The 280,566-nt window shown below is 39.3% G+C and overlaps 35 protein-coding genes, 2 long non-coding RNA genes and 1 other non-coding gene across 57 annotated transcripts; 20 read left to right on the top strand and 18 right to left on the bottom strand.

Moving 5' to 3' along the window:
• Nucleotides 1-44,694: 44,694 nt before the first annotated feature.
• Nucleotides 44,695-46,727, bottom strand: LOC111597718. The gene is made up of 2 exons (XR_002751345.2): nt 46,580-46,727; nt 44,695-45,307 (listed from the first exon to the last, which is right to left on the bottom strand). It is a non-coding gene; the product is annotated as an uncharacterized LOC111597718 (long non-coding RNA).
• A 13,064-nt stretch (nt 46,728-59,791) lies between these two features.
• Nucleotides 59,792-60,132, bottom strand: LOC111597719. Its single transcript, XM_023312558.2, has 2 exons — nt 60,034-60,132; nt 59,792-59,964 (listed from the first exon to the last, which is right to left on the bottom strand). Exons 1-2 carry the CDS (start codon nt 60,098-60,100, stop codon nt 59,807-59,809), a joined length of 225 nt encoding a protein of 74 aa, XP_023168326.1. The 5' UTR covers nt 60,101-60,132; the 3' UTR covers nt 59,792-59,806.
• A 1,325-nt stretch (nt 60,133-61,457) lies between these two features.
• On the bottom strand, nt 61,458-62,662 carry LOC111597677 (immune-induced peptide 23). Of its 3 annotated transcripts, none has more exons than XM_023312506.2 (2): nt 62,554-62,662; nt 61,458-61,770 (listed from the first exon to the last, which is right to left on the bottom strand). In XM_023312506.2, the coding sequence occupies exons 1-2, from the start codon at nt 62,612-62,614 to the stop codon at nt 61,508-61,510; spliced, it is 324 nt and encodes a 107-aa protein (XP_023168274.2). In that variant the 5' UTR covers nt 62,615-62,662; the 3' UTR covers nt 61,458-61,507. The 3 variants fall into 3 exon arrangements, with proteins under 3 accessions (XP_023168274.2, XP_023168273.1, XP_023168271.2); XM_023312505.2 differs by lacking the exon at nt 62,554-62,662 and adding an exon at nt 61,846-61,942; XM_023312503.2 differs by lacking the exon at nt 61,458-61,770 and adding an exon at nt 62,078-62,495 and having other exon boundaries at nt 62,554-62,658.
• A 1,382-nt stretch (nt 62,663-64,044) lies between these two features.
• Nucleotides 64,045-64,467, top strand: LOC111597696 (immune-induced peptide 2). The gene is made up of 2 exons (XM_023312532.2): nt 64,045-64,168; nt 64,240-64,467. The coding sequence occupies exons 1-2, from the start codon at nt 64,111-64,113 to the stop codon at nt 64,317-64,319; spliced, it is 138 nt and encodes a 45-aa protein (XP_023168300.1). The 5' UTR covers nt 64,045-64,110; the 3' UTR covers nt 64,320-64,467.
• Nucleotides 64,468-67,938: 3,471 nt separating this feature from the next.
• On the top strand, nt 67,939-68,307 carry LOC111602336. The gene is made up of 2 exons (XM_023319341.2): nt 67,939-68,038; nt 68,110-68,307. Exons 1-2 carry the CDS (start codon nt 67,981-67,983, stop codon nt 68,286-68,288), a joined length of 237 nt encoding a protein of 78 aa, XP_023175109.2. The 5' UTR covers nt 67,939-67,980; the 3' UTR covers nt 68,289-68,307.
• A 1,239-nt stretch (nt 68,308-69,546) lies between these two features.
• Nucleotides 69,547-69,906, bottom strand: LOC111602275 (immune-induced peptide 3). The gene is made up of 2 exons (XM_023319271.2): nt 69,737-69,906; nt 69,547-69,662 (listed from the first exon to the last, which is right to left on the bottom strand). Exons 1-2 carry the CDS (start codon nt 69,786-69,788, stop codon nt 69,592-69,594), a joined length of 123 nt encoding a protein of 40 aa, XP_023175039.1. The 5' UTR covers nt 69,789-69,906; the 3' UTR covers nt 69,547-69,591.
• Nucleotides 69,907-76,216: 6,310 nt separating this feature from the next.
• Nucleotides 76,217-77,786, top strand: LOC111602272 (chitinase-like protein Idgf5). Its single transcript, XM_023319268.2, has 3 exons — nt 76,217-76,414; nt 76,527-77,087; nt 77,140-77,786. Exons 1-3 carry the CDS (start codon nt 76,294-76,296, stop codon nt 77,784-77,786), a joined length of 1,329 nt encoding a protein of 442 aa, XP_023175036.2. The 5' UTR covers nt 76,217-76,293.
• Nucleotides 77,787-79,845: 2,059 nt separating this feature from the next.
• Nucleotides 79,846-80,718, bottom strand: LOC111602273 (glutathione S-transferase 1). The gene has a single exon (XM_023319269.2). It carries the CDS (start codon nt 80,619-80,621, stop codon nt 79,896-79,898), a length of 726 nt encoding a protein of 241 aa, XP_023175037.1. The 5' UTR covers nt 80,622-80,718; the 3' UTR covers nt 79,846-79,895.
• A 1,478-nt stretch (nt 80,719-82,196) lies between these two features.
• LOC111602266 (glutathione S-transferase 1-like) lies at nt 82,197-83,313 on the top strand. Its single transcript, XM_023319261.2, has one exon. The coding sequence runs from the start codon at nt 82,215-82,217 to the stop codon at nt 82,881-82,883; it is 669 nt and encodes a 222-aa protein (XP_023175029.2). The 5' UTR covers nt 82,197-82,214; the 3' UTR covers nt 82,884-83,313.
• A 273-nt stretch (nt 83,314-83,586) lies between these two features.
• On the top strand, nt 83,587-84,308 carry LOC111602248 (glutathione S-transferase 1-like). Its single transcript, XM_023319240.2, has one exon. It carries the CDS (start codon nt 83,628-83,630, stop codon nt 84,291-84,293), a length of 666 nt encoding a protein of 221 aa, XP_023175008.1. The 5' UTR covers nt 83,587-83,627; the 3' UTR covers nt 84,294-84,308.
• Nucleotides 84,309-84,761: 453 nt separating this feature from the next.
• On the top strand, nt 84,762-85,542 carry LOC111602254 (glutathione S-transferase 1-like). 2 transcript variants are annotated; one of them, XM_023319247.2, is made up of 2 exons: nt 84,762-85,150; nt 85,217-85,542. In XM_023319247.2, the coding sequence occupies exons 1-2, from the start codon at nt 84,773-84,775 to the stop codon at nt 85,442-85,444; spliced, it is 606 nt and encodes a 201-aa protein (XP_023175015.2). In that variant the 5' UTR covers nt 84,762-84,772; the 3' UTR covers nt 85,445-85,542. The 2 variants fall into 2 exon arrangements, with proteins under 2 accessions (XP_023175015.2, XP_023175014.2); XM_023319246.2 differs by having other exon boundaries at nt 84,762-85,541.
• A 1,100-nt stretch (nt 85,543-86,642) lies between these two features.
• LOC111602225 (glutathione S-transferase 1) lies at nt 86,643-87,434 on the top strand. The gene has a single exon (XM_023319205.2). The coding sequence runs from the start codon at nt 86,719-86,721 to the stop codon at nt 87,382-87,384; it is 666 nt and encodes a 221-aa protein (XP_023174973.1). The 5' UTR covers nt 86,643-86,718; the 3' UTR covers nt 87,385-87,434.
• Nucleotides 87,435-87,641: 207 nt separating this feature from the next.
• LOC111602252 (protein immune deficiency) lies at nt 87,642-88,915 on the bottom strand. Its single transcript, XM_023319243.2, has 2 exons — nt 88,073-88,915; nt 87,642-88,012 (listed from the first exon to the last, which is right to left on the bottom strand). Exons 1-2 carry the CDS (start codon nt 88,751-88,753, stop codon nt 87,851-87,853), a joined length of 843 nt encoding a protein of 280 aa, XP_023175011.1. The 5' UTR covers nt 88,754-88,915; the 3' UTR covers nt 87,642-87,850.
• Nucleotides 88,916-89,030: 115 nt separating this feature from the next.
• LOC111602220 (vigilin) lies at nt 89,031-97,944 on the top strand. Of its 2 annotated transcripts, none has more exons than XM_023319199.2 (7): nt 89,031-89,104; nt 90,473-90,551; nt 93,389-93,470; nt 93,544-93,779; nt 93,854-95,707; nt 95,766-97,127; nt 97,197-97,944. In XM_023319199.2, the coding sequence occupies exons 3-7, from the start codon at nt 93,440-93,442 to the stop codon at nt 97,599-97,601; spliced, it is 3,888 nt and encodes a 1,295-aa protein (XP_023174967.2). In that variant the 5' UTR covers nt 89,031-89,104; nt 90,473-90,551; nt 93,389-93,439; the 3' UTR covers nt 97,602-97,944. The 2 variants fall into 2 exon arrangements, with proteins under 2 accessions (XP_023174967.2, XP_023174966.2); XM_023319198.2 differs by having other exon boundaries at nt 93,541-93,779.
• A 1,451-nt stretch (nt 97,945-99,395) lies between these two features.
• Nucleotides 99,396-105,262, top strand: LOC111602199 (tumor protein D52). Of its 10 annotated transcripts, none has more exons than XM_023319166.2 (6): nt 99,396-99,636; nt 101,936-102,060; nt 102,362-102,522; nt 102,677-102,736; nt 102,917-103,121; nt 104,348-104,508. In XM_023319166.2, exons 1-6 carry the CDS (start codon nt 99,627-99,629, stop codon nt 104,453-104,455), a joined length of 669 nt encoding a protein of 222 aa, XP_023174934.1. In that variant the 5' UTR covers nt 99,396-99,626; the 3' UTR covers nt 104,456-104,508. The 10 variants fall into 10 exon arrangements, with proteins under 10 accessions (XP_023174934.1, XP_023174936.1, XP_023174935.1 ...); XM_023319167.1 differs by having other exon boundaries at nt 99,627-99,636; nt 102,917-103,079; nt 104,348-104,455; XM_023319163.2 differs by lacking the exons at nt 99,396-99,636; nt 104,348-104,508 and adding exons at nt 100,613-101,283; nt 105,012-105,262.
• A 143-nt stretch (nt 105,263-105,405) lies between these two features.
• On the top strand, nt 105,406-109,577 carry LOC111602379 (GPI ethanolamine phosphate transferase 3). Its single transcript, XM_023319395.2, has 6 exons — nt 105,406-105,742; nt 105,812-106,464; nt 106,532-106,718; nt 106,805-108,413; nt 108,474-108,946; nt 109,006-109,577. Exons 1-6 carry the CDS (start codon nt 105,596-105,598, stop codon nt 109,198-109,200), a joined length of 3,264 nt encoding a protein of 1,087 aa, XP_023175163.2. The 5' UTR covers nt 105,406-105,595; the 3' UTR covers nt 109,201-109,577.
• Nucleotides 109,578-110,266: 689 nt separating this feature from the next.
• On the bottom strand, nt 110,267-121,173 carry LOC111602380 (TRPL translocation defect protein 14). 2 transcript variants are annotated; one of them, XM_023319396.2, is made up of 11 exons: nt 120,891-121,173; nt 120,367-120,792; nt 119,133-119,200; nt 118,841-118,878; nt 118,271-118,308; nt 116,364-116,495; nt 112,191-112,319; nt 111,992-112,128; nt 111,058-111,271; nt 110,657-110,990; nt 110,267-110,590 (listed from the first exon to the last, which is right to left on the bottom strand). In XM_023319396.2, the coding sequence occupies exons 2-11, from the start codon at nt 120,635-120,637 to the stop codon at nt 110,320-110,322; spliced, it is 1,632 nt and encodes a 543-aa protein (XP_023175164.1). In that variant the 5' UTR covers nt 120,638-120,792; nt 120,891-121,173; the 3' UTR covers nt 110,267-110,319. The 2 variants fall into 2 exon arrangements, with proteins under 2 accessions (XP_023175164.1, XP_023175167.1); XM_023319399.2 differs by lacking the exon at nt 116,364-116,495.
• A 686-nt stretch (nt 121,174-121,859) lies between these two features.
• Nucleotides 121,860-127,262, top strand: LOC111602313 (kelch domain-containing protein 10 homolog). Its single transcript, XM_023319316.2, has 3 exons — nt 121,860-123,288; nt 125,427-125,978; nt 126,054-127,262. The coding sequence occupies exons 1-3, from the start codon at nt 122,443-122,445 to the stop codon at nt 126,483-126,485; spliced, it is 1,830 nt and encodes a 609-aa protein (XP_023175084.2). The 5' UTR covers nt 121,860-122,442; the 3' UTR covers nt 126,486-127,262.
• A 952-nt stretch (nt 127,263-128,214) lies between these two features.
• LOC111602369 (ragulator complex protein LAMTOR2 homolog) lies at nt 128,215-128,828 on the top strand. The gene is made up of 3 exons (XM_023319383.2): nt 128,215-128,377; nt 128,435-128,621; nt 128,691-128,828. Exons 1-3 carry the CDS (start codon nt 128,310-128,312, stop codon nt 128,811-128,813), a joined length of 378 nt encoding a protein of 125 aa, XP_023175151.1. The 5' UTR covers nt 128,215-128,309; the 3' UTR covers nt 128,814-128,828.
• A 238-nt stretch (nt 128,829-129,066) lies between these two features.
• Nucleotides 129,067-132,884, bottom strand: LOC111602364 (pre-mRNA-processing factor 19). Its single transcript, XM_023319377.2, has 3 exons — nt 132,734-132,884; nt 131,320-132,673; nt 129,067-129,211 (listed from the first exon to the last, which is right to left on the bottom strand). The coding sequence occupies exons 1-3, from the start codon at nt 132,750-132,752 to the stop codon at nt 129,067-129,069; spliced, it is 1,518 nt and encodes a 505-aa protein (XP_023175145.1). The 5' UTR covers nt 132,753-132,884.
• On the top strand, nt 129,232-131,313 carry LOC111602366. The gene is made up of 7 exons (XM_023319378.2): nt 129,232-129,367; nt 129,421-129,497; nt 129,559-129,668; nt 129,887-130,514; nt 130,572-130,705; nt 130,764-131,007; nt 131,070-131,313. The coding sequence occupies exons 1-7, from the start codon at nt 129,325-129,327 to the stop codon at nt 131,265-131,267; spliced, it is 1,434 nt and encodes a 477-aa protein (XP_023175146.2). The 5' UTR covers nt 129,232-129,324; the 3' UTR covers nt 131,268-131,313.
• Nucleotides 132,885-132,956: 72 nt separating the features above from the next.
• On the top strand, nt 132,957-147,232 carry LOC111602367 (mitochondrial ribonuclease P protein 1 homolog). Of its 2 annotated transcripts, none has more exons than XM_023319380.2 (3): nt 132,957-134,388; nt 146,325-146,345; nt 147,059-147,232. In XM_023319380.2, exons 1-2 carry the CDS (start codon nt 133,031-133,033, stop codon nt 146,341-146,343), a joined length of 1,377 nt encoding a protein of 458 aa, XP_023175148.2. In that variant the 5' UTR covers nt 132,957-133,030; the 3' UTR covers nt 146,344-146,345; nt 147,059-147,232. The 2 variants fall into 2 exon arrangements, with proteins under 2 accessions (XP_023175148.2, XP_023175147.2); XM_023319379.2 differs by having other exon boundaries at nt 146,325-146,349.
• On the bottom strand, nt 134,414-136,487 carry LOC111602363 (dynein assembly factor 3, axonemal homolog). The gene has a single exon (XM_023319376.2). It carries the CDS (start codon nt 136,378-136,380, stop codon nt 134,470-134,472), a length of 1,911 nt encoding a protein of 636 aa, XP_023175144.2. The 5' UTR covers nt 136,381-136,487; the 3' UTR covers nt 134,414-134,469.
• Nucleotides 143,989-173,446, bottom strand: LOC111602362 (NACHT domain- and WD repeat-containing protein 1). 3 transcript variants are annotated; one of them, XM_023319375.2, is made up of 17 exons: nt 173,000-173,446; nt 171,813-172,135; nt 168,815-168,975; nt 168,598-168,742; nt 168,303-168,468; nt 163,194-164,103; nt 162,649-163,109; nt 159,467-159,914; nt 159,264-159,390; nt 159,080-159,191; nt 156,652-156,834; nt 152,062-152,157; nt 150,908-151,991; nt 150,598-150,840; nt 150,222-150,538; nt 149,914-149,992; nt 143,989-144,656 (listed from the first exon to the last, which is right to left on the bottom strand). In XM_023319375.2, exons 1-17 carry the CDS (start codon nt 173,192-173,194, stop codon nt 144,616-144,618), a joined length of 5,091 nt encoding a protein of 1,696 aa, XP_023175143.2. In that variant the 5' UTR covers nt 173,195-173,446; the 3' UTR covers nt 143,989-144,615. The 3 variants fall into 3 exon arrangements, with proteins under 3 accessions (XP_023175143.2, XP_023175142.2, XP_023175141.2); XM_023319374.2 differs by lacking the exon at nt 143,989-144,656 and adding an exon at nt 145,690-145,801; XM_023319373.2 differs by lacking the exon at nt 143,989-144,656 and having other exon boundaries at nt 148,939-149,992.
• A 61-nt stretch (nt 173,447-173,507) lies between these two features.
• On the bottom strand, nt 173,508-196,476 carry LOC115483384. Of its 3 annotated transcripts, none has more exons than XR_003944332.1 (3): nt 196,330-196,476; nt 194,980-195,156; nt 173,508-173,669 (listed from the first exon to the last, which is right to left on the bottom strand). It is a non-coding gene; the product is annotated as an uncharacterized LOC115483384 (long non-coding RNA). The 3 variants fall into 3 exon arrangements; XR_003944330.1 differs by having other exon boundaries at nt 194,980-195,320; nt 196,340-196,476; XR_003944331.1 differs by having other exon boundaries at nt 196,340-196,476.
• A 9,912-nt stretch (nt 196,477-206,388) lies between these two features.
• Nucleotides 206,389-207,675, top strand: LOC111602368 (glutathione S-transferase 1). Its single transcript, XM_023319382.2, has 3 exons — nt 206,389-206,454; nt 206,561-206,659; nt 207,057-207,675. The coding sequence occupies exons 1-3, from the start codon at nt 206,444-206,446 to the stop codon at nt 207,628-207,630; spliced, it is 684 nt and encodes a 227-aa protein (XP_023175150.2). The 5' UTR covers nt 206,389-206,443; the 3' UTR covers nt 207,631-207,675.
• A 17,435-nt stretch (nt 207,676-225,110) lies between these two features.
• LOC111602284 (small RNA 2'-O-methyltransferase) lies at nt 225,111-232,158 on the top strand. The gene is made up of 4 exons (XM_023319285.2): nt 225,111-225,430; nt 225,496-225,559; nt 231,160-231,329; nt 231,385-232,158. Exons 1-4 carry the CDS (start codon nt 225,264-225,266, stop codon nt 232,148-232,150), a joined length of 1,167 nt encoding a protein of 388 aa, XP_023175053.2. The 5' UTR covers nt 225,111-225,263; the 3' UTR covers nt 232,151-232,158.
• LOC111602187 lies at nt 225,906-230,995 on the bottom strand. Its single transcript, XM_023319147.2, has 6 exons — nt 230,824-230,995; nt 229,271-229,953; nt 229,046-229,201; nt 226,998-228,986; nt 226,924-226,967; nt 225,906-226,855 (listed from the first exon to the last, which is right to left on the bottom strand). Exons 2-6 carry the CDS (start codon nt 229,728-229,730, stop codon nt 226,316-226,318), a joined length of 3,189 nt encoding a protein of 1,062 aa, XP_023174915.2. The 5' UTR covers nt 229,731-229,953; nt 230,824-230,995; the 3' UTR covers nt 225,906-226,315.
• Nucleotides 232,159-233,194: 1,036 nt separating the features above from the next.
• Nucleotides 233,195-234,743, top strand: LOC111602389 (dynein light chain 4, axonemal). The gene is made up of 3 exons (XM_023319409.2): nt 233,195-233,464; nt 233,532-233,615; nt 234,386-234,743. Exons 1-3 carry the CDS (start codon nt 233,399-233,401, stop codon nt 234,548-234,550), a joined length of 315 nt encoding a protein of 104 aa, XP_023175177.2. The 5' UTR covers nt 233,195-233,398; the 3' UTR covers nt 234,551-234,743.
• A 51-nt stretch (nt 234,744-234,794) lies between these two features.
• Nucleotides 234,795-243,601, bottom strand: LOC111602388 (pre-mRNA-processing-splicing factor 8). The gene is made up of 14 exons (XM_023319407.2): nt 243,487-243,601; nt 242,638-243,265; nt 242,362-242,577; nt 242,086-242,298; nt 241,895-242,020; nt 241,177-241,596; nt 240,887-241,104; nt 239,778-240,829; nt 239,525-239,717; nt 238,728-239,301; nt 238,515-238,665; nt 238,268-238,444; nt 237,913-238,204; nt 234,795-237,857 (listed from the first exon to the last, which is right to left on the bottom strand). Exons 2-14 carry the CDS (start codon nt 243,252-243,254, stop codon nt 234,913-234,915), a joined length of 7,194 nt encoding a protein of 2,397 aa, XP_023175175.1. The 5' UTR covers nt 243,255-243,265; nt 243,487-243,601; the 3' UTR covers nt 234,795-234,912.
• On the bottom strand, nt 241,671-241,854 carry LOC115483392. The gene has a single exon (XR_003944336.1).
• A 493-nt stretch (nt 243,602-244,094) lies between the features above and the next one.
• LOC111602390 lies at nt 244,095-244,822 on the top strand. The gene is made up of 3 exons (XM_023319410.2): nt 244,095-244,232; nt 244,303-244,368; nt 244,542-244,822. Exons 1-3 carry the CDS (start codon nt 244,224-244,226, stop codon nt 244,749-244,751), a joined length of 285 nt encoding a protein of 94 aa, XP_023175178.2. The 5' UTR covers nt 244,095-244,223; the 3' UTR covers nt 244,752-244,822.
• A 1,726-nt stretch (nt 244,823-246,548) lies between these two features.
• On the bottom strand, nt 246,549-248,036 carry LOC111602318 (histidine-rich glycoprotein-like). The gene is made up of 2 exons (XM_023319320.2): nt 247,944-248,036; nt 246,549-247,026 (listed from the first exon to the last, which is right to left on the bottom strand). Exons 1-2 carry the CDS (start codon nt 247,953-247,955, stop codon nt 246,643-246,645), a joined length of 396 nt encoding a protein of 131 aa, XP_023175088.2. The 5' UTR covers nt 247,956-248,036; the 3' UTR covers nt 246,549-246,642.
• Nucleotides 248,037-249,391: 1,355 nt separating this feature from the next.
• LOC111602202 (ornithine decarboxylase antizyme) lies at nt 249,392-252,780 on the bottom strand. The gene is given in 4 exon segments (XM_023319172.2): nt 249,392-250,009; nt 250,072-250,123; nt 250,125-250,290; nt 252,417-252,780. Coding segments are annotated over 4 exon segments (816 nt in total). The 5' UTR covers nt 252,485-252,780; the 3' UTR covers nt 249,392-249,479.
• On the top strand, nt 250,583-251,874 carry LOC111602203 (small nuclear ribonucleoprotein Sm D3). The gene is made up of 2 exons (XM_023319173.2): nt 250,583-251,190; nt 251,264-251,874. Exons 1-2 carry the CDS (start codon nt 250,872-250,874, stop codon nt 251,398-251,400), a joined length of 456 nt encoding a protein of 151 aa, XP_023174941.1. The 5' UTR covers nt 250,583-250,871; the 3' UTR covers nt 251,401-251,874.
• Nucleotides 252,781-256,371: 3,591 nt separating the features above from the next.
• Nucleotides 256,372-258,837, top strand: LOC111602320 (T-complex protein 1 subunit epsilon). The gene is made up of 3 exons (XM_023319321.2): nt 256,372-256,623; nt 257,050-258,031; nt 258,088-258,837. The coding sequence occupies exons 1-3, from the start codon at nt 256,516-256,518 to the stop codon at nt 258,621-258,623; spliced, it is 1,626 nt and encodes a 541-aa protein (XP_023175089.2). The 5' UTR covers nt 256,372-256,515; the 3' UTR covers nt 258,624-258,837.
• LOC111602321 (endonuclease G, mitochondrial) lies at nt 258,752-259,880 on the bottom strand. Its single transcript, XM_023319322.2, has one exon. The coding sequence runs from the start codon at nt 259,796-259,798 to the stop codon at nt 258,866-258,868; it is 933 nt and encodes a 310-aa protein (XP_023175090.2). The 5' UTR covers nt 259,799-259,880; the 3' UTR covers nt 258,752-258,865.
• Nucleotides 259,881-260,518: 638 nt separating this feature from the next.
• On the bottom strand, nt 260,519-272,636 carry LOC111602334. The gene is made up of 11 exons (XM_023319339.2): nt 272,472-272,636; nt 270,818-270,953; nt 269,634-270,736; nt 269,308-269,370; nt 262,860-264,053; nt 262,457-262,801; nt 261,937-262,254; nt 261,732-261,879; nt 261,472-261,677; nt 260,979-261,162; nt 260,519-260,916 (listed from the first exon to the last, which is right to left on the bottom strand). Exons 1-11 carry the CDS (start codon nt 272,587-272,589, stop codon nt 260,610-260,612), a joined length of 4,122 nt encoding a protein of 1,373 aa, XP_023175107.2. The 5' UTR covers nt 272,590-272,636; the 3' UTR covers nt 260,519-260,609.
• Nucleotides 272,637-280,566: the final 7,930 nt, after the last annotated feature.

Raw genomic sequence — 280,566 nt, 5'->3', positions numbered from 1 at the left:
CAGACCTTAATATCTTATATATTTGTAGCCAAAAGTCTTAGACGTCAGAAGCCTTCCTTCCGGCAGATAAAAACTAAGGAAATTATAAATATAATATATAGATAAAGCAGGCAATTAGTTATCTTATAACTAATTCACAAGTTGATAAGGGAATTGAATTAGATAACAAAAAATGGACGTTATCTCTACAAAAAATAGAACATAATGCCATATAGTCTTTCAGATACAGAGGGTTTAGGCAAACGCTTAACTTGCAATCAAATGTTAGAATATATTTAAACTTGTTTGCCTAAAATATTATATATTTTAAATATAATATAAAAAATGGTTAAATAACTAATCAAATAAGTTCAAAAGTGTAAGAAACTATTAAAGAAGAAGACTAATTATAAGGAATTATGCAACTAGACAGGAATCGTATAGCAGAGAATAACCATAAAAGCCTGATTATCTATTTATTATAATTATGGAAACTGCATAACTTAGTGGTTCTTAGACTCAACTCTTTAATCTATAAAATTATTTTCCAAAAAATGTAGTTTACCTCAAGTATTTACAGTTATATGGTAATAAATGATTAAAGAAACCTGTCCAATTTTCTTATATTCTGCAAATAATGCAAGTTAAAGTTCAAATTAGCTGACATGGCCGAAGTCCACTTCAATCATCTTGTGGTATACTAAACTAATTAACCTGTGCGTGAAATATTTTCCAAATTCCCTTTGAGGTTTCTATATAATTTATGTATAGCAGCAACAGCAACAATAACCACAGGAGCCACAAGCTAAATGACATTGCATGTCAAGCTCAAATTAACGGAAAGTATTTCTGTACTCGCACAGAGAAAGGGAGGCAAACACACGCACGCACACACATAATTAGAGCTCTTTTATAATGCAGAATGTCATGTAAGCCGGCCTCAAAATAAGACAACAGCAACAAGGTGGCAAGCCGAAAGAGTTGAGTCTTGTTGGGCTATAAAAGCAGATGCTAAAGTTAAGTAATTTAACAGCAGCTAAAAGTGAATGTAACAGGCAGTCTAACATAGTAACATTAACAAATCTCTATAACTAACTATAGATTCTGAGAGAAAACGTAAGTAGATCACAGAAAAAGCATTAACTTATTTCAAGCTAAGTTCTAGCCTTGTAAGCAAATCTCTGTTAAAGGTTAACAGCATACAGATAACAGCTGAAGTTCATATAACATGAAAACAACAGCAGCTGTTAAGCTTTAGCTGCACTGTTAAGTAAGCGTGGAGTCTAAACAAACAAGCTGCAATATCCATTTGATTTAAGAAAATAATTTTTCTACACATCTAAAATTCCAACTATTTCCTTTATTATATTATAACAAACCACATTTCTAGTATTTGAGGTTTACAGCAATAGTTTATCATTAAATTTAGCTTATATGGGTTTTGAGAAATAAGTTCTTCTCTTGTTTTTTTTCGGCTTAGGCTGTCAAAAACTTTTACGCATTGCTGCACTGCATTTCGTTAATTAAAAGCACAAAACTATGCTGAATAATTAAATGAGCTGAGACACAGGGAACATAGAGAGCGAGAGAGAGATAGAGAAAGACAGAGTACAGATATAGAAGCAGACATGTGTCAAAGGGATTTGGGGATTATTTCAGGTGCTTGTGTGGGTGGATGACGAGAGTCAAAGTTTTATGCAAAGACTTTTGCCTAATGCCTCGAGGTGCTCAAGTATGAGTGGCTATATGTATGCGTGTGTTTGCGTGTGTGAGTGGGTGTATGTGCTGTCTGCGTATCTACTGAAACACGCCTGAGAGCACACAGCAATAGCAACAACAAGAACAAAAGCAAAACATCAATAGGCAAGGCGCTGCATGTAGCTATGCATAAGCAAATACTTTGTGACTGCGAAACTGTTGCGGGCGGCTGAAGTGTGTGGCAAGTGGCAAAGATATATGTGAAAAGCTACAGCTAGCACTGCAGATACACTCTAATGAAGGTTTACTGCCGCTGTCGGCCTGTCTGTCGGTCCGCAGCAGCAGCAGCAACATTTGCCTTTTACTTGAGCCCTGCGTCTTCCAATCAGTTGACGCCCACAGTAAAACTTTTTGGTTGGAACTTCAGCCACGTTTAAATATATGCAAATCAGCAGCAACAGCAACAACAGTTGTTGCCGTCGCCAAGTTGTGAAAATCAAATTAAGCAGCAGCAGCCAAAAAGATGTTGCTGCTGCAGTCGCATGTCATGTGGCGCGTGGGTGTAGCCAAACATTTGGCAGTTGCCGTTGCCGTTGCTGTTGCTGCTGCAGCAGCGACAAATGCAGACAGTCAACAATGTTGCTGCCAACATTTTGTATAACTTCACGAGCCCCCAACCAGCCAGCCAGCCAGCAGCAACTTCAACTACATTTTTGAAGTAGCAAAAACTTAGTGGCGGCTGCTGCTGCTGCTGCTGTTGCCAGCAGCAACAACAACAATCCACACAGCAAGCAATGAAAAGAAACAGTGTAAAACACTGAAAAAGCAGAGGGAATGAAACTTGGCAACTTTAGCTGGCAATTTTCTTCAACTATTTCATTTTGGAGTAGTTCCCCATGATTTTTGGGCAAAAGGAAACGAAAGGCTTAGGGAGCTGCAAGCATTTGGCGCCACAGCAGCAACAGCAGCAAGAGAAGCGAGCTTGAAATTGAATTGAAGTGTGCTTCAGTTTTGTGTTGTCAGGCAGAAGGAAGTAGTTAAGTGAACTCAAGGGAAAACTTTTACTGGGGCGCATGGCAATTCGTTGCCGGCGTTCAAAACTTTGTGCAGCTTCTGTATTTTTATGCCCTGCTGGCTAAAGTTAACAAACAGTGGGTATAATAAGCGTAAACAGCTGAAAAGCAAATGTAAATTAAACAGCTTTGACTTCAATTCACAGATAAATGTTAATTTTAAATAGTTTTACAACACTGTTTTAAGTGATATGCAACACTATTGCACCTAAACGTGCTCGAAGTGTTCTTTATAGTTAGGTAACATATGCTTATTGTTTATATGTTTTATGCCCAGCACAGTTTTTGTGCATTTTGCAACACTTAAACTTCTTTTCTCTTAAACAAGTTGCCTGCTACCATGTTTTTGCAAGCTGCTTATTTCTTAACACGAGTTTGTGCATTTTCTAACACTCTTAAGTAAGAAGTTTTTAAACAAGAATTTCCGATGAAAAACTTTTGATAATTCTGCTTTGCAAGTGTTGCCACACTTTGTGCTGCATAACAGTTGGCAGCACTAAAAGCTTTTTAATCAACTTGCATAAGTAGTTCGACTCTTCAGTATACGTTGCGTATGCGTAATTAAAAGATAAAGGTAGAAAGTTTAAAGACAAGTTTTAACGGGCTAAAATTGCTTCGAGAGCTAGCTCTTACAGGCGCAGCTTACATATATCTCGATGTTTAACAGCTGCTTAACAGTTTACAGAAATGTTAAGAGAGTTTACAGTCATCTAAACTATATCGAATAGCGCTTCATCTCTTTTTTAACATAGAATATTCCTGTTCTAAAGATGTAATGTTGTTTACAGTATATTAACATTGTACTTAACAGACGTTAAGCTGGAAATGTTCGCATAACATCATATTATATATGACGCTCATGTTAGCAAGTTGAGCTCTATTTAATACCTGTCAAACTATGATAGTTTCTCTCTCTCTTTAACATAAAACGCCTATGTTAGAATTAATTTCTGTTAGATAATCTATACTAAAACCCATAGGAGTTTCTTCGTGTCTCACTATTCACACAACTCACTATTCAAGGTCTTTCAATAGAGCAGCTCATTGCTTATTAACAGCTGTTAGAAAAGGCTAAAAGTAACGGCTCTTAGCTAACCTAAGCTGCTTTAAGCTGAAACTTTTAGACTTGGCTAAAACTTATAAATAAAACTTTGATATCTTAAGCAACTCGTTTGAGTTTGTGAAAACAAAAGACTCGAATGTCAACGAAAGGTCAGCTTAGCCAAGCATACATATCGTTATCTTTTATCTATGACTTTCACTGTGCGTGCGTGCGTGTGTGTGTGTGTGTGTTTCCTCCTCCTCCTCCGCACTCATGCAGCTTCAATCAACAAGCATAAAAGCCAAGCAAAATTTGTTGGCAGTGATAAATGTTTGGCTTGCGAGGTGACAGTCAAAAGTTTTGCTGCGTCGCATGTGGCTGCCACAGTTGATGACTGCCAGGCAACCACTCAAACAACCACCAGAAACAAGCAACCAACCAACCAACCAACCACCCAGTTAGTTGTTAGCAAAGTTCTTCTTTTTCCAGACCAGCTGGCTTTCTTGTTTCATTTGTTTGTTCGTCTCTGAAATGAAAGCAAAGCAAACAATTTTCGGCAGTAGAGTAAAGCAGAAAAAAAAACAAAACGTGCCACGCCCACGAGCAGAGCGTAGGGGGTTCGGGGGCCAGTGGGCGGCTGCAGAGTGTCAGCATGTCAAATGCGGTATGCAAATGTGGTACAGTAGAAAATGCGCGGAATTTAACAGAAGGCGCGAGCAGAGCAGCGCGAGAAGCGACAGAGGGGAAAAGGCTAGAGACACAAAACAAATTTTCATGTGATTTTAATTTATCTCGCTTAGAAGACGAACTGCCTCTGTGTGTGTTTGCGTGTGTTTGTGTTTTGGCAGCTAATTAAACACAAGCCACACAAAACAAAAGACCCCAAATATATATATATATATTTGAACACACGCACAGTGGACCTCTATAAATAAAATTTGTACAGCGCGGCTCGACGAGCCAAACACATTTAAAATTGAAATTGAAATAAATTAAAAAGTCAACGGACAGAGCAAAGCAACGACAGCGAGGGACCCCAAACAGCGAGTGGGGAGCGAGGTGGGTGGGTGAGTGAGAGAGAAATAGAGACAGAGAGAGAGAGTGAGGAGGCAAGAAGCTGCCCGCCTTATAAGCCAAGTGGTCAAAGTAACGTCAATTTGTAGCAGCTAACAAATTTCTTTGTAGCAATAAAATTAAATTTTATGAGACAAGCCCAAACAAAGCGCTAAAAGCAAATATAACAAAATAAATTTGAAAAATACTTTTAAAATTAACAGCAGGCAATAATTGAAAATAAAAAACAAAACAGAAATAAATAATCAAAAAAAAAAAAAACGTTTCAAGTCGCAAATTGTGTTATTGATGGCCTCGAGCGCAATAATTCATAATGTATATATGTAAATACAGAGCATGATTGTATATATATATATATATATATATATATATATATATATATATATATATATATATATATAGATTTATATCTGTGCACTTTGCATATTCACAAGATTTCGCTTCCAAGAAATCAAAAATCAAAATTCAAAGGCCTTTATTTAGGATTTTCAAAATGACATTAAGCATACGACGTGTTGCACATGTCAGCGCTGTCATTTAACAGCGCACATATAAACTGAAATATATAAATATACCCTAGAAATATGAAGAGCAGTGCAACAGTTGCCCAGTTAGAAAGCAGCTTAATATGCAATAATAATAAAACGATTCTCACTTTATGCTCGGTATGATCCTATCACTTTAAGGTCTTTTTCCAGCTAGAGAATTGCAGAACTCTTTCAGTTTATAGTCATTTCCCTTATGCTAAAACTCTAGAGTATTTATACATTGTCTAATTGTTCTACTTGTACAGCTTGCTCTATTAGTCTGCTCTATTTAGTCTGTCTATTCGTCTAGAGTATCTTTATAGTCTATCAGCTCTTCTTTTCGCATTGACTAATTGCCGTATTTATCAAAACTCTTTCAGCCTATACTCATTTCACGCTTCCTTTCACTCTGAAGCATCTCTAGAGTCTATCAGCTCATCTCTTCCCATTGCCCAATTGTTCTATTTATAGAATTTAATTATCTCTATACTTTTCCTTTCACAACAAAGTATCTATAAAGTTTATCAGCTTTTACCCCACACTCATTTAACTCTTCCTAGCATATCTATATAGTCTATCAGCTCTGCTTATGGCATTGCCCAATTGCCGTATTTATAGAACTCTTTAAGCATTTAGTCATTTTCGAGCTGTCGACGTAATACGATTTGACACATGTGCCGCAGACGCCTCTGGGGTGTCATTAATTATAGCCGCAGTTCTATCTAGCGGCAGAGGGAAATCCATAGAAAGTGCTCTTTGTGGGGGCTAACTCAACTGAGCACATAAATCGAACAGTTTTCAAATATTTTGTGGATTCTTTTTCGTTTGGTATGTAAAACAAATTAACTTGTTTGTTTATTAAAATTTAAGTGGAAATCTTGTAAGAGGGCAGAGCGAGTTGTGGGGTGGTGGTGTGACTGTATGTTAGCTGTTGGTAGTATTTAAAATTGCTTGCGGCTCACTTTTGCCTTTTTGACGTGCACAAAATGTTTCATTGAAATTACGCGCTTTTTGGATTTATTTGTTTTCTTTATGGCGGGTTTCTTTTTCCTTTTCTTTTTCTGTTCTTTTTTTTTTCATGCGACTCGCTGCCCGCATTTTTCACACGTAATTCTGACAGCTTTATGTGCGAGTGTGTGTGCGTGCGTTTGTTGGTTTTTGCCTTCCATTTGCTGATTTTGGCGTGTATTTCATTTTTGTATGCCAAATGTGCGAAATGTCATAAATTTTATGGCCAGCGCGCATGCAAAACACAAAAACGAAAACCAAAAGGAATATATATATATATATAAATAAATATGTATATATAAAATAAAAAATAAAAGTCAACCAGCTTGCGGGAGTGTGGATGGGGGGAGTTACATATTTCTCTGCTTCTTTTTCGGAATGGGCCAGCGGCAAAAGTAATGAAATTCGTATTCAGTTTATTTTCATTTTATTGCAAGCTTTTTTACGATGAGGAAGACACGAGCTCTAAAGCCAAAGCCAAAAAACACCAGGCAAATGGTGTCAAAACTGCTTTGCGTGCAATATTTGCCAAAGCCAAGCAGACGAGGAAGAAGAACAAAAGAAAAATATGTATAGACAGACGAGTTCATGTTAGAGGTAATATAATAATGTCAACTATAAACACTCTAACTTGTAGTACTTAAAACTATATATATAAATATATATATAAATAAAAGAAAAACTTTTTCGCCATAAAAATGTAAAGTTTTAGTATTTGAGAAAACTTAGATTTATTTGACAGCAAATATTAGCAACAACTATAAAGCTTAATACTTGCTTTAAGCTTATTTTTGGAGAACATGATGCACATATGGCCTATAAAATTATGAAGTGCTATGCGGCTAGCATGTCGCACTGGATATATTTGACAGCACTTCTAAGTAAACACACATCAAAGGGGCTTAGACGCTATATTTAAAGTGAACTTGCAGCACATGTGCCTAACAATTTAGAAGTATTCGCTTAAGTTGAGCATAAGAAACGATTTCTAGATAACAGATTTAAAGATTAAAGAAGTTAAAAGAAACTTTGATATAAAGATTTTATGTTCTTTATTCAAACTAATCATGAAGGAGTAGCAAACATCAGGTTAACGAAGATCCTAGATAACTTAGCAATAATTTAAAGAGAAGAGAAAAAGGAATAAATTTCCATTAAAATACATAATTTACTGAACACAAAATGAGTATGGAGGCCTGGCAAAAGTAAAGTTAGAGAAGAAGCCAAATATACTAAAACAAAAGTTTGTTGAAGGAAGAAGAAAAATTACTGAAAAATATTTATTTTATTTTTTTTTTTTTTTTCTATTTTTATATTTCTATTTAACATGGAGAAAAGCTGATAGTTAGCTTAAGTAAAACCCAATTTATATTTTATTTATATATATTTAAAGTAAATATAGAGGACAAACAACTGCCAAATTAAAGAGCTCGAAGCACAGCTGCTGGACACAAAATACTCATAAAATACACGTATATATAAAACATGTAAAAAGCATTTGAGATAGCTATTCTATTAAAAATTGACCATGGAGAACGGGCAAGGACAGTGTATGCGTCATATTTGAACTGGGAAAAGATAAACACAAATATTTCTCTAATGCAAGCTAAAATATAGTAGAATAAAATTGAAAATGCCTTGCAACTAGTTGTAGGAAAATGACCCTGGAGAAAGAGCGTTGAAGTTAAGCTACTTCAAGAACATGAAGGTGATAAGCGAAAGTGCTAAGCAAATAAGTATAAGGGTAGGGAAGTGGCTTTTAAGAAATGTATAAATGTGTACTTTAACTTAGTTAGTTGGCAGTGCCCGAAGCAACTACATCTCTATGCCAAACTGACCATGGAGAGCCATTAGCAAACGAGTTGTTACTATGGGCTTGCTCAAGCCAATGACATAGTTGGCATAGGCCACATTATGCATAGGGTATCAAGTGCTCTTCAGTCAACTCGATTGTTGATTTCAAATTATATTGCTTACTTTGATTTATGTGAGGTGAGGTTTCTTTCAATTTCTATGCGTGTGCGTGTGTGTTTACCTTTGATTGTACTTCAAGTCGAACAGGTAAACAAATATTTGTCAAGCCATTACGAATAATGACTCGAATATGTTTTTGTTGCTCTTGTTTTTTTTTTTTTTTTTTTTTTTTTTTGACCAATTGAGTCATAATAATTACGAGCACATCCATATTTATTATTTATTATTGTGCATATTTTAAGCACTGTTCAGTTTGTTTTCCAAAATTTATTATATAAACTTTAAAGCACTTCACTTGCTGTTGCTGCTGCTTTTAATTTAAATATTTATGCAAATTTATTTATTGAATTATTTATCAAAATTCATTTACATGTGGAAATTATGTTTGCCAAAAAAGAGAAAATATTTGAAAATTTCATTTATTTTTGTTATCAACACAGCGAAAAATAAAATAAAATTTTATGAGAATTTTTAGAATTTGAATTTGAATTCGAATTTGAGTCGCCCACAGGCAAACAGGAACTCAATTGTTTTTGTTATTGTTGTTGTTGTCGGTTTATTTCTATAGAAAATTTGCGGTTCTGTGTGTGTGTGTGCGTGTGGTTTATACAAAAACTTTTACACATTTTTGGCTGAAACATTTTCAACTTCCTTACGCATTATTTGTTGGACGAGTGCAAGGGGTCCGCTGGGGCAGCTGTGCTTCTATATCGTTTGTCGGCACTTTCGGAAATGTTTTTAGCAATGCCAAGCACAAAATGGGTATAACAAAAAAATAGCTGTGTGCCGCATATAAATGTTTGCTTGTTTGTTGTTGGGCAAAAAAAAAGCAAAAAAAAAAAAAAAACAAAATATACTGAACATGTTTTTCATCCTATGACAGGATTTAAAGAACGGCAACCGGAATACTGATTGAATGAGCAAAGAAAAACAGTGCTGCGTCAAAAAGTACGGTATTACAGGGTATCTTCTAGTCACAGTGTGCTTGGGCTGATCTGTCGACACCAAAATGCAGCTAAACATTTTGTACAGGGTATCTACTAGTCACACTTCTCACACTATTACATAATTTATGCACATTAACTGCAGCAACAGCAGAATTTTTCGCTGCACTAATAAAATTCCATTTTAATTGCAAAACTTTTTTAATTAGATACATTTTCCTTTTCTATGCAAAGCAAGCGCCATCTAGTGTTGAGCAGCGCGCAACTCACTCATCTATTAAGCCCGCCAATGGCAAATTGTGTGTGCATACCTGCAATGAGAGAGAGGGAGAGAGAGAGAGAGAGGGTTAGTTACAATGCAAAAATATAATTAAAATAAATAATAAACGAAGCGCTTGTTGAACGCGCAAACATTGAAATTCAATTTACTGCACATTTTGGCTTAAATAAACGCAAATCAAATACACACACATATATACACAGGGCAATTGTTGCTGCCACACGGAGGCAATTAATGTGACGCATAAATAATTTATTGCCATTCGCAATGACAATTCAATGGAAGCGCGCACAATATGAAATTGGCTAGGCAGTAAAAAGGAGTTGAGAGAGGGAGAGGGAGAGGGCGTAAGACTGGTAGGAGAGAAATAAGCAAACTGGCAACACACAATTGCAGCTGCAACAGCAACAACAATAACTTAATCTGTATATGTATTAAGCTGAGCTGCTTATTGATTTTGTTGAGCTGTGGTTTACGTTTGCTTTTTATTAAAATTCAGCTTAATTAACAGTTAATTGCAGTTAACTAAAAAGTTTATGCATTTAAACAATAGTCAGACAGGAAGCATTAAATTTAATTATTATGACAAATTTAAAAAACTATTTATATAAAATGATTTGAGTTGCGCTGAGCTGAAAGCAGGCATAGTTTATGAATATATAGATTTAATGTTTCATCTGATTCATATGGAATGCAAAACCATAAATAGTTACAGAGGGAACGCTATACGATGTCATTAAGTTCTTGAAAATATTTATAGCTGCAGTCACAGTTCTCTCTGCATGTCATGCTGTCATGTTGTTATGCAATGAAGTGCTGCAGCTATCAAAATTTATGCATCCAGAGCCAATTGAGTTGAGGAAATGGAAATTAGAAAATTGCATTGCATTTGCAAGTTGGCATGGCACACATGACACACAACAGTCGCCAAGTGTGGCAGCAGTTCATGTGAGAGGGCAGCAGCAACGTTGACGCTTTTACTATGGGTCAAGACGTTCAAGTTGGCCAACAGCAGCAACAGCAACTTTCTAAATGCAAGACACACAAACGCTTGAGCGCAGTCATTTAACTGTTTGGCTGCGGCCCATTCATCATCGTGCAACAAACAAACTGCAAAGTCATCTGAGTGACGATTCGTGCAGGCAAATTGCCACGCCTGCAACTGCCGAGCTGGCTGCAAATGGCACTGGATATTGGCGCTGGCTATCTGCACACGTACAAATAACTTAATTCCCGCACTGATTAATCGGCTACGTCGTGTCGTTGGCTGCCTCGAGGGCAGCGCTCAAGTAGCTTCAATTAGGGCCCCGGGCCGCAGCAGCGACAATGTCATTATGGGGAAGCTCTCGAGATTGACTTTTAATGACCGGAAATAAAATAATCAAAAAACCAGCCACAGCTACAGCAGCCAAAAGCAACGGCAGTTGAGCAACAGCCAAAATGAGAAGAACTCGAAACTACACAAAAAACAAAAAAAAAATTACAATGAGAAAAGTTGGCACTTTTTTTGTTTTCTCTTCGTATTTCTCTTCTCTTGCTCGCCCGCTCGGACAGCCAGCCAGCCAGCCAGCCGAAATGAAAAATGTTTCAACTGCCGCCCATTTCCAGTTGTCCCCAGATGGCAGACCCTCCTCGCCGCCCATGCCCATGCCTCAGCCAACTGGCAGCAAAAGGTCCCAAGTCACTGACTGAGCCCTGCACAGAGCTCCGCACACTTTGTGCAGCAAAGAGTTCTGAGCAGCTGTTCCGACTAACAAGTACCCTTTAAAAGTAAAGTGGATTATGAAAAAAAAAAAAAACATTTAATTAAATGAGACAAAAATTAATGGCAAAATATTTTATGGAAATAAGCAGCCAAGGCAAAATAAAATAATTATTAAATTAAAAAAAAAAAAACGAAAAGATATTTAAGATTTTATACAAAGCTTTTAGCTATCTTTACTCTGGAGTCAGATCAGCTTATTCCATCATACCCCACTCTAAAAACAGCTGCAAATACTACGTATTTGAACACAAAATAAAAAAAATATAGCTACACAGAGATTTCATCGTTATACGTTTTGTTTTATTTATTTTTTATTTTTATTTTTTTTTACGTTTTTTGTTTTTGCTGTGGTTCTTTGCCCAGCGTTCGCTTGGCTTGGTCTCACTGTAGCCGCAGGGCAGCCGCACGGCTCGGCTCGACTCAGCTCGACTCGGTTGGGTCTTTGTGTTTATAAAAATTGAATTGATGAGTCGCTTGAAATGAGTTCAAAAGGTTAATAAACGTGGCCCCAAAACGCAAAAGCGCGAGGCACAATTGAGTTGCCTGCTTTGAATACTTGTAGAAGAGTTTATCAATGTCTCTGCTGAGTATCTCTTTTTTATTGCAAATAAAGCAATTTGTGTAATTGCCACGCCCAGCTAGCCAAAAAATGTTTAACACATTCGTGTTTTAGGCCGGCATTTGGCAGATGGCCAATACCAGCTACGAGCTAATACCCAACAACAAAAGCAGCAAATAACATTTGAAATGCCGTTGCAAATTATGCGGCAACAAATGCAAATTGAGGCTGACAATAATTGTGGGCGTTGTTCAATTGTTGTTGCGGCGGCGGCTGCTGCTGCTGCTGCTAAATTGAGCAACGCCAAGTGCCAAAAGTGTTGCCAGCACTTGAACAATTTAATTATAGACCTCGAGACCAGGCAAACACTTCAAATGTTGCACACAGCCAGCAACGAGCAGCACAAAAAAAAAAACCAAAAGTTGTTACACCAGTTGGCAAACTGTTTGTCGACTATATACTATATATATATATATATATATATTTTTTTTTTTGGCAATCGCACGTTTCAGTTTGGGGGGCGGCGGCGGCTCTTTGTCTACATTTGACAACCTGTGCGTTTCTACACTGGGGCGTATACTTAATATAGAGACATTGTCACTCGGCCTCGAGACAGTCTGTTCTTAATTTATGCACAATATTTAAACATTTATATATAGCGTTCGCTATGCGGAGGTGCGCCAAAAGAGCTGTCATTAAATAGTCTAAATAGCATTGGCCAACAACAATATCTCTATACAATATTGATTAAATGCCGCTTGATTTGCTGCAATTTAAATAATTAATTGAGGCGGGCGCCACTTAAGTCGCCCGCTTCAAGAAGCCAACAGCAATTTATGTGCAGCAGCGACAACAACAACAACTACAGCAACAACAACTCTGTCCGTGTAGAAAAATCAATTTGCATATGCAAATTTTTTTCAGCTGTCGCTTGCTTGAAACCTTACAGCTCTTGTTGCTGCTGCTGCTGTTGTTGCTGTTGCTCTTGACTACCGCACGGAGTGTTAATAAATTGTCACAAGATCACAAAAACAATGTTTTGTCCAAAAACAATCTTGTTTGGCGTTTTTTTCCTACTTTTTTGCTGCTGCCATAAACAAGGAAGCAGAGCGAACTGCCTTACAACGAATTTTAAATACTCTGCCATAGAGAGTCAAGAATCTGTTGCTCTAGAGAGCAGCTAGTATGCTCTAAGTATAGCTTCTCATAAGAGAGTTTCGAATAATTAGCTGTTTAAGAAAGTTAATATTATATATATTGAAATTCCAAAATAATTCAGTTTAATCTAGAAATTACTAAGTAGAAAAATGCAGTTTATTCAAGAACTTAAAATATTTATATAAATTTTTTTGGGTGCTAAATGGTAAGATAAAAAATTTCCGTTTAACAGTTAAATTTATATAGCTATAAATTTTTTATAACATATATATGTATATGTAAAAATTTCACTTGTTCCGACTCCCTTTTCAAAAGCTGCAAGCTTCGAATTCTCAACTAGTTACAGCCTGGCAAGTGTAGCAAGAGATCTATTTATAATAGCAGCGAAGAGATTTTCATTGATGAGACTATATAGAGAGGCTGTATATATATAACAGATACAGTTCCACAACATATGCCATATGAAGACAATCCGCTATTCAAGAGTATACAAAACAGTCACACTATATTTAAGTCAATTAATTTCCAGAGTTAACTTCGAAATAGTTGTTCAATTCGATTTCCATGCCTCTCTCTATGAAATTCCACAAGCTGATTTATGCACGCTTGTATATATAAATTATGCATGCATACTCGCTTATACATATCTGTTCGTGTTCCTGTTCAATTCCATATGCATACGAGTGTTTTATTTTTTTCAGGAAAATCAAATTGAATTTGTTTGTAGCTAGCGAATTGACTTAATGCATTATCATAAATTAGTCAAGCGAATTTTTATTTTGCTTTTTTGTCATTGACCAATGAACTTTTTGCGAGTAATAAAAATTTGTAGATGGGCATACGTAAACCAGTAGCTAACATTCTAAAGCTTATCTTAATGTATATATTTTTTTTAGGTTTTTTATGACATTTTAATTTACATTTTCATGGGGCTTAATATATACACAAGAAATTAGTAGCTTTTAGTAGCGTATAACAGTTGTGCACACACATTTGAATATGCTAACAGCTGTTAATGATAGTTGAGCCATTAAGTTGGGTTTTCAGTTAAGGTCTCAACATTTGTTGCTAGCTGAGAAGATTCTAAGTTAAGACAGTAGATACATGTTGTGGGATGATATAGTGCTGCAAATTTTATGCTATGTTAAGTAACATAAATTGGAATTTCATTAACATTTTTAAACAGCTTTTTCGCTATAGAACAGTGCTCGTTAAATGTATCAGCTTGATATACTATAGATATGCCATAGCATAATATCGAACTAATAAATACGACAAATATTTTGTGTGAATTTTGACAGCTTTATCAATATTATTTTTAGTATTGTTTATTTACAAAAGTTATTATTAACTTGAGCAGCATTTTGAAAGCAATGCAAAAAAAAAACATATTTCACATGGTTTCATTTTACAAGCCTTTTTTGTTTGATTATATTTACATATAATAACGCCTCGTGTGTATAGATAGAGTTACTGAAATTCTGAAATTTCCTCGCTTCTCGCATTCGTCATCAAATTCCGCACGGCTTATTCTGTTACAAAATGCGCTCTCAAGCGCACTGAACTCGATTCCCCCACCGAAAAAAAACCACAAACAAAAAACTCGTCAGCAAGCGAACACAAGCCAGGGGTGGCAGTGCACGACTAGCAGATACCCTGAAGTGTGAGACAATAATCTACAACAACTGAAGTTTGTTAACTACTTTAATCGAATTCAGCTAAATGAAAAAGTTGTTCATAATATGTTTTAGGACTTACAAGGAACATTTTTGGTCTATGTTACTAGATAGAGAAGCTTAAGCATATGCATAGACCAGTCAGACGACCAGGTCTACGTCGGCTCATCTGCTTATTAAGTAAGTTGACTCATCTACTTATCAAGTACTCCCACAACTTCCCCTGCTCTCTGCACAGCCAATATACCCTGTTTAAGCGACTTTCAATGGAACAAATAACAACAACAAAGAGCAAAGTATCTTTTTTTTGCTGTTTTAATGTATCGCACGTCTGACTCTGTTATAATTTGTATTTCATTTTTTTCTCGGACTCTTCTTTGCCGCTTGGTCGTTCGGCCCCCACTTTTATTTCGTCTGTCACTCGTGTAGCGCACTTTGTCTTTGCGGGCGGTCTTCGATACAGCTAAAATGCGATCTGTTTTTCTTCCCTTTTTTTTGCTATGTTGCGACCCACACACACCACACACACACACGCGCGCGCACTCACACGTCACTTGCATTTGTATGTTTTGTAAATGTATCTGTGTAGCTGTATCTCGACATGTATCTGTGTTGCTGTGCGCTTGTTAACTTGTTCGCATGTCATTCGTTTCATTTTGACGTGCTTTCATGTCACTAAATTTGATTTTGTGTCGCAGACAACACGGCACAACCAGCTACAACAACACTGACAACAAAATTATGGCCATTAAATTGGCTAAGCTACTCATAGCATTTCGCCCGTGTCTCCATATCTCCATCTGTCTCTGTCTCTGGCTCTGTCTGTGTTTATCTCTTTGGCTGTATCTCTATTTTGTTCAGAGCCCCCCATTGTGGCTGCTCACTCATTTATTATTGATATTAGCCACGCATTTATTATCAATGACAAATATATAACCCGGCGCAACATTATGTGGCATTAGTTATGCACAGTTAAAAGATATATGCACACACAGATACAGACACATGCCCACATTCGATATACCCTTTGGGCTTGTGCGCTATTATAAAACTGTGAAAAAAATGTAAAACTTTTAGTGCGATTTTAACAACTAAAAATATATTTATATAAACACATAAATGTATATACATATATATATATAAATATGAACACACATAAAATACATACGAAATCAGCTCAAGTACTTTTTTATGTTTGCATGGCAGTTGTGAAAACTTTCTTAAATTTGTCTGTGTGTGTATCTAGGGTACAGCAACATGATATCATCTTTGACTAAGGCGTGTAGTAAACTTCGCGTGAATTCGACAACGACATAATTCGGAATAAAGTTCGCAGAGATATGTCGTCGTTATAAGTATATCGTATAACGTATAAATAAGGCAAGTAGGGCTAGATATAATATTGCTCGGAGTCTAGTTTGTAGAAATTCGGACTAAAATCAGCAGATAGATGTACACAAAATATTTCGGAGTAAAATCTATTAGTATATGCTGTACATAATTCGAAGTAAAGTCCGTTAAGATATGTTCACGACATAGTTCGGATAATAGGCAAAATATTTCGGAGTAAAATCTATTAGTATATGCTGTACATAATTCGAAGTAAAGTCCGTTAAGATATGTTCACGACATAGTTCGGATAATAGGTAAAATATTTCGGAGTAAAATCTATTAGTATATGCTGTACATAATTCGAAGTAAAGTCCGTTAAGATATGTTCACGACATAGTTCGGATAATAGATAAAATATTTCGGATTAAAATCCGCGCATATTCGGAGTCAAATCTGCAGAGATATATGACAACATGCGCAGTAAAATTATAGAAAAAACAGCAATTCGAATTTTATTTTGTAGAGATGTGTTCATAAGACATTTCGGAGTAAAGTCTGTCTAGATATATCAACAATATTCGGAGTTATATCACATATGCTGATAGCACAAATCGGGTTTAAATTCGCGTAATATTGCAACTCGAAGGCATCTCATTGACAGAATTCGGAATCACTTTCGTGTAGTTAGATCATTTCCGAATTATATAAACACTTTTAAGCTTTCCAAATTAATGTCTTTTTTATGATATATCCTAATGCCACATATGGATCTCCTGTTTCCATCCTTGTCAAGTAAGCAGTTTCTCCCCTTTTATAAAACTATTTTCTTAGCGCATTTTCACTTCGCTCAAATTTCACATTGCGCTCGCCTCTCACATTGCCGCACACTCACAGACTCACACACAATTTCTTTTCAGTGTATAATTTATTTGTCATTTTGTTGAGTCGTTGGTTTTGTCTGTGAATTTTATATGGTCGATTACTTTAGCGCTGGTCCGCCTTTGGGCGTCTTCTCGGCTTCGTTTCAATTGTTGAGTTCGAGTTTATTGTTTATTAGCGGCCTTTTTTCTCTTTTTTTTTTTTTTGTTTGTGGCTTGCCTTTATGAGGCTTTAGTCATACGTTGCCACAACTTGTGGCTGTTGTTGTAGTTGCCGTTGTTATTTCACAGTTGAGCGCATTAAATGCTTAATAATACGCATGTCAAAAGCGTTTCTCGACTCGACGACAAATCCCCGACCCGCAATATCAATGGCAACAAAATTGGCGCCATGTCGCACGCTTCGCTGATTGCCTCACTGCGCCCCCACACACAACTCTCAGGATAGTAATTGATAGATTTGGGTTAACTGCCGCAGAGAGAGCGAGAGGGACTGGGCTTCTCCATGCGTAACTACTGGAAACTTCAACAGCTGTGACAAAAGTCGTTTCGTTCTGTTGTCATTAACAAATTGATGAAGCAATTGAATATATCGATTCATTGAACATGCCATTCGAGTGTTTCAATTATTAGACCAAGCAGTATTCACACGCACAACACACACACACACACACACACCCACACACACGCTCATTAGCAGCACACTTTGCCCATTCGATTTGACAAATAACATTCACTTGGCGACTAAAGCAAACACAAATTGTTTATGTAAATCGATGCGTGTTTAATTCTCACGCCTTTTACTTAGAATATTCAGTTTATGTATATATGTAGTATGCTGACTCTCAAACTGTATTGACTTTACAACTGTTGATTAGAAAATTATAGATTTTCAGCTTGAGTTTTTAAGTAGTTTTTGACTCTAAAACTGTGAATGCTTTGTCATTGATAGTATTGCTTATTGAAAGGGCTTTCAAACTGTATTATTGATTGGCTCTCAAACTGTGTCATTGGAAAATCTATTTTTGACCTTGGATTGTGACTTTAAAACTTTAAGGTTAAGTAAAGTCATAAACAATTTTATTGGCCTCATTTATGAGTCACTCTTCTAGAGCTAAAGCTGTGACACTTTTCCATAGGCCAAGTTTTAGTTAGGGCAATTGTGGCGTTACTTCTATAAGCTGTAAATTTAGTTTATTTTTGGAACCTTTCCTTAGGCACAAGCTAGTATTTATAGGAGTTTATATGCCTTTCCACCAGTGCAGAGTTTTAGTATATGAAAGACTTTTCAAGCTACCTTCAAGGCTTGCCTCTTCACAGTCTTATATACCCTTTTGGACTTACAGAAAGTCCGACAACATTGCACAGATTTAATCATGGCTCGCACATAATTCTAATGAATGCGTAATCGTCTACTAAATCGCTGCACTAATTGTTGCTCAATAAAATACACCTAATTACCGGATGTTGTGCTTGTTCTTGCTGTTGTTGTTGTTTAATATATATTTTCGGTTGCTGAAATTAAGCTCAAAAGTGAAGCGTGTCAGTTGTCAACTAATTGCTTTCAGGCGCCGCTAAATAATTTATACAAAACAAAGCAAATAAAGTATCGGAACTGGTTGTTGTTGTTGTTGTTGTTTGTTGTTTGCTGCTGTTGCATTAGTGTCATAATTTATTTCCATGTTGCACTTTTGCAGTTTTGCGCTCGCGCTGTTTATGGCACTGCAACATGCAACATGCAGCGCGTACGGCAACCAAATTATAGCCAAATGGCAAATGCAGTTCGCTCTGTCCGTCCGTCTGGCTGGCTGGCTGCCTGGCTGTCCGCCTGTCCGTCTCGCGGTCACTCTGACCAAAAACGTAACCCAAACCGCAAACGACGTCGGCCAAACGTAACCACAGTATGCGACTGCCTCCTCGTCCACCTCTCCACTCACTCTGTTAAATGCAACCGAAGCAACGAAGCGTGCAAATCATGTTAGTAGCAAAGCAACCCCTCTGCCACTGCGCCCCCTACCCAACTCAACCGCCAACCCTGCTTCAACTGAACTCGCCCTCTCCGCCTCTGCCTCTCTCTCTATATTTCGCACGGCAGCTGTGCCCGGCACAAGCAGCACTCGCTTTGCAATGCAAACTACCGCAGGGGTCCACAATCTCCCCTCCTCTCTCTGCGCTTCTCACATTTTGCCAGTCACAGGCCATAAAAGGTCGCCCTCTGTGCTGCTGCCAATTGACTGAGTGAATGGACAAAAAGTAAAAAAGAGGGAAAACTGTCGGCCAGGGCGCCGAGGGTATTGGATAACAGCTACTGCCCTGCCCTGCCCTGGCCTGGCCTTGCCTTGCCTGTCCTGCCTGCTGGACATGACGCACAATGTCCGCAACAGCAGCGCATTTGCCAAATTGCCTATGCCGAATGCGGGTATTTCGTGATGATTGGGCTCTCGGCATAAGCTGGTTAACTGCCACTCGCCTATCTGATTAAAAACAGACAGGCATATGTAGAAACAGACCGGACCGAGAGAGAGACAGAGGGAGAGAGAGAGTGAGGGTGGGCGCGTAAAACCCACCCACAGATAACACTGATATCGCTGTCTAGCGAAATGAATTTTTATTGAATGCAAAAAAATGCGTGAAATCATAATGTTTTAGTCAAGCAAACCCCATTCGAGCGATAAGAAATACGTGTCGAGACGCTCTGAATGCCTCGTGCCTAAATCGAATATGAATAAAGGTTTTTTTTTTATATTAATATTATATATTCATCACTTGAACACATAACAAATTATCAATAAATGTAATATAATTCCTGGACAGATAGTGATTTATGTTTGAATTTATAGCGGGGCGCAGGCTTAATAACTTTATATGAAACACTAAGAGCTTTTGTATAAAGGTTTTATGGCTTAATTTCTTAGATATTATAGTTTATATAAGACACATTGGAGGACTGTTTTCTTAAACAATTTACTTTGTACATTTTTTTTTTCAAGTTACATCCAGCACTACTATTTCTATGAACAACCAACTTTCATCTCAATTTTACTGGCCGAAAGTAACGGGATTTTTTCATAATTCTCTTTATTGCATTCTATTCTGGGCTTAAAAAGTAAACTCTACGCAGCACTACTATTTCTATGAACAAATCCCTTTCAATATTTGATTTTTCTATTATTATATATTTAATATTTGCAGTTTTTATATATATTAAAATAAATTATTCGCAAAGAAAAATATTAAAAATAAAACTAGTCTACAGATACAAATTATATAAATATATGTATGCATAATATTTAATATATTTATATTTTATACTCGCATCCGCTAGGCAAGAAAACTCTATAATTTAAAGCATTAAAACTTTGAGCCAACCTAAAACATTAACAACAATTGCTTACAAGCTACTATTAACAATAATAATATCAATTTCATTAATAGTAATCAAAAGGCAACTAGATTGTGTGACTTTTGAGCTAAAATGCAATTCATGCATATCATTTGGCCAGGCCTACAGAGCAGTGGAGACGAAATCAAGGCGTGGCAGCGGCCATTAACTATGCCAGACTCTGTGTGCGTGTGTGTGTGTGCGTTGGGGCCCGCTGCGTGTTCTAAATGCTTCATTTGCCAGGCTCATGAATTATGAAACAGACAAGCGGCATTCAACACTCGAGTCGAGGCTTACGCGAGGAGGCGAGGCGGCGAGAGGCTCGCATTTTGGACAGCTGTTAAAAATTATCGATAAATGTTTAATAGCTCAACACGCACATTGCGAGATAGAGGGCCGAGCCGAGCCGAATCGAAGCCGTGCCGAAGCGCGCATAAATAAATAAACATAAATAAATAAATAGTTATGGCTGCAGCGGCGGAGTGTGTGGGCTGAAATGTAAACCAAACAAAAAAAAAAAAAACAAAACAAAAACTCAAGACCCCAAAGACGACGACGACGACGACGACGACGTAGTCGTATTTAATATGAGCAAACATGCGACGAGCGTGTAAATATTTACTAATGAACAATATTTACTTTGTTATTAAAGTAGTCGACGCGCCCGTCGACTGGAACTGAGAATATATATTATATGTATGTATGTATGTGTGTGTGTGTGTATGTATGCATATCGGCAGGGGCAGCTGCGAGGGGGAGATGTCTCTACACTTTGCGTGCTTGTGCCTTGGCCTGCCCTGGTCTGGCGTGTTAATGGCTGTGAGAGAGCTTCAAGTTACCAGTTTTTTTTTTCTTTTGCAGCTCGAGGCAGTCGTGATTGCAGCAAAATGTATATATACATATATTTTTGTACGTGTGTGTGTGTAATAAGAGGGAAGCCAAAGTGTAGCCTATATGAGCGACCGCAAAGGCGACCACAGCGAGCTGCAGATAGAGGCTCACAAGTCTCGACAGCTCAAACGTTTGCCCTGTCATAAACAACTTGATTGCAAGGCTTAAAGTGAGTGAAGGAGTAGAAGATGCAGTGAGACAAGTGGCGGGTGGAGGCAGTAGGGGATTGAGGCAAAACTAATGAGCAGGGGACAGAGGTAAAGACTGAGGCAAAGCCATGAGCTGGCGGAGGGGGGACATGGGTGAAAGATATCAGCAAAGGCAGGGGCTAGAGGCAAAAGCAGTGAGTAAGGGAGAGAGGCAAAGAGCAAAGCACAGGCAGCAGAGAGGGGGTCAGTGGCAGGAGACGTTGAACAGAGGGCATGAGCAAAGGCAGGGAGCATGAAAAGGGGGAAAAGCAGAAGACGGCGAACAGGGCACAGGGGACAGAAGCAAGGGAACGACAGCAAAGGCAGGGACCACAGGCAAGCTAAAGACAGGGGCAGTGATCAGCGAAGCAGGGCAGCGTGTTTGGCAGGCGATAATTGCCCTGCAGCTCAATACACACACACACACACACACACACAGAGTGACAAAGTGGCATTACTTTTCAATTTTACAAGTGCGTCTCTTTATATTTCCTTATTTGGCTACAACATAATCAAAGCGCGGCAATCGTTTAAATTTATTTTAATTATCAACGACTGCATGTCACCCTACAAAAATACGAACGAGCATAAAAGAGGGCGTACGTTGAGTCCCCTTTTTATTTTATTTTTTTTTTGTTGGTATTTTTGGTAAGCAGGGCGCAGGCCAGCATGAATCATGGCCACAGCTCAAAAGTGTTGAGGCAACAACAACCAGAGCAGAGCAACTCTGAGCTGAGCTGGGTTGCATTCATTCAAGACCTGTTTCATTATAATTATGACCCTCATCAAAATTATTTGACTCAAGCGGTTTGTCGGCGCAGCGTAAAACGTGCCCAAATGCATATGCCCTTTGCGTACCCTCGTTGGCAACGCTTGGCGACCCTTTTTTCGCTCCATCATAATTTCATTTGAAGGATAATTTGAAAATGTGCTCTGGACCCCTGCGAGCAGCAAGAAAAAAATAAATAAAAACACGAAGCGAGGGTTTTTCGCCGGCAAAAAGTGCCAAAATAACGATTAACGTTGAGCCCGAAGAAAATGTATCTTAGGGGTTGCTTGGCAGCGCGCTGCTAAGGGTTGTTTCGCCCTAGCTGCATAAGTAATGAATGTAAAATGCGTATATGGAATGCGAATTGTTTTTGGGCTTTGACTCTGTCCCTTGGGTAAGTAGCGAGCCGCACGCTTCTGATTGAGCGGGGCGCGGCAGCTGTTTGCTTCAAGTTTTTTTTTTATTTGGGTTTTGCGGTTGCCATATCGCAACAACAGATTTGTAGCATTTCCACAGCACTGCATTGGCAACAATAACAAGAGGATTGTAAACTAATGCCACTGCCAGTGCGCGTGGCATGCGTCCTCATATACAAATAAACGACGCCAATGGGCATATTGTGGTGTGGTCACTGACCAGGGCATTAAGTAGTTCCGACAACTCAGCCCAACCACTTTCAATTAATGCCCAGCCATTTCGCCCAACTCCCCCTTAACTACATCGCCCGCCGTAAATTACAAACATTGCAGCAGTCGCTGCACCTCCTACTGCTGCTGCTCCTTTCTTGGCAGGTAGCTGCCAATTGCACCGACAACCGGGCTAAGGCAATCAGCCGCAAAACGAGGCAGCAGCAGCAGCCAGCAGTGCCCAAGCACTCGCTCTGTCTGTCTGCCTGATGGAGTAGTTCAAGTGAACCGATTGCTAACACTTATTGATACCCTGTAAATAACACAGCACGGTGCAGGGTATTCTGAACTAAAAGCCAAACATGCAAAAGACTCTTTTAGTTTATATTTTGCTTAGGATATCTGAGCACTTGGTGCATTGTTCTTAAACGTTTTACTGGCTGCTGGACTCATAAACTAGCTTTTCTTATATGATATCTTACAAATGTTTTCAGCTCGCTTTATAGTGAAGTTTCATTTCACTTTTAGCTTCAAGTGTCGCACATTCATAAACGTTTTACTGGCTGCTTGACTCATAAACTCGTTTTTCTTATATCTCTCACATTCATAAACGTTTTACTGGCTGCTTGACTCTTCTTCTGCTTTATCTTCTGCATTTTTGTATGATATTTTCCAATTCGTTTTCAGCTTGATTAACATTTAAGTTCCATTTGACTTTAAGTTATTTTCAGTTTCACATTCATAAACGTTTTACTGGCTGCTTGACTCTATCCACGCACTTTTTCCCAACATATTTGGCTCAATTAACATCTAAGTTACATTTAGCTCACATTTTAACAGTCTCTGCTCTACCTGGCATTCATAAACGTTTTACTGTTTGCTGTAATCCAAACAAATTCTTATATCTTCCTTTCTCAACGTGCATAATTTGCTTAACGCCCAAAGCCGCATGTGACATCAAATTTTATGCTGTGTGCGCCTGGGTACATTAAACTTTTACCTCTGTGTTGCATTCATAAATGTTTTACTGGTTGGCTTTGGTTTTTCATGGAGCCAAACCGAAAGAAATAAAATTTTGTTTAAATGCTTTAAGTTTGCTTTAAGAATTTACTTTGTAAACGTTTTACTGGCACAGAACTTACTTTCTAATATAGCTCAGTTATTATGAGCTTAACTTACTTAGATCTGACTAGCTTAAAAGCATTTTAATAATATTTGTATATTTTTGGAGACATTTGGTAACGTTTTACTGGCTGCATTAGTAGCCTAAGGTTTAGTTTATTAAAATTTGCTGTAGGTGTACAATATTTCTAGTACATAAACATTAAAAACTACTACAGATATATAATTTCTATATGCATTATAATAACTTTACCTAAATCTTTCAAATGTGATTAATGATGCTCTATTTCAATTTGTAGCTACTCCAAAATACATATAAAAGTATTTAGCTTTATTTTCTATAACATGATATCTACAATAACAACGCCCATTTATCGGGGCATACCCCTTAGCGGCATGTGCAACACGTATAGGGCACAAAATGCTGCACATGCCACAGGCCAGCAAAAAGACGCTAGCTAGGCTCACTGGCAGCCTCAACTGACTGCTCCCTGCTGTTGCCTGCTGCTGCTGCTGTTTGCATCGCTTCACGTTCCCCACACAATAAAACTCGACATGTGAACAACAATATTATCAACGTCATGGGTCCCGGAAGGACAGACAGACAGACGGACAGAGAGACGGAGGCAGTGGCAGTGGCAGAGGCAGTCTCTGCTTGCTTCTGCCCTTATAGCAAAAAGGGCCACAGCGACGAGGAGGTTCCCTTATGCCAGAGTATATATACATATACATACGTTATTGTTTCTACACACACATGAATGTGTGTGCGTGCGCGCGTGTGTGTGTGTGTGTGTGTAACCCCTGGGGATTTCGAGCGTGTAATGTATGCTTTTCATGTTTTTTGTTAGCCATTGTGTTTTGCCTAAGTTTTTTCATCTTTTCTTATTTTGTTGGCAACGCCATCTAGCGGCTCAGTAACTCACTAACTCGCTGGCTGACGACATGTCCTGCAAACAGTTTTAAATTCAAATTCAGACAGCGAAAAATGTACACAAAAAAATGAAACAAAATAAAAAAGGAGGCAGCACAGTCAAGTTTTGTTAATTTATTTCAACTCTTTTTGTTCCTGCTTTTTTTCCATATTTTTCTGCCCACTGCAAAAGGCAGAGCTCGTTGATTGCGCTGCCTACAGCACACACACACATACACACACACACGCTGGGCCGACATGGCAATCGAGCTCTGGCTTGTTGTTGTGCCTCCTCCCCCTTGGCTCCCGCTCTACGCCAGCTGCCACGCCTGCAGCCTCCTCTACCTCGTTTTCTGCGGTGCTTTTGTAATTGCAACGAGCGTGTGTTTGGCTGTGTGTGTAGACACGAGAGGCTGCCACTTTTTTGCGGCCCTTTTTTAAGTCACTTTTGCAGTGGTTTGTTATAATACCATGTAGGGATTATATATACATATATATATATATAAATATATTCCTTGCATATTTCTCTATGGGCCTATAAGCCTATTAAATTCTTTAGCATTTTGATAGTTTGTTTGTTTAAATTGTATTTTATTTTTATAAATAAAGTCTTTATTTATAATACTGTTCTAATTGAAATTTTTAGTTGCTCGCTTTTTATGCAAAAGCTCTGCTAGAGCCAACTAAAGCGCATCTAAAGCTCAGTCAAGCATGGGGAATCGCTTTAATGTGGAATCCTTGAAGCACATGAAATGCCTTAAATTGAAAGCTTTGTTTTAAGTTTAACTTAAAAAATAAAAACGGATTAAATTGTTTGTTTTATAAGAGCATAAAATAACAGCAAAGACAAGTTTTTAGTTTCAGCCTAAATCTATTTGTATGACACATAAAGAGCATTAAAGCTTATTAACTTGAAGGTTTTCTATAGAAAAGCCCACAAGCTTATATAAAATGTTAATGTATAAATCCAAATTATGATTGATTAATCCATATTATAAAAGGTAAGTGCTAATTCTAAAAGTTTAATCAAAGTTACTAAAGTTTAAGCGAAATTATGCAAGATTTAGTTAAATAAAAACACATTTTTAGCAAGGCATGAAAGAATTCTTTAAGATTAATCCAAGTGAAGTAAGTTGAAAATTAATCAAATAATCATTTGCCTTTGAAACAGCTATACATTAGCTGTAAGTATCTTTCAGCCGACTGTCATTAGCTATTAGCTCACAGAAAGAGAGAGAGAGAATGGGCCCTTCAGCATTATATGTTGGACTTAATTAGTTGAGTGTGCGACGTTGGCTAAGCACCTCGGTCGCTTTTAATGGCAAATAGCAACATGCACAAAAGCCACTTCAAGTAATCAACTTGCGTTGAGGTGAAAATGTTGATTAATGTCTCTGGGATTAATTACAGTTAATTGTTATAAATATTGGCGACAAGGTAAAGCGACAAAGGATGTTTGCTGGAATTTGTAACAAACTAATCCCAGGTTGAATGTGCGCAGCTGCGTGGAGTGAAGGGAAGAGAAGGACAGGGGCAGGAGCAGGCCAAGGCGTATAGTGTAACAAATATGCTTAATAAATAAATACAGAGAGAAAAGGCAAAAGCAGAGTACGAAATGAGAGGTATGAGACGGATGTGGCACGTATAATTACGTAGCCGACACCTTTGCCACTTTGGGGGTTGCAAGCAGCGCAAAGGGGTGGCAAAGGGGCAGACGTTGCTACAAAATTATTTGCTGAACAAACAGGAAACCCTAAATGGGATGAGCCCTGAGCGGAGAGGTAGCAAAGGAAAGAAAACACAAAAACTAAATGCGGAAATGCCAAGGGTTCGAGTCAAGCCGTATTGCCAGTCCCGCAAGGCAGCTAGCAAGAGGGTAGCGATTTCGCACCCCTCGACGTCGGCTGATAACCCAAAAAATAAAACCCAAGGGACAGACGACGCTGTTGCAGCTCAGCATATTAAATGCTAATTTTCATTTGATTGAGTGAGTTGGCAGGCTGCAAAGGACAAAGGACAATGGACGTGGTACGTGGGACGCCAGGGCCCGGCATAACTGTGATTCATTGTCCGGCGCAACGAAGCGTGGAAACAAGCAAAACAATGAATGCGAGGAAAACTAAGTTAAGTGGCATGAAAACTAATTGATTTGCGGATTAATTTTTGGACAATGTGTGAAAAGCAAAAAAGCAAAAAAAAAAACTATATAATAAAAAAAATCTCGCACAGCTGTCGACGAAGTCAAAAGTCGCCGTTGCAGAGCAGCCAAAAGTGGAAACTAAAGCAATTGTACGCTCAATTCAGCCTCAAGTGGCATTAAACTGCCAGAATCCGGGGCTGCAGAGATACTTGAGTCACATATGCATATTTTTGTATATATACATATGTATCGAATAAGACTCGCAGCATGAATAAATGAAATGGCAAACAGTTAGCGGGGCAGGGCAAAAGCAGTGCAAATATGTATATATATATATATCCTTGTAGCAAATGAAAATTCAGACACACACAAGCTAAAGCAAACGATTGCCTAGCATGAGAAATGTGATTCGTACGTGGGCACAGTGGGGCAAAACCTACTCTAAATTTGTACAAAATCCAGGGAGTTTCTGTTAAAGTTGTTTACTGTTAAACATTATGCTGTAAATGGCAACAGTTAATGTTAAGCTCTTTAACATAATCTTCAAATGTTAATAACAGCAACACCCATTCACCATAATTAGTTGCTCTTAAGAGCAAAGCATATGCAATCAAAATATCCCAATCGCATCTCTCTTAAATTTCCCACTCGAACTTATTTTTAAGTTTACTTAAGCTTCAGGTTTACTCGCAAGCACTTTTTAATTGCTGTTTGCTTATCTGATGAAGTTTTCCGTGTACCACTGTTATGTATGTTCTTCAGAACCAGTGTGCTATTGGGTGTGTGCTTCGATATTTTATATGCTGTTTGGCATGCAAATTGTGTGCTGCCTCTGCAACTGCCACTACCTCTACGTCTGTCTCTACCGCTCTGGCCCCTGCCACTATACTGGGCTTTGGGCTCCGCGCGTTTCCAGTTCAATGCACAAATACACAAGCTGGCAAAAGGCAGCCCAAAGAAACATTCAGAAACGATGATGAAGAAGAAGAAGACGACGACGAGACCAAGCGGCAGCAGGAGAAGCAATTCAATGAACGACTGGGGAGGAGAGACAACAGCAAAAAGGGGTGACGACGACGTCTTGAGTTACAAGCGGAGCGAAAGAGAGAGAGGTAACTTTTGCTGATGCATATCTAAAAGCATATTAAGAGGCTACAACAACAACCACAACTACGTATGGCTGGTAAGTGTGTAAAATGATCAGCAATGCAAGTTGCAAAATGCAGCCAAGGAGAGAGAGAGTGTGTGTGTATGTGTGGAAAAGACAGCAGAGACAGAATGGCAGGCAGTCAGACAGTTGTGTGGTTTGGACAAAGCGCCGGCAACAGCTTAAGCAAAGAGATACACATATTCTCATACAAACTAAAACATGTATACATACATACATATATATATATATATACATATATATATATATATATATATATATATATGTATTTATAAATATATGTGTATATAAATGTATGTGTGCTGGACAGACAAAAGCTGGTGTGGAGTAGGGCAACGTGCCAGGCAAGACAACAACGGCATTAAGCATGCACAGCCAGAACAGAAAAGAACGAGAAGGAGAAGGAGTAGTGAAAGGAGCGCTAACAACAGGGGACTACACACACACACACGTGCACAAGGAGAACAGGGCGCGTCCATGTCGCACATAAAACTGATTGCGGTGAACTATGCGAATGTTTTAAGTGTGCGCCCAAGCACTCACACATACATTCACATACAAAGAAACAACCATACAGAGAGTGTGTGCGTACGTATTGTCAGAAACTTTTGTGTCTTTGCTGTAGCAGCAAAAAGTACCAAAGACCGAACAGGATGTTGTGCCATGTAATGCTGAATCAAAGCAGCACGCAATTTAATTGCAATTTTTGAAGAGAAAATTTTCTAATGAGAAATGATTTTGCCTATGAGTGGGAATTTCAAATAGATACAAATTCATAAATCTTAAATCTCACAATTTACACTTAAATTGATCAGTTGTAAGCAGCGGCACCCACACACGCAGCTGCGCTAAGAAGATGTTGCTCGAGGCCACAAGCAACAACAACAGAGCACAATAATAAAACAATTCCATTCCATACACACGCAAAAGCCATTCCCCATTTCGGATTGTGCCATGCGCCGTGCCAGAAATGAAATCTATTGTCTGCCAAAAAGTTAACGCACTTTATTGCTATTGTGTTTGTGCTTGATGAAGAGCGTGAGAGAGGAAGAGAGACGAGGGAAGATATAGGGAAGAGCTGGGACAGGGCCACTAAACAGCTATTGCTTTAATGTGCGCGTGTGTGTATGCGTAGAGCAGCTTCAAGTAGCTCCAAAGCTCATTTGTCAAGTGAGCTTCGCAACTTTGCGGCAAATGCGAAACAGAGCAGCAAGAAAGAAGCACGAACAATAAAGCAAGAGTTAACAGGGAATGACTAAGATATACCCTGTATTTAAATAGATTTAAATAAATCGAACTTGTTAAACTCAAGTGTTCCGATATGTTTTTTCATATATTCAACTTTTACATAGCTGTCATTGTAGCCAATATACCCTTTATAACTCATTAAAGCCATGGACACGGGGTATTAAGCCGAAGACCCGGCCAGGCCATGCCAAGCCAAGCAGCACAAAAATGTTGGCAATACAATATTTTGCCATTATGTCGAACAATAACAAGTCGACATAAGTAGATGCCGTCGCAGCAGCAGCAGCAGAAGGAAAATAAGAAGAAGAATAAGCAGAAGTAGAAAGCAAACGAAGACGTAAGGCAAAGAGAAGGAGACAAACTGAAGTAGCATGCGATGTCGGGGCAGCAGGCCAGCAGACCCAAGACCCAACCAATAACAGCAACAACAACAACAAGAACAAAGCCACAGCAAGAGCAGGCAAAGAGCCAAGCGAATGCGAATAGCTGCCAATTTCAGGCTTAAGTGTTCTTTTGACCCAAACCCCCCAACACAACGCCCCGCGCACGTACGAAGATAATGATGGGCACAGACATTGGCACATAAGGGAGCGCGCAAGCAGAGGAGCAGCAGAGCAAAGAGTAACGACGCATATGAAATTTAATACCACTTCACCTTTTTTTCTTCTGCGTTCTTTATTTTTTTGTTGTGCAGAGTAACTGCGTTGGCATCCGGCGCTCAGCTTGCCCTACACGCACACACACATATACGGTCGTCCCTCTCTTCAGCTTACAGATTGAGCGCTTTATTAAGCGCATTTAAAAATTATAAAGACGCATAATAAAATGCGCGTTTATGTGCATGTGTATGTGAGTGTAAAAGAGAAGAGTTATGCAATGTAAAAGCTGTGAAAAGTTAACGGCTGAAAAATGCGGCCATTTCCCAACAAGAGCACAAAAAAAAGGAAACACGCAAAATGCGCTTGAAATTGAGCCAGGAATTAATGAAAAAGAAAAAACGGCAACAGCAACAACAGAAAAATATTTGTATGTATTTCGCATGAGCAAGCACAAACAATTTTCAAAACGACATGATTTTTCAGTGAGCAGCATATGAAGGCGAGTGAAGAGAGACGCAGCAGCAAGGGAGATGAATTGAAAAAGAAACTCGAACTCAACAGCGCGCAGCGCAAGCAAGAAGAAGCAGACAAAGAACAAGAACGAAGTAAAGAATTTTTTTTGTTTTGTATTGCTCTTCCATGGCAAGAGAACGTGGCATGAATAGCAGCAACTGCAACAGCAGAAAAAAAAACTAAAATAAAAGCAAAAGAGAAAAATTAATATTAAACAAAAAAGTGTATTGCATGCCAGCAAAAGAGGGGAAGAGAACGCCAGACAACGGCAAACTTTTGTACGAACAGCAGCCAAGCAAAAGGAGCGCACAGTGCTTTAAGAGAGTGCATTTGTTATTGTTGTTTGAGATACAGCAGCAACAGCAGCAGCGATTAGGGCGCCCTTGGTTGCGGCGCTCAACGACGAAACAACTGTCGACCTGTCGACTTGTATCTGTTGTACTTCACTCCATGTCCCACCACCCGCTCTCGTTGTAAGAGCACCAGTGAAGTTGCTTAACTCCAGTGGCTGGTTATTCGGTCTCTGGTAAGCTGCGGCTTAGCAAAAAAAATAAAGCGCAACAAAAACAAATTGCAAGTGAGCAAATTTTCAAAATGTCCTAAAAAGGCATTAAAACAGATATCAGAGACAGCGGCAAAACTTGAAACTTGACGAAGCTTATTACCTATACATATACACATACATATATACATACACATGCATACATACATATTAAAGAGAAATATACCCGTAATATAATTTATGCCACACTTCAAACGCCTGCCTGAAAGTTTGCTCCGCCTCTTTTCTTACCTCTCCTCTTCTCTTACTGCCTAGATAAGCTGTTTGTTTTAATTAAGCCGATGAGTAAAGCTGTAAAGCAAATCGAAGCGGAAACATTTTCAGCACCATTAAAAATGCATTATAAATACTATGAATGAGGGACTGACAGAGGGAGGGGTATACATTTTGTTTTCATTTATTTTTTTGGGTAAACGACGTGTAAATGTGCATAAAATGTGTGCCGTATATATATATATATATATATATGGGTGTGTGTATGTGTGATTAATTGCATGACAGCACATGCATACGCAAAACAAGGGGGTTGCCGCTGTACACAGCTAAATTTTAACAAATTGCAACAACTTCAGATTCGCTGCGGACAACAAACTTAAAATGAAATTAATATGAAATTGGCAAGGCAAGGCCACAAAGCAGATGGTGACATACAACGAAATAATAAAGAGAAAATAACCCTACGAGTGAGTTAAGGAAGTTGCGCTATTTGATTCACATGTAAATTTAACTCCTGCATAGGTCATATTTGAAAGGAAATGTATTTTAATAGGATTTATATACTTTGTTTACTCTTTTGGTGCATATATGCCTGAAATGCAGTTAACAAAAATTCGCGAGAGAATCTGCATGCACGCTATGATCGCTAATTTTAAATGTTGCATGCTGCCGTCTGCTAAGTGGCCACCGTCCATAAACTAGACTGCATAATGATGTTGCGGCCGTCGACAACTGCAACACCAACAGCAACAACAACAACTGCTGGCTGGCACATGCACATAATTCACTCAGTGCAATGCGAAGCCTCCGTTGCAAGGCATTTGAAAAATTGCAATTGAAACTAATTCGGTTAAGTGCAAAATGGAAGAGGAAGACAAAAAAGATGAAGAGAGTGAGCGGTGAAGTGGACACACTCTTAGAGCCAACTGGTTCATAATTCATGAGAGGAGTTCCCGCTGTGAAACAAGTTGCTGCAGCAAATTTCCTCAGCAGACGAGAAGAGAGAGGTTAGTGCTGTGGAGTGAAGTGTTGTGCGTGCGTGCGTGTGAGTGTGTGTGTGCAAAATTAACACCGTGACTTGCAATCAGCTCAGTTGTCATTATTTTTATTAATTTAAATCTCCATTTACAGGCAACTCAACCAGTTAAGCATTTGCGTGAGCTGTGCCACCGCACCCCCTTCCCACGTCCCTGTCGCTTCCATAATTCCCGTTTCGGACTGCAAGTTTTTCCGCTTGGCTAAATTTATTAGCGCGACATTTTTATTGATTTTTTTTTCTTTGCTATTTTTTTGTTTTTGTTCAGCCGCGACAAATTTGTTATAGCAAATAATTGCAGTAAAAATTTGCCGACTGTTTTACAGTAATTTACTAACAATTTTTTATGTGCTTTTGCCATTTAAACTGCTTAAACAGTTTATTTATCTTTTTTTATTTAAGTGCTTACCTAATGAAGCTCAAATGTGAGGGCATTAAAAAAACGAAATAAACAAACTCTATATAATTACAAATGCAATCAATCTGCTTAACTATTTGCATAGTTATTAAGTTGAGAAAAAAATATATGAAGATCAAAGGAATTTCAGATCTTTAGCTCTTTTATAACTGTCAAACACAATGGTCACACGCTCTCTTTGCTGCCAGTCTATTACATATGCGCAAGTAACTAAACGCTCAATGTTAATTTGCATGTTTGAACTTTAGGCATTTGCCTTTTGCAGTTGCGTAAGCTCTTTTGAACTTTGAATAGCTAAAACAAATTAGCATTCGCTCATTGATCTACACAAGCAGAGTATATTTCCCACTGCTAATCTGTCAATCAACACTCTTTTAAAATCTTGCACCTCTTCAGCCTCTGCGTGTGTGTGTATTCAGCATTTAATTGTTTGTGCTGGGTAAATCTTGTCTGTACCCATAAAAATAAAAAAGAGTAAGCGCAAAATATAATCACAAAATATTTACACAACTCATTTGTGTGGCTGGTATTATTATTTTTTTTTATTTTTGTATTCCTTAGCCGCAATGCGCTGTGTAAATACAATAAATACTTGACTTTAAAACAAGAAAATAAAAATAAGTAAAAACAAAGCACCACTGCAATTGGCAAACAAAAACTGCAAGCAATAACAAAGCAGAAAAAACGAGCAACAGCAAAAACAACAAAGGAGCACGAGGTGTCTGTTTTCACAGCCTTTTTGGCATTGTATGTGTGTGTTTAAGTATGCGTGTGCTTTGCCTTCTCTGTGCCGTTTATGCATTTCTGCCTTTGCTTCGCCTTCTGCTTCCTCTTCTTCTTCATCTACTTGTTTGCCCAGCCAAGCGATGCGGGCGTCGCTTTGTTGCCTTTAGGTTCTCACTCTCTTTAAAGCTTAGCTAATTTGCTTGGCGCGCCAATTGAGACCGGCGGACGGCTGCACAAAGCGCAACAAGCAACAACACAAAGACGAAAAAAGCCGTTTCGCAATTTTCAATTGTGCACGTCAAAGTGTTAAAACGGCACGCGATTTATTGCACATGCCGCTGTGTTTGTAGAAAATATATGTATGTGTGCGTGTGTGTGTGCTTCTGAGTGGTTTTTCAGTAGCCGACGCCACTGCTGCTGCGTCTTAGATGCGCTTAATTAGACAGTGACGCGAACGTCAGCGGCGACGTCGGCGTCGTCAACGTCGGCAAACGCCAACGCCAACGCTTTAGCTTTATTGATTTACGGCCAGCAATCAAGTGTGAAATTGACTTTTACCAACATCCCCGCCAACCCTCATCCCCTTCAAACAACAGCAGCGAGGCGTGTAAATATTTGTTGCGCTTAAAATATGCAACGGTTAATGTGTATCTCTCTGTTTCTCTCTCCCTCTCGTTCTGTGTGTGTTGTGTGCAGCAGGCACGCCTGCATTTCATTTACGCCTCATGCGAATTTTCTTTTAACAACTTTGTCATGATTTATAAGCGGCTCATTAATCTCGCTTGTAGTTTAATTTAAACGCGTTTTTAGCACTCCTAGTGAGTGTGTGACAGAGATGGAAATAAAATCAAACTGCTGCCATAAATGATCGCAATATGCGTTGTCAATAGACACGGGTATGGAATTTCAAGCCAGTTTAAGAGAGTAGCTCAAAAAGTTTAGCTAAGTGCGAGCAAAAATTGTAAATTTTATATTTAGAGACTTTCTCTAACACTAATTAACTTCACTCAACTCATCAACTCATTTTTCTTAAGCTGCACAGCTTATCAGTTTATGCCATTATTACATACTCTTTTTATGGCATAAGCCGAAAATATCAAATTACAGCTCACTCGAGTAATGCACACATGCTCTTAATCATTTGTGAGCTTACTGTTTAGCCCTCGCCTAAGACTTGTCGTAGCCACAAGAGAGACACTTGGGAGAGTCGTGCCAGTTATGCGGCTTCCCACCCCTCTCTTCCCGCACAGCTGACCGGATCAAAGAGAGCAAAACTTTAAATGCAACTAATTTGTGCGATTGCCTGTGTGCTTGTGTGTGTAGCCCCCACACTTGAAATTGTTGTTGCTCGTTTTCAAATTGGGTCTCATAAATTACGGCAATTATGTTAATGCACCCAGTCGCAGTTGCTCTGTGAGAAACCACAGATTCGAGTTGAATGTCCATATTAAGCAATTTGTAAAAAAAATAAGAAAAAATAATAAATAAATAAAGAGAAAAATACCCTGAGGTCTTTTTGCAAGCATTGAATTGTATATTATCTTTTCGTGTACACGTATACAATTATCACACAAATGTCCAGAGTAATAATAATAATAATAGTTATAATAATGATAATGATAATCACATAAGCTAATGATTATTATGATAATCAGGCAAGTAATTGCAAACAATTGGCAATTTAAGTAAATTGCACAATGCCTCAAATGCATTCAAATTAAATAATTTGCAATGCCCAAGACCTCATCTGCCTCTCTCTTGCTGCTCAAAAAAAATTAATAAATGAAAACCAAAACGAACACAGCTAATCATAAATCGCAGCAGCAGCGAATTCATTAAACATAAAACGTGGCTACATAAAAAATTCATAAGAAAATACATAAATTAAGGCAGAAATATAAAATAATATGCCATAATCTTTTTATAGCCATAAAGCTTAAGCCGAATTGATATGTGAGAGGGATAGCGCGAGAGGGTGAAGAGTGACGAGGGTCAGTAGTTGTTTGGCTAAGAGGGTAGATTAACTTATACAAGTTGCGCTTAACAGAAATATATTGCGTGTGCGTAAGAGATAAATATTAACTGTTAGTTTAAGATAAAGAGTATTTGCTGATATTCTTTGCTTAATGCTTTAATGAACTTTTTAAGAGCATGAGTTGCTGAAGTCGAGCATTACCTAACTATATAACTGTTTTATAGGGCATGTCAGAGTCGAAACACATTCGGGTCTGCTCAATCCGTCTCCCTCTCTCTCTCTCTCTGCCTGCCTGTGTCTTATTTTGCCCGCCGCTGTTTTATTTACATTCTGCCGCGTCTCAAGCAGCGCTGTCGGCGGCCGCATAAAATCAACAAAACTGGCGAGTTTTATTTGCGTGGCGGGGTAGCTAAGCCGCCAAATAAAGTACCATAAAAGATATCAAAATAAATATGCGAGAACTGCTGCTGCAGCAGCCCCAGTGGCAGCGCCGCAGTTAGCGCCGCAGTCAGCGCCGCATTCAGCGCTTGGCCATAAAAGCTTTGCTCGGTAGCAGCGCAGCGCAGCAGGCGCTCTCATTGCTGTTACTGTTGTTGCTGCAGTAAACAGCAAGAAATAAAAGGTGCTTAGCTTGGTATTTAAGCGAAGCCGCAGTCAAAGAAGACAAAGTAAAAAAATCGCCGTCAGTCAAAGACGCAAAGAGAGCGGACACACAAACAGTTAAGCAGCGCTTGATGATGAAAAGTGCGTGGGAAGAGAGGGTGTTAGCAGATACTTTTTGCTGCTTGATTTGAAAAGCACGCTTCGCTTGATGAACTATGCTGAGCACCCCCGCACTTGCCCCTTACACCATGGCCATAACTTTAATGCCACGCCCAGACGCAACAAAAGAATAAACAGAAGATGACAAGGGAAAACCGACAGCGCCGTTGATGATACAACAACAACGACAGCAAGACAAACGACATACAACAAAATAAATATGCAATAACAAAAGAGCGAAAGACTCACAAGAAAAAAAAAAAACAAAAATAAATAAAAGGCCGCTGGCAAAATAAACAAACAGCGTGAATTTTATGAGATACACGAAAAGCCCAGCCATATAAAGAGAGAGAGAGACTCAGATACATCTGTATCTATTGGATACATTTTTATGACTCTTGCTCATTTTGTTTACATACAAAAAAAAAACGAAAAAAACCATAGAATAAAATAGATATATGTATACATTATTGTAAAATCAATCTTGCTGGCATATTGCCCAAATCGTGTGGCCAAAAGATTAATATTTTTTATTTAGCCCCGGCGCCAGGTGAGCAGCGTTATGCATAGAATCAACTATGTAAATCCAACAAATTATTCTCTATAAAGAGATTGTTGTTAATAAAGCCAATTTAATAGCGCCTTTGATTTGTTTACATTTATATGTGGTGGCTGGCGAAGGTTTTGCTCGAAGAATTTTGTTTATTTGTATAATTCTATGTGCAATATACAATACAAGATGAAATATCATAGTTTAACAATACATAATTAGAAAATAGTATGCTTAGTTAGTCTTTATTGCATATGTAAACAATTCCAATATAAAAAAACTTGAAGGTTTACTTTACGTATACTTAATATTGCTAGGCGTATACTCAATATGGCTTTCTTTATGCTAATTAGCTTCATCCGAACTTTATTTTGAATAAATTAAAAATTCCTCACTTCATTAACATGGCTATGCTAAAAGCTGCGCTTAAACTAACATTCTGAACTTCTGCTGTTTACATATTTATGTTAAACTTCATGTAATTTCATCTTTTTTGTATGGATTACAGCGTGCACAAGCTTTGCCTAGACTAACATTAACATGTTGACTGCTTAACATAACATGTTAAGTGTTTAACATTACTTCATGCATTCACGCAAATTTTTGTTACCTTTAACATATCTATTCGCATACATTAACATATTATGTTAGCTCTTATATTAATGTTAGCCAAATGTAAATGTTTGTATACATAAACATATTTATGTTAGCAACTGCAATTGCCCGAGTCTTCAGCATAGACTTAACTTTCTAGAGCATCTAAGCTTCGCTGTAGCTTTACCTTTCATATTTCCCATTTTTTTTTTGTTTTTTTTTTTTTGCTTTTGATTACGCTGCTAAATTAAATTTAGCGCATGGCGTTTGCGTGCTGCTATTTCTGGCCTCAAATGACGGCGCGTGTAGCGATCGCAATTTAGATACAGATATGTATAGAGATACAAAGAAAAAGATATAACACATACACACACACACATATGTTAACAACGCACATTTTGGCATTTATCCAGAAATGCGATTAGAGGCGTATAAAGATCTCATGTGAATGATCGCCATTTGAAAGCATCCGTCAATTAGCAATGAAATATAATGTTAGAGAGAATTTCAAAAAAAAAAAAAAAAAAGAGAAACGAAAAGAAAAGGCTGAAAAGATCTTTAAATTGTTCACACAATGTTACGCATTCATATTCAAATTTTTTCGCGAGCGAATAAAGCGCCAATGGCAACAGATAACATCACAAAACTATTAAGATATTCCATATACATATATATAGATTTATAGAAATATATTAGATCATGTTTTCGCTTTATCAGTGCTTCAAATGAGTCGCGCTGAAAAGCAGTATTTTTATATTTAGGAAGGCTTTGTTGCTGTAGCTGATGGCTTTGTTTTTTTCTGTTCATTTTATTTATTAATTTTTTATGTTTACGCTAATATATTATAAAAATAATATAAGATTTTATAAAGTCATAGACCTTTCCATGGAATTCCAAATTTTCATTTAAAATAAAACAAAGCAAGTAGCAGCTATGGTAGAGCCCCTTATATTGAGTTTAGATAAGCTCACAGCAGTGCAGCATAGTTGCTAGTCGGGCAGTCCCGGCCAGACCAGCCAAACTTATTTGAAGCATTAATACAGTTAAACTGTTAAAATATTGTGCTTTTTATGTAGCTGTCGGTCTGTCTGAGTGGCTTGTCAAAATATGCGCTGATTAAATTATTTAAATAAAATCGAAACACACAACACGCATAAAAAAGGGTCTGTAAATTGTGTGGCAACTCCCGGCCACATTTTGTGCCCTCTGTCATGTTTGCTCTGACAAATTGCATGATTTAATTATGTGCATAGAGCCGTACAGAATTTATTGCAATCTATTTATTTGTAATTATGAAATATTTGCATTTCGCATGCCAAACTGAATAATTACGCTTTTCCACATAGTTTTCCCCAGTTTCCCTTCTTTTATTTGTTTTTTTTTTTTTTGTTGTCATTGTCTTTTTATTGATTGCATGTTATCAGCGATTGTTTGCATTTCATTTGGAATTTGTTGCTGTCAGAGATATGTGAAAATAAATATTAATTACATTTATCGCTTTTTTATATATTCAGATTTCAGATTGGTTTTTTTTCATATTTATTTATTTATTGTTGTTGCTTGTTTATTGTGATATTTGCAATATTTACGCATTATAATTAATTGTTTTTATTTATGCCAATTTTATGCCGCCATCAATGAATTAGTGGCTATCAAATGTTCATTCCCTTCCCCCATTACCACAGCCATTCAAAGTTAAATTGAGTTATCTACGCTTCGAGTTGTCGCATTAAATTCAACTTGTTTGAAATGTTATTTTGTTCATGTTGTGCTTTTAACGAATACGTTTTTTATACAGCTTTCATTTGAGTTTTTGTTTCTGGAAATATGCAAATGCTGCGCTTGATGGATGGGACTATAGCTTTGTGTAGTAAATAAGCGAAAATATATATCTGTATCTGTATGTGTTTGTATCTATTGCTTGGATGTATTTGGATTAGTATATGTATCTAAAAATGTATCTGTACGTATCTGTATCTATAGCTTTCAATGTATTTGTATCTACTTTTAATAATGTATCTCTGTGTCTGCATCTATAGCTAAAGCTGAAAATGTATTTGTATCTTTGCATATAGCTGTAGAGCTAACTGTTTATATATATATATATCTATAATATCTGTATCTGTATCAATAGATCTAACTGCATCTGCAAGTCCATTTGTATCTGTATCTATATGTATCTGTATTGATATCTGTCTCAATATCTAAAACTTAAAATGTATCTGTATCTCTCTCTATATATATCCGTATCTATAGCTACAAATGTATCTGTATCTGTGCAGCATTAATTAATTATCAAAGCAGTCAATTTACATCTCTGAGTTGTGCGCCTGGCATTGGCTGTGCGGCGTCTGTATCTCAAAAGATACTCGCCACAAATTTCAACTCAATTTTCGCATTGACTTTTAAATATGCGAAAAAAAAAGCGAGTCGTAGCGTTGTGTGACATAAACCAGCTAGCAGATACCCAGTACTTTAGAGTTGTCTACTTCTTCTTCTTGATTTATATAGCAATCTATAGGAATCATTTTCAATTGGCAATATTTGCAGTTTTTGGCCTGTTTTTTGTTCCATATACCCATTTTCTTTACTAATTTGCTATAGTTACAGGGTATTAAACAACAAGCAAAAAAACCTCATCACAATCAATTTGCCTGCCGCTGCGCCTCGTCGCTTCTCTTGTTGCTGAACATAGAGTTTTTGCAGCTTTATTGTAGTTGTCTCTTTTGTTGCTTCAGTTGTTGTTGTTGTTGCTGTTGCTGTTGTTGCTTGGCCCACATTATCTAGTGAACGTTGAACGCTTTCGTGCCTCTGTTGTTGTTGCTGTTGCTATTTTTTTCTTGGCTATTTTTTTTTTTGTCTACATGTGTTTAGCGTGTTCAGAAATTTGCTTTTTTAATGACGCTCTTGTTGATTGCGGCTTGTTTGTTTTTACTAAAAAACTCGCCATATCATGTTCCCTAGCCCCTGCCGCCCTCTGGCTCCCTAGCTCTCGCTACGTCCCTCCCTCGCTGACTCGCTCTTCTTAAACGATCAGTTCGGCCTTTAACATTCGTTTATTATTATGAAATGTGGTACAAATCTTTGCGTACAAATTCGCAAATAAAAATACGAATTTTTCTGTTTTATTTTATTACTGTCTGAAATTTTTTTGATTCGTTTTAAGTGGAAACGAAAAAAAGGAACAACAATTTTTTATGAGCTCTTGTCATCGCGTTGAAAAGCATTTGAAATTGTTATTGATTAAACGCAATTAGAATGAATGCTTTTAAATTTATTTATATGCTGAGGTCAAAGTAAAGAAAAAGAAGAAGAAGAAAAAAACAAATAAAATTCCAATTAACTGAAAACCAAGTTTTGGGTAGAGTATATTCACTTCACTATATTATATGATATAATTCATATGAATTCTATAAGTATCTTCTCAGACAATTCTATGTAGAGCATTTTAATAACACTTAAAATTCGATTTCTTTTAACGTATTTCATTTATTCTTGGATTTGATTTCATTTCAACTGCTTCCATTTCCCATGAGGCATAATAAATTTCATTTAATGGCTTTTTCCATTTATTATGATTTCATTTATTATTTAACATGGCTATTATTGTATCTATTATTTAATTAACATTTATTTAACATTCAATAGTATTCTTTTATTGTACATTTTTTCCCAGTCTTGCACAATTGAAAGCTAAAAACCTGACTGTTAATTTGCATGGGCGTATTGAAACGAGTCGAAAATAAAATAGTAGAAAAAAAAAACGTTTGTCACTGTCAGACAGTTATGAGAATTGAACAAATCAATTTGCTTTAATCGTGTCGACGAGGCGGGGCCCTGACAAATCACCCAACTTAAGCGACTGAGCCGTATCTGTGTAGCTGTATGTATCTCAGACTGATTTATATTATGTCGCGTATACAGGGAGCAGAAAACGAGTGGCGCTTGATATAATTTTTAAGTCAGCTCAATTTCCATTTCTGAGCATAATCCATTTAATCATTTCAAATTGTTGAGTAATAGATACAACTGTGCGGCAAGCTGTTAGAGAATGTTTCGAATAAAGTAGCTTAACAGTGTGGCAATAACATTTGGCAGCTTAAGTGTTAGTTTAACATATATCTAACATATCATAGCCGAATCTGTACATAACAAAAAATGCTATGTTTGACTATTATCCACATCTCTTATGTACAGACTGTTATTGATGCTAAGTCCAAAAAAGTATGCTCAAAGGCCTGATTAACATTTTGCTGTTAACTTTACAATCTTTATCAATTAATCAATTAACATTTAATCTGCTAGACTAGACTTAAGCCCAAATGTTTAAATGTTAATGTTAAGTAGACCTTAACAGCATATAATTAACATTTCTGAAGAGCTGTTATGAACATCCTTTATAAATATGTTACCTATAATTATATAACAACTTGAATATCCGTGTTAATGCTAACAATAGTTCTAACAGCATTAAATTAACATTTTCTGCTGATTCTCATGTTAATTGAGCTCAGAAAACAAATGCCAATTCTCATCAAAGCAATGATTAGGCAGGCAAACCAAGTCTTTAGCTAAGTATAATTATATTTACGTATAAACACGTATGCGAGCTAACGTGTGTGTGTGTGTATGTGTGCATGGAATGTTTTGTCAGGCAATTGACACATTTGTAGCGTTCAAATTGTTATCGTCTCGAGGCGCAGAACGGTGGCAAATGCCAAACAACCAACAACAAAAATAACAACAACAACAGCAGCAACAGCAACAGCAACAGCAACATCAACAAAGCCAATTACACTTTGCAGAAAAAGGCAAAAGCTCCCAATGCGCCAACTAAAAGTCAGTTAACATATGTGTGTGTGTGTGTGTGTGTGTCTGTAGTTGTGCATGTATCTTGTACAAGACTTGACTGCTGCTGCTGCTGTTGTTGTTGCTATTATAGCTGGGAGCAACTTTTACCAGCAGTTGCCAGCGACTCCGACAGTGTGACAAATTATTATGTGTGCATGTGTGCGTGCCTCTGTGTGTGTGTGTGTGTGTGTAATACATGCATATGGAGCATAGGCAGGCAGCTTTGGCCTGTCGCTGGCGGCGCTGCTGGTGCTAATGACCGTAACTAAGTTGGCGTCACGATTGTGCGCGCCACCAACCAACCCTCCCTGCCTCGCCTGCCTGCCCACCCTGCCCTCTCTATTCTCCCACTTCAACCCCAACCGCCACTTGTGTTGCTTTTGTTTTCTGTGTGACTTTGGATTTAGCTGGCTTTTGCGGTTGCTCAGCTGGCTGGCCGGCTGGCTTCTTGCTTCGGCCTACTGGCTGTTGCCCATTTGTGTGAAGCATTTTTAATGTTATGACCGAGAGAGCGCGTCTAATAGATGCTTAATTGTGCGGCGGCTGCTACTGCTGCTCCTGTATCTATCTATCTATTGCTTGTATCTCTAGCTGTATCTGTATCGCCATCTACAGTTGATGACTAGCTGATGTTGTTGTTGTTGTCGTTGTTTGCGCTGCTGCTGTTTTGTTTCATTATGTTTGTTTACAGAGCGTTTAACGCAGTTCGTTTGCTTAATTGTCTGACAGCGCAAAAATAAAACATTACTGCGGCATCTCTGTCAAAAACATTTCAGTATTGCTGCGTGAAAACTGTTTCCGGCCAATACACAGCTAATCAATTAGAAGATCTGAGAGAACCAATTGCCATAAAAGCAATTTCAATCGAAGGAAATTCAATTAAAGCCATATTTCATTCATTTAAATGATATAATAGAGATACATACAGAAAATATATTCAATTACTTTTCTATCAACTTTAAACTTAAACTCTTAACCCTTAAATGCGCGCTACTAAAAAGTCATTTAAAATCAATCCTTAAAAAGTTAATAAAACTTTCAATTATTCTTTATCTTTATTCGCGTAGAAAACGTAAGCGAATTGCACAGCCATAAGTCATTAAGAGAATAAATGTCTTTATCATAAACACAGACACCACTTGCTGTGCTCACACACACACACAAACGCTCACTGTTGAAATTTCATAATTTCAACTAAATGCAAAACACGCCCAGGCAAGAACTTATCAAAGCAAAAACAAAAACACGCAACACAGCAGAAGCCAATTCTGTATGCGAGTGCAAACGAGCTAGAACCAGCCCAAGCAATTGCCCAAGTGAGCGCGAGAAAGAGAGAGCGAGATACGCGGCGCCCAAAAGGGAGCCGAGTGAGTTACGTGCGCTTGGACCTCCCCCTCCCACTCTATCCATCTGCTTCTCGCTCACACTGCACACGGTTTGTTTATCGTTCGTCTTTCGGCCGGTTCGTCGTTTGGGCGCTTCGTCATTTAGTCACTTCGTACTCCCCAACATGGCCGACATGACTGCGCTGCGCGCCGCAGGCTTCATTAGGCAGCGTGATTCCTTTTTCATTTGTATTTATGCATGTATTTGCTCTGTTCGTCCCTTTTGTTTGTCGACGACGCCCCTTTTATGGGAATTTCTCTCATTGCGCTTGTTTGAGCGAGTGTGAGTGCTTATGTCTGTGTGTGCGTGCGTGCACTTTAAATTCGTAATAATAAAAACTCAATGAGCCGTCATTTGCTTGTCACCGCCGCGTCGGAACGGCCGCACACATACATACTTAAAAAAAAAGCAGCGGGGGAAATATATAATTCCCTTAGTGTTTAAGAAGCAAACTTCCCACGTTTAATGAGCTCGAAAAAAATACGAAACGCAACAATTTAAATCGTCAGCCATAAATCTGAAAATGGCAATTTTTTTGACATGTTTTTAGCATGTTTATACATATTTATGGGCAAATTGCTGCGCAGCCGCCTGACGATTTCTAATCGCTTGAGCGGGGAACGGTGTGCAGGGGTCAGATCAAACAAAAAACCCATTTAATTACAAATCGGCTTAAATTGAAACACCTTAATTGGCATTAACTTGAGGCAACGAAAAAAAAAAAAACATGCGCCCCGCAGCAGCAGCAACAGCAGCCACAGCAGCAAGCGGCAATTAATCAAACTGGAAATCAATTTACTCTCTTGCCCGCTCTCGCTCTGCCGCACGCAGCCAACTATCTCGCTTCCACGCACAACAGCGAAACGTGAGGCGGCGGGGGGCCGTCTTTTGGGATTTATAGCATGCCACATTAAACAAATATACACATGTACACACACACACACTGACATTCACTCATATATTCATACATACTCGTACATGCATACATATGAGAAGTGTTTGGTTAGGTTTGCTTACTTGCCTTTTTATAAATCCAAAATAATCGCAATTTCTGCTGTTGATATGCTCGTTCCTGCTTCATAGACGACAGCATGCAGTCGCTGTTGTTGTTGCTGCTCTTGTTGTTTTTAGTTGGTGTTGTTGTTGATGGCGGCGGCGGTGAGCGACGTTATGGGAGAGACACAGAGTAGTGAGTAGTGGATGGGTGAGAATGTGAGAGAGAATGGTGGGGAGCAAGGTGCGAACGAGGATTTTCGTTGCCTGCTGGCTTGCTCGCGCAGCGACCCTTGCACTCGCGTGCGACAGAGAGCGAGCGTAAGAGCGACTGAGTAAGAGAGTGCGGCCCGCAAAGTGAGCAGCGGTTTTTAGGTAGTAATAATCCACAAAAGAAACGCCGACGACGACGGCAAAGACGACGTTGCTGGTGCTGCTGCTGCTGCACACAGGAAATGTAAATCCACAAATTTTCGTTGTTGTAGGCAGAGCTTTCCTTTTTCACGTCGGTGTTGTTTTTGTTATAGCCAATCTCAAGAATTATTTGCCGTTTATATAAGAGCAAGAGCGAGAAGGGTACAGATTGCGCACACTCTTTTTGCTGTTATTACTTTTTTTATTTGACAAATATGCTGCTGGCAAATTTTCTTGGTTTTTTTCACTGCATGAACTTTTTTATGAGGTTAGTTGTTTTCTTTTTTTTTTATTTCTTCTTCTACAAATACAAAAACGGCACTTTTTGTTAGAGCGAGAGCATGCGAACGGCGAAGCTGTATGTGCGAGTGTATGAATGTTTGGACCGCACACACACACACACACACACATACACACGATTGAAGTAAAAAATACACGGGGGAGTTAGTTGTACAACGAAATGACCGACCGTCCGACCGACCGAACGACATACAGATAGACCGACCGACCGACCGACTTGACGCACGCGCGCAGACGTCACAATTAGTGAGAGCGACTTAGCGACCAGCGACGAACGTTTGTCGGCGTTCTTTTACCGCAATGTTTGTGCGAAACATAAAAAAACTCGCACATTCTCACACAACCATACAAAATGTACGCATACATGTATGCGTCGCATTTACAAACACACAAACATTTGCCTTAACGCCAACAACATCGCTGCGATGCTTCTGCTGCCCAACATTGTTGCTATAACCGAGAAAAAAAATAAAAACTGTCGTTCACTGCAGTCGTACAAGCAAGAGCGACAGAGAGATAGTAAAGCAGAGAGCGAGAGCGAGAGTAATGCACACATACACATGCACAGCTCATATGAGAGAAGACGACGACGTCGACGTCGGCAAGCGCGCTGTATAGAAATTTTATTCCGGTATTATACGGCTGCTGTGGTTGTTGTTTTTGTTGTTGGTGGCAACATATTGCCACTGCCTTTTTGGCCGTTTTACTACTATTGCGGCGAGTGCTTACTACTTTTTTGTTTGCATCAGTATGCGTGTATAGTAGTATATGTATATATGTGTGTAGTTGTAGCTTTGCTTGTGTGTCAGCGACTGCTGATGATGATTACGCTGCTCTTTTCACACATATACAAATATATATATACACACACGCACGCACGCATAACAGTCAAGCCCAAGTGGGTAATTTGTTTTATGAGTAGCGGCGGCAAAAAGCACTTGTGTATTGTTGTTGTTGTTATTGCTGTTTCTTGTGAATGACAGACAGCCAACGAGTAATAATTTTTAATGCGTTTTTGGCATTTCTACACTGCTGCTGGTTAATTGCTTAAAACACTCATGCACACAAATACACACACACACACGCATACACCGAGAAACATAGAAGACGCGCCGCGACGAGCACGCAGAAGAGGAGGCATAGACACAAGACAATTTTTTTTAACACTTTGCTATTGTGTTGCTTGAATAAATTAATGCATAAACACACACACACACATGAGCACTTTATTATTTGCATAAATTTTTGTGAGGCATGAAATATGATTTGATACCTTTGCCTATTTGCTCATGGAAATCTTATGGTTTAGCACACAATTTATGCTAAAAATGTTGGATTGTTTTTTCTTATTTTTTTTGTTATTTCTCATAGAACTTTTCGCCTAGTTTGCGTCGACAGTGTTTCATCCGTACTGTCCGCCACGAAGGAGCAACGCGTACAAAAAGCGCATAAATTGAGCGGCTCTCGCTGGCAACACAGCGGCGCGCAGACCAGGGTTGCCAGCTGAGCTATTCAAGTAAACAAGCCAATAAATTGACAACCCAGAAAATAAATTTTAAAATGTGTACAATTTAATTATTTTTTTAGCTCTTGTAAATATAATCATATTGTTTTAAGCAAAATAAATAACTAAGCAATCAAGCTTATTTGATTTTATCACTTGTGAGTCGACAACTCTGCGGCATTTGCACACGCATGCCGCACACTAAAGCATTCCCATGCACATACACGTCGTACTCTCTGAGAGGAATTTCTTTAATGGCGGCGTTATTGCTGTGCGCTCGCTCTCTGAGCGCTCTCGTTCTCGCTCGCGCTCAACGCCAGTGCCGCTGAGTGCTGCTGACGCCATGTTGCGCAGTGCCGCTCTATGTTTATCTCTTTTCATTTTGTTTACTGTGACGTCGTGTGGTCTCACTTGCCAGCTTTACTGCTGCTCCTTTTGTCGAGTTGCTTATTGCCAATATTAAGTTGGCCCAATCAGACCAGCACCATGCCAATAAGAGTAATATATAATAATCCAAAATATCCATAAAATATACTTGCTTATGTTATTTTATAGTTTTGACCGTATATATAATTTATTATTTAACAAAATAAATATAAATTGTTTTATTTTTGATGAAGGAAATTAGATTTGAAGTTGACCAAGTAGGGTATTTGGTAGTTCATACTATAGCAATCACTCATTTCTGCCTTTGCAAATTGTATTTGGTAGGTGAAAAGAGCGCGCGGCAGAGCTGGCGACGTCCTCGTTGTCAATGTGCGTGCGGATTGATTACTGATTGGCATGTCGTTTGGCTGTTGCCGTTTCAACGACGACGATGACGCCGGCAGCGCAGTTGGCGGCTACTTTTTTGCTGTTTCGGATACCTCTGCTGTTTCTTGTTATGGTTGTTGTTGTTGCTCGAGCATATAATGACATAATGAGATTTATTAGGCGCAAAATAAAGCCATAATGTTCCGTTTGACCTTTGTGTAACTTTGACTGCCTTAATATTGTTTTCCTTTTGCAGGACACGTGCTCGAGCTTATTACATATCGGATGACACATTCTTAAGCTTTGCTGAATTTGACACGAATCAGTCATCAATGTTGTTGTTGTTGATTTTGTTTCTCATTTTAAATTCGCCTTTGCTGCCATTGAGGCAAAAAGGCAAATAAACGTTGTCTGTCGTTTCCTTCGTCCTTTTTCTCCTTTTCTTTTTTTGTCTCTTATGTCCCATTTGTGTGCCGAAAAAACTTGTTTGTGCTTCAACCTAATATACTGAGCAGCCATCCGCCTCTTCTTTCCCTTCTGCTCCGCTCACTGCTGTTTGTTTTCTATTGGCATTCGTGCACGCTCTTTCAATTTTATTGCTGTGATTCTGATTCTAGTTGGATTTGACTACGCACACACACACAGACACACGCTCGCACATGCACTTGTGTATTTTTTGTATGCTTCTGGGAATTGATATCCTTGTGCGCTTTTTGCTAAAGTTCAAATATTTTTCATTTTATTGCTTGCCGTCTCATTCATTTGCGTTCCCCCTCTTACGCTATCTATCTCTCTCTCTCTCTTTCTCCCTTTCTGACACACACGGCAATATTTCAAATCCCGGCCTGCACATAGGCAAAATGTTTGCTGTCACTTTGAACCCCTTCCTCTGTCCGCCCACTTAACGGCTCAGTGCGCCGCCCAGCAAAGGGACCTCAATTTGGCCTAAAAGGGCTTTGTGCGTCTGTACAGTTTTTGGAAAACTGTATATAATTCATACTATAAAGCGGCTTTGTTGCCACAAAATGTTGCACATCGTTTTCGATTTGGCTCCCTTTGCCGCCCTACCACCCCTCTTCTGATTATGTAATTATGTGAAATTTGTGCGAATGCTAATGAAGCTATTAATATTTTATGCGCCATTTAAACAGAGCGCAGCGTCAGCCACAAGGTCCTTGTAATGGTGTAAAGGAGCACACAGCATGAATAATAAACAAGACACACACACATACACAATCGCAAAAACTGGCAAAAGGCGCAACAACAACAACGCAACGACTGAAGTCCAAGTTGCCATTTGCAAATACAAGAATTGGACAGTCAGACAGAAGGAGAGAGACAGAGATAAAGAGAGAGATACAGTTAGTCTGTCATACATCCTCGGTGGCAGAGCTATGCCAGCGGGCTTAATGTGATTTTCAAGTAGTCACACATACACACACGCATGCATAGCAAAGACTCTATTATACAGTCAAGCCTGCATAGTAAATTTAATTAAGAGCAGAAACTGTACTATGCAAAGAAAGAAAAAAAGAAAAAAGAGTGAGACCGCTTTAGTGTTTGAACTCCTATAAGAAATCAAATAGTATACTGAATTTAAAAATTTAAGTTTATTTGTAATTTATTTCCTTATTTTATTTATTTTATTAAGATCCAATTCTTATATTTAATTTATACTTGACTTCAATTCAATCCACCTGTCACTTAAACGCACTTGTTCACTCCAATGAGTTCCCACTGTGCACATAAACCAAAGTCATGCATACGCACACACACACAGTAGCAAGGGAGCTTTGCATATTTGTGCTTTGGCTTGTCGACTGCGTCTGTGTTTGTGTCGCCGCTGCAAGCGTATAAATATTTATGCCAACATATTCTAGTCGCATGGCTATCCAAACAACACCCGCAGCAATCACCCACACACACACAAATATACCTGCCACACGATGATTTGGCTGTCCAGCTAATGCTAATAGAAATGGAATTGCCAGCTGCCAAAGCTACGTAAGCACACACACTCAAATACACTCAAACACATTCAAACACACACCCACATAAAGTCGAGCAAATGAAAAGCATTTTCAAGTTGTCAGGTTCCATGGGCCAAAACTGAATTTTGTACATTTTGTTGCAAAATATGATTTCATTGTGTTTAAATTGAATTAAATTTTTTTATATTTTTTATTTTGGTATTTTTGGAGTGTTGCTTGCCAGTCGCACGTTCTGGCGTTTTTTTGCTCTGTCTCACTCGCATGCTCGCCGCTTAGCCAAAAAGCAGACTACAGCGAACAACAGTTAAAGTCGCAGCTGTGCTGCCTTTCCTTGTGTGCACGATCTCACTCGCACTCGCACTCGCACATCTTGTCTTTTTTTGTGCCTTCGGTAGCGGAAGCGGATATTTTCAACGCGCCATTGTTATTTTTTGAGTGCGGGAAATTGCTGGGCGCCTCGGTCTCATCTCTTGCCTGGCGCTCAACAAAGCACACGGCGCCCTTTTTGCAGGCGCTTCAAGTTTTGTAAGAGAGTGGGAGTAAGAGCTAACAAGAGGCGAAGGGGAAGAGAATGTACGTGTAACAGAATGTCTGTGTATGTGTGGGCCTCTCATCCGCTTCATGCTTATCATTGTATTCAGCTTCGCTCTTGTCGTCGCAGTCGCTGCTGGCGTTGTGCTGTTGCTGCTGCTACTGCTGCTGCCTTGTCGACAGCTTTGTTTGTGTTGTAAATATAATTTTACGACTCTGCCTGCCCCACTGCTTCGCTTGGCAGTCAGTCTGTCTGACAGTTGGGCGTTCTGTTTGTCTGTCTATTTGTCGTTTCTCTCTGCAAGTCCTTTGCCTCACACACACATTCGTACAGACGCACAGTCAACTTCACAGTGGCGCTGTCGCTTTTTGTCTGCCGCCCTTTTTCTCCCCCACTTAACATTTTATTAAGCGAAAATGCTTGTGCCGTAAAATGCGCGCTTACATGTTCAGCTCAGTTCGCCCTCTCTGTGCTGCTCTCTCCCCTTGCCCATGTTATGCTGACACACCCATGCCCCGTCCCTTTCTGCCCCTCGGGCAGAACAGTTACAGTCATCTGCAGGCCGAACCCTTGAGGGTGGGCAGCGCCAGCTTTTTGGGTGCTGCGTGTGCGAATGGGGAGCAACAGAGACGAGATAGAGACACTGAGAGAGGGAAAGAGAGAAAGAAAGAGGGAGAGTGTAAAGGCAACGGAGTCATCGTCATTTTCATTTCCTGTGGTCGTATTTATGCTTTTATTTGAATTGATTTTATTTCGTTGCGTTTTATCTGCCCAGCTGCTGGATGAGGATATGGCGTGAGCTTGTTATGACTATAAATGTGCCTGTGTGCGTGTGCTTGTGCGTGAGTATGTGTGTGACTGCTGTCTGCCATGTAGTTAATACGTTGATTTCATTTTTATGATCCCTTTTGCCTTGCCACTTTAATGTTATTTTTATTATGATGTTCGCCGCTTTCTGTTTTGTTGCTGTTTGTGAGTTTTTACCGTACGAAAGGACCGTTCATTACATAATGAGTTCACTTATTGCCCAGCTTGTAATTATTCAACAAATTAATTTCATTATTTGTGTAGGGTCGAATTTCGTTCATTATTTTTTTTTTTTAATTTTATCACAAATTCCAATATGGCATTAATTGGATTAATTAAGAGTGTAAAGTGGTTTATGACAGTTATTCGCATTGATATCTAATTATTTGGACTTGCCAGATAGTGAACGAACGGGAGAGATGTAATGTGAGAAAGAGAGAGCAAGCACTTTAAAGCTATTAAATGCTTTAAGGAAGTTAAAAAAATGTATTAAAATATGATAACAAATATTTTTTAAAAAGCTTGATTTTATATACCAATTTTATTTTACAAATCAAATTAATATATATAAAAATATATAGAGTTAAGTTTCTAAATATAATAAAAATTTTTATTGATGTTAAATTCAGCAATGCTTTTTAAGCTGTACAGCCAATTCACAAATTTATAAATTTATTCAAAATTATATTTTTACAATACATGTTAAAGTACATTGTAAGTCCAATATAATTTTAAGCGTCTAGTTCACATAGCTTCCACACTCTAACAGATTAATGTATAACTTTAGCATTTTCAATTTTACAATGCATGCTAAAGTACCTTGTAAAATTTTAGAGTTAACAAATATATAATTTAACAGTTAAATTGTCTAGCTGCCACATGCTACAGACTTTCCATCTGCAGTAGACTTCAACTGGACAATAATTAGTCAACAGTTAGTGCGTTTTTTAAAAGCTTTGCCTTAGCCTGCAGTTAATCTGGCTTGCAACTTAATTTGATGCCCTAGCTACAAGCTCTCGTTGCATTAGAGTTTGATCCTAAGCGATTTCAATTGCTTGCACCACTTGACATTGACATTAATTAGTGAATGCTGAACAAGTAGGTTGCAACTCGATGTTGCTGCTGCTGCTGCCGTTTGTGGTACAGGTTTGACTTAATTGCTGGCTGTGTCTTCTTGGTGCTGCATGTCCACTCGACGCATTTCACGCTGACAACGGTAGCCAGTATGTTGCAAAGACTTAATGGCATTGCCTGTACGCATAAAATCAACAATTACGCAGCAGAAACCGCAGCAGCAAGAGGAACAGGAACAGAACTTGCCACATCATGTTGCAACAGACAGACGGGCAGCGCTAAGTGAGTGCAACCTACGCAGAGACTGGGACGACTGCAGACGAGCCACTTAATATACGATACGATGGCATAGCTGGCAGCTTGTGGCAAGTTGTTTGGCCTGCACTGATTCTGATTGCTGGCAAATAACTTGGCAACTTTAAAGGCCGCAAAAAAACAGCAGCAGCAGCAGCAGCAGTAGCAGCCAAGCAGTCGAGCAGCCCGCCAGCAGCCAACTAGTTAACGTCACTTGAGCTAAAAACTTTTTTGCCAGTTTACTGTTTATGTTGCATGCCATTGTTTTATGTGGCTCGAGTCGCCTCCAGTTGAACATGCAACGAATTTTTATGTGGTGGCAGCTGATAGCAGCTGAGAAAGGTTTAAATATATTTTTTTTTGCACTTTGTAGCTTTTTTGACAGCTTATTAAACCAAAAGCTTTAATGTGCTTTCTTTATTATGTGCAGCCTTTAGATGTAAGTTTGAGCTTTATATAATTAATTTGACTGACAGGCCTAATGCGTTTTTTGTTGACTTTTTTAACTAGCAATAAAAGCGCAAGGCAATTAAATTGTGAGCTTTAGATTGAGTTAAAATAAAGACATTTAAATCAGCTAAGAGCTTTTATGTGCTTTATCGATGGTAATTTTTATGATAAAGTTGAGCGTTACGTATTTAGCTGGCTCCTTTAAGTTAATTATAGTAAACTAGTTGAGCTTTGGATGTGATTGAGCTTTGTATACAGTTCATTAAGCTGCTTAGTTTTAAAGTTGAACTTTGGACTTTCAAATTTAGATATGTTCGCAGCGTTTAAGCTTAGCTCTTATCAATTAATCAAAACTTTACTGTGAAATTCATACAGCTATTAAACTATGCCAAAGCTAACATTCAAAATGTTTCAAAAGCTCTATCAACAAACAGAACTTGTTAAATGCACTTCAGCAAAAGTTTAAATGGGCGCAATGTTCAAAGCGCGATAACAGACTGAGTAAGTGAAGGCAAAAGCTTAACCAGCCACTGACCATAAACTCATTCTCACTCACACACACTACTTTATACCTTGGCCCAACTAATCCAGTGCAAATTATCTGGCTAGAAATGTTTCGGCCAACTTTTGTGGCCATTTCGTTGCCTACTTGAAGGCGCGCGGCCGAGACACAAAAAGTTTTGTGAACGAAAAAAAAAAACTTTTTGCTGCTGCTGCTAAAGTTGATGCGATTATGATTTTCAATTTTCGGCAGTCGGCAGCAAGACAAAAATATGCGAACCGCATCAGGAGCCAAAACCCCAAAAAGGAAAGAAAAAACAAACAACCACAAGGCGAAAAGCAAAACCAAAAGCTATAGAAAATTGCTGAACAGAGCAACTCCGGGGTAGGGCCAGGTGCAGGGGCACTGGTCAGAGAGTCGACGGGCGGTGGCGCTAGCGCAGCTACGGACAGTGGCCCTGCGGCGCTTAACAATAAATTGAGTTTTGCTAGCTTGGTCAGGCAGCAATGGCAGCTGTTTCACAGCAGCAAACAGGAGCTGAAGCTGAAGCTAAACCAAATCCCTCAGCACAAAGTTTTATACATATCAAAATATATTCTATATATATATATATATGTTTGTTTGTATGTGCATCATGTATATGTAATTTGTAAGTGAGTGGCGGCTGCTTCACAGTGGGCATGGTTATTGGCTCAATGATTTGGCTAATATACATTATGAGCACGAAATTGCTATAAACATTTATCTAGTGCCAATTGAAGAGGCATTTTTAACTCACAAGTATTTGAAACAGTTGAAGAAAGGCAGCTTGAATATTAGTTGAAATAATTAAGCTCTGAACTTATTAAAAATGTGTAATAATTTTCAACTAATTTTATAATTTAGCTCAGTCAAAAAATTAGCTTTAAATTAAAATAAATTAAGTATAATTCCTTTACCTTATTTTTATACAATTTTTTTATAAATAAATTGCAATGCATTTTAATTAGTTAATTAATAAATAACTAATAATAATGAATACATTTACATTATTTATTTCCTACAACTACTATGTCTATATATATATATATATATATATATATATATATATATATATATATATTTATATATATAGTAGACTCTCGCTTCGATATTCTTTTTGCTATACAAAAAAAAAAAAAGAAAAAACTATTCATCTTAATTTTTTTCTTTTAATAACTTCAATTTTATTTATACTTCGAGCTACTTTCTTTTTTATCACATATTCTGGCAAAATATTATTTATCTTTTCCTGTTTTTCCTTCCACTGTTCCAAGCACATTCCGTAATATCTACCAAAAAATGTGAAGAGAAATTGTCAGAAAATCTGATTTGAAGCTCTCACGACAACTGAGAAAACATTTTGTTCACATATTTGATTTGATTTATACAAAAGTTGCACGTTTTTTTGCTAGATATATATACATACATTATTTGATATGCCCGCAGGACGTAACGTGCAGCAGTATAAAAAACTCACACACACACACACACGCACACACTGTGATGTAATATGAGCTGCAGCTGCAGAGGATCCGCCCATTTCTGGCGCGTTTACTTTTCATTCCTGTTCAAATTATATTGTTGACCATCAACAACAACAATGCTGTTTGGCCTCTGCCCACACACACAGACGCACACACTCACATGTACAGCCTTGCCCTCTATCTCTCTCTCTCTCTCTCTCTCTCTCTCTGCCTCCCTCTGTCAGCTTTGGCTTTTTGTTTCGCATTTGCCTCGTTGATTTTTGCACAGTTTTGTTTGACTGACAGCAACACCAGCGAGACATATATATATATATATATATATATATATACATATATATATCAGTAAATATATATATCTATACACAGTCAGATCTATAGCGCCCTTCCTCTCGCCCGCTCTCAATTCGTTGCCTTTTTTGCCGACCCTTTTTTTTGCTGCTTGCCCCGCGGCGGCATCAACATTAACGCGCTTCGTTGCTGCTGCTGTTGCTGTTGTTGTTGCTCGCCCCATAATCCTTTCAATTTTTAAATCATTTTTTATTTCTGCCTTTTGGCTGCGAAAGCGAACCCTCAAAAAGTGCAAAAACGAAAAAAAAAACTCTGCCTCGGCCTTTTGTGTAGTCGTGCGACCCTTGCCGCAAATATTTATAAATGAAAACGTGTGCATTTCGTGCTTATTTGATTGATGCGCACTGTCCAGTCGCCTTCCTGTGCCCTCGCCAGCTGGCACGCCCTCTCTTAGGCCTCTAATGACAATGACATGTTTATCCCCGCCACATGTTTATCAAAGCCCAGCATTTACACCTTTAAAGCTTCGCTTCGCATCGCAATTTCATCAATTACAACATTTAATCAACTCGTTAAGCCGCAGCTACGACACCTGCAGACACCAGCAGCAACAACAGCCAGAGCCAGAGCCAGAGGCAGGCAGGCACAGAGGTTGCAGTCGCTGAGGTAATTACGAAAATGAAATCAGTCCCGAGTCAAGTTTCATGCGCACATTCAATACACCAAAGGTGTGTGTGTGTGTGTGTGTGTGTATGGACATGCCATTCAAGCTAGATTACTGATTGTCACATACTCGTGTGCCCATCCCCTTAGCCCACACAGCTTGTCAGCTCCATTACAAGTAAAGAATTACGTTTGCACTCGAATCGAGCTTAATTGAAAATCGACAGCATAAACAATGGCCAACTGCTGTAGGCGAAAAGCTTTAAAGGCGCAAGATAGCTTTAATATATTCTATGAAGCTACATATATGAATATTTGAAAAGCTTACATTAAGCTCAGTTTCGCAATAATTATAAGCCAAAGGCCAATCCATTCCCATTAAGCAGCTTAACAAGTTCAATCAAGCTTCTTAAAGCTTTGTAGTTAATCTATACAGAGAAAAGTTAATAAATTCGTATATTTTTTACTATATAATGCATAATTTCTTTATAAAAAATTTATTAAGTCAATCAGTTGCGTTTATTAAATCTCTTCGACACTAATTATAATAATCAATATAATAAATATTTAAATATAAATACAGTGCTTTAATTAAAAATCCATGCAGCAAATGCAGTCATGCAAAATTATTCAAAAAAATAATCAGAATTAATTGAAATGTGTTATAAATGTACTTTCAATCACATAATTTATGAATAAAAATATTCACAAAAAATCAAATCAAAGTGAAATTTGAACTGACAAAACGCTCCAAAAAGTATGCAAAAAATAATTACAAATTCATAATGCAATTTGCCAGAGGTAAAATATATATTATAAAATAAAATTCAATAAAATTCTCAATTAAAATAAATAAAGGCAGCGAACCATGAAAATGCCTTTAAAATAAATTTTTATAAAATATTTATTTAGTTAGTAAATTTCTTATTTGATTTAATAGCAAATTTGAACAGCTTAAACATTTCCTTTCCTTTCCTTTAATAAACATTTCCTGACAGCTGTCTCTGTCTCTATCTTCCTCCATCTCTCTCTCTCTCAATTATTCATTAATTTATATCATACGCTCTGCAGCGGCATCCTGCCACATCCTGTGAGATGTGCAACAGAAAATGCCACTTAAATGCACAACAACAACAGCAACAAGGACCTCGCTGAAATGGGGTTGAAATTCATTGCAATTGAAAGGGTGAAATTAAAAAATAAAGAAAAAAACGTTAAATAAATTGCGGCTCACTTTCACTACGAACCGTAGATTAAGCGAAAGAACCTCATGGCAAGAGCCAAGGTAAATATATATGAATACTTTTATATATATGTTTATACATATATATCCAACATTTATGTAGCCGCGCAACGTTGCGTATGCGCAATGTCTGTGCGGCAAAAAAATTAAATTAATTATGAACGCTTTTACGCTGAACATTGAATTGAATTGTTCGCTCGAGTGCGCTCTTCAAAAATCCAATAAATCATTTTTGACCCGCCGACCCAGCCACACCTTCGCCTGCATATTTCAAATTAATAAAGTTTCGAATGCCGTGGCTATTGCCATTGCGTATTTGAGCAGTGAAGTACACTGCGAGCTTCAAGCTTTCTTTTTACAGTTGTCTGCAAATGCAAAAAAGAAACTTAAAATCATAGACAACAACAAAGCCTTTGCATAGCATAACAACAACAAAAGTGGATTTTTCATTCTCTGCTTTAATCGTCTGCAGGCTTATCTTTGAAGGGCGCCAGAGCAACTAATATGCACAAGAGATGGAGAGAAAGAGAAGAGAAAGAGAGAGAAGGAGGGAAGGAGAATGCCCTTTGCAACTGTCTGATTGAGCAGAAAAAGCAGACCTCAATTTGTGACTATGCAAAACACAGACAGAAACAAACAACAACAACCGAAAGTACGAGCATTGCTTTGCCTGCTGCTAGTGTGTAAGGAAGAGAGCAGCTTAAGACTACAGGCTTAAGCCAAATGCTTTCGTTTGCCGTTCTCTTTAAGGCGAGCTATTCGGTTTAATTATTTTTTGCTCTTAGGGCTACATGCATATACGTATGTATCTATAGGTACACATGCACATGTACTATGTTAGTTAATATTTAATATAAAAATACTGTATGTACAGTATGTACTTACATATGTATGGATGTTTATTTTTTTTATAAATTAAATTAAATTAAATTTGTACGCATCATTGATTGATTAGCTCACACCTCACTACATTTCACAACATTTCACTTTATTTCTTAATTAAATATGTGTATTAATTAATTACTGCATATAAACGTAGCAAACAGAAACATATAAACACACAAGCAAACATATGCAACAGAGAGGGAAGCTTCGAAACTCAGCCACTCGCGAAGAGAATGGAATAAGTAAACAACAGTTATCATTTGCAAGCAGAGCAGTGAACGCAGAAGCACCAACAATAGCGAGCTAACAGTTAAAGATGAAGTAAATTAAAAACTCAAGAGCGCAGTGACATCTCTATATTCGATTTATTTAATCTGATGGCAAAGCAAAGATCAATATGCAAAAGCAATGATTAACGGTACCGAATGTTAAGTGAAAATCAGACAGAAAGTGAACGCTGTAAAGTGCTTTTCCTCCAATGGGCGTGTCACTGCGATTATAGCCGCTGCTCCCAAACATAATGCCCGATTTCAATTTTTCGAGCTGCACGCCCTAAAGAGAACAAAAACAAATACTGAAACGTTTTCCAAGTCAATTTCCGGCGATGGTAGCAGTAACAGCAGGGAACTAATAATCAATTTAACAGTAGTCGCACATATTATACCCTGTGAGAAATTAATAATGATAAATAAGGAAATATTCATATAAAATATTAAATTAAAAATGGTTGACGTATTTATATATTGAAAATATATTTGAGCGTAAATATACTTTAGTAATTTAGCTCAACTTATCAAACGAACTAGATGGTGACTCTGAAGCGAATCTACCCTTTGTTCGCTTGTGCAAAAAAGGTAAGCTAGAGGGTTCAAAACACTCGACCGTAAAAATCGTTGTCGGCTGCGACTGTGAGGCAAATAAAAATCAAATTTAAAAATAAAAACGAAATAATGTTAAGAAAGTCGCCGCGGCGCCGAAAAGCAGGCAACACACAAAAAGACAAACGACCGGAAGTGCGGGTAGAGGGTTAGTCGAGTGAGTGAACAGGGGGAGGGGCGATGGGGTCGAGTGTTTGCTTAGTCGCCTTGCAGCTGAGGATGGGGGTTTTGCTCTAAATGTCGCAATTTTACGAGTCAATATAAAGGTGCCCGGGGAGTCATTTACAGGCGCACAGCGGTTTGGCTTCGTGCTTTGGCAATAAAAAGCGAGCAACGTGAATGTCGAAACAGGACATGCTCAAAGAAAGAAGAATACGATGACGAAGACGAAGACGACGAAGAAGAAGCAGCAGCAAAAAGAGTGTTCAAGGAAACGGCTGGTTTTATGGCGAAGGCCACATAAAAATTTGTAGACAAGAAACACGTGTAATGTCATTTGGCCAAAAAAAAAAGGGTTGCAACACCAAAGGCAACCGAAGCAGCAGCAACCAACGTCGCTATCGCTGCCTTCGCACCACCAAACTCGCAAATGAAGGCAATTTTTACCACCATTAAATATATTTTCTTGGACTAAAGCTGTGAGTGGCAAAGCAGCTTGAGCTGATTTACGACTTGCTTAGAATAGGTTGGAAAATATTTTGGGTATTTTCTTAAAATTAATTAATTAATATAATGAAACAGGGCAAAGCCTTAAAGAAAATTTAAATTGAAAAACTTTAGATAAAAAAGAAAACAATTTAGAAATTTCGAAATCTTGAATGTAGAGATTAAAGATTGATTTAGTGTAAGAAGAGTTTTCTCAGCTTATAGAAAATGTTGAAAAAATATTTAAGAATTTAAATCTATAACAAAAGAGAATTTTCTACATTAAAAAATTACTTAAAAAATATTAGATAGATATATAGACAGTTAGATTACTAAACTCTATTATGACACTTTATTAACTGTTAAATATAAAATAAATATTAAAACTAAAAATATATACACTTTGCCGTGAAGACAGCAGCATTATAATTCGAATTATAAATACTTGAGTAATCAAGTTAATTACTTAAGCTCAGTTTTATGGGCTTAGAATTTACGTGACCATTGCTTGCTTCTGGTGCTGGTCACCTGGGCGGTGTCTTTGGTGGTGCGAATGTCGCAATTGTGGCAATTGCCATTCCACTTGATATTGCCATTGCGCACATGAACCCGCGTCGTGGAGGAGGTGCGCACACGTATCTGACCTGAATTTATATATATACGATACATGATTATATATATATTGGTATATTCTATGTGTATAAAACTCTTACCAGCAGGCGCCGCTGCAATCAGACCCAGCCAAGCGAACGTTAAGACACACAGAGCGAACCACCTCATCTTGTTTGGTTTGAGCACTGAATAGAATTTCTCATGATCTGAGCATCTTATATATAGGCACTCATCAGCTGTCGTTTCATTATCATTGCAAAAAGATGTATTTAGAATATAATTCCCCGATCGTAGGAGCGAAAGCAAAGGCCAACGGCTTTTGAGGTGGGGGAATGCAGCTAAAACTGGGCTTGGGACTTGCCCAAGAGCCGAGAGTAAATCCCAACTGGAATTACATAAATGATGTTTGTTAGTAATATTATTTGCAAATGTCGAGCGTAAGGCATAGATGACTCTACGATGCCCTGTAAAGTGATTAGAAAGTAAATAAAGTAAAAAAGTGAACTAAATTAAATAAATAATATATGTATAAAATATATATAAATTAATATATATATAGCGTATGTCCTATAAGTCTTAAAGACATTTCACTTACAGTTATTATATATACAGTTATAGATTTTGGCACTAGAAAATTGTTTTAGTTATAATATTTCCATTAATTCTTCTTCTATGACTATATGTATAGTCCTTAAAATATATAAAAATAAGTAATAAATAAATTAATTAATATATAATAATTTTAATTTTATTAAATTAAATACATTTATTAAATTATAATTGTATTAAATTAAATAAAATTAAATAATGTAAACATCTTATTTATTAAAAATTTATTTATTAAAAAAATAATATTTATAAAAAATTTCCTTGATTTAAAAAAGGAAAAATAAAAATATTTAAAAAATATAAATAATTTGAAACTTATTTTAGTATTTTATTTATTTATTTTAGTATTTTATTTAAATATTTAATATTTAAAATTTAAAATTCATTACGAAGCGAGCTTTTGGCTGCTTTGATACCCTGTAAATGCATTACTTTATATGTGCCATCTGTAGAGTAACTCTTTTTCACTTTTTATTAAGCATACATTCAATTTACATATACACGAGGGTAGTTTGAAATATTTTTGGGCTTTAAATAAAATTAGTTAAAAATATAAAAAAATGTTTATTTTTTAAATTAATGTAAAATTTCTTTAAGCTGTAAAAAAGAAAAAAAACTAAGAAGTAGGAATTATGTCATCGAATTATGTCATTAAGAAACAGCTCAGTAGGCAGACTGAAGTAACTGAGCTGTCAAACTCTTTAGTTCTAGCTTCTAAATTATGAACGAAATAGTACATAGGCATTCGCCACGCCCCCAGCGAGCGTATGGGAAAAATCTAAGCACTGTAGTGTGAGACAAAGGCAGCTTTGCTTAGCATTATTCGCCCACTACTTTCATTAGCTATTCGTACTGCTGCTATATATGCCCTATAACAGCCCAGTGAAAACTCATCATAGAAAGCACAACACAGACATACCCTCTATAGATGCAGCTTTATTTCAGTTCATGCAAATACACAGAGATTTAGCCGCGAATGTCGCAGCCATTGCAATCGGAATTGTGCACGTAGGAGCCGCCAGGCACACGTCCACTGTAGCCATCGGGCACCACATAGGGCCTGGCACCAGCTGCATTGCGATTGCCACTGCCACTGCCACTGGCACCCTGTCCATTGATATAGACAGTGCCTTGTCCTGGACGACCCTTGTACACCCGATCGCCCACAACTAAAGTCTCAGCATCTGGCGGCGAGCAATCCTGACAGACGCCATTGATGACCACAGCAGCTGCAGACGGGCGGCGGGCAAAGAGGGAGCAAGTAGAGTAGAGGATAAGCTGAGGCGGCTACTGTTGATGCTTACCCGTTGCCATGGCCAGCAAAGCAGCAAATAGAGCACAAACAAATAAGCGCATTGTAAATCTGAATTGCATCTGTACAGCTGTGAGACGAACCGAACAGCTTTATATACACGTTGGCCGGCTTAGGTTTGCTTATCACGGGTCGGCTACTTGATCTGTGGCTGGAAATACCCTGAGCAAAGCTCAAACTGGTTACATTTGACAAGGTCAACAACTAACCAACTGCACACTGCATTAGCTGGCGCTCGAGAATACGTTTATTGAAATTTAATCAAGCCCCCATTGTGTGCCCCTTAACCATTTATGTTGCAGCCGACGCAGTCATCGTTATGCACATAGGTACCTGGACGTCCACGTGTATTGATTGTGGTCACACGGCCACCTGACCAGCCACCGCCACCTAGACCTGGATCACTGGTAATTATCTGCTGATAGCCCTGCCTCTTGTAGCGACCGCCTCTCGAGATACTCTGCGCTCCGTAGCCGCCCTGGCTCAGCATCCAGCCAGCATCATCATCTTCATCAGAGTGTTTCGTGCTCTTCGGCTTCGGTTTGGGCGTCGTCTGGCGACCACGCGTTCGACTTGGTCGACGAGTTGTCGTACCATCTCTATGGCAATCCACACACTCGCCCTTGATGCTCACCTTGCCAGCTGGAGGAACGATTCTTGTTATGAATCCCATTGCGAATACCTTTGGCAATTGTCTCACCTGTCGCACAGCTGGCGAGCAGCGCCAAAACTAATAGAGTTAACAGCGTAAGGCACCTCATCCTCAGTTTAACTCTGCTCGCTGTAATGGATCTTTTATACTAACGTCGAGTGGGCAAATCGGCTAGAATCGTGCGCGATTCAAAATCGAGATAGAGATTCAGCTGTAGCTATCGATTGATTGCCCTCCCGTCGGAGTAGACTCAATGCTATGCATACTAGAAATACTGTATACAAAGTATATTTCTATATATGCTAGAAATCTTAATTTAAATAAATATTTATATATATAAATATTATGTGGAATTGCCCGGATTATCAATGTCTTGACAGTTGTTAAACAAAGCTGAACTCGTGACACGTTTCAATTTTGACGAGGCGATTGCACTACTATATATATATATATATATATATATATATATATTATATATATATATATATGTACTTATTAAAATTCTATTTTTAATTAATATATGATTCCTTATAAGTGAATTTTGAGTACAATTTTGAGCCAGAAGTAATTGGAATGATAGATAAAGAAAGCTGTAGAGGCCATGATTGTTTGATTGAGCATGTAAAGAGAGAGAGAGTTTTAGAGTGCGAGAGAGAAAGAGGGAGAAAGAGTGAGTGAAAAAGAGATAGTAACTGAAAAGAAGAGAAAAAACGGGAGATAAAGAGCGAGAGATGGGGTGTTAGAAAGAGAGAGCAATCGCCTTTCTATGCGATTCTTATAAATGAAAATGTTTTCCAAACTAAAAATTTAGGAATATTCAGAGAAGTAGCATAATAGAGGCAGAGAAATGGAGAGAAGGAAGGAAAAAAGGCGAGAGAAAGACAGACAGAGAGAAATAAAGAAGAAAACAAATATGAAGAGATAGGCAGAAAGAGAGAGAGAGAGAGGGAAAATAAAAAGAGTAAGAAAGAGCAGGGTTAGAGGTATGAAAGAAGGGAGAAAGAGAAAAAGAGATAGTAAAAGAGAATGAGAGAGAGGTGGGGAAACATCGAGATATCTATATAAATAGAGAGAGATAGAGAGAAAAATAAAGACAAGGACAAAAGCTACAGGTTAATGGCTAAATAGTAACAGATATGATTGATGCATAAAGCGAAAGAAAGAGACAGAAGCTGACAAAGTAAGAGATAGCAATAGTAAGACTTCCCAAAGAACTACAACAAACATCAAATGCTCATCAATTAGACATACTTAAAGCTCACTCCACTAGTCTATTAACTACTTATAATATCTGTGCTCCAAAATAAAGCACCTGACAGTTCCAGGTAACAATAAAGATGCTACTTGGCACAGCATGTCAATTGTCAGCTGGGATTTAGCACTTAACACTTGAATATTCCCAGAGACTGTGATAAGGAATGCAAGTGCGCCGTCTACAGCTGGGAATTTCCATATGCGCGTCCGATCGCTCGCTTTCAGCTTAGCTCTGTGAATTTCCCGAACGCACGCCGCTTAGCTTAGCATCCATATAAGATCGTAGCTGCGTTGTAGGCAGCATCAGTTCAACTCAAGCATTTGTCGAACCAACAATCAACAGCCAACAACATGAAATTCTTCTCAGTTGTCACCGTCTTTGTGCTCGGTCTCTTGGCTCTGGCCAATGGTGAGTAGCGAATGCCTCATCAGAATCGAAATATATACTAACTAAATGTTTCTCTCTGTCTCTTTTGATAGCTGTTCCATTGTCGCCCGATCCAGGCAATGTGGTCATCAATGGCGATTGCAAATATTGCAATGTCCATGGCGGTAAATAGACGTAGCCCCCGGCCTGCATCTGCTGTTCAGCGTCTCCTAGCTTACCTCAATCTGTTCGGCACAATCTATTTATGTACACACTGCGTTTCAAAATTAACTTAGCAATAAAAAAATATATAAAATAAAAAACTAGACAAAAAACAACAATTTTATTAATTACTTTGCAATCCAAAAATTGTCTATAGCAATAAAAAATGTTCACATTTTCTAGCTAAGAAACTGGAGATCATTGATGATTGCAAGTCTAGGAATACATATATGTATGAATGAACTTGAAATAAATATATATATAAATATATATATGTGTGAGAGAAAAAAAAATATATATATAAATCGAATAATCTGTTAATCAGATTTCTATATAGTATCTGAAGAGTTGTTTGTGAAAAGTATAAGACTACTGCTCATGTCTAGGAAACTTGTGAGAAACTTGGCTCAATTCATTCACAGCAAAATTAATATATATATATTATATTTATGCAAAAATATTTATATATATATATAATATATTTTCATTTTATGAGTAAACAACTCAAAAGCATTTTTTAAGTCAATTTTGATTTATAAACTTGAACGATTAAATATTATTATATTTATGACATGTAAACAAACGTCATATAAAAATATGCTAAAATATTTATATTTTTGGCTCAACTGATATATACCCTACCTCTAAAAATACAAATTTTACTGACACACAAATACAGATTTTTCTAATATTAAAATAAACATGACAAAAATATACCCTGTAATAAGAATGTCACTTTAGCTTATTATAACAATTATATTATTCGACTACAACATATAAAATACCCTTTAATAAGATGACAAATACAGCTATAAATAAAAGTAACTGTAAATTGAAAATATATAAAAAATTATTTGACTAGAAAATACCCTGTTTTTGACGAATGCCACTTTAGCTTATTATAATAATTATATTATTCGACTACAACATAATCCGATATAGATTAGAATACAAATAACATCTAGCATGACTAGCAAATACCCTGTATCTAAATACATATAAATTGCTAAGCTTCAGAGTCTAGTGTTTCCTGACTCATTGACTATACATGATCGTATTTAATATGCATTTACAATTATTTACAATTAATACTTAGAATACCCTATAGCAAAACGTGCACCGGTTCTAATCTGATAATGCATAAACAGTTAGCAGAAGGCTTTATTATATATGTGTTATGCCCATTATCGGCATCGTTAGCCATGACTACGTCATCAAGACAGCTTGCTTATAGTTTCTTATATACCCTAGAATATATCAATCAAAGGCTTATACACTTACTAAAAAGCATGCCAATTAATAAGCAGCTGAGGCACATCATATCTTCAGCTGCACTAAACAACTTGATTACTCTCTATAAATAATAAATTCAGTTTTATAGAACTGCATTTGCTTAGCAAATTGTTTTTCCTAGAATTTATGCATGCTTCGGCTAACAGATTCCAGCTTATTTTCTAAACAAAACAACAACAAGTGGTTAAATAACACGTTTTAGCGCTTAGTCGGAAATGTATAAAGAAATTAAGTTAATTAACATATAAAACGGTGGAGGCGCCACGCTTCGAACGTCGCAATTGATATTGAATATTCGATTTCAATTGTAAACACTCATAACTGTGGTAATCAATGGACGGATGATGATCGTTAGAGATACCCTGTAAAAGGAAAGTAACTTAAAGGCAGCCTTCTATATGAATTCAAAATAAGATATTAGGAGAGAGAGGCAGGAAGAGAGAGTCAGGGAGAGAGAGAGAGAGAGAGAGAGAGAGAGAGAGAGGAGAGAGAGAGGCAGGAAGAGAGAGTCAGGGAAAGAGAGAGAGAGAGGTAGGAAGAGAGAGTCAGACAGAGAGAGAGAGAGAGCGAGAGACAGAGAAAGTGAGAGAAAAGAAGATGGAGAATGACAGAGAGAGAGAGTAGAGGAAGAGAGAGACTGATAGAGCAGAGATGATAGAGAGAGTGAGAGAAAGAGATGGAGAAAGACAGAGAGAGAGAGAGAGAGAGTGATAGATAGGAGAAAGCTATCTCTCTCGCTCTCTCTATCTCTCTCTCTCTCTTCTCTCTCTCTCTCTCTCTCCCCTCTCCTCTTCTCTCTCTCTCTCCCCTCTTTTCCCCCTCTCGCTCTCTCCTCTCTTTCTCTCTCTCTCTCTTTTCTCTCTCTTTTCTCTCTCTCTTCTCTCTCTCGCTCCCCTCTTCCCTTTTCTCTTTCTCTCTCCTCTTCTCTCTCTCGGGAGATAGAAGAGAGATCTCCTTCAGCTTGAGAGATAAAACGAGTGAGAGAGAGAGAGAGAGAGAAATAAAGAGTGAGGTTGAACGGGAGAGACATAGAGAGAGAGCAAGAGATTGACAGGTGATGGAGAGAGACAAAGTTAGAAATAGACCGAAAGAATGCCAGATCAGAGTGTTAGGGGAAATGAGGTTATGAGCACGATAGAAAAAAAGAGAGGGAGTGATAGATACATAGCAAAAAATGTTGGAAAATGAGAGAAAGAGATAGAGTGAAAGCTATAGAGCGAGAGAGACAATAAAGAGAAAGACTATGAGAGACATAGAGTAATGATAAAGAACGAGAATAAGAGTAAAAGACTATTTCAAAGAGAGACAGATAAATCGACAGAGATTTGCATAGAAACAGAAAGCTATAATTAGAGAGAATAAGGGAGGTTATGCATGTACAGAGAAAAAGCATAAAGAATATCTAAAGAGATTCAAGGCTTTGGGATAGAGAGAAAGAAAGAAGATAGAAAGCATACAAATTGCTAAAGATAGAACAGAAAAGCTGAGTGCAAGATGAAAAGGCAGAAAGACTAGAATTTCTCTTAGATTACGATTATATATATATATATATATATTTATTATTTTTATATATTTATTATATTCATATATATATACATATATATCAGAAACATCAAGTCGACTATATCTATGACAATGACTGTAAAAATTAGAGTGAGACAGATGAAAAAAATATTAGAAAGTAGAAAGAAAGTAAATGCAAGACTTTTCCATATTACATTTTAAAACAAGCTATAAAGACTTTGCTATGAAAATATACTTAATGGCTCTGGCCTCTCCCTGCCGCTCTTCCCCTCTGTGCCTCACTTGCACGCTCGATGTGCATAGTCCAGTTAGTTTTGCAAAATCTCAACATATCGCGCAACGCAATTGGGAATTTTTCAAACTTGAGCTCGGCTGGCACTGGGCAATTCCAAGCGCCAGGTCCAGCCCCAGCCCCAGCCCCAGTGCCAGTGCCAGTGTCAGTTGATAACACATTGAGCTGAGCAGCTATAAAAGGCTGGCTGGACGAGTGGCTTGGCATCAGTGCAATCGCAAATACTCTTGAGTCTTCACAGCAGTCGAACAAACCACAACAAAATCAATATGAAATTCCTGTCGCTCGCCTTTCTGCTCGGCCTCTTGGCTCTGGCTAGTGGTAAGTAGAAATATTGAAGAGATTAACAAATATATATATATATTAGATGTTGGGAAATACCGAAGCAACACTATCTCTGCGATGAGCTGAGAGCATGCCAAGTCGAGTGCCCCAATCGAGTCAATCTAAAAATTGTGCTCTATATAAAAGTGCATGATATAGACGCCGATGTTTCAGATCGTTTGGAATCGTTGCTGTGAATATGAAATCGATTGCTTTGCAGCTGCTGCTCTTGGGCTGCCTTCTGGCTGCTGTTTGTGGTAAATGAAATTTGCACAGAAATCTAATACTCTATATATATATATTATATATTATATATTTGTTTCCACAGCCACGCCTGGCAAGGTGATTATCAACGGCAAATGTGTCGATTGCAATCGGCCCGAGGATGACGACTCCGTGATCATTCCAGGGGATGTCAAAGTATCCGCAGCTGTCAGCCAGGCCCTGACTTCGGGTGCCATTGGCTTTGGCCTGCTGTATTATTTTATAAGCAAATTTTTTCATTAATAGTTATTTTTAAATGATATATAAAATAAACAAAATTTGCATATGTGATAAAGAGTTATTTTTGGAGCTACATTTTTATAACTAGGGTATCTCTCGCATAGCTATTGGTTCTATGTTTGTCAGTTATATTTCATGAGCTGCTTGGAAAATCTGATTTGCCTGGCACAATAGTGTTATTTTATTATATATAGTATTTGAAATATTTTTATCAGTTTAGAATTTTCCAATTCAGTTGTTTATCTCTTCGCTTTCGCTCTCTCTCAATTTTTGTAGCTACCTTTCTAGCATTGCCTCTCATATGCTGTCTCTCTCTCTCTCGTTCTCTATGTGGCTGCTGACAGCCTGCCTTTCACTCGGCCTTCAGTTTCATTTACTCTCCCTGTCTCTAGGGGCCTCCATCTGTGCCTCTATCACTCTCTTTCACATATCTGTCTCTCAGCACTCTCTTTCTTATGCTTTTTCTCTCTCTCTGCCCCTCTCTATCTCTTTGCCTCTTCCAGTGCCTCTATCCCTCTTTTATATCACTGCCTAACTCTCCTTCTCCCCCTCTCTACCCCCTGTCTCTATCTCTCTCTCGCTCTATCTCATTGTATATTTTTTCATACCCTATAAAATTGAGGCTGCCTTCTACTGAGCATATCGTTTTTCAATAAATCATCTTGTGACACTCAATTGAGTGTCAACAAAATATATATTATATATTCTTGGTACGTTTCTGTCTAATTATCCGAAATATAAATAGCGCAAGCGTCACTTGAGCTCGCCTCAAACACCCCACAGTCCACTTTTAGCTTTTTGCATATATTGAATTGTGCGGGTTTTCCCGAGCAATCTCTTCATTGACCTGTTATCAGCCGTATAATATACATATATTTCTACGAACAGCACAGTTGCCTAATGAGCTATATAAGACGGAAATGTGATTGCAGTTGCTTCAGTTCGGTTTGGTAGGTTGACTTTGAACAAGATGAGAATTCTATCGATTGCATTTTTGCTGGGCCTCTTGGCGCTGGCCAGTGGTATGTAAAGGCTATACGAGCTCGACTAACTGTTGTGTAATCTCTCGCTCTCTCTCACTACCTCTAGCTACCCCCCTAAGGCCCGGTGATGTTATCATCAATGGACATTGCATCAACTGCAATGTGCACGGAGGTTGAGAGACGTTGCAGCAGCTGAAATTAATTTTCATGTCTAAATTGTTACCTAAAGAGAAAATGCTGAAATAGAATAGAATGTTGGCAAAATACAAAAACACAAATATTTTATATTTATTTTTTTTTTTGTTTATTTCTTATATATTTTCTTAATCGCCTCGAATGTTGCAAACTTTGCAATCGCCATTGATGATCACGTTGCCTGGATGCAGCGGATTAGCTGTAGATGGATTTACATTTGAATTGGCTGCATAGTTAGGGTATTTGCTTGGGGCATGCCCGACTAGCACTCACCGCTTGCCAGAGCCAACAGAGACAGCACAAAAGCCAACGACAGCCACTTCATGTTGCTTCTTTCTTCTAGTTGCGAATCGTCAAACGAAACTGTTCGCGTCAGCGGCTCGACGAGTTGCTTTTATAGCGAAACCGATCGTATTTTTGACTCGACTTCTATAATTATATAGTATACGAGTATTGATAAACGTCGATTGGAAATGCGCACTTGTTTAATCTCTGTCTATGCAAAACTGGACTAGCAGCTAGGTTAAGTCGTTGTACTACGCAAAGTCTAAAATCTGATAAGATGCTGCCTTGATCGTACGGTTTTCAAGATCTATATATTGTCTATATAGAGATTTGATTGGTTAATAATAGTTGATTAACAAATAGTTGACTTGAATGCTCTACAAAGTATTTGCTAAGAATTTGTTTATGTAATCAGAGTGAAAGGGACAAAAAGACAGATAGAGAAAAGGAAGAGAGAAAGAGATAGAATAAGAGATATGTAGCAGTATAGAAAGAGAGGGAGTCTAACTTACTAGTTGCATAGTTAGGGTATACAGCAGTCTACTAACAAGTCTGAACTATCTTTAATCTGTTGAAAATTACAGTTCATTCATGCACAAGGCGTTTACATGCAGCTCGCTCAGCTAGTTGTAGATATTACATAGACAACTGACAGATACACATGTATGTACATAAATAAATAAATATTAAATGCGTATATTGAAATAAACAATTGCTCGTGCTGTTAAAGCAACTAAGCATGCATTGATCAAATCAATTTTATTATTTTAAGACAAAGTTGAATGGCAAGCGAGGTATATAAGACTACGAAATATTTTTTAAATCTATAAAATATAATTTTAAATAAATTAAACAAGTGACAGGAGGCTGTCTAAAAAATTTGGTATTTGTATATATATATATATATATATATATATAACAGCACGAGGGCTGCTAATAATTTTGAATATATTAAAAATCTAAGTAGAGTTCGTATCCCAAATATGTTGCTTGTAGAGTCCCTAGCTCCTAAGTTCAATGAGTTATATAGAGAGACTAGAGTGACAGGAGGCTGTCTATCAATTTTGGTATTACCTGAGTGCTATGAAGTATATAAAACAGTATATGACTTTGAATATATTATACCAAATATGTTGCTTGTAGAGTCCATAGTTCCTGAGTTCAATGAGTTATATAGAGAGACTACTCTTGGTATAGAAGAATAAAGGTATACAAAATACTCTAGTTAGTTAGTTTTATAGATATCAAATTTTAATGTACAGGGTATTTTAATTACATTTTTATTACAGCAAAAATCTTAAAGCGCAAATGAAAAGGCCTTTAAAATGAAATGTTTAACCAAGTTTGAACATGGCCAACGAGTTGGGCGGTATGTGTAGCTGGTAAAAAGGTAAATGAACGTGTTTGTGGTTGAATTCAGTTTCGTTGGCTAAAAGTTGCGTACGATGTGTGTGCGTGCGTGTGTGTGCCTGTGTGTGTGGTTGGCAATTAAGCCAATGAAGCATTAAAAACACCAGCCAAGGGCGTAAGCCATGCAAAGTGAACTGGAATCAGTGACTGGGTTTGGGGAAACACAAAAAGGACGTGGATGGGTGTGTGTAGCATTCCCCCTCTCACTCACTCAGTCTCGCTCGTTTCCTCTCCCATGCTCTCTGTGTGTCACAGCTTGGCTTTGGCTGGATTAGCGTGGATGTTGCTGCTGCTGCTGCTGCTGCTGCTGCCACATTTGTCAATGTAAAAAGCATTACGCTTAAATGAACCCATGCACATGCATAAATACGCTAAAGCCAACGCGGCGAACAGACGACACGTGTGCGTTAACAATTTAATTACGCCAAATAAACCACCCACACAACCACCCAGCCACCCAACCACCCAACCACCCAGCCAACAGATGTTGCCCAAAAAGTTAATCACCCAATCGACGGGCAGGTCAGCTGTATTAAAGACTTACAACAGGGAGACTTCACGGGCTGTTGCCAGCTCGAGAGCCATTAGCCACCGCTTTGTTTCACGTGCGAGCGGGAGGCGGCAGGCAAGTGGGCGTGGTGGCAGCTATGCCTAAGAAAGCTAGGGTCTATTTACTTAAGCCGGTGTGAAAATATGCCATGAGTATGCATATACGAAAAGAGATTCAGCGTGTGTGTGTGTGTGTGTGTGTGTGTGTGTAAAGGAGTGTGTTTGTGTGTGCAAATATGTCAGTGGCAAAAGTGGTTACACAGAGCGCTAGATACAGACTGAGTCAGGAATGTACGTCTGCCTATGTCAGCCTATAGGCTGTGTGTGCTAAGACGAAGCTGTAATGCGCTTTCAACTTGGAATATGGGAAGCTAGGGATATGTGGGATATGGAATATGGAATATATGGAATGTGAAATATGGAATATGGAATATGGAAAATGGAATATGGAATATGGAATATGGAATATGGAATATGGAATATGGAATATGGAATATGGAATATGGAATATGGAATATGGAACATGAAACATGGAATATGGAACATGGAACATGGAATATGGAATATGGAATATGAAATATGAAATATGAAATATGAAATATGAAATATGGAATATGGAATATGGAATATGGAATATGGAACATGAAACATGGAATATGGAACATGGAATATGGAATATGGAATATGAAATATGAAATATGAAATATGAAATATGAAATATGAAATATGAAATATGAAATATGAAATATGAAATATGAAATATGAAATATGAAATATGAAATATGAAATATGAAATATGAAATATGAAATATGAAATATGAAATATGAAATATGAAATATGAAATATGAATAATGGAATATGAAATATGAATAATGGAATATGAAATATGGAATATGGAATATGGAATATGGAATATGGAATATGGAATATGGAATGTGGAATATGGAATATGGAATATGGAATATGGAATGTGGAATATGGAATATGGAATATGGAATATGGAATATGGAATATGAAATATGGAATATGGAATATGGAATATGTTGTTAACATACTGTTAAACGTGGCTCAACTGAAATTATTTTATAAATTTTTTAGCGGCTTTCACAAGGTACTAGAAGGTCTGTAATACTTGGTATATAAACATTGTGCCTCATCTATAATTAACATACTGTTATTAACTGAATGTAGCTTAACATTAATTACAATGTTAGTTGCTTGAAACTTTTAACGCAAAGTTTATTCATCAAAGTCTGCAATGCCCCAGTTTAGAACATAGCCACAGCTCTGCCTACGCAAATATATATTTCTATTCCTATCTCTTATATAAGTATATATGTATGCGTGTATATATGTATGTATGTATGTATGTGTGTGTTATATGTGCATAGCAGTTGGCTGTGGGAGCAGAACAAAAGACAGTCAGAGGCATTTCTTGGCAGCTGGGGCACTATTAGTTTATTATTACGACCAGCGTTTTATTGTCAACCTGTGGAGTAGGGCTGTGTGTGTGTGTTTATGATATGTGTGTGGGCAATTGTGGGCGTTTCCATGAACATGTGTGCACTTTGCTGGGGCGTCTGTGCATGGCCATATATATGAAATATTCTGTTGATTTGCCACGCCCTGCCGTTGTTGTTGCTGTTGTGCGAGTGTGTGTGTGTGTGTGTGTGTTTGTGGTTAGTTTTATGGCTTTTAACATGTGTGTGCTTATGTGCGTGTGTGTGGTTTTTATGCGTTGGCATTCTATAAAATTTATGTTTATTTTTTTGACAAACGGAAGCGGAAGTTTTTTGTTGCATCTTTTAGGCGCGGCGCACTGGGCGTATGCGTGTTTAGAGCTTATGCCGTTAGCCATATAACATAAAACATTTAAACAGTCCACAGTTAAAATGAAAACATTATAAGAGACAGCTGCAATGGGGTAAATTTTAAATGCCTTTTACGCCTGGCTTTGTGTTTTTAGCCCTGGGGACAAATCTATTAAAGACGAAAGGGTAAGACAGGCAGCAGCTTAAGCTGCCAGGGTCTGAGCGGCTAGATTTGAGCTGAGGGAGCTTCGCTGCAAAGTAATTACGCAAAGGATTTGTTTAAACACTTCAGTGCTGGCACTCAACTCAGCAACAAGCTGGCCAAAGAGATGAAAACAGGAAAAGCTGGAAAATTTCTGCAAGAAAAAAAGTTTTGCTATTGAATAAGTTTACATGCACAAAAGAGGGAAAAAATAAACATGGAAAATAAAATTATTTTTCTAAAGGCCAAACAGTCAACAATTGCCACGCCCCCAATCGCCCACTGAAGCCAACAAATAGCGCCACGTGAGCGAAATTGCTAATCAACTGGGCAAAAGCATTCGAGGGCACATGTAAAAGCCTCTAAAGGACACTCAGCACGTTTTAAGTGCCAGTTGTTGTTGTGTGTGTGTGTGTGTGTGTGGGAGTGTGCGAAGGGTGAGTGTAGCTCATCATTTGCCATGTTGTATGTCAGACAGCGAATGCTTTAATGTATTTAAGCTGGTCACAAAACATTACTGTCAGCTGGGAATAGCGAGCGGATAGCGAGGGAGTAGCGAGGGGGTAGCGAGGTAGAGGGGTGGCAGGGCATATTGAGGGGGTTGTATGTTGTTTGCTTTGTGTGTAGGTGTGATGGCGTCAAAGTGACATGAGCCAGAGACAAGAGCCAAAGAGTGCCGCTGGCAAAAGCGACAGCAACTAATGACAGCTCTCTATATATATATATATATGTGTGTGTGTGTGTGTGTGTGTGTGTGTGTGTTGAGCATGGCGGCTCAGCAAAGCCCACTTCAGGCTGAACCACACAACCCCATTAGCCATAACCGAGTAAAATCCATTTCAATCTCCTCCTTTTTGAGTTGGGGATTTGTGTTTTTGGTGGTTGTCTTGCATTAGCCATAGATATATATCTATAGATATATGTGCATATGTGTACGGCCCTGGAATGCGTTAAGTCTTGATGTCTTAATCACACTACGTAATTGAAATGCTGTTAAGCAGCTATGCGCTGGCAAAAGCCAAATTGCGACTAAGTGAAAAGTTGATGTGAGCTAATTGAATATTGAGATTGGTTAAGTTTTCTTAGATACTAAATGGAGGAGTATATATTTAAGTGTATATATATATATATATATATATATATATATATATATATATATATATATATATATATATATATATATATATATATATTTATAATTATATATAAATTTATATGTATGTACCCAAGTATATATAAGACTAAGTTACATGATTATAAGCACTAAACCCTTTAATCTTTGCTCTATACACAAATTGTCAAGAACAAAGTCTTCAAAGTTACATAAGATTCTGCGCTCTGAGTGATTGATGGAGTGATTGACAGCTTGTTGAACTGACTAAGTGACTACCTGACTGACTACTGAGCTGAGTGATTTGAGTGCATAGCTGATTCGCTGCTCAAGTAGACAAAGAGCAGAGTGCTTCACTTACTAACTGATTGATTGATTGATTGAGTGATTGTCTAATCAGTGTTTTATTGACTGATTGACTACAAACAGAGCTGCTTGAATGACTAATAAATTGTCTGTTAAATGACTGTTAAATTGACTGATTAACTGATTGACTGCCGCCTGATTGACTCACTAAATAAGTTACTCCCTGACTGTCTGATTTGAATGATTGACTGATTGATGAATAGGTATAGATATAGACATATTTATACTCAGTGTGTTAGTGCTTGACTCGGTCAATCAATCAAGCATTCGCTGATTGATTACCCAGTTGACAAAATTTGAAAATTGCCTAAATGATTGATTGAGTCAAAAAAATTGATTGACTAAAAAATTGATTAGCTGAGTTCGACTGAACAATGCATGATTTATTGACTGGTAAATAAAGCAGTTGTTTGACTGTCTGATTGACTTTCGGATTAGCCGATTGACTGATAGAGTAGCAGACGGGCTAACGGCTTGATTGATCCACTTGGTTGGCTGATAGACTGTTAACATACAAATTTGCTGACTGATTGATTGAATTTGTGTTCCACTGATTGACTTATAGACTAGCTAAAGAACTGATTGACTGACGCACTGATTGCTTGACAGCAACAAACTGATTGACTGTGCAGACTGATTGATGTACCGATAGACTGATGCACAAATGCACTGACTGAGCGACTGACAAATTGACTTAGAGACTCATTCACCTAAGTGATTGACTTATTAAGTGATTGAGTAATCGTTTGATGTTGCACACCAAAGATAAATAGCTAAAATTGTTCAGTGTTTTGGAAAATTGTTCGTGCAAGCGTGAAAAGCTGCTGGAAAGCGATTATACATATATATAATATATATCTCTCTATAGATGTACTGCAGCCAGTACAACCATACACATGCTGATTTATGACAAATCCCAATTATTGAGCATCGTCTATAGTCAAAGTAATGCCATCACCTTATCGCCGAGTTGTTTTTGAATTAGTTTCAAGCTGCGCCCGAGCTTTAGTATTCATGCTATCAGCAAGATTTCAGCATTTCAGTTTCCCAACCTAAGTCAAAGCGAGCACACACAGTGCTCCTCCACTCAGCCAGATGTTGCCCAAAGCTTGGATATTCCTAGTAGCTGTGCTGTGGCTGGGTAGCTGCCCTGTAAGCCAAGCAGATGTGGCCAAGCTCGTTTGCTACTACGACGCGTCGAGTTTCGTGCGTGAAGGTGAGCAAAGCCTAATCTTTATATGCCAAATGGCAGGGCGAAGCAGAGGTTATCTCTTCTGCTTGATACACAAATATAATGTGTACAAATTCATGTTTTTGTTTTCTTGCAGGGCCCGCACAACTTTCACTGAACGAACTGGAGCCCGCCTTGGGCTTTTGCAACTACCTGATTTATGGCTATGCCGGCATCGATGCGGAGAGCTTTAAGATCAAGAGCTTAAGTCCCGAGCTTAGCTATAATCGTCAGCATTATAGTCATATTACCTCGCTGCGTCAGAAGCATCCACATTTGCGTATACTGCTCTCTGTGGGCGGTGGGCGAGATCTGAATGCAGAGGGCGTGCCGGATAATGCTAAGTATCTGAGTTTGCTGGAGCTGCCGGAGAGTCGTAATAGCTTCAAGGCCAGCGTCAGAGAGGAGCTGACTAAATATGGCTTCGATGGCTTGGACCTGGCTTGGCAGTTCCCGCCACTTAAGCCCAAGCAGCAGCAAGGCGCCTTGAAGCGTGCCTGGAGCTCATTCAAGGGCTGGTTCAGCAGCAGCTCGGTCGATCCCAAGGCCGAGGAGCACAAGGCGCAATTTGCCTCGTTTGTCAGGGAACTGCGACTGGAGCTGCAGCGCAATGGCAAGCAGTTGACACTCAGCATGTTGCCACACGTGGATGCAGAGCGTAAGTACCTCATGCAATATCAACTAGAATCTCACTTCAAGCTCTGCTGCAGTCTTCATAGATATACCATCCGTGCTGAGCTTTGTGGACTTCGTCAATTTGGGCACCTACGACTTCCAAACACCAGAACGTGATCCCAAGCAAGCGGATCTGCCTGCTCCACTATATGCCATGTACGATCGCGATGCGAAGCACAATGTTAACCAGCAGGTACAGTATTGGCTCAATAATACGGCCAATGCACAGCAGCTAAACATTGGCATTGCGAGCTATGGACGTACATGGAAAATGACAGGCAAATCGGGCATCACAGGATTTCCGCCAATTGCCGATACGGAAGGACCTGCTCCCGGTGGCCGGCAGACGAATCAGCCCGGTTTGCTTAGTTGGCCAGAGATTTGTGATCTGTTGCAGCATCATCTAGGTCAGGGCAAGGACACGAATGCAGAGCATCTGCGCAAGGTGGGCGATCCCACGAAGCGATTTGGCATCTATGCTTATCGTGCGGCTGATGATAATGGGGAGAATGGCATCTGGGTGGGTTATGAGGATCCCACAACGGCGGCGATTAAGGCTGGTTTTGTTCAAGCTCAAGGCCTGGGAGGTGTGGCCATCCACGATCTGTCCCTTGATGATTTCCGAGGTCAATGTGCGGGCGAAAAGTTTCCCATACTAAGAAGCATCAAATATAAATTGTGAATTTTTCATAAATAAAAGTAAATAAATAAAATATAAAATATAAAATATAAAATATAAAATATAAAATATAAAATATAAAATATAAAATATAAAATATAAAATATAAAATATAAAATATAAAATATAAAATATAAAATATAAAATTTAAATATAAAATATAAAATATAAAATATAAAATATAAAATATAAAATATAAAATATACAATATAAAATATAAAATAAAATATAAAATATAAAATCTATAAAATAAAATATCTCTAAAATCTAAAATCTCCCCTCTCCCCTCTCCCTCTCCCCTCTCCCTCTCCCCTCTCCTCTCCCCTCCCCTCTCCCCTCTCCCCTCTCCCCTCTCCCCTCTCCCTCTCCCCTCTCCCCTCTCCCCTCTCCCCTCTCCCCTCTCCCCTCTCCCCTCTCCCCTCTCCCTCTCCCCTCTCCCCTCTCCCCTCTCCCCTCTCCCCTCTCCCCTCTCCCCTCTCCCCTCTCCCCTCTCCCCTCTCCCTCTCCCCTCTCCCCTCTCCCCTCTCCCCTCTCCCCTCTCCCCTCTCCCCTCTCCCCTCTCCCCTCTCCCCTCTCCCCTCTCCCCTCTCCCCTCTCCCCTCTCCCCTCTCCCCTCTCCCCTCTCCCCTCTCCCCTCTCCCCTCTCCCCTCTCCCCTCTCCCCTCTCCCCTCTCCCCTCTCCCCTCTCCCCTCTCCCCTCTCCCCTCTCCCCTCTCCCCTCTCCCCTCTCCCCTCTCCCCTCTCCCCTCTCCCCTCTCCCCTCTCCCCTCTCCCCTCTCCCCTCTCCCCTCTCCCCTCTCCCCTCTCCCCTCTCCCCTCTCCCCTCTCCCCTCTCCCCTCTCCCCTCTCCCCTCTCCCCTCTCCCTCTCCCTCCTCTCCCTCTCCCCTCTCCCCTCTCCCCTCTCCCCTCTCCCCTCTCCCCTCTCCCCTCTCCCCTCTCCCCTCTCCCCTCTCCCTCTCCCCTCTCCCCTCTCCCCTCTCCCCTCTCCCCTCTCCCCTCTCCCCTCTCCCCTCTCCCCTCTCCCCTCTCCCCTCTCCCCTCTCCCCTCTCCCCTCTCCCCTCTCCCCTCTCCCCTCTCCCCTCTCCCTCTCCCCTCTCCCCTCTCCCCTCTCCCCTCTCCCCTCTCCCCTCTCCCTCTCCCTCTCCTCTCTCCTCTCTCCTCTCTCCCCTCTCCCCTGTCACCTCTCCCCTCCATTTATGCCACATCTTGTTTCCGCCGCTTTTATGGACCGTGCTTCCCCCCCAACATGGAAAACCAATTCAATTCCACTGGAGCGAGAGAGAGAGGGAGAAAGAGATATTTCAAAGAGCGCCTAAAAGCATGCTACAATAAATTGATACAGCCAGCGAAGCAAAAAAGGAAAAAGTCGCAACAAAGTTCGTTCGTACAACGGGAAATGCAAAAAAAAAAAAAACAAAAAACACGTCGCATTAAACGCAAACGAATCTGGCCAAGCAGAAAGCTTGACAAAAACCCTACGTCCAGGTGGACGCCGTGGGCGATAGGCGTGGTCGGCAGCGAGACGAATGTCCAAAGTAAAAGTTGAAATTAAACCAATTAGTTTGCCCACGTCAACCCGGTCCGCCTGCGCCCCCACCCCCTCTTAACTGTCGCTTGCTTGTGCGCCAAGACGAAGGGACGAACGAGTGGGCGTGGCTGGTGGGCAAGGGTAAAGGCAGTGGCAGCGATGCTCAGTCAGGCATTTAGGCAGGTTCCATTTACAAGAGCCGCACACCTGGTCCCGAACTCCTGAGAACTCCCAGCTCCGAACTTCCGACACGCGACACCCGGCGTGTCCCGTGTCCCAAGTCCTAGCTGACGGCGTCATAAATTAATTATGATTTAACAACTTTAGCATGCACGACACGGCAAAAACTTTGCGCTTTTCAAGCGTCTCATTTTTGTGTTTTCTTCTTCTTTAAATAAAAAAGGCATCATTTTTTTTTAAATTTTAATGAGCGCAAAAAGTTGAAAAGTTTTAATAGGAACAGAGCAAGAGGTAAGCGCAGACTGATGAAATTTGATACATATATATATATATATATATGTTCAAATCGTGTTTAGATTAGGCAAAAAAAATATCATAAAAAATCATCATTTTAGTGGTTATTTACTTTAGTGGCTGCCTGCCCGCGCCGCTCTTGATGTCCTCGAAGGCCTTGAGCCACAGCTTGTCGAACTGTTTGGGCAGCTTGGTGCGCACCAGTTCCGCCATTTGGCGAGCGCCCCGCAGATTCGCCTGCTCGTAGTAGGGCAAGCCGGAGATTCGAGCCAGCCATTCGCTCAACTTGGGATACCCGACAGCATCGACGGGCGCATAGCTCAGATGCAGTGTGCTGAGCGTGGCTGCGATGCTGAAGTCCGCTATGGTCACCAGCTGGCCGGCCATATAGTTGCGTCCGTCCAGAAACTGTTCGAGCAGCTCGTAGGCCTTATGCACCTGTTCAATTAGCGGCTTCGGCAGCTCGGCCACCTGCTCCTGGAAGATCAGGTGCTGCAGCTGCTTGAAGAGCACAAACAAAATGCCCGAATCGAAATGCAAACGTTGATCGACCAAGGCACGCTTCAGAGGATCACGTGGATACAGGGCATCGGTGAATGCGTATTTGCCCACCAGATAGCCCATGATGGCATGCGAGTCCCAGATGCAGGCCTCGTTATCCTGCAGCACTGGCACCGTACGCTGCGGATTCTTGCGCACGAAATACGGCTCCAAGTGCTCCCCGGCAAACAGATCCACGGGAAAAAATTCATGATCCAACTCCAGAGCGCGCAACGTGAGCAGCACAGCGCGCACGCCCGGACTCAGTTCCGTGCCAAACAGGACGAGCACCATGATATCAACTACGAATATAGATATAGTATATATATATGATAGATATCTACTATAACTGTGTAACAGCTACTGCGCTAGCTTCAAGCCAAGGCAACTGAGTTTCTACTGCCACAGACAGCTGCCATCAACCAGTGCACGATTTCAGTTTGTACATTTCCAGATTAGATAAGATTAGATAATACGAACAACTAATTATTTGAAAGACGACCAAAAGTAATCTAAAGACGTCATAATGCTGCAAGTTTAAGTGTTTTTTTTTAGATTTCTTTTTAGTGTTTATTAATGCTGCGCCGTTAAGTGCCTGAACTGCTTAGATCTTATCTCTTACCTCAATGTTTACTCATGTGTCAGCGAGCTATAACTAAAATAATCTGATGTATACTTATATACATTATATACATGAAATGATATTATATGTATATATATATATCCTATCATTTCATGTATATAATGTATATAAGTATACATCAGATTATTTTAGTTTTATTTTTAATCAAAACCCTTAAACAAATCACATAAATGATTCACTTTGCGTTTGCGTGTGCCTGAAATGCATAAATTATTTAAATTAATCGAAATAAAATAGCTGTAAAATCAATATGAGTAGCTATAGATACCCTGTAAAATAGCAGCAGCAGCAGGTATGTACGATTATTTTTATTTGTGCGCTAATTTTTGTTATTGATTTTTATATTAAATAAATATGAATTCATTTTTCATTTAAAAATAAAAAACTAAAATTATGAAAGTTATTATAATTTTGTCATAAAATATATTATCTAAAAAAATTGTATAAATTTTTGTTGAAATATTGATAAATACTTTTAAATAATAAATAAATAAGAAAATAAAAAGAAGTTGAAAATTTTAAAAAATTTAAATAATAAATAAAGAAGAAAATAAAATAAGTTAAAAATTTAAAAAAATTTAAATAATAAATAAATTAGAAAAAAAAGTAAACAATTTAAAAAATTTAAATATAAATTATAATTTTTTAATGTACGTATATATTTTAATATTTTTAAAATTTAATTATATATTCATATTTTATATTTTATATATATTTATTCTAATGTTTATTAAACATAATTTTCTTTTTTTCATATTACATTATAGCCATTATACACCAGAAATATAAAATAAATATATATTAAACGGCATAAAAATGAAATTCAAATTCTTAAATATTTTAAGCAATATAAAACTTATCTGACTCATTTGTTAATTATTCTTTATTGAATTATTTTTTCTAATAAGAAAAGAAGCAATTTAATATCCCTAATTGTTAAAAATTACCTTAATTAGTATAGAAACACCTTAATTTAATTTGATATACTATCTGAAATAGTCCCCCACTAATATGAGCTATATGGAAATGGGTGCATAATTAACTATTTACTTGGACATCGTTTGTTTTTTACGAGCTGAGTTTGTTGACCTTCCTCTTCCTATTCCTCTGGCAGCAGGCTTCATTCACCGAACACCAAGGTGACCCTCAGCCCAGGCAACATTTCCCAGGCTTAGCTCCACTATATAAGGTCCTGCCGACTTGCACCTGGCAGTTAGTCACCTTGTATCAATCAACGCTAAAGCATGGTGAAACTTTTAATCTATGGCTTGGAGGCAAGTCCGCCGACGCGTGCCTGTTTGCTGACACTCAAGGCGCTGGAGCTGCCCTTCGAGCTTGTGCACGTTAATTTGCTGAACGGGGAGCATTTGACACCTGAGTTTCTGCAAAAGAATCCACAGCACACGGTGCCGATGCTGGAGGATGACGAAGGCTGCATTTGGGACTCGCATGCCATAATGACCTACCTGGTGGGTAAATATGGCAAAGATGATGCACTGTATCCTTTGGATCATCATCAGCGTGCCATTGTGGATCAACGGCTGCACTTCGATTCGGGTCTCATGTTCACCGGTGCACTGCGTCCCATAACAAGAGGTATCCTAATGCTGGGAGAAACAGTCATCGAACAGTCTCGAATTGATGCCGTTGCTGAAATCTACGATCTAGTGGAATTGTTTTTGGGTGATAACGATTTTGTGGCTGGCAATGAGCTGACCGTAGCTGACTTTAGCTTTGTATCATCGATAAGCGGCTTGTGGATCTACCTGCCGATAGATCCGGCTAAGTATCCCAAAATTTTGGCCTGGCTGGAACGTATTAAGGAGCTGCCCTACTACGAGGAGGCCAATGGCATGGGCGCTACACAACTAGAGACAATTGTTAAGTCGAAAAACTTTACAATTGCAACCTAGGTTGCATTTTATTAAAATAAATTCCTAAGTTAACTAATATATGTTAATTAGCTAACACAAACCATTTATTTGAATAGCAGATTATAAAAACACTCTCTTTATGGTGAAATATTTGTTTACCAAAGTATAATGGAAAATGCAGAGTCACGACGCGTCAGCGCATTGAAGAGAGCGCGATCACAGTTAAAATAGCTTATTTACAAATACTTCAAACACTAAGAGAGCAAGCAATCGACTAGTCAGCATAAGCATATGTTTCCACGTATAGTGAGAGAAGAAGAGAAACTACTAGAACAGCCAATGAACATTTAGCGAACAGTAAATTTCTAAAAATAACTAAGAGAGCATGAGCTAAGCAAAGTTCAATAGCAAACATCTAAGCACCTACTTATGCACTGCTTAAGTTCTGTGTTACTTGCATAAAAATAAAGCAAACAGTAATTCATTTTAATCTGCCTCACTTTTTCTCTATGTAACTAATTAAAAATACATTAACATTTGCTTTCAATCGAGTTAGAAATCAATGCAAACACATATAAGTTCGTTGCAGTACAAACAGTAACTACTGAGACAGTTAAAAATTAAAGAGCGTGGGAAGTTAACAGTCGCTAAGTTCACTATGAACACGTAAGTAAATTCAGTGGAACATGTTCGACTCTCTTGAGCGTCGCTATCATATAAAAGCGTTGCCACGCTCTTCTAGGCCGGTCAGTTATTATTCAGACGCCGAACACAGTACACAATATGGTGAAGCCTATTCTCTATGGTATCGATGCCAGCCCGCCTGTGCGTGCCGTTAAACTGACGCTGGCTGCGCTGCAATTACCCTATGACTACAAAATTGTTAATGTGCTGAATAAGGAGCAGCATTCCGAGGAATATCTGAAGAAGAATCCTCAGCATACGGTACCATTGCTGGAAGATGCAGGTGCAAACATTGCCGACTCTCATGCCATAATGGCGTATCTGGTGAGCAAATACGGCAAGGATGACTCACTGTATCCCAAGGATCTAGTAAAGCGTGCTCTGGTCGATCAGCGCATGTACTTCGAGTCGGGCGTTGTGTTTGCCAATGCCCTGCGCAGCCTTACCAAACTGGTTCTCTTCCTCGGCAAGACGGAGGTGCCGCAAGAGCGCATTGATGCGATTACTGAGGTTTACGATTTTGTTGAGGCTTTCCTTAAGGATCAGACCTACATAGCCGGCAACCAGCTGACGATTGCCGACTTCAGTCTCATCTCTTCCATTAGCTCTCTGGTGGCCTACGTGCCTGTTGAAGCCACTAAATATCCCAAGTTGAGTGCTTGGATCAAGCGATTGGAGCAGTTGCCCTATTATGCGGAAAATAGCACAGGTGCACAACAATTTGGAGCTGCTATTAAAAGTAAGCCTTTCAAAGTAGTTGCCTAAGTGATATAGTGTTATCTTAAACTATTTAATAAATGTTTTCTTTTATTTAATAATCGATAATATATATTCTGTTTCTACTGTTATCAAAAGAGTCAACTGCGCAGTTGATTATAAAAGAGTGCTTCGCTGTGAGTGATATTAAGAGAGAAAGAGAAACATAATTAGATACATTTCAAACGGTAAAACAAAATTGCCAAATTTTTTTGTTAAGCTATTTTTGCTCTTTTTAGGTTTTGCTTTATAAATTAACCTTACTATACTAAGGAAGACAATTATTCTCTTTGCGACTGTTTGTTTTTATTTTTATGGATCTTTAAGAAAAGAGAGTCATCTATTTATTAAATTAGCAGTGTCTATTTCGGTTTTGTGTACTATGCTTTGACATACGTTTTGCCTCTCTTATTATTATTATTTTTGGCGGCATCGAGAGAAATTTCCTCTTATGCTATTAGTAATCGTTCAGCTTGCGAACCGGCAAGATGGTTAATTTGACGCTCTACGGATTGGATCCCAGTCCACCAACCCGTGCAGTCAAAATGACGTTGGCTGCTCTGCAATTAGCATACAAATACGTTAATGTGAATGTGCTGAAGGCAGAGCAACTATCACCTGCTTATCTACAGAAGAATCCACAGCACACGGTGCCTATGCTCGAGGATGGGCCAGCTCGGTTTTGGGACTCGCATGCCATAATGGCTTACCTCGTGCGTAAATATGCTAAGGATGATGCCCTGTATCCTAAGAATTTCTACAAGCGCGCATTGGTGGATCAACGATTGCATTTTGAGTCGGGCGTGGTATTTGCCCACGCGCTGATAAGCATAACGCGGATGGTTCTCTTCCTTGGCCAAACAAAGGTACCTAAAGAGCGCATACAGGCAATTGTAGAGGCTTATGATTTTGTCGAAGCCTTTCTCAATCAGGAGGATCACGAGTACATTGCTGGCGATCAGTTGACCATTGCAGACTTTAGTCTCATCTCTTCCATAAGCTCAATGGTTGCATATGTAGAAATAGATCCCGTTAAATATCCCAAACTTAGAGCTTGGATGCGTCGCATGGAACAGCTGCCAGTTTATGCAGAGAATGCGGAAGGGGCACGTCTCTTTATAGCTTCAGTGAAGAAGGCAAAGTTCACAGTGGCCGAATAAGAGCACAGTAGCAGAAATAATAATTATATGTGGCGGCTTTTTTTCAATGTAAAATATACAGATGGCAAGTATACCCAAAATGGCTCTTTCTATTTGAAAAAAAAACCTAAGGTAAGGCTCTCTTAGTTATGGGAATTTATGAAGCTTGGTGAATTATTCTCTCAGCTTAAATTCCTTAAGTACATATGTAATGTTTTACTATGCTAGCTGTAGTTTCTTGCATCGATCAAGCTTTGTACTTAGCGCTATGTGACATAATCATTTTAAGAGTGTTTATGGCAAATGTTGAGTTTTTGGGACACGATTTTAAGCTCTTAAGTAGGTCTTATACATATTCGCATACAAGCTATCAGCATATTTGATATCTTTAGCTAGTTGTCAATAAATGCCAGTGCTAGCTAGTTTTTCTTTGACTTTCTAGCCAAAAATCTTATACGGGTGTGTATATTGCTTTATATAATAAACTTCACTCATAAATATAAGTGTTACACGAACCCTGACCATTTCTTTTTAAATGCCTTAAGCACGTGTCTCCCTTACCTTGCACATTTTGTGCTATCAGCACCTGAGTCTCTGTTGTTTTCACTGATAAGATTTGTTGTTTTGAGTGCTATAAAAAGGTCTTCCAAGAACGAAACGAAATGTTGTATATATTTTTGATTGTGTATTATATAAGTAACGATAATTATAAATATTTTGATAGGTTATAGATCTATTAGGCTTAAAGTCGAACCGACAGACTTCTGATATAAAAAGCATGTTTGTTTCTGATGAAAATTGGATATTTATTAGCGTTGTGTTCAGCTAGTATCGAGTATTAGATTAACTGTAGCCCCTTCTAGCTAGTACTAGCATTACAAAAGCTTATTCTGGCTATTACTAAGTTAAATATAGCCATTTATATCTAGTAGTCGCTTAAATATAGCTGTTTCTAGCTATTATTAGGTTAGGTATAGTTATTTCTAGCTGAATCTATGCATGTTTATTGGTCAAGCCCCTTTGATTAATGGATTGGCAGTTGGGGCTGCTGCTAAGCTGTGTACGTGTATAATATATGTAGTATAACTATATAATCAGAACAACCAAATGGAATACTCTCAGATAGTAATTAAAGCGACTAGCGATTACAGCTCAAAGCGACAGACAGAGATAGAGAGAGCGAGAGATAGGCGGAGAGCTTCACTTGAACTATAGAAAAAAAATCGAGTGGAGATTGATTCAGTAGAACAAAAGCTTTCCACGTTTACAGACGTCTCCAGCTAGAATACATAGAAATGGGCAAATTGGTGTTATACGGCTTAGAACCCAGTCCTCCTGTGCGTGCCTGCAAGATGACACTGCATGCCCTTGGACTACAATACGAGTACAAGCTAGTCAATCTGTTGGCTGGCGAGCAGCGCACCAAGGAGTTCACTCTAAAGAATCCACAGCACACGGTACCAATGCTGGAGGACGATGGCAAATGCATTTGGGACTCTCATGCCATTATGGCGTACCTGGTACGCAAATATGGCAAGGATGATGCACTGTATCCCAAGGATTTCTACAAGCGTGCTGTGGTGGATCAGCGACTGCACTTCGAATCGGGCGTTGTATTTCAAGGTTGCATAAGAAATATTTCTGTGCCGCTCTTCTTTCACAATGAGACTGAGGTGCCGCGTCGTATGATCGATGGCATCTACGAAATGTACGATTTCGTCGAGGCGTTTCTGGCTAATCAAAACTATTTGTGCGGTTCTACGTTGACCTTGGCTGACTTTAGTTGCATCTCATCGGTGGCCAGTTTATTGGGCCTGGCACCCATCGAATCGAAACGTTATCCAAAACTTAGCGCCTGGATAGCGCGCATGGAACAGCTGCCTGATTATCAGTCAATCAATGGGAATGGCGCACAAATGTTAATTGATATGTTTACCGCTAAGATCACAAAGATCGTTTAGAGAGAGATTTGAAATGAATGTATATAAAATCAGTGACATAATAGAAAAATGTAAATACATTTGAGTTAAAGATTTTGCATATGTGCAAAAATATATAAAAGAATTATATTAATTACAGTTTTCACATTTGTTTAATATATATATATACATATATACATATGTATAAACAATTATATAATCGCACCTCTGGTTTATTGCCATCATTTTTAATAATTGGAACAAATTCATTATCACATTTAAAAAATTAAAGAGTTCTTGGACAAACTTGTTTTTATAAGGCACCTATTCGAAGTTTACGTATATAAAAATATTTTACAATGCCTGTTTTTTGTCTAAAAAATTAGTTTTACAAATATTATTGCACAAAAATTAGAATGCTCTACGCTAATTGCTGAGTTGTTTGTGGGGTTTGAAAGCAACTAAATTAGAGACTTATACTAAGTAGATATGGTGTAGCCCTGGATTTCTAACTGAATGTCTTGCGCTTCTCGAGCGCTTTCCAAACGAGTTTCATGCGCTGCACACATTCCCGATGCTGGGATTCCCACAGCAAGGTGGTGAGTCGTCCCACAGTGGCAACGCCATCGTCAGCGCTGCGCAGCCACTGTAACAGCAGTTGATAAATCACCTGAAAGCCATAGATGCCTATTAATATTTCAAAGCGTGGGGTAAGTGCGGCATGACTAACCTCTTTGATATTGCCATGCATTTGATGATCAATTATCGCCTGCTCGATCTGACCCTCGGAATGGCCCAGATCACGCATCACTTGCTTCCAGCCCTCGCCTAGGTGGGTGGCCACCGCATCTAGCAATCGTTCGTCTGGTTCCTGCTGCGACTGCATCATCGCTACGATGCTAACTGTTTTTCTTGGCACAGAGTGTCGGACTTTGCCATCGGCTGGCAACGCTCCTGCCACATCCTCCGTTGTACTAGTACTGCCTTTGCGTGAACTGCAGCCAGTTAGATTTTGATTGAAATTGTATACGGAGCCAAAATGCAAATTGCTGGCATTCGAGAAGTTCATCACCACCTGTTGTTGTGCACTATGCACGTTCATAGTGTTCATAGTGCTGTTGTTGCCATTTACTAGAGCACTTCCTGGTATTTGCGCCGACTGCACCACATCCATGGAATTGTAATTGGGATCGGAGAGTTCGCGTAGCACCGATTCGGTTAGATCAGCGGATGGTGTTGGCGTATTCGAGGTCAGCGATAATGCGCCGCTAATGTCGTTATCTGCCTCGCTAACTGGCAATGCATCTGTTTCCAAACGTCCCTCCGCATTCATGTTTGTGTTGTTACTGTTACTGTTTGCGTCTCTGTTGCCGCCAAAGATATTGGGTATTAAGCTCTTTAGTTTTGGCATATTGTGCGTCTGTATGTGTGTGTCTGTGCGTGTTTGATTGTGCTATAAATAAATTATATTTCGGAAATGCCAAGAGAACGAGTATTTTCCAAGACACAAAAAAACTATAACTCGCTCTTTTTCTTTTTGTCTTTGTTGTGTGAATGGCAACAAGTTGAACGGGCGTTGCCACATTTGTTATCGATAGTTGCGGCTGCTAAATCACCCACAACAGGCTGATTGGTAGCACGAAATTTCTTTTACCCACAGCGTTGCCACTGCAAAAAACGCCATGTGGCAACACGCCTGCATTTTGCCACGTTCGCTCAGTGCTCATTCATTCACTTTACTTGGAGTTGATATCCGCTTCGTGTGCGTATTGCAGTTCTAAGTAGAAAGTTTTTAACTAAAATTAGTTTAACTGTTTTTAACAAATGCACTGAAATACTAACAACAAACTGTGCGCGCCTAATTGAGCAATTGCAATTCCACAAGTTAAACAAAAATGTGCTTAAATTTACGTTTTGTGTGGGTCGAAGGAAGGCGGCGGCGGCGACTAGAGAGAAAATTTAGGCCGCGGCTGCCGCAACGTGGAAACTTCTTGCTTGCATTTTACAAAATAGAATTGAAGTCAAAACCCCACGATCGAGTGAAATACTCGGGAAATAGTTAAATAGAAAATCAAATTGAATCATGCATATTATAAAAAACAACGTGTTTTTTAATAGTATTATCATAACCGTACGGGCCAGTCTGTCGCTGCGAGTGCCGTCGCCGCTGCCGCCGTCGTCGTCGTCGCCGTACATCGTACATGCACACACAGTTAAAGACTCAAAAGTCAGAGCCATATTTCGTTGTCCGCTGCGGCGGTAGCGACGGCGGCGGAGACTTCACGCATACACCAATAAAACTAAGCACACACATGCACATTGTTATATATGTGCGCGAGTGTGTCTATGTCCGATTGACAGCAGCGGGAGCAGCAGCAACAGCAGACATAGTCGGCGGCATTTATGCTTGTGGTAGTGCGCGCGTGCCTCTGTGTGCTTGTGTGTGTGTGTGTGAGCATAAGCCATACGATTTTTGAACTTTTAGTATTTCGTCTTTCACGTACATTACATCTAACTAAAAAGACCAGACTTTGTTGTAGCTCTGCCACACGCTCAAACAAGTTGAAATCGTAACACACCTTTCACCCATTTCAAGTGGCAGCATTCGCTCTAACAGAATATTTACTACTACTACGCACTAAGCGTTCTTTCTCTTTTACTCTTTAGCTTCCGCCTACACACGCACACATATAAACATACGCACACATATTTTATGCTCCACTTTTTATGCACTCAACTGCAGTAAGAACAACAAAAACAACAATAATAATTGTCCAATAAGTGGCCCGCATGTTTATGCATAAAGGTCGCCGTCAGCTTTTGCCATAGGGCAGCGTTCACTCTCTCTCTCCCTACCTCCATCTCTTCCTATACTCTCTCTATTGAATTTATGCACATTTGTGTTAATAAACACGGGGCAGAGACTTGCCAACGTTGCCATATGCTCCACCAATTGCACTGCAGTGTAGCGCATTTGGGGCGGCAACACGAAAACATGTTTTTCCTTTTGTTTTTAGTTTGAAATTGAAGCAGTGTGCCATCTTTATTGCCTTCTGCTGTTTAACATGTTCTGATTCACAATAGATTAAATAATTAAAATTCTTTTACATGTTTATTGTGTGTTTTGCAGCTGGAGACACGCCAAGTTGATCAAACTGGATTTTGTTAACGGACAAATATAGGCCGGATTTTTTGGATTTTACAGTACAGTAAGTTGAACAACCTGCATAAAAATGTTTACGATCATGAAATCGACAGAATATTTTTGTATACATTTGCATAATTAAGCACTTTACACATAGCCCAGTGCTGACAACTTTCGAGCTAGTTTTAAAGGTAATGCAAGTACAAAAAAAGCTAAACTAAAATCAAAAATGTAGCTAAGTCGAAATTTGACGGGAAAAAGGCAACTCGACAACACTGCTTTGCCAGCTCAAAGAAGTAAATGTCTTCTTTTGAATACCTGCAGTCGACTTTCATGCAAAACTGGCTACGTCAAGGTTTTTTTGTGTACACATACACATATATCTGCTTCAACTCATCTGACAAGAGGAGTACCGCTAAGCCAAACAACAGGCACAATTTGCTTAAGTAACAGCATTTAAATTAATATTGGTCTAAGCACCTTACCAAAAAAAGAAAAAAATTTCTATATGTAAATGTGCATAGAAAATGTTCAAGCTGAACTTTGGTTGTCTTGTCGACGTCAACGGCGCTGCAGCGCATGCATATGCATGGCAAGATTTACATATGTCTGCACATGTATGCATATGTGTGTTTCACTGTATGTGTGTGTTTAATTTTTTGTTACCTGTGTTTCTTTTCGAGCTCGCCTCGAAAGGTGCCAATCCACCAATACAAAGGCAGTGACAACACACGAAAAAATCAAGAAGTGCGCATGCAGTGCAGAGCCACAACACACACACAAATACAATTTTATTTACGCGCACATAAACACACACACACGAGAGACATCTACACATACACTTGCCGATCATTTTATGTAGTTGCCGGCTATCATCCGGTTTTATGGCTCCCTCTCACACAACTCCCCGCCACACAGAGCATTTCATCAAGCTTGACTCTCTCACTCGCTCGTTCGCATTTAGCGTGTTTCTTCTTTTGACACATTTTTATGCGCTCATGCGTGTGGAGCATCAATGATATTTACGTGCAGTTTGTAACGCTTGCGCACGTAACATGTAGATTATCTAGAAAATGTTTGGCATAGCTGTGGAACCAAAAATGAAACTAATTTAAAAATATAAGTATAGATGCACAGATAATTTAAACTCGTTCTTTCATATTAACTTTAGAATTTGCTGTGTGTGAAGTGTTTTTGGTTGCAGAGTATTTTCTTATCGGCTTGGCACAGTTCGCTTTCCTTTTTTCGTTCATTTTGTGTATTTGTGCGTGTGTGTGTGTCTATGTGAAATCAATGGCGGTGATAGTGGCAACGTCTTGTGTTGTTCTTCTGGCTGCTGTTGCTGTTAAAGCAGAAGAAAAATGTAGGCTAAAAAACTTGTTGGGCGCTGATTTAGAAAACCACACACACACACACACACTGACGTACAGACGGCCAACCAGCTTTGAACAAGTGCATGTCTTTAACGGTATTCGGTTGAAATACTTTTGTCAGAAAGAATGCTGCTACTCTCGATCTCTCTCTTAGCCGTTTCTTAACCTTTCACTGGTATAAACCGGACTTTTCTTGTGTACATACTAATAACAGTATTTATATAAGTATTTGTGCACTTGCCGTGCAGTTAAGTATATATATGTGTATGCGAGTGTATTTATATCTCGGCTCTTATCAGCTTGATCGATAACTATCAGCTATTTGCTTCGAAAATTTTTGCCAACGTGGCCGTTGGTGGAGCAACAAAATTGTCCACTTATCACCCGATGCTCAAAAGCGGACCTTCTCATAAATTCAATGCGAATGTCTATGTGTATATATATATATATATATGCCCAATATTTTGGCATAGTCATTACGTGGCCATTTCTCGTTCTGTTTAGTTAAAAAAAAAAAACTAATGTCTAACGCTTAAATAGAATTGGTTTATCAGCTGAGCGAGTCGAGACCCCGGTCCTCTGCCCGACTCTACCTATAAAAGCAGCAGGCGTGTTATCATCGGAGCGTCAACGACATGCGGGTCGAGCTGCCTTATCAAGACCCAAAGTTGATTTTTATGTGCCTAATGCTTGTGTTTCTAGTTTATCTAGGATTTATTTTCGTTCGCTACCAGGCAAGCGACTGAACACAGCAAAAGAAGAACAAAATGTTGTATATATATATATATATATGTATATACATAGGCAGATGTATAATGGCTCAGCTTTCAGAAAGTTCAGTTAAATGTTAAGCGACAGTTGTTCAAACAGCAATTGTTTGTCATTTGAAACTTAAGATATTTCGTCTAAAATAATACCTAGTAAACAAATGTTATTTTTGAGTTATTGGGTCATTAGTCTGATCGTAAATCGATAATAAATATATCTATGTAGATAATCATAATAGACAAGCTTCGATGTTTATACTAAATCTAGGGAAAATGACGCTGAATATAATGTTAATAGAAAAGTCAAGAATTGTTATATTTCCATAGTTATTTCATTCATCACTTCTACCAGAACTTTGAACTTGGCTTATTTATTGGAAAATTAAATACCTATATAAAAGTAAAATAAGTAGGAACAGAAAATACTATAAGAAATAAAACAGCAAATATTTAAAAAAATAAAAGAAAAGATTAAAGTTTTTTATTAGTCACGTCATATGTTGTTATCGTTTACCAAACAATTTCCTTACATTATATACATAATTACTAATTTTTTGTGTTTTCTTTAGGTTTTCGTATAATATTTAATAATACCCTTAAGCTACTTTAAGAAAAGGAATTATATATCAAGAGTTCATAAAATATTCCCAGTATTTTTCATATTACCCTTCTAATATCTCAAATTACCCTCCACTACAATATTCATAGATATTTTACCAATTCCCCATATTTTCATTATTTTCCCCTTATTTTACTTAAAGTGTTACTGTAACGACTTGGAACGAAAAAGGACTCTTCTCTTTTTTTAAGTAATGCAAGCAGCAGTGATGGAGGAATCTAACGGTAATCCATTTACCTAAACACTTTCCCATGCGGCTTTATAAATATATTTAATCTTCCCGTTTATCCAAAGTAGTTATCATTGAGCAACAACCAAACGCACTCAACAATGGCCAGGAGCTGGTGTCGTCCAACGATCAGCCATCGTCGCCCACTCCGGTGGCTACGCCCACCAGCAGCACCGGCGCCGACAATGCCCAGCCCACATTTAGCTATGACGATCTGTTCCCGGCTTTGCCAACGAACTCGTCTTCAGGTGCGCCCCTTGCAGCGCCCGCAATTGCACGTGTGACCAGCTCGCAGAAAACTCAGGTGAGTGAAACAACAGGTGTTAACCGTACTTTAAAGAATGCCACTTACATAAACATAAATAATTTTTGTGTTAGGTTCTGCATGTGCCTATGGAAGAGCGCAAATCGACGGAATCGGAGAAATTTGGTGAAGGCGAATCGAAGCGCATTTGCCAGCAGATTACGAAGGAGACAGGCGCTCAGATTGAGATTGTCAGTGGCAAGAATCAATCGCTTACGTTCCTGATTAAGGGCAAGCACAGCGAGCTGCTCGATGCGCGTCGCAAGATCCTCATGAGCTTCTCGACGCAAGCCAGCCGTCAGGTGAACGTGCCTCGGGAGCATTATCGCGTCATCCTTGGCAAGCGTGGCGAACGTCTACGTGAACTGGAGCGTGCTACATCGACTCGCATCAATATCCCACATCAGGGTGATGAGAGCGATGTGATTACCATTGCTGGCACCAAGGAGGGCATTGAGCGTGCCGAGCAGGAGATACGCCAACTATCTGCGGAGCAATTTAAAAAGTCATCCGATCGGACGACGGTGCCGAAGATTTATCATCCGTTCATTGTTGGCCCATATAATGAGAATCTGAACAAGCTGCAGGAGGAGACAGGCGCCAAGATCAATGTGCCACCGCAGCAGGTGCAAAAGGAGGAGATCATTATTTCGGGTGAAAAGGATGCTGTTGCCGCTGCCAAGGCCAAGGTGGAGGCCATATACAAGGAGATGGAAAAGAAATGCTCCACGGTCAGTGTTGAGGTGGCCAAGCCACAGCATCGCTATGTCATCGGTCCCAAGGGCTCAACCATCGCTGAAATCCTCCAGCTTACGGGCGTTTCCGTTGAGATGCCACCCAATGATTCGATCTTGGAGACGATTACATTGCGTGGTCCTCAAGTGGCGCTCGGTAATGCTCTCACTGTTGTATACCAGAAGGCCAATTCGGTGAAATCGGTGGAGATCAATGCGCCGCATTGGATCCATAAGTATGTGATCGGACGCAAGGGTGCGAATATGAAGCAACTCGAAGAGGATTGCCCCAATGTGAATGTTAACTGCTTGGAGAACAAGATCAAGCTAGAGGGTGATCCCGAGAATGTGGATCGGGCTGTCTCGTATTTGAATGACATCATACGCAACTATGAGGAGAATTTCACTTACGAGGTGATGACTGTGAATCCATCGTACTACAAGCATATTATTGGCAAAGCGGGCGCCAATGTGAATCGCCTCAAGGATGAGCTGAAGGTGAACATCAACATTGAGGAGCACGAAGGCCAGAATAACATACGCATCGAGGGCCCCAAGGCGGGTGTGCGTCAAGCGCAGCTTGAATTACAAGAAAAAATCGACAAACTGGAAAATGAAAAGTCAAAGGATGTCATCATCGATCGTCGGCTGCATCGCTCCATTATCGGTGCCAAGGGCGAGAAGATTCGTGAAGTCAAGGATCGTTATCGTCAGGTGACAATTACGATACCCACACCCCAGGAAAATACGGATATTGTTAAACTGCGCGGTCCCAAGGAAGATGTGGACAAATGCCATAAGGATCTACTGAAGCTGGTCAAGGAAATCCAAGAGTCATCGCACATCATCGAAGTGCCAATATTCAAGCAATTCCATAAGTTTGTCATTGGCAAAGGCGGCGCCAACATCAAAAAGATACGTGACGAGACCCAAACGAAAATCGATCTACCCGCCGAAGGCGATACCAACGAGGTGATTGTCATCACTGGCAAAAAGGAGAACGTTCTGGAGGCCAAGGAGCGCATCCAAAAGATTCAGAACGAGCTCTCCGACATTGTTACTGAAGAGGTGCAAATATCTCCCAAGTACTACAACTCCATCATTGGCACCGGTGGCAAGCTCATCTCCTCCATCATGGAGGAGTGCGGCGGTGTAACCATCAAGTTCCCCAACAGCGATTCGAAGAGCGACAAGGTAGGTGTAGCTATTGAAGTGCATCACAAAATATAGACTAAACCTTTGACTTTTTCAGGTCACTATTCGCGGTCCCAAGGATGATGTGGAGAAGGCCAAGGCCCAGCTGCTGGAGCTGGCAAATGAACGGCAGCAGGCTTCATTCAGCGTTGAGGTGCGCGCCAAGCAGCAGCATCATAAATTCCTGATTGGCAAGAATGGTGCGTCCATACGCAAGATTCGTGATGCGACGGGCGCACGCATCATCTTCCCCTCGAACGAGGATAGTGATAAGGAGGCCATCATTATCATTGGCAAGGAGGAGAGCGTGAATAAGGCCAAAGAGCAGCTGGAGGCGATCATCAAGGAGTGCGATGAGGTTACTGAGGGCGAGGTAATCGTTGATCCCAAACATCATAAACATTTTGTGGCCAAGCGTGGCGCCATTCTGCATCGCATCTCCGAGGAATGTGGCGGCGTTATGATTTCGTTCCCACGTCCCGGCACCAACTCTGATAAGGTGACCATCAAAGGCGCCAAGGAGTGCATCGAGGCGGCTAAGCAACGCATCGAGGAGACCGTTGCCGACCTGGAGGCGCAGACAACCATTGAGGTGGTCATACCACAGCGTCAACATCGCACCATTATGGGTGCACGCGGTTTCAAGGTGCAGCAGGTCACCTCCGAGTTCGATGTTCAGATCAAGTTCCCCGACCGTGATGCCACCGAACCTGTCGAACATCTGACCAATGGCGTCAACGGCAATGGTGAGGTTGCCGGCGAGGGTGAGCCAACTGCGGAGCCAGTGCGTCAGTGCGATGTCATTCGCATCACCGGACGCATCGAGAAATGCAATGGGGCCAAGCAGGCGCTGCTCGATCTTATACCCGTCGAGGAAAAGCTGAATGTTCCTTTCGATCTGCATCGCACCATTATTGGGCCACGCGGCGCCAATGTGCGTCAATTTATGTCCACGCACGACGTCCATGTCGAGCTACCCCCCAGCGATCTTAAGTCGGACATCATCACGGTCTCTGGTACGCCGGCTCGCGTGGCCGAGGCACGCGAAGCGCTCGAAAAGATGATTGAGGATTATGAGGCAGATCGAGCTGATCGCGAACTGCGCTCATATGTGCTCCAGATTGAGGTCGATCCGGAATATCACTCGAAGCTCATCGGTCGCCAGGGTGCAGTCATTAATAAGCTGCGTGCCGATCACGATGTCAACATCTCGCTGCCCAAACGCGATGATCCCAATCAGCGCATAATTTCCATAACCGGCTACCAGGCCAAGGCCGAAGCCGCACGTGATGCCATCCTGGAGATTGTGGGTGAATTGCAGACGTTGCATCGCGAGGTCATCGAAATCGATACGCGCATCCATTCGCACATTATTGGACATCGTGGACGCACCATTCGCAAGGTCATCGATGATTACAAGGTGAGACAGCTGAGTGAATGGAATTGATGGAATCTATAAATTATAAATTTGGTTATGTATTCAATTTAGGTGGACATCAAGTTCCCCTCATCGGATGATGCTCAAGCCAATCCAAATGCTGTGACCATTATTGGCAAGGAGGAGGATGTGGAGAATGCCAAGGAAATGCTCTTGAGCATGGCTGAGGATTATGAGCGCGATTTCTTGGAGAATTTGCCGCCATCACCGCAACCGCAAACGGTGGGCGCTTTTCTCACTGGAGGCGCTGGCGCCAGTTCCGGTTCGGGTGGCAATGGGGGCAATAGCAATGAGAATGGTTTCATCATGAAGGATGCACCGTGGGAGAAGAAACAGCAGGCCAAGAATCTAATTGCGCCCAATACCCAATCGCAGGAGGATTTCCCGGTCTTTGCTGCCGGTGGTGCTCCTGTTGCGGCCACGCCCATCACCTCTGTGTGGGGACCGAAGAACTAAGAGAGAGTAAATAGTCCAATCAGCGCCAGCCGCAGAATGCGACGGGGATTCGGGGTAAACGAAACGAAACGGAACGTAACGGGCGGGCGGGCGTTGAGCAGCAGGCGTGCTCGGGCGGAGTCCTTAGTCGAAAACTAGTGTCAAAAACAAAAAAAAATGGTACAGGTTGTCTCTCTCCCTCTCACTGTCACCCTCTGTCAATCACTCTCTCTCTAACTCTATCTCTCAAACACATACTCTTTCACTCACTCCGAGGAGCTTTTCTACAATGCAATTCAGAAACAACAAAAAAGAAAACAAACGACTAAATGTTAATAAGAAAAAACTATTTTTATATAATTTGATACAGAGGAACTCTGACCTACACACACACACTCACACACACACATACTCAGACACTTGAAATTGCATTTATACAAGTTGAAAACAAAAACAAAAACAAAATACAATTTAATTTAGCGCCAATTTCTGCCCCTCCTCAACTTTTTACTTGTTCCTGCCCCATTTGCTTGGTTTGCCCTCAGCCCCCCACAAAAAATGACTTAAATGCCAATTTCTTTTTATAACCATATTTCATTTCAATGCATAAATATTCTAATTAGTTCAAGCTACTTAAAATTAAGCAGAAAGTTCAACAAATGTTTTGTTAAAAGTGGTTGCAACAAATTTAATTGATTGAAAAAGGAAACAAACACAACAAACAATATGATATTTTATGGAAAAAGCAAAAACAAAAACAAATACAATATAAAGATATATAATTGTAAGAAAAAAATGTTAAATATTTACTATTTCAATTGCTGCTCTATTTTACATTACAAATCTATATTGTTTATACCCCATATTTTTTGCTGTGTATTTCAAGCACACAAGCTGAACCGAACCGAGTTATTAGTTTATTATATATTTTTGAAGAAAACGTGCGTGTTTCAACGTTTGATGAGAAATTGCAATTGAAAAAGATGTACTTTGGAATTATATTATATATATTTTTATTGGTATATATACACAATTCTAACGCACGCCTGCTTTTGCTCCATTCACATTTCAAAATGAATATAAACATTTTAATTTTGTGCAATCATCTTGATTTATATTAAATTGTTTTCGACTTATATTTTCCACTTAACAACTTTCAATATATATATATATATATACATAACTATATATATATATAAATATATATACGCGGCGCTCAGACCCTGTTTTATGATTTAAAGTTGAAACACAAAAAGTATGAAAAATTAAAAACAAAAAATTAAAAAATATTACAATTTTTTACTTACCAACAAAAAACAACAAAAAAACAACAAAAAACAAACAAAATAAAACCAATAAAAAACGTAAACAAATTATTTCGTTTGATTTTCTTTATTTTTTCATTTATTCTTCGTTTATTTCTTTTTCTTTTTCTTTCGACAACAAAAACAAACGAAAAATGAGAAACGGAAAGCAAGAAAAAAACAAAAAAAAAGAAACACCAAGAAAAACAGACCTGATATTGTAAATTTTTTAAAATATACATATTTACAACCAACTGCATTAGTAACTCTAAGAAAACGTAGTAAATACAATATAAAGTATATAAATGTATATATTTTCCTATATTAACGGACGTAAATCAAATGTAAGAGCGAAACGAAGCTGAAGAGCAAAAAAAAAGACATTTTTTCACTTATGCCATTTTTTTTCCAAAGCAGGCAGGCTTTTCAAATACGAAAAACGATGTATTTTTATTTCTTTTGAAATATAAAAAATATATATATATATATAAATTTATAAATCTATTTAAAATTCGCGCTAGATAATTTATTAGGAATCTGGCAACGCCGCACACTCGCCTATCGATAAGTTTGCCTAGCTGACTACCCATCACTAATTTATCAGAAAGCACAGCTACTTTTTCCGTGCTTCTTCTTAAGCAGAAGTTCTTGTTAACAACAAAAAGTAAATTATAAAAATTGTGTTGAACACCAATTGAATTTAAAGCTAAGACATTAAGGAATACACAACAGCAGCCCAGCAATGGAGGATCGTAAGTGTGCGATATATGTAAATAATGTAATTTCTCTGTTGTGGCCTTTGACATTTATTTGCCGCATGCAATTGTAAAAGTGGTCGCGTGTTCGCCGTGATCCCTGGTTCGTTTATTGGAATCTGTTTTTTTCGAAAGAGTCGCTAATTAGATGGCTGTTTTAACCAAAAAAGGTATTTCATTGTGGGTGGGAAGACATTTAGTCCGGCTGCTCAACGGGTAGCCTGTTCAAAATTTAGATGAGTCATGACCGAAAGTCTGATTAGACTGCCTGCTTGCGCCTGTCTCTGCTGCGGTTGCAATGCATTGAACTCGTGGGAGTTATTTCAACAATTGCCACAAATACAAAATATCATTTAAATATTTACATTAGCGATGAAAAATCTGACAACGTGGCAAACAAATTGTGAATCTGCTGCGTTCTTTGTGTACAATTTAGACATTGTTGCAACAACAACAACAACAACAACAACAACAACGGTAACAATAACAAGCCCTGGCAACGCCTCCCAATTCTCCTAGTTTATTTTTAATTGAATATAGAACAACAAAATTTAACTGTGGCAAAAACCATTTTTATTCTGTGGTTTGTTTATGTTGCGACGTCAATTGTGAACGCAAATCATTTTCAATATAATTTGTATCTCTAAATTGACTCACAAAGAGCGAGCTCGAGAGCGAAAGAGAGACACGTACAGTTTGAGCCAATCTTCCACTTGTTGATCATGCAATTCTTTACCATTGCTAATAAGAAAACCCTAGATAAACAGAGTGAGCGTGAGAGAGCGAGACAATCTTGCATTTTCTTGCTCGTGTAAAGTTAAGCTTTTGTGCTCTCTCTCTGGTGTTGCCAACTTGTTGAGTTACACTTACAGTTACAGTTCGGCCAGCAGAGCTCTGCAAGCTTACCAATCGGAACTTGAGCTCAGTTCAAGTTTAGCTGTATCAGCGCGTGGCAGCAAAAGAGCGCGACTCAGTTATGTTTTGGTAGTGGAAAAAAGGGGAAAACGTTTTTCAAACATGAATCTGTAGAAATACTATGGGTAAAAGCAAAAGAACCGAATCGTCTTAACAAAGCCAACAAAAATACAAAACAAATCTGTTCGAAGCGCTCGCTTTGAAATGTACACCGCCACGTTCCAATTAGAAAGTGCTCGCTGCTTCTGCTGAACATGAGATAAAGCACAGGGAGAGAGAGAGAGGGCAACAGCATGGGCAGCGAATCGGAGCCTGTCAGCTTGGAGTTCATCGAGGATTCTTATCTGCCGCGAATCGATGACATCACCACGACCCCCTCGCTTGATGAACTGGAAATAACAGCAGACTGCGATACAGATTGGTACAATGACACGGCTGAGCATTATTTACGCAATCTGACACTCGACGAGATCTTCTATGATGTCGATTCAGATTATGCCAATACGCTCGAACTGCAAGCCGTTGAAACGGAATTCATGGCAGCCAAACTGTCCAATCAGACGCCATCGTCATCGCTCGCGAAACGTTTTCGTCTGAAGTTCTTAACGAAGCGCACAGTGCGCGATGTTAAGGTCACGTTTATAGACTTTTCGAAACCCTATCTGGCCAAAATATCAAATAGCGATAACTACAAACGATTTCTGACTATAGGTCAGGGCATTGCTAAAGGTAAACCCAAAGAGTTGGCTGTGGAATGGTTCCAACAAGACTGAAGTAACTTAGGACTGAAATGTTTCGTAATATTAGCTTAAAAACTTGTTTTACGGTAATTTTTTGAAGCAGTTCAGTTTTATAGTACAGTGAAAGCGTTCTGGAACGCATACTTACGATATTAAGTGTAGCGAGGGCAGCTTGACAAATTTGCAAACTTATTAATTGAGTTATTTCATATTTTATATATATAAATATTTTTTTTGCCAAATTCCAATTGGGAACACGACTAACACACTTTAATTGCTTCGTGACTAATCAGCTTTTCTTAATTCTCTCTATTTCCCTCTTTGCTTACGCTATCCGAAACAAAACAGTTTGTGAGTATTAAATACAAAAAAAATATGAGCAATTTTATGCATATTTTGAAACAAACGTAACGAAATTCGATATTACACAGCGCATGAAAAAGTCTTTGAGGAAGTTGTCTTCCATGGAGGTACTTAAAAGCCAAACCTCATTTAATTTGGATTTTTTGAAATATACAAAATTAAAACTCGCGCCAGCTCTTTTTAGTTATCTCTCTAAGTAGCTATTCTACATATACATATTTATATTTATGTTTATCTAAGAGCACTTTGCCTAAATATTCGTTGTTTCTTTTGCATAGATAATAGCGCCCACTTGTCGGAGCCAGCGTCGCCAGCAGCATCTGTGGCGTCTGCAGAGATTGCAGCTGAATTTGCAGCGCTCTCCGTTGAGGAGAAGGAACAAAGACGCGCCGAATGGAGCCAGGTAAGTGCTTGAAAGCATCTAGTGCTAACGAGGGCAGTCTAAAAAGTTGACGAGCTAATGCAAAAAGTTTATTAATTAAATAAAATTGATTTATACGTAAATTATATTTCAATTTAATCAAAAATATTTTTTAAATTAGTTTTTCTTTCAAAAAACTTATAAATAATATTAATAGTCATTTAATTTTACTATTATTTTTTGTCAATTTTTCTAAATTCAACGACTATTTAGCCTACCCTCGTAGATTTAGTAATTTGTATATATTCCATATCTAATCTATATATGGTTTTTGCATTTTTAGGAGCTGGCTCGTGTTGAGGAGGAGATCAATACGCTGCGCACGGTGCTGGCCTCCAAGACGCGTCATGCTTCAGACTTGAAGCGCAAATTGGGTATTACCGTCTGGAAGGAGCTGACGGACGATGTTAATCAGGGCGTTAAGAATTTAAAAGAGAGTCATGTGTAAGTCTGCACTTAAAGCGAGAGAGACAGCTAACTATATAGAACCTTCGATTAGATTTAGATTTATGTTAATCTGGCTTTTTCTGTTTGTATTTTTGCTTCATATTTTCTTTTGAATTTGTGAACATTTGATTTTGTATTGCATTTCATTTAGTTACCAGTCAGTGGAACAGAGTGTGGGCACCATATCAAAAGCCGTGCATGAAGCACCACTGTAAGTAAAAGGATTGTCTGCTGTTCCACCATTTTTTCTCCTACATTTAACATCCAAATTTCTGCTTTTGTGTGCCTATAACAAACATTGCTCTCACATGTAATACTCTCTCTCTCTCTATATGTGCAATAGATTTTCCATTTATTATAATTATTAATTTTGTGCCATTTTGGTTTTCAGTTTCCAACGCACGGAATCGGTTCTGAAGACAACGGGTGAGAAAACAGCATCGGTACTTGGCAGCATTACGAGCGGCATTACGTCGAAATTTTCACAAATGAAAAATTCTGAATCGATGCGTTCTATTGAAGCTTCAGTTGGCACTGCCTATGAGAACGTTAAAGTAAGCTATGAACAGAACAATTTTTTGTGCCAATCTAATGCGGTAACTACTATTTTTATTATATATATATATACTCAATATATATCTTTATACGAGGTGTCTGGCTAGAAAGTAATGAGACTAAACACTTTATTTTGCATTTCCTTTCATATTTGCTTGTTGCCAGCTGTAAACTACGCCGGAAAACTTCTGTATTCTCGCTCATTTGTGACAGCTTTAAAGGAAGTTAAATGTGATTATGTTATAAATCGCTTTAAAGTTGAGAAACAGCTGGAAGTTACACGTTGGTATCAAAGCGGCTGGGCTCATTGTGGCTTGATGAATTTGGCTAGAAATCTTCTGACAGATTGTATGATTAGTATTCAAAATGAAAACTAAATGGATTCTTAAAAAATTTCTACAGTTCAGACTCTCTCTAAGACTTATTCTTATACAATTTGTAACGACTGCTAAAATTTCTCTCTGAGTGTTACTCGTATAGAATACTTAAAAATATTTAAGCCTCTCTCTAAGTGTTATTCTTATACGATTTGTAATTTTATTACAATTTGATCTTATACAATTAAAGACTGTCTCTAAATCTTTTTCTTATAGAATTCCTAACTCTCCCAGAGTAACATTTTTAATCAATGATAGATTCTCCGTTAGATTTATTTACCCATTTGATGCCATTAGAATTTTCATTTTTGCCACGCTTTTGAGCCAGAGGCCCCACTCTGCGACGATTAGATTGAATTAGATTAAAGATTATTATATATATTGCTATACGTGTTTGATATGAACGGCTGATTCAGGAGTGACTCACGTTCTCAACATATGAAAACCAACATGAAATGTCATAAATTTGCTTGCTTAATTATATGGTGTCAACAGCATGTCATGTGAATTATTCGTTCAACAATTTCTCGAATTATTGTTAAACTATAAAGATAAAGACAGAAGTTCGCTTCGATGTTAGTCTCATTGTTTAATAGCCACGCCTCGTATACTTTCTATGCATAACATACAACATTCTTAACTAACAAGCAAACAGAGAACCAACACGCACACACACACACACACTTACACCCACACACACCCTTTAGCTAACTGTCATTAACAGTCTCTGCAATACACTTGAATACCGCGGAACTTACTTTGCTATATAATTTTAGTTTAAGTTACTTAACTGAATAATCGCATGTTTAATGCAAGTTATTTTTATGTCTCTTGTGTTATGTCTAAACAAAATGTGTTTCGGTTTTCTTCTATTTCCATTTCTATTGTAGACGAAGGTGACATCGCGTTCGGGTTCGGTATCCAGTTTCCCAGATGCTTTAGATGAGAACAATTCATCATCGGGATTGAATTCGCCTACAGACTCTCTAACAAAATAAAAATAAAACAAAACAACCAACACGAGCTACGTAAAATAATCAAAACAAAATAAAAAATATACAAAATTACACCCACACACTATTACACACTTACACACATACATAAATAACATTTAAATACATTTCTACACGTAACACGATGAACGGAATTTAGTTATTTATAAATGAATACTGTGTGTTATTATTATTACTACTACTATTATACTATTTAAATGTATGTATCTTAAATTTAACAAACTTTGTTGCTAGCATACATACATACATATATATGCATGTGAGTGTGTGTTTTGCATTCAATTCAAAAATCGTTTTGGCTTTAAAATAATGCAAAAGGTCCTAAAACTTTTAGAATTCTTTATGCATATATATACATACATGTGTAGCTAAGTGTCTGTTATTAACATATTTAACACACATTCACACACACACAAAGTTAAAAGAAACAAACAAAATTGCATTCCTAACTCTTTTCCGCTCGACTTATCAAAAGAAAATGTGTATAATATATATCTATATATATATATTTTTTTATATTTTCATTTATTTTTTTCTATAGAAATGGCGTAAATAAGAAATATATTCCAAAATTAATTTAAAGTTATTCTAAAACAAATGGAGCTTGCAAGCTTTTTAACATAAATTGACTATTTAAGATGACGATGAAGAAGCAGAAGAAAAGGCAGTGGAATGCTTTCAAAATTTAAAGCACAGACACACACAAACACAAGGCTAATTCGTTGCAACTACACTTGATCTAAGATTTGCTATATGTGTATGGGAACTTTAAATAAAAACGAAAATTTTTGTGCCCCATTATAAATGTTTTATTTTAAGTCGTTTTAAATGTAGCGCCAAGCCGGCCGCGACCATCTGGCAGCTCTGTCCCTGGGCAGGGCTGCTTAAAATTCAACAACAGCTGCTGCTAAGTAAAAAATCAGATGGCAACACTGCACAGCACAGTTTACAGTGACCGACAGAAAGGCCGTGAAAGAAAAAATATAGAAATGACAAATTCTAAATGAAATTAAGTACGCATCGGGATGCAGAAGAACACTTGACATATTTAAGTGGCTCCAGAGTGAAAGTGCAATTAAAATTAATTAATAGTCATAATTAGTGTAAGCGTGCTGGCGTCTCACAATGAATTACACATACTTATTCGTGCTCATTTGGCTGGCCTATTTGATATGCAGCGGGGTGCTGCTCTTTTCGCGAGGATTTCTGCTGGCGCGTGTCTCCAAAACGGAGACAAGCACCTGCCGCCGCCTATCCACAAACCCGAATGATGTAAGTGTATAATTGTTACAGATTGTATGGTGAGTAAATAACACCTCTTGTTTTCTTCTATGTAAATAGGAGTATTTCCTGACACCGGAGGTGGTGCAGGAGATCTTTAAGGATGTCAACGCCTCGACGTCCTCCAATTTATGTCTTCCACAAAAATCGAAAGTTATTATCCTTGTCGTAGATGCATTAAAATATGAATTTGGTGTGTACAAAGAGAATGTCACTGAACCGCCGTTGCCTTATGAAAATAAATTGGATGTGCTGCATCGGCTGTTGCAACAAGCGCCGGAGAGGGCGCGTCTAATGCGGTTTAAAGCAGATCCGCCAACGACTACGTTGCAACGCTTGAAGGGCCTCACCACAGGCAGCTTGCCCACCTTTATAGACATTGGCTCCAACTTTGCCTCGCCAGAGATCAATGAGGATAATGTCATAGATCAGATGGTCAAGAGCAATTTACCCTTAGTTTTTCTTGGCGATAGCACATGGACTGATCTATATCCGCGTCGCTTCAAACGCGCCTACTCGTATCCCAGCTTTGATATATTCGATTTGGATAGCGTCGACAATCAAATAATGCAGCATCTGCCTAAGGAACTGGCCAGCAATGATTGGCAAGTGTTGATAGCCCATTTTCTGGGCGTGGATCATTGTGGGCACAAACATGGACCCATTCACGATGAAATGGCACGCAAATTAACCGAAATGAATGATATTATAAGGTAGATAATTCATTAAAACAAATGCAGATCTTAATATACTTAAATATATATATATATTTCATTGTAGCTCTGTCGTGGCTGGCATGGATAATGATACCACGTTGCTGATAATGGGCGATCATGGCATGACGGCCAGTGGGGATCATGGCGGCGATACTGATGACGAAACGAATGCTTTGCTGTTTGCCTACACAAAGCAGCATAAGTTCTATACCAGCAACAATTCGGGATCTGATAGCGAAATGCTGCAACAGGTAAAAGCAGATAAGACAAGACACACATCTTTATCTCGAAGTACACACGTCATACTGATAAGAAATACTAACTACTTGTCTTACAGATTGATCTGGTGCCCACTTTATCGACCATACTCGGCGTGCCTATACCCTACTCAAATCTGGGCTTAATCAATTTCAATATTGTGCCCGCTATTGCTGTGCCACATTTGAGTAAATTTCAAACATTGCTGCTGCACGCCTGGCAAAACGCCCATCAAATCTATCGTTACTTCTTCAACTATGCCATGGAGAACAAACGCACCTTTAATGTAGAGGAAATGGATAAGCTGGAAACGGAGTTTATACTGCTCACACATCGTGTGCAAACAATCTACAATGAGGCAGCCTTCAAGTCGTTTGTGCGCGATCTAAATATCAATTTACGTGACATTCTCAATGTCTGTCGCGAGATCTGGGTTAAGTTTGAGCCCACACAGATGTCGCAGGGCTTGCTATTCAGCTTCCTGCCCATCTTTTTTGCCTTCCTGCTGGTGAACAACTCGAATGCCAGCGAATATGCACAAATATTTAAGCCCAAAGAAGTGTTCTACACATTTTTGATTAACATTGCTGCTGGTGTCTTTGGCTATCGCTACTATAAGAACTTTTCGTTCAAGACTGAGGAGCATGGCGTCATATTCTTTAGCAGTTTGCTAAGCGCTGTTCTATTGGCCTTCTATACGGTGCGACAGTGGAAAAGCATTGCCAACAATTGGGCAAATGTTAAGCGTTTTGGCCATATGCCTACCCGTCTGCTGCTCTTTGCCAGCGTCGCTGTCTTCTTCTCCAACAGCTTTGTCATACAGGAGGCCAAGATATTATCCTATCTGCTAGTTGCCATCATTTTGCTGCTTGTCTACGAGCTGCTGCAGCTGAGCGCGCGTTTGGATTTTAAGAATAAGTTTAAATGGTCGCAATTCTTGCGCTCCACCGCCTTACGATTAGTTTTGGCCAGCTTGCTGGCCATTTGTTGCATACGTTTTGCCTATACGCTATTTCGCTGTCGCGAGGAACAAGGCAATTGCGCTGATTTTGCAAGTGCCAGCACAGCGGGCTTCTCCGTGAAAAAGCCAGCCATGGGCAAGACTTATATATTGGCTGTCGTTATTATCGTTTTGTACACAACTTTAACTCGTCTATATTTGCGCTCCTGTGGCAATTTAACTGGCAATTCACCAAATGTCCTGCTGGCTCGCTACGGACCAACTGTCGCGTCTATTTGTGCCGGCGGGCATATACTGCTCGCCAATAGCGCCATTAAGAATATACAACGCACGCACATTGATACCATGGCTTTGGTCATCTATGGACTGCTGATATTGCAAATTCTTGTTGTCTCCTGGTCGCCATTGATGATATTTGTGCTGCCGCCCAAAAACCCAAACACGATTACCGTGAATGGACGTGACAGTATTGTGCCGGAAATCTTCCGTAAAATGAAGCGCATGTATGAAGGCGACGATGCTGAGCGTCGCTATGAGATACCCGTTGTCTATGGCCTGGCCACCGTCTACTCATCGATCATCATCTCCTTTGGCGTCTTCCTTGCCATGCTCATGATCGTGCTGCTCGAGCCGCGAGCAAGCATTGGTCTCATTGTCTGCATGGTCGTCGGAGCTATTCTACTGAGTGTGCATGGCATTCTACGCTATCGCACAGCCAGCAGCTTTGGTAAGCTTTAATTAATTAATGAATATTACTTTTTTATTAATGTTTTATTTCTGATTATAGAAAGCTGCGTGCAGCCCACTTTTAGCGCTGTGGTCGGCTGGTTCCTGTTGGCGCACTTTTGCTTCTTTGCCACATCTCATCAGACAACGTTGTCGCAGATTGATTGGCGTGCTGCCTTTGTGGGTCGCTCCAGCGCTCTGGGACAATCTCATCTCATATCTGGCACGCTCGTTATACTCAACACCTTTTGTGGACCCATCTTTTTCTACTGCATGTACTCGCTGCTCAGCACAGAGACCTTTTCGCTGTTTGCTCTGTTTCCCAATCTCATCAAGAGCAGCAGAAACAGCAACGCCAACAATCGCAGCAATGGCAAAGCTAGTGCAGCTGCTACAGCCTTGTCTGATTTAGCCAACGATGCTGTGGGCTTTGATATGACACGAGGCGAGCTGGCATTGTATGAGTATGAGGATGTTTTTCTAGGCGCAGGTTTCAAGCTGGCCACGCAGTTCTTTATGCTGCAGGGCCTCAAGGTGCGTTAGTGGAGGGAGCATTTGTAAAGGAAACATTCATTAACCTATTTACTTTGCAGATCTTTTGTGCCATGCTCGCCTGTACCATACACTGTCGTCATTTAATGGTCTGGAAGATCTTTGCGCCGCGCTTCATCTACGAAGCTCTGGCCACCTTTGTTGGTCTGCCAGCTCTCATTGTGGGCTATATGCTGCTGTTGCGCATCAATCGTGCTGTCGATGGACTCATCAAGTGCATCAATAAGGATAAGTAAAACGAAGAATAGCACCTCAGCATTTGCTCTAGTCCCGCAGTCGCAGCAAAAAGTGTGTATTTCAAATTTTTATATGCCAATCCTTATTTATTTAGCATTTACTAAATTATGTAGACTAGAAAAAACGAGGTATTATAAATGAAAAAAAAAAACAGTATCTTTTTTGGTGGTCTCTTAGCTAATTTATTTTTTCCCAAAGGCTTACTAAAAGAAATTTGATTTTAAAATGTTTTTGTTGTTGTTGTGTTCAAACATATAGCTAAAAATTACGCTTAAATTTAGGGATCAAGCGCTTCATAGACACACACGAAGTACAACTAAAACAACGAATAGAATTTTACATTTACACATACAATATACATTATATATATATATATATATATATATATATATATATATATATACATGTACGATGGGCTAAGCAAAATAAAAATTAAGTACAATCAACATACACATACGTACATATATATAGTAGTTAATTTGATGCATAATTACACTAGAATCTGCGCTTGTCTAACACAATTGAACAATTTCATAATTGTGTTTATTAAGTACACACAAATAAGTAACGAACGAAAAATTGACGAGGTGTGGTGCGAAAGAAAATAATAATTAATCATAATTAATATTATAATTATTGAATAGATTTGGATGGCCACACGAAATGTTTGAAGGCCAATTTACAGACATTTATATATATATATATGTAGAAATTATTATCTTATTAATTATAGTAAGTTAAACTGGTCGCTTGTTGTGGGTGTGTGGTCATAGGTGTATAGGTTGATGTGTGTGTGTGTATTTAGTAGAGATTCTAGTTTCTAATGCCCGTTGAGCACACTCGGATTACGCAGTACTCCGTTTGTGTTGCCCTTATTAACAGCTACAACAATTAAAAAAGAAAATATAAATGAAAACACACGAATTAGGCTAATAAAAAAAAGGTTGTCGTCAAGCCAAGTTGGTTGGGGCACAGGCATTAAAGAATTGTAGCGTATTGTATGTACAGCAAAAGTGAATGAAGGGCAAACAACTAGTAGTTGACTACAAATTCTTTGGATTTTCATTTGATCGCGCCAGCACAAGCATTTGATGTGTAATAGTAATAGTAACTAGGCCTTAGTCGCTGTTCTCATCATACGGATGATATTCTTCCCTCTCAGGCGAAGATTTTGACGGCTGGCGTTGCGTCTCCGGCTGCTGCTTCTTTTGCTTACCATGCGTCGTCGGACGGCACTGTTTCCAGTCCTTTCGCAGTGACAGATTGAACATTGAGTAGTCCGGATCGCCGGTAACCTCCTTAACAATGTTCAAAAATGTGGGCATGCATTTCTGTAGCGCATCGCCCGTCAACGAGGAGTAGGTCTCCAATAGCACTAGGTTTTTGCAGCTATGGAAAGTAAAATGTATGGAAAGTTAAATGGATATTCTCTGCTGGGATTGTGTGTTAACATACCGTGGATGACCGGGCTCCTTGTAGATATCCAGTTGGAAATATTGATTGTTGATCAAAAAGCAGCGACGCGTCTTATAGATGGTAAAGTGCGCATTATCCACCTGGGCCAGAAAAGTCAAATAGTCACGATACGTTAGCTGGGTCTTCACCTCGATGCGTGTCTGACCGTCAACGTCGGGACGGCGCTGTGTATGTGTATAGCTCCAGTGTTTCTTCTGGCCGCGTTTGCGCAGACGCGCCTGCACCTTGGGCCCGCCAGACAACAGATAGTGATGCACCACGTCGAAGTCTTGGAACGGCGCCGGAAAGACGCTGGCAGCCGGCAGACCCTTGACTAAAATAATAAATACAATTGCAATCAATATATGGGATTCAGAGCAAACTGCTAGCAAATTACTGACCCAAGAACTTGAGCTTCCTTGAGGTGGATTGCAATCGGTCGCCCGTATCGATGCCCACCTTTTGGCACACGGATTCAATCATGCGATTCATCTTCGCCTCAAAATTGGTGGAGTTATCTATCACATCGAAGTAGGGATGACCCACCCAGGCGGCGGCCGATTTGTAGTCCAGCTCACGGGCCAGCTCAACGCCTTCAGAGCGACAGGCGTGATCCTGCAAGAGGTAGAAGAGATTAGCATATGAAGACGGCGAATTTGCTTAACATTTTTTTATAGAGCTTTTAGCTAAACCTGCAAAATACCTAACGTTAACAAGCGATAAGATCTCTAGCACAATCCCTTGACTAGTTCACAAAAGAATCAATCAATATTAGATATAAAGCACATTAAAGCTTTAAAATAAGCTAAAAGCTTTATTTGAAAGATTTACCAGCAGAAAGCTCCAGTTTGCTTGCATTTAATAAGATTTTACGATATTTATTATAAAAGGCCTTTCCAGCTACACTTTTTATATAACTGTACTGGCTTTAAGCTTTGCTTTGTATTCATCCAACACTCAAACTCTACGCTGTAAAGCTTCATTAGCTGAAAGTTCCACTTTGCCTTAAGACTATTATATGCAATTACATTAAAGCTTCTGTTTAAATGCTTCACTAGATAAAGCTGGGAAGCTTTAGAGGAAGAGTTACTAGCTAAAGGCAAAAGCTTTGAAAGCGCATTCTTTACTTTAATCAATTGTTAAATATTACTTTCTACACCAAGCGTAAACATCAATCAGCTTTCAACATATACTCAATGTGCTTTAATCATTTTATACCTGATAAATGCGCTTTCTTTTCTTTAATTTAAAAGCAAAACATTTTTTATTGGTAAAGTTTGCCCAAAGGAAAAAAAGTTTGAAGTATCAAATAAAGCGCAAATGCGTTCCCCTCACCTCTGTGGAGTAGAATTCCTCAGCTCCGTTGGCAGCTGAGACCAGATGCAAGACTTGATTGTATCGATTGTCGCGCATCTCAATGGGATTCCAATTATTTTGCGCCATCATATTCTCCCACTCCTTCTTGGGGATATCTGACAGAAAGGCAAGGGAAGCATAAGTTGAAGAAATGATTTCAATAGAGTTGCGAACTTACAGGCGCTGGCATCCATAACGCCCCGATCGCAGATGATCAAACAATTGCGTGTGCTCGAATTGCCCAGCTGAAAATATGTATTCTCAATTTGCACCATGGTGCGTATCAAGTTCTCCTGAAATTTAGAAGCTGCAATAGAGAGCAAGAGAAAGAAACAATAATGAATAATGGATGAAAATTATTGCTCAAAGAAATACATATGCAAGCAAATTCAGTATCTGTGAAAAAGGAGTTGAGGCTAGAGTGGGGAGTAAGTCGGGAGCACGTTCTAACGATTCAAGTAACCAATGAATATCAAGCAACAGCAGCAGCAATAAAGAACAAAATGCTCTCAACTGTTTGTAGATGATAACGAGATTCAATATATATGTACATCACTAATTGAATGTGTGTGCGTGTGTGTGTGTGACTATGTGTGTGTACATGTATGTCAAAACAAAACAAAGTTCGATCCCCTTACGCAAAAAGAAAACTGACTCAATGCCAAGGCCTTGGAGCTGCTACTAAACAACTGGACCGTGCTGTATATGTAACAGTGTATGTATGTGTGTGTGTGTTTGTTATGCAATCATCGTGTGACTATTCATTTCTGTATATATATATATATTAAATAATGATAATATACGCGCATTGACATCATCTGATGACTACAGTTATATTCAATATAAACAATGAGTGAGGAGCTAACAATGCGCAGAGGCAACAACACAGGAATTTTTCTAATGCAACTATTACTATTGAAAGTATATATATATTTATATATATATAACAAAACTTCAAAATTAAGCGTGAAAAATCTGGTTGATTGAAGCAACTTTCATATTTTTTTTATAAAATTTTTGATTTAATATTAAAAAAAAGTTCTAAGAAATATATATAAAAAAAAGCACTTCATTCGAGGATTTCCCTATCAAATAATCGTTGTATTTATATAAATATATAATATATAGTACCCAGCAGACCTAGACCTTGAAGCGAACTACTTGAGACACTGATATAAATAAAGCATGTACACATTTGCAGCTTCTCACTCAGCATACTCTAAGATTAGAGTAGACTTGCAATTGTGTATAAAACCTAGTCACGACCTAAATATCTTACTTAGACGAGTAATTTTTTATTTAATTTATTATTTATTTATTTAAAGGGGAATTACTTCTGAAAGCTAAGCCTATGTCTGAGGGTATTAAAATATTTAGCAACTATAAATACAAAACTGTTTTTTTGATAAAAAATTGTGCACAAGCGCACACACTCAATATATATCAATATAAGAGAGAAATCGTCCACCCGCCCGCCCACGCCCAGTTGACACTTGTTGCCGTTGTTCGTTGCATGCATTCCTTGCATTGAACTTGAACTTGGCGGAACGAGCGCGCACGCTGCGTGCCTAATGCGACGGAACAAATTGAGCAATGCAATTGATCGATAGCATAGGGAAACTGGAATGAAAGAAAACAAATGGAAAATCAAGAGTGGGGCGCTGGGCATGCGAGTGGGCGGACATTTGGCTGTGTTTGGTTTTTCGCGCATTTTGCCTTTGTTTTCGGCTAATTCAATTAGCGAACGATGATATAAGCTACTGATGCAAATAGCCAAATACAGCTGGTAATACTCAGATATATATATATATATATATATATATATATATATATATGTATATATATATAAATTACTCATTCTACTACGCCGCAACAAAAAAAAAACTATACTAATTTTCTGGCTTTCTTTGTTTTTGTTTTTGGAATCCGAGCATTTACATATATAATTATATAATTAGTTTGGTTACATTTGAATAACCAATAAAAGTGCAGAACGTATGCAAATTTTATGGCTAACGTCCAAGCAGAATTGAATTGATAAACAAATTCATTTGGCTATCAATTTAGGCAATAAAAGCAAAAAAAAAAAATAGTAAGCAAAATGCCGACCAGAACCAGAAGTATCTGAATCTGTGAGTCTGATTTATAATCAAGCTCAAAACTGAATAAACGCTTTGATTAACGTCCAAATGTGAACAGAGTTAGTGCGAGCGAGACAGCAGTCCGCTAAGTTGCATGAATGACAGGGCACATATAAATAAATGTCTATACGTTAGTCTCTGTTTATCCCCTTTTTCTTTTGGCACGTGATGCTGTTGACCAGAAATTCCAATTTAGTTAGAGCCACGACTTGCCACAGTCACTGTGGGCATGGACAAAGTACAGTATATTGGATAAATAAGTAAACAATGTTTTTCGTAAATGAAAATTGCTGCGCAACTGGGAAATTAAGCAGGTGGCCTAGGCCAAAGCAAAAACTATGCTGACGTCTATTAATTTTGTATACCCTGGAATATATTCATATATATCGTCTATATGTATTCTTGCTCAGTTTCCGAGCCGAGTCTATTTAGCTCTGTTTATCTGGCTGTTCTTTTTTTCTATGTGTCTGTGCGTCCATCTGCCTGCCCATATATCCATCCGCTAGTCTATCAATCTGTCCATCCGTCTGCCTTCTTATCTATCTGTCACATAGTCTGTCTATGTATCCACCAATCTGTCCCTCATGCATTCGCCTGCCTTCTTATCTATCTGTCCGATAGTCTGTCTATATATTGGTCTGTCTGTCTGTCGTCCATCTATCTGTCCATGTATCCATCCGTCTGCCTACCTATCTATTCGATTGTCTGAATCCTGAGTGCTTATTTATCCGCCCGTCTATCTATGTCTCAGTCCACATGCATTTCTGTCCATCCGTACGTTTGTCTTCCTATATATTTGGCCGTCCATCCGTTTGTCTATTTGTTGGCATCGATCTTGTAAGTCTTCAAGAGCTAAAGACTAGATATTATACATGTATATGTCCACTTATAGTACATTCAGTTAAATTTTGTCTTAAGATATCGATATTTTAAAATTTTCTTGAAATCGATAAGAAATCGATAACATACTTAATTTTATAATTAAGCCTATTTTGGGCATTTTAACAGCTAGACTTAACAAATTTAGTAAAATATAAAAAGCAAAGCTAAATATTCTATATTTTGTGCCAGTTCGCATTTTCCCCAATTGCTGCTTACAGAATTGATACAACAGTTTGTCGGGCAATACAGGGTATCTTTTAGACGTTCACTCTGACTTGTTTTTGTCTACTTATTTAACAGCTGCAATTAACGTTTATTAAACGGGCTTTAATTGTCTGTTTTTCTAGCTCTTTCTGTCTGCCTGAGTGCGTGTGCTCGCTCGTATATTAGGGGTATGCCATCAAAAGCTTTAATTGTACCGTTCTGCAGTTTCGTTTATCCACAGCTGTTAGATTTTTTAGATATATATAATATTTAAAATTGAAATGTATATATCTATTACTCATGTTCTGTATTTGTTCAGCTATAAAAAATGTCTAGCTATAAAAATGATTTTATGGGCTCATATTCATATTCATAGGCACGTGCTAGTCAGCAGCTAAAACTGGCCGCAACAGCAGCATGATTTCTAGATATCTAGATGTATATGTATATGCATCATCATCATCTATCTAGTCAGAAATCTGCGTACTAGATGTGCGTCTAAATATAAATGTCCCATTTAAAAATTTGCACGAAACTTTTAGAAAATTTCGTATTTGAAATACTGAAAAAGTGAGAAAAAAAAGCTACACATATATAGATAGATATAGCTACGTGTAAAAATTGAGATATATAAAAATGATATTCGAAGCAACAGTTGACGGATTTGTTAAAGAACAAACACAGCTCGAAGCAGCAAAAAACAAATAAACATAGAAATGTATCAAATCATATATATTTATATATTGTTATGATATGATATGATTAGATGTATACATAGACTTCATGAGAATGTTTACATAAGCTCAATTTGTTAGAAATCAATAAACAATAAGGAGAGAGAGAGAGAGAGAAAAAAATATGCCAAATCAACAAGAATTGTTGGCAAAGCAAAGGCAACTAAAGATATGGTGATCGGATCCGACAGGTGATATATATACACATATACAAAGACAACAAATCTGTTTAAGATAGTGCTGTTGTCTTTATAACTAAGCACACACACACACACACACACACACGCACACACAGCACTTGATAAAGACAGAGCGAAACAGTTTATGGAGTTTGGTAGCAAAAACATTTGAAATCGTTTTTTGTTTTGTTTGGTTCTGTTTGTCTCTCACCTTCGCTGTGATAGGACTTGGATGCAGCCTTGGCCAGGCAACGTGGACAGGATGCAGTCAGATCGATCATGCTGTGCTCCGGTGCAGCAAAGGGCAGCTCTTTGTGAACGAAGGTGCTTGGCGTGAGCGGGTCTGTGTGGTGTGATTTTCGATACGAAATAATAATGTATTTATGCAATCTATACTCTATACGAGTACGTAAGTGTCCCAAGTCCCACGTCAGTCAAATAGATTGCGCTCGTGACCAAGAACAGATTAAATCTACTTATCTTTATTTGTTTTTAACTATACCAAAAGTCAGGCAATTAACTGCTTAAGAGTTGCATTTTCGTTATATTTCATTTTGGCTTAGTTCGAACTTGTCAAAGTGGAGTGTGTTAGCTACTGCTGGACTTGGACTATACCCTGTACTCAACTACAATCTCTTGAATCTGGATAGATTATGATATGTATGGATTGATCCTTTTGAATTGTATATATATAGAAATCTAATCTCTCTTGTTATGTATAGAAAAATAAGTTGATCCTAATGAACTTTTACATATATATATCATACATATTCAATCACACAATCAAACATTCTGAGCCATCTTTTATATATACATAAACTAAATACATACACAAACAATGAGAGGATTTTTCTCAATGCTTGATTTATTAATATATTATAGTATATATATGTATATATATAGTACCAAATTAGCTCTCTTAAAATTCCAACAACTTGTCCCAAGCAATTTATAATAATTAGAGACGCACTGATAAACCAACCAACGAGCTCCATTTCTTACAGGGTAGTAGAAAATAAAATATAAAGGCACATCACGTGCCTTAAGTACACAATTGACAAATTAGTTTTCCAAATCGTTATACAAATAAGAGCTAGACACGCAAATTGTTAAGGATTCACGGGCATTATTTATTGACTTTTTGAGGTTTTATACATACATATATGTAAATATATATATATATTTATGTGCGTGTGTTTGTGTGTGTGTGTATGTGTCCCTCTCTCTCTTTTGTCTGTATTGAATAACGTTCTAGCGAATTACATAAATGAACCTTTATTGAAGACGTGACATTCAAAAAGGGGGCGGACACTTACGCCCACTATTGACAACAAAAACGAAGAGCATATAGAGTATAGAGGCTATCTTGTCTTCAGAGTATATACAAAGTATATAGAATGATCTATGTACCACAGATTATATATAGAGTCTATATATATCGAGTATTTGAACTATACTATATTTCTATAGAGGATACACACAGTATTGGGACTATATGCTCTATATAATTTATACTAAATAGTCTATAGAACATATAGACTCTAACGTCTATAGATTATAGAGTATATAGACTATATCGTCTATAGCGACTATATTTACCATACAAACGGTACACTGCATAGCGTATATACTTTCTAGCTGGCAGCTGAGCTAGTCGCTATTGTAGCTATTCAGAAAATACGCTTTGTGGGAGGCTGTACATAAATATAAACACTGTTATAAGTCTGTATATACACATTTATATATATATATACAAAAAGAATATAGTCGCATGTTCTGTGCTTTTCAAGTAAATATTTTTGTTTTATTTTTGTGTTTAAAAAAAACGAACTTGACAATTCTCCCAAGAAATAAATAAATGCTAGAGACATTGAAAATTCTTGAGTTCTCATTATATGACCACAAAAATATCTCAAGAGATAAAACAGAATAGACACTGAAACGGAAACTAAACTTATCTAAATCAGTCAGCTGTGCTCTAGCAATATCTTAAGATTAAAGATTAAAAGGTTTTTATGAGAGTTTTCGGTTGGCTTTTAGCTATGTGGAAAATGCTTGCAAAGGTAAAATCTCGAACCGTCTCGTTTCTTCTCTTTTTTTATTGAATTATGAACTTACCCTCGTCGTCGGTTAGATCTGAGAATTTGACGCCTCCGCTAGAGTTTTAAGTAAAGGGGAGAGATAAAAGAGGTAAATAGAAGGATGAGTAAAACAAAATCTTCGATATGCTTTAGGAATAAGACACTACGCCGCGTAAAGGCTACATTTAAATGTATATTTTCTTTTATTAAAAGGAGAACTTTAAACGAAGATTTTTTTGATAAAGAAATAGTAACTATATATTTTTGTTGTATATATTAAATATTATATTATATATATATGTATTAGGCAAGGCAAATAGTTAAAGAACGCAATCAAATCAAATCGTTTACTTCTTGAATGCCGCACAAACAAATAAATATAAGCAAAGAGGGAGAGCACGGACAGATACGGTCTTAAATATATCCAGTTCATAGATATTTGAGATTGCGTCTAAACGACTGCCGTCTGTACTATCCGGCTATCTCACTTTGCCTTTGGATGTTTTCTTTACTTTATTTATTTTTTTTCTAAATATTTTTTTTTAGTTTTCTTTTTTTTTTCTTTTTTTGGGTTCGATTGTGTTGATTGATGTTTTAAGGCAATTACCTGAGTAGGACTGTCGCCGTTTCAGGCACGCGGAACACCTGAAAATATTTAACATGCTCATTGCTTTGTTTCGAGTAGCGATTTGGTTTTTTTTTGCATTGCTACTGCAATATTTTTATAGCATGACAACAACGAAACATATATATAATGTATATATATATATATATTCATCTTTTATATATACTTTTGGGCAGTACTTACAACTGCCGCAGGTAAAACCTAGTATATATATTTTTATATTCAGCCTTAGATCTAACACAATTGCTTAAGTATCTAGTTGATCGAAACTCACCCTCCAGCCCAGATTCTCAAAGAATGTGCATAGACGACTCTGGCCTGTTGTCTTGCCACCGCATGGACCTGTCGAATAAAATAACAACAGCAAAATATGTGAATTAATACACATCAATGGCTTTCTTTTCAATTAGTAGTGCATAGCCTGGCCCTGACTGTACAATTAAAATTGCTTGTGTGCAGCGATGAGGAAATTAAATATAAATTTCAATTGATTTGAACTATAGGAATTTCTAGGCGAGATACCGATTTCGATTGAATGCATTGACGAGGCAATTAAATCTTCACAATTTACATAGAGCATATCAATATCGATTACAATTTAAAGTAGTTATGACAATACCCGGCCGCTAGACTTATTTAGTTATCGATATTTGTTGGCTAAGCTCAAGATTGCAAGCAAAAAATGACTTCCATTTAGATGAACATGCTATCGATGATTGAGTGTAACTCCAATTAGCAAAGGTTCGTTGACATTTACATAATTGTAGCTAATTTTTTAAATGTCGATTACTAGCTGAGCTTGTCCGATTTTGTTTATGTCTTGTGCTTGTGCAGTATATGAGAATTGCCAAATAACTTTTAATATTAAATTTGCAGTTTTTTTAATGCTGCGTAATACTAATTTTTCCTCGATCGTATGTTTTGCAGTTTCTTATTAAACAACAAACAAAAATTGTCAATGTACTAATAGTTGATGTACAGTATCATTGACAATAAAGGAAATTGGTCATTATAACACACGTGGCATATCTCTACGAATCTATTTTCGTCAGCAATCACATACCTATATATAATGTGTCTTATCAAAAAAAAAATTTGAGCCAAATTAATTAATTGATCGCCCCACGCGCCGACATTTAGATAATAAAGGGTTTTTTTTTGGCGCGCTTATGTCACGTATAAAGATTTACATTTGTAAATTGTAATAAAAATACCGGTAGAATACAAGTAACGGCTAAAAACTAGTTTAATAAATAGCTGCATTAACATATAAAAAAGTGAAACCGTTAATTAAAATTTCTAAAAAAAAAAAGAATAAAAAAACTTCAATCCTTGGTGTGGGTAGCTGCGCAGGCGATTTGAAAGAAACTACCCCAACAGGGTCCTGGCGACCTTGACATACATATTTATATGTACACATATCGTAAACAAACAGATACAGAGATACAGCTACAGATACAGAAAATAAATCTAGATATATGTATATATTTAAAAAGATTTTCACTCACCGCCAGTTAGAACAATTTTATAAACGCGAGTTTTTTCGGATGGCACGGACACCATTTTCTTTTTAGGACCAGACATTTCATTTAGCTTGGAAGGAGCTACCTTAATGTTCTCCAATTGATGCTGTTGCTGCTCCTTTTTCTTTTTTGGATTGGATTCTGAGTTTAAGGTCGTGTTCGCTTGCAATTTAGTTCCGACACTCAGCTTCGATTGCTGCCCATTGGTGGTAGGGACCACCGCGGCTGCCATCACTTGGTCGGCTGTTGTTGCCATGGTTTGAAGGCGCAACAGCAACAGCTGTTCACGTCAAATGTATCCAAATGTGAGTGTGAATCCTTGCTGTACTTCCCACCGTGCTCTTCACCTTCTATTTTGACAAACTCTCCGTTTGAGTACACGTGCGGCTTTTAGGTTAGATGGTGTGTGGACTGCAAAATCATCGCGAAACCACGTACAAATTTTCATATAGAATGAAGCAATTGCGTCTGTTTACTGCCATTTAATTTTGTTGATTTTGTTCTATTACCGCTGTTACTTGCTGACAGTTAGAGATCCTTTCAAAGGTGTGCTGTTGGACATTTTTAATGGCTCGAATGGGCCGACAATTTACACTAAGCGACTTGACTTGGATAAGACGACACCCGACGACCTCGTGGTCAACAACTGTGAATTCGTTATATACCACATCCGAGTTTATAAATATCAAAGTTTTAAAATTCTGTAATAGAACATCATCTTGCACGTTTACAATTAAAAGCAAAACTAACGTAACTCAACAAGCACCTAAAACAGTCTGAACATGGAAACATAACCGCGTCACTAAAGCACCCCTACAGAACAAATTCGATTTATTCTGTTAACAGAGCGACTATACTACTCAATAGCATCAATAATGAGACGAGGTCTATAAGTCATTTCATCAACAAAAAATACAGCTTACAAAAAATAAATAAAAATAAAAAAAAATATATATATATTTTAATTATTCGGTGTTAAATAAACCACGATTTTTTGTCAAATTTAAATTTAACAGGTAATTGGTTATTGCTTTCAGATTTTATACAGTGATAACAGAGTTATCGATAAGATTATCGCACAAAAAAAAACACAAATAAACGCACCGGCTACCTTACTTTATGTAAAATATATTAAATATTCCTTATACTTTCACTATTTTTAATTTTTTGTATTACTTTTTAATTTTGTACTATTTTGTCTATTATAGCAAACTGTTAATTTGAATAAGTTCTTGAACTAGTTCTCTGAACTATGTTAAAATGTTAACTTATTAGAATAACATTACTGAATATATTGATGCACTTATATTTATTAATCAATTTTAATTTAATTAATTATTTATTGCTTTTGTTTTTGTTTACATAACAAAAAAATACCGAACTACTAAAAAGGAGCTACCATATCAGGCAACAAATGATAACGTGCCAAAATTAGAAAACAGGTTAGCAGCTTTCATACATGTTTAGTATTTTAGGGTAAAATTTGGAACACAATCTGCTTTAAGATATATTTTGGATTTTATTGTGTTACTTGAACTGCAGCTGAAATGTCGTGTGTGTGCAGTGCTTAAGCATAATCATATGTGCAATAACATCAACAAAAACGAGAAACAAATTCACAAAAAAAAAAACTTACGAACGCCATCTACCTGGAAATTTTAACAAATATTTAGCAAATAAAAATTGAGTGCTTAGGTAGTGCGTATATTTTTCAACATTCACAATCATAAAATACATACAAACATACCTATATATACATAACGTAACATGTGTGAGCGCGAGTGAGAGCAAAACGTCAACATGACAGCAACAACAACAACAACAATAGCAACAGCAGAGTAATAAAGAGAGAGAAAGATAGACAGAGAGAGAGAGAGAGCCCCTAGCCAGCTGTGCAGGTCGTCGTGGTCGATTTCTGTTTTTAGGCTCCCCCAATAAGGAACAAAATTTTTCAGTCAAAATTTTGTTATTTATATTGAGCTGCGGCTAAGCGATTGTCATAGAATAAATATTATCTAAAAAATTGTTCGTTATTGAATTAAGGTTGTAATACAAATTGTTATGCACATATTCAATCTGTACAAACTGAAGTGCATCATTTTACACACGCTGCGTCATACTTGGACTTGGACATTCGTTGTATTTGTCGCCAAGCTACTCAATAATTGGCGTTGGAAAGCGATAAATCGCCAGGAGCAGCCCCAGCTCCATAATAACAACAATAATAACGTGATGGAACAAGAAGTCCAAGACGATGCGCCGGAAGCGCCAGAGCAACATCAGCAGGAGCAGCAACTCGATGAGAATCAGGCCGAGTATGCCATGATCAATGCAATTATTGCAGACGAGCCAATGGATGCCAGCGATGTGGAGAACGAAGATGCTGATGACGACATAGACATCGATGACGAGGACGGTGATGTCGATGACGATGAGAACGATGTTAGCGACGAAGATGAATCTGATCCCGAATTGGAGGAAATGTATTCCGATAACGATTGGACAACATCGAACGATGAGAGCGAAATGTCGACAACCACATCGAATGTCGGACTGGGACCGTTTGAGCCCATTATACCACTGTCCACGCGACCAATGTACAGCTTCCAGCCAGCGCGTTTGATCAAGTGCCAGTTTAAGGATAAGCATTGCATTGGAGGCTTTCCATTAGGACGCAGTGGTCATCGTATTATTGCATCCAAATCGCATCTCTATTCGCTTGGTGGTTATAATCCGCGCAGTGCACTGACGGCCGCCAGGCGCGGCAGGTGCCTGCTCTTCCAGGAGCTCTGGAGCTACAATTTCGCAACAAATCACTGGTCATTGGAACTAAACGCGGACAACGCCAGCAATATGCCAACTGAGCTAGCTTCCAATGCGCTTGCCATTCACAACGATGTGCTGATTGTGAGTATTGAAATATATATGTTTACGGTGTGACTATGTGACTATGTGCAATAGAGAGGCAAAGAGAGAGCACAAGTTTCTAAGTCGACTAACAATTGCTCTTTCAGTCTTGCATGCTAATATATACTCAATATTTACCAACGTATATCTGCGAATTACTCATTTCCAATGGGTGCAGTGTACAAAAATAGATGAAACTGTGTGCATGTGTGTTTGTGTATTTAAAAATACTAACACAACTTTTGTTAGTGGTGGCATTTCGCCTCCCACACACATCGCCCATCGCCCTTGTCGCACACGCTAAACTGGTTTGAGTTTGGCACAAACGCAAACAACAAAACATAATCGTAGTTGTAATCGCTATCGTGCGACATAATTTGCATTCGTCGCATCGCTGGGCGCCGATCCGATCGACGTCAACGTCAACGGTAGTCTCCGTCACTGGCGTTGCCACAGCCTGGGCTCAATGCCACGCCCGACACACAACGCTACACGTTGCTAGTCCACTCACTGTGTGCCTTGCTTGCTTGCTTGTGCTTATCCGCTCTCGCTTTGTTTATGCATTCTAAACATTCGACTGCCCCTCGCCCCCACCACTAACAAAAAATAAAATAAAATAAAAACATACATACATACACACACACACACACACACACACACACACACACACACACATACATACATATATTAAAAGCCAAACAGCTGCGCGCTGTCCGCTGATTATGTTGCTATCTCTTTTATGCGCATGCCCAACGCCTGTAGCTCATCCCTCTTGGCAACTACGCAGTTGTTGTTTATGCTACTGCTACTGCTGCTGCATGCAACAACTTGTTTACCAGGTTTTCCCCTTGTTACCGCCCCCCCCCCTCTATTTTGCTACTATGAAAAGCCCCCACCTCCCAACATTTGGCTCCACTTCATGAGGCTGTGGCTTGCGCGCGCTTTTTCTTTTGACGTTTTTTTTAACGTATCACATACACATATATTTCTATGGCGTCTGATTGTCTTGTGGTTGTAGCTTTTACTAGGTTTACCGTATAATTCAACTTCAGCATCCCCGCCAGCATTCACCTGGCTACTTAAGTGGCCCAAATTCAATTTTCGTTGCGCACTAACACTGGAGAGAAGACAATCAAAAATAAGAGAGAGGCCAAATTATAATAGATATATAGCTTAACTAAATATGTATGTATGTGTGCATATGTATATGTATCAAACATGAGCTGAGTAGCTCTGTAAAGGGCAAAGAAGTATATTACTCTAAAGCCAGCTATGTGCATACAGTAGAGCCTTGCTAATTCGAACACTCTCAAGTCAATACGTTCCCTCATTCATTAAAAAAATCTCTAAAATGTACAGTAAAACCCATATGGCACTGACGGATTACATATCACAAAAATGTTCAATCTCCACGAGAAAATGTCTACGTATAAGCGAAAATCACACAGCGCGAGTGCACGCATTAGGCAGACACAACCGACTTGGATTTGTCTCATACACTTCCCCATTCTTTCGCTCTCTCTCTCCCTCTCTGAAGGTCAAGCTCTCTATAGCATGCAAGGCATTAACTACGGCTAGCTGAAAGTTGATCGAGTATGCTCTCCAAATTTAGAACTATCCATGTTCTCTGTTGTCCAGTTATTCGCATTACATTGTATTGGTAAAATGTTGAGCATTAATTAGGCCCCTTTTGTTGAAGCATATCCGAGTAGCCTCTTCAGCATTTCAGATTTGGTTTTGTCGACTTTATGCTGGTTGCACTGCCCAAGCTGCGAGTGCACAATTAGTTTTAATTAGAAAGTTAATCCGATAACATTGAGGCCCGCTTTCATAGACTTTATGTATATACATATTTGTATGTATGTATGCATTATGTATGTATATATATTCTCTCAAGAGCATAAATTTACCTTAATGTAATACTCAGTGCATACACATGTTTCTGCTTATCGTCTTTTCTGCCCCTCTATTTGCTACTCAGCTTTTGATAAGCATGCAGCTTCTTTGTTGCATGCTTTATCTCTTAATTAAATGCAGCAGCAGCAACAGCAACAGCAGCGTGCGTTTCTTTACATTTGTTTCCGCTTTAAGTGAAATATTTTTTGGATAAACTCAATTAATTGTTGTTCTGCTTGCAGTCACATGGCGGTACAGGGTATCCCTTTGGTGAGTCCTGTTCGAATGATTGCTACGTGTACCGTACGAACGATGGCAACGCTGGCGTCGAACGCTTGAAAGTTAGTGGCGATCTGCCCACGGCGCAGTATGGACCTGGCATTGTTATACATAAGCACTATTTGTATACGATTGGTGGAACGACGGGCTTCGATTATTCCTGTGATGTTTATCGCTTGGATTTGCGCACCAAGGTGTGGGAGAACGTTTACATCTGCCGGCCAGAGATGCGCGACGATCCAGAGGGGCGCTATCGACATGAGGTCGTCTACGACGGCAAGCATATCTTTGTGCTAGGTGGCGGCACCTCGAATTCAGTATACGATCTACAGCGTATACCGGCCTATAATCTGGATGCAAATAGCTGGGATTACTTTGATACGCAACCGGATCGAAAGAGCGGAGCATGGAGCCAAAACGACAAGGGCTATCCGAGACCGCGCAAATGCTTCTCCTGTGTGCAGCATCAGTCATCCAATGGCGACATTGAGGCTTTTATCACTGGTGGTCTGCAGGTAAAATGCGCTAAATAACCACATAAATAACAACAAATGGAACTCATCTCTCTCTGTTTATCTCTCTCCTTGTAGGGCGACTTTTCGACCTATTTCTCAGACATATGGAAGCTGAATTTGCGCACTAAACAATGGTCCATCATACAGACGGCCAGCTTGCCTCGTCCGTTGTATTTCCACTCGGCAGCGCATTCAGACAATGGTTGCATGTACATTTTTGGCGGCATCGAGTACAACGACAAGGAGACATTGAAGCGTCGCAATGATCTCTACAAAATGTGGATGACCATACCAAAGTTAAGTGAAATCTGCTGGGATGCCATTACCTACTACAATGATAATTTGGATCTGTACGATCGCAAGGCTCTGCTAAGTGCTGGCATACCCAAGAGTTTTACGGAACGCCTGCCGCCACAACGTCTCTTAACGGAGAAGGGTGAACCAGGCTCGACTATAATGACATCCTTGTACTCAATTCCGAAACGTGCCCGATCCCAAATGCAATAATTGGCTAGCATCAGCAAATGAGCTTTAAATCCCAATCCCTGCCCAAAAAAATAAAGTTGTGAATTGAGATTATGGCGTGAGTGATTGTCCCTGTGGTGGAGTTATGTTTCGTTGTTTTTTTCTTTTTTGGTTCAAATCAAAGAAAAAAAAATCAAGTTCAAGAAAAAAAATTTAGTTTTGTGAGCGCGCGCTGTGATCGAATACGAAGGACATTTATATTTATATATACATAATGTGTATTTTGATATTTCGTAGAGTCGAGGAAAGGCGAAACATGTTTTATTTAGCATGTAAATAAGACGTAAATATAGTTTAGTTTAGGCAGGAGGCAAATTTCTATGGGATATATCTTTCGAACAATAACCGGAATAATAAAACAAAACAAAACCAGAGTCCAGCGCACACAAACCAATTAAATACCCTATAAACATTTACTTATACTCTATAAATATATAATACCAGTATAATCCTTCAAGTATTGCTCTGCTCCTCTCACTCACACAAACACACACACACCAAGCAACACCTGCACCACTCACTTCCCTGAAGGCTACACCAAACAATCTCATATAGAGGAAGTATGTGCCAAGAGGCAATTAGTTCATAGAGAACCTTTTAGCCAATGTTCTCTAGAAACTATCCAATTAAGCAATTTACATACTTCCAATGTATTTTTTTTGTTAAAGTGTACATAATATTTAGATATATAGTTATATTTAATTTAATATTTAAGATTTGCGTCTTTATTGTGGCACCTTGGCCCAACATTTAAACAAAGTTTGCTCGATATTATAATATATATATATATAAAACAATATATATATATATATATATTAAGCCGCCCTTGGCTACAATTTCAGTTGATTTTAAGTTAATAAACGTTTTTAATGTAACAAAATAAATTTGATGGCGTCTTAAATCACAACGCATGTAATTTCCCCTCCCCTTTGTACAATCACTTGCAATCTATTGCGTCGCTGCTGACCTAGTTTATTTGTGACGACACCTATTCATGAATTCGACGCCTGCATTGAGTCCCTTAAAGGCTGAGTCATGCGCATTGCAAAATGCACCCCAAAAACAAACGAAGTTGGGGTGAAGCAGGTAAGCATTGGCCTTTGGAAAGATTGTACTTGGTGCTGCTGGTGGTGGTTGATAATCTAAACTGTTGCTGCTGGCCTTTGTATCGGGTGCACACTTTTCACTGCGCAAAAGGCCGTGACCTGGTTTATCAAAATTCATGACGTCATAAAACAGGGCTTAAAATTAATCAGTCATTGTGACAGCCGGAAGTGATTCTGTCCAATAAGTATGAGTACTATACTTTATGTATGCTGGTGGTAGATATGTTTGTTATTTATTAAACATTTGACAAATCTATGCTTTATTAGTTCTTATATTCTTAAAAAACAATTGTTGACTTGTTCGTTTAAATATTTGCGTGCTATTAAATGCCGCGCCATTCTTCTAACAGTCAATTACAGACAGACCCTATGCCAAATCATCGGTTATGGTGAATGTCGCTTCGCCGGTGTAAATTGTTTGCATATTCAATACTTATTGATAATAGTAATAAGAAAGCTTATTTAATTTCAAGTCAGGCAAAGTTCTCTGTATATCACATGCAGCATATTTAATATTTAGCAATATGTGTTTGCAATGCCTCTAAGCTCACATCGCAAATAAATGTTATTTTACATTCTGTGCGCTGTTAAGTTCTGCGCCATACTGTTAATCGAACATATGTTGTGGCTACGTTTATGGTGAATGATACATTTTCAAGGCGTAAATTGTTTGCTTGTTTAACAAATAATTAGGTTTACAATGCTAAAACCCAAAGCTTTAACCCAAGTCTTAAGTCAAGCCAATACTGGTGGCGTTGAAAATACCTTGTAAGTATAGTAGAGTACTGAGTGTAGCAGCTTATTAACTTCTAATGAGCCTTGCAGATTGCTTAGTCAGGAGGGCGCTCTGCTGGCCTATTCCGGCTATGGGGATAAGGATGCAAGGATTACGGCAGCCATTGCGAGCAATATTTGGGCTGCCTACGAAAAACATGGACGTAATGCATTCCGCGAAGATCGCTTAACATTTGTATTGATTGACTGCGAGTGTGGGCATGTTGCCATCACACAGGTGGGTGTCTCCCTGTCAGTGGGAGTATTTATTTACTTATTTTTTTTATCATAAATTAAACTTATGCAGGTGGCCAGTGTGCTGTTGTGCCTCTATGCCAAGGAGCATGTCGGGCTGGGCATGCTAAAACAAAAGACATTGTCATTGGCGGCATATTTGGAAAGGCCGCTGAAGCAAATCTCTGCGTCCTAACGAGCCATAGACGTATTAATATTGTCCTTGGTTTCGACTAGATCTAAGTGTAAATTTTGTTTTGTAGTTTATAAAAATCGAAACTTTCAGTTTTGGATCGGAAATAAAGAAGTCTGGTTTATTTACGCAGAAATTGAAGTTTACGCACAAAGAGAAGTAGTTAAATATGTTTACATATAAATTTATATAAATGTTGAACTTATGGCTAACTATATGGATCTCCGATGTCTTAAATTTAAACAATCCAACTTTATTATTCGATGGCATATAGCTTCAAAGTACGATCCATGCTGGTGGAGGCGATATACTGCGCATGCCTGCCAAATCTTACGCCGGTTGCGAGGGCCGTATGGTCATTAAATACCTTCAGATCCTGCCACTGTTTGCACAAGTAAACCCTGCAAAAAATGGAAATCGGAAATGTAATCAATAAGAGTTTTATTTCACCTTAGCAACACGGTAAACAAACCGCTTAAAACAATTTGCTTAGTTAATAATTAACTTGGCTTAAATGATGAAAAAGTTTAAGAGCAAAATTTATCGCAAATATGAAGGTAAGTCGAATATATATATGGATAAAGGTTTTTAATATATTCAATATTTTCAGATTACATACGTCCACAGGACTACTTGGAGCCGGATGCACCAAAAAGCATCAATCTCTGCATTGATGACTTTAATGCGGTAAGAAATTTGTAATTTGATTCTTTTTTTTGATTATAAGCTATTTGGAGATTCTTTGCAGCGCGGCGAAGTTGCCAATCCGCGTGCTCCTTGCGTGGTCACCTCTATAGATCCGGAATATATCAAGGATGCAGGTCTACAACGTCTAGCCAAGAAGTTTCGCATGAAAACGTGTGTTAATCACAATAAATCTATATATATATATATATCTATCTAGATATCTATATGCATATATCAATGTAGATATCTATCTATCTAGACATCTTTCTATATAGATATCTGTCTATCTGTATCTATCAATCTGTCTATAGATAGCTACTTATCCATATCCGTATTTTTATCTATCGTATATCTTATCTTATTCTAATCAACTCTTCCTCCATTTACAGTGACATCTTATTGCTACGCGAGATAACGCGTAACAAATTCATGTGTTATGCCACGCAGGAAATGTTTTTGGATAAAAAGCGGGAAATTGAGTATCAGAACAAGCTGTTCGAAGAAGCTGAAGAGTTTCGCAAGTTTGCCGATGACTCACTAATGAAAATGAAGGCAACCGAATTCAAGAAAATGCTTGAAGCACAAGAAACCCTTAAGAAGTTGAAAGAAAACAAAGTGGCTGAAGAGCTTAACCAGGTGAAGTTGCAGCATCAGCGTGTGCTAATGGAGGTGCAAGAGATATTTGGACGCTTTCAATATTTGCTTAAGCTGATTAGTTACTTTGATGACACTGTCGAACAGCAGACGGAGCAGGTGGACAGCAAACTATGCATGCCCAATCATATAACTAAGATGGTGATTAGCGAAAGGCATCCAGCTGGGCTGGAGCAAGTGAAGCAGGTGAATGACTATATGGAACATGTAATACGTCCCTATTTGGCAAAACGTAATCATTTAAATGCCGATATATGGATCGGGGGCTACGAACGCAATCGCATGAAGGTGGCCAATTACAACAAGAGATTTACACAACTGGCATTGCTCAATCATATTGTTAGCATGCTCCATGAGAAGGCCGTAAGTTCTTCAGCTTGAAACAATATATATGTGAATTGAATATTTCTTGTCTTGCAGGAGAAGACACAGAGGCGTAACGCAGGTGCTGTAGTTTTCCTCAAGGATCCAGAGTTTTTGCAACGTCGGGTTGCTGCACTGCAGCAACGCGCACTTGGATTGTTTGCAGACTACGAACAGTCCTACTGCAAGGAGTAAGTACTTATACCAATAGTTATTTAATATACGCATATATTATTTGGCCTACTCCAGCAAACTAAGCTTGAAACTGAATAGCATTGTGCCTGTTATACTGAAGCTATTGCAAAACAAAGTCGAGCCGGAGGCGCAGCAACCACGGAAACAGCCACCCAAGACACCGCCACAAAAACATTCCAAGCAGTGGCGTACACTGGATGATATGCGCGCGCCTGTGTCCAAAAAACCAACCGCAGTTTACAAGGACGAACAGGACACAACGTTGGCCAAAGTGGAGAAAATACAAACATTTGCCTTGGTAACTCCAATTTTCTCTCTTAATAGCCTATGTAGTCTTTAGCAGCTTATGTTTTTTTGCAGGAATTGTTGCGTAAATTGGATGCCATACCGCCAGATGAGCTGCGTCGCCTGGAGCAGAGTGTGCGTCGACGTATTGCTAAGCAAAAGGAAATGTCACGACGTGCTTTGGTCAAACAGAATCGTCTGCACAACTGGATGGAACACTTTAAGAAACATCATCGATTGCGGCAGGCGCTGCGCAACAAACACAAGGTTTGAGGACACTTCTACCACACGCATATATATATCTAAATAAAGTTAAAGCTCTCACCTGACATCCGTGCCTGCAATTGCTAGATAAGTGCCGCTTTGATCGAAGCACAGATCTTTCACCTCATAGCCATCGTCCAGTTGTATGGTCTTGAAGTTCTTCAGTTTTCGCAAATCCCACAGCTTAACGCAGGCATCGTCAGCAGCTGTAGCCAGATAATAACCATTCTCGGAGAAGGATATAGCCGAGATGGGTCCGGTATGGCCAGGGAAATTAGCTACATTGCTCTGTTCCTTCAGATCCCAGATCTTGACTTGTGAGTCGACTGTGCCAGTGCCAAAGATCAAGCCATCCGGATGAAATTGAGCCGTGGTTAGGCCCACCTCAGCCGTGTCAATAACCTTAGTAAGAAGACGTCCGGTGCGTATGTCTGAGAAGGCCCAGTGCTTGTCCGATGAGGTGGACAGCAAGTAGTCGCCAGTAGGATGCAGTGAGAGACCAGTGACGGGTCCTTCATGGCAGCGTAGTAGAAGCTGCGTCTGCGAGGTAGGAACATGCCAAATGCGTATGTTCATATCTGGGGAGCCGGTGATGACAGTATCCTCATTGGGATGGTAGATGACCTTGGTGATCTTTTTGGTATGACCCTTTAGTATAGCCACCACTTGTTCCGTGTCCTTGTTGAATACGGTGGCATTCTTATCATTGCCACCAGTCAAAATCTTGCTGTGATCAGCGCTGTTGATGTCCAGAGCCAGAATACCTGGCACAGAAGCCGAGTGCAAGCCAGGACGCGAAGCAACAGTCAGGAAGTTCTTTACTTGATCCGGCGTTACCAACTCCTCGGGCACAGTGCGTCCACGTCTCTTGCGCTCCTGCGTTAACACTGTGGCCTTGTCTTGAAGTTTCTGTATTACCTCGGCGCTCATGCCTGCCTGCTCCATTTGATGAGCACCACCTGCACCAGCTTCGGCAGCCAGTGAAGGCTCCGAAATCATTGAAGGAGCATTCACGATGCCGGCTTGAGGTTTGAGCGTAGCCAGAGCCTCACGCGCTGCCGTTAGCTCTTTTTTGAGACGCGCTATGACACGACAGGCGGCATCATGTTGATACAGCGCATGTGATAGCTCCTGACGTGTCGTCTGCAGCTGCTGGCGCTGTGTAAACGAGTGGATCATAAGAGCATCCCACTCATCTTGCATGGTTTTCAGTGTTGCCGGTATACTCGTAGCACTTGGCGGTTTTGGCTTTACTACGGCTGGCGTCTTGATTTCAATGAGTTCTTCTTGTTTCAAATCCTTGCCACTGATAGGATCGCAACCGTTCTCCAGTATATACTTCTCAATGACGCGTCTTTCGAAAACGGCGCCCGAGTGCGGCGAGATTACAGGCGACTCGGGTACCTCGTTTGTAACTGAAAAAAAAACGTTGATTAGTCTTAATATTAATGAGTACATAAGTAGGTTCAACTTACGTGCACAAACCAAAGCCATCGTGACAAATATTTAAATGTTTTCGTCTGCTTAAAATACGCTTTACAACTTTTACACACGTTTTCCAAGAGAAACAAGCGCAAAAATTGTCGGCAAGTGAAGCTTCTTCTTAACATTCCAATTCACAACGCAACGCAAACGTTTACACATATCGATAACTTATCGTTTAGCTGACGATGTCTGGCAGTAATTCAACTCAGCTGTTACAGTTATTTAAGTTCCGCGTGCTCATAAGTTTTCATCCAGTGCAGTATATTTTGTAAATAACTAATTGAAACATGCTAAAGAATGTTATACAATGGAGTACAGCTAGATTGCTGTTAAATGGAGCCACTCGAAGTGAAGTGAGACGTTGCCTATGCGCATCATTGACAATAAAGGCAAAAGAAAATGCTGCATTGGGGGAATCTGAGCTGGAACCGGCAAACAGAAGATATGGGAATCCCTTTGCACAAACCACGCCCACAACTCTGACAGATAATACTACAACTGAATCAGAAGAACAACGCGACAAGAGGCTTAAGGTATTGCAGCTGGAAGCAGACATAGCACATCAGGAAGGACGCCGTGTGCCAGCCTTAGAGTTCTTCAAGGATCATCACTGGGCTCATGTGCTTTCACTTCCAACCAAATCAGCACGCATCAAATACTATGGGTTTCTTTGGCAAATTGAAATGAAAAAAGAGTCGGAGAAACGCAAAAAGGAGCAGCGTGCCGAGGATACGGAACGTCGCTTGGCTGACCTGCGCAAGGAGCGTGAGGAAAACACACACATCATCTATGGCTTGGGCCATACGTCCATGTTTCTGCGGATCTACGATACGACCATTAATCATTGGCAGAATAACCGCTTGACACGCGCAATGCAATTCGCTCCGAAAATGGTATTCGATTGCTCCTACGATACGTACATGAATAATCGAGAAAGCTCAAATGCTGCCAAGCAACTGATGCTGAGCTTTGCAGAGAATCGCGCGAATGACGAGCCTTTCGACCTGCACTATTGCAATGCCAATTTAGCGGGTAGATGCATGCAGGGCCTTCAGCGTTTCATACCCACAATGCATAATCCAGAGTTTCCCATGAATGTGCATACCCAGTGCTTCACAGAGCTGTTTCCCAAAAGTCAGCTGGTGTACCTTACGCCCCATTGCCGTGAGGATCTAGTCACATACAATCCAGATGATGTTTACATAATCGGTGCCATGGTGGATACCGTGAACAATGAGCCGCTTTCACTGGCCAAAGCCAAACGCTTGGGTTTGCGCATGGCGCGTCTGCCCTTGGATCGCTACTTGCAATGGGGCTCAGGATCGGGTAAATCGCTAACCCTCAATCAAATGATAAATATCATGTTGGATATAAAGAAAACTGGTGACTGGGATACGGCACTGCGACATGTGCCACGTCGCAAGGTCGTCGATCTGGGCACAGAGCAATACGAACGTCGCCAAGCATTCAATAGGCGAGCTAATCAACTCAACGTGCGCATCGATCATTTGATTAAGTTGGGAAACGATCAAAATGAATCTACTGCCATTGAAAGGCCCCGAAAAGTGCGCCAACACAAAGAGGGATTGGAATTTGATTTACAGAGTTGGGCGACAGGCAAAAGGAAAACAACGAAACGAAACAAGTAAATAATATATATACTGGTATAAATCCATTGCATTTAATTAATTCTTTACTTAATGCTGTAGCTGAAATGCAAAATTAGTTAAGCATCCGGCGGGTCTTCTGACAGAGCGTCATGGAACTCAGTTTCACTACTATCCAATTGTTGTGGCCCATCGAGCTCTTTAACTCGCTGTTCATCTTGATATGTTCGTTTTGCAGCCTCATCGGTTATTTCCTCAATCACTAGTCCCTCTTCTTTTATTTTCCATTGCACGTCCGGGTTTTTAGTCTCATATTCGTGTAACTTCACCTGACTAAGTTGTCTTATATAGTCTTTCGTTGAATTGTCTTTGCTTATCAGTATTTGCTGTTCATTTTGAATCTCTTGTTTCGTTCTCTCTTTCTCAGTTGACACCTTTGTGGGAACCTCTTGAATTTCTTCTATTATTAAACCCTCCCATTGAGGCTCAGCTTGCATCTCCACCTTTTCATTTGGCTTCCTTGTTTGCTCGTCTTGTAACTCTTCTATTTGGCGTTTAGTCTCATAATTTTCCATTTCATCAAATTCCTTTTCCTTCACTTCCTCCGGCTGCTCGGGAAATTCATCCACATCGTCGCCAGGTCCGCCTGGCGTCTTCTTATATTTCAATTGCATATTTTTGGCATTGATAGCCTGATAGTTGAGGCATGGTCGCAAACCCGCCTCCTTAAATAGTTTCTTAGCCGTCGACTCGAACTTTTGTGTATGCTCATTGCGCTCCACAGTCAGCAGCTTCGTCTCCAGCACAAACAGCGATTGTTCACGCAGTGCACTAAAGAACTCTTTGCTCAAGAAAGTATAATAGTTGTAGGCAAAGAAGGCGACATCGAAATAGTTCTGCCAGCGAACTGCGCCCTTCTGCAGCTCCTTTATCTCCATGGGCGAAATGAAGTGGACCTCGACATTGGGCACTGGGATCCAGGGCTTGTCATAGCTCGTCTGCCCCTCGTTAGCATCGCATTCGTTGTGGGTGAGCAGTGGAGTCATCAGCAGCTTCGTGGAGCCGTAACGTCGCGAGATGTCTTTGTCGTGCTCGTAAACGGTTTGCGTTTGCAGCTCGTGAAAGAATTCGAGTAGATTGCGCTCGGTTATATCTGTGGCTCGATAGTCATTTTCGCCGTGCACCGAGTTATGCAGTCGCTCCTCTGTGCTGCGCAGCCCAAAGCCACAAAAGGGACCCGTCTGTATGTCACCCACATAGCCACGATGCAAAAAGGTGCGTCCGTTGCGTACGAGTCCCGCAGCAAATGTTTTGTTCGGCTTGCAGTGCTCGTATTCGGGAAACACAAAGGCTACTCCGGACTCTCTCCAATAGCGATACTCCTGCGAGCATATTTGCTGTGCTTCGCGACTCTTTAGCGTCATGCTCAGATCCCAGTCGAAGGCGCCTTCTCGATGATCGTAGCGAGATCCTAGCAAAGCGCGCACTCGCTGCTCCCAGTAGCGTTGTATGTCGTAGACCTGCTCCTGCGGCTGCCAATAGCTGAAGGCCATTTCCAAGCCGTCGCGCTCCTTGTACTTAAGCGCTTCAATGTTGATCATTGGAGCGAAACGTTGCAGCTGCTCCTCGTCACAGATCATGTTGAGCAAAGTGCGTGCTTTGGCCGCCACATAATGATGCGAACTGGGACGCAGCAGCGAATTGCCATAGATGTCCATGAAGAGATGCGCCTTGCAGACCAGGCTAAACGACTCAGGCGGCTCCAAAGCCAGAGCCAATAGCAACATATTCCTGGCCATAATCTCAACACAGGCATCCAGCAAATAGAACTTCAGCTTTGGCTTAGCCCCATGTGTATAGCGTTTGGCTAGAGTTTTGATAACATGCCTTGGATCTGCGCCACCACAGATGAGTATATTGAGAGCATCAGGCTGCTGCTCTGCCGCTTCTGCACACGGCTCATCCTTTATCTTAAAGGCTCTCAGGTACTCCTCGTACAGATCCAAAGCTGTGCTGAGACCCCAAAACATTTTGCTTTCAGTACTGAAAGAAAACTAAAGGAAGTTTCAATTGCTATTGCTGCAGCTACTGCTGCTGCTGCTGCTACTGCTACTGCTATTTGTTCGATTGACAGCAGTTGCCTGGACGACTGGACTGGGCGACTGCTTGACTGACTAGTTATACTATTAGCTATTGAGACGTTGCCCGGGCAACGTCTCTTGGCCTGCTTTGCATAAGCACCCGCTGTCATTTCATTGTTATGTGGGATTAGGTAGAGCAGAGCGGAAATTGGTTTTTGATATCTGTGTGCAGCAGGATGCGCTGCTGCTGGCGTAATCGTAATGCATTTTTTAGCATTCGCTTGGATGCTTTTAGCTGATTGCCAGCGAGCATTTGCAGCTTAAGCATATTGAACAAAAATACATAACTGAAGTGTGTGCGCGGGAATAACTACTTATTAAAATGATAAACAATATTGAATGCAATTCCCAAGCAACGGAGAAGCTGGCTCATAAAACTGATGTCAGCTAAGTTTCTTTCGTTCTTTTGTTTTCCTAAACGAGCTCCAGCTGTGGCACAGCAGCTTTTAATGCAATATATGGAGAATTATGCATGCCAAATGTAGCAAGAACTTGGAGCAAGAAACTGCTTAAGACCTCGCTTTCTCTCTCTCTCTCTCTCTCTCTGGCTGGGCAAGTGGCTTACTTAATCGTCATTTGCAGTTGGCTTGTGTTTAAGCGCGATAGTTTCTTTTCTCAGCTCAGCGCAACTTTCTAGCTCTCTGGCAAAAGCCCACAAAACTACACAAAAGTTCCTAATACATGCTCATTGTTGTGCCAAAAGTCCTGACAAAAGCGCACAGATTGCAAACTTTTTGGCAGCTGGTCGCCTTAATTGCGTGTGTGTGCCGCCTTCTCCTGCTCGTCATACGCTGCGTATGCGTGATATATGCCTTTGGCTTGTCATACGCTGTGTATGCGTGCTGCTTCTCCTCCTCATGCAGCTGCAATTACGCCAGTTCGAGAGTCGCTCGTGCAGCTAATGCGCCATCTAAGCACAAAATACACTAAAGTGATGAGAATTTGTTAAAGCTGGCAGCAAATTCTGATTCATCTAGCTAACAGTTTGCTGTTGCTGTTGGTGTGGTTGGATTGCAGCTGCTGCTGATGCTGCTGCTGCTGGTGCTCCTCAATTAGTCAGTGTAATGGCAGCTGCTGGTACACAGTCATGCACTTCATTTGACTGCGGTTCAATAAATACGAGCACAAAGCCGCACTGAATTCCATTCGAGCGGCACACAATTCATCACAGCATCAGTTTTCAATGAGTTTCGGTCGACAGGACTTGGCAGGCGCACAGTCCGTGCGGTTTGCCGCTGGCTAAAACAAAAGTAATTAGAAGCCCTCGGGCTAAAGCGAAAATGACTAAAAAGAATTCCACACAATAGCCGCTTCAGCAGCAACAAAAAAAAAACAGGGCAACACAAAAGCCAAAAAAAAGGTTAGTTAAGCCTTGCGGTTGCCACGATTTTTTTTATACATATATAAGAGAAAAGGCAGTCGAGTGTAGACAAAGCTAAATGTGTGGGCTATATACAGTTATATAAATATATATATATATCTATATATATATATATATATATATATATATATATATATATATATATATAGATATATATATATATTTATATAATATATATATATATCTATATATATAAATTAATATGTTGCTGGTCCAGCGATGAACTAGGCGTCGGTGGCAGGTCCAGCGTTGATCGGGTATTTATAGTCTTAATCAATAAGTTGCTGGTCCAGCTATGAGCTAGGCGTCGGTGGCAGGTCCAGCGTTGATCGGGTAATTATAATCTTCTTATGATGATTATGTTGGAGGGTTTGACTTCACCCCCTTTTCTATTAACTGGCCTTGTGGCTCAGCAATGATCAGAAATATAACAATTTGATTACGGCGGTGTGCCGGAGTAGTGCGGGTTTATTCTTCAAACTTCAATGCAAAACTGATTTTTAGCTACATAGAATATTTCACTTAAGCTAAGCCAAAACTCGCATCACACCACAATGTCATGGTCGGCAAGCCGACTCAGCAATCTTAGGCAATAACGGAAACTCTTGCAGTAAACAAAAGTATCTGGTTACCGCCGCTGACCATTGCAGTTATAGCGCGCTGATACAAAGTATGCAGTGTCGCAATTGCGAGGGCTGTTTCTTAACTTACGAAACACGCGATAGCGAGGGTTGGTTATAAACTTATGAAATACCCTATATTAAATGTTATGTGTTAACTACTCCCCCTTCAAGTGTAAGGCCGCCCTCGGCCGACCCAATTCCGGCGACGACTTCTCGTAATTGCTTCGCAGACTTCCTTGCGTCGATGAACCGCCAAAGGGTGAGGCCAATGCAGATTAAAGCACAGCATATACCTCCAATGATGAATGCCACACGATAAGCTTGATCAGTTCCGGCGTCTTTCTTGAATTGCTGTATCTCCTCCAAATTACGTTCATTTAAACGATGAAGATAAGGGAGGCTGAGGACATCTTGGCTGGCAGTGATGTTCAGCAAGGGAGAGTTGGCAATGCCCGGGACTCTATTGCGTACGTTGTTGTGGTTGTAAAACAGAGTCCCGTTGATCGCGACTCGGTCCCCGAACGTAATGAGATGCGTGCCGTGTACTTGGATTTCAGTGCCGTTATCCACCTGGATCCTTGCGGACCCGTCGTTAAGAATGATGATTCCATCATCTACGTGGGTGATTATTTCCAGGTTGCTCGGCTGGATTTCACAGTGTGCCGTGCCACCTGCATGGAGCTCTTTGGCACATGAACTCTCTAATGCCAGACGACAAAAGGTGGCTCCAGGTGAAGCGGTGCAACTCTGCAGTGTGTGGGTTTTTCCATCGCATTCGGCTATGACGTTGTCAGGCAATCGCAATATGAAATTCTTGTGAATGACAGGATAAATCGTAATTTTTCTGCAAGCTTGTTTAATATGATTTAAATTCCAAAAAAAAAATTTTTTTTTTTTTTTTTTTTTTTTTACGTTGGGCGCCAATTAATATGTTGCTGGTCCAGCGATGAACTAGGCGTCGGTGGCAGGTCCAGCGTTGATCGGGTAATTATAATCTTCTTATGATGATTATGTTGGAGGGTTTGACTTCACCCCCTTTTCTATTAACTGGCCTTGTGGCTCAGCAATGATCAGAAATATAACAATTTGATTACGGCGGTGTGCCGGAGTAGTGCGGGTTTATTCTTCAAACTTCAATGCAAAACTGATTTTTAGCTACATAGAATATTTCACTTAAGCTAAGCCAAAACTCGCATCACACCACAATGTCATGGTCGGCAAGCCGACTCAGCAATCTTAGGCAATAACGGAAACTCTTGCAGTAAACAAAAGTATCTGGTTACCGCCGCTGACCATTGCAGTTATAGCGCGCTGATACAAAGTATGCAGTGTCGCAATTGCGAGGGCTGTTTCTTAACTTACGAAACACGCGATAGCGAGGGTTGGTTATAAACTTATGAAATACCCTATATTAAATGTTATGTGTTAACTTATATATCTATATATTTATATATATATATATATAGCTATATTTGAATTCATTGTTTAGCAAAGCAAAAGTACAATAGAATTTTCTGATATTATGCAGCGGCAGCTGAAAACTTTTATTATAAATAATTGCACTCAGCTTTTTTCATAGGAGCAATCATAAATTTGAGTGAAAATGTGAACAAACTATTCGCAGGCTCTCGACTTTTCCAGGCAATTTTAAATTTTGTTTAATTAATTCATTATTGTAGCACAGCTTAGACTGCGATAGGTATATTATAATTATATATATTAATTTTGCATAAATTTCTTTTTAGTTTAATGAGCTTTCGATTCTCGAGTTATGTATAGAAAATTCAAGTTGCGAGTTTTTCTTTTGCTATTGACTCAATTTTCAAAAGTGGAAAAACTGTAAAATATTGTTAAAAGCATTGAATTAATATTAATACACATTTGAAATGAAAATTCTTTAAAAATCTGTTCAAAAATTCACATTTAGTCAAAGTTTTCAAATAGTTCAGACTCGAATGCGATAAAAAAATTATAAAATTAAATCACATTTCTTTTAAAAATTTGCCAAAGTTTTAGAAAAGAAATTTTGATTGCAAATCTTTAGTTATAAATGGTAAAAATCGAATATATATGTAATATATAAGAATTTATTATTAAATTATTAAATTCTTATATTATATTCATATATTATTATTTTAATATAATTTATATATTATTTTATTTTATGATTATTTTTTATATTATGTTATTATATTATTATATTATTATATTAATTTATTATTATATTATTATATTATTATATTATTATATTAAGCAACCGCAACCAGTTGCTTGTCTGCTTTTAACAGAACGTCTTAAAGCCTTTAAGGCGCTCTTTAACGACATTCGTGGCAATCATATATGTCCTTACAACTATTAATTTATGTGTGTAAATGTATTTAGTTCAAAGGACGAAATGAAAATCGAAATATGTTACTTTGTTTCGGTCAAACAAAAGTTTAAATAACAATCGATGGGAAGAGCAAGTGCGAGTGCGAGTGTGTGTGCATGTCTATGAGTTTATATATGTATATATACATATACATATATATATATATGTGTGTGAGTTTATATATGTATATAAATTAATATGTTGCTGGTCCAGCGATGAACTAGGCGTCGGTGGCAGGTCCAGCGTTGATCGGGTATTTATAGTCTTAATCAATAAGTTGCTGGTCCAGCGATGAGCTAGGCGTCGGTGGCAGGTCCAGCGTTGGTCGGGTAATTATAATCTTCTTATGATGATTATGTTGGAGGGTTTGACTTCACCCCCTTTTCTATTAACTGGCCTTGTGGCTCAGCAATGATCAGAAATATAACAATTTGATTACGGCGGTGTGCCGGAGTAGTGCGGGTTTATTCTTCAAACTTCAATGCAAAACTGATTTTTAGCTACATAGAATATTTCACTTAAGCTAAGCCAAAACTCGCATCACACCACAATGTCATGGTCGGCAAGCCGACTCAGCAATCTTAGGCAATAACGGAAACTCTTGCAGTAAACAAAAGTATCTGGTTACCGCCGCTGACCATTGCAGTTATAGCGCGCTGATACAAAGTATGCAGTGTCGCAATTGCGAGGGCTGTTTCTTAACTTACGAAACACGCGATAGCGAGGGTTGGTTATAAACTTATGAAATACCCTATATTAAATGTTATGTGTTAACTACTCCCCCTTCAAGTGTAAGGCCGCCCTCGGCCGACCCAATTCCGGCGACGACTTCTCGTAATTGCTTCGCAGACTTCCTTGCGTCGATGAACCGCCAAAGGGTGAGGCCAATGCAGATTAAAGCACAGCATATACCTCCAATGATGAATGCCACACGATAAGCTTGATCAGTTCCGGCGTCTTTCTTGAATTGCTGTATCTCCTCCAAATTACGTTCATTTAAACGATGAAGATAAGGGAGGCTGAGGACATCTTGGCTGGCAGTGATGTTCAGCAAGGGAGAGTTGGCAATGCCCGGGACTCTATTGCGTACGTTGTTGTGGTTGTAAAACAGAGTCCCGTTGATCGCGACTCGGTCCCCGAACGTAATGAGATGCGTGCCGTGTACTTGGATTTCAGTGCCGTTATCCACCTGGATCCTTGCGGACCCGTCGTTAAGAATGATGATTCCATCATCTACGTGGGTGATTATTTCCAGGTTGCTCGGCTGGATTTCACAGTGTGCCGTGCCACCTGCATGGAGCTCTTTGGCACATGAACTCTCTAATGCCAGACGACAAAAGGTGGCTCCAGGTGAAGCGGTGCAACTCTGCAGTGTGTGGGTTTTTCCATCGCATTCGGCTATGACGTTGTCAGGCAATCGCAATATGAAATTCTGATTTAAATTCCAAAAAAAAAATTTTTTTTTTTTTTTTTTTTTTTTTTTTTTTTTTTTTTTTTTTTTTTTTTTTTTACGTTGGGCGCCAATTAATATGTTGCTGGTCCAGCGATGAACTAGGCGTCGGTGGCAGGTCCAGCGTTGATCGGGTATTTATAGTCTTAATCAATAAGTTGCTGGTCCAGCGATGAGCTAGGCGTCGGTGGCAGGTCCAGCGTTGGTCGGGTAATTATAATCTTCTTATGATGATTATGTTGGAGGGTTTGACTTCACCCCCTTTTCTATTAACTGGCCTTGTGGCTCAGCAATGATCAGAAATATAACAATTTGATTACGGCGGTGTGCCGGAGTAGTGCGGGTTTATTCTTCAAACTTCAATGCAAAACTGATTTTTAGCTACATAGAATATTTCACTTAAGCTAAGCCAAAACTCGCATCACACCACAATGTCATGGTCGGCAAGCCGACTCAGCAATCTTAGGCAATAACGGAAACTCTTGCAGTAAACAAAAGTATCTGGTTACCGCCGCTGACCATTGCAGTTATAGCGCGCTGATACAAAGTATGCAGTGTCGCAATTGCGAGGGCTGTTTCTTAACTTACGAAACACGCGATAGCGAGGGTTGGTTATAAACTTATGAAATACCCTATATTAAATGTTATGTGTTAACTTATATACATATACATATATATATATGTGTGTGTGTGTGCACAGCATAAAGATTTGTTTTACTCTTTGTGTATTGTAACCGAAAATGGGTTTATGTTTCCTCAGCTCAATGTCAACCACACACATACACACACACACATACACACATACAGGCACACACAGGCTTAACCCACATTACAATTTGGGTCTCAGGTTGCCTGTTTTGTGGCTCGTCTCCCTCTCGCTCCACTTCCCTTGCTGTCTCTGACGCACCGACTGTTATCAAATGCTTTCATTGTCAATGTTTTGCGCAAACTTTTCTCATTAGACAGTGCAAACAAAATGGCTGAGTCTGCGGCTCAGTTGGCCCGCTTTGTTAGCCATTTGACATGCAGCAGTAGCAGCAGCAGCGCCAGCAACAAGGCCAAAAACACGGTGTCGTGTGTAATAAAAATGTTGCTGCTGCTGCTGCCGATCAAATAAATCGAATATGCTTGCTACTCACCTGCATAAATTACCTGTTAATCAGCGCTAAGCAATTAGTTATTTCGATCATTAGCCAACGTTTCAGCTGCATCATTAATAAAAGACAATTTCTTGTTGCTGTTACGCAGTAAAGTTTAATTTAATTCTTGTAATAGACATAGACAGTGTGTGTTCTCTATTTAGACTCGGCTTCAGCCTATAGCTTTATGTGTGTGTTCTCTCTAAATACTACAAATTGGGGTTTTTTTTCCTTGGTTTTTGTTTTTGTTTCGTTCTGATTGTCAGATAGTTATTGAAGTTGATCTAAGATGCGTGCGAAACTGATAGAAAATAAGTGCGCTTAGAACAGAGTCGATGCTTAAACTAAATACACACGAAACACATGGATATGTGCTAAATAACTACACATATATATGTATGTATATATATATACCTGTTTATGTATATATATATATTATACACATTTACTTAATATTTACAATGCTGAACAGAACTGAAGTCAAATGAGCTCTTCGATTAAGTTGTTTATAAATTTCTAGTCAGCATTTGTTGTGGCATTACTTTTGTGACAAACTGTTAAATTTCTTGACTGTTTGTTTAATTTTCTTTCTTATTTTCTTTCCTTCTTCTTTCTTACTTTCTTTCTTTATTTGTTAAGCATAGTTACGCTTTTAACCCCTTTTGAAGTTTCTGTGGCTTTTCGCTATTTGTGTCCTCTATATAAACTACTTGCTATATATAATTGCAACAACTTGTTGTTGTTGTTGTTGTTGTTGTTGTTAGTTTTTTGTTAAGTACATAAAACATTCTACAACATTAAAATTTCAAAATTTGTTCACTTACAGAGCTAAATTCTATAAAGTCTGAGACGGTGGTTTTTGCTTTTAGAGACTACGGTTTTTAGAAAGGGTTTCTAGCACAACAAAACATTTGAGTTTTACTCGAGTATAAAGAGAACTTAGTCAACTTGAACGAAAAGACGAAAAGACAATATATATTAAAGTAAAGTTTTAAGAAATCTATAAAACAGAGATCACTTGAGTTGGGGCTTGGTATGTGTGTGTGTGTTTGTTGAAGCCAATTGCTCAATTATTGCTTAACATTTAAAACATTTACTTAAACAACTATTATAATTAACTGTTTTGCATTAGCCAAGTGTGTGTGTGTGTGTTTTAGGCCTTATCCCTTATGGTATCCTCCTCCTCCTGTAGCGAAGTGATCTGTCGTGAGGAATAATTATAAAGGAAATATTATATATAATATATGATAAGAGCAAATCGTATACAGTCAAGAGAAATGTTGATGATTTTGCTAATTATTGCGTTACTACAGTTGTTTTTTCTTGTTTAGTATAACTAACTAAGAGAAACTAAATAGTTTTTAGTTGCAGGTGAACAAAATAAAGGAGAGAAAACTAAATCAAATGTGATTGCAAATCAAATTGCAAAAGCATCTCTAGGAGATCTATGACAAATTTGTGATATTTATATATGTATATATATATATATGCTATATGCTATATGCTATATGTATAGGGCATATCAGCTAATGCTACTTACTTGAGCCAGTTCGCAGCTTTGACCGCAGATAAAGAGAATTTTTTTTGTTTTGTTTTTTTTTTTTTTTTTTGGGGTAAACATGGCCAACAACTAAGTGTACGAATTATAGCTTAATTAATCTTTATGCTTAAATTTGTTTATGCTTTTTATTTATTTATAGTTTTTATATAGATTTCAAAAATATTTCAGCATTTGCAGTGAGGTATGCTAGTATCTTTGAAAGGTAATGCGGATCGCGGGTCTAAATCGATTTATAATAGCCCCGTTTAGATAAGATGGTATATGTGTGTTAGCTTGTATTTTGTTAACAGACTAAAAGAACTCGTCGAAATCGTCTAGAAAGTACAAATTGAATCAATTAAGCACGTCATAAAGATATAAATTTGAAAAATTTTGAGCTAGAGTCGGATGAGAAGGGCGCAAATTTTGTTGGATATTGTACGGGTTCGGTGCGCGCAGTGTTTAGCTGCTGGAATGTGCTAAACTGACAAAGAGAGAGGGAGAGGGGGAGTTTGAGAGAGCGAGACAGAGCATGCCAAATATCAAGTAGAGAAAAAGAGAGAAAGAGAGAGAATTGCAGTTTTCTATGCTGTCGAGTTATTGTTGCTTTTAACGTTGTTTTAGCCAAGTAATAAATTGTAATTGATAAATATTTTGTTATTTGATTATTTATCATACGCAGGCGTTGCTGTTGTTGTGTTGTTGTTGTTATTGCAGTTGATGTTGTTGTTGTTGTTGCTGTTGTTTTTACTGCTGTGATGCATGCTGCAGTGAGCTGCGGGAACTGGTTTTCAAACTGGTGGTAGCTGATGTTGGTTTGTTGGGTGGTTGTGGTTGGTTGGCAGTTGGCATTTTGGTTGGAAATGAAAGAATTGCATTTCATTTTATTTTGGCAGTGGTTGCTATTGCCAAAAACAGAAACACACACACGCACACACAGAGCGAAAGCGAGAGCAAGAGGAAGAGAATATGTGTGTGTGTGTGTGTGTGTGTGTGTGTATAACCAACAAGTTGAGTTGCAAAAGCAACTTAATTTAACAAAACTTGAATAAACTGTCAAATTTATATATACACATCGAGAGTTAGAAAGAGAGAGAGAGAGAGTGTGTGTATATGTCTGTGTGAGAAGTGAGTGAGTGAATAAGAGAAACGAACGGGCATAAAACTTTCGATTGGAATCAATATATATATATAACATATATGATGATTGTAGCTTTTTTAACTTAACTCTGTTATAAACATAGCATATAGTAACATTTACATATGATACAAAAACTTTTCAATTTATATTTGATTTTCTTTTCTTTCTTCTCTGATTGCTTTTTCCAGGTTTGATGACGGCGCTTAGACGTACGTAAGTAAGCAACAAAACATGCCTGAAGGGTGTGTGTTTGTGTGTGAACTGAATTGATGAATTGTTAAGCTGTGGAAACGTGGAAACTGCGGCAACGCAGCGCTTACCTCGACACAGATTTTTAGCGAAGTTTCACATTTGGACTATTCGACGGAAAATTGCAGTTGCATGTGCAATTTATTGATTGCCTTTAATTCAATTAAATGACGCGATTAAATTGATTAAAAACGTTGCCGGGCAACGTGTGGCGTATGCCACACACACACGCACGAATGCCATAAATTGCCATCAACTGAATTTCAGCACGATTAACTCGATAAAAATGATACAAAACGTAAATGGTGTGTGCTTGTGTGTGAAATAAAATATATATATCACGCCTTAAAGCGGAACTCGTATGCAATTTAAGCGCTGACTAGAAGCTTTAACTTGCTAAATACTTACCTTTCAGTTCGAATTGTCTGCCTTTTGCTTATGGATAAAATATACGTAATTTGTTTATAATAAAAAGATAAACACTACACATAAAATACTATAACATATTTTAAGAGCGAACTAACTGCGCATAGTTACAATGCAGGAAATAATGTTGAGAAAGAAAAATGTAATAAAGATTTGACTTATAGAGCTTTACAATTGTAAACAAGTTTATCTTGTCGAGTCTCTCCAATTTATCTAATATGTTTATAACATATTTGTATCTTTTCAGATCAGATGCTATTACCCTACCGAAGTGCGAACAGTCTGGAATCTAATCTGCCTGCAACCATAGCCGTGTAAACACTATTTAAAACAATAAACAACCATTTTATAAGTTCTACACGTAGCTGTATATTTGTTTTTAAAAGTTATAAATAAATTAAATAGTTTAAGTAAACAACAAATTTGTTAAAGTTAAGAGAATATAATAAATAATAATAATAACTAAAAAACCTAATTTTCTTTACTTCAAGGGGCCATTTTTCAATTCCAAAAATCAACGGTCGAAACGTTCCTAACCTAAAGACTCAGCTAAAATACCAGGCGAGCAGAAATGGCTAGAAAGTAGCTAAAAACAATGCAGAGAAAAAACCATAGCATACCCAACAGGGGCAACCGTTGCGGCCGGCTGGCTGCCGAAATTTGCATGAAAATACAGCTAAAATACCAGACGAGCAAAAATGGCTAGAAAGTAGCTAAAAAATTTGAGAACAAAGAATTATAGCATACCCAACAGGGGCAACCGTTGCGGCCGTCTGGCTGCCGAAATTTGAATGAAAATGCAGCTCAAGTACCAGGCGAGCAGAAAGGGCTAGAAAGTAGCTAAAAAATTGTAGAGAAAAAAATATAGCATACCAAACAGGGGCAACTCTTGAGACCACACTAAATTTTGTTGCATATCCAGATGGGGCTACTTTGGCGACGTTAGTCGCGAAACCCTCCAGAGTACACAAGAAAAAGTACTTATTGCTCAGCTGTTTGAAGGACTTTCGTCCTTTTGATTGCTGATTATTTATGATGACATTGGGCACTCTAATTGGTCCAAAGGACATGTCGATAGTCCTTCAAATGGCCGAGATAAAATGGCTGTTGGCCACTTTTCGACCATACCCCTTGCAAAAATTGGAAGCAAAATTTTTGGTCGAAAAGTGGGAATTCTGAAATGCCAATCGATAGTCCTGCCTGTCACGAATTCAAAAAGGTATGTTCTTTCTAGATCCTTAAGGATACGACTGAGTTTTGGCTATGTAAAATGTCCTATATTGGAAAACAAGCTCTAATTCGGCCATATCCAAACGGATTTTCGCAGGACATGGTCCGTTGGGTACAGAAGGACACATTACATAGATTAACATGACAAAATTGTGATGTTATCTAAGGATCAAAGCACATCCTTTTGGGGAATAATAGCTATGGCTCAGCCATATCCTTGAATATCCTGGCAAGTTGTATGTCCTACGATTCGTATTTACCTAGTTACTCATTTGTCAAAAGCACATCAAAATTGTCCTTGTAGTTTTTAAGTTAGTTAAGGATTTATTTGCTCTCATTTGGAATCTTACAATTTCTGGTCTCTTGACACTCTAAAGTTTTGATGTAATCCGCTCTGGTTGTTGCTTACAATTCTAAGACAGCAAGAATATGATTCTAGCTTGTTTTTGAATATGAAATCTGCCTTTTTAGCTGAAATCTAAGAGTTAAGGGCTTAAGGACTTATGTTTGTGAACTTGTAGAAGACGAGAGTATGAAATGGAATTTCAAGGGTTTCCAGGACACAAGCACAAATTCAAGTTTCTTGGAAGCAAGCAATAAATGCTTGTGTTGGCAAATTAATGCATGACAATTGTCAGCCCTTCTTAAGGACACAGAAATGGCTTAGCCTAGGATTTTCAAGCAATAATGGTACTAATGACAAGCTGATGCTTATTCTATATTTGAACTTATTTAAAATATTAATAATAAAAATAATATTAATAATAAATGTAATAATAATCGTAATTAACATTTTGCATTAATATATTAACAATTGGTTGCTTAGTTTTAATTTTTTTTAAATAGTTTTAATACGTTAAACGAAGAAAAAAATTATTACAAAAAATCGTTGCCTACTTTTGTGCGCTTATAAAAATTTAGGTAAATATTTTAAAATTCTTTTGCAAATAAGGAAGCGCAAGAACTGCAGAAGCTCCTTGCTCAATGTACAACAAAAAGGATGCAAATCTTATACAAATACCAAATGAAATGTTTATCCTGCAGGGTGGGCAGATTGTTTAGAGTAAAAGTTGGCTAACAACTACTTAAGCAAAAGTTGTGTGGGTGCAGAGTGTAGAATGGTCAGAGATATAGTAGTAGCAGTTCGTGCAAGTGGTTCTTGGGTGGTGATGGTGGTTCATTGCGTCACACAGTCATTGCAATCGGCAGTGGTCGGTTCGGTGGGGGCGACGCGTGTTTTTCGCTGCGACTTGCTGCGAAAGAGCGGCCAGCGTTTGCTCCAGAAGCCGCAAGAGCTGCTCGAACGACGCAGCTTCTTGGATGACTGGCTGACATTGGCAGGCTCCTCGGCCAGTATGGTGCCGAGTGTGGCCTGTGTGGTCTGTGGATGCAGCACTAGATCGGTGCGCAGTTGCTGCACTTGCCGACAATCATAGTTCTCGACCACAACAATGGGCGTGGCACGCAAACGTTGCGGCACATTGAGACGAAAATGCGGCTGCAGCGATTGGCACTGACGCTGCCGGCGATTGCGCCACAAGTGCGTCTTGAGACTGGGCCAATTGAAGAACTGACGCAGCGTAACGGGACGCTCGGCTTGCAGCAGATCGCGCACCAAATCGGGCGCATCCTGGCTGCCACTCGCTTGCACCGCCTCGCAGCTAGAGCTGTTGACATTGTCAGGTCTGTCGAGGTCGGTACTGTTGGTGGGTTTGTTGTTGTTGTTGCTGGTGTGGGGTGGCGTGCTGACATAAAATTTGGTTCGAGTGCGAGAGACACGCAAACTACTGGTCTTCCATGCATCGTGCAGGGTTCGGATGCCGGGCAAGCGTGCGAGCATATGGATGTGGTCGTAGGAGGCTGACAACATACCTGCGCGCTCATCCTGGTATTCATCATCGTCGGAGGACTCTAAGCGGTCCTCTACCAGCGACGTCTGCCGCGACAGACCCTATATATACGTATACGTAAGTGTGGCACATGTTGCATGTTGCAAGTTGCAAGTTGTGTAAGCGTACAGAGACGAAGCCAAAGAAGTCAAACATAAAAGTAAATCAAAAGATAATGTACAAGGCGTCTACATAAAGCCAGCTCGTGTTGGCTCGTGCCTGTTCGTGACACGCACTACATACAGACAGAATGGCACAGTTAGCTGCCACAATTGGCGGCAGTCAACTTACCGCATTGTGGCGCCGCCGAGGCGGCGAACGTTTGTTCCACAGCGCCTCCAGCTGATCGAAATGCTGCGACTGAGCCAGGGCTGCCTGCTCGGGCCCGAGATTGGCCTGGGAGGCGCCTGTCTTGGTTTCGGCTATCTTTGAGATCTCCTCCATGCTGGCCGAGACGCTAAAGCGTCGCTTCAAACGCTCGTCCACCTGAGCCATCATAACGGACGAGGTCAAATGCCCGTACTTCTTCTGCCAGGTATAGGTGTCCAGGGAGACTTCCTTCTTCAGCAATCGCTTCATCTGACGCTTGGGGCCTTGCGGACGCAAATCTGAGAGGAGAGAGCAGGTTGGGTGGGAATCTCAAGGGCACTCGCCTGTCGCTTCATACCTTCCACATCCTTGCTGGGCCCGGAGTAGGTGGGCAGCTTGACATATTGCGCCGGCGTATTGTGCAAACAGATGACGGGCAAATTGTAGCTATCCACCAGCTGAACGAGCACACGTGACACCTCCAGGCTAATGTCGAAGTGGGTGAAGGGCACGTGCATCTGCAGCGAGGTAAGCGCCAGGCCGCGCTTTGTTTCCCAAACAATTAAGGTCTTGTCATCGCTGCCAGACACAGCCGTGGAGCCTGAAAAGGCAGCAAGCAGCACATGAACAGGCGGGCGTTTTGCTAGGGGGTGTGATTAGCTGCTTACCGTCGGCAGACACCTTGACGCCAATGACAGCGCCCAAATGGCCAGCCAGCGTGTGCACCTCCTCGCCAGTCAGCAGATCCCAGATAATTAAATTCATATCCTTTGAGCCGGAGATGACTTGCGTCTTATTGGTCACAGAGACGGCGACACAGGTGACCGCATCGCTGTGGCCAACGAGCACCTGGCTCAGCTTGCCGCCCATCGACTGCCACACCTTGAGCGACATATCCCGCGATCCAGTTATGATGTAAATGCTGTCGGCGCTGATCTCGAAGCAGGTTATCTCATCCGAATGCGAAACGGAAAACTTTTCGTCCTCCTGCGTGAGGGACCAGATCTTTAGGGTATTGTCGCCGTTGCTAGAGACGGCGAAGCGCATGTTGTTGGTGGCCGCAAGATTCTTATAGGGGCCCTGTATGGTCTGCAGCAGATTGCCCGAATCGGCCATCCACACGAGCATCATAGACTCGCGATCTGTGGAGATTACTCTCAGCGAGTCCATGAGCACGACGAGCTGCATAACCGGTGCTGCGTGTCCTTTGAACGTGTGATTGATCTCGCCCAGAGCTAAGGTCCACACCTGGACCAAGCGATCATCGCCGCCCGTGGCCAAAAATTCGCCATTTGGCGCAAACTTGAGACAGTTCACCACACAGGTGTGGCCCTCCAGAGTGCTCTGATACTCCGGCGTATTGATGCGCATCAGGTGCACACTCCGGCCGGAGGCAATGGCCACCTGCTGTGAGTCGCGCGACAAGTCGAAGCATGTGATGGGTGGAAGTGTGGTTGAGGGCGAGCGCTGCGCCTGCGTGTGGCGCTTGAGGCTGCGCTTGCGGCGCGGATGCCTCGAGTAGGGATTCACGTAGAGCTCCTCGTTGCGGAACGAATAGAACGTTATCTTATTGCCGCCCACTGTGATCAGGAAGTCATCGTTCTCCATCGCATAGACGGCTGTCATGGGACCCGGATTCGGTGGCATCGACCGCACCAACTTGCCCGAGTGCATATCATAGATGAGCGCACGCGTATCCTCGCAGCCCACCACACAGCGCTGGCTGTCCTTGCCAATGCAAATGCTGCGTACCTAGATATAGCATATAGATATATAGAATATATAGCTAGAGAGCATTTGTCCTTTGCAATCTGTTGCTCACCCGCGATTTGTGTCCCTTGAGCGTGTGCAGCTCCTTGCCAGTGGCCAGAGTGCGCACGTATAGCGCATTGTCCTCGCAGAGCGCCAGCAGAAAGACCTGCAGCAAGGCGAGAGTACAATGTATATTAAATGCATTTAATTGACATTTTCAACGCTATTTTAATGCATTCCCTGCCATTTGATGGCGACAAAAGGCCAACTCAGTCAGTCTATCTCGCCCTCACTCATTCTCTCCCTCTCGCTCTCTCTCTCTGTCTCTTTCTCGCTACGCATTTCTGCTTATACTGGTTTGCCGTACCCAATCAAATATTAATAAATTGCATTCCACTGTTGAAACTTTTGTTAAGCTACACTGAGCGAAATTGTTGCTAGAGTTGGCCAAGAAAATAAGCAACGCATTTTATAGGCAACTTTAGAGATTCTTGTAAATGGAAGCAGCTTTTGTGGGCAAATTCCACTAACTGCCAGGAGAGTTTTCTTTGGGAACTTGCTAAAAATCTGTTGACTTGCTTTTCCCATATATATTTCTGATTTAATATTCCTCTGCCAAACTCTCTTTGCAACTGTAGCGTAGATAATTGCAATCTAAGAAGTTTCTGTGGGTAAGAGACAGAGATGCTGAGAGGAAGGGAGAGAGCGACATGGAGAGGAAAAGAGATAGTTTACGATAGTAAGCAATAGAGGTAGAGTGGCAGGTGCGCGCCAGAGACAATTTGAAAAGTTACGAAAGAAGTATGAAAGAGGAATGAGAGATAAAAGTTATATATAGATTTATAGAGTAATTGATCTTAAGTTGTATAAATATATCTCCCAATCTTCTGGCACTCTCTTGCCTGCTCTCTCTCTATCTCTCTGTTTATCTTTCTATCTATCTATCTAGTTACTTGTTTATCTCTTTTACGTTCTTACTTTCCCACTTCAGCATTTTTTTACTCTTCTTCTCGTCCTCTCTCTCGCTCAGACTCTTTTGTTCTGTAACTTTCTGTTTCTCTTTCACTCTCTGTCCCTCACTCTCAATCCCTCAATCTTTTCTTTCTTTATATACTGTTTCTTTTCTCTATAATTGTCCCTTTCCTTACTTTCCTTTATTTCACTCTTTCAATCTCTTTGTGACCTCATTACTCTTGCTCTTACTCTTTTCTCACACGCTTTTTTCCTCGCTAACTTTCCCTTTCTCTATCCATCCGTTTCTGTGTCTTTCTCTCTGTCTCCTCCTTCCTTTCTCTTCGTTTCCTTAAGACTTTCCCACTCACAACTAAATTGAATAACTTTTATTTTTTGGCAACCAAATTCAATTTAAGAATCCAAAAAATAAAAAAAATTTATAAATTTTAAGTTTATTCCTGGCGCAGTGCCAAATCGAATATTATCTTTATCTTATTCTTATTTTTTGCAAACATCGCGTCTTGCCTCTGATTGCTTTTAAATATTAATAAATTTCTCGCAGCGAGTCGGGAAATTGAAAAATGCCAACAACAAGACGAAGACGAAGACGACGACGAAGCAGAAGCAGAAGGAGAAAAAGAAGTCGTCACGCTGAAGCAAATGACAAGGACGCCAGTCGCAAGGGCCATTTGGCTCATTGCAACATTTCAATTTTCAGAGGAAATGCCTGGCCAGACGATGGGAAAAGCGAAATGCGAGCTGGGGCTAGGCGCTGAGACTTTAGCGTGCTGCAAAGCCATCAGGATGTAAGCTAAAGTGTAAGAAAGTTGATTTCCGTTTGCCATTTGCCACACGGCCACGGCTGTCCGCGAGCCAGAAAGAGTGCCCGCCTGGGCATGGCAGGATAAAGGAATTGTCTCTCAAGTGGCTGGCTAGCTGGCAATAATACACACACATGAGTCTCTGATGTGTGTGTGTGTGTGTGTGTGTGTGTGTGGAAAATTACATTTCAATTTGAGGCTCAAAAATTGTGCGCGAACGAGCTGCTTAGACGCGGGTTATCAGCGACGTGCTTATAGCCAATTTGTTCAATTTTCGGCACTTCTGCTTAATGCGATAAGCCCAACAATTTCGGTTATACTTTTGGCTAACGTACAAGAAATGCGAGTTGCTTAATTGACAGCCGGGAGAGGGCGAGGGCGAGGCAGAGGCAGTGGGTCGCCTTGGGCATGCTCTGCTTGGCTACGTTTGGTAATTCAAGTGACAGTCGACGCGGCGCTGTCTCCAATATCAGCTGTAATCAGATGCGAGCTTTAAAGGCCTGCGGCAGCCACCTACACAGCGGGCGTCTGTTAAGCACACAAACACCGCGAAGCACTTGAAACATGCATCAATTGTCGCGCAGCTAAGATACTTCCCCTGGCCCCTAGATACCTCATAGCTACCATTGACAAAATGTCTCTGTTGATATTGTTTGGCGTGCCAAATTGCTGCTAAGTGTGCAATACATATTGATAGAGACAGATACACACACACACACACACACACACAGAGATAGCAGCAGCAGCAGTTGCTAGAGCTTTTTGTCAAGCTGATTGACAACAAAGGATTTGCCTCGTAATGCGGATCTTCTAAGCCAAAATCACTTATTAGAATCAACCCGCCAGGCAGACGACACTGCTGCTGCTGCTGCAGCTATTCCTCTAACTCCTATCCACATCAAGCATGCGCCCTTTTAGTCGCCCGCCCACTCCATCAAGCTGCGACATGCTTCAGCTCTATCCTCCGTTGCTTTAAGTACATTTGTATATTCAAGCATTTTTATTTTCTAGCTGTATCTATCAAATGCAGCTTTAAACTGTGCAAAGATACACGCACACACACACACACGTGCACACACATGTGTAGAATTGAGCCGTTGTCATGAAATTCTTGGCTAAGACAGAGATTTTTGCCATTTTTGTGTTATTTGTACAACGCACACACGCAGCTGGCTTGCTTATGATGTGCACAAGTCCTTTGTGGCCTTAAAGAGCTGACAGATGGAGTGCATAAGACATTATTGCAGAATTTAATAATCCGCACAAACTGATGCGAGCATAAAGCTTTTAATTGTTCAGCTTAAGGCGATTCAGTTTAAAATATGTGAGTCTTGGCTAAAAGAGCTGAAGCAGCCTCAATTTTTATGCAAGGCTTTGACTCATTTTTAGATGAATCATATTATATTTCAGTAGCTAAATTTATTTATTTATTGTCTTTGAAACAGATGTAAGGAAGATTTTGATGTTAAGAAATGGAAGCTGAAAAATTGCAGCAGCTGAAATCAAATTTAAAATGAATATAAGAGGAATAATCTCAATCAATCTGTAAATTTCTTTATTTTAAAATATACCTGATTTATTTTGAGATATATTAAAATAGAGAAAAGATAGATTTAAAGAAGCTGGCTGATTTTCTTTAGCCAAATCATATATGTAAGTGTGCCTAAGCAAACTTAAGATAGTAAATTTCTTGTCGAATAAGAGCTAAGCCCACATTTTCTTATATATCTCAAACGATATCAGCTGAGAGAGGCAGAAGCAATTTTTACTTTAATCTAGTCTATTTTTTGCATAAATTATTTTCAAAAATGTTTCTTTTAATATAACTCAAAATAAATAAATAAGAGGCTTCCAATTGGCATCTATAATTTATGCTTGGTTAAGATGCCAATTGGAAGCCTCTGATTTATTAATTTTGAGTTGTATTAAAAGAAACATTTTTGAAAATATATGATGCAAAAAAAAAAAAAAAACTATATATATATATATATATATATATATGTTTCATTTAAACGTATCTGGTTATAGGCTTGCCTAGATCAACATAAATACATCTATATTTTTTATAAAAAATTTTAAACAAATTCTTTGAAATAAAATATTTTTTTTTTTACATATTTACAAGATATTTTTATAGTTTACAAAATTGCATGACTCGTAGCTTAAGTATATTTAAAATTGTTTTCAAATGTCACAATGACTAAAAGGCATACACAAGAACTCTGCATAGATACGTCCTGTTGTCTTTAAAATCCTTCAAAAATTCTACTTAAATAGTGTATTGAATAGAATAAGATTCATGTACAAGACCTCCCTCACCATCTTATTTTTTTTCTTATTATATATCAGGTTGTATCTTAAAATGATAAATAGTCTTGTTTTATATATTGCTTTGCCCAAAGAACTCGAACTCGAACATGAATTAATTTATGTATCTTAGCCAAATGCATATGCTCATATGCAAATGTATCTTATGCTACTCCAGTTCTAATTTCTGATTTCAGTTTCTAACAAATATTTAAATATTTATATATTTAAATTGATCTCTAAAAAGGCTAAGATAAAAAGACAAAATTCCTATTTACTCCCTAGTCTCTAGGCTAAAGAATCTTCTGCATAAAATCTCAATTCGAATGTATCTCAAAGGGATAATCCGTATTATCCGCTTAAGACACAATTGCCATGTCAACTATTTTATTGTTTATTTGTTTTCATGTCTGACTCAACTTTCGCTCAACGGTCTGTAGCCTAGAAACTTGTCGACATATATCACATGGATTTATGAGTGCGCTGCATGGCATAGACATCATAAGTGAGACTCATTTGTCAAGCAGCCATGGCCAAGTTTGGCTAAAAAGAATTCTCTAAATTATGGTCATACTTACCGAATTCCAGGAGATATCGATGCGCAGCACAGAGCTTGTCATTTGCATGGTGTTCAACAAGGTGTAGTTCTCCAGATCCCAGACACAAATGTTCTTGTCGTGGCTGCCCGAGATGAGCACATCGCAAGCGCCGGCGACCAAAATGCCTGTAACTGGGCCACGATGGAAGGTAATGCGATGTACCTGTAAATCAGTTTAGAGTGGAAAACAACTAAAAGATGAGCTCACTGAATGCAATCGCGTTTTTATGGTTCGATAGCAGTTGATTTAACCAAATGGCGCGAGGTCAGGTGAGAGCAGCAGGGAAAATATATATGTGCGAAGGCTTGCGTGACACATGTGAAGCTGTCACAGCTATGTCTATGTGTGTGAGTGTGTGTGTGTGTGTGTATTTCTCTGGCTGAGTGTGTGGCACACTTTGTATGCATTAAGTTAATTACCGTTTGGCATGCGATGTTGACAATGTGCGCGGGCAAACGCTGCCAGCCCCAGCCACACATCTTCTCTCCCTGCCATACCTTATACTAGGTGTGTATGTGCGAGCCGAAAGTCACACAAAAATGCCAAAACTTTGATAAATTACCAAAAAAGAAGTATAAAAAAAAACAACAACAACTTTTAAATGCCAAAAGCAGCGACAGCAACATGAAAGCAGTGCCAGCAGCCAGCAGCCAGCATGACTCTGCGTACATGGCGTATACTTAATATTGTAATTAATTTAATAAGCGCCTGTAATTTTGAGTGTGCTTCGCATGTGTAGACGCGCGAGTTCTCTGCTCTGCTATGCTGTCTGCCTCGTCATGCCATATGTTAAGTGTAAAATCTGCACTTGACTAGCTTTCAAATTCTGTGGCAGTCAGCGAAATTGGCTTTTTAAAATATGCTAGCCGACATTTTTTTCTCACGCCCAGCAAGTGGCAATAAATCTAATTTATATATGTGTGCCTGTGTGTGTGCGTGTGCGTGTGAGTGTGTCAACAGCGGCTGCTGCTCAACACCCATAGAAACCAACCGGTTGCGGCCCAAGGACAGACCCAGCCACACCTTATATGCAAACATTGCATTGTAGTTAATCACAGTTTAATGTGCCAGCTTCTGTGTGCGTGTGTGTATGTGCGTGTCTGTGTGTGGATATGTGCGAAATTTCAACATAATATGATTTATGGTTACATGCGCATAGGCAGGCGGTTTTGGCCACAATGTGTGCCGCTTCATTTGTCAGGCATGCCACAAACAAACACAAATTCATGTTTAACTAGCAGCGTGGCTTTTGCAACGAGCTAATCGACTAGCAGTTACGCTGTTAACTAACAGTAGGCATGTTAAAGTAATGCATATATATATAACAGCAGCTGTAATGCTATTTAACATGCTCTATAATTTAACATAACAGCTGCTTAACAGAATGATTAACTAAGAGAGTGCTATATGTAAATGATGTGCACTAGTTTAATAGCTGATATATGAAAAGAAAATGCTTAAGCACTTTAAGATGCTAACATCTACCAAACATACTCAAACATATGTTAGCAAAGGGCTGTCGAAAGTTGGTATACTTAATATCTATGTTAAAATCTGGCATTGCTATGAAAGTAAAAATAAATAAAATATTTATGATATTCAATATATAATTAATATTTAACATTTAATATTTAAGATATTTAAATTGCTTTTAGGCTGTTTAATATAAAGAAGCTATGCAAGAAAAAAACTTGTCATGTCTAGTAAATGTGTTAATTTAGTGAATATAAATAAAAAACTTTTTATATAAATTAATTTTATATTTATATTATATTATTTCATCAGATAAAAAGTAGTGCTAAAACGAAAAATGAATGTAAGGCAATAAAGTATAAAAGAAATGCTAAAAGGCATAACGAAAAACAGCTCAAATATCTAACAGCTGCTTAACATAATGTAAATAGGTCAGCCATAAACTCTGTTAATGTTTTGTAAGCCACAAGTTTAGCTTAAAAGCTAAACTAAACTAATTTTAAGCTAAACAAAAATCTTAAGCATATGCAAACATAAATCAACCTTTTGTGTCTGCAACTATGATATAGGGTACAGCAGCCGAGAGCACACTAGCCACACTCATGCAAACACACGCACAGGCACACCCACACACAGATAGAGATACATGTGTGTATGTGGAGAGTGATTACGACCTCGTTTGGCAGAGGCAAAGGCAAGGAATTATGCAAATTAATGCGGTTTGTTTGCTGTGGATCGCGTCGCGGTCGCGCAATTAGGCGACAGCAAAATGCATTTAAAAATGTAACATTTTCTCGTTAACATTTAAGCTTTTTGCAAACGAATGCATATTTAAGTTTAATGCTAAACGGTATTCAATTAAAGCACATTGCCCATTAGCCTAGCCACTCTATTCACATATTTATTTATATATATATACTTGAATGGAGCTTACCAATTTGCCGCTGGCCAGGTCTGTGATGGCAATTGTTGCATCGTCGCTGCTGCTAATGATCAGCGTGTTATTGACGCCAGCTGCGACGCCCGTTATGGCAGCCGTGTGGGCCCTGAGTGAAGAAGAATGAAAGCGGATTATGTGCCTGCTGCTGAGATTGAGCAAGGTCATCCTTTGCACTCACTTAATGTGCGCTCGTCTTTCGCGCAGCGACACGTGCCACACCAAAACGCTCGTGTCCTCGGAGCCGGTCAACAGCAGCTGGGATTGTTGGGGCGCCACCAGCAGGCACGTGACTGCCGCAGTGTGTCCTGTGTGCACAGTGAAAATTGTGATGACGATGATTAGATCGCCGCCTAATGGCCATCCCATTAATGGCACACTTACCCTTATAGGTGTGCTCCAGCGAGTTGCTCATGATGTGCCATTGCTGTACATCGCCCGAGTTGGTGGCCAGTATCAAGTGCTGGCGGGATGGCGCTAGGCAAACGGCGCGTATGACGCCCGTGCCGGTCACCGTCATGGTGCGTATCTGCGAGGGCAACGGCGCCGGCAGCCAGCCCGTGAGCGGCACCAAGAGCGGCACAGCATAGCCATCGCACCAGGCGGTCGCCGAGCGGACCGTCATGCTCAGCAGCGAATTGTCGTCGTCGTCGTGCTCGCCGATGGGCCGCAGCCAGGAGACCAGCTGTGAGCCCAACTGCATGGGATCGCGCGTCAGCACATCGCTCGACTTGCGTATGGTATAATAAATGAGCTCGATGTCACGATCCAGAACGTAGCAGCGCACGTGCTCGATTAGGCAGCGCAAATAGCTAATCGATACCGTTTGCACCTGTAAGTGGGCAATGCAGAATGTGACACGAATTAGCATGTTACGTATACGCCCTGTGGTCTGCTTGCTTATGTATATATATTAAGCTCATGCCTTTTGCTCGCTTGCAACTCTGTATTAATAATGGGCAGAGGCAGCATTACGTATACGCCCTGTGCTTGCGCGCTTTTGTTATTTAGCATATTAAAACAGCTGCAGGAATATTGCGCATACGCCTGGTAATTCTGCGCAAAATGTATAATATTTGGCAGCCGCATGAATATTAAGTATACGCATTGTGCTCCCTTCCAATCAAGAGCATCAGATGAAAAGGAAGCTAAATTGTGTTAAGCTTAAATATTAAGTATACGCCTTCTATTTGCTTGCGCTGCAGTCGCAGTGAGAGCAATCTGATTTATACGCCTTGTAGTTGATTGTTCAATTTGGTGTATTAAATTTGCTCATTAAGTATACGCTGTGTTAGTTGTTGAGGTATTTAAAATGAATATGTTGCAGTTCTGTGTTAGACTGAAGCGAGCTGCTAATTATATGTGAAATCTGTCAAATGTATGGAAATTTCATATTTTGCATCTGCATTAAGTATAATTGATGTCAACTGCAAGCATACTTTATGTCTTCCCTTTGAGTTTCTGTCTGGCAATTGTTGATCCGAGCATTTGACAGCGATTTAAAAGCCATATGAAAAGTTTTCTCGCAGTTGCTGCAGAAGTTGCAAAATATGGCAACATTTTTAGCTGCTGACCTTCGACTGCACCAAAATGTTAATTAAATCAAGCTGCAGCTGCAGCACTTTTATGCATTCGCTTAATTGAAAAGCAGGTCAACTTTCTAAGCAACTTGAACTTGTTGTTGAAAGCTGGCGAAATTGTGGCACGTGTCGGACTTGCAGCAGCTGCTGCAGTGGCATAAGAATCATTTTTCATCTCGCACTAAGCTTAGCATATTTCCAATTCCATCTATCTTTTCAAGCACTCCTTTTTGGCCAAGTTTACTTTGCTGCACAGTTTGCATATTCGCATGAATTGCATTTATTTTTGATTTCGACCAACAGTTTATGGCCAAATGCATATTTTATCTGTCAAGCAGCGATAACTCTGCACTTTTTGCTTGGCTTAATTCGATTTTTCAGCATAAAAGCTGCTTAAATAATCATGCCTGGCCCCAGTTCGCTCCAGCCTTCGTCAGCCCCAAAAACTCTGCAGTGCGATTCGGCGTAATTTCCGCACGAACAACTTTCATAATGAATGACGACATTTTAAACAATTAAACACCAAATGACGTTGGCAGCTGTCCCAAATCGCCGGACCTGTCAGCCCATTGTTTAAGCCATAATGCAACATTCAGTGCTGCAATTTGCAAATCCTCAGCCACTGGACAGCCGCGCTAATTGTGCCTGAGCTCTTCCTCTCTTTATTTCTTTTTAGGCAACAAATTTGCAAAACTTTGCTGAATGTGAGCAGATGCAACTGAGAGTTTTATAAGCTGTGCGCTGCTGCGACAGAGTGGCTTTATCAAAGATCTTTAAGACTGTTCACATTTAAGACAGACTTCAGCAGCAGCTGAAGTTTCTTTTCAGCTCTCAGTTTTTAATGAAGCGCAAAACTTACTCAGCTTCATTTCAGAAATAAGCAAATTCTATGCAAAGTCTATTCTTGAATAGCTTTGACATTTAGAAATTGAAGGCAAGTTTAGATCTGCAATGCACTGATTAGTCTCTCTACTTAACTAATGAAGCTACTCTATCACTTATGTGCGAATGCTGTCTTTATGCACTCAAAAATCTGATATAAAATGCATTAAAACTTTTGCAGAAAATTAATTAGAATTTTTGTGCTTGAAGCTGAAAAGTTTTTGATAACACAAAATTGATAAAAATTTATTTGCAGTAATTTAATTTGGATTTAAGCTGCCTTTTGTCATATAAATATTCATAACTTGTGTATAATATGATATATAGATATGAATAACAATGAATTGTGCAAGAGTTTAGAGGAACTCTGCATGTGCTTTATAGCTTTGTTTAAGCACATTCAGTTTTGCTTTGAAAACATCTTTTCAATGACTCGCTTTAGCATGTTAAATCAGAGAATGCGACAAGCTTAGAGAAAGCAGTTTTATAAGAAGGCAACAGATTTAAATAGCTTGTCTTGCTTAATATTGAATTTTACTTTAAGAACAAGCTGAAATTTACTTTGGACTTCTTAACTTGGATGAGGTTATTCACAAAGCATAATCTAATATAGAGTCTAAATGGCCAAGCGTATCAATAGTAAAGTTAAGCAAAGTCAAGTAAATTTCTACTTTTAAATGTTTTATGTATTGCATAGATAAAGCAGACAGGCAAAAAGTTTCCATCTTCTTAAATAGCAAAAATGTCTCAGCTATTGATGCTTTAACAGTTTTCCAACTGGGAAATCTTATCAAAATTTATGAAGCATAAATAAAAGATATGAGCCTTAAGTTGGCCTCTAAAACTTTCAGCTAAAATAGTTGAGGGTGGAATTGTGCCGATTTGATGTCCTGTTTAAAAGTTTATTAGACAAGTTGATTGCACATCTTTTGGTTGTTGTTGTTGCTGCTGGCGTGACAATGGTGTAAATCGAGTTGATCGCAAAGCCATTTTGCTGCTCTCGTCGCTAAACTAATTTCCGCAGCGCGCAACTAATTGCGAAGGCTCGTTAAGATTGTAGCTAATGGGGAGTTGGGCATGGCTTGTGCTTGCTGTGTCACTTACCGCCGCGAGCAGGAAATCAAAATTGCAGACTGCGATTTGCTTGAAGCGAGTCGTGTCATCGGACCGCATCAGATGGTGCCAGCTCTCCTCGACGTGCCGCATGCTGTAGGAGACATCGGCAGCAATGGGATTGTAAAAGGTGGATGTGTCGTCGTTGTGATGCGTTGACGATGATTTACGGCCAGCCGAAACGTTATCCTTCTCACGTTCCTTATCCTTGTGCTGCGGCTCGCGCTCCTTCATGCTGATGACAGACTTTGTATCGCTTCTGGTCGAGTCGTTCTCCAACGTGCTCTCGTCCTCGTCCTGCGGAAAGAACAAATTGGCCAGCTCCATGTGCAGGCTGCGCGTACGCTCCACATCCATGTAGCGTCGCTTGGCGAGGGTGGCACAATAGTTGTGACGCCACTGTATAAGCACCTTGCCGGACATGATTTTATCGTGCAGCAGCAGTCGCTGGTCTGCGAATGGGAAGGGGAAGTAGCTCATATATAGAGATACATAGAGACAAATATAGAGTTCGGGATGCCAGACACTTCACTTACCCATTTGCTTGTGTATCTTCTTGAAGCTGGCGAAGCTGAAGTGTCCGTTGTGCGTGTCGATTAGCGACTCGGGATCATCGGTGGGCATAAGCAGCTCGAGCAGCTCCGTCTCGGTTAGGCCATACTCGGAGCAGGTTATGTAGGCAGCCAAGCTGGCCACCGCCTGCCTGCCATACTGTTGCTCCAGCTCGTCGAACTGCTGCTCCACATAGGTCACAAAGTCCACGTCGACGGCGCATTCGGCTGGCCTTTGCAGTTGCGTGGCATTGGCCTCTTGGGACAGCACGAATTGATATTCCACTGACTTGAAGCGGTCGCGCTGCATGGGCGTAAACTTGAGCTGTTCGACGGGCGTGGTCGAGCTGCAGATGATCTGCACGTTCCAGGGCAACGATGTGGGCAGCCAGGAGAGCGCGGCCACAATGTCACAGTCCAACGGATTCAGCAGATGCAGATCATCAATGAACAGGAAGAGCACATCATTGTTCATATCCTCGATGCGACGCAACAGATTCTGAAACCAGTTGCTGATGTAGAGCGGATCGAAGGAGGCGTCCTTGGGCAAATAGCCCTCGGGTATGTTGAAGATAATCGAAATCTGCTGGCAGATGACGCGCAACAATTCCAAATTGTATGCCGAACGGGGCGTGGCCTTCGCGAAGCGTATGACACGATGCACGCGCGTCGAGCTGAACCAGCCGCCCACCTGGCCATAGAGGGCGCTAATCAGCGCACTCTTGCCGCTGCCATGGGCACCGCATATAAAGTAGGGAGCATGTCGGCTGCCATTCCTGAAATTCGCCATCAAATTCTGTCGCAACTGGGCCGGCACACGCGTCTCTAAGAGCACCACACGCTCGGTGTGCTCGCGCAATATTCGCAAATGTGTGGCATGTTCGTGAAAGATTTCCTATGCAGAGAGAGAGAGAGAGTGGGGCAGAGATAGTAAGTGTGTGTGTGGTTGGCAGCCATTACTAAATGGGATTCAAATAGTCAACAATCAGCAGCAAAAATTGGACACTTGACATGTCCAGCGCTGACCGACGCGCCCCAGCCTCAGCCCCAGCCCAGTGGAAGCTTGTCAGCAGCACTAAAAGTTCGCCTCTCGCTTCCTGACCGGGGCATATATTATGCCAAAGTATCATCCGCTGCTGCCTGTCTGTCTTACAATGCCCCCGCTCCCATGTAACTTTGTTTACCTGCGCTGCTGTCAGAGTGCCACCTGCTGAACCTGCTGAGCTTCTGTCACTGACATCCTCATCCTTTGCCCCATCCTTGTGGTTCTACTTGTTCTCGTTCGCTGGCAGTGGCATATTTACCACTAACAAGTAGACACCACCCTCACCCACACCCACACACACACACACACACATGCACACTCACTTCATGCTCTCAAGCCCACTTCAGTTTCATCTTTAGCTCTGTCTAAGCCATCCAGACGCAGCTCATGCATACACTGCACAACTAAAACATGAGTTAAGCCCTCAAAGGCGACTGACTTGAGTGGACAGCAGTTCTTGAAGTTTCTTTTTACTTTAGCCTTATGCTAAGCTAATTGTGATTATAATAAACTTCAGTTTTGTTCTCAATTTCAAACAAAGGCCTTACAATATGTCAATGTATTTCAGAAACAGAGAGCTACAGAGAGAGAAAGAGAGAGTGAATTGGAGCTATACGAATTCCCTAAAAAATATTGTCTTAAATTCAGTTCCACATTTATTTAATGATAATACAAATTTCTTTTAGTGTATAAACAATCGTATATGGCTCAAGTACACTGCAAATTTATTTTTAATCCTTGACCAACGACAAGTTGTTGCAATATTTCTTTATATATATATTATTTATATAAAATATATTATTATATATATTATTTATATAAAAATAGCATAATATTTCTTTCAGTGTATTTTTAGTAACGTTTAAACTAATTGAATTCCCAGCTCTTTTCACTGTTATTTTTCTCAAAGTGTAACTCCATTATTTGTGATATACAATTCAACACCACATTTCTCTCAGTGTATAGCTAGTTAATTTGCATAAACTACAGCAAGCATTATTCTTGATTCTCCTCTTGCATTAATTCATATTTTTTCTTAGTCTAAGCACAGTAACACAGTATTTCTCTCAGTGTAAAGCCAGTCACGTATGGCTGACATAAACTTGAACTAATTAAGCTCTTCATTCTTATTCATCGAGTTGTGGCAGCACTTGTTTATATTTTTTTTAAACTAACACAATATTTCGCTCAGTGTATAGCTACTCACGTTTCATTTAAATAAACTTAAGAGTTTTTTTCATTTCCCTTCATTTAGTTTTACTAAGATAGATTTACTAAGATGCTAGATATCCTCTTGATATTCAATTTACTCCACATTTCTTTCAGTGTATAACCATAATCATGTTGAGCTTATGTAAATATCGAGTACAGCTTTATCTAGTGCTCGCTTTAGCAGTTGACTTTATGCTCGATAAAGGCTTCTAGTCCAACAACTAATTGGGCGAGTATTTCTCTCTGTGTACAGCCAGTCACGTTTCGTTTAAGTGAACTTGAACTAATTGAATTACCAATCCTCTTTCATCATGTTTTAGCTGAGTGTAAGCTGCTTTTACATAGCTTTTCAATGCTTCAGAAATTTTAAGTTAACTTTTTCTAATTTTTGTACATTTTAATTCGGAAACCAAATCCCAACACATTTCATTTAAAGCTCAACTTGATTACACTTTGTGTTTCGCTCAGTGTAGACATACGCTCAAGTGTATTTCTGGTTTCAATAAGCAGCTTTCGCTTTGCAAATCTGATTGGAACGCTGCACTGACTGTGGCTTAGCCACTAAATCAACATTTCCACAGAGACACGGAGTAGCAGTGGTCAAGTGGGGGCCAGGATTGTGTTGGAGTGTGTGTACGAGTGTGTACGTGTGTGTGGCAACTGCAGATATGCTGGAAGTGGTCGCTTAATTAGCTCGACATTTGCATACAATTTCATAATGCATAGAAATATTGCGCATACGCCATGTTGTGTCAACAGCTGTGAGGCGTTTCTTCTTCGTCGTGTTCATCTTATTCATGTTATCTTTGTGAGCGTGCACACTTTGCATATTTCTTGGTTACTTGACGGCTTCGAAATGCCACAACATTTTGTCAAAGTGCTAAAGCTGCCTTGAGGTAATGGGACACTGAGTTGTGGGCAGGCGCTTTGGCTTGACTTTAAGATAGTGGCAAAGGCAAGGCTTTTAAATTTCAAGGACTTCGCAGCGAACTGTTTGCAAGTGAATGCGCTGCCGTTAAGTGCAAACAAGTGCAGTTCGCGTGGGCTGCATTTGTGCACAAGTGTAAGTGTGTTAATATGTCATGCAGCAGCCGGCCCTCGAATTGGGGCCAGCCCGTGGACGTAGTGGAGTGGGGCAGGGAGGGAGAGGGGCAGACTGTGCGTCCGCTAATGGGGCAGCCAAAGCTCGCATTACGCGGCGTCCTTCGGCCAAGTTGAAATGTTAAATGCTTTTAACAAAAGCCAACGCGCCAGTTCGTGGCCAGCAATGCGGCAAGTCCGGAAGACACAGTCATCCAACGAGCCAGCCGAAACGTACCCAATCCAACCTCCAGCCCAAAGTAAATTGTGGGCAGCATCTTGGCAACTTGTTTCGTGTTTCCCTTGGATTCTGTGTGTGTGTGTGTGTGTGTTTTGAGGGCCAAAAATGCTTATAGCTGGCGGCTGTGAAAGCCGAGCAAAAATCCAGCCTTGTTTATGCCAGAAAATGAAGATGCCTTGTTATTGGTTTTGCTTTTTGGATTTTCTTCCATTATTATTTCTTTCGTTCTGTTTTCGTTTTCTTTTGTTGTTGTTGTCCGCCCATCAGCCATTTGGCAATTCAATTTCACAGGTGTTTCAGCAAATATTGAACGAACGAAATTGATAAGCCAGAGAAAATGCTATGTAAGCCACACTAATAGAAAGTCGACAATAAATCAGCAGTGGTTATATTTAATAATGGATTGACTTCGCCTATTCGACTGTAGTTCCTGCCGACTTTTGTGCAATAAATAATAGATGAGCTTATAAATATATAATAATATCAATATCCCGTCTCTAAAATGCCATTAGATAACTGACAGCGTATATTAAATGGCAGAAATTATAGTTAAGGCAGCCGAGCTGCTGACATTTATTAATATATCTATATATATTTATAGAACTATATAGAGCAACTAGCAGTGACAAGGGCGTAGGCGATGGCAGAGTCGAATGATGATAGCAGTGATAGACTCTTGACATTTCCATACAAGCACAGCTTGCTTACTTTTCGGCTGTCTATAACTTTAATTAATGCTCGAAGCAGAAGGTAAACGATAAGAGAGCTCATTAGCAGAGCGATTGTTAGCTGCAGTGCTGAGTGCACTGCTTGCAAGCAGTTGAAGTCACTACGAGTGTGTGTGTGTGTGTTGTACATGTATTCGTGTATGCTTCTCCTTAGGATAAAGCAAACGACCTCTCTTAATCACGAATAAACTTAACTTTGGTTGCTCCTAAGCAATATCCACTGTACTTCTCCTCTATGATATACAGCTGTGCCATACAAGCTTCATGCATAATTAACTTGCCTAACACAAACTCTCGAATATATTTAATTAACCTGCCCAAAGCGTTGCTCCAGGCGCATAAACAATAAGCGTAAGCAACAAAATATGAAATACCTGCCCCAACTGCCATAAATGAGAGCAGAAAAAATAACAAGGAATATGCTGTCAAATTTCAGATGGCAATTGTAAAGGAAGTCATAATTTAGAGCTTGTAATGTTGGGAATTAATTTATGACTGTTTCTTATTTGCGGAATGTTTTGCTTTAAGCGTTAAACAATTGGAATGTGGCTCGCCCTTTCTCCTTCTCTGTCTCTCCCTCGCTCTCTACAATTACTGATTAAGGTATGCAAAAACAAATGTTTTGCTGTCTGTTCGAGTAAAAATAAATTAAATTTAATGTTCGCACTGGCGCCGACAAAAACCACTTTGTAGCTGTCTGCAATGTTAATTGCGGCAAAGCGCCCACCTACGCTGCTCACCTGTACAACCCTCACCCCCCTTCCCACCCCTTGCGTTGTTTAGCTCACCTGCACAGTCTTTTTCCTCCCCTTGATTACATCGGGATCATTTGTAATGTGCGCCTCGATTAGCAGACGCAACTTGTCGGTGACTTTGTTCTTGAATTTACTTAAATATGCCTCGTGGTCCTCGTTGTCCGGATCGATGGCCTCGCTGCTGGCGTTGCCCGGCACACTACAACAATGGCATTAGCAATAACAATCACAGCAATAATGATAATGATAATGACAATGATAATAATAGCCATAACAATTATGTGTCACCAATTATATTAATGAGCCCCTTGATGCCTTGGCTACTCACACTAGCGTCGTATGATTATCCGTTGATAGATTCATGGTTAGCTCGTCTTTGATTTTGCGCAATCGTTCGCCAGCCTCCACGTCCTTTCCGCTGCTCTGTGCCGCCCGCTCACGGAACACGGCCAATATCTTTTCGCTCGAATGTGCTGTGTGTGCAGACGTTTGATTATTTATAAATACGTGTCGTTAACTGTTTCCGTTTTGCCAGCTTCACTTACCCATTGCCTGCTGCACTTCCTGTTCGATTTGAGTGCGTCGCAGCAGTTGCACACGTCGCAGCACATCTGCCTTTGTTGTTGACGCCAGATGCTGTAAAGATCTGTCCAGCACTTGATGCAGCTGTCGTGATTCTGCCAGCCACTCATCTGCGGTCAACGAGCTGTAAATTATATAGACAGACAGACATATATATAAACATTCATATATTCTCAGAAAATAAAGTTTAAATGCTGTGAAACCCATGGCCAGCATTTATTACATAGGCTAAAAGGGGTATATTGGCTTTGTGTGTGTGTATCTTAAATAAAGACAATTTTAACTTCACTAAGTATGCTTGAAGTGAGAGTGAGTCGAGCTAAGCCTCTGCCTCTTCATCTCTGCTGTTCTCATTCGCTAGTCTTCAAAACTAATATGCTCATTTCTCTACCTGAACGCGCATAACAACGAGTGAACTTTGCAGCTATAAAAGGCGTCGCTGCTGCTCTGATTGATCAGTCGCCTTTCAGCTCTTGGTCGCTTGTAGTGCAGTGGAAATTTGATAAATATTTAAGCTTCAGTTTAAATAATTTACATTTAAGTTTAGAGCTTAACTCATAAATATTTAACTAAATTTATTAAAATATTTATTTTTAAGTACTTCATTTGTTTTAACTAAAATTTTAACTAAAATAATGATAAAAATATAATGATGATTCAGATATTTATAACTGATTGATAATGATGTTTAACAGAATGATTATGATTATATGATATTAGTACTTATATATATTTTAAATAACTCCACTTGTGCAGTGTAACTCTTAGTCGGCGCTGTCAACAGGAGCTAAAATTTTGACAACGAAACTTGCCTTGCCTCAAGTTTTTAACTAGTTTGAAGGGTCATTCAAGAGTCGTTGCTTTGTCATCAACAGCTGTGCCTTGATTTCCACATTTCTCCTTGAAAGGTTTCATTTTCTGCTTCACTCAAAAGTTTTTCACTCCCTTTTGGTGACTGGCCCTAATTTATGCAGAAATTCTAAATTATATATTCAGCTAATCCCTTTTTGGAATTGATTGAATTGTCAATTTCTATCCGCTTCTATCAAAGCACAAAATATTGCGTGCAATCTCAATCTTAAGTGTTTCCATTTAATTTCATTTGATAAAGTGTTTCTAACTCAATCAAAAGCCAATCATGAACTCTGAGCTAATAAATGTCAAGCGTGTTAATAGTAAATTGAGTTTCTTTCTTTTAAAAACATTTCAAGCTCGCAGACGTTTACACTCACCAAAGACATATTAAATATATTTGTATCGAAGACGTTTTGTCACGCTTTGCTGTGAGTAGCAATAAATGGAAAAGAACTAAGAATTTCATTAAGCACAATCGTCGCCATCAGCATGTGAGCGACACGAGAGCAAATGAAAAGCCTTGAGCAGGATAAAGGATTTGCGATTTAAACGTGCCCCTGTCAAAGTGAATGCCTCGCACTGTGCTAAACATTTAGTTGCATATCCGCCGGCTAAGTGGAAACTTAAGCACGTTGACTGAGAAGCAAAAACAAACGATGGTTTTAAATAGGAAATGGGAAGCACTCAAAGGGAGAGAGGGAGAGAGAGTGAGTAGCAAATGTGTTCTATAGTTAGCAGGAACTGTTAGCTAACAGAGTGTTCAATGTTATTCTTTTGCAGGCAGCTAGAGACAGCAAGCTCTGTTAGTCAACAGAATTACAACTAGCAGTCATACACAGAGTGAATCTATGTTATTTGTATATTAACTATATATACAAATTTATAAATTTATAAAAGTTTCAAGTTTATTAGCTCTCTGATATTTTTTTCATTGACAAAATTTTGTCATCATATTCCAAAATAAACATCTTCAATATCGTATATAAATATAAACTTGCATTTTAAAAAATTTCAATAATCTTTAATTAATACTCAAAGCACAAACAATGTTAAATAAATTGTTAAACTAATATTGAGCAACAAAAATTAAAATTGAATTCAATCATCATTTATACATTTATTTACACTTCTGTTTAAGCAAATTCTTCATAATTATCTTATAAAACAAACAGCAAAACATCAACTGTAGCGCTATTAATTTATGCAAAAGTTTTCTTGACCTTTCTAACTAGTCTTTAAATTATAAGCTAAGAATCATGAGCTGACCTAAATTTTCCAAAGTATTGTTCACACAAGAGCGCTCAGCCGTGCTCAGCTGCTTTTCTTATCTGACCGCAAGGCAAATTGTAATTGAAATTTAAATATATTAACTGAATCACTAACAAAACTTGAAGTCAATATTAAAAGTAACAAAATAGCTCTTTACACAGCTTACGGGGTCTTATAACAATCAGTGTTAGGCTTAACAGAGCTATGTTAGCTTACAGCGGCGCTCTTACCCCGCAGCAGACTGTTATAGCAAGCAGCTTTTGTATTTATGCAGCTTATTAATATTAAATCACAGCTCGTTTGGATTTTTGGTTAATTTGTGATTTGAATTTCTAAATAAAGCTATAAACTTTAAAGGTGTTTTAAATCATAAATGGCCATATCTAAACTGTGTTTTTGTCAAATTAATCCTATTATACAAATTATTTAATGTTCGAGTTTTTGCTCTGAGGTTTTTCAAAAAATAAATAAATCCAACTTAATGCCCCACAAATGTATGAAACAACTTAGTTATGGCAAACTATGAAACATTTATAAATACCATGAAAATGAATTTCTAACTAAATTTACTTTATTTGTAAACAAAAGCTGTGCTAATTGCTAAAATGCTATTTAATGTATTTTTTCATATTTATTTAAAGCATTTCTATGCAATTGCGTGGCAACTAGCTGCTCACTCTGAGCATAATTGGCAGTCTTATAAGGTTCGGCACGCCCACAAGAAGGCGCAGCCATTGTTAGCTTATGCAATTGTGTAAATATTTGCGCACTGTGTGCAGCTGCAATTGAGTTGGCTAACAATAACTCAAGGATAATTGCAGAAGTCGTACAACTTACCAATAGTCTCGTTTGAGCACATGCTGCTGCTGCTGCTGCTGCTTTTGTGTATTGTCAACGATATACCAGCGAGCTAGCAGCTCTTTGTCCTGTGCTGTTACATGCTCCACAGCCAGCACAGCTGCATAGATGTCCGCATCGATGTGCGTGGGCAACGGCGTACGTCCAATGCCATCGCCAATTAGTGCCAAGAAGAAAACACTTTTCGAATGTGCGTGGCAAGTGTCGATCTCATGTAGATAGTCGGCAAGCATATACGGATCTCGATCCAGCTGTGTCACCTCCAGAGCACCAGTGCCAAAGTGCATGTCCACAATTTCCAGCTGCATTAGAAGGAAGACTCTTGAGAAATGTTGCATATGAAAGAGGGTTGTGCGAAAGGCTTGAGTGGGAAAATATTTTATTAGGCAAGCTATGAACTTAAGATGTCTCAAGAGCAACAGAGCTTCTAGCATCAGCTAAAAGCAAGAGCTTAGAGGAACTGTTTCCAATCAGTTGCCTTTGTATGTCTTGAGACTTGGTATATATTTTAGGCAGCTTGAGATACTCTAATAGCTGAGTTGATGGGCATAGCTATAGCTATGTGGAAAGGTAACCCAACCAACTCGCAATAGAAAGGGACTAGAGGTACTGACTCCTTTGAATGATTTGAATTTTTATATATAATTAAAATAGGGTTTGGTCTTAAGACTTCTAAATTAGCATCTAATCTCACAGAAGCTATAAATATGATAGCATTGAAGAGTCTTAGAAAAAAAAAGCTGAGTAATATTTCTATACATAAAAAGAAGGCTAAAATTTGAATTTTTTTTGTACTAGCAAAAGCTGATGACTTTGGCCAGCTTTACGTGTTGCAAGTGTTCATCAATCTAAAGAACTTTAGAGCAGAGTTAGAATCTATTCAGAGAAAGTCTGCATCGTAGAGATGTCTTGATTCGATGGCCATAAATATATTTCTTAAATAAGAAATATTTAAATATTTATTTAAAATAAGAAAAGATTTCTAAATGATCAAGATGTCTAATCTGTAGTTAAGAGATATTCTAAATATTTACGCAGATCTCATTAGTAACATGAATATATTAAAAATACATTGATCTATAGGAAGAGTTTCTGCGCTCTTCTCTGTTAAGCCAAATACATTCAGTACACATTCTCATAGCTACACACTCATCATGGTGTCCCACCTCAATTTGACGATCATCGTAGAGTGTTTGCAGTTCGGGTCCAACTAGTTCGAGCAGCATGCGGCGCTCCTGATTGAATTCCTGCTTGAGGCTGGCGACATAGATTTTGATGAGCAGCGGCTTAGGCAGACGTGTCTGAGCGCTGGTAACGCCACGCAGCGCATTTAGAACGCTTTCGTCGATGGGCGCGGCCATTTTTGTTGGACAAATGCTTAAGGGGAAAAAACACTTTGTTGACAACTCTCTCTTAGCCTTATTTATGTTTTATAAGCGTGTGCGAAAAATGGCTCTGCGTGTGTATGTGTGTTTTTTGCCCTGTTTATTTAACTTGGCCAAAATCAAATGGCAACGTCGTCGTTGTTGTTGCCCTCGCGGCAGCTAACAGCAGCGCAAAGCTTTGGCACATGTTCAACATCAATTCGCATGCATGCTGTATCTATAGCTGCACATTTGTATCTATCTATATATATATATATATATATATATATATATATATAACTGTGTGTGCGCGTCTATGTGTGTGTGTGGAATATGACACAGGAACTGTGTGTTTGCATTGCCTGCCAGCAGCTTGCCGCCAGTATTTGCCTCGTGTGCATCGCGATCCGCGTGGCAAAGTTTGAACCCTTTTTTTATACGCTGTCGTCGTAGTCGTTGTCCTCGTCGTTGCCTGTAAAATACAAATTGAAAAGCGTAAATGTATTTATGGCATTGGCGAAAATTTATGTAAAAAAAGCAAAAAAACGAAGACACAGAAAATAAATAGAAAACTTTTCACAAACTTTTTCTGGTGCGAATTGCTGTTTTATGATCATCGAGCTGACACGAGCTGTGGCATGTGTTAACAGTTGACTGCATTTCTCGTAGATTGAGCCAAATTGAAACTAAAAACTTGTTACCAAACTGCTACAGCAAAAAAGGCGAATAACTTATATCGCATTGCGCAAATCATTTGACAATAATTTCCCTCACACCAGCTTCAATACATGCTCCAAACTAGTTCACTCAGAAGTAGGTCAAATGAAAAACTAATTGAGTAAACGAAATTGAATCACATAATTTACGAAATTCCATTTAGTTGGCTTTTAGCTTCAATCTGTGTTGACTTAAGCTTGTTGGCATAGTTCTTGGCTTGTTGTAATTTGTATGAACAGCCTTGGCATATGTTAACTTTCTATTAAGTTTTTAGGCAATGTTAAGAGAAGGCAGCTCTGCCACTGTTAAGCAAGTAGTTTGCCTCTGCATTGCGACAGTTCTATCTCTGTTAAGTAGGCAGTTCTGTCTCTGTTAAGCAAGCAGTTCTGCCTCTCTTAAACATTAGCGCTTGTGATTTATGTTAATTAAACTTATTTTAAGTAACAGAAAGCAGTTGACTTTTCTTTTAATACAAACACTTTTTAGCACGAAGTCTATTTAGTTCTAAGCTCTAGTTCTCTCTAAGCGCAAATACCTTAACAGCATGTCGTCATCTACTTTTAGTATTTAAACAGTATTAATAATATAAGTATATATAATATATCTATATCTGTTACGCGTCCACAGTTCTTGAGGCTTACTAGAACTCTGTTAAATATCATGTTCAGGTCTTAACATATATTAATACTATGAAGCATCTGTAATTCTCAAGACTTTTATACAGTATGTTTATGTTACTATCAAATAACTTACGAATACTAGCTCTATCTGCATGTCTGTTTGTCTGTTCGTCTTTCTGCCTCTGTGTGTGAGCTTCTGTATATGAGTGTGTGTGCGTGTGGTCTCGTCTTTCTGTATATATATTTAAGCAATTTTGTAGTCGTGCCACAATTCTTTTACTACTTTCAGGCAGTTTCAAATTTCAATTTCAGTTAACTGCCCAGCCTTAATATATCAAATTGAGCATTATTTCGCTTGGCAACGCATGCCCACGCACACTCGAAGAGAAAAAAAAAAGTGGAAATAAATTATTAATATTGCTGCAATTAATTCATTAATCAAACATAAGAGCTCTTTGTATCGACCGCACATTAATTTGTATTTTAATTAGCGCTGGTAAATATTTTGAAAGTTAAAGTATTTTGTTGAAAAAACATTTCACTTTTTACACACGATTTCATTGCTGTTTATTTAACGTTGTGCTAAATGAAATGTTAATAAATTTGTGGATTTTCAAAGGCGTCTGCAATAAGTGTAGTTCTAGTTATGTGTTGTTTGTAGCTGAACGCATTTCGGGCTTTAATAGAGTGAGAAGCACAGACATATGGAGAAACTTATGGGAGCAGTGTTTAGGCCAGGGATTAAGCAACAGTTAAAGCAGACGTAGTGAGAGGTCTCATGAAGAGTCGACGACGAGTTCTTTGGCTAACAAAATCGATTGCAATTAATTCCGCTTCAATGAGTTGGCTAAATTGCTCGTTTGGGTATTGGCCAGGAAGCGAAACAGGCGCCAAGCTCAAAGGCTGCCACTGAGTGTGTATATATATGTATATATAAATAAATATATTTATATGTATATATCTTAATCAAAGGTGCGAAGGCAACGCGTACTGCAATTACCAATGCGGCCTTGCAATGAAAACACACTTCATTGAGCAGCCCAAACCCAAGCCTAAGCACAATCTCAAACCCAATCTCAATGCCAATGCCTCTGCTCCTCTTAAGTCAATAAATATTTAATGGTCAAACAAATTGCGTCTAATGAGCGCTGGCTGTGAATGTAGGCAGCTGCTTTCATTTTCAAAATTATATATGTTCGGCAAGATTTGTACATTGGCTGCCGAAAGTAAACGCACACGCGCAGAACTGACTGAGCTATTGCAATGGACAATTACCTAGGCCATAATGAAAGCGATCCGTATGCCGATTAACCCCATTATTAGTCTATTTCCTGCACACAGTGGACACTGTGTTCGGTGACAGTGGGTGCTGAAAATGAATGTCCACACGAGCTGTAACATATGGCCGAAGGCACACAGACACACGCACACAGCGTGACTGTTGTCCTTATCAGTGCCCAGGCTGGACACTGTCCGGTGTCAAATGACTTCCATTAGGGGCCAAGCATTTAGCCCCGCCCCCTATCTATTATGTGTGGGCGTGACAGTGAGCTGAAATAGCTAAACATTGCCAAGTTGCTGCTGCGTGCATTTCACATTTTTATTAAATATTTATTAACAACGATCGCAGCCTGGCAACAGTTGCACAATTTATGAACTTTGCATCGACCTCATTTGGCAGTGAGCCATGCCCCCAATATGGCCAAGGTATTGGCGGAAATATAATTGAGGTCACAATTTGTTGCATTAAATATGCGAACTGTAACTATTGTGAACTATAAGCCTCCGAGAGCCCATGCATATGAAGTTAATAAGCACTTTGCGGCCGACAGACGCTCATTCAGTGCAGAGGCACGTGCAGGGGCTTAAAGTAACTTTGAGAGACTGTTTTACTATGGCATTATATATCAGTGTAAATTGAATATAGTATATATCATAGCTTTATGTCTTTAAGCAGCTTGGCTTTGCCTTGAAGTGCGCTTATGAACAAATAAAAGTTTTTAATTATATTTAATTAATTAATTAATTAAAAATAAGCATAGTAAGCTATAATTTTGCAAAAGTTATTTTCTATTTTATGATATGTATAATGGCAGGCCAATTAAAAAAATATATATATACATATATACCCATAAATTCATTTCCTTATTATCAATAATAAACGATTATTTGATTTGACTTTTAGGCGTGATTAGGTGATTTCTGGCATGAATACACAGATATTTTTTGAATTATGATTGGCTGTCTATAAAGTGCGCAGTAAGCGGACCATGAGCATACAGCTCGATATAGCTGAATACATTTGAGTACATCAGAAACGATGATTGTGAAAATTGATACTCTAGACACTCTAGATTGCCAGTCATGACAACCACATGTTCGAAATCATATTTAAGCATTTGACATACAATTTGCTATTCAATAATGCCTATTTCATTGATATTTAAAATATATTTTATTGTTTTATTAAGACTTAAGCTTGTATTACTCTAAAAAACCCATATGTATTCGAAACTATTTATACAACTATATTTTCTTCTATCATTGAAAATATTTTATCATTTATTATTAATAAAATTTTAACCCTGGTACGAATTATTATTATTATTATAATTTTATTATTATAATAATAATTATTATTATTATTATTATTATTTTTATTATTATTATAATTATTATTATTATTATTTTTATTATTATTATTTTTATTATTATTATTACTATTATTATTATTATTATTATAATTATTATTATTATTATTATTATTATTATTATTATTATTAGCTACATATTTTGTTCATGCTTCTTAATGCAGTTATATGCTTCTATTTACTCTTCTTTTATATACATTTATATACATTATTTTATATATATTTCCTAAACAACAAGCTTTAATTTCCAATTTTAATTTCAATCGTCTTACGACCGTCCTAAGTCTCTGCTCACAAATAGCCTAACAGTCTTCTGAGTGAATGCATAATATATTACCTCTAAGTATATACTCGTATAATATATTTATTTATATATATATATATATCTTCATACGAAAGGTCTACAATTCTCTGCTTTAGTAAGGGTCCTCTTTGCCCAAAAAAACTATTAAATGAAAATGAGCTGATTAAGCGAACATAAAACTAAATACAGCACTTAAAATTGCGCAATTTAGGGTTCACTGTATTCACTGTGAGTGTGTGTGAGTGTGTGTAGGTAGCTTTAAACGCTGTTCTGATTGGCAAAAGTTACACAGTCATAACTTTTGGCCCCCGGGCGAGTGGCACAATCGGGCACAGCCGCAGAGCTTAATTCACCCAAAAGCCAAGTGAGCTTGCTGCTTTCTTTATGTAACTAAGTAAAAAGGGGGAAAGCAGCGGGTGCGGGCGGGTAGGAGGCGTAACCGAAAATAAAATATTGGCTGTGACGCGCTACGCATAAATAAATTAATGGTAATAAGTCAAAGGCCGCAACAGGCTGGCAAAGTAAAGCGATGTGAAGCCTGCCCCAAGCTGTGGCATAGACGTGAAGCAGGTGGTGAGCGAGAGAGCGGTTCGGCAAAATACAAACTCACAAAGAACAACTCGAGCCCAAATGGCAAACAGCAGGCCGACGCAAAAAGGGCGGTGGGCGGTGGACGGAGGGGCGTGGTATCCGCTAAGTAATGGTCGAAAGCGAAAAAGAACGCAAATTCAGCAAATAAACAATGTGGCAAACATTTGAGACGCTGCCAAACAACAACAACAAGTGGAACGTAGAACGTGGAACATGCAACGTATGTGCCCGGCACTCATTCCGATTGCGTGGCATTAATATTAAATGCGTCGCAGCACATGTGTGTAAGTTACACACACACACACGCACACACACACACACTCGCACTCGTCGCTTAGCTGCTCATTTTTCTTATAAATATTTAAGCCAAATTCCAACATCCAAAATTAGAGCAGTTGCTATTCATTTGCACTCGCTGCCTGCAACTGTAACGTCTGCCTCTGCCCTAGCTACCCCCTCGCTCCTCTTATATAAACAAGTTTCTCGGGCTTTATAGCCTGCATTTATATGCCAAGGCAGAATAAACTTGTGAGTCGACTTTGTTGCTTCAAAATTGTCGAAGAGTCGACTCACTCTAACGCCTGATATCCCAAAAAGTATGCCACGAATTTATTTTGTGTGTTTTTTCGTATAGATACCCTCTAAAAATGAGAGAAATGCTGTCTATGTGGAGAGAATTCTCAGCAGAAATGGTACACAAAGAATCGTCTTGCTGCTTGGGTAGATAGATCTTTGCTCATATATCTATCTTTTTCTTTTAGTATGGTTGTCTCTTTCTCTTTCTCTCCCTTTCTTTTTAGTTTCTTCACTAATAATTTCGAACTGGAGTTTTTTTTTGTCCCGTGCTCTATGTATCTTTGCTTTATCCCGCTTCTCTTCTCTCTCTCTCTCTTTCTTTCTTGCTCTCTTTCTCTCTCTCTCTCCCTCTTTACTCTTTCTCTCATCGCTCTCGTGGTTCTCTCCTCTCCCCCTTTATCACTGTCTCCCTACCTTTCCTCTCTCTCTCTTACAACCTTCATATTCTCTGCCTTCTTTCTCCGTCTGTGTCTCAGTGTTTCTTTCACTTTCTTTCTCTTCCTATCAATCTCTCTCTCTCTCTCTTTTGCGCTCTCTCATTCTTGCTGTCCCTTTTCCTCTTTCTTTTACTCTCTCTCTCTTTTTCAGACCGTATTTATAGGCAATTTCTAGCTGCTCCTACTTCCGCTTGTGGCTAGACTTCCCAGTCAGATCTATTAGGGTTTCAGAGTCATAATCTCTCTTTTTCCTCGTTCTTGTAAGGCAGATCTTTAAAAAATTCGTTTCCAAATAAAAAGCCAACTTCCATCTTTGCTTAAAAGACACAAGTAGTTATTTTAGCTATAAGCTTAACCCAATGCTAATGATGAACAAATATAACCAATAATTTTCCTACATATTAAGTATACGCACCGTTACACATATAAGCTGTACATATAACAAGAATGTCATAAGATATTAAACACAAGCTTAAGACTCGTTCAACTTTAAAGATTTTCTCAGCATCCTAAAGACGTCTGTCCCTTAGCCGACATACAGGATGTCCTTCAGTCAAGCAGCGCTTAGCTTTGCGCTGCTAACTTATTTATATTTTATTATTATTATTTTTTTGTGTCTCGGGCGTTGAACGAAAATAGCAACAAGCAGAAAAAAAAATAAATAAATTCTGAACACAGCTGAGACTTACAAACGAAACAGAAACAGAAACAGAGCCTGAAACAGAAACTGGAGCAGAGCAGAGCTGGTCTGGGCGGCTTTGGTGCTATTGTCGAGGCCCCTGGATAGAATGGCAGGGCGAATACAGTTCCAGTTTTTCGCACTCATTGAAATAAAAGTTTATGCCGCCCATCAGGGCAGACGTGGCTGCGACCAGGGGAGGCCTTTCGCCCCTCCCCCTCTGTCTTTCTTTCCGTCTAACCCCTCGCTGTCTGCTGTCTTCCTGCCAGTTGATAAATACAAAATGAGCTGTGGCTGTAGCTGCTGAAAGTTTTGCTGCTGCTGTCGACCCAAATTGATTTTTTGATACTTTTTTTATTTCTTTCCGTTTGGACCTTTAGATGATGCGTGAAAATTGAGCAATTTGATGTTTTAACTGCGGCTCGTTGGCCATTACCGTTGACTGTGCCCATAATCAGCCACGTGCCCCAGCCAGGCCAATTTGCATGCGCGGCAAGTGCAACCATTTTTTCAGCACTGATTTACGGCCAACATGGCGTATGTGTGATGTGTGTTGCGAACTGCTGATTGGCTCAAATGGAATGCACAATTGCTTGCTACGTAACGTACTGCCAACAGGCAGCAGCTCAGCCTAACACCGGAGGCAGTTATGAAGTTAATTTCGACAGCTGACCTTTTTCATTCGGTTTGCCGTATTGTAAGGCTAGCAGCTGCAAGTGAATGCCTAAACAGAGAAATACTAAAAAAAAAAGGGGCGCAACTTGACCCTTGACGGCTTGTCACATGAATACGCACACTCGCACACAATTATGGGGCCAGCCTTTGACCTGGCCTGCCCTGCCCTGCCCTGTCCTGGCCTGGCCTGGCCGGGCTTGGCATTCGTTTGATTGTGAGCAGACTTTTAATTTCAGGCTACCAAGTCCTCGACATGCCTTTGACAATTTTTTTTCGTGCGTATCTTACCTGAGGCTGAAGCGCCTGAAGGACACATTTACTTATGCACAGCAGGCAGTAGCAACAACAACAGCAACAACAATGAGAGCAACAAAAAATGCAAATAAAAATGAAAAGAAAGTGGGCGTAGAATTCGAGTGTAGAATGGCTAAGATATACCCTAAAGAGGGAGAGAGCAAGGGAGAGAGCTCTTAAGTGTTTATAAGAGTATGTTGCAGTTGTTAACAGTTAAGTTAAGCTATACCGATAGCTTTGTGTATGGTAAGCTATCGATAACTTTGCACCTAAATACTGCATTATGAGTAGTTTGAAAGTTGTCGTCTATCGTCTATCGTCTATCGTCTATCGTCTATCGTCTATCGTCTATCGTCTATCGTCTATCGTCTATCGTCTATCGTCTATCGTCTATCGTCTATCGTCTATCGTCTATCGTCTATCGTCTATCGTCTATCGTCTATCGTCTATCGTCTATCGTCTATCGTCTATCGTCTATCGTCTATCGTCTATCGTCTATCGTCTATCGTCTATCGTCTATCGTCTATCGTCTATCGTCTATCGTCTATCGTCTATCGTCTATCGTCTATCGTCTATCGTCTATCGTCTATCGTCTATCGTCTATCGTCTATCGTCTATCGTCTATCGTCTATCGTCTATCGTCTATCGTCTATCGTCTATCGTCTATCGTCTATCGTCTATCGTCTATCGTCTATCGTCTATTGTCTATCGTCTATCGTCTATCGTCTATCGTCTATCGTCTATCGTCTATCGTCTATCGTCTATCGTCTATCGTCTATCGTCTATCGTCTATCGTCTATCGTCTATCGTCTATCGTCTATCGTCTATCGTCTATCGTCTGTCGTCTGTTGTTTTCCGTCTTCCATCTTACATCTTCTATATACCTCAGTCAGCATACCTGCTTGAACCGTCTTTACAGGGTATTAGCTGCCTTATTTCGTGAGTTGCCCACATTTGCACAACTTTATTAAAACCATTTCCTTCGAATTTTTTCTGCTTAGCGCATTTTTTGTATATAAAAAGAAAATAAATGCAAAAATAAAAAGAAAAGCATTTTCAAGTGTGTCTTTCATTTTTGTGCCATTCTTTGTTTTTGGGATGCCAAGCGGCTTTTCAAGCTGCTGCTGCTGCTGCTGCTGTTGCTGGTGCTGCAAAAGTAAATACAACTTGCGCAAGCAGCTCACGCAATTCATGCTCGACTACATTCAGGCCAGGACTCGTGACTTGGTCTAAATTCAAACAGCAGCAAAATAAGCGAAAGGAAGAAAGCGTCAGGGAGGGGGCAGAGCGAGTGAAGAGTGAAGATGGCCTACAAGCAAAAATGCCGCATAAATCAAAATGTGCTGGCGGCCTAGCTACCCGCCAGCGCTTTGTTTGCCAGCAAAGCCTTTCACACACACACGCACACCCCCGCTACACACACACATACATATGTTAACTGGCGTGCTACTTTCCGGTCGCTTGGCAAATTCGATTTCATGCCATTGTCACGTAAAATGTTCTTTACCAAATTTCATGTCAATGAATTTTGTCGCATTTACAAATTTACCAAAAAAATAAGAGAGCATAGAGTAATATATGTAGGTTAAATATATTTAACTGATTGTAAATACAGTTTGTCGCTGCAAACACAAATTTGCTTCTCTATTTGCGCATTATTAGCATGAAAGTCAAGAGTCTGATGAGAGGACTGCTCCGCTTTTGGAGCTATTTAATTATTTAGGGTTGAAAGTAAACAGTAAAAAGGGAGCTATATATATATATATATTTATTTGTATATATATATATATGTGGCATGTTTACTTAACTGCTCAATTGGCAACGCTGCCTGAGCAAATCAATCAAAGCGCGATCAATCACAGTTAAATGTGCTTTGGGAAGTCATGTCAACCTGCAGAGCTACGCGTAATTGCAAATATGATAAGCGGCTTTCAAATTAATGATGCGTGTTAAGTGCACACACACCTACACCTACGCATACCAGCACAAACATATAAAGAGAGAGAGAGAGAGAGCGAGAGAGTGACTCGACCACAGAAATCACATACAACAAATCATTTTCATTTTCATTTTCATTTTGAACGGGGCAAACATGACGCGTTAGCTTCAATTATGGGCCAAAGTTTTCCTTTTTTTTGTTGGCTAAACCAATAACAACAAACAACAATAATAACAACAACCAGTTACTACGATAACACCAGCAGCAAAACGTGTGTGGGACTTGCTGCTGCTGCTGCTGTTGCTGCTATCGCTGAGGGATTAAAAATTATTGATTACCCCAAAAGTGTTCACAACTTTTTCTCCCTCTCTCACCTCGCAGTCCTCCCTCACTCAGCCACTCCCTTCACAAGCGTAAATCAACTTGATTAAGTTATATTTGCTGGTTATCCCAGCTGATTAGCTGCCATCGAGCACCAACACTCCATAAACGTGTTAATAAAATTCATGATTCAAGCGATAAATGAATTAGTTAAATTAGAATATATTAATTATTTATTATTATTATTTAATCTGATTGGAGTTGGCGCAAGTTGCTCCTTAAGCTGTCATCAATAGCCTCTTATTGGCCTGGCCAAAAACAATCGAAAACTTTCAGAATTTCAAATCCCCAATGAAAATAAACTGATGATGGATGGCACGCGACTGGCTTGAAATTAGCTTGGGCTTATTTCTCTTTTAAGGCTCCAAAGTTTGTTGAATATATTTGAAGCAGGGCTAAGTCTAAGTGTTTAGCTGAAAACTTTCAAGTTGGCTGTTTAATTGTTCGTCTTAGTAAGGTTCCACTGCAAGTTGTTTTATAATGTTGTTTTTCTTAAAGAGGTTTCTCAGTAGGTTTCCCTGAATTGCATGCTAAATAGTATTATTAGCTATTATATACAAGCTATGATCTAATTTAATTTATAATAAGGCTTTAAGTGGTCTTCCTAATGAGATTTCACTTTACGTTTATTGAAATTTGCTAGTAAATAATAATCATAAGCAAGCTTTATTTATTATTAACTCTGAATTCTAAGCCATGTCTTGTTCTTCTTCAACACGTTTCACTGTATCTTTCTCTAAGCATCTTAAATGTTTGCCATATTCTATATATTTATTCTCTATTCTATGCCATCGCCTGTTCATTTTAGCGACATTCTACTGCATCTTCAATTATGATTCTCAAAGGCCATTCAAACTTCGTTGTGCCGCACACATAGCTTTTATAATATATTCCTTCCTCAAGTATTTTCATTGGTCAGCAAAAGTTAAAACTTTAGTCTTTGTAACTGAATTAAATTAGTTCTCGTTTAGCTTGTTATAAACATTGTTCATTAGTTAGTTAGTGCAATAATATATATCAGCAATTGAAACTTTAAAGATACTTTAAGTTGTTTCAATTCTCATTAAATTTGCAACATTTTCTGGTGTCTATTCGCTTAGCGTGCGAGAAATGAAGAGAGTATATTAGTTGTGCGTCTTCCTCAACATTGCAATTGTCTCTCTCTATCTCCCTCTCTCTCTTTATGCTCATTGCTTTTAAGGGCTAAGGAACCGAAATATACTCTATATATGCTTCGAGTTCATCTAGTGCGACTGTTGGAAAGACGAAATCAATCATTATTGCTTGAGTGAGTTCATCTTATAAACAATTCACATTTTGTGTATACGCCCACTGGGGGCATGGCTAAAAGGGCAACAAGTACATTTTTTATAAAAATAAAATGCTATAATTCATAGAGCTACTGAAGCATTGAAATTGAAATACAAATTGAATTCGTTTATGCCACAATCAGATACAAATGTGAAGGTTATGAAGACATGCCCATGGGAAACAACTGGAATTTGAGCAGTGGGCCACTGCTGGCCTTCGCCTTACCAAAACACTATACACAAACGTCCATTGTGGGCGTGGCAAATCAGCACATCTATGCATATACGAGTATCGAAATCTCTGAGACTTGTAGATAGATCACAGCTGACCTCCGTTGCAGTTGAGGCTATAAATCATATGATCCGCCCACTGCCGCATGGCAAGTCCAAATATATAGATTTATATTGTAGATACATTTTTATTGAATCTTTATTGCTCAGAACTTAATGTAAATTCCTAGAAGCCAGCTAAAAATTTGCAAAGCAAAAAAGTCTACAAACAAAGTATATTAATATTAATAAGAAGTGTATTAAAGCCTATATTAAGTAAGCTGAAATGTTTGCTTTAAATGATATATTTCATATATATATATACATATAATATATTTTTATGCGATTGCATGAGATGAAGTGGGCTCAAAGCAGCTCATAAAGCAAAAGCCACGCAAAGCCTCCCCAAAGACAGCTGCTCAGACTATTTGGTTTAAGGAAAGAAATTTAATATAAGCAAAGCATTTTTATATATATGTCAGAGAGTATTTATATATAAAAAAAAAAATATATATATATATATATATATATATATATATATATATTTATGAAGGCTGCAAGAGTCTGTAAGAGGCTGCAATTAAGCACGCAAAAAGTCAGTTGGCCAAATTGTTTGCCAAGTCATAAAATAATTTTGTGGCAAGCGGCAACTTCTTGCAGGCGCCAAGTGCAGACAAAGTTCAAAAATGCCTCATGTGGCAAGCGAAGAGAAAAAGAGAGAGAGAGAGAGAGAAAGAGTTCAAAGTGAGAGAGACAGAGGTAGATAGCGCTTGCCTTGTTTTGTGGTCTTTCGAGCTGTAAAGATATTTTGCACTTTTCATTAGGCGTATCAAGCGGCAGCAACTTTTCCAAATCAATTTCAATTCTAACCTTTCAAATATCAATAAAAAATCCTAAAAAAGAGAAACAAAGGAAGCAGTCAATTAAGTGTAACATTTGAAGTTGTACAAGGTGCTCGAAAAAAGATGAGAAATGTGGCATGAAGACAAAACTGTTGTCATGTCTGAAAGGCCTACTACGTCCTGTGTGTGTCTGTCTATCTCTGTAGGCTTACCGTGTTACGTGTGTTCGGTCTCTGCATCGAAGACCAAAGTGTTGACTCATACATATACTTCTGTCTCTAACTGTATCTGTCTGCCTTCTGCCCCTTTAGCCTTGCAGCTGTTTCGGCTTCAGCTTGATTTCCGAAATTCCCATTACGTTTTGCCCAGTTGCATATGCCACACGATAGCTGCACGGCATAGCTAAGGCTATATGTGCGTGACCATGCCCTCTTTTAAGGACTGCCACACATTTCTGTCTTTTTTTTTGTTGCCCCAAGCTTTGGGCACTGTGCGTGTGGCGCATAGCTCTGCAGCCCAAGTGCCAACATTCATTAAATGGCTATAAAATGGCGCAGATTGCGCAACAGCAATAACCACAACAACAACAGCAACAACAACAGCAACAAAATCAGCAACAACAACATCGACAACAATAACCAATAACTAACTACATGTTACGGGCAGCGAACGCAGTAAACGCGACGCCCAAAAGCATGCAACAGTTTATTTATGAAGCAGCGCACCATGAAGCAGCGCGAAAGAGATGGAAATAGATGTGGAGTAGGGCAGGAGCGTGGATAGAGGAAGCATCACATTTCCTTCGAGCCATAAAAAATCGCACAGCACGCAATTTGGCATAGTGCAACACATAAACTGCTCTGTTTGTGTTGGTATTTCATCGCTGTTCTCATTTTTCTCCTCTGCGGTCTGATTTAACTTTTGAAATTATGAAAGAAGTACATAAAACATATCTATATATATATAGATATAGAAAGAGATAGGGAAAACAGCCGTTGCAGCAGTGCCGCAAAAAGACAATTTTAAAGAGTGCTGTAGCACAGAAAAAACTTAAAAACTATCTCAAATGAGTTGAACTTAATTGGTTTTGCTAAGTAACTGTGTAAAAGTTGAATTGCAGCGAAAGAAAGTTTTAACAGCGAGCTGTTAACATAATTGTATGCGTATAAGTTGAAATGATGTTAAGCTAATGTTAAGTTAAGTTTTTTATTTTTCTTTTTAAGTTTTTCATATTATATTAAGGCAATTCTTATTAAATATATTTTTTCTATTGTTTTAATTTGAATTATTATTTTATAGCAATTTTTTATAGCTTTCACATATATTCTTATGGCAATTCTCATATTAACAATTGTTAAAATTTAATTTTATATTTTTTATAAAATTTATTAAGTCGTAGAATGAAAGCAAATTTTTAAATATTTTTGTTACATTTTTGAGCATTATATTTTAATAATTTTATATATGTATATTTTTAGATTTTTATTATTATTTTATTATTTATTTTATTATTATATTTATTTCTTTATTTTATTTATTATATATATTTATTTTTGTTTCAATCTTTTTGTATAATACTAAGACAGATAAACATATATTTTATTATGCCGCTTCTGTCTTACACCTCATTAAATTTGTTATAGACCTCTTAACAGTCTGTTAACATTCATGCTTTACATTGGCATAAATATATAGCATTTATGTTGCATTTATTATGCCTAACATAATCTGCTTTACTTTTACATTTCAATATCAATTGTAATACCTGTGAGTAGCTTGTTGTTCGCCAACTGCGGAAAACCTAGCCAGCTGTTTCGAGTGTTAAATAAATGTAGCAAAAGAACTTAAATGCTTTAGAACTTTTCAGATATTTAAATTAGAATTAAACGAGAAACTTTTAATCTCAAATTATTTAATTGCAAGAAACTTTTTCAACCAATTAATTTTTGCTACAAAACTGTGATAAATTGCAAATTACCAGGCAACTTGTTCGAAATTAGCAATTAAATAATTGTAATGCTTCAATTATTCTTAGCCAATTATGAGCTCACGTTAAGGTGAGTCAAGATGTAATTTCACAATAGAAAAACAAATTTATAAATAGAATTTTAAGCGTTTCGTGGATCAAATTGAAATATAGTTGGATAAATTCCATGTACCCTTCGTCAATTCGAAAGCTATTTCAGTGCAGATGTTGGCAATAGCTAGCCCAGCTGCTTAACTTACAATAAAGACTTAACAAAGTCATCTACCTACAGCGATAACAACACTTGACAGAAGTCCCAAGAGTCGTCAAGGAAACTTTCGACCGCCCTTAACTCAAATGTTCTGCCACGCCTAGTCAACACGATTCCCACCAACTATCGTTTATGCCTAACGATGACACATAGTCTGGCTGAACAACACCTCAAAACCACAAATGGCTTGAGAGTTAGGCAAAGATCACGATAAGCGATAGTCTTAATGAAATACATTGTCTCATTTTCTCAGCATAAAGTTTCAAAGTTCTCAAAACAAAAGCACTTAAAACTTAGTCAACTCACTGATAGTTGATTTTCATTAAAATATTAAACACTTTGTTGTTTCTGCTAAATAAACATAGCTCTGGATAAATGCATTAGTAAAGAAGCCTTAAGCAGAGCCTGGAATATTCTTCAGGACTGTGACTTAAAGCAGATTTCTCGACTCATAGAAGCACATCAAAGTCTCGAGTTCATATAGAATCGAAGAGAGCAAAAACTAAGCAAAACTTCTAAATATAATAAGAATCATATAGAGCTGGCCATTTTTGCCTTATATAAAAACTTTTGATTCAATGTTTTAACAGCTAATAAATCGTTAAAGTGTTGCGAAACTTGCATAGAAAACTTCTTAGTGACCCAGTTGAAAGTTAGCGTGTGTCTCGACTGTTGTGCCCTGAGTGTGCTATGAGTGTGTGTGATTGTTGCTCTTGTTGTTGTTGTTATAATAATAATTATTGTTGCTGTTGCTGTTGCTGTTTGCAGCTGTCTTGGCGGGGCGCAGTTGATATTTAATTAAAATTGTGGCGCACAAACGAAGTAAACTAATTTCAAGACAAGTGCATAAAACAAGGCAGCATTTACATATGTATGTATATATGTATATATATGTATATATGTATATATGTGTCTGTATGTGTGTGTGTGTATGTGTGTGCTTTGTGTTTTTTTTCTCAATGCTACAACGTCATCGTCTTGGCAAATGATAATAATGAGAACGTTGTGCAAATATTTAAAAGTCATGAATGCTTTGATTGCGCGACTGCCGATAAGAGCAGCCGCAGCGCACACACTCGCCCACACACACACACACACAGGGAGGGAGGGAGAGGGTTCTACATGAGGGTGGCCACTAAGCGTTCTGGCTGCTTAAAATTTTGGCTAATTTGCAATTGCTACGCAATAAACATAAGCACAAAATAAAATCTGCAAACGCGCCACAACAATATGCTGTCTGCCACGCCCATCAAGCCCATCACGCCCACCGCGCTTGTAACAGCGGCTCACACACAGACAAGGCTAATTTAAGCGCGTGACAAAAATATATGCACTGACACGCCCACATCCAACGCCCGACCAACCATCTCTCACGCCTATGAACGCCCACAATTTGGCATTCCAGCTGCGATTTGTTTATACGCGCTGTCAGCATTTGTTCATAATTTTTATTCCATCAACTTTACCCTTTGCTTTGCCCCCTACTCTCGGAATCTGTTACAAATTTTATTTTTACTATTTTTGGTTGTTGTTTTTGCTATGGCAGCAGCGTTGGCCATAATTCATTTAGCGAAAGAGAATGTATAACATTTTTGCCCTGACTAAAAGCTGAGTGTGAGTGCAGGTGAGTGTGCAGGTGTGTGTGTGTATGACATTGTTATGAGTTGTGACAGCGGGTGCTGCTGTGGCTGTTGTCTAATGGCGTTGCCTTTTATTAAGTGGTTCGAGTGTTGATTTATAGCACTTTGCAGCGTTCTGCTTAGCCCGACTAAACCGCAGTCACGCCCACACCGCCCACACGTCGCGCTGAAGGACACTCAGCAGCAGCACCAGCAGCTGCCTGTGCGTGTGTCTGTCCCTCTGTCTACCTTTATATTTTAACTTTATGCGCACATTTTGTGAGTGTGTGCGGATAAATGCTTTAAAGCGCATTACTCATACGCCATGTGAGCCGCAGACAGAGCCACAAATATTGAGCACACTCACACACAAGCACAAAAGGCAGCTGAAGAGAGGCGCAGGCAAAGGGCCACACGAATATAGAGGCCACACTTTACTTAATTGGTGTAGCCCAAAAACAATTTGATTACGCGCAGCGACAGCGTGAGAGAGGGAGGAGGGGGCAAGAGTGGGTCACGAAATGCTGAGTTATTAGAATAAATTGCTCGGCTTGCAAAATATGTTTGGCCTTTATAATAAATGGAATTTGAAAAGTTCGAAAATAAAGTAGAAAATACAAAATATATATCTGTAACTTGGTAATAAAATATTTTTAAAAAATATGTCTACGTAGTGAAATATACAAAAAAAATAATAAATAAAATTTGACTTCCATTTTTCCATTCCATTTTTTTACGTGGCTTAATGCACTTCTAAATGAACTTTAGCTCAAGATTACAATAAAAAGATGTTGAGCACATCGAGTTTATTTATATGCAAATGTACATAAGAACATATTAAGTATACGCAGTATATCTGTTAATGTAAGAATCAGAACTTGAAGCTGAGTCGCCACTGCCATGACCATCTCCATCTGTCTGTCCGCACATCCAACAGTTTATTAGTCTGTCTGTCTGTTTGCCACTCTCTCTCTCTCTACCTGTCCGCCTACCTTTCTGTCTGGATGTTTGTCTATCAGTCTCATGCTCTCTCTGTCTATCTGGTTCGCCCTCTCTCTCTTTTCCTCCCTATCTGTCAGAATATCTGTCTGTCTATATGACTTTCTGTCGGTCTGTAACTTGAAGTTTATATAGCCATAGAAAGGTGTTGCTGTGCTTTCAATATTATTTGTGCAGCTCATTAGACGCTTATTAGAGCATGTGCTTATTTGCATTTAATTTAAGTTTCACACAAATATATAAATATATAGTATAGATCTGCTGTGAGTTCATTCACAGCCAACTTATCAGAAATATATAAATTTATATAGTAAAAGTAGAAATGTATATAAAGAACTAATTATTTCGCCTTGTCTTCAAAATATAAGTCAATATTTATTTTTAGTATTTAACATATGCCAATTTGTCTGTCTGTCTGTCTGTCTGTATGTTTGTGTGAAAATCACATTATGTAAACTTTTCGAGCAAAGCGTTTTCCACTTCAAATGCGAGTATTTTCGTTGTACTCATTTCCCTTATGCCTGAGTATTGCAAAAGCACTGAGCGAACTGCGGATGCAATAAAATTATTACCGCCTAGAACACAAACAATTAGAAGAAGCAAAAAGAAAGAAGAAAAGCCAGTCAAGGCCAAGAAATATAGTTGGGATATAGCTGGGGAAAAACTAGGGAAAAACCATATGCTGAGCGGGCAACGGCATGACTCAGCTGCAACAAATGCTCAATAAAAGATTTATAGCTTCAATGAATATTCAACTTGAGTGTGTTAAACAACAGCCCGACAAGAATTGCTCAAAAATGAATGACTGTGTGAGATTCAACCGAAAGAAACGGAAAATAAAAATGCTCGCACTTTGCATTTGCTGCTCGAAGTGAGGGTGTGTGTGTGCAGCATTGAAAATTGCGAATGCAAATATAAACAAGTATTCAATGTTTACAAAGCTCAGAGACAGCTAGCGCAACGGCTATAGCAACAGCGCGCAGCGCACGTCGCACAGCGCGCAGCGCATAACAAAAATTACGCATACGCCAAGGCGGTCCATGAAATAAAAACTGCAAATATTTTTGTTAATTCTCGCCACATACATGTACATATACGGCCTTATTGAAGCGTAGCAGTCAGCAATTATAACAGCTTATCGAAATATTTTATTAACATTTAACAGTTTGGCTAAATAATTGCACATTTTTTAGCTTGATGAAAATTAATTTAAAAAAAATTATTTTTGCCTAATTGATTTTGAAATTTTAACTAAAAATATTTTAAGCTTTATTAAGTGTTTTATTAAAATGAAATATTAAAATATAATAATGAAATAATAAATATAATAAAAATAAATTTAATTATATAAATATCTGTATGTATATTATATATATCTAATAGACTAGCTGCACAAATCAATATTTCATAGTTCCATATATTATATATATATTTATATATAATATTTAAGTACACTTTCAATATACTTTGAGCTCAACATAAAGAAATGTCTTGACAGAGTAGCTGACTGTCAAGTTGAATGCCGAAGAAGAATCATTTATATGTCTCAGTTGATTCTATGAGCTCTTTGAACATGTGCTCGCCCCTCATTTTGTAGCACAGATAAACATTGCTCTTTGGTTCAGCTTTGCTTTGCCGCAGTCAACACTCCACGTTTGCTTTTCACACAAAATTTCTCACAGATTCTTTGCTCAATTTCTTGGAACTGGCCAAAATCAAAGAAGGCCAAGGCAGAGGAACCTATCAAAACTTAGCTGAACATTCTAAATGGACGTTCTTGTCGGCATAGGGCAGCCACATGAGCTTAACTAACACAAGTGGAATATACGTAGCCCGCGGAGTCAAAATTGAACATGTTAATTTAAACCTATTCTAATCAAACTCAAATACTAGAATCAACTATTTATGCACTTTATTTTTATATGTATATAATTTATATATAAAGATAATAGAATACCTATATATAATACCTATGCTTTAAGGCATAGAAATAGCTTTAAGGAATGACTAAAGAGGATTGCTAAGCTGCAAGAATTCATTAGCTTCTGTGCCTTAGTAAGTTATCATAATCTCAATATTTATATAAATTCATAACTCAAACACATTTTAACCATAATAGCTAGACAGCTCTAATCTATTCTTTATTTACCATTTGCATTTGCGCATTTGTTTAGGCAACTTCTCTCTTTTTTTCAGCTGTGCAATGAAAGAACCGCCTCACTTTAACTCTTAACTTCTGGAAGCCGCAATGCCTAAGCTTTGCTCACATTTCGAGCATTTCTCATATCCATATACTAATCACATTTACTCTTTAAATAACTTGACTTTTGCATTTTAGCTGGCGAAATGCAATTTATTTTTAATTAGCAAATAACCAAAAACCAGAGAAAAATAGAAAAAGCGTGGAGCGAAGGGAAGGGCAGGCGTGGCAGAGAGTGAGACGCAGCAATAGCTTTTTGGCTGGCTTTCGCATTGGTTCGTGTAAGTCCTTAATTAACCGGCGATTAATTATTTGCCAATTTAACCCTCATCAACTGCTTGCCAGAGCACTAATTAGAAGCGTCGCCGCATGTGCCACGCCCACGCAACGCCTATACACTCAGGCACGCACACGCACGAGAGGAAGGCGCCTACCGCTGTGCCTCTGTTGATATGTAGAGTATCATTTGAGGCACATTTATAAATGGCAACAGCAAAAAAACTTTATTTCATGAAAAGGCATATATAGGGCATATGTATGGCGTATAGATGCCCATACACACACACACTCACACACGCACATAAATGCTGCTTTGTCTTGCTGTTTTGGGCCATTGTTTGCGGCACGTTGCTGAAGTTAAAGTTGCCGCAGCAACTTGTAATTAACTGAAAAGCAAAAAAAAAAACCACAGCAACTTGGCCCAAAGTTTTCATACACGTTCGCATAGAGAAGAGGGTATATCGGTGCCTTATTGCAGCTTTGTATATGTGCTCGTGTCTGCCCACGCCTCATGAAGTATGCTCATTGAGCGCTTAGCAAATTGGCAATTAGCAAATCTTTTGCAGCTAAAAAGCTTTTAATTTAGAGCAGTTTTAAGCCTAGAGATTTGCAAATTTGGAATCGATATATATATATATATATATATATATATATATATATATATATATATAAATATTAGAGTATGTCAATCGGGTATATAAAAAGTTTAGCTTTTTTCGCTATGCTTATTGAGCGCGTAGAAAATCTTAAGGATTTGTATCTTTCTAGCTTTGCTCTTTGGGGCAGTGGCTAAACTCCCTCTTTATAGTTAGCCTTTAAATTGTTGTTATTAAGTTTGTCTACAAATTGTCAAAAATGCAATACATGCAGTTAGTAGGGGCATGGCAAATGAGTACTTACTGACTTTACTAACTTTATGCCTCACAATTTTGACAGCAAGAACTTTAAATATTTTTTAATTTTTTTTTTTTTTTTGATTATATTTATAAAAGTGTAGAACCTGTACAATCAAATTTAGTACCTTAACAACACATGTATATATTTTTTAATAGTTTAGTATTGCCGCTTTCTGTAGAGAGACTTAAAGTTATATTGAATGGTAAATATATAAAACTGTGTATTTTATATTTTTAGAATAATTTATAATTTTATAATATATAATTTAATAATTTTCGAAAGCCAAATTCCATAGCATTTGCTCTATAGATGAAGCTAAAATCTTAAGACATATTTTAAATATTTCTCTGCAGCACATTTAAAATATCTAAGATTAAAGTTCGATAATTTACTATCATTACTATTGACCTACTCTACAGAATGACTATATAGACACACAAATGCGAAGTTTCATAAACAGCAAAAACTATTTCTTTGCACAGCCTTTGAGCTGAACTCAAACTGTTTAGATCAGTGTTGATCTGCTCTGCAACTAGATTCATAAATAGTTGTATATAAATTGATTTCTATATAAATTTAACTATATATTTAGATCCCGAGCGAGCATTAGGCAGTTGCCAACATTCTGCGCAGTCATTTCCTTTTCGTGCCTAATCTCTGGACTAAGCTTAAGCCAGCTCCAAAATAGCAAATAAATGTAATACAGTTTTATGCCCAGTTATTCATATGGCCGTCTGCGGCTGCTGCTGTAGCTGCGTGTGCCATAAACATTTTTAATGCCAAAAAACTGTTTTTTTTTTTTGGGTAACAAAGAGAAAAAAGGATGCGGCCTTGTTTATGGCTGAAGACAATGAAAAGCACTGGCAATGCCAACGGCTGGAAGCGTGTCGGCTCTCCTCCCTCTCTACCTCTTTCTCTGTGTCTCTTTCTCTCCTTGCTGAGCTATTGGACATTTCAATTAGGTTAATATGAACGCGTGTCTGTTAAAAGCATTTATAGCATGTGGGCGTGGCAATTATTGGCCTCATTTCCATTAAAACTAATTACGCGGCAAAGCGCGCAGCCCCTTCTCTGACACCACACGCCAACGCCCCCACCCTTCCGCTCACTCCCCCTCTCTGCCTCTCCCTTTTGCTCTATAGTTTTAAAAATAAATATCAACGCTTGAATGCGTTTTTGATTGATCTACTAAATGGCCATGCTGGTCAGCTCAGATAAGCATATAGTCAGCACTGAATACCCCTGCTTCAATCTTTTTTACTCACTTTAATATCCTTTCGGCGTGCTTTTGTCGTTATTTGATTTTGGTTTTGGTTTGTTTTGTTGTGCTTTGTGATTTGCACGATTATCTCATAATTAAATAATATTCATTCACATTGTCCGTTTTGTTCTTGTTGTTCTTGCACTTTAATTACATGAGTTGGCACAAAATTGCGTTTGCGCTAAACGAGTTTTGTGTTGTTGTGGGTGGGAAAAAAAGTTCAGTTGGAGTCTATGGGGTGGGTGGGTTGGCGTGTAGATTGCTATGCCAAGTGGTCTTCTCTCATTTACATTTTATGCATATTTTAATTGCTCGCAGGCTAAAAAATTCGAAGGCAGCTTTTCACTGTCCGAAACAGAAGCGAAAGAAAAAGCGATGAACAATGAAGCTGGACAGGCTGTGGGGGTGGAGGCGCTGAGCGGAAGTTGAGATCTAAGTTTTGTTTTTTTTTTTTGTTTGCTGTGGTCAATGCACTTGGCTGGAGACTTAGCCGTGGGGCAGCAGCTGGGGCGCTGAGGGCGCTGAGGGCGCTGGGGCCGCTGGGGTTTATTTTTAATTGAAAATTAGAGCGAAAAATACAGAAGTTTGTCCTTGAGCCAGCGCTAGCCTTGCACAATTTATGTACAATTTTTTTCTTCTTTGTTGTTTATTGAAGTTCAATTGGCGAAAGTTTTTCAATTAAAAACCTATGCAAAAGCTTTTATAGATATATATATTTTTTAAAAGAGTTTTGCTTGACCAAATGGCATTTTGAGTGGCGGTTGGGTTGGCCTACGACTGCTCGCAATGCTAACAGCTAATTGGTTTTTTTGTGCTGATAAGAGTTGACACACGCACACACACACATACACACACATATATGTATATAAAATTGGATATTGGAAAGCATTGTTGACATTTTAATATCAATCTCCATCAACAGAGTGAGATTACCGCTCTGGATGCAAATTGGGAATTGCGAATGGGCATGTGAAGGGCGGAGACAATGATAAATGCAAACGAATTCCATTAAATAAAAAACAAACAAAAAATATATATATATATAAATGCAATGCAGAATGCCATCAAGAACGTATACAATAATAAAGAGTAATAAAGAGTATGCAAAGAGGAAGCACACATAAATTAAGCATATTATTACGCTGGCTAATGGATAACACCTGGTTTGGGGCAATGGCAAGCGGGTAGGGGGCAGAGGGGTCGCTTGTTTGACAGCGCCATCGAACCGAGAACACAACACAAGACCAAACATAAACAGATGAAGATGAAACACAGAAACACACACACACACACATACACTTAAGCTGCATGTATGTGTGTGTTAGAAAGTGGGTAGAGTGGGAGGTTAGCACACATTTATTTACACTTCACTCAGTTGGCCAATGGGGTTGCCTGCTGCAGCTGCTCACTTCGCGCACGTTTCGCATTCAGCTATATAGAACTGTTTTCTCTTGATGTTCTTTTCTGTAGTCTTATGCAGCCGCTAAATGTACCGTACGCTTTGAACTACAACGAGGAACTGAAATGGCAAATGGAATGCCAGGCACTCCGAAACAGGCGCACACACAGAAAAGCTTCAGCGGACGGAACGAGCTGGCAATGAAACAGAGCGTAGCGCCAGAGAGTGTGAGTGAGTGCACGCCACGTGCTGGGGGTGGTGAGATTGTGTGAGTGAGCGAGAGAGAGAGAGAGAGTGTTCTAGTATGTTGCGCTAGGGACACTTGTAGCTCGGCTTCAGCCATGTTGCCGAAACACAAAATGTTGCTGAAACTATTAAAACTGTTGCAGCAAACTTTTGTATGTAAACAATTTTCGTTGTCTGTTTATTTGCTTTACGAACTGACAAAATAAAAAACAATTAATTTTTTAACGCAAACGCTACCGTTGAGTTCTGGCTAAGTGTGGGTGAGTGTGTAAACACAAACATTGGGCCATCTGCATGCTGATAAGATAAACAATTTGAGTCAGGGATCAGGCGGCATTAGCTCGTGTATATCTATACATGCGTTGCTGTTGCTGTTGCTGCTGCGGCCGCTGCCACTGCTGCTGTTGCTACTGCAGCTGTTTTTGCCTGGCGATATATGTCAATCCCGGGCAGACAGCATCGTCGCAGCGCCGAAGCAAAAGCGCCAATGAGCGCACAGCAACCAGGATGAGATAGCGCGAGTGAAAGAGAGAGCGAACAGCTGAGCTTTATATTTCAGTCCATTTCGCGCTCAATTGCTTCAGCTCAATGTTCCAGTTCGTTTCATTCCAATTTCGTTGCGTTTGCCATTTGGCGCGCATTTAAAATGCATGTCATGCGGCGCGTCTGCTTTAATAATTTTACGTGCATTAAATTGCCACTAACTTAATTGTTTATGCCAAATGCAATAGCAGCTACTGGTTAAGAAATTTATGTGGCGCTGATGACACCAAAAACCAAGGCGTTGAAAAAGCTGTTAAGAAAAAAGAATATTTTTTGAGCATCGTCTTTGGTGACATTAACAAGACACGAAAACAACCCTTTTAGCCCCAGCTAACATTTGTTTACCACACACACGCAAACGCACACGCACACAGAGACAGAGAGACAGGCACTCTCGCATGTAAAATCCTGGCAAACAAGGATTTAATGCTCTTTTGTGCCGTTGTCGCAAATTAGGCAGGTAGATTTATGAACTGTGACTGAAGGCACACGTGACAGCTACACAGAAGATGCCATTAGACGACTGCCGACTTTAAGGCGTAATTACAATTGTTTCAAACAATTCGTGTAGCATTGAACTGTACAAAAAGGTGTTCATTAACATTCGCATAAAAGCCGTTATTATAATGGCGAAAGTTACACGCGAAATGCCAACGAACTTTTTGGGGCCAAAGCAAAACTACAAATACAACAAAAGCTTTGCTCCCGCCCACCACCTGGCCAGCTTTGCCACGCAGGTGTCTTTATTCGTCTGCTGCAAATGAAGCATGATTAGGTAGCAAGAACGACAAGAGCTTTAAGAATGGGTTACTGCTTAAGCATTAGCATATCGTGTGACTGCCCTCTCGCTCTCCCCCTCTCTCTCTCTCACTCACACCCTACTTGCCACAGTCCCTGCCCCAGCGCCCAATCAATTTCAATAGTTAATAAGCTGCTGAGCGTCATGCGGCGTCTCCTTTCTTTGTTTGATGCCAGTAATTGAATCTCCTGTTGCGCGTGCCCAGCGGACTGCGCTTTTTGCACGAGTGTGTGGGTGTGTGCCTGTGTGTGTGTGCGTGTGTGTGGGCTGCATAAATTAATTGATTTACTAAGCACTTGCTGTGTGCGTGTGCATGCAAACTATAGTATTCAGCCCTGTTGCCAATTAGCACGCGCGCTGCACACGCTGCGTATGCGTAATTCGCGTACAGCGAGCGGCAAATCAACAACGTTTTATGGCCTCAAGCAAAAAAGGGTCAATGTTTAATGGGCCACAAAACCCGAACACAATTTTGAGATGCTCATAAATTCCTGACAGTTTCCAGGCTTAAATGGCCCTCATAAAAAGGGGAGAAAACAATCTAGAATATAAATATATTTATATATATATATATGTGGGCGTATCTAGAGCCGCATTAAAAAATCGGTTACCTGTGCAGGTGTTGAAAATTCAATTTTAGCCACACTTTTCAATTTTGCACTAATTCAACATTTTTTGGCTTAAATGTGAGCTGCAAGTTAATCCGCTTTGTCAGTGAATTGTTGCTGCAGTTGCTCTCTGGTTGCACTCGCTGCATGCCTCAAAATCACAGTTAGCCAGCAGCTGGACCACAACATTTTGTTGCATCAATGCTGCCTGCCTGGCTGCCTGCCTGCAGCAGAGCACTTGAAACAGACGTCGACGATGACAACTGCCATTAAAGTTGAGTTTAAGTATCTGTAGCTGAGTATCTGAGTATCTAAGTATCTGAGTATCTCTGTGTCTGTAACTGCACTCTGTGTGCTTGCCCCTGAGTATCTGTAGCTGTGTCTCTATTTCTGTAGTGATCTATCTGTATCTGTGCATCTCTGTACCTAAATCTGTGTCTGTGTAGCTCAAGCTGCACTCCGTGCACTTGTACCTGAGTATCTGTATCTGTGTATCTGTCTCTGTAGCTGCGATCTGCATGTGAACGCACTCTAAGTAGCTGCATGTACATGTATCTGTAGCTGCATCTATGTCCTGTCCGTGTATCTATTTATCTATACCTACAGCTACAGTCAATATATATGTATCTGTATCTGTTGCTATGACTGTTATCTATTTCTGTAACTGGATTTACATAAATGTAGCTATATATCTATAGTTGCTGTTTTTATAGCTAAGTATTTGCAAGAGTGCATGGGCATCTATTTTATGTATCTGTATCTTAATGTATGCATTTGTATGGGCATCTATTTTATGCAACTGTATCTATATGTATGCCCTCGTTTATCTGTATCTATATCTGTACCTGTATCTTTAGCTACTGTCTGTATCTGTAAACTGTATCTGTATTATATTTAAGTATCTATGTATCTGTATATATATTTTTGTATATATATATTATGTATCTGTATCTGTATCCTGCACTCACAATGTATGTATCTTGGATCTCTTCATGTCTATAGCCACCTTCTTTGCATAAGTATCTATATCTGCATATGTATCTATGTATCTATGATGGTGTATCTATGTCTATAGCTTCATAAGTATCCTTATCTATAACTGTACCTGTGTATCTATATGTATGTCTTTGCGTATCTCTATCTGTAGTTCGTATATATCTGTGTCTGCAGATAGACTCTCTATATTTATGTATCTGTATCTATAACTGAATTTTCTGTAGCTGTCTCTATGTGTCTGTATATCTGTATCTAAATATGTACTTACTGCTTGTTGCTGTATCTTTACAGTTACACTCTTTAAAGTTACACTCTATGTCTCTGTATCTGAAGATGCACTCTCCACATTTATGTATCTGCATCTGTTTATATGTATCTAAAGCTGCATTTTCTGAATTCATGTATCTGCAGCTTACTCCCTCTTTATCTTTATCACAAGTTTCACTTTATGTAGCCATATCCGTTGCTGTCGATGCAGTCTCCGTAGCTGCAATCTCAGCTTCTATGTCAGAATCTCTGTAGCTGTGCATATGCATGTGGCTTGCTGTCAGAGCCGTTGCAGCCCGCTGTGCACGTTTAATAAATCCGAAAAGGCTTGCATTGAATGCGTTTTCTGTGCAGCAAACACGTCATAATTATGTTTCCTGCGCAAAACTGATTTTCTTTCGTCTTCTGCCTTTTTGTGCAAGTTTCAAAAGTCAATTCAAGCGAAACTCTGCAAAAACAGTTCTGCGGAAATCAATTTGTTTCTTTTCATTTTGTTGGCTTGCCTAAGCGTAATTTGTGTTGAAGACAACTAGATATGGGACCATTTTTGTGGGTTTTCTGCGAAGGCACAAATTTGATTTTAAGTTGAAATATAATGCGGGAGTTCGGTGAAATCTTGAATGTTAAACAAGCTAAAACAGAGTTGTTTGGTTGAAGATTTTTTAAATATTTTAAAAATAATAAGTGTATGTAATTTATATAAAAAATATTATAACTATAAAAATGTAATAAATTAGCTAGGACCTTAAAGCTTTTCTGTCAAGCCAATGGCATCTGCACAGAGTCTTAAAATTGCGCCGATTCCCTCAAGTCATAATGCAGTAAAACAGTTTTCATATTATAAACGTGCGCAAAAAATCATATTAAAATCATATTTAAGTAATGTTAATTAAATAATTTTACCATTTTCAATTTTATTTTGCGCTCAGCTGAATATGAAGCCCTGTTAAGCCCAACCATAGCTCGAAGAGCAGAACATTGTTTAGCAAATTTAGCAATTGTAATTGAAAATGATTTCCCAAACGGGCGAGAGCCTAATGGCAGAACAGTATGAGCTCATACAGAAAACAATGTAATCGAATGCCCGTTGGGACTTAGCTGGAAGCGCTGTCAGCGCTGTCCTCGACGTCAGTTTCAAGCACATGATGCATTGAACAGGGAAAATGGAGTCGACGGCGACGGCGACGTGTCTCTGGACAACGACAGCTGTTTGGCTAACGCTCGCTAATCCATCAACAGCAGTGCCAACAAACAGAAAAACAAAAAAAAAACAATGCCAATAAAATTTCCAATGCATCTAACGGAACCACAGCAACAACAAAAAACAGCTTCAGCTCCATTAGAATACAGACGAGCGAGGCGGGGGAAAAAGGCAGAGCATATTCATATGCATGCGAGCTCCGCTTTTTTATGGCCATAAAAGCGAATGTAAAAGCCATATGCCACGCCCCCAACGCCTATACATTCCTCATGCATTTCGCATCACCTGCAATCTGAGCCGGGCCATCGTCTGACAGGGCCTTAAGAGTAGCAACAACAACAACAATTTCGGTTTCATTTTTATGCTCCAATAAAGTTCAATCAAATGACATCGAAATGGAACTGGCAAAAGAAAAGCTCGCACGATTTTCCGCAGAGCAATAACGCTTAAAAAGGAAAATACTAAAAACCAAAGCCAAAACCAAATAACTTAAAGTCCAACTCACAGGCAATTGACGTGCCGCCCGCCCACTCGATAGGCAAGTAAATGTTAGCGGACTTTGATTTTTCCTTCTGCCTAGAGCAGTTGAGGAGGTCAGCAGCCTGAGCATTGATGGACAGCGACAAGGCGACCTTTGGCAACATATCAAGCACACTGAAAGACCCCAGCAACTAAACCAGGCCAGGGACTACGATAGAATATCTGATTGGAAACCAATCAGCAACCAAAAGGCAATTTGGGTATCAAATTACAGAATTTTTCCAGCAGCAGAATAATGAAAACAAAAATGTGATATTGCAGGAATTTTTAAGAATTTGCTCTTTAACATGCAAGCGATAGTTAACTTACCAAACAAATGTAATTCGATGCATTTTTAAGCAGGGGGAGAGCGAACGAGATGCGAGTGACTGGAGAGGCTGGGGGCGGGTGACCCCACAGAGCATTAGATGAATTTCAAATGGGTTTTAGAGGCACTTAAAGCTGCATTCTTCTGGGAAATATGTTTTGTGGCAACATCTGCAAAGGAACAGGAATTAAAATAAATTAATGGAAATTATATATATCAAATTACATACATACATATAATATAATAATATAAATATATGCATATATTTGCAAAATATTCCAATTTGTAGTAATGTATTAAATTTAATATGAATCATAATATTTATAAAAAATAATATTAATTGAAGTTAAAAATGATTAACAATAATGCAAAAATATATTTTATTTAATTTATTAAATTTAATATCTTTAATAATATTTATAAAAAATTATGAATAATGGAAATAGTTTACTTTTTTATTATTCATTTTTATTATTGCATTATAAAAATATATAATAATAATATTATTAATAATAATTTTAAAAATATTTTAATAACATATAAAGTGAGTTATAAATAAAACAACTTTATATTTAAGCAATTCAAGATTGAAAATTTCTCACAAGCTTAAAACCCAAGTTTTCTATAGATAACACGAACTGCTTCTAGTTATTGTAATAATCATATTTATTATGCTCGAACACATACACACGCAACACGTTTTATATTATTATTATATTATATTATTAGTGATTATATTTTTACTACTCAGAGCTACGTTTGTTATATAACCGATAGGTTATTGCATCCCATGTACTATGCTAATTTATGTCCAGTTCTCATAAGTGAACTATAGTTTTTTTATTTTGATTATATTTATAAAAGTGTAGAACCTGTACAATCAAATTTAGTACCTTAACAACACATGTATATATATGGAATTAGAGCCAAACTAGTCACAATATGAGGAATTCAAAGGAGACAGTTTACACCATTCCCATCGTACTGGCAAAGCCTTGCCGTTTAAGTCGTCTTAGGGGTCTGGCAGGGATTAGACCTCTTGCAAGTAGGCTTCGGTGTCGTTGCAGTCTGTCCGTGTATCTGCTTGTGTGTCTTCCAATCTGCTCTTCGACAGTAAACAGCTTGAGATCTCTGTGGAGTATTGAGCCGCGTATATACCAGGGAGAGTTGGTTATTTGTCGTAGTACTCGGTTCTGCAATACCTGATTGATTGATACCTAATTGGATTTGGCAGCAGCAGAGTGAACAATAGTAATATTTATAATAGATAACTCAAAAGAGCCACCTCTTTCTATCTCTCTATACATGAATATCTTTCTGTGCATCTATGGCTGTCCAGTAGGCCAGTCGTGTCTCTCTGCCCATCGATAGAGCTAGCAATCATATTGCTGCCTTCGATACTTGAGCCTCTAAGTAGCATCTCTCTGTCATATGTTCATGCACTGCACAACCATTTAGCTGTCATAGAATTGATAGACAACATAGATGTGGATAGTACAGTTATGACATACATAACTTTATTTAAATATTAATATACACGTATTGTTAAGTTACTAAATTTGATTGTACAGGTTCTACACTTAATAAAATTAATAAAAAAAAAAAAAAAAACCGAAAGGCAGGCAGCTTGTTATGAATGCAAATACCATATGATATAATATAGCTTTTATTTATATATGAGTGTCTTCTTACTCTCCTAACTTTGCCTTGTTAATTTGTCAAACAACCCTCTTTTATATACTCTATAAAAACTATATAAAGTTCATTTATTCGTTTGCTCATTTGCTTTTAAGCCAAGTTTCGCCTCGCCCACAATTTTCTCTGCTACATAATCGCCTCTAATCCTAGCCATATACAAATCTTGTTTATGGCTTTATAAATTGCAGCTCAACTAATGAGCTCCAACGACTTGCCTTCTGGCTGCCACTACAATTGGCCAGTTCGAGTCTAAAAAATCTTCAAATGCTTTGAAATTTATGCCAAGCTTCGACAAAACCCTCAAGGAACAGCTCTTGAGCTAGCCGGCTCTCTGTCCCTCTCTTTCACTCGTTCTCTATACATATCTCTCTTCTCTTCTATTAAGCTTCAATGTGAAAAAGTTTGCTTCAAATTGTGCTCAAATCAAATGAAATGAAATCATTCTTGAAATTATGAATGGAAGCATTCATTGAAGTGGATTTGGCCAACTTGACTTTCGCTCAGTGTATTTGACTGATAGAGTATTTCAAGAATGTTGTTGTTGTTGTTGGGGCTGGGGCTGCCGCTTTTCATTTGCATGCCATTGATTGGCCGTCAGCTATCGTTTTAGGACTGGACCCGGCTTTTATTCTCTGCTCTTTGTCTTGCTTTTCATATCTAGATATGCGCGCTAAGGCATGTCACTTTGAATTTAGCTAGCTATTTAATATAGTATGTCTTTATATATATACATATATATAAGTAAATGCCTAGGCAACTGTCAGAGGACAGCAGCAGCAGGACGCCTAAGGACACACTTGTCTGAGACGAAGCTCAAGCAGTCTTTAAAGCCGCAGCCTTCAATGCTAGCAATTAGCTAGCAAAAACCAACTAACATTTAATTGTTATTAATTGCCAAAGAGCCAGAGAGAGAGAGAGAGAGAGTGGGAGAGAGTGAGAGAGAGAGAGATAGCTAGAAATTAAGTAATATTTATGTACTTTTTGGCCAGCGGAAACTCATAGCAATTGAGCGCTGCCCACGCACGCCTTTCGCCTTTCGCCTTTCAGCTCTTCGGGCAACCATTAATAAAACGGGATTTGCTGCAGGACACAATGCCAAAGGCAAGACACTCGGGCAGCGCCTCCAATTAATCTCACACGTTCGTCTGTCTGCGATTTCAATTAAAGCGTCAAAAACAAAAAGGAAAAAAAACGCTGAAGAACTTATGAAGATGAATGCCGTTCGTCAAATGCTTATCAATGGGCAGGGACAGCCCTGGCACGCCCCCACCTAGAAATTGCTCAATTACGAAATTAAATTTAATGCCCAGGCTTTTGATCGCACTAAAAGCTTTAATAACTGTAAATTGCTTTCACAAAATTTTTGACACAGTCCCTGGGCAACTACCCCAAGCGGAGTCGAGAAGCCCCAGAAAACTCTCAACTAACTGAAACAGCTGCGCTCTCGCTCTGACTCACTCTCTCTCTCTCTCGCTCTCTCTGTGTCTCCCTCTCTCTGTCTGTCACCTGCATGCCTAGGTGTAACCTGTCGTCGGGCTTTTTGGGCTTTTGGTATTTCGCTTTGCTCTCAACGGCGCGTGACCAAATATTTTAAGGACACTTCAAGCAGCACTTGAAGCACGAATTCGAATTGAAGCGTTATCGAGCTGCATGCCACGGCAATGTTAAATATATACACACACAGACACATACATATATACATCTATATATAAAAACGCCTAAAAATCCAATTAAAGTCAAAAACTTGAATGCGAAACGCGCCTCGAGCTCAGCCATTAACTAATTCTGAAATCGGCTTAAAAAAAAGCAGAAGTGGAGCTTGCTGAAATTTTTGCACCTGTCCCAAAAAAAAAAAGAGAAAAGGGCTACCTTAAGGGCAAAAAGCCGCTTAACGGCATTTGTGTTCATGGAAAATCGCGTGAAAATCATTTTGCATTCATTTTCCCATTTCAATATGATGCCAGCAGCAATTTAAAGCAGCAGCCGCCGCAGCAGCCGCCTCAGCAGCTTCATCAACTCTTCTGTAATTGAGTTAACACTTAAGCAAATTAATTCGTCTCTAACTCGTTTAAATGTGAACATTTCTAACTCAATTGGCGCACAGCCAAACATTCATTTGGATACCCCGAAGCAGTAAACTTCAATCGTACTTTGCGCATGTAACTCAATATTAAAAAATATATATAATTATATATATATATAATATATGTTTTTTTTTAATTGAAAAGTTTACGCCACAGTTGTATTAAAATCGATTTAAACCATATTTTTCAAGCAGAAACTCCCAAATGTTGCAATTAGTTCTTGACTCTTAAAGAGACTTAGATCTAAGTCTGAGACTATATTAAATGTTGTTGTCTTAAGTTTGAATGTTACTGCTCTGCGATTTACAGTCTTAGATACACTTCTATTCAATATAATATATATTAATTCAACGGATCAAATCAAGCCATCAAATCAATCAAAACTTCTTCTCTGACATAACAATTCCATTAACTTCCAGAGCATTTGCTAAGGCTACTTCCGCCATAACAAATTGTTTCTTTGTTCCTACTCAGAAATTGTTTTCATTTCAGTGCTTCAAGTCCAAAAGTTTTTTTTTGCGTGCCCCTAAAAGATGTCCCAAAAACTTGTCTAGAGTGCAACAATTATTTAAAGCATACTTTCGCGCTGACCCATAAAATACAATTCGATTTAGACAAAGCTTAAAGCACACTCGCTCTCTCACTGTCTCTCTCCCTCTCTTTATCTTGAGTTGTGATCGCTATTTGCGTTGGTTTCACTGTTTTCGTCAGTTGCTTTTCGCACTTCACGCTGGAAGGTTTTGCGTTCTGTTTGTACGCTGTGGCCGGCAATTAATCACAATGAGCACCGGGTAAGGTCAACAATATTTGTGCTTTCTTTGCTTTTGCTGCATGCAATGAAGTAATCAACATCAACAATGTTTTATTTGTATCATTTACTCATTTGTTAATATATAGATTAGTGAAGAAACCAGTTCTTTATTATGCGCCACGCAGTCCACCCTGTCGCGCAGTTCAGCTCACAGCCGCTGCTTTGGGACTCGAACTGGATTTGCGGTAAGTTTCGATATCGAAAAAGTTTGCCGACTTTTGCATGCTCTTTGCGCTGCGAATGTTGATTTGCAGCACAGCTCAGCAAAGTTAACAGCGAAATGTTAAGCTACAGTTCTGTTATTAACAGCTGCATGGATAAAATTCGAATACGTAAGACTTTTACATGCATTTAAGCCTAACTGTTAGCTATATGTTAACTGCAACTTATGTAAATGATTATATGTTAACTGACTGTAAACTGAATATACTTATGATGTAAAGCTAATTCTAAGAAGGTCATCAGAAAGCGGCCTGTACTACCTTCTTGTGTGACATGCCCACTGTTGCTCTAATAACTAGTTGCAATTGTATGACATTCAACTTAAACTAACTTCCAATTTCTCTACCTCTCCTTTCGCAGCCCTGTCAATGTGAAGGCTGGCGAGCACATGACTGCGGAGTTTCTTAAGCTCAATCCACAGCACACAATACCCGTACTGGATGACAATGGAGTCGTGGTGAGCGACTCTCATGTGATCTGCAGCTATCTGGCGGACAAGTATGCTGGCCAGAACGATGAGCTCTATCCCAAGAACGAGGCGCAGCGTCGCCTGATCGATGCTCGCCTTTATTACGACTGCGGACACTTGTTTCCGCGTTTGCGCTTCATTGTGGAGCCCGTGATTTACTTTGGTGTGGCGCAGATACCCGAAGATCGCATAACCTACATGCAAAAGGCCTACGATGGCCTGGAACACTGCCTGACAGCAGCTACCTATTTGGCTGGCGACAAGCTGACCATCGCCGATTTGTGCACTGTGGCCACGGTGACCACAGCGGCGGCCTTTGCGCCCATCGAGGAGGCCAAGTATCCCAGGCTAACTGAATGGATAAAACGCATGGAGGCGCTGCCCTACTACGAGGCTAACAATCAGCAGGGTCTCGATATGCTGGTTCAGCTGGTCAAGGGTCTGCTGGCCGAGCGACAGACCTGAATGGCCGGGCATCAATCAATATTGGCAATAATACACGAGATGTTTTCTTTGTCTCTCACTCTCTGTCTTTCTCTGTCTCGCTCGAAACACAATGAGTTTCATTGCGTTTCATTCCAACTTTTTTGTGGCCAGAGGATATATATAAGAGTAGGAAGTGGCACAGGCAGTGCTACACGCAGCTGTTGGCGAAGTAATGGCCAAAGTTTTTTTTTATGGGCTTCGGGGCTAGCAACTTACTGCATAGACTGTTTGAGCGAAATACAAGCCAAACTTTTTGGACGTCTTTTGTTGTTGGCGTTGTCAATGCCGTTGCCATTGCTGCTTGTTAGTCATTGATTACGCGTTGTAAGTGATCGCATTTATAGTTGTTAAGCTTGTTAACAATGTCCTGCGGCCACAGGGGCAACGCTTCACTGTGATTGATTCCGTCAGGCAGCGACAACAAAAGCGATAAGCGACAACAGCAGATAGATATACAACTGGGAGATAAATCCCCATCTGCTTGCTTTACTGACTTTAATGAGGCCATCAGCTGATAATTATCTGGCTGCGCTATGGCAGGTGAAACACGATTCAGCTGCACATCGCTAGCCATAAACCGTTCTTCGATAGCAACAGTTTCTGTAAGACTGTGAGATTTTATGGCGCCGCCTGGAAGTATGCACTAAAAAATTAAATGCGTGCTAACCATAAGCTGGTGTTGCTTTCTTTGTTGTTCGAAATGCAACAAGTATTTAAGACTTGTATTTATGATATGAACATAAATCTATTATTTAATAAATTATTTTGTGATATATGACAACTAAACAAGTTTCTCATTTGCTCATTTTCTTAAGGTTAAGCCTTAAGCACCGAGTCTATGACTTTTTCTAAGACAGCTTAAGAGTATGCCCCAAAAATTTAAGCTGCATTGCTTAAGCCTTTGCTTTGTTTACATATATCGAAGTTCCCCCTTATACAAGCTATATAATAATATATTTATAAGCTATCATCTTAAGCATTTATGTGGTTTATGTCAGTTAAGCAACTAAATTCTGCAGCTATAAAGCATTTAGCGACATTTTCCGACGCCGCCCGAAAGTATGCAACAAAATTTAATATGATTTACCGTCAAGCTTAAGCAAACTTGTGCAGCTTGTTTGCAAACATAAAAGATTATAATTAGCAAGTTTTAAGAACATAGCGAAATTTAAAACGCTTACAAAGCTATTAATTAGTCAAACAAGTTCAATAACCGCTCATTATTTGGCAAAAACCAGCAACTACAAAGCAACTTGCTCATAATTCTTGAAATTATTTACGCCCTCTGAGAGTATGCAACAAAAATGTAATACGCTTTCAGCTCAATTGCAGCCAAGCAAACTTTGGCAGCACAGTTGATTGCACAACAAAATAAACGAAAATTTAGAGCCATGCTTAATTGCCAGCTAATCAAGTTCGTTTGTTAGCTGCCACACGTCTGGCAGCATTATTGCCATGGCTAGCATAGTCAAGTCCAAGTTGCAAGTTGTTTTTCAACTGTAAGCCACAAACTTTTGGCACTTTGCAGTTTTATTGTTGGCCACGTGAAGTACTTGACAACTTTAACAGCAAACAGCAGGAATAGCCAGCGAGAGCAACGAAAATTGCAGCAGCAACAAAAGCCAGAACAACAGCTGCACTAAATGCTAAAGCAAACATGGCGCACTTCACAACACGCTACTTCTTCTTTTTTCTGTGTTTTTCTCTGCGCAGCATATGCAATGTGACAGTCGCTAGAAGATACACACACACTAATACACTCAAAGGGAGTTAGTCACACACACACACACACACACAAATACTAGCTGACGTATACACTCAGGCATAACCTATATTAGTTTAGACCACGTTTTAGTATCCACGAGTGCAGCAGCCTAATGGCTACACACACACACACACCTATACACACACTGTGTTGCTGGCATCGTTATTTGTTGTCATTTGATGTTGCACATGCCATCGAATTAACTTGCCACGCGGCCAGCAAACAGCGCAAACACTTTTTGGCTTTTGGCGCATAGCGCAAAAAGTTTTCCATTTTCATTTTTCGTTTTTCCGTTTTTTCCGTTCTTGCCACAGCATCAAAAATTTTTGTTGCCCAGTGTCGGACCACACTAAAGTTTGGGTCAACTTTCTGTTTCGTTTTTGGGCACACACACAAAATGCCATTAACTCGACTGTTTTGTAGCTTTTGTACCTCGTCCCTTATGCTGGATTAAAATTTAATACTTTGCACAACTACAACAGCGACAACAACAACAAGAACAAAGCACGTTAAATACATGCTAGAGCTCAGGCGACTGTCAATTACACTGCTGCTTAAGTTGTTAGAAAACTTTTGTTGTTGCATTTTGGATATAAGTGAAGAGCTGAATTGAATTTAACTGAGGTCGAAGACACGTTAAATGTTTCAACACATTTAACGTGTCTTCGACCTCATGAATGTAATGAAGAAATGCATTGAAATTGGTATCAAATTCAATTAAATTTAATTTCATTCTTTAGCTTACTCTTTACGCATGACGAGAGTATCTTTTTGAGATTAAGAAAAACGTATGAAATATTCCTAACACATTTGTTCTAATCCTTGGCAATATAAAGGTAAACTCTTGATCTACTTAATCTCTAGTCTAACTTAACTGCGAAAATAAAATATAATACTAAAAATCTAGGAGCTATTTTGAGTTTTAAAAAAACAAGTCGTATACGTAATATTATAAAATGAAAGACTAAAACCAGGTCGTATACTTAATATAAACAAATAAAATACAAAATTTGCATTTAGTTTATCTAAGAATTAGAGCTCAAGCTCTAATTTAGTAAATTTTTGGAATGCCTTGCAAATTTTTAATGAATACTCGGGTCGTATACTTAATATAATAGAATCGATGCGATTTTTGTACTGCAGAATCTTAGAAAATGCAGTTTGAAAATACTGTGTAGGCTGAACTTTTAACTCTAGTATCTATCTATATATATTTTATTTTATTTATATATTTTATATATATAATTTGATAATTTTATAAATATAAAACATTTCTTTTATTAAGAATATTCCAAAATGAGAATATTCATAAATGAGAGATGCTCAATAAATGTCAAATTCATATTTATAGTCAGAGTGAGAGTTAGAGTTACAGTTAGAGCTGAAGTTAGAGTATAAACAAATCATTCTTCTGGACATATAAACAATACTAAAAGTTTAAGCCCTTTAAGAAACCAACTACAGTTCATCTTTAATAGCTTAGAGTATGAATAAAAAATTGGTTAAAAAACTTACGGCAAAAGAAAAAGTAAAAGAAAAACAACTGGGAATATGACAGTTGAGTGTAACCGGCTGTAGCATACTCAATTTCAATAAAAATAACTGAATAGGCAGGGCTTATATTGCATTCGACTATCTGTAGAGCTCTAGGAGGAAAAAGCTTTGTCGATTGATTTCAGCTCTATGAAACTGAGGAATATATATTATTATATTCAAATGCAAGTCTCTCGTCTTAATAGCAAAGAAATGCTTTACCTTCATACAGACAGACACCCATATACCCCGTTCACATCGTGAACGAGCAGCACAAAGTTCGGCTGGCGAGTTAAGTAGAGTCAACACTGTAACCGAAACTGAAAGCGAATCGGACGTGAATGGAGTTAACAGAAAACAAAAAATAAAAACCAAAAATAACAAAAATATCAAGAGGAGAGCAACAAAAAAAAGGGGCAGTCGTATCGAGAATGTAGGCGTGTCCGGGCTGGCTAGAGCGAGTCCTTTACGAGTTCGGTTTGCCGTTGCTAGTCATGATTAATGATGCCGTTGTGGGCTCGCATTTCCGCTTCGTTTAAAGTTGAAATGTCGTTGGCCATCTGCTGTTTTCGGCTTTGTTTTGTTGTTGTTCTTGCTGTTGGGTTTATCATTGTTTGCCTTTTGTGGGTTGCGGTTTGTTTAACATTGAAATTAACTTTGGCCATACAATATTTCAATTTCATTACAAATTTAGCCGTAAACTGCAATAATATGTGCTATCTATGCCAAATATTCAATGCATAACAATGTGAACACACACACACACACATCACACATATATATGCATGCTTCCTCTGTCATATAAAATGCATCTGCAATAATCTATAATGGAAATTTCAATGGCCATAACGAGTTTTGTATGCCAGCTCACATTTCCAATTGGATTCTGATTCGCTTCGTTAAAATCTGATTCGAATGCCAGCAATTATTTTCGCCCAAATTGGCAGGGGATATGAGGAAGGGAGAGCGAAACAGAAAGAGAGAGAGAGAGTGGAAGGGGTCTTGTTAGGGCAGAGCAGGCAACTACATGATTCTGCTCTTGAGCTGCTGTCGGGCAAATTAAGTGAATCGAATAGAGATGAGCGCTTATCGATACTTTACGATAGTCAAACGAAAACAAAAATAAGTAAGCACGAATATTTATAAGTTGATTTCATTTTATATTTATAAGGAAAAATTTAGATTTGAATTTTGCTAAATTATAAATAAAATAAAAGAAATTAGTTATAAATAGATCAAATAATTTATGGATTTTATGATGAATTAGATTTAAATTATATAATATTTTATTCAAAAATTTCTTTATAATCCGCTGAAATTCTTAATGTAAATTATAAAAATTATATGTAGAAAACAAATCGGATAATTTTTATATTCGCACGCCTTTCGAGTCATGTTGCCATGTGCACTCCCATCCCTAGCATAAGCCCAACATATTGGGAACAACACACATGTGCCATGTTGGCAAAGCCCATGCATAGACTTTTGGATTACTTGAGCAGAATTTTCGAGCGCGCAATGACACCTAAGTGAGGGACTGAAGCGAACATCATTTGCAATGCCAGCTGTGTCAGCTCTCAAATTTAAAGCAGCATTTGTGCTCAGTTGATTCAGGTCAATCAGTTGAATCGCTATCGTCTTAATGCCAATAGATGCCACTTAATGCAGCTGCAACTGGCACGAATTGCTAATCAGAGCACAATGCCGCGTTTAGTTGCAAGCAAACAGCTTGACAGGCTGACAGACAGGCAGACATGGATGGACTGGCAAAATGCTCAGTGATTATGCTGGTCAGGACAACAGGCAGAGGACATGGTCAACTATGGATGCTGGCCTGTCTGCCATCTGCCATCTGCCATCTGCCATCTGCCGTCTGCTGGCCCGTCTGTCTGCTGTCTGATAAGCGCAAAGTTTTCTCGCATTGTGCGCAGGCAAATGCAATTCAAATGAGCTCACTTCCACTAGCCATGGCCAGTCTATTATTCCTGACAGCTTCTGTCGACCTGCAGGCACACACACACACACACACACATACTCAAACACTCGCTGCATTCATTTCATTCGCTTCATATTCGTTGCACGCTGATTGAGTGCCCTGCAATTTGAATGTTGTCAGTAGCAGCAGCAGCAGCAGCAGCAGCAACAGCAAAAGCCACAACAACAACAACAACATTTGCATAATTGCACTTGCTGCCGTGAAGCTGATCAGCAGCAGCAAAAAAGAAAGCGGACAGGCGTCCATTATGTGATTGAATTTGCTAGCCCACTTTCAACAGCCACGCCCACTCAGGCTGTCAGCTGCATGTAATCAATATGCAACAGCAACACAAACAATAAATAGTTTAATACATTTTATAATATTTATAGAAAATCTCATTTAATCAACTAACTGAAAAGCTGTGTCAAGTGAGAGAGAGCGAGGGCGAGAGAGAGGGAGACAGAGAGGAGAGAGCATGCAGAACGACTATGCCATACTCTGCTTTAGGTCAAAGCATAATCTGAGTTTGCTCATAAGCCACGTTTTCATGAGTTGTAGCCACAGCTCAAGTCTTGTAGCCTTGATTTGAGCTTGAAACTCAAAGTCGACTTGGCTAACACTGCATATAGCCAACTGTCTTTAGGGTTTGTTGCAAGAATTCAGCTAGCTTAGAGAGACTGTCTCTAAGAGAATCTAAGTCTATCTATCTTTTCAGATCTCATTTTTTGTCATATTTTCAGCTTAAAGGCCAACCCAATAGACTAACCAAGAATGCAGCTATATAAAAGAAATCACAAACCCAAACAGCTTACATGAATGAAGTTTACTATACAATGATTCCCTTACCTTTTCTTATTCAATTTATACAAATTTGATTTCGGTAAGTGCTCTGCCAACTTCCAACTTCCAACTTCCAACTCTTCCAACTGAATAACTCAAGAATAGATATAGATTCATAAGCAATACCAAAACAGAACAAATATCTTCAGGTACCGCAGTGATATTTTTGTTAGCCATATTAAAAAAAAATATATCAAAAGTCAACAGAAAATCGCATTTATTTCCAGCCTGACCTAGGCTTAAGTTGACTAAAGTTAATGTCCAAGCAGCAAACATGATGATAAAATAGAAAAATTGCCCTAAGAGAGAGGGAAACATGTTGGCATAGTCTACACATGTTAATCAGCTAGACTAAGAACCCATCAATAACTAGAAGAAGTCGCTCAGGGCAGCTACTTACGACTAGACTTGTAAGCAATAAAATGCATTCAATTTGTGGCAGCCAAAAGATTCAGTTGTGTCCAACTAACCTTGGGCTACAAGGCCAACAAATGTCAAATACTTGGCCTAATAAAAAGTAATTTATAATATATAAAAGAGTCGCAAAGTGTGCACCTCTGAAACATAGACTCGAGCATAGCTTAGCGCGACTTAACTCTTCTGCTTAAGCAAAGTTGCCTTCCATTTTAATCATATCTTAATACACACAGTTAGCTGAAGTAAGCAACGCAGCAATACTTCAGCCAATAAAGCCCTTAAAGCACTCTGCCCTACTCTCATCTCTTCAACGATATCCAATTAGTATTATCGCTTAATGCTCACAAAGCTCATTAGAATAAATATGCATAAATAATATTGTTCTTTTGTCTTGGCTAAGTTATTCATTTGCTAATAATGCAAATGCCATTAAAATATTTATGCGACCTGCTGCATAATCTATCCTAGCTCTATCTCACTCTCTATCTGCCTCTCTTTCACTCTGTGTTTGGCTCTCTTTCTATGGCGCTTTTGTTCGTTTATTCATGCTCATATTCAGTTTCAATTGTAATGCCAATTGGCATGTGAATATTATTTGCCCCCACACACACACACACACACACACACACACAGACGCCACACGCCCACGCACTATTTACATAGGCAGCTTTTTGTTTTTGTTTGCTCGACTGCGGAAATTGCTCAAAATGTTCAATAAAACTGCAATTAACTTCAATAAATGGCCATATTTTATCACACACACACACACACACACACACACACACACACACACACACACAAACACACACACGCACATTTACAATAAACTTTTCCAATTAAAGCGCGCTTTGGTTGAATTATCCTAACCCAAACCCTAAGCCTAATCCGAGCTCGTATCTTCAGCGTTAAATCTAAACCTTAACGTGGCTCTCAACTCATTCTGTCATGTGGTTAAAGTCTGTGTTCGCTGATTACTTAAAGAGAGGCAGCCTGCCTTCCTCTGTCTATGTCTTACCCCCACTCGAGTGGCCCCTGCTCCTGCACTTGCCCTTGCTCTGCTGCCCTTTTTCTTGCCCCCATCTTCTTGCCTGCTCCCTTTGCATCTTCCTCTAGACTAGCTCTGGGCTTCTGCTCTTGGCTCCGCCTCTGCCTGCTCCCTTCTGATGCCTTGCGCTTGGCTCTTTCTTTTGATCCCTCTTTACTCATGTCCCCTCGCCCTCTTCTCTTTGCTTTCTCCTCTTGGCTGTTCCCCTTGCCCCAACTTCTGCTCTACTTTTCTGCACTCCTCTACCCATCTGCAAACTCTTGTTCCAGGCTTTTCCTCCTCTTACTTCTGCCTCTTTCCTCTCATCTAGCCACTTGCCGCTTTCACGCTTTTGACTCAATGCGCTTCATGTGGCAGCCGCTGCTGTCAGGTTTAAGCAATTAACTTTGGCTGCTGGCAGCGCATTGATTAACAGTTTATGTGTGTGTGTGTGTGTGTGTGTGTGTGGCAGCTAGCAAAAAACCAAAAACCTCGTTGATTGCTTCATTTGATGCCTGATTAACGCTGCATTCTTGCTGGCCACAAAATGCATTTAGACGAGCGCCTCAAACTAGGCTATAAATCTGCTGCAAACATGGCCAAGCACGTAACACAAAGTGTGTGTGTGTGGGCGTGTGGCTGCGAGTGAGGCTGCATGTGTAGCTGTGTGTGTGTGCAGTCAGTGCTGTCAATTTAGCCTTTTATTAGTTAATGATTAAGAGTAAGACTAGGAGTAAGAGCAGGAGTAGGAGTAGGAGTAGAAGTAGAAGTAGAAGTAGAAGTAGAAGTAGAAGTAGAAGTAGAAGTAGAAGTAGAAGTAGAAGTAGAAGTAGAAGTAGAAGTAGAAGTAGAAGTAGAAGTAGAAGTAGAAGTAGAAGTAGAAGTAGAAGTAGAAGTAGAAGTAGAAGTAGAAGTAGAAGTAGAAGTAGAAGTAGAAGTAGAAGTAGAAGTAGAAGTAGAAGTAGAAGTAGAAGTAGAAGTAGAAGTAGAAGTAGAGTCAGAGTCAGAGTCAGAGTCAGAGTCAGAGTCAGAGTCAGAGTCAGAGTCAGAGTCAGAGTCAGAGTCAGAGTCAGAGTCAGAGTCAGAGTCAGAGTCAGAGTCAGAGTCAGAGTCAGAGTCAGAGTCAGAGTCAGAGTCAGAGTCAGAGTCAGAGTCAGAGTCAGAGTCAGAGTCAGAGTCAGAGTCAGAGTCAGAGTCAGAGTCAGAGTCAGAGTCAGAGTCAGAGTCAGAGTCAGAGTCAGAGTCAGAGTCAGAGTCAGAGTCAGAGTCAGTCAGAGTCAGAGTCAGAGTCAGAGTCAGAGTCAGAGTCAGAGTCAGAGTCAGAGTCAGAGTCAGAGTCAGAGTCAGAGTCAGAGTCAGAGTCAGAGTCAGAGTCAGAGTCAGAGTCAGAGTCAGAGTCAGAGTCAGAGTCAGAGTCAGAGTCAGAGTCAGAGTCAGAGTCAGAGTCAGAGTCAGAGTCAGAGTCAGAGTCAGAGTCAGAGTCAGAGTCAGAGTCAGAGTCAGAGTCAGAGTCAGAGTCAGAGTCAGAGTCAGAGTCAGAGTCAGAGTCAGAGTCAGAGTCAGAGTCAGAGTCAGAGTCAGAGTCAGAGTCAGAGTCAGAGTCAGAGTCAGAGTCAGAGTCAGAGTCAGAGTCAGAGTCAGAGTCAGAGTCAGAGTCAGAGTCAGAGTCAGAGTCAGAGTCAGAGTCAGAGTCAGAGTCAGAGTCAGAGTCAGAGTCAGAGTCAGAGTCAGAGTCAGAGTCAGAGTCAGAGTCAGAGTCAGAGTCAGAGTCAGAGTCAGAGTCAGAGTCAGAGTCAGAGTCAGAGTCAGAGTCAGAGTCAGAGTCAGAGTCAGAGTCAGAGTCAGAGTCAGAGTCAGAGTCAGAGTCAGAGTCAGAGTCAGAGTCAGAGTCAGAGTCAGAGTCAGAGTCAGAGTAGAGTCAGAGTCAGAGTCAGAGTCAGAGTCAGAGTCAGAGTCAGAGTCAGAGTCAGAGTCAGAGTCAGAGTCAGAGTCAGAGTCAGAGTCAGAGTCAGAGTCAGAGTCAGAGTCAGAGTCAGAGTCAGAGTCAGAGTCAGAGTCAGAGTCAGAGTCAGAGTCAGAGTCAGAGTCAGAGTCAGAGTCAGAGTCAGAGTCAGAGTCAGAGTCAGAGTCAGAGTCAGAGTCAGAGTCAGAGTCAGAGTCAGAGTCAGAGTCAGAGTCAGAGTCAGAGTCAGAGTCAGAGTCAGAGTCAGAGTCAGAGTCAGAGTCAGAGTCAGAGTCAGAGTCAGAGTCAGAGTCAGAGTCAGAGTCAAAGTCAGAGTCAGAGTCAGAGTCAGAGTCAGAGTCAGAGTACGAGTAGAAAGAGGAACCAGCAAGAACAAGGCAAACAACAGATTCAGAGTTTATTTTAAAGACTTCAAATTGATGAAGGTGGTTCCCATTGAAACCGCATAAATGTAGCTTTAAAGCCAATAAGCTTTATGCCACAGAATATATAAAATATGAATGCATAGGAAAGCAAATAGTATTCCGATGCTTTGTCTTTTATAAATTGCTTTTGCTCGCTGAACCAATTTCGTTCGATGTGTTCAGCCTTCGGCTCCGCTGGCAGCACTGTTAAGCGTGTCTGTGGACAGCGACACTACAATATGCAGCTGTGCTGGCTGCACTCTCTACCTGGCCTGCACTACCTGTTTCTTATCGCTTTTTGTACATGCGTCCGTTCGTGTCTCTGCTATTTCGGTGTGTCTGCCTTGTTTTTGTTTGTCTGACACACCGGACCGGACTGCATGTGCTGTGCCTGCTGTTGCTGTTGCCCCTGGCTACAGACATATGCACACGTGTACACACGCGCACACACACACACACACCCACACACACATGTCTAATTGGGCGACTTATGCGCTGTCGCTTTTTGGCCCACATGACGTATACGTGTTTTGCATTTGCTCCAACATTTTTGGCAGCTTTTGTAATTTGGTTTTCAGCACAAAACGTATTCGCCTGCTGGCCACAAGGCAACAAATAAAGGACAACCAGCAACAGCAGCTGGTTAGGCAACTGCTTTTAATTAAGTGCGTCTTGATGTGAGCTGCCAAATAAACGTATTCAAAGCCTGCTCCTAAGCATATTCTTTAGAAATTTTTATGAGCAGGTGCACAGTCTCAGTCCCTCCCTCACTCTGTCTCTGTGTTCTTGAAGCGTGCCTAATAAGCTAAAGTCATGTTGTTGTCAGCAGTGATTTAATTATCTTTTGATTTCATTTTTGCCAAAAGTTTCGTAATGCAAATCAGCAGCAGCAGCAGCAGCAGCAGCTCAAGGAAAAGCATTGTATGGCCTCTGTCAGCGATTTTAAGCCTTGGCAGCTTTTTTAGTGTGCCTGGTCCCAGCCTACAGGTGAGCCAGTTGGGCTTAGCGAACAGGCGGCGGGCAGAACAAGGCGTTTACATATTTCAATACAGCTGCGTTTGCATTTAAAGTGGAACACAAAGCTATAAGTGAGTGCGTGTGTGTGTGTGCGTGTGAACAAAGGACACGTGAGCAGCTGAGCGTAAGCCAGAGCTAAAGCTAAGGCCAAAGCCAGCAAAGGCCAGCTTGAGTCCATTATTAAGTCTGTGTGTGAGTGTGTATGGGTGTGCGTGTGCGTGTGCGTGTCGGTAAAGTTATTAAAAGCATTCAAAACATTTCGGCAGCTGACGCTGTGGCCCTTCGCACAAAGCCCATGTCTCTGTGCCGTGGGGTGGGCGTTGCTGGCATGGGGCGTGTCATTTACATAACTATATAGCTTATACAAACATGAAATGCCGCCTGCCCGGACACGAATACCCCTACCCGACGCCTAGGTGTAGGCAAATGCTCTACAATCAAACATAACCGCAACAAATTACCAATAAACAGCTGAAACAACAAATTGTTTTGTTGATGATTGTTGTGTGCTTGTTGACTATTTTTGTTGTTTTTGTTGTTGTCGGAATTGAAGCAAATAAAAGTTGTTCAAGCATATCCATAACGCATTGTTAGAGCTCTGATGAACATGCCAAGGCTAAAGTCCCCGATACAAATGACTATTTCATATGCTTGAATTTGGTTTTGTAATCGGAAGATTAAAGTTGTCATAAACAGAGCAGAGCATGAAAGATACAAGAAATAACTCAGGAGCTGAGCTGAGCTGAGAGCTGAAAGGGAAGATACAAGGATAACAAATGTTAAATTTCGTTGCTTTAGTTGGATTTGCCTGACTCAAAGATACCCTGACCTAAGTGCTGAAGAGCTTTCTTTCTCGCTCTCTCTCTCTCTCTCTCTCTCTCTCTCTCTCTCTCTCTCTCTCTCTCTATCTGCCTCTTTTACCAACTATCATCTATCATCTATCATCTATCATCTATCATCTATCATCTATCATCTATCATCTATCATCTATCATCTATCATCTATCATCTATCATCTATCATCTATCATCTATCATCTATCATCTATCATCTATCATCTATCATCTATCATCTATCATCCATCATCCATCATCCATCATATATCATATATCATATATCATATATCATCTATCATCTATCATCTATCATCTATCATCTATCATCTATCATCTATCATCTATCATCTATCATCTATCATCTATCATCTATCATCTATCATCTATCATCCATCATCCATCATCCATCATCCATCATCCATCATCCATCATCCATCATCCATCATCTATCATCTATCATCTATCATCTATCATCTATCATCTATCATCTATCATCTATCATCTATCATCTATCATCTATCATCTATTCTATCATCTATCATCTATCATCTATCATCTATCATCTATCATCTATCATCTATCATATATCATATATCATCTATCATCTATCATCTATCATCTATCATCTATCATCTATCATCTATCATCTATCATCTATCATCTATCACCTATCATCTATCATCTATCATCTATCATCTATCATCTATCATCTATCATCTATCATCTATCATCTATCATCTATCATCTATCATCTATCATCTATCATCTATCATCTATCATCTATCATCTATCATCTATCATCTATCATCTATCATCTATCATCTATCATCTATCATCTATCATCTATCATCTATCATCTATCATCTATCATCTATCATCTATCATCTATCATCTATCATCTATCATCTATCATCTATCATCTATCATCTATCATCTATCATCTATCATCTATCATCTATCATCTATCATCTATCATCTATCATCCATCATCCATCATCCATCATCCATCATCCATCATCCATCATCCATCATCCATCATCCATCATCTATCATCTATCATCTATCATCTATCATCTATCATCTATCATCTATCATCTATCATCTATCATCTATCATCTATCATCTATCATCTATCATCTATCATCTATCATCTATCATCTATCATCTATCATCTATCATCTATCATCTATCATCTATCATCTATCATCTATCATCTATCATCTATCATCTATCATCTATCATCTATCATCTATCATCTATCATCTATCATCTATCATCTATCATCTATCATCTATCATCTATCATCTATCAGCTAGCATCTATCATCTATCATCTATCAGCTAGCATCTATCATCTATCATCTATCATCTATCATCTATCATCTATCATCTATCATCTATCATCTATCATCTATCATCTATCATCTATCATCTATCAGCTATCATCTATCATCTATCATCTATCATCTATCATCTATAATCTATCATCTATCATCTATCATCTATCATCTATCATCTATCATCTATCATCTATCATCTATCATCTATCATCTATCATCTATCATCTATCATCTATCATCTATCATCTATCATCTATCATCTATCATCTATCATCTATCATCTATCATCTATCATCTATCATCTATCATCTATCATCTATCATCTATCATCTATCATCTATCATCTATCATCTATCATCTATCATCTATCATCTATCATCTATCATCTATCATCTATCATCTATCATCTATCATCTATCATCTATCATCTATCATCTATCATCTATCATCTATCATCTATCATCTATCATCTATCATCTATCATCTATCATCTATCATCTATCATCTATCATCTATCATCTATCATCTATCATCTATCATCTATTATCTATCATCTATCATCCATCATTTTCCATCTTTTATCTTCCATCTTCCATTTTTCATCTTTCATCCTTCATCTTCCATATGCCATCTTCCATCTTTCATCTTCCATCTTCCATCTTCCATCTTTCATCTTCCATCTGCCATCTTTCATCTTTCATCTTCTAACATATATCTCCACTATTTCTGTATTTCCAATTAAAATCGCTTTAAATGACCTTCCGCGAAAGGTGAAACTTTTTGCCATTTCGAGTTATGTAACATAAAATTGCATATTTATGGCAACAGGGACCACACGCCCTCTGGAGAGTGAGCCAATGTGAGATTGGGGGCATGTGCATGGAAAATATTGGTGTCAGTCTGTGTTGCACTTGTGGCAGTTGAGCGTAGGTTTCATTTGATTTCCATGTGCGGTCGCCACGCAGGCAAACGAACATGAATGTTTATGTTGCCAACAAGTTCCGACGGTTTCTGCTATTGTAAAGCCATCAGCACACACATGCGAAGGCAGCTGGGGATGGGGTCATATTGCCACAGCAATGCGTCAGTAGCAACAGCAACAGCAACAGCAGCAGCTGAGCTAACGTTTGCCAACTTGTTGCCGTGTTGAACTGATGCTGATGCTGCGGCTGCCTCTAGTTATGCTGCTGCTGCTGCTGCTGCAGTTTTGCGGCAACGTTAGCTATTGCTTTATGGCCTTAAGTCCTCACCCGACTCCCGCCACGACTGCTATACCTCTCAGCCACACAACCCATCTCAAATACATTCCCAGCCCGCCCTCTAACCAATGTGGCATGTGCTGCGTATGAGTTGAACCAACATGAATGTTATTTCATTTACTCAAATGTTTTTGCTACACACGGTTCATAGAATGATAAGCGGGTATATTGGTTTTTGTTCGAAGGTTGCCTGAAAAGCTAGAGAAAGTCAAACGGCACAAGTCTAACTTGATTAATGCTATATTCAACCACAGTTTTAGAGCCATTGATGGCATGCAGTTTAAAAGCAATTAAATTTTTATTACAGGCTGAAAGCAACTGAACGAAGGTATATTTTATATTTTTTATATACGGTCACATAGGCAATGTCCCGTCTACAACAGTTTGAGAGTCATTAAGCGGATCTCGAGCTCATACAGTTCGACAGCAACTAAGCTTTTCAGCTGTAACAGCGTATACCGCAGTTCTTAACACCCGTTTTCAAAGTTTTCTCGATTTTTTAGTGCTTTTGCGGCTCATGGCTTTTGTGAGCTGATGAATTGGTTTTGCGGTCTTCCAGTCAAATGAACTTGGCTCTGAGCATGAATTTTATATTTTTAAACCACTTTTTAATATATTTATTTGAATTGAAATCTTTTGAGCAAAAGCCGCTTAAAAGCAAATATAAACAGGAAGAGAGAGTGTGAGAGAGTGAGAAAGGGGAAACGACGGAGGGAGAGAAAGAGGGACATGCACACACACATACATAAAAATTCATTAAGTTGCTAAGTTTACCAAACTAATTTCGTTCATGTTCAAATGCAAATGTATTTCGTGTGGTTTTTGGGTTCCCTTTTAAACGACATTCTGTAACCCGCTACACGTTGACCAACAACAACAACAGCAGCGAGAACAGCTGCCGATAAGGCCAAAGCACAAAGCTGATGTAAAATTAGTGCGCACAAATGTGTCCCAAGTGCGTGCGCCTTCCAGCCGAGTGTGAGTAGCGTAATCATATTGCTGTCCTTGTTTTTAGCTGGCCATACAACAACAATAACAGCACTAAGGATGACGGCGGAAAAAAATGATATAACGGCACATTTGTAATTTGTCGGGCAACAATGAAGTCGGCGCTTTTGGGCGAAGCGCCTGCATAAAACACATAGCACTTACCCCATTGGGTTGTAAGTAATGCCGCCGTGTTGGTTGGCCTCTACCGAACTCCTCCAACCTACCGTACTCCTCATGCCTGCATAATTTATGCGAAATCAGCGACGCAAACAACCTGCACGAAGACAGCGCAGCAATGGCTACCCACCACCCACTAACACACCACGCCATCAATCCACCTCTCCATCAGCCCAACTAACAGCTGCCAGCGGCGTCTGCACGTAAAATGCTTTATCCGCGTTTCATTGTCGCCCAAAAACAAAAAAAAACAAAAAAACGCTGGCAACAAATTTACAAATTTGAAAAAAAAATGTTTAACGCTCGGATTTCATACCTGTCACAGAAACAGAAGATAAAGAGAAGCTGGTAGCAGCGACAACTGTAGCTCAGCACGCAGCTCAGGCCAAACGCCATCTTCAGAGCAAAAGCGAAACTTTGTCTTCACTTACGCGCTATTGTACTCGCCTCACTCCATCACTCTCTCTATCTCTCTTGCTCTTTGGTGTGTTTGCGGAGCTTATGGATAATCACCTTGAAAACAGAGCAGACTTTGAGCAGCGCGCCAAGCGTTGTTTTTATCGCACTTTTTGCTTTTACTTTCGTATGCTGCATGCGCCTTTTCTTATTTTTTTTTGTCTACACTTTGGCACTGTGTTTATTTTTGCATAATTTTCTTTTATCCTTAGTCCAATGTATTTTTCATATTGTGCTTACCTGCTCTGGCCAGCACTTACTGTTAGTCCTCGTGCTCCTGCTACTACTTCTTCTTTTTCGTCTGTTTGTTGTTGTCGCATTTTGAAATTGTCGTCTCGACAAATTTGTTTACTTGTGTGCGTGTGCGTGAGGCCCATAATGGCGTAAAGCCAAGTTTCTAAGTGTGCTAGAGAGGAAGAGAAAGTGGGAGTCAGAGAAGAAAATAGTGTGAGTGTGTTAGCAAGTTTGAAGATTTAGACGGCGAGCTTTCCATTTGATATCTTGCTCATTATACGAAAAATTGCGTACATATAAAACAACGAGAACATTTCATTCAACTTTTTTGTTTTGTTGGCTTGTTGTTGGCTTAATTCAATGAGGCCAAGTTAGCGCCCCTAAATGTTTTGCTCATAAACCCAACAACAGCAACAAGAACAGTAACTGAAACGGAAAACCGTTTGTACCAAATTATATTATTGCCATAAAGAAAACAGAAAACGGAAAGCGAATCTTTTTACAAACTCGTTACGTTTCTTTATTTTATTTTGTTCTCTCTTTTTTTTGGGCTACCCAAAGGCCGCTTAAATGTTTACTTTACTTTGTTTCTTTTAGTCTGTTTGGTGTTGTTGTTTTCTGCTTATGCTTTCAAGGCAAATGAGTTCGAGCAGCACAACAAAGTTAAAAACTAACTTGCTTCTGTCCTGTAAGGTCCTTAATGTGTTACGAAAATATCAAACGTAATGAGGGTCAAGCTATGTTTGGGCATTTGCCTTTTCTGTGTGGGTATTTGGCAAGCAAAAAAGGGGGAACCTTTTTATTTGGTCCTGGCTGACCAGCTGCGGCTACATGTTTGCCTTGCCCCAAGGCAAGCCACTGAAAAGTAAAAGTGCCCACAAAAGAAAACAAGGATTTTATGCACAACACTGCATGGTATAACTTTGTAAGTCAAACCCCTAATAATTTGTACATTAAAGACATTAAAGAAACAATAAGACTTTCTTATAAAGGCATAAATCGTCTTTGAATAAAAAGTATTTTAAAGATAGAATTGGAAAAGATAGCTCAGAAATGAATAGCCTAATAAATACACATTTAAAAAACCCCGCGTAAGTCCCATGTTATCGAAAAAGGGCGATAAGCAACATACGTAAACGCAAAATGAGTTACATAAGCGCAAACTGCGCAAAGTATGGCAAATATGCGTAAAATTAGCTTTGCGCAATTTGAACACACAACGCTAAGTTGGTGGCACGCAATTTAACACTCACGTTAAGTTGTCTGCTTTGCAAGTCACACTGGAATTTTGCTTTATGTCACTTGCGGTCGCACTGACACCAAAAAAAAAAACAAACAAATAAATGTAAACAATTTAAGTGAATTCGCAAATCAAATTTTAATGTTTAGCTATACACTGCCTTGCGGGGGCTTTAAAACACTGACTAAAATCACTGAGACGGGCATAAGCTTCGATCCACCCGTTTATGAGCAGCGCTACTGCGCTGCCATTCAGATTTTAGAGGATGCGCGTTGGTTAAAGGAAATCAAAAAGGTTACCGAATTCGGGTACGTATTGCTTAAACACTTAACGAATATTTCAAGTTATTAATAACACTATTTAATTCACGCAGTTGCGCGGAGATGCGTCTCTTCCAGTTGATGCGGCGCATCGAAACTATCGAGAACATCTTGCAGGTGTGTAATGCGTATTAGTGTAATTTCCCGTTAATGTTTACGTACTAAATAGTGGTAGGAAATACAAACAAGTGATCTTTTCTGGGTAATTTTTAAAGACATAATTTCTATTTATTTTATTTATATGCGCATTTTAATCCCTAGTTTAGACTTAATAATTATGATTTATGCAATAATAACCTTCATCTAGTTGTATAGTAAATACTTTTTTTTTTGTTTTTCTTGTTGTAAGCGGATTATCTTTTATGTCATATAACCGATATCCGGGTGAAAACTTAAACTGAGAAACTTAAAAATTCTTTCAAATAAAAATTAAAATTAAACAATAATTTGCTATCAAGGCCAATGTATATATAATCTATGTATATGTATATATAATGTCTGTATGTATCGTAACAATTTCTGCTTATGATGTTGCATAAAAAAAGGAAAAACAGCAAAAATTACAGAAAATATTTTCTCTCTATTAATGTATAGTGTGCTGAACAATTTCTTTGTATGAATAGACGCTGATCCAATTTAAACATTGCCTGCCTTTTGATCATATTTCCTTCGCTGGACTTAACGATATATTTATTCTCTATAAAATACTTGAAAAACGCAGCATAACTGTTATTCTCTATATGTGTATGTACTATAAGTAAGTATATATATGTAGTTTTGCCAGTTGCAGTTGTTTTGTTTGCTCCACTTTCTTAACTGTTTGCTCTTCAATATCTAACGTATCGTATCGATAACTTGATAACTCGATAACTATCACTTGCGACAATGCCTGGACGAAGAGTTGACATTCCGCCCCTTGCCATAGCTGTTCTCATCATCGTATTGCCACACGCTGTAAACATCGTTCTGCATATTATGTGTGTCATAGTTGTTTTCCACATCCGCTTCAGTCTTATATAGACAACGACGCGTGCGCCGCTGTTTCACTTGATCATCCGCCACCGCTGCCACATTTCGACTGACCTTCAGCTTTGCAGGTTGTTGCTCCATTTCACCGGTGGCGGATGCCATTGTCACCGTCTGCTCCTTGCGTGTGGCGCAGCCACGTTTATTATTGCCACCAACTGCTGTCAGTGGTGTGCCAACGATTCTCTGTGTCTGCTGTTGAGTGTGGCCATTGATGTTCTTTGACTTGCTGCTGCGCTTGCGTGTGCCCTTAGTCTTGCCTAGCTCTTGGAACTGATGCACTTGATTCACTTTGTTGCTGCTGCTATTTTTGCGCAACTGACGACGTGCTCGACGCACTTGCTTCGATTCCGTTTCATTATCAACAGTCTGCTGATCACAATTCATCTATACATATATATATATGATAAAACAATGAAATTTCAAATATATAGAATATATTGAGAAATACTTACCTCAGCTTCTTCTACCTCTACCTCTTCCTCATCTTCCTCTTCCTCTTCTGCTTCCTCCTCCTCTTCTGCGTCCTCCTCTTCTTCTGCTTCCTCCTCATCCTCAACATCTTCCTCCCCTGCTGCCTCCTCGTCCTCCTCCGCTCCCTCTGCCTGTTCGTTTGCCTCTTCGCTGTTATGCTCCTGCACGCTCAGCCCCTTATCTCTTCTGCTCTGCTCCACAGCCAATATCGCATAGGTCGGCTTGCCCTCATATCGCCTGGGCAGACGCGAATGTAGCGGGCAGATGACTTCCTCACGTTCAAACTCTTTGACCGCACGTTCGCGAGCAATTTGATCGGGATCTTGTGATAGCACCTCTGCCCATGAGAATTTCAACATTTTAGCACTCTTCTTGTTGGACTTGGAACGCAGATTTTTGGGTGACACACGATTCGTTAGCGAATGATCTTGGAATGGTGTGTTGTACGTCGAGTTGCGTAATAAATTGCTTGCAATTTTGCTATTCAAATCGAATAAATTGAATTTACCGATGCCATCCACCTCGTCCTTGATGGAGACACGTGTGTGGTGGATCTCATGGCTGCTCAACTGCATCTGGCTGCAATCGTAGCCAAGGCGTCGATATTCACGCTTAAAAATTTTGCGATAGCGTTCATAGTTGGGTCGCTCCTGATAGGCGAGCTGTCCGATCTGTTGCAGAAATTCACCCAAATATTTAGGAACCTGTTTGCCATAGAAGTGTGGTAGCATTTCACACACATCCGTCATGAATAGCTCCTTGGCGCGATGCACCTTCTCCTGCTGCTGCTGCAATGCCACATCCTTCCACGGCAAATAACCCTCCGACCAATATAACAAATTATAGCCCAAACATTCCAAATCACTACGACGCGAATGCGCGCCTAAATGTGCATCTCGAGATGTAAATTCCAAGGTGCCATCGTGTGCACGTCGCTGGTCCATAATAAAAGGTCTATGCACGCCACGATCCTGATACTTGGAGGCCAGACCGAAATCGATCAGGAATATGTGCTCTTCTTCCACCGGCAAAATTTGATATTGTGTCGCTGTTCGCTTACTTTTTGCTCCACCGTTTCGTGGATTATCTGTGTTTTCGGTTTTCAGCTGTTTCTGCTTTGCTTCCTGGCGGCGGGTGACAATGCGTTTAGAAGTACGACCGCGTGCACCACGCTTCGATGCACTGGCTCCACCCGAACGCCGCACAAACGAAGGCACAAATTCATCAGAATCATTGTCTGAGCTCTCCGCTGACTGTTCACTCTTGGCATCCGCTTTTACTGGATAGCCATCCTCGTTAAAGAGCTCCGAGTAGCTGACACGCTTGGCCGGACGCAGATAATGCGACTTGACCATCTCCTCGTACATGGATCTAGAGTTGCAATTATCATTGCGACGACATGAGCGCATAGGATTCGAGCCACTAAACTCAACGGCATTATTCCGCGGGCGTCGCTTATTTTTGATTACTGGCGTTCGATAGATATCCAGGCTGTTGCTATTGTTGCTATTTGTGGTGGCGCCATCATCGAAATCTTCATCCTCATCCACATCATCCATCTCCTTGATGTCAACAATTTGCTTCAGAGCATACTTGTTTTCATTCTTTATAAAATAGTCATCATCGTTGGTTTCCTGCTCTGAACTGTTGCCACTATCCGTAGTTTGTTGTTTCTCTTCGTAGTGCTCGTCGTATTTTGCTTTGCCGCCTTGCTGGACCGCTTGCCGTTTAAGATACTTGCACTTGGATATCATCAGATTCTGTGCCTTAATATCATTATGGCAATAGCCTTTATCATGCAAATGCTCCAGCACATTGATGATGTGTATAGCTAAAACTAACAGTGATTTTTGTGCCACTCGCGCATTCTTGATTAACGAATGCAAATCCCGATCAAAGCGAGGCAGCACCAGAAACCTGTATCGTCCATCTCCAAAGAAATGTGTGCCCGATGCAATGTAATTAGGAATACCCGTGGGTGGCCCATGGGGAATACGTGGCGGCAGCTTCTCTATAGCAGACGCCTCCTTGTCCTCTGTCACAGCTGTAAGAGTAAATGGTTAATCAATAAAGAATATTTACATTCACTTTCGGGCCACTTACACTGCGGCTGATTCGTATTGATAAGACAATGTATTTCTACAAAGAGCGGTCCATTCGAGTGTGGCTCTATTTTGACCACATATTTGGCGTTCTCTGAGCTAACCGGGCAAACAGTGTCATCCGATGCCAGAAATATCTCGCCGAAGTTGCCCTTGCCTATGAGCGAAATATATAAAGGCAGTTAATTTGAAAGCCAATAAAATCATTTCAGCAATGTATGCCCACCTATGGGACGTCCTAGACGCCAGGCTTTGGACAGCAAATCCCTTAATATGGTGCCATTGACTACAGAGGGACGCAGCGTATAAACTGGACGCGGCGATTCAGTTGTATAGGAATTGTTGTTATCACTGCAGCCGCCGCTGGCGAACGTTGCCAATGATAACAAAGAGGCACGTGGATTAACTGGACACTGGTTACGTGCTAGATGCTGCTGCTGTGGCGTTTGCAATTGGTCGACATTCGCTGAGCCAGATGAAGATGAGTCCTCATCATCGTTCTCATGCCAATCAAATTGCTTTTTTTGTTCATCGCTTAAGCGCGGACATTTCTCCACCCGGGAGGCTTTAACAGCTGAACGTTTGCGTTTTCGTGCACTGCGATCTGATGGTTGAGTTTTGGTCTCCGATTGCGGTGGCATTTGTGGTTGATGATGGCTCCGCTCTGCTGCGATCCGTTTGCCCATTTTTTAAACAGGCGGCAGTCGTTGGAGGAACGCTCCAATTTTCAATAATTCTCAAACTTTCCCCCTCTAGTGGATCGATCGGTCGGTTGACAGTTCCAGTCAGTCTCAAGTTAACGCAGACGGGCGCATAAAGGAACGTTGAATTTGAAATTGATTTTTGTTTTGTTTTTGTGTATTCTCTTTTGCTAATCACGTTTTGCTTTGCTATTGACATTCGTGTTGGCTATGTGGTAAGAAGAAGAGGGGCACTCATCAGTTTATTTTCGGATATGTTTCAACTGCTAACACTTAACAACAAGCAAATCAATCATACTAAACAGTAATCCTATTGTCTTTGCTGCTGGTTAATTTTGGTTTTTTCTTTTCTTTATTCATTGCTATTTTTTGTTTTGCCACCACTAATTCAGGTTTCACGCTCTATTGTTTTGAATTTCGTTTGTTGCGCCGGCACAATGTGAATGGAACGTTAACGTCGGTTAAAATGGAATGGCAAAAATATGGGCACGGGGCACATGCATACATATCTACATACATACAGGCAGACATACATGCACACGCTCTCACACCACAATAGACTTGCATATGTATTGTGTTCACACACAAAACAAATAATTTTAACAAATCTCTGATAATTCCCCGACAATTAATCACTATTGCTAAAACTGCAAAAACACAATATATATATAATTATACATAGATTGAAGCGAATTTCACATTCATCGACAAAACACACGACATTTTAATCAAGCACCATGTCTGCGATGGAACGAATAAATAAGACAGAGACGGCGAACTCAGTGGCTTGCTTGCTTAAAAGGGAATATTGATTTAACTGGACCGCCGGCACAGGCCACAGCTGCTTTGAAACATATTATTAAATTTTACATATTCATTTTTTATTTAAGCACATGCACATACAATTCCATCCTACTTTGCTAAACGTTTGTTTAAGTTCCATTTGCCACTTTTCAGTATGTATTTCTTTCACGTATTACAAGTTTTCTTCTTCTTGTTTTCACGTTGTCTTTTCCCATAAAATGCAATTCAAGAAAAATTGTTATGTGCGCATCGCGAACAGCCAACTAATTCTTACACTGTTGCATTTATGTGCTTAGCTACACATTTTCACAATTTTAAGCAATTGAATATATTTATTTAGATACTCAATTGATTTTCACAACAAATTACATATTCGTGCACTGCTACCCGTGCCTCGGAACACTCGTACACACACACACGCGCGCACTCTAAAATGACAAGCCAATGTTTCATTGCCATGTTGTTGCGCCATTTTGTTTCGACCCGTTTCTTTTCACCGTGCTGCCAGACTTCTGCATTTTTCGATTTGTTGTGAAAAAATTTACCATTCACCCCGACGGTTTACTTCAAATATATTTTTAAAATGTTTTCCTAACGTATCTATTTACAGGTGGACGTTGATCAAGAAACTTTAAAAACGCATTTAAATCGCACAAATCCTTTAGTTTCCGATTTTATAAGGGAAAGGCAAGCACCTTTGCAAGTTCAAGTCTTGCTTGGCAGCGTTGCAGATGCAGCAGATGAACTAAGAAATACAGATGCAGTCATAGCATTAGAACTGTTAGTTTTGATTGGAATAATATATGAAATAGTTTAACACTTTTATATTTTACAGCATCGAGCATGTCTATGAAGATGTGCTGGCTAAAATACCAGGAAACATCTTTGGTTTTATGCAGCCAAAAATTGTCATTTTCAGCACTCCCAATTCGGAATTTAATGAAATTTTCACGCGCTTCAGTTCGCTTCTGCCAAATGGATTTCGTCATCACGATCATAAATTTGAATGGACAAGGGAAGAGTTCAAGTCCTGGTGCTTGGGCATAACAGAACAATATTCAAATTATATGTTCGCCCTGCTTGGAGTGGGTGATCCGCCCCAAGGCGATGAAGCTGTGGGTCATGTTTCCCAAATAGCTCTGTTTGTTCGGAAGGATACACTGGGTGTCTCCTTAACCGAACCACTTACAATACAACCTGCTCTAGACACGATATCCAACTATCAAAGCTTACATACAGTAGACTTTCCTTATAATAAGGACACTCGCACACCAGAGGAAAAAATCTGGGCAGAAATTGAAACTCAATTGTATCGCTGTACGCGGGACGAGGATAACTATGATACTGAGCGATGTGTATATAAGCTCTCCTTGGATGAACTAGCGCGGAGATTGGAATATTTGGGCGCGACGCGTGAACTGCTAGAGAAGCTATTGCAACTGCATAAGAAAATGATTGAAAATGATTTTGTATTGATTGAGGAGGAGCAGGAGGAGGAGGAGGAGATTGAATGCAGCGATTGGGAGAATCCAATTTATGAGCAGAGCGAGCCTGGTGTGCCAATAGAAGGGAGTCTAGAGGAAGAAAATTGGGATGTATGAAATGTATATATATATATATATATATATATATATATATATATATATATATATATATATATATATATATATATATATATATATATATATATATATATATATATATACTATACATGCACATATATGCAGCTTGCATGACGCTCTATTAGAGTAGAGCGAAGGGCATTTGACTTCACAGGGATATGAATATTTAAGTTCCTATATAAGAAAGAATGTATATACTATATATTTCAATTCAAAAATAAAACTTTATCAAGAAGAAAAGCGAGATTTACAGAATTATATTCATACATACCCAATTTCTCTAGCTTTATCTTCAGTCAGATATTGCCCAAAACCAATCAACTCCTTTTTGTTCTATGAGCAAGCATTCAAATCTACAAAAATTTCACATATATGAAGGAAACAAATGACATATAGTTATATAACACACGCATACTCCATAGACTCCATAGACTAAGTGCTGCTGCCGCTGCCGCAGCCGCAGCAGCGCATAAATCAAATAAGACAATTCTGTTGAAGGACTCTTTCCTTCGCTGAGGGTTGTTTTGGGTCAGCTATTCAATTTTCGCAGAAAATGCAGACTCCTGTTCCAGCCACCCAACCACAAGAACATTGCAACTTGGATAACATTTTTAGTTTTTTTTTTTTCGAATTGGCTTTAGCAAGATGATGACGATGACGAGGCATCCGTTTCGTCTAGCTTGGCACCCTTCGTTACACGGAAATTGCTTTTGTTTGGCAACTAGGGGGTGGCTAACAGACAGGGCGACATTAAATATACAAACATACGAATTTATATATACATATATAAATATATATATAGCATGTATTTCTGTGTATGTTGCAGTAAAGTTAATGGAGTTGACGTCGAGTCAGTTGCAAGTGAAACGAGCTACAGAACAGGCAACACACAACAAATTGCCATAGCAGCTACCTTTACCTGTCGTGCCAACAAATTCATAAACATTCACTCATTCACAATAGCATTCATTCAAATACCTCCTCTCTCCGTCACTCTCTTTCTCTCAATATATAGAGGTAATACTACCTTGAATTCTATGTCACATATAAATCGGAATTTAACTCAATTTTTATTGCATTACCAGTTGACTGTGTGTGTGTGTATATATGTGTGTGTGTGTGTGTGTGCGGTTTTCGCGTGTCCTCACATATACCTATAGCTTAGTCGGTTATATAGGTAACATTTATAGTCACATAGCTTAGTTACTGCTAAGCTTCAGCTTCGATATGGCCGACGACGAGGGCGCCAAGGAGGGCGATAAGAAAATCGTGCACATCTATCCGCTCGTCAAGGTTGGTTTTCTCTCCCCAAATTTCACTTTCAAGCCAATTGGCAAATACACTATCTTCTACTATATAGCACTCGGATATGAAGGAGGAGATGCGTAACGAGGTCGTCGAATTGATTGTTAGCAATTGTGAGAAATATTCTGCTAATTATGAGGTGAGTTCAACGGAAAGTCTAATCTTGAATACCCTATAACACTAGGTATGATATAGGTGCTCCATAAAGCAATATTCCTGTATTAGGAAAATCTAGCATCTTTTATAAATTAACTTAACTCTTTGGAAAGATGTTTTGCATACAGGAAATCAGCTTTTGTTTATATATATATGGTATACTATACAATATATAACTATAAATATATCATATATTATATATTTTAGTCCAGTGCAAATCAGATTATCAGATGTAGCACACCAATGTCTTGCTTCCCATTGACCAGTTTAGTTTAGATACCTTCAAACCTCACTTGGGCAGATTCTTCCTATACAGCTATAAGATATAGTACTTCCATATTGACAAATAGCATAGTGACAATCATAAATATCGAACTGACTTTAGTTATCTTAAAAAAAAACAAAAACTTGAATTTCGACAGCTAATGTCTAAGAGAGCTATAAGATATAGTCAACCGATGTACACAAGATAATAATTTGCAACGTTAAACTCTGAAATGCCAAGCTTAGATATGATATCTTTAAGATGCATTAGTTTTAAGGAGATAGTATCTGTTACAGCTATATGATATAGCACACTTATCTGGATTACTCTGGTATAAATGGCTAATACACCTAACTTAGGTCAACGAAGAGAGTTATTGGCCAGGTATTCCTCTATTAAATATCAGCTACATGAATCACATATATAATATCTTATCAGACATATGTATAGTAGCAGATCTTAAACTAAAACTTAATTCTTATTGACAGTTATGTGCCAGAATGATAAAGGACAGCATGGACAAGAAATTTGGCATCTATTGGCATGTGGTGGTCGGCGAGGGCTTTGGTTTCGAAGTATCGTATGAGACTGAGAATATAATGTATCTTTTCTTTGGCGGCAATTTAGCTATTGTGCTGTGGAAGTGCTCCTAAATAGAGTAACTAGCTCAACTAACAGACGTACCTAAAAAACTACAAGTAAATATACAAAAATATAAATGCAAATTTTTGTAATACCTATGCAACGATGTATATGTGTCTATAGCATATATAGTTAATGTTATGTATTAAGTTAAACTGAACTGTAAATAGGGCCAGCAGTAATGTGTGTGTTCTTTGCCATGGCAACTGCAGCAAAAGAAGAAAAAAAACAAAATATATATTAAAAAAAGTTGGTTAATTTGCAAAAGTTAATTTGAAGGCTTTTTCTCTTCTTTTTAGTGGAACAGTCACAAAATGGTTGGCTTATAAAAATGTGTTTTGTACGCGCTTAAATTAGGTTTACAATTGTTGATTTAAGCATAGACATCTTCACGATCAGCGCCGGCGCCATCGCCGCCGTCCTCCAGATTTGAGAAGAGCAGGAAATGCGATGTGCGATGCAGTTCGTGATAAAATTCCTTCGGGTTAGCCAATTGCAGTTCGTATTTCATATTCGGATCGTGTCGCACGCCCATAAAATTGTAATTCCAACTGCTCTGCGCCGGCACCATGAAGAAGCCGAGGAACTTATTGGATAACAGCATTTGAACGCGTTCATAGTGCGATGGTAAATATCCTTTCGGATTATTGCCCTTATCCGTATTCTTGGAGCCCCATTCGAAACCGGACGGTGTTAGCTTGTAGGCCGTCAGAGAGCACGAGCCGGGCGTAAAGGAGCAGGTAATAACAATTGTCTTCTCGCCATCCCAATTGGAATTCTCCTGCATGATCTTCGCATGCGTGGTTATATCCTGCGGCGACAACTGGGGCAGTTCATTCGGTTGCGTATGTATCCAGCCAAGTGGCTCCATATCCTTCAGATACTGATGCGTGGGCAGGGCATTGGGCAAATTGATGGTCTGATGTGTGCCCCACTGCGGCGGCATCACAATGCAACGTATCTCCTTCACCTGCGGATTATCCGGCGGACTTACACCGTACAAATAGCCAGCGATCTGTGCACGCAAATCGGATATCGTGACAAACTTCTTCAGTATATTCTTTGGCAAAATATACGTGTAGCCCGTTTCCTTGATGTCATCGGAGCTGACATAGATGTGATTCGTACGCAAATGCAAATTCGTTGCGGATATCGCACGCACACGCCATTCGGTCTTCGAGCTAAACGTTTGCGTCTCATAGTTCGAGGTTGTTGAGGTAATAATCTCATCGCCGTGTTTGTTCGTTGTGCGCGTCGTTGTGGCCGTCAATTGATTCTGTTCCTTTGTCTGTTTCTCGATCTCCGCAATTTGTTGACGCTGCGCAGATGGTGCACTGATCTCCATGCCCAGAATGATGTCTCGAATCTCGGACTGTGTCAGCGAGGCAACGTTTACATTGTTCTTCTTGCCATAATCGGCCAAAATGAGATCCTTTAGCTGCACCTCCACTTTGATCCACTCCTCGTCCGTCAACGTTGGCCAAATGTGATGCGCCTCGGTTATCGTTGTCTTGTCCGGCTTAAGTATAATCTTCGTGCGTTCCGTATTAACATGCAGGGCACGCAGTATCAATATCAAACGACTGAACGCCGTATATGAAGATATCGTCTTTAGCCAGTCATCGTACAGATTGAACAACACCATTTGCGGCTCGGTGGCTTTCAGGATCAAATCACCAAACTTCTCCACCTTGAGGCAGGCCTGGAAGGGCAGCTGCAACTCCGAACCCTTGATGACAATATTGGGAAAATCAAGTAAATGCACCTCAAGCGGATCCAACATGCCCTTGCGTGTGACAATAATCTGTTTGGGCTGCTCCTCAACGGGCAGCGAGCGAATCAACGCAGCAACTTCCTCAGCAGTCTTCCATTTGGCCAGCTGGCCCAAACGCTTCTGACCCGCCCACACGGAGGTGTGAATAATCTTCAAGAACAGCTGTCCAGTGCGTGGATTGAATATGAAGATGGCGCCGTTGATGGGCTTCGTTGTCAAATTACCCTCAAAGGTCTTGTGTATGGTCACGCGATAGACATTCGTGTCGTCCACAAACCAAATGATTTGATTCGAGAAGAGTTCACCATAATTCTGGGAGCTAAGATACGGTTCCGTTGGCTCCGAGGAGTACAGCTGCAATGCCTTGCGTATACGTTCACGCAGCACATAAAGAGCCGGATTGGCTTTCATTATCTTGGCCATGGCCTGTTGGATGAGTGTCTTACAACCGGGGAACCAATTACCATAGGCCGAGTGTAAATTGTAAGCCAGATCGATGGCAATGAGCACGCCCGTCGGTGATGGATAGATGGACATGTTATCCGTGGTATAGTCAAGGAACTTTGCCCTTGCATAACGCTCCACGTCGTGCGAATCGTAATCACCCCAACGCAGCTGTATATCCAGCCAATACTTTTGCGTGGTTGTATTGTCCATGGTGTCCTTGGTGTCTGCTAGCAGCGACGGGCGGGAGACATTCCATTTGTAGGCAGGGAACAGCAATATATCAGCACAAGAAGAATTCATTTTATATGATTTACGCGGATGTATGGTCTCCTTTTGCACCGTCTCAATCTCTAGGGCGTCCAGCTCCTGATCGAACACCTGACACAAATCCATGACAATGGACTCGTGTATCTTTTGCCACAAGTGAGCACGGAAGATTTGAATCAGCGAGATTTTCAGTGTGGGAATTTTGCCGTGCATGAAAATACCCGTCAAATCGAGCTGCACCTGGAAACCGACATAAACGTTAGCACGATTGATAGTCGGTGACCACCAGAGCGTGAAGCGACGATTGGGTATCTGATTAAGACCAGAGCGCTGAGCGTTTGTTAGCTTCTTGTATTTCATGGACTCCTCAAAACCGGATGCCTTCTCCCAGAACAAACCTTCCCACGTAGGGAAGTAGGTGCCTTTGAATAGTGTATGCTCCAAGATGCCTTCCACACCACCCAATGCTTGTATCATATCTGTGCGATAGTTGTTCAGATTCCACAATTTGCCATCGTGACGCTGATGTGTCCACCAGAAGGGATTCTGCTTGAGCACCTGATACTGTTTGAACTCTGTGCGAATGCGCCAGCCCTTGTCGTAAGCCAGCGTGTGACGATCCTTCTGGAAGAGCGTATTGATACGTGGTATACCACGATCCCAGCTATCTTCTAGATCCTCCAGCGTTAGGCGACGATTCTGAGCATTGGCTTCCTGCCTCTTTAAAGCATATTCTGCCCAAACACGCTGCGAGTCTATAAATTCACTTTCCCACGGCTGTATATAACGATACAGATTTGGTATAAGCTGATCCTCGTCATGCGACATGCCTGTTAAGATTTGCCCGTTAATGAAGAATTAGATAAGATATATTATTTCACATACCGGAGCGGAAATGCGTAATGCCCACGTCCGTTTGCTTAGACCAACGCAAATCAGATTGTGGTATGAGCACATGACCCATGCTCAACATGCCCAAGCCACCCAACTCTTTGGGCGTATAGAACACCACGGGAGGGAAACGCGAAGGCATTTTGGAGTTCAAGCCAATCTTGATACGTGTTTGTATTTTGTTTTCACATTTCACCAGCAAATCTAGCAGCTCCTGTGTATTCACAACTGCCTCACGGAAATAGGTCATCAGACCAATTAAAGCAGTGTTCCATTTGTTGACAATCTACAAGTGTTAAAAAAGGGTTTAGATTAAATATTTATTTACATGATATCCAATTGAACTCACCTTTGTAAACGTAGTGGAGCCGGAGGCCATTAAAATTTGTCGCACACGATTGTGGAAGCGTCCCAGGGACTCGTCATCCACACGCAAGAAACATTGGGCCGTGCGCTCCTTTGTTATTTCATTCTGCAAATTCCAAACGCCATCACGATGGGTGAATTCCTCGTTTTGTGTACGACACTAAAGAAAAAATATAAAAAATAAACAAAATTATTAACTGAACTTAAATACAAATGGAATGTAAAGGAACCTTGGGCAGAATGCGACACTCGAAGCCGCTCATGTTGAAGAGCAGATTAGGATTGTCCTTGGAATAGACCGAGACAAACGTGCTCTCCCAGCCAATCGTAGTTACGGAGCGAGGCAAGCGGTTTTTGATGTCCCAAAACACAGCGCGACCACTAGAGAAAAGAATGCAACATTAACAAATGAATGGTGTCGAGAATTCCCATGATAAACTTACAGATTGACATCGTGCTTCATCAAACGCATTCTCGCATCGCGTGGCCAGCATTTTTTGTTATTATAGCCCACAATATTCTCATTATTCGGATCTGGATGTTCAGTCAGATAACGTTGAATAAGATCGCGCGCTTCTTCGGCCGAAAATCTGAAGAATAAATGTATGCGATCCACATAGCGACAGTAAAGTCTGATGGGATGCGCTGTTTCTGTGACGGCGTCCTGGAATGTTAGGAAATCGTTGGGCATTTGCGGAGGTCCAGCCATTTCGCTGGAACGATGCAGACCCAGCACCAACAAATCCAAAACTAGTCCATAGTATTGTGTAATGAATGATGAGAATTGTAGACCACGTATAATGCCATAACTGTTCGTATGATTCATATCCTTGTAGTTAATGACTACGTTATTCTTGGCTGTCATATAATCGGCGATATTGTGATCCACAATGAGACGCAGCAAACGATTGAGCAAAGTCAAATCAATCTTCTCGTAAAGCTTCTCAAAGCGTGATTCGAGCAGCACATTACATTCGCCCTCACCCACGTCCCAGACATCTTGCAAATTGTTGATGCCTGTTAAGAGAAGAGAAAAGAGTTGTTAATCCAAAAGTTATAGTTATAGTTATAGTTAACTCTTCTTCTTTGTAACGTTGCTTTAGTGCGTCACCTTCAGCGTGAGGTTTGCAACAAGGGGATGGAATCAAAGCTCATCACTTTGCCACAAATCACACGCCCAAAATGCGCAGATAATATAACACTCCGAACAGGTTTTATGCATTATTTAACCCTCTGCTACCTTGACACCACTTGTAGGCCAATAGCGGTGGTGGTTCAGTATCGCTGGGCTTTATCCATGGCGGGAACAGTCTGCGCTTGTCTGCCTCATACCACAGATACTGATCCAAATAGGCATCTGTGATTTTCTCCAAAGGCTCCACTTCATATACAGGTATTAAATGGCTATACAAGTCCATGAACTCAATGCCCACCTGGAATGGAAAAAAGATACTGAATAACAAAATCTATTTAGCAATAAAAATCAATCCTACCTCCTTGAAAGCACGCTGAGTCAACAGATGACGCTTAATACGGGACAACGCCTCGTGAGGATTATCGTAAGCCTGCTCAATCAAACCCAGCTCCTCGCGTTGGCTTTGATTCAAACGCGACTTCACGCTGTACGCTTCCTTAAGACGCTCCAAAGCCAAAATCAGCAGCTTAGTGTCATGCTTATAGGAGAGCGGTGGAAAGGGTATAGGAGCAAAGCGACGCGATTCCAGCCAATGCACCGTTGTGGTATATATGGCCACCGCCTCCTCGGGCGATATATAAGGACCATCCTTGAGGTAGTTATGTTGCCGTTCCTGTTCTGCCTTCAAATACAAACGTGTCAAACGTCCCAAATTCTTTTTGCACACTGTCTTATCGACAGTGGCACCGCGCCGTATACGCTCACGATTGTAGTGCGCCGTATTCGTCCACCAATCAGCTTTCATTTTCACATAACGCAATATCATATTCTCTATGGGTATGGGTAGGCCAGGTACTTTCCACGGTATGTTGGCCTTCCAGCAGCGCCAAGCCTCCGACAAATGCTGGAGTATAGTACGCGCCTTATTTTGTTTAATACCCTCGGGCATCATGTCAACAATATCGTGCATAACTGAGGCACGCAGCTCCAAATCGAAATGGGATTCAACACGTTGTTTGGTCACCGTCTTAGCCACGCCCTTTGAATGACGACCCTCGAATTGACGGGACAACAAGTTGCCCAGCCAGCGTTCGAGCAGCGGTGTTATGCCACGCATGAAGAACAGCCAAACACGCCAGCCAGGCGCCCAGAAACCACAGCCTGGACCCTTACCTACGGGTCCCGTATTGAACCGATAGTAGATTAAATGCTTCAAATCCTTGCACATGCGTATCTGTCGCATGAGTTTGTATTTGTAGCGATACATGCCCGTCAGCTGACCCACATGGGCAAAGATATACTGCAGACCATCAGCTAGCTGAAAGGCGTCCACATTGTTGAGGCGATACTGTACATGCGAGTCAATGATTAGTTTAGTCAGACGCAATATCTCACGGCACAAATGGAAAGCTGTAAGAAACTTGGGTGAGTATAAAGTTAAGAAATATATTGATTGTTTTTAGTTACCATTGCCGAAACGTGACTTTTTACGCTCCTTTGTAGTCAAGGTCTTAACCGGCTTTAAGTTAAAGTTATAGTCCAAATGCAGGTAGTTCAGATTCTTACGATGAATGAGCAAATTGAGCATATTATAGCCCTGGCGACACACCTGCAAGCCAGCCTCAACCCAATCCAAAGTAGTGGTTTGGAAGAATTTGGTGGCCTTGAATGAACGGAACAAATAGCTGCAAATAGACAACATGAAAATATATTATATTTATAAAACTATTCTTAATTATTTTTATTATTTAACCTACCGTTTCTTTTGTGGTTTCGGCTTGCGATGCTTCAATGCATTGAGCACATAGTATTTCAGCAGCTTTTGATAGCTGACGCGCACCTTGACAGGATGACCAGGTGGACAATGCTCCTTATACCAGCACTTGACCAGCGGCACATCGATAGCACGACGTGATCGACCCGAACGCATATTGAAGGGACGCGGCGCCCACAACAGCGCAATGCCATTGGCTGTATTATCCGTATAAAGCGGCGTGTCCTGCAGAAAAGGCTGCACATCATCGGGCAATGTAAAGTCTTCGTCATCGTCTGGCATAGGCTCTTGGATTTTTGAATTAGCATTACGATGCGAAATGGGATTGATTAGGGGATCAAAGTAAAAAGCTGGCAAATCTGGATCTTCGGTCTTGATGTAAACAACATTGGGAGTGTGGTACCTAGAAAAAAGAATATATAAATTAAAAACATTTCAAGTACCACTAAAAGTCTGTACATAAGACCTAAATTCTGTGTTTGTATGCAACTATCAGCGGTTATAATTTAATCTACAAAATCATAACGAACATTTACTTTGCACATCCCATTCGGAAACAATCGCTAAATTGGTAGTAAATTGGGTGTAATTTTTTAATCTAACACGGCTTTGAAGCGTTGCCAGCAAATACCTTCAGCTGGCAACTCTACGGCCTTGTAGCTATAACTAATTAAATTATATAAATAGATTAAGTTGTTTACCAGCTGAGATGCACAAAATGTGGCATATTGTTGTATAGGTATGGAAATGCAATGCGATACTCAGTTCGTATTGGTTGTCTTATAATAACTTTGTTAATATCATTGAACTCATTCCAGTCCTCGTCACTGCAAGAAAATGAAAATAGTTAAAACACAACTAAACAATTTTTTCATATATTTTATTCACTTACCCAACATTATGATCTTTGATGAGCGGCTCAAACTTTGGTCCTCCAGGAATAGCCATATTAAGTGCTTTGGCTGTAAAGAAGCTCTTTGGATCAAATAGATAAAAGAAGTTATTGTCAACCAAGTCAGTGAGCAACTGATTAGCCAGGCGATAAAGCGTAGCCAATTGTGGCAACGAAAGATTCCACTTTCGATAAGTAGAGCCATTCACAAAGCTACGAGAAAGAATTTAAGTTAGCTTTATAAAGTTTTATTGTTTATATAACTGTTTTACTTACGGCGTATCGACTAGTGGTCTATGATCATAGAACCATTTGTAGACAGCATTATCTTCATCGTTGTCCAGCTCTATTTGTATGGCCTCCAATGGCTCAACATCCAGTACGTTATCCGCATAGTCCAATGGAGGCTCCTCATCGTCAAAGGGCGGGAAACGCATGCGCTTGAAGTGACGACGATCACGCTTTTCGCGACGCATCATAATCCACATGGTGCTGCAAAATGTGAGCTAATGATAAGCTTTATTTGATGCAAATTACTCTAATGAAACTTACCCCCATTGTGCTATGTAGACCGGCTCAATTACCCAGGGTATCTCATTGACAAAGGTAATTGCGCCTGTTATGTGGTAAAGCACCTGCACATCTCTTATTTGCTCCCAAGGCATGGGCATATTCTCGAGCAGCTTTAGCACTGCATGTGGCATATATTTGAGTGCGCCCAGATAAACACGCTTATCGTGACGATATTTGCGAGAGGTCATGTCACCATGATCACGTATGATCTTACGTATATGCTCCGGCGGCATATCCTCTTTCTGTGTATCAATGAAACCGAATTTGCGTTTTTCTGCAAATCGCTTGGACTGCAAGTGCTGCCATTTGATCGCTTTCTCCTGCAGCTTATCCTCGGTCAGAATATCCGGCTTTGGAGTAGGTATCTGACCTAGCTGAGGCTGAGGCACGCCCTGTGCCGGCACCGGTATGCCATTGGCATGACCAGTTGGAGGCAATGGAGCGCCCGGTGGTGGTATTTGCTGTATTTGGTTCGCCATCTGATGCTGGGCATGCAGCTGTGCCTGCTGTGCATGGGCCGCCGCGTATGCCTGCTGCTGGGCCATCAGTTGGGCGGCCCAGGCATTTGGCGGTATCATATACGGCGGTATAGACATCGCTCAGTCTACTTTAAATCGATAAACGAAAACATATACATATTAAATAAGAAAACAAACTATACACACGTTTCGTTTACGCGGAAAAAGAGCAAGAAGCAGAGAAGAGCAGCAGCAGACATAGCCGCGTTTTGCTATTTTCACCACAGCAATTTTAGCGCAAAGAATGTGCGCCGCCCATAAATTTGAGTATTTAAACTAAAGAGAAAACATATATACGTTAAATAATTACCTAATTGAACAATTTTAAGCACTTTTTGTTGGTCTTTTAATAATTTTCCGGTTTCTCTTGCAAAACGTTTACGATGCGGCAGACATTTTTCAGAGATGACCCGATATTATTTGCAAGTCAACATCGATAAGCGATAGGAGGACTTGACCTAACTAAAATTAATCGATATTTATACGTTAAGCAAATATTGACTGGGAATCGATTTCAAAACAAATAAAAATGAACTAAAGAAATCCCAAAGCATGTTCTAATTGTAATAATGAATAAGCCGTATATTTATTTGCATTGCTTATTATAACCTTTTCGTGTAGTGCGTCAGCATATTTACTGATTGACGAATATCTGGAAATTTTAGAAGTCAAACGGATAACATGTTTTCTTAATTTACTTAATTTACTGATTAGTTTTAATTATTGTATGAAAACTGAAGCAAAACAAATTGTGTGTAATATATGACCCTGGCGTATATGAATACAAGCATTATAAGCAATTTACACGCAATTGACGACTTCTCCAGACTTATGTTTGACCAATCAATGAACATCATATGAAAAATCAATCTCCGGCTATTTATTTTTTGCGCACTATATAAAAGATCTACTCCAGGCTGCAGATGCACAGTTCAATAACAACAGAGCTACCAAACAGAACCCACATTTGAGCCAAAGGCGTTAATTTGCTAAGAAAAACAACAAATTTCTGCTGCTAGATTTCACAAATACGAGTAAATATTAACAATGGCAAAGGTAAGAGATCTATATAGAAGTATTTGTATATGTATGTTCATTAATTTACTTAACTGTGCTCTATTTCTAGTTTTTGCTTGGATTTCTATTTCTGACCGTTCTCGTTGTGATGTATGCCCACGCGGCTCCTTCAGAGGTATTTTAACCAAAGTTATATAATTTTTTAAAATTAAATTTAGTTTTTATTTTATCTTTTTTTTATTTAATACAAATTTTTAAAATTGTTGTTAATTTTTCTGTTAATTGTGTAATTTTAAATAATATTACATTCAATTAAATTAAAACTAATTGTAACTTTACTCATTATAGAGCATAGCAGTTGCTGAAGCCGCTGCCGAGGTCGATGACCTCTCTACGGCGGATAGCATAGGCATCGGTTATTATGCGCCGTCGTACTATCGTCCATACTACGGAGGCGGATATGGCTACAAATATGGCGGATATAGTGGTTATGGCTATGGCGGATACAGAAGCTACGGACGCTACTATCGCCGACCCATTTATCCAGTTTGGGGCTAAGACAAAGACACAATACTGCGGACCATAAGCCATTTAGACTGTATATAGTATATATATTTGTATATAACACCTTGAATTATATAATTTCATATTTATAGCACTTATCATTCAGCTACTAACAAACTAATGAATAATGATTTTACTAAACATTAAAAATAGTTTTCTATAGAAAAAATTGCTTTAAATTTTACTTTAGAAGAAAATTTGAATTATAGATTTTTGCGCTGAACTGGGACAAAATTTTCGGAAAAACTAAAAAAAAATAAATAAAATTGATTATATGCAATAAATAAAGAGGAAAGAATACTAAACTGAAAAGAAAAAAAATAAAATATATATAAAAACTGAAGAGCTAAAATTTTGCTTCAAATCTTGTTTTCCAAATTATTGTTCAATGAATATTACGGTAAAAATAATAATAAATTATTTATAAATTTCATTAAACAAAACAATATTCTTACAATTTTTCGTGTTCATACAGAACCACAAAATACTGGAAATATTTCTAACAAAAAACAATTTTTTATTTTTATTTTCTGGATTTTACTTACGCAAAGCACACTTAGATTTTAGACATCTTTGCTACCCACATAATATCAGGTATCTTACCTTACAATATATATTATCAAAATACTTGCTGCGCCTTTCACTCGACCACTGTGTCAAGCCGCAAACAAGAACGAGCATTGCAGTCCAACCGACTGCTTCATACTCGTTCACACTAATTTTCAAATATAAAATTGGGTTTTTGCTGTCAAAGGTATAGCAGTTCCGGCTTTGCCAAAAGTTGTATTTCAAAAGTCAAAATCTCTTACCAAAGTAAATATATTATTAACATGAGTATATATAGTCCGAAATGTAGTCTGACGCTGCAATATGCACAGCAAAACCAATATGCTCCTTAGTCTATGTGAACGACTAACGAGAAAACGAGTTCAGTCAGCGTTTCTTTTGTTTTTACACCAGATGACGTCATAAATGCTTTTGACCCCACGACAATTAATGCCAACAACAGCAAGAAATAAGTTAACATTTATTACTTGACAAAAAAATGTTTTTATTGTTTCGTTTTGTTGTTGTTTTTGCACTGATTAACGTAGTTGGATAACCGGATTGCAAGAGAGTCTTAAAGCGCTTCCGAAGAAGATGATAATAAAAAAAATGTAGACGACGCGACGCGATGCGACGCCTTCTACATAACAGAAAGTGTTAGCCAAGTGTTATATATATATATTTATATATACCATATATAATATTTAAAGTTGAACTCTGAAGCTCCCTCTAAAAGATTTACGACACACACAAACTTCAAACGTAATGAGCGCAGATCAAAAGGTTCACAAAGCAAAAAAAAATTACATCTCTGTAAATTTCACTAAAATAAAAATGTTAAAATATTTTTTTATTTTTTTTATTTTTAAGTATTTTTTTGTATGTGCCAAGGAAACATTTGTTTGTGCAAACAAAATTTTAAGTTCAGATTTGTTTAAAGCCATATTAATATGTAGGTTCGTGTATGTACGCGAGGGTGGCATGAGAAATTGGCGAACTGGTAAAGAACATATAAATAAAGTTAATTTTTAAATTTACATTTATTTTATTTATGTATCATGTAAATATATAAATAAAATTAATTTCTTAAATTGTTTTAATTTTATTTATATAATATACAAATATATAAATAAGATTAATTTTTTATTTTATTAATTTTATTCATATTATATTTTAATATATAAATAAAATTAATTTTTTAATTTTTATCAATTTTATATTAATTTTATTTTTTATTTTCTTTAGCTTTCTGTTTGCTTCGATTCTCTCTCCTCATTTATTTACTTTAAATTCACCAAGCTTTTCTTACAGCCCTCGCATACACATTTATATAAAGCTTCTAAGGATGCCTGCGCGCATGTCCCTTATGCAATTGCTTCTTGTGATGCGCCGACTTCTGGTGCGGATGCTGTGAGTGATTGTTCTTGCTGGCTTTCCCATTCTTGGGCAGCTTGTGGCGTCTGCCGTGACGATTAGCCTTGGAATGATGTGGAGCAATTGGCACATGCACGCGTCCATGATTCACATGCTCCTTTTCTTTGGACTCGAGGTGATGATGACGCTTGTGCGGCTCAGCTGGCGCCCCCGCATGATGCTTCTGGTGGTGCTCCGGCAGATGAGCAGCTTGTGATGCCACAACCAGACGCCTCTGTGTCTTTTGGTCGTCCTCTGCTGGGTGAATAGCCAGCGAAAGGGCCAACAACATTGTGGCAACAATAAAAATCTTAAGAGAAAACGAATAAGTAAAAATTTATTTTAAAAAATTATTCATAAAAAAATAATAAATGTTTTTTTAAAAAAATTACGGCGATTAAGGATATAACAAAAATAGTGAATATATTCTTTAAAAAATAGAAATGGTAGAAATTCATATTTAACAATTTAAACTATAGAAAACTAAAAATGAAATACATATTTATTAAAGTATATTCTAAAGACTTCAGCTATAGAAATAAATTATAGAATATGTATATTATTATATATGATATAAATATCAAACCAATTTTGACTTTACACAAATTTAAGCTCAAAACAAAAACATGAAAATAATTTTTTTAATTTATAATATAAATCTGATATTTATTATTTATATTTTAGTATAGCTAAATATATATGTATATTCGCACTTGATTTCTAGTTACTACTTTCATAATTTGAATATATATCTACAAAAATATATAGTAGAAATCAAGGACGAATCATTTGATGATAGCACCTGAAGGAAAATTTTTCAAATACCTGTGCAGATAATTTGCGCAATTTGTTTGATTTTTATAACTTATTGATTGATAGTATATCAACAAATAGTTGGACTTTGGCCATCTAAGATAGTTAGGCTGCTTAATATGATTTAATAGCAATTTAGGCTAAGCTGCAGTCCGTCTGCTGATTAAAGCAATTTTAGCCGTAAGGTAAATGTACAATATATATATATTTATATAATAAAATATATATTTCATATTATACATTGACCTCATTTTTGTAACTTTACAAAAAAACAATCACAACAATTTCGTCTATAAACTTTTAACATATTCCATCCGGTTCTGGATTCAGGCGGCTGCTATCTCAGCGGATAAGATAACAATATCGGCCCCTTCATTCACTCTCTCTCGCTCTCTCTTTCTCTATATAACTTACCGACTTCAGCATGATATCTCCAATATTATTTCAGCTCCACACAATTCACGTTCGATATGTGCACACGCAGACGTTCGAGTGTCGACTGCTTTCGGAAACTCTTCCGCTGCTGTTTATAACGTTATCTTTTATATGACCAGTGAAGCAACTCTCCAGCCCCTATATCAAGCATACACATATATATATATATATATATATATATGTACATGATGTACTTCTCAAAATGAGTTCGTTTGTATGTTATTTTATCGACTATAAAGAGCGAAAAGTAGCATATGCTACAGTTTATGAATTTGAAAGCAAGTAGATCGTGAGTTACAGATGGGTTGTAGCTATAAACTCGACTTCTAGGTAGTCCATTTCGACAGCATGTGACGCATGACTTATAGAGAAACTCTAAGTATAGTTATGATAATATTGATAACATGAAACTGATCTAGGAGTTCAGGTAAAACCTATAATATAAGCCAGCTGCTTCGCTTATCTTTCCCTATCTCCCTCTATATATATATACGTCAATAATCAGCATACTTATCTGTATATATATATATATATAAACCATAGACACTTTATTGGATCATTAATTTTTATTGCATATAATTGATAAATTATTTAAAAAAAAGTTGAACTTAATGAAATTAAAAAAAAAAACAAAAATTCGTATTTTCTTGCTGTTGTTTGTGTGTCTTTAATCTATTGTTTAGAAGGTTTTATTTAAAGTTTGAATATATATTTAGATATATTTGTATAGGTTATATGTTATATGTATTTGTTTGTTTTAATTATTATATAAATATATTTTGCTTTGCTTTCGAATGCTTCTTTTCTTTCATAATTATACAAAATAGTAAACAAATGTTGAATATATATATATAAAATATGCTTGCTTATACAGAATACATATATGTGGGAAGTTTACCAAAAAAGAATATATTATGTGTATATATTGAAAAAAAAAAGTGTGAATTGATTATTTTGAAAACAAGAATTGCGACAGAAAACATAAGAACATATAAGAAAACATTAAATAATATGTAATATAATAATTCACAAATAAACTTAAGATTAATATACATTTTTTTTTACGTTTTTTGATCATTTTAGTGTTTTTTTTTTACATTTTTTTAATATTTTTTGTGGTTTTGTTTGTGGTTACATATGTGGTTTGTAGAATAATTTACGACAAGTTGAAGCTTGCTCAATAACGTGGCTAACGAAATGTCGCTACAAAAAAAGGGAAAATGTTTAACGTTGACAAAGGCATTTAAAGAAATTTATCAAAACGATTTGAAAAAGTTTTCATTTGAACACTTTCGGGGTCAATAGGTTTGGGTGCGGGCGACTGAATCACGAATTATTGGGGCAAAACACACTCTCTAAGATATTTTTTTTGATAATTGTGTTGAAACTTTAGATGTGTGATTAAATTTGATTTTTGTTTTTGGTTATTTGTGTGGCTAGATTATATATTGAATGTATGTTGTAAATCGTTTTGGTTTCTTAAACTTTTTTGTCAACGTTTTGGTGTCCATTTCCCTACTCCTCGATGGTATAAAGGAAATAGTAGTTTTCATTATCGTTGACAGCTGCTGGTGGTGCCTTCGGTGATTTTCTCGACAGCGGTTCGAAGCCCATGAACAGGAATGCCTCGATTAATCGAGCACATTCCGGTTGATCCTTGCGCATAACCATAACAATGCCGTCGACCTCTAACTTATCCTCGGCAAACTCGAGCAGCGATGTGAACGTCTGCTTCGAGCCAGCTGGTGGTAAGTCAGTTGGAAAGGCGACATATAAGATGTTATTGGTCGGATTTAAGATCGACATCCAATTGGTGGATAGATCTTCGGTAACGTGCAATTTGATGGAGATTTGCACGGGTTGATCATGCTGCAAGATCTGACGCAACACCTCCTGACAGTCATCCTCTGAGCATAACGAATGAATGTCATGCGACTCCGAGTCAGAGCAATCCGACGACGAAGACGAAGGGGATGACGATGCCCGGGAGCTGGCATCAAATAAGCTGCCGCCAGCCGAGTCGACCGAAGACTTACGGCTGTAGCCTGTGGAAAAGAAATAATCAATTTAATTAATTTCATGGAAAAGAGATTTCAAATGTATTTACCCGTTAAGAGCGATGCCCTATCGTGATCTGTTCTGTGGTGGACAGGGACATCAGGACCACCACAGAGGCCCTACGCCGAGAGAGATGCGGTAGGATTCAGTCGACATGTTCGTGGCGCAAGACGAAGTCGAAATAGTACGGAGTTTGCCATCAGCACATCCAGCAACTCCGCTATCATTAAAATCTCTTCTAACAAAGGTACTACTAAACATTGGGTCGCTGTGAAAGGTACAAAAAGAAAAAAAAAAAAAAAAAACCACAAACATTCATATGTTAATATCAATACAAAGAATTCGATTGAATGGTCTTTCGATTTTGTAGTTTAATTCCAGATTTAATTTACCAAATCATTTTTAAATGGAAATTGGTGGCAAGGCACAAAAAACAGCTTTACGGCGCAATAGCCAATGAAAAACTAACATACGAAAGTCTAGAAACGTGAACGTTATCGGTAAAGCCGAATGAAATTAAACACATTTTTTATGACGCAGACTTGTTCAGACTGTTTATAAAGATAAGAACGGCCGTTATCTGCAATAAAATCTGTATAAGTGACGATAAAACGATATACTAGTCCGATAACAATAATTATCGCTCCATCACGCCGCTGTAATACAACCCTGCATACACGCAGACTTTTTCACCACAGCATGGCGGCTTTGGCAGCTGTAGCACACACACTCGCACATATTCACTCGTAAACGTTTGCGCAAAGAAAAAACACCGAAAATTTTAGGCATCGGAAAAATACGCGTTACATTACTAAATTATAAACAAATAAAATAAATACCGCTTGAAAAATGTCGATTGGTGTACCAATTAAAGTTCTACACGAGGCTGAGGGCCACATAATCACTTGCGAGACTATCACCGGTGAAGTCTACCGCGGCAAGCTCATCGAGGCGGAAGACAATATGAATTGCCAAATGACACAAATCACGGTTACCTATCGGGATGGACGCACTGCCAATCTGGAGAATGTGTACATACGCGGCTCGAAGATACGTTTTCTCATACTGCCCGACATGTTAAAGAATGCGCCGATGTTTAAAAAGCAGACCGGCAAAGGCCTTGGTGGGACGGCCGGTCGCGGCAAAGCAGCAATACTGCGAGCACAGGGTGAGTCAGGCATTTGTAATATACTTATTCACCGCATCATGTACTAACGTGCCGTTTTCCCGTCGTTTAACAGCGCGCGGACGAGGTAGAGGAACGGGTCCGCCTGGAGGAGGGCGAGGCGGTGGTGGCCCACCTGGTGCACCCGGTGGCGGCGGACGCGGAGCCTGGCAAGGCGGCCCAACAGGCGGACGTGGACGCGGTGGCTTGTAAGAGAAGGCAGCAAACAGGAGCACATTCTACTAATATAATTTAAGGGCATTTAATCTTAGCGGGCGGGGCGCGAAAAAACGGAGCATGTTGAAGATCTTATATTGTCACAGAGAATGAACAAGACGATAGAAATGAAACTTGAATTTCAAACTGTGAGACCCTTGTCGTTATTTGGGCTAGAGGAGAGGGAGAAGAGGAAACCAACACCAATTAAGAGGACAAACTGACAAGAACACATAGATAATATATATATAGATTATACATATATATCGTCGCTTTTCGAATATTATACAAAGAGAGCAATTCCATGACAGTATTAAAATATGTATATAACTTGACTGTCGACGGATAGCTCTCTTCATTTCGCTATTCGCTGAATTGTTTAGCGTTTGAGCTAAAAGTACGAAGGACATTGGCAGACAGAGAACAGTTTAGTAATTTGGTTATTCGGGTTAGTTTGGGCAACGTCGAATATCATACAAAGAGAGCAATTCCATGACAGTATTACAATCTTTACTGGACTGTCGACGGACAGCTCTCTTTATTCACTTATTCGCATTTTCGGTACGATTTCAATGGTTAATCAACATACAGACAGCACAAACAATAAAGTACCCTTTAGTTAATACACGTACAGAGTACAGAGTATATGCAGATGTAATATACTCAAACCATGTGCCGGGCCGGTACAGGCTGAAAATATATATACGAACATTTCTATACATATATTATTGATGCCAATTAAACAACAAACTGCGCACTTGGCAAAGCGCTGCGATTTGAGAGCTTTTTTTCTATAGTTCTGAGTAGAGAAAGCAGGGCAGGAGAGTGGCACAGGGTGCCATCCGGCATGTTAACTTAACGAGAACAATTGAACAGCGCCTCCTCGCATTGTCCCCTTTGCTTTTCACACAATGTGAAATCGATGGCACGTGCAAACATGCAAGTGCAATTTAATTGCTTTCAATTAAGCAGGAAATATGGTAAATACACAAACATATATAAAAACCACCTACCCGAATTGGTCCTCTGACATGGGAGAGTCAGGCTGTTGCACTTGCTGTTGCATGTTAACGAGTGCCATCACTAAGCTCTATTACAAGTGTATATACGTATTTGTAAGTGTAGATATGTATTTGTATCACAGTTACGTTCTTTCTGTCTCTTGTTCTGATTCCGTTATCACAGTTCTGTTTGTTTTTAAACAAGGTTCTAGAAGTTTACATCGAAAAGGCCTTTGAAAGGTATATGCCTCTCTTGCTCTCTCTCTCTGTGTTTGTTTTGTTTACAACAATAGAGATTTGTGCTTGTATTTGCTATTATTTAGCCGCCTGCTGTACCGCAACGTTTAACGTTTGCCTGCCAACTGAAGGCATCCCACTAGCTGCGGCATCATTTATTAAAAAAAATAAAGATTTAGTAGCTTCCCGACACAGATACACTCAAACAAATAACTGCATGTTAGGCGTGTGTCTGCGATTGCCTACAAATATACAGTGGTACAGTTTAGCTATTACAGAAAAAATTACCTTTGGGCCTGTTTTTAGAAATCTTGTTCTGAAGGTTAAACTTTGCAACTCCCCCTCGACTATTTCCCCTGTTGTGGAATCTTGAAAAAGATGGCAAAATAACCAAAACAAATGGCAGACAGTAGCAAAAAAAATACTAATTACATTTGCATTATTGCTGTTTCAGTTTTATGTCTATGCAAACACTCAAATACATAGTAATATATGAAAATTGTTGTAGCGGCTGTTTTCTTTTTTCTGTTCTTTAATTAGAATTTTGTTTGCCAGACAAATTAAATTAAGTGGGCCGATATGTAAATAAGAATATAAATAAATACATATGTAGATGGCTTTTTCTCGTGTTCAAAGCTCATGAATAACAAGTGCGATCAGCACGTGCGCTGCTTGAAAAAAATAGTAAACCAACAAATATTAAGTAGCTATAAATAGCGAAAAGCAAAGAAAACAAAAACGATAACGATAGCTGAACATCCAATCGATGTCTGGGTACGTGACGCGCTGTCTACAAAGGCCGCAAAAAACATATGCATATGTATATAAATATGTAAGCAAGTGTGCAAGCAAAAGCTTTTGCAAATTTATACGTAAATACATGTTTCAAATGCTTCAAAAATACGCTCGACTATTTCTATGGAAATCTAGCTAGTATAAATGTATATTTATGCAGGTATGTTGATTAGCTCACGTTTTACACGCATTGAAATCCGACCACATTTAACGTTAAACGCCATAATCACATAATCATTTAAAACAGGGTGTAATCACGTGACAGAGACTAAAATTATTTCAACACTTTTTACCTGTTTTAGAAACGGTAAAACCAAAAACAAAGCACCTAAAAATCTAGATAACTGTTGAGGGCAGATAATGGAATCTATTGTTGTATAAACGAAATACGTAAATGAATTGCTTAAGTAAACACGTCAAATGGATGCGAACTGCTGCATTAAGCCGTCTGTAAATATGAATAGACGTTAGATAGAAAATTCTGACTTAAAGCAAATATGTATCGTAATAAGAGATGCGAACACACACAGCTTGAGAGATTTAAAGCATTAACATACAATTTTTTTTTATATTTTCATTATTATTGTAGCAATAAGAAAAGCAGGCTGCGATAAGCGACTTGACAGCTTTATGATGTTTATCAAGCTGATAAGATAATGAACGCGTAAACGTGTAAAGTGCCAACAAATGCAGCCTCCTTCAATTTTGTGACCTTCTGAGTCAGCAGTTTCTGACGTGTTTTGTTTTAAATTTTTCCACTTTATTGTTCTATTGAAAGCTCTGCTCTTTGCTATATTAGTCGATTGACCCAATATTGAGCTCTTCTGGCAACGCTTGCCTTACGCATACAAGCAAGCTCATGAACACACGCTCACACACACACACACTTATGTACGACGCTCACTTGCCACACAGCTGAGTTGCATGGCGAGTGGAAATTTCCATTGTTTGTAAATACATGAATTGCCCGTTCACTTGAATATATATATATACATATATTTGTGTAGCTGTGTGTTTGAGAGCAGTTGGGTTGTTTGTGATGTAATTTATGCGCAGAGTGGACCAAATACTGTGACTTTTAGATACAACGTTGCACTTTATGGTTGAAGCTTCTAACCGGATGACAAACAGCAGCAGAAACAACAACAATAATGGGTAAATATAAATGACGCAGCTAACAAACAAACCGGTCTGCCTGTTCTTATTAGAATTTCTTAGCTCCTTGCAACTGGCGGAGAGCTCTATACAAAGTCATAAGGGTCGAATTTTTTTTTATTATTTTGTTTGTTTTGGCAGCGAGATAAGCACAGTGCAAATAAAGCTGATGAAGCCACTCGTAGGATATGGACATTAAGATAAGAAGCATATCACAATGTTTACCGCATTATAACTGCAATTACTAGCACAAAGTTCCGTTTGTTTGCATGCAGCCGTCTAGAAAGATCCAGACGACGCATAGAAAACACAGTTGCATTGCCTGACAAGTGTATGCAGTTGCTGTATAAATTACGGTACTTGTCCAAAAGTTAACGAGAATTGAGAACAACTAAAAGCGAATGACATTTAAAGCGATTACAATAAAAACACAGTTGATGCACACACACAAACAAATTTGTTATGTACATATGGTGTAAGTATAAATTAGGAAAAATATTAAAACGGTTAATATATTTGCTTTTGTGTGTGAGCGCAACAAGCGTTGCCAGACTTGTCTGATTGAACATGTCAACAAAACAATTCGATTTGCCTTCAGTTGTTAGTTTGCACCCAATTTTTAGCAATCAAGCCTTAATTGATGCGCGCATGAACAGCTAATAAATATTTATCAGTGTTCTTTCTCTCTATATTATTCGTCTCCATTTCAGTTGTGCCTTGGGGTGAGAGCCACATACATATGTATATGAGGCGTACAAGATGGCTGCTACGAAAAGAGAAAGAAAACAAAATAAAATACGCAAAAATAAAGTAAAAAATCACATTTCAAAATTATTTATATATTGAATTCACATATATATTTTTTGAAATCAATTATTTACTTTACCAGCCGTTTTCTTCACTTATCTCATGTCTTTGTTTGGTTATGTGGACTCTCATACGCACACACACACACATATACACATCCGCATAGAAGTACATCTCTTGGTACGTTTATATGCGCGTATGTGTGTTCGCAAACAGCTCGTACGTGCTAAAATATTAACAGTTACACCACCACCATCACCGATCCGAAATTTGTTAACTATATACACTAAAAAACTACAGCACTAAATAAGAAACTTTGTATGTATTTATTGGCAACCAACAAACTACATAATTTATATGCCACCAATTAGATTGGATCCGATTGGATACGGTATCCGTGCACTATTTTTCCATTTTCTTTTCTTTTTTTTTTGTTATCATTCACTACAAAATCGATTTTTTGCACTATTTTTCTCTGTATGGCATGAAACCATTACTTACAGTTTATTATTCATGTTTGATGGCATTTTTAAACTTAATGGTTGCAACTTAACGCACAAAGAAATAAAAATTTGTGTTTTATTAGACAAATCTGCTCTGGCTTAGAGAAGCGTTTGAAAAATCTGCACTTTCGATCTTATTAGTTCGACTGCTAAATTGTATATGAAAGGAACAAATTCCAAACCAATACATGAAACCTACCACTTAAACGATTGTTTTCAGGGACTGCAGTTTGGTATTGAATTTACGATCGATGATTTAGCTTTTCAATTACGATGAATATATCGAATGTCAATTAATCTTCACAGTTTAAAATACTGTGCGAGTAATTTGTATTTTAAATCAAAGTAGTTTAATATATAAAAACATCAGTACTTGAAGTCTTTCGATTGCTTAGTCAAATTTATGAACTTTTATCAGATTTGCATAGTAACTATTTATTTGCGCAGTGGGAACGCATTTGTTTCATATCGATAGCAATCTATTCTAATAGTCGATAACGATTGCGTATCTTAGTGCAGCATTGCCCGTCAATTTTGTGCGTTTCGATTTGGGGAAAAAGTAAATTTAATCTGTAAAATACGCCTAAATCCGCGTTCCTCTTAAATTAAAAATCATGAGCGCCTTTCCAGGAACGTTCGCGTTTGACGAATATGGTCGGCCTTTCATCATTTTGCGCGACCAGGAGCAGCAAAAGCGCATCACAGGCACAGATGCCATCAAGGTAAATAAAAAACATAATAATTATTAGGATATATCAAAGGATTTGGATTAATTATTATTGTCAACATGTAATTTGAGAGCAGATGAACATGTTTCGACAGAAATAAGCTGATAGTTTGTGCCTTGAATGACGCATCATATGCCGAATATTCCAGATGTTCTTTGCGACCGGCATTTGGCATATATAAAGCCAAAACTTGATGAATACCGTGCAATAATCTAAAAAGTTGTAATTTAATAAAGGTTCACAAGTAGTTAGTACTTTTCAGTACTGTCAAATGAGAAAATGCAAGTATTTAGCGAACATTTTGTGACGTCACTTATGCACTTTGAGGTTAAAAACGATGCACAGATGTTCGCTGTCCGCCGGTTGAGTCACGCGCGTTAATTACCATGTAATTTTAAACATGTTCTTTTTGCTTTGTAGACGCACATTATGGCAGCAAGGCAGATTGCCTCAACACTGAAGACATCCCTTGGTCCTAAAGGTCTGGACAAGATTATGGTCAGCTCCGATGGCGATGTCACTGTGACCAATGATGGTGCCACCATAATGAAGTTAATGGAGGTGGATCATGAGATTGCCAAATTGATGGTACAGCTGTCGCAATCGCAGGACGATGAAATCGGCGATGGCACAACCGGTGTAGTTGTCTTAGCTGGCGCTCTGCTGGAGCAGGCCGAGGGCTTGATTGATCGCGGCATTCATCCAATCCGTATTGCCGATGGCTTTGAGCTGGCTGCTCAGTGTGCCATAAAGCAGCTAGATGCAATTGCTCAACCCTTCCCAGTGGATCCCAAGAACAAGGAGCCGCTGATTCAGATCGCAATGACCACTCTGGGCAGTAAGATTGTCAATAAATGCCATCGCCAGATGGCTGAAATGGCTGTCGATGCTGTGCTCAATGTGGCCGATATTGAGAAGAAGGATGTGAACTTTGAGCTCATCAAAATTGAGACTAAGGTGGGTGGACGCATGGAGGATTCTATGCTGGTCAAGGGCGTCATTGTGGATAAGACTTTGAGCCATTCGCAAATGCCCAAGGAGCTTAAAAATGTCAAGCTGGCTATACTCACCTGTCCGTTCGAGCCCCCCAAGCCAAAGACCAAGCATAAGTTGGATGTGACCTCTGCCGAGGATTACAGAGCACTGCGTGAATACGAACAGGAGAAATTTAAGCTAATGGTCAAGCAGGTCAAGGATGCCGGTGCTACTTTGGCCATTTGCCAATGGGGCTTTGATGATGAGGCCAATCATTTGCTGCTCCAGCAGGAATTGCCCGCAGTACGTTGGGTGGGTGGTCCAGAGATTGAATTGATTGCCATTGCAACTGGCGGACGTATTGTGCCACGCTTCGAGGAACTGACACCTGAGAAACTGGGCTCCGCTGGGCTGGTGCGTGAGATGGGTAAGTTTTGAATTACAGCCTCTCAAACAATGCTCTAATCTTTATATTACTTGCAGCATTTGGCACCTCCAAGGACAAAATGTTGGTCATTGAGGAGTGCAAGAACTCTAAGGCTGTCACAATTTTCTTGCGCGGCGGCAATGCCATGATCATTGCTGAGGCCAAGCGTTCCATACACGATGCCATTTGTGTGGTTCGTTCGTTGGTCAAGGATTCGCGTATTGTGTATGGTGGCGGTGCTGCTGAGATTAGCTGCTCCCTGGCTGTGGCCAAGGAAGCCGATCAGTTGTCCACGTTGGAGCAATATGCATTCCGTGCCTTTTCCGTCGCTTTGGAAAGCATACCCCTAGCTCTGGCTGAAAATAGCGGTCTGCATCCAGTTGAAACACTGTCGGAACTGAAGGCCAGACAGGTGGCTGAGAAGATGCCCAGCTTGGGTGTCGATTGCATGTTGACTGGTGATTCAGATATGAAGAATCATAATGTAGTCGAATCGTTGCACTCGAAGAAGCAACAGATTCTGCTCTCCACACAGCTGGTCAAGATGATACTCAAGATCGATGATGTGCGCTCCAACAGCAGCGGCATGTAATGTGGAATCCTCTACACACGAACACACACATTTAGTTCTCACACACACCCACACTCGCGCACACACACCTCTTCGCTATGCTCTGCTTCATAATACATATATGATTTATATATATATAAATATTTGTATAACTCTGTATTAATTGTTTACTGTTTATTAATCGAACACAATTCTTTGGAAAAGAAACAAAAATTCAACAACTAAAAATACAATTCACTAAAAAACATTTAACTAAACTACTTTTAAACCTTCTTTCCATTTATGCTCGCCAGCTGCTGCCGATTTATCTTATCGAAGAAGAGCAAACCTGCTGAGCGTTCCACCGTCTCTGGTGACACTTGGAACACTTTTAGTGGTGTATCATTGCTGATCACCTGGTTGGGCATCACGTAGGCCTCCATGTGCAGCTTCTTGTCCGCTGCCTCAGCCACAATCACCTTGAAGAAGTGGGTGGGCACAGCAACAGTATTGGCACCGATTACCTCGTACTTTACATACGACTTTCCGTCGTTCTCCTTGTGTGGCAGATAGAGTGGTCCCGTGCAGACATAAACATTTGTATGTGTTTGCGTTAGCTTGCGCACATACATCTCGAGCGTATTCCAGGAATCACGATTGAAGCCTTGGCCCACCTGTGGAGCCATATTGGAGAGCAAGAAGGTATCATCGCAATGCTTCTGATGCAGTCGATGATTGCCTGCGGCGGCCATGTGACCACGATCGTAGCCGGAGCGACGGTAATCGGTGTTCTGTGCCCGAAAGAACGGATGAATGCTTTCGTCTTGCCTGAAATCACATTTTGCTCGATCAACTTGATCATTTTTGGCCACCGATTCGGCGGTCAGATGCTCGAAGACCCAGTGAGGCACACGATTGCGTCTGTCATAGGAGAGTACATAATCCGAATGGGAGCGTACATTATCCATGCCGGGAAATCCGTATTTCATAATTTCTGCTATGCGCGACGGCCTGGCGGTCAGATTTACTTCGTTGGCAGGTATCAGCGCAGCGGCGGAAACGGTTGAAAAAACTGGAAATCCGGGTAAACGTGCGAATTTCTGTTGACAAGATTCATTTTCGTCGCGCAGCCGACGTTCTGTGTAAGAACCCAAATAAAAGGCGCCTAAGGCTGTGGCGCTAATGGCAAGCAAGTTTTTCACTTTTATGGTTGTCATTTTTATATTTGGTTTAATTTATAATATTTACAAATAAAAGCCTTCTGCTTATTGCACAATTCTTACATTGCCAGCTGTTTCAAAAGGTAGTGTGACCGTATAGCGATAATAAAATCCCTCGATAGTCATAAGCAACAGGTATGAGCTATCGGTAAGTCTGAAATTTTTAAATACCAACAATAGGTGACCGCACTTTGATAATTGAAAATAAAATAGACCAACCCGGCATGAGTTATCGATAATTTGACTTAGTCAATTAGGCTATTTGAAATATTCCAATATGAAGAGACAGGTGACCGCACTTTGATAATTAAACATATCCCAAACAGACAACTGAATAAATAACCATTTCGATATCAATAAGCTTCAGTTATCGACTATTTGGCGCGTTCTTTCGCTAACGAAATGTCGAAATTAAGAAATAAACAATTAAATAAAAAGTGCAGTGTTACAACTGTTGTAAATGTAAAGATAAAAAACCGCACAGACACGCACCGCAGTTAACTAAGTTATTTATTATATAAACTTAAATGCATAAGTACAAAGATTTATCGTCGGCACGAAAGTTAAAGAAATTAATAAGTTAATTGGTTTTTATTATTATTTTTTGTGATTACGACGGCAATTTGCAATCAATCTCAATGAAAAATCACAGCGACACATTTGCAAACGTGTGTGTTGCGGCAGACAAACGGTGAGAACATCATTTTCGTCATTGTTAGAACTAAGAGAAGAGGGACGGGGTGGCGGGGGGCGGAGTAGGAGTCGTTTCTTATGGGAACTACTTAATTAGGCTTGTCGCGTGCTAAGCTTAACACGTCTCCTTGTTGCAATCAACAAAATTACTAAACTCCGTAGCATTTGGCGGCCCCTCGCTGTACAGATAAGTGACAGGCCATAAACGGGCCGCTGCGAAATCGCTGAGACTCTGCAGACCACCAGGCCGCGGCGGATGCTGTGTGTATTCACTGCTAGCCGATGTTGCCTGCAGCTGGTGTGGCTTTGGCTTTTGCTTGGACAAGCTGGAGTGTGTAGCGGGCTTGGTACTATTATTGGCACCGGGATAATAACGATCGCTGCACTTGCGCCACTGATCCGACTCATCGCCCACAAAGCACCTGGAAAGCAAAGGGTCAGCTTAACTGAGGCCACCATTTCTGTATGTTAGTTCAGTCCTTACCAGGCGTAGTCAAAGCCGCGACTATAGCCACATGGATGATCCGTCTTGCAGCAATAGTCCCAGGCGCCAATCTCTGTGCCGTCCGTTTCGCAGGAGTAGAAACCGGTTAATAGATTCTTCTCGCAGGGACTGCTCCTGCGGCAGGGCTTTCCAGTTACTGTATAATGACGCCAAGCGACATCGCCTTTCGATTTTCGATATCGTAAAGTTAGTTAAAGAAAATCTCTATTGATTTGCATAACATTCAGTTAGTAAGGGGATTGATACGTGGATTCGTCTGTGTTATAGGTTATATGTTAGGGTAATACTACTGTACATGCTAGTAGACATTATATATATACATAGACATACTTCCAATTACAAACTAATTATATATATATATATATATCTAAGACTAATATCTGGTTTGGGGTTATAGACAATTTTGAATTGGTTCAAACTCTGATTATTTACACAATGATGGACGTGCAACAGGTTAGAATTGTCAGTTTACCCGGTTCCCGGAATATATCCATGCGTCGATCATTATTGACACGTGAACCACCGATCGTGTTCACCTTGTCCCGGCAAGTCCAATCAAATGGATTCCAAGCAAAGAGCCAATAATCTCGCTCCTTGGTGTGCCTATAGTGCACATCGAGCTTGAGCTCCGTTTGATCTAGATCAGACATTTCGCAGTTAAACGAGCTGGACTGCGAGCTGTTCAAGAGCGATTTAGTTAGAGCTTAAAGAACTTAGATCCAATGATCTTACCCATAGCTAAAGGCATAGCACTTGAATTGCGTGGTCTCACGCAGGTGTATGCACTCCTTTTTGCAGGCCATTTCCGAGGGTGCCGTGATCACCTTCTTTATAGCTGGAGGTAGTAAACGCGCCGGCGAGCCATAGCCCAGGTAGCATACTAGAAAAGATACAGGCTCTAATTGGCTCTGAGAATTCTGCCTCTTGGCCCACTCACATTTCTTATGCTTCTCATCTACTATGGGCTGTATTTCACAGCCATGTCCATAGCTCGCACGCTCGAAGATGTCGAATGCAGCATCTAGTATTAGATGCCGTTCCTTGTCCATGTCCCGCACTGGCCAATCACTCAGCTGGCAATTGTCAATGACGCCCGCGTGTCGCTGCTGGCCATAGCGGAAGGCGAAGGCGCGACACGTAAATTTACTGGAGCGTATGCACTCCATCTCGCATTCGCCCACAGTGCGCACTGTCAGCGAGTCGCGAACAATTGATTTGAAGAAGCGTGTGGCATCGATTGCACGGAAGAAACATTCTGTGGAGGAAGCGAAGAAGCAGGCATTAGTCTAAGACCCTAAGAGAAAGGATTAGCCTAAGAGCTTCAACGGGTTGTCTGGCTGACTAAGGACATGACTAGGAGCTGCTTATAAGAAAAGCTTAAGCTATGATCCTTTAATTTTTCCGAAACCTAAGGTACTAGCCTTCTCCTGCTCCCACTTTTCCCTTTCAAAACTCACGTGCATTTCGTGGATCGGAGAGCGCTGTGCCAGGTCCATCGCTGCGTCGTGGCGGCTGTGGCGATGGCTGCCTGCACACATCCATATCATCGGCCATAGAGTATATATCGTAGTCCCTGTCCGGCTCTATATCCACATAGTAGTCGAGCATGTTGACGGGTCTGTCGCACAGCATACAATTGTCGCGACCCGCCTGATTGTAGCGATAGCTAAACGTGTGACAGATGAAGCTGGGACGCTGATCCGAGCACAAGCGCTCGCATTCTGTGAGCGTGGGCACATTGAAGGCATGCTTCACGGCTGTCTTGTGCAAGCGGAAGCCCTCGCTGGTCTTAGCAGAGCATTCTGAAGGAATCAATCGATTAAAGTTGCATCACTCTCCTATCCTATCCATGGCACTTACCATCCGGTCCAGGTCGCCTCGTCCATTGCTTTCTGTAATCGTTGCGTAATCTGGGATAATCGTGATCGTAGCTGGAGCCGGGATAACGTAGCACTGCATTCGATTCCCGAGGAGGCTCGCGATGCGTTGAGCCCAATTCAAAGTAGTTGAAATCGTGTTGATCCTTGCGACGCTGTGACTCGTAATAGGAGCTTTGCTTGCTTCCATAGCCACCGCCATAGCTCTCCTCGGCCCCAATCAAATAGGGCACAAATTTACTGGGCTTTTTGTAGGACGACCCCGAGGGACCATCGCGATCTAGGTAGTTGTGAGCGGGTCCCGTGGCCGGTGGACCCGGCCGACTTGGCTCGTGTGGGCGATAGGGTGAATAATCCTGGCTGGGGCGATACGATGGGCGGTATTTGTCTATGCGATCCGTTTCGGGACGTGGCGGTCGATAAGCCGAGCTGTCGTAGCCCGAGCTGCTGGGCAGCGTTTCCCAGCGATCGGGTCTATAGCGTGGAGGCGGCTCCGGTCGACCATAATCATGACGATCTATGTAATCGGGACGCGAATGATCACCATAGCTGCTGGGCGGCGTGTGACCGAAGTAGCCAGAGCCCGAAGTGGAGCCTGAGCCATGCGAGGAGAACTCATATGAAGACGACGAGGAGCTGGAGGAATGTGAGCTGTGATAGTCCGTGGGGAATGGAGGTCGATGCTCGTAGGAGCCGCTAGATGGAGCCGAAGGACCGCGATAATGATCCACAGCAGTGCTATGTGAAGGAGGAGGACGATAATGATCGCGGTCCCTATCTCTATCGCCATAGCTGCCGCCGCCGCTGCTGCTGGGCTTGAAGTAAATGGGATTGCTGCTAATGGGTCCCTTGGAGCAGTCCTGGCAGACATTACGTCGACAGCTGCTGGGCGCATTACGATCCCGTTCATAATAATCATAGTCCGGATGTCGCAGCAGATTCGAATCCCTTCGATTGGCGCTCGAATACAAATCCATTTGAGACAACGGTATCTCAATCAGCTCACAGTCGCCTTGCCCATGCCCCGACGGATCCAGACGATAGTTGAAGCCCTCGCACATGAAACGCTTCTCGTGCCCGCACTCGCGCATGCAGTCCTCGACACGTTCACAGGATATGGAACGGCGTATCCAGTGCGGTGCTATGCGCTTGCCAGCCAGCACACGCCGGAAGCAGGCTGTAAAGATGAGAAGAAACACAAGAAAAAGAGATGCAGAAAAAAAAGAAGACAACAACAACAACAACAACACGAAGTGAAGCAATCAGAGATCTGAAGTCAGTGAGGCGCGTCCAAGATCGGTTGCCTCTGCATGTTGCTACATGTTCTGCTTGTTACATCCGCTCTTTTTGCTGTTGCTGTAAATTATGTTCGAGTCATGTTGCTGTGAAGCGATTCCCTTTGCCCCACACTCTACGCCCCACCAAGGCCTTTGTGCCTAGATTATCGCGCTGCCAACTTCTTATTTGGCAAATTATGCAAATTATGTTAAATATGCTTCGCAGTTTTTCTTATTTTGGCCATTGACCGAGTTGTGGTTGTTGTACGCAACCTACCTTTAGCATCCTCCACAATTATAATTGTGCTGCTTATGTCGCTAACCCCGATGCCGCTGCCACTGCCACTGCTGCTGCTGCCACTGTGCCTGGTAGGACTCACGAACTTGGCTCGGCTGCCGCAGCTGGCATAGAGCAGCAGCAGCAGCCATAAAAGCATTAGCGAACGCATTGAAACGCGCTCACCGAACCACTAAATCCACACAAATGTTTTTTTATATAATCGCCGCTCGGTTTGGAATTCTATTTAACTCTATTTTTTTATGCTGATCACTGATTACGTAAGTCGCGTTTTATTTCGGTTTTTTTTTAAATTTGAATATCAAGCGTAGCTTAGACACTCTGCCTCTCTCTCTCTATCTCTCTCACACACTCTCTCTCCCTCTCTCTCTTACACTCTCCTCTGCACATGCAGGATTCTAATTAGATTTATTTGACTTTGACTTTTAGTCAAATCAGCTTTCGCCCTCTCTCTCTCTCTCTTTCTCTTTCACACTCTCCCCCTCACTCACTCTCTTTTTCCCTCTCTCTCTTTCACTCTCACAGGATCTAGTTGTAAACGCGTCGACGCGCCGCTCTGGCGTTTCTAATCCCAACTGAGCCGCTGCTTTGGTCAAGCTTGCGGTTTTATACGCGATATTAGAAAAAATAACGCGCGCTCGAGCGTTTTTCCACCAAAAAAGCTTTTAATTTTTTCCCAGAGCTTTATTTTTTTTTTCTGCTCTCGATGCTGTTCTCTTCTTGATTGTTTAGCCGACGGGGCGTCGTCTTTAGAGCCTTGAAATAGACGCTTTTAATGAGTACTATATACGCTTCTTTTTTTTTTTTTTTGTTTGTTTTTGGCTAGCAGATGGCTTATCTCTAGTTTTCAGATGAAAATACGAGGGCAGCTGTTAATAGTTCGAGAGCTGCGTAGTGGCAGCAGCTGCACCTACAGCAGCAGCAGCAGCCAAGCGTTAATTGACGTCAGTCAAGGATGCCAAAATCTGTATTAATTTCATTGAGCGCTGTTGGCGGGCAAATGCAGTGGAGAATACGCAGAAATTAAATCAGTAATCTACTTGATTCGAGTAGATAGCGATATGAGGGCAATTGTGTGTGTGTGGGGGTCGCCTCAATGAACAGTTGAAAATTTGATATATATATATATATCATTTTCTGTAGGTTCGAAGAAACATTTCATAATTTCTGCGTAAAGAAATATTTAAAATTTTGTGATAAGATAATTTTCAGTATATAGAAAATATTAGAAAATGTTTAATCAAGATCATGAAAATTTGAGCTAAAAGCTTATAGAAAATAGTTAAATATTTTCCATATACACATCATGTGATATATATAAAATTTTCTTTCTGCTGAATTAATCATATGAGATCAGATATTCTATATGTTGAATGATTCATATGCGTCTGACTCATAGCAACATAGCTAATAAGCGAATAAGAAGATTCACATAAAAAATGTTTCACTTTTAAATTTTAAATTTCAGCACTTTAAAAGCAATTTCAAAATGATTTTTTTCCTTGATTTATTACGCATACTTTTCATTAGCTTTATAGTTAGGCATTGTTTGCTGTCTCTTTTTCAGTTCTATTATAAATATTTTGAATTAGATTCCAGTCATTATATATATTAATATCTCATTTTAAAGCTATTTAACAGCTTTCCACTTCAGTGATTATTCTTGAGCTGATCGCCAAGCTCAAATACAAATAGAGTTTGTTGCCTAAGTCTTTCGTTTTTGTGGCAACAGCTGCTTCCCTTTCAGTAATTTATTTGCACGTTAAAATTTGTTTATTAAAGTCTGATTACAGACAAATACGTGAAATATACTAATTTAAAGCATTTTTTAAGCAAGTTCGTTGTCTAAGTCTTTTGTTTTTTTTTCTTTGATAAAATATAGAATAACCAATATTCCCATTAGACATTCTTTTCTCAACCAGGGAATAGTTCACATTCAATAAGAAATCTAATCAAGCTCCTTGTCTATGCTTTTTGTTTTGTCTGCCTCTGTTTTTTTTGTGTTGACTTTTTGAATAATTTATATAATTTTTACTAACACTCCCATCCAATAGCACTCACCTTAAATATATAACTTCTATCAACTGAATTTAATAAAATATATTCTTCCAAAAAATTATATCAAGTTTGTTGCCTGAGTCTTTTGTTATGTGGTGCTTGATACTTAAAAGATCAGCCTCTATGGTCTACTTACTAGCTAAATTTAGATAAATAAACTTTATTTTATAATTATATGCAATTATTTTTTCTAGTTCTTCCACTTCAAGTTCGTTGCCTGAGTCTTTTGATTTTCTACTCCTGATTTTAATTTTAGAATTACTTTCTATGACTAGATGGATACATTTTTGAAATTCCATTTCATACTTTTCCACCTTACTTAAACTCAAGTTCGTTGCCTGAGTCTTTTGTTTATCTTTTTCTGATTTCAACTTCGTAAGTTCTTCCTCTCACTAGCCTCTCAAAGACATCTGCTGGATAACTTTTATCAAACTTCATTTCATATTTTTCACCTTATAAGCTCCAAGCTCAAGTTTGTTGCCTAAGTCTTTTACAACACGTTTGCCCAGTTTAACACTGAATAAGCCCATAGCGCACTTGTAGCATGCATAACTCATATACCACCTATCATGTACTCTGTCCAAGTCTTAGCTATAACATCAATCATAACAGAGCTCGAGCCCTGCCATACCAACCCTCCCCTTACCTCTCACCCGCTCTCGGAGTGCACAAAAAGCCAAACAATCTGAGCGCATTTCCGTTTCTTAATCAATGTCAAAGCTGTCATTTCAATGGGTTAGCTTTTGTTTCTTTTTCCCTTCTTTTTTTTTTTTGAGTGCATTCTAACAGCAACAAAATTTGCATACAATGCAGCCTTTCGGGGCGCTTGTTCAAGTGCACTTGCTCTTGCACAATGTCCAAAAGGCAAAGTACGGCAACCAAAAAGAATCAGAGACTCAAGCTTCCGCTTCCAAAAAAAAAAAGAAGTAGAAGAAGACAAACAGGTATTACTCGCATTCTTATCTTCAGCCAGCGGCTTGGCCATCTGTCCCACGCCCAATAAATTCAACTAACAAACGCGCACGCAGAGCTGACGATTTAATTACATTGTCGCATGGATCGTAACTAGCATTTGAACTTGGGCTTATGTCACCCCCATTTTATTTTGGGGTTTCATAAAGTTCATGTGCTCGTCACACTCGAGAACCTCGAAAGGAAGTCGAGTCTAAAATCTAAAATATAAATGACTCTTTGATGAGTGGGCAAAGCAATTTTTTGGTGCTTGTTTTTTGGAATTGTCATAAATCTTGTGCACTTGACAACTTAACTAAAATTTAAATAAACACATATTCTTGGCTAGCGCTGACATCATGTGGGTGTACTAAAAAAAAGGCGGTACTCCATTGGCTCTAAGAGCTTTAGAAATCATAGGAATACATTAAGCCTTAGGAGGGTTTTTGGCCATTTTGAATGCTGCTCCAAATTGGGTATTTCCCAAAATGAAACATCAGAAAGAATACAGCGTATGTTAAAGAGCTGATCCCCAGGTTCAAGTCCAACACAAAAATAAATAAAAATATTATAAAATAAAATTTTCAAAAAACTCTACTCAGATCCCAAACTCAAACAGAAGATGATAAAAAAGATAGAAAAAAAAATTAATTATTAAATAATTATAAATATTTTTTAATCGACTATAATTCATAAGGCAAGCGTCTAATTGCATTTTAGAGCATAATTAGAATTCACATTTTAATTGAAAATTATATATAATTTTCAGTAAAATGTTTAATTAGCTTTAGCTACTAAGTCGAGCGTCTAAATTATATATATTTTATGCTCGGTTCCAGCTTGACAGATTGATGCTCAAAGCAGGCTGCTGGCTTGAGACTTGAAGGAAATTTGTTTGGGCATCGTATTGCGGCTTTAGCATAGCTTAGCCTAGAGTTTGCCATGTCATTATCTTACATCTTTCTGCAACAGATAGACTAGCCTTACTCGTGTAACTAAGCCATGCTTTTCTAAGCTTTAGAAAAGTGAAATTTCACCTAACAGAAATACAGTTTCGCCAACATATGCGAGGGGACTCAGTTAAAGAATCTCCCTTAACTTTTCTATACGAGTGCATATAACTGAATATTATGACTAAATGAATCATCATGGCATGAATAGTATTCAGACAGCTTCTATTGAACTGGCTAACCCATTTGGCTGCGCTTTGTTTTATGTCAAACCACTTAAGCTACAATAGCTTATAATATTTTCTGTTATTGTATATTTTTTTATATTTTTCAAAGCCCTCCCCTCTATAGCGGACATTCTCATCGATAACCCACATTGCTGAAAATTTTTCATCAGCTTTTGCACTCGACATTTTCGCATTCAGCATACGAGCTAAGCTCATTTGTTTTGTTGTCCATGGCGAGCGAGCTTTCGATTATTTGCTTTTAGTATGGAGCACATGCAACAACAACAACAACATTGTGACCCACTGTCCACCCACATCGACGATAGATTGGCGCTTTATGCTTAGTCTAATGGGTTTTTAGTTTTGTTACGCAAATAAAAGCCGAACCCAAATGTGGGTCAACTGTCGACGCTGCCTCCTCCGCCTCCATCTCCTCCTCCGCCTCCCTCGCCCTTCTGCCTCTCGCAATGTGTTTTAATTGTGCGCAATGTTAATTCTACTTAGTTTTTAGTTGTTACAAGCTAAACTAAACTAAAAAAGAGATAATAAAAAGTTAAATAAACCGAATCGCATCCAAAACCTCCTCTTTCCCACTGTCTGTTAGCTGGGCGCGAATCCAAATTAGTTGGGACTTTGTTAAGATGATTGCATATAAGATTTCTGCACTTACCATTCATTTCATCCATAGGATAACGATCTCGATCTCTGTCACCGGGCATTGGCATGGTTGGCTCTGGCAAAGAGGTAAAGAGAAGTTTAGTTAAGGTCGGAATTCCGAGGGATCGATATGATAATTTAGGTTTAATGATTAAGGAAATACAAGCTTAGACAGAGTCTAACTTTTTAGGGTTAGCACATCAGTCTGGCTTTGCTTGGAATTTCTAGAGATCAATATCACAATTTGAGGTCTTTGACTAAGTCAATACAATTTTAGCTTGGGGTTAGAAGAGAAGTCTACTCAGAATTCCGAGGGGTCTTTCTTGTTTAAGGCCTTACTTTTATTGTTATGCATATAGTCCCCGGGATTGAAATAGGTCGCTATGGTCTTATCATCATCGTAGTAACCATCTGGACGCATAGCGCTGCCATTGCGACGCACATAATCATCTCTCGGCGGTTGAGCTGGGGGCCTATCGTAAACAGGCGGGCGAGCTGAAGAGCCAGGTCCAGGGCTAGGGCCTGGTCCAGTCACAGGTCCCATTCCATAGCCGCCATCGTGTGTTACATGCGGTGGTGGATCGGGTCGATTAGTGTAGTCCGGACGTGGTTCTCGATGTCCATCATAACTAGTTGTGGGTCTTGGTTCACGATTCCCGTCATAGCTACCGGTGGGTCTTGTATCACGATCATAGCTGGCCGTGGGCCGTGACCCGTAAGCTGGTGGTGTGGAGCTGTCATAAGGGCGCGGGGGTGGGGGCGGTGGACGCGTATAGTCTGGTCTGTCGTTGGCATAGTCCGGTCTAGGCGCATAGCTGGGTCGCTCACCGGAAGCAGGTCGCAGAGTCGTGGGCGCATAACGTTCCGGTGTGCCATAGCTATAGCCATTGCCATAGCCCAGTCCAAAAATGGGACGTGGTGGCCCGTGGGGCGTAGGCCGTATGCCATCGTCATCCTGTGGCCCATACGACGGTCTGTAACGCTCATCCACCTCGGGCACATTGGCGGCATAGCCACCCGGTATGTAGACCTCCTCATTGGGCGCCGGATAGTTGTGCTCGTAGAGCGTGGGATATTTGTACAGCGGATAGATTTCATGCGAGAAATATAGACGATCGCCGACGCCAGGCGGTGGTCCTGAGGGCGGCACTGGCGGTGGCTGTGGCGGCATATCCGGATGATTGGTATGAGGTGTGGGATTCACGACCAGCACTGGCGTATTGCCCACATCGATCGGACGATTGGGCAAATTCACGGGCGTTACGCCCGTACTGATCGGACTCGATGCGCCGTCGAGCTGATTGTCGCTCAAATCGAAGCAATTCGTTTTGCGCGCATACAGATCAAAGTCGGGATCGAAAATGACGCCACCTGGTCGCCCGCTCCCGCCGCCATACTGCTCCGACGACAATTGACATGTGCCGTTTCCGCGTCGATGAACACTGCACGAAGTTGGGCAAATAAGTTAAATTGTTATTCATTCGCAAACATTGAGCAATCGGGCAATTGCCATCGCAGCTCACCCGAACGAGATCGCCTGACACTTCTCGCCCGCCTGCAAGCACTTCTCCTTGCACATCTTCAGCGAGTTGGTGTCTTCGGTGCGGAAGGTCTTCTCAAATGGCAGCATTGCCTCCAAAGCGATGCGCTCAAAGCAATCTGAAAACGAAAAATCGACTCCATCAATTCTCAAGTCTCTGGCAAATTGGCCAATTGCAATTGACCATAAAAAAAAAGAAAGGAAAACCAAATATAAATAAAGTTCAGCTTATGCAATGCAGCGCCACGCCCACACGCCCTATTCCTATGATGTCACCTGGTTGACTTTTTGTTTATTGCTTTCAAGGCCATTTCATTGTGGTTTTGCTCCACTGTACGGTAGGTTAGTTTTATTGTCTCCGCACACTTCGACGCTTTTGTTCTTTATTCAAATTGTTTAGAATTTTATTTGGCTTGCGTGCCGCGTGGACGCAGTTGACTGCCATTAGCCCCATAGATGGCACCACAGTTGACCCCCATAGCTGGCTCCACTCTCTCGCCACAAACGGCTCCCCATGAATAATTCAAAAAGGTCAGCCAAGAGACAATTTGAAAGAACTATTTGTTTTGCCTGCCGCTCTGCCAGTGCAGCTTGTGTCTATGATTAATGATGGATTAGACCATTTGGCTTATGAGCTGAACTCGTTTTGGAATTATGGAATGTGGGTGGCAGGTGGCTTGTGCCTATGCATATTGACTGGCCATATAAATTGAGTTTTTGGTAATGCCAGTTAATTTGTTAAGTGATTATTCTTGTTGTTAATAGTTGTTAGTATTTCTAATATTATTTTTTTTATTATTATGAAAGCATAGTAATGTCAGCTTGTAACTTGCAGTAGCGTTCCTTGCCACTGGTCATTCATATTGACACACAGCCTCCATTGGCCACACTGGCCAATCTTTTGAGATCTTAGAGCTAGAACTCTGAATAGAACTTGTCATATCTTCGCCTGACCATGAACTACGAAAGCAGGGTTGGCAGATGTAGCCTACTAGCAGCTTCGTCGTTCAACGATGACTGCTAGAGCAAGGCTGCAAAGGTCCTTGGGCCGTTGAAGCCTTAGCAGAGCTTCAAGTATTATTGAAGGTTTATACAGACTTTTGTTAAATTAAGTTTTTAATCTGCGCCAGATTCTGGTTGGCTCTTGTTAGGACCAGCTCATAGCAGATCCTAGCCTGCTATGCTTAGAAAGCCAAAAGGTTGAGTGGTCTAAAGGAAGAAGTTGATTTGTGTTTAGTAAGGAAAAAATGTTTTAACTGCTAAAATATTTTATTACTAAGTATAAAGAATGAAGAAGCAAATATTTATTATAATAAAAAAAAACCATATATATATATATATATGTAAACATATATGTATATATTTATGTTTATATTTTTATATATATATTTATATTTATAAATAGAAATATATCTATTTCTATAGAGCACGAGCACTACATAGACTACGCCAATCTATGCGAACTGTTGTATGAATGAGAAAACCAGTTAGCCTATATCTGAAATCTAACTATATAAAAGTATTTTTTATAGACGTTAATAGCTGCATAAAAAGCACAGCGAATACGTAATTAAAATGGCGTGTTAATAGTTTTGTCTACTTTGTATTTCCCTTAACAACTGCGCCCCGGCACTTACCATTTCGCGCTGAGACCAGCTGATTGTCCACGGTGAGCGCAGCTGCAGAATCGGCGAGCAAATGCAGCATCCAGAGCAGTAGCAGACGTCGCCTGAGCGCAGTTTCCATGGGCAGCATCTGACTTTTCACCTGTTAGCGGTAAAGATAATTTCCCTTTTTTTTGCACAAGTTTTTCCCACTGTTTGCTGTTGTTGTTGTTGTTGGCTTTTGCTATTTTATCACTTGGTCACTTCCTTTGGCATTCTCGTGGAGAGTTTTGGGTTAAGTGGACTGTTTGGATCGACGGGAGCTTGGGAACTGAAAGACAGCGTCAAGCGCTTGCGTCGTAGAAACCTTCTGTTTCTGCTCTTTCTTCACTTCTTTTCTTTTTTCGCTTCGTATCTTTCTCTCCTTTCTTTTTGGCTCACGTTCGCGTGCCAGTGGGCTTCATTTCTTTAGAGCAGTTTTTTTTTGTGGCTTTCGCGTTACGTTTCGCTACTTTTCACATTCTTTTCACCGTTAATTATATTGCCAAAATATGCAGATCGTTAAAGATGTGAGCTGAGCTGAGATGAGAGATGTGGGAGATCTCATTTATTTATGCGTTCACTCAAAAGAAATTCTGTTAGCTTTTTATGTGTGTGTGTGAGGGAGAGTGTGAGGGAGCGAGCGAGAGTGTCATTAACCCAACTTTAGCTGTCTTCCTTGATGACGTCACAAGTTCTCGCTTAGACGCCTTCTGACCTTTTGCGACAAAAGTTTTCGGCCACTTGGTAATTAACAATGTTTGAATGACAAAGTGTTCAGCAATGCGTAAATACAATTGCCATCATTGCCGTCGCACTTGGCCAAATGTAAAATCAAAAACAAAAATAAAAACAAAAACAAATATTTAAAAATTTGTTAAAACAAAAACAGAAATTAGTGCGAGGCAACGACTAGGAGATGCTCTGAAATTCTAAGCTTCTACATGAACAACACACACTCACACACACATACATATACACACATATACATGCAGAATTTGCGTTTCTTTATAACTTCGGTTCTAGATGTACGATCTTTATGAACTTTTTGGAGCATAATTATAATATTCTAATACATTCATAAATCAAGTCTTGTGGTTCGACTTTGTGAAATGATGTTTTTAAATTCAAGTTTTCGACTAATAGGCAGAGCTATTTCAAATTTGCAATAATTATGCTCCTTGTTTTCAATTCAGAAACTGCCATATCAATTTTGGTTTCACTCGCTTTTATAGTCTTCAAGTTTTGCTTCAAAAAACGAAACTTTACATCGATATTTATCGATTATAAGTGAATGGAATTAGATATGGGCAAAAAATGTTGAACTTAAATTGCGCACGTTATAGAAGAATATATATTCAAAATTGCGACTCTCTAGTTCGTGTAGTTTACGAGATACGATAGATAGGCAGATATACAGAAGGGCATAGCTAGCTCAGCCGAACAACTTTTCTCTGATAAGGAATTCATTTAGGTGGTCGTCTATGCGTACTTCAGTCTGCAACATACATGTCCATAAAATTCTAAACACCCCCTTTTTTAGGGTATAAAAAACAGCTTAAAGCCCCGCACATTAGTTAAAAACGTTTAATTGCTTGTCGCGTGCGAAAGAGACAGCCAAAAAAGAGCGGGACAGAGGCAGGCTAAGAAACCGGCAATTAATTTATTATGACAGCTTGAGAAAAAAGATAAACTTCAAATTATGAATGATTTATTGAAATAGCAGCTCGGCATAATTATAAAAAAAAATATATTAATTTTGTTTATAGGCAAATCTCTTTTATTTGTTTTTTTTTTTTTGCAAAATTTCACTCGGGCGTTAAGCTTTGCGGCCAGTTTCTCACTTCGGTCTTTCCGGCCGAATTATGCTGAGAATTGTAACGGTAAAACTCTTGATTAGCTAGCTTCCGTTGCGCTTTGACATTTTGGCAAATAGGCTGACGACAAGCTATAGCTATCTCGCTCTAGCACATGGCCTCTCAGTCACTCACTCACACACCCACCCTTAAAGCTGCAATGCAATTTCAATTTTGTTGTTTTTTTTGCAATTCTTTTTGAATTCTTTGTTGTTGTTGTTCTTGTTGTTGTTGCTTTTCTTTGGCCGCTTTCGTTTCGCGTTTGGTTGCGCTGCGTTTCGAACTCGAACTCGCCGATCCGCACTCGCTAAACAATTGAAACTGAATAAAAAAATTCTGATTTAGTTGTATTCGAAACTCATTGGATGAGCACCAAAGCAGCGCAGCCAGCGGCGACGCAGACAGCGACAGCGCCGCTAGCAGCGCACTCTTTTGTTGCTGTTGTAGTTGTTGGCGTTTAGCTTCGCGTTTAGCTGGCGGCAGCGAAGTTTGGCGCTTTGGAGTTCATCATTATGTTCATTAGCTGCGCCCACTTGAGACGTCGCCTGGCTTGGGGTGTCGAACCCGCCTGGCGCTTGCCTTGGAGGCAACTGCGTCAACGTCGAAGTCTGCTGCTTTGGCTCTTTCTTCTCTACACATCTTCTTCGGCTGCTTTTGCCTGCCGCCATTTCCTCTAATCGCTTGGGAATGACTCACGTAAAATTGTTTCAATATGAAAATGTAGCGCAGCAAAACATGTGTTGCAAGTCGCACTATGAATGCTCTATAAAATTGCTTAAAATGTAAATTTGAGCTGAACATTAATTATTAATGTATTAATTATATATACATAATTATTATTATTATTATATATAATTATTATACATATTGTATAGTTAGATAATCATTTTGAAATATAATTTTGAAACTCTATCTTTGTAAATAGAATAGTTTGGTTCAGAGTTCGCCTTTATATATAAATAAAATATATAAAATATATATATATAACATTTATTTGAGAAATTTTTAAGCTTAAGATTAGCTTTGGTCTACTCCAAAAAGTGGGCTTATCTGTGGGTAAACTAAAGTTAACAAACTGAATTTATAAATAGATTTGTTTTTCTTAAGCACAGATCTGATTTCGTTATTTATAATTATTTTTAAAATATTTTATATATTTTTTTTGATAATTTTATAGTTTGGATTTGCTTCATATTTATGCTAAGAATCATTTTTATTCAATTTTAATACCAAAATTTTCACTTAGCTGATAAGCCTTCGCATGGGTAGGGTATCCATAAGGCGTGATTATTTATATGTGCGCAATTAGAGGCAAGTGTTTGGGCTCCGCAATACTTGGATATTTAGATCTTTTCTAGCTGTAGAATTAGTAGAGCAGTTGAATTAGAACCAACAGCAGCAGCAGCAGCAGCAGCAGCGGCAACAGCTATAAAGAACCAGAACTTAAAGGAATGGCATAATAATAATTTTAACTTGAACTGAGTTTACGCTTTGCTAGAGCCACTAAAAAGAGCGCAATTCAAATTGCTCGGCCAATGCACCTTCAAAACTTGGCTTTAACTTTTATTAGTTTTTTTTTTATTTTTTTTCGGTTTCCAGCGAACAGCTGAAGCGTTAATTGGTGCAAGTTTTCACTGCAGCCAAAGGTGTTGTGCGTCTGTGTGTGCAGGTGTGTAATTGTGTGTGTGCTTGTATTTTTGGGGGGTCTTATAATTGGCGACACCTTTAAGTGTCGACCTTGTCATGCTCGCTGACGTCGTCTAATTCAGGCCGGGGCTGTTCTTCATCAGCGCCTCTGCCAACTGATGACGCTCGATGTCGACTGCGACGCCAGCTGCGCAGCTAGCAAGCTTTAAGCGAGCGTATCCAGCAACAAGGAGCAGCAACAGCAGCAGCAGCAGCAACAGCAGCTGCCTAAGCTGAGCTCATTCCGAAACTCAGTTCTCAAACAGCAATTCCTTAGAATAAAAACATTAGAGAGTGCGCTAGATGAGACTGCACGACTAACAGTTACCCTGTTAAGCATATACATATATAGCTTATGGTATATAGTTACCATAGTTAACCACTTATGGAGCTTTGAGAAACCCAATTGCAACAGTTTACTGAAAGGTGTCTATTTGACACTTACTGTAGAGTCATAATTGGGTTTTCAAGACAAAGTTTTTGGAATATTTTGACAAAAAATTAAGGTAATTTCCATTTTATTAAAGAATCTTAGCAAATTTAGTAACTTAAAGTGCACTAAAGCATAAATTTCTAATTGTGTAAATGATTTGTTTCCCACAGAATTGAGAGTCTAAGAAGTTAGTGAAAGAATGTATAAGGCTAGGCTTTCATCTAAGACTTGAGAGGTTAAAGTAGCTCTTAAAATATGTTCAGTTGACTTAGCTGATCTAAGCTCTTCAATCATTTTTGATATACTGAAATGTCTTAACTTTCATCTAAGCTATAATTGATTTAATAGTTAAGTTAGCGTCTGCAGCTGCAGGCGAAACTCTTGCTTTAAGATCTGTTCTAGAACTTTTTATTGTTTTTGAACTCTTAAGCTTGATGCACTGAAGCAGTAAGAGAGACAGCTAGATAGGCGTCTAGTCAGGTGGACAGTTAGCACATTAGATGCCTAGATAAGGACGTTCATTAATATGTGCCTAAGCATATATGAGTTTAAGTGTTCTGCCACGCCTTCTACTGCCTGTAACATACATTCTTAGTCAACTTAAATACCCTATTTAGCAATCAACTCAAAGCATACGCAGAACAAATTAAGCCAAAGGCGCAGTCCACTCCAGTCGAAGGTCATTTTGCAAATTTCTATGCAAATTAGCATGCGGCACAAATTCCAAAGAAGAAGCAGAGGTTGCGCCTCTTGCTTTAAATTGGCATTTGTTAAGATTGCACAATTGAGCTTTGATTTGGATATTTTGCTGTTTCCATGCTGCTTTTTTTGGGGGCTGCTCCACATTGGTTTCCAATAATTTTGCGTTTCAATAAAATGCCGCTCAGAAATTCAGCAGGCGAACAGCGAATGGCGCACGCGCCTCACATGACAAGTGCACAAAAGCAACAACAACAACAACAGCATTTGGCAGCACGTTTTGTCGCGTTAAAAATTTCCATATATCGCGCGTGTCTAAGCAAAAAAAAAAAAAGAAGCCGATATCGAACGCAGATATCGTTAGCTCGTATCGAGCCCAAGGAGCATGTAATACCAACCTATAAAAAAAATAAAACTAAAAGTAAAATTGAAAACGTTTTGTTATGGAAAACACAGCGCTGCATCCATCGATTGGGTAAACGGCATAAATTTATCACAAAGTTGATTGACAGTTGTGGGCGAACAGGAAACGTGAGGCGACGGGAACTCAACTCTATGAATATATATTTTGTTGGCATCTTAATTATATAAAAAAAGGTAAGCTCTTGCAGCGGCTACTTCACAAGAATTCCGATCACAAATTCTGCTAAAGAATGGTTAAAGACGGAACGTAGATAGATATGTATCTATATATATATATATATGAAAGGTTCTTCCGAGTAAGCCTTGAAGCAGCAGCAGCTGCGCAACATGGCTAAAAGCTTCTGCATATTAATATTGATATCAGTTTTATGCTAGTCAGAAACTGATTTATCAAGATCTTAAGTTTTGCCGAGGCATTTGCATCCCTTTGAAGCTATGAGAGCTGAATAGCTAAGATGGACGTTCGAGTCTGTAGCAAACTTAACAGAAATTTAAATTTTCTATAACTTAAGATAATGAGAAATTGGAATTAAAATTTGTTGAGTCATTCGAAGATTTATGTCGACTATATACATAAGACATAATCTATCAATTCTGTGAAGTATCTAAAGGAAGCTTAATCACTTTGTATTATAATCGATTTATTTTAAAGTATAAAAAGTATGTTACTTAGTTCAAATGAAGCCTTTCATATAGTTCTAATATGTTTTCTAAACAAATTTAACTATACCCAACTTACTATATGGCAACTTAACCTCACAAAATGCCACCTAACCTCACATTCTTATAACATAATGAATATCCTAGCTTTAAGTTATAGCTACAAAGGCACACAACATGTTCCTAACTTTTCATGTTATTCTAAAGATACAATATTCATGTAAACACGTGTATGACAATCTACCCAAAGTTTATACAATTTAACCTCACTTTCTTACAGGTTGTTCTATAAAATATGTTATTGTTTAGCTTCACTTTATCAGGCATACACTATGCAAGCATATATATTTTATGCTTACAGCACACATATAGACCTAACCATATTTTATGCAATCTAACCTCACTTTTAGAGAATTTTTCTATAACACATCCCACCTTTAGACTTTATATACCCTCCATTATTAATGATATTTTAAGCTTAAGCCATAAATATGACAGAATTATCCTAACCCAACCCTGCCTTATGCAATCTAACCTCACTTTTACACAGTTTCTAATACACACACATACTTAGTATCTAGCTTTATGAATGTAGAACACTTCAAGCGCCAATTTAGATTAACCAGATTGAAAAATATGAATTCAATTTATGGCCATAAAATGTTTAACTTAATTACCGAATCGGATTCTTAATGCCCAGAGAATTGGCAACACTTAATGGGCTATTTGGCTGATATTGGTATTGGTATAGGTATTGGTATAACTGGTTTAAGCAATCTCTATGCGCAGTCGCCTGTCCGCTTATCACAAACGCTTCGTGTATATCACATTCAATTTGTGCTCAATCGATCCATATTCATCAAACTTATCTCTATTCGCATTGAACACCGAAATAAACTTGAAGCTGGCTTCAAAATTGATATAGAGCTGCTTCAAAATGACAGTTCAAACAGCTGTTTAGTGTTGCATGCCCCACATTTCTGCGAAACTAATTGGGGAAAAACGAGAGAGAAAACATGAAAGAGCGCACCAGTGGGGAGTGGCTGACGACGAGATGCCCTGTACATAAATAAAAGCATACGTAAACACCTAACACTCAAACATTCATAGGCAGGCACAACAGTTCTGTACTTGCCCTACCTATAACTGTGCCACTATGAATATGCGTCCTCTAAGAACTGGGGTTCTAGTTGTACGATTATTATGAAATTTTCAAGACATATTTAAGACATACAAATGTGTGTGTATAATAAAGTTTAAGAACTATATTATAATATTTAATTATATAATAGAGTTATATAATACAATAGGGTTACCTATCCATAGCGCGATATATTTTAGGTTGTCTTTTCATGCTCTATATACAAAATATTATGACTCTAACTCTAATGGTCTACAATTTATGCTAAAAAAAATCCAAGTCAAAATATCGATATTTATCGATATTAAGAAATTAAAAAGACATATTACAAAGAAATGATAAAGTTAAGCTCCGTAGAGTAAGTAAGTATATATATATAAAATTTCAGAGCTCTAGCTTTTGAAGTTTACGAGTTACGATGGACGAGTAAACTGTCATGGTTTGACCAAGTTTAGCTTGTCATTCTGCTTAGGCATATGTATACATTATGTTACCCGCCTCTTACATTACATTTCAAGCATACCTCACATACGTTGCTTACACATTTTCACTGATTTCCAGGGTAACTAAAACTGACTTAACAGGAAGCATTTGCATTCGCAATTTGGGATTCGCGCACTGAAAATGAAAGTTATAATCCGAACAGTAGCGAACCATATGATTGTTTACGCTCTCCCTCTCGCCATTTCTCCCTGTCTCCTTCTCACTCTGGCTGTATGGGGCACGCATTTGACTTCGCTGGCATATTTATCACACAAATAACTATTATGTAATTTTTTTTTCCAGCTAAGTCAAAGCGGGGCAATTTGTGTGGCAGTCAGGCAGGCCGGGCCAGGCAGGCGCGCTCATAACATCCACATGCAACATGTTGCAAATGCTTCAATTGCAGCTGGGCGCTGGCTTGCGTTGCCCTCTAGCTGAAATATATACCCAATTGGCCTACATATACATAGGTGCCAATACACATACATACATAACACAGTCTAGCGATCAGAGTGCAGTCGTAACAGCAGCATTTACAGCCTACAACGGAGCAATCGATTTTTAACTTTAGCTTTTATTAGCCACACAACAGGCAGCAATCAGTAGCAGCATTTAGCTGGTCATATGCGACTTAACAGTGGTAATAGCAGACCTAACAGTAGCAGTAACAGAGCCAATAACAGGCATAACAGCACACACAGAATTAAC

Source organism: Drosophila hydei, unplaced genomic scaffold (assembly GCF_003285905.1).
Source record: "Drosophila hydei strain 15085-1641.00,03,60 unplaced genomic scaffold, DhydRS2 tig00008122-arrow-pilon, whole genome shotgun sequence".
Classification (NCBI taxonomy): Eukaryota; Metazoa; Arthropoda; class Insecta; order Diptera; family Drosophilidae; genus Drosophila; species Drosophila hydei.
Note: the sequence above shows the minus strand (reverse complement) of the source record. Positions and strands in the feature narration are given on the sequence as shown.

Bases quoted from the DNA above. Each gene is read 5' to 3' on its own strand.
- LOC111597719 (XM_023312558.2), bottom strand. From the start codon at position 60,100: ATGAGGTGGTTCGCTCTGTGTGTCTTAACGTTCGCTTGGCTGGGTCTG. The intron at 59,965-60,033 runs GTAAGAGTTTTA...ATATAAATTCAG, and splicing joins GATTGCAGCGGCGCCTGCTG to GTCAGATACGTGTGCGCACC.
- LOC111597677 (XM_023312503.2), bottom strand. From the start codon at position 62,614: ATGAGGTGCCTTACGCTGTTAACTCTATTAGTTTTGGCGCTGCTCGCC. The intron at 62,496-62,553 runs GTGAGACAATTG...TCGTTCCTCCAG, and splicing joins GCTCGCCAGCTGTGCGACAG to CTGGCAAGGTGAGCATCAAG.
- LOC111597696 (XM_023312532.2), top strand. From the start codon at position 64,111: ATGAAATTCTTCTCAGTTGTCACCGTCTTTGTGCTCGGTCTCTTGGCT. The intron at 64,169-64,239 runs GTGAGTAGCGAA...CTCTTTTGATAG, and splicing joins TCTCTTGGCTCTGGCCAATG to CTGTTCCATTGTCGCCCGAT.
- LOC111602336 (XM_023319341.2), top strand. From the start codon at position 67,981: ATGAAATCGATTGCTTTGCAGCTGCTGCTCTTGGGCTGCCTTCTGGCT. The intron at 68,039-68,109 runs GTAAATGAAATT...TTGTTTCCACAG, and splicing joins CCTTCTGGCTGCTGTTTGTG to CCACGCCTGGCAAGGTGATT.
- LOC111602275 (XM_023319271.2), bottom strand. From the start codon at position 69,788: ATGAAGTGGCTGTCGTTGGCTTTTGTGCTGTCTCTGTTGGCTCTGGCA. The intron at 69,663-69,736 runs GTGAGTGCTAGT...ATCCATCTACAG, and splicing joins TCTGTTGGCTCTGGCAAGCG to CTAATCCGCTGCATCCAGGC.
- LOC111602272 (XM_023319268.2), top strand. From the start codon at position 76,294: ATGTTGCCCAAAGCTTGGATATTCCTAGTAGCTGTGCTGTGGCTGGGT. The intron at 76,415-76,526 runs GTGAGCAAAGCC...GTTTTCTTGCAG, and splicing joins GTCGAGTTTCGTGCGTGAAG to GGCCCGCACAACTTTCACTG. The intron at 77,088-77,139 runs GTAAGTACCTCA...GCTCTGCTGCAG, and splicing joins GCCACACGTGGATGCAGAGC to TCTTCATAGATATACCATCC.
- LOC111602273 (XM_023319269.2), bottom strand. From the start codon at position 80,621: ATGGTGCTCGTCCTGTTTGGCACGGAACTGAGTCCGGGCGTGCGCGCT.
- LOC111602266 (XM_023319261.2), top strand. From the start codon at position 82,215: ATGGTGAAACTTTTAATCTATGGCTTGGAGGCAAGTCCGCCGACGCGT.
- LOC111602248 (XM_023319240.2), top strand. From the start codon at position 83,628: ATGGTGAAGCCTATTCTCTATGGTATCGATGCCAGCCCGCCTGTGCGT.
- LOC111602254 (XM_023319246.2), top strand. From the start codon at position 84,773: ATGGTTAATTTGACGCTCTACGGATTGGATCCCAGTCCACCAACCCGT.
- LOC111602225 (XM_023319205.2), top strand. From the start codon at position 86,719: ATGGGCAAATTGGTGTTATACGGCTTAGAACCCAGTCCTCCTGTGCGT.
- LOC111602252 (XM_023319243.2), bottom strand. From the start codon at position 88,753: ATGCCAAAACTAAAGAGCTTAATACCCAATATCTTTGGCGGCAACAGA. The intron at 88,013-88,072 runs GTTAGTCATGCC...TATGGCTTTCAG, and splicing joins TGCATGGCAATATCAAAGAG to GTGATTTATCAACTGCTGTT.
- LOC111602220 (XM_023319198.2), top strand. From the start codon at position 93,440: ATGCAAGCAGCAGTGATGGAGGAATCTAACG. The intron at 95,708-95,765 runs GTAGGTGTAGCT...TGACTTTTTCAG, and splicing joins GCGATTCGAAGAGCGACAAG to GTCACTATTCGCGGTCCCAA. The intron at 97,128-97,196 runs GTGAGACAGCTG...TATTCAATTTAG, and splicing joins AGGTCATCGATGATTACAAG to GTGGACATCAAGTTCCCCTC.
- LOC111602199 (XM_023319160.2), top strand. From the start codon at position 100,848: ATGGGCAGCGAATCGGAGCCTGTCAGCTTGGAGTTCATCGAGGATTCT. The intron at 102,061-102,361 runs GTAAGTGCTTGA...TTGCATTTTTAG, and splicing joins GACGCGCCGAATGGAGCCAG to GAGCTGGCTCGTGTTGAGGA. The intron at 102,523-102,676 runs GTAAGTCTGCAC...CATTTCATTTAG, and splicing joins AATTTAAAAGAGAGTCATGT to TTACCAGTCAGTGGAACAGA.
- LOC111602379 (XM_023319395.2), top strand. From the start codon at position 105,596: ATGAATTACACATACTTATTCGTGCTCATTTGGCTGGCCTATTTGATA. The intron at 106,719-106,804 runs GTAAAAGCAGAT...CTTGTCTTACAG, and splicing joins ATAGCGAAATGCTGCAACAG to ATTGATCTGGTGCCCACTTT. The intron at 108,414-108,473 runs GTAAGCTTTAAT...TTCTGATTATAG, and splicing joins TCGCACAGCCAGCAGCTTTG to AAAGCTGCGTGCAGCCCACT.
- LOC111602380 (XM_023319396.2), bottom strand. From the start codon at position 120,637: ATGGCAACAACAGCCGACCAAGTGATGGCAGCCGCGGTGGTCCCTACC. The intron at 118,879-119,132 runs GTGAGTTTCGAT...AAATATTTTCAG, and splicing joins TTGAGAATCTGGGCTGGAGG to GTGTTCCGCGTGCCTGAAAC. The intron at 116,496-118,270 runs GTAAGTTCATAA...CACACCACACAG, and splicing joins AGATCTAACCGACGACGAGG to ACCCGCTCACGCCAAGCACC.
- LOC111602313 (XM_023319316.2), top strand. From the start codon at position 122,443: ATGCACATATTCAATCTGTACAAACTGAAGTGCATCATTTTACACACG. The intron at 123,289-125,426 runs GTGAGTATTGAA...TTCTGCTTGCAG, and splicing joins TTCACAACGATGTGCTGATT to TCACATGGCGGTACAGGGTA. The intron at 125,979-126,053 runs GTAAAATGCGCT...CTCTCCTTGTAG, and splicing joins TTATCACTGGTGGTCTGCAG to GGCGACTTTTCGACCTATTT.
- LOC111602369 (XM_023319383.2), top strand. From the start codon at position 128,310: ATGCTAAAACCCAAAGCTTTAACCCAAGTCTTAAGTCAAGCCAATACT. The intron at 128,378-128,434 runs GTAAGTATAGTA...TGAGCCTTGCAG, and splicing joins GGTGGCGTTGAAAATACCTT to ATTGCTTAGTCAGGAGGGCG. The intron at 128,622-128,690 runs GTGGGTGTCTCC...AAACTTATGCAG, and splicing joins GGCATGTTGCCATCACACAG to GTGGCCAGTGTGCTGTTGTG.
- LOC111602366 (XM_023319378.2), top strand. From the start codon at position 129,325: ATGATGAAAAAGTTTAAGAGCAAAATTTATCGCAAATATGAAG. The intron at 129,498-129,558 runs GTAAGAAATTTG...GATTCTTTGCAG, and splicing joins GCATTGATGACTTTAATGCG to CGCGGCGAAGTTGCCAATCC. The intron at 130,515-130,571 runs GTAAGTTCTTCA...CTTGTCTTGCAG, and splicing joins GCATGCTCCATGAGAAGGCC to GAGAAGACACAGAGGCGTAA.
- LOC111602364 (XM_023319377.2), bottom strand. The intron at 129,212-131,319 runs GTGAGAGCTTTA...CATTTTTTGCAG, and splicing joins ATTGCAGGCACGGATGTCAG to GGTTTACTTGTGCAAACAGT.
- LOC111602367 (XM_023319380.2), top strand. From the start codon at position 133,031: ATGCTAAAGAATGTTATACAATGGAGTACAGCTAGATTGCTGTTAAAT.
- LOC111602363 (XM_023319376.2), bottom strand. From the start codon at position 136,380: ATGTTTTGGGGTCTCAGCACAGCTTTGGATCTGTACGAGGAGTACCTG.
- LOC111602362 (XM_023319373.2), bottom strand. From the start codon at position 173,194: ATGGCCGCGCCCATCGACGAAAGCGTTCTAAATGCGCTGCGTGGCGTT. The intron at 168,743-168,814 runs GTAAGTGAAGCT...CTGCACACACAG, and splicing joins GGAAGTGCAGCAGGCAATGG to CACATTCGAGCGAAAAGATA. The intron at 168,469-168,597 runs GTGAGTAGCCAA...CCATTGTTGTAG, and splicing joins GATAATCATACGACGCTAGT to TGTGCCGGGCAACGCCAGCA.
- LOC111602368 (XM_023319382.2), top strand. The intron at 206,660-207,056 runs GTAAGTTTCGAT...CTCCTTTCGCAG, and splicing joins GGACTCGAACTGGATTTGCG to CCCTGTCAATGTGAAGGCTG.
- LOC111602284 (XM_023319285.2), top strand. From the start codon at position 225,264: ATGTTTAGCTATACACTGCCTTGCGGGGGCTTTAAAACACTGACTAAA. The intron at 225,431-225,495 runs GTACGTATTGCT...TAATTCACGCAG, and splicing joins AAAAAGGTTACCGAATTCGG to TTGCGCGGAGATGCGTCTCT. The intron at 231,330-231,384 runs GTTAGTTTTGAT...TATATTTTACAG, and splicing joins GCAGTCATAGCATTAGAACT to CATCGAGCATGTCTATGAAG.
- LOC111602187 (XM_023319147.2), bottom strand. From the start codon at position 229,730: ATGGGCAAACGGATCGCAGCAGAGCGGAGCCATCATCAACCACAAATG. The intron at 229,202-229,270 runs GTGGGCATACAT...TTTCGCTCATAG, and splicing joins GCGTCTAGGACGTCCCATAG to GCAAGGGCAACTTCGGCGAG. The intron at 226,856-226,923 runs GTAAGTATTTCT...ATATATGTATAG, and splicing joins TAGAGGTAGAAGAAGCTGAG to ATGAATTGTGATCAGCAGAC.
- LOC111602389 (XM_023319409.2), top strand. From the start codon at position 233,399: ATGGCCGACGACGAGGGCGCCAAGGAGGGCGATAAGAAAATCGTGCAC. The intron at 233,465-233,531 runs GTTGGTTTTCTC...TCTACTATATAG, and splicing joins ACATCTATCCGCTCGTCAAG to CACTCGGATATGAAGGAGGA. The intron at 233,616-234,385 runs GTGAGTTCAACG...TCTTATTGACAG, and splicing joins AATATTCTGCTAATTATGAG to TTATGTGCCAGAATGATAAA.
- LOC111602388 (XM_023319407.2), bottom strand. From the start codon at position 243,254: ATGTCTATACCGCCGTATATGATACCGCCAAATGCCTGGGCCGCCCAA. The intron at 242,299-242,361 runs GTAAGTAAAACA...TCTTTCTCGTAG, and splicing joins AGACCACTAGTCGATACGCC to CTTTGTGAATGGCTCTACTT. The intron at 241,105-241,176 runs GTAGGTTAAATA...GTCTATTTGCAG, and splicing joins CCGAAACCACAAAAGAAACG to CTATTTGTTCCGTTCATTCA.
- LOC111602390 (XM_023319410.2), top strand. The intron at 244,369-244,541 runs GTATTTTAACCA...TACTCATTATAG, and splicing joins CCCACGCGGCTCCTTCAGAG to AGCATAGCAGTTGCTGAAGC.
- LOC111602203 (XM_023319173.2), top strand. From the start codon at position 250,872: ATGTCGATTGGTGTACCAATTAAAGTTCTACACGAGGCTGAGGGCCAC. The intron at 251,191-251,263 runs GTGAGTCAGGCA...GTCGTTTAACAG, and splicing joins AGCAATACTGCGAGCACAGG to CGCGCGGACGAGGTAGAGGA.
- LOC111602320 (XM_023319321.2), top strand. From the start codon at position 256,516: ATGAGCGCCTTTCCAGGAACGTTCGCGTTTGACGAATATGGTCGGCCT. The intron at 256,624-257,049 runs GTAAATAAAAAA...TTTGCTTTGTAG, and splicing joins CAGGCACAGATGCCATCAAG to ACGCACATTATGGCAGCAAG. The intron at 258,032-258,087 runs GTAAGTTTTGAA...TATTACTTGCAG, and splicing joins TGGGCTGGTGCGTGAGATGG to CATTTGGCACCTCCAAGGAC.
- LOC111602321 (XM_023319322.2), bottom strand. From the start codon at position 259,798: ATGACAACCATAAAAGTGAAAAACTTGCTTGCCATTAGCGCCACAGCC.
- LOC111602334 (XM_023319339.2), bottom strand. From the start codon at position 272,589: ATGCTGCCCATGGAAACTGCGCTCAGGCGACGTCTGCTACTGCTCTGG. The intron at 270,954-272,471 runs GTAAGTGCCGGG...TTTCGTTTTCAG, and splicing joins GCTGGTCTCAGCGCGAAATG to ATTGCTTTGAGCGCATCGCT. The intron at 261,678-261,731 runs GTAAGATCATTG...GCTCTTGAACAG, and splicing joins TGCTATGCCTTTAGCTATGG to CTCGCAGTCCAGCTCGTTTA.